The sequence below is a fragment of the Scleropages formosus genome, chromosome 1 (assembly GCF_900964775.1).
Source record: "Scleropages formosus chromosome 1, fSclFor1.1, whole genome shotgun sequence".
In the NCBI taxonomy this organism is placed as follows: Eukaryota; Metazoa; Chordata; class Actinopteri; order Osteoglossiformes; family Osteoglossidae; genus Scleropages; species Scleropages formosus.
Genome location: NC_041806.1, coordinates 33,937,168 through 34,180,960, shown reverse-complemented (window position 1 = coordinate 34,180,960; position 243,793 = coordinate 33,937,168). Strand labels below are relative to the sequence as shown.

The 243,793-nt window shown below is 42.7% G+C and overlaps 10 protein-coding genes and 1 non-coding gene across 17 annotated transcripts; 5 read left to right on the top strand and 6 right to left on the bottom strand.

Annotated features, from left to right (window-relative positions):
- Positions 1–937: 937 nt before the first annotated feature.
- Positions 938–3,616, bottom strand: LOC114912136 (zinc finger protein 700-like). Of its 2 annotated transcripts, XM_029257593.1 has the most exons (5): positions 3,362–3,615; positions 3,001–3,052; positions 2,042–2,095; positions 1,909–1,959; positions 938–1,763 (listed from the first exon to the last, which is right to left on the bottom strand). In XM_029257593.1, the coding sequence occupies exons 2-5, from the start codon at positions 3,047–3,049 to the stop codon at positions 1,069–1,071; spliced, it is 849 nt and encodes a 282-aa protein (XP_029113426.1). In that variant the 5' UTR covers positions 3,050–3,052; positions 3,362–3,615; the 3' UTR covers positions 938–1,068. The 2 variants fall into 2 exon arrangements, with proteins under 2 accessions (XP_029113426.1, XP_029113427.1); XM_029257594.1 differs by lacking the exon at positions 1,909–1,959 and having other exon boundaries at positions 3,362–3,616.
- A 1,635-nt stretch (positions 3,617–5,251) lies between these two features.
- On the bottom strand, positions 5,252–24,439 carry parp1 (poly (ADP-ribose) polymerase 1). The gene is made up of 23 exons (XM_018735057.2): positions 24,211–24,439; positions 22,867–23,029; positions 21,215–21,330; positions 20,761–20,975; positions 15,380–15,467; positions 15,166–15,282; positions 14,800–14,976; positions 13,975–14,128; positions 13,705–13,845; positions 13,289–13,537; positions 13,000–13,065; positions 11,871–12,003; positions 11,432–11,627; positions 10,949–11,077; positions 10,404–10,487; positions 10,197–10,319; positions 9,890–10,018; positions 8,634–8,732; positions 8,312–8,464; positions 7,939–8,066; positions 7,272–7,333; positions 7,044–7,158; positions 5,252–6,252 (listed from the first exon to the last, which is right to left on the bottom strand). The coding sequence occupies exons 1-23, from the start codon at positions 24,331–24,333 to the stop codon at positions 6,171–6,173; spliced, it is 3,042 nt and encodes a 1,013-aa protein (XP_018590573.2). The 5' UTR covers positions 24,334–24,439; the 3' UTR covers positions 5,252–6,170.
- LOC114910979 (adenosine receptor A2a) lies at positions 19,155–20,159 on the top strand. The gene has a single exon (XM_074559702.1). The coding sequence runs from the start codon at positions 19,155–19,157 to the stop codon at positions 20,157–20,159; it is 1,005 nt and encodes a 334-aa protein (XP_074415803.1).
- A 7,281-nt stretch (positions 24,440–31,720) lies between the features above and the next one.
- On the bottom strand, positions 31,721–40,077 carry LOC108924045 (dnaJ homolog subfamily C member 27). The gene is made up of 7 exons (XM_018735157.2): positions 39,605–40,077; positions 38,077–38,159; positions 37,808–37,877; positions 36,072–36,236; positions 35,184–35,306; positions 34,210–34,370; positions 31,721–32,358 (listed from the first exon to the last, which is right to left on the bottom strand). Exons 1-7 carry the CDS (start codon positions 39,689–39,691, stop codon positions 32,226–32,228), a joined length of 822 nt encoding a protein of 273 aa, XP_018590673.2. The 5' UTR covers positions 39,692–40,077; the 3' UTR covers positions 31,721–32,225.
- A 679-nt stretch (positions 40,078–40,756) lies between these two features.
- On the top strand, positions 40,757–70,068 carry efr3bb (EFR3 homolog Bb (S. cerevisiae)). Of its 4 annotated transcripts, none has more exons than XM_018735297.1 (24): positions 40,757–40,931; positions 41,521–41,695; positions 53,262–53,338; positions 55,687–55,814; positions 56,638–56,788; positions 59,007–59,128; positions 59,236–59,385; positions 60,837–60,977; positions 61,662–61,740; positions 61,858–61,993; positions 62,991–63,152; positions 63,475–63,586; positions 64,613–64,664; positions 64,824–64,996; positions 65,448–65,523; positions 65,766–65,927; positions 66,028–66,159; positions 66,249–66,316; positions 67,641–67,768; positions 67,878–67,969; positions 68,059–68,107; positions 68,652–68,758; positions 68,842–68,891; positions 69,356–70,068. In XM_018735297.1, exons 2-24 carry the CDS (start codon positions 41,689–41,691, stop codon positions 69,459–69,461), a joined length of 2,460 nt encoding a protein of 819 aa, XP_018590813.1. In that variant the 5' UTR covers positions 40,757–40,931; positions 41,521–41,688; the 3' UTR covers positions 69,462–70,068. The 4 variants fall into 4 exon arrangements, with proteins under 4 accessions (XP_018590813.1, XP_018590812.1, XP_018590814.1 ...); XM_018735296.1 differs by having other exon boundaries at positions 40,757–40,940; XM_018735298.1 differs by lacking the exon at positions 40,757–40,931 and adding an exon at positions 40,971–41,016.
- Positions 70,069–73,745: 3,677 nt separating this feature from the next.
- On the bottom strand, positions 73,746–75,206 carry LOC108924014 (pro-opiomelanocortin-1-like). Its single transcript, XM_029255739.1, has 2 exons — positions 75,087–75,206; positions 73,746–74,496 (listed from the first exon to the last, which is right to left on the bottom strand). The coding sequence occupies exons 1-2, from the start codon at positions 75,204–75,206 to the stop codon at positions 73,942–73,944; spliced, it is 675 nt and encodes a 224-aa protein (XP_029111572.1). The 3' UTR covers positions 73,746–73,941.
- Positions 75,207–82,914: 7,708 nt separating this feature from the next.
- LOC108924015 (angiopoietin-related protein 7-like) lies at positions 82,915–94,398 on the top strand. Its single transcript, XM_018735111.2, has 6 exons — positions 82,915–83,295; positions 84,574–84,808; positions 90,586–90,723; positions 91,385–91,601; positions 93,758–93,953; positions 94,112–94,398. The coding sequence occupies exons 1-6, from the start codon at positions 82,915–82,917 to the stop codon at positions 94,256–94,258; spliced, it is 1,314 nt and encodes a 437-aa protein (XP_018590627.2). The 3' UTR covers positions 94,259–94,398.
- A 2,005-nt stretch (positions 94,399–96,403) lies between these two features.
- snx9b (sorting nexin 9b) lies at positions 96,404–120,491 on the bottom strand. Of its 2 annotated transcripts, XM_018735227.2 has the most exons (19): positions 120,164–120,491; positions 116,915–117,001; positions 116,176–116,250; positions 113,783–113,881; positions 109,924–109,998; positions 106,364–106,523; positions 104,462–104,600; positions 104,276–104,360; positions 103,957–104,082; positions 103,747–103,864; positions 103,169–103,299; positions 102,743–102,846; positions 102,336–102,439; positions 101,615–101,692; positions 101,271–101,347; positions 98,679–98,768; positions 98,213–98,327; positions 97,947–98,038; positions 96,404–97,308 (listed from the first exon to the last, which is right to left on the bottom strand). In XM_018735227.2, the coding sequence occupies exons 1-19, from the start codon at positions 120,173–120,175 to the stop codon at positions 97,261–97,263; spliced, it is 1,815 nt and encodes a 604-aa protein (XP_018590743.1). In that variant the 5' UTR covers positions 120,176–120,491; the 3' UTR covers positions 96,404–97,260. The 2 variants fall into 2 exon arrangements, with proteins under 2 accessions (XP_018590743.1, XP_018590744.1); XM_018735228.2 differs by lacking the exon at positions 109,924–109,998.
- Positions 120,492–121,651: 1,160 nt separating this feature from the next.
- On the top strand, positions 121,652–128,879 carry moxd1l (monooxygenase, DBH-like 1, like). Its single transcript, XM_029252846.1, has 13 exons — positions 121,652–121,960; positions 122,379–122,525; positions 123,418–123,570; positions 123,905–123,988; positions 124,381–124,542; positions 124,665–124,708; positions 124,792–124,923; positions 125,231–125,393; positions 126,412–126,503; positions 127,468–127,564; positions 128,057–128,116; positions 128,368–128,498; positions 128,784–128,879. Exons 1-13 carry the CDS (start codon positions 121,664–121,666, stop codon positions 128,830–128,832), a joined length of 1,611 nt encoding a protein of 536 aa, XP_029108679.1. The 5' UTR covers positions 121,652–121,663; the 3' UTR covers positions 128,833–128,879.
- Positions 128,880–133,568: 4,689 nt separating this feature from the next.
- rps6kc1 (ribosomal protein S6 kinase polypeptide 1) lies at positions 133,569–177,427 on the top strand. 2 transcript variants are annotated; one of them, XM_029254694.1, is made up of 16 exons: positions 133,569–133,724; positions 138,731–138,766; positions 140,519–140,639; positions 141,394–141,509; positions 143,035–143,128; positions 145,971–146,030; positions 147,429–147,782; positions 151,097–151,218; positions 152,578–152,670; positions 156,719–156,766; positions 157,310–157,442; positions 159,982–161,490; positions 161,776–161,865; positions 169,620–169,702; positions 172,893–172,988; positions 174,586–177,427. In XM_029254694.1, the coding sequence occupies exons 1-16, from the start codon at positions 133,623–133,625 to the stop codon at positions 174,685–174,687; spliced, it is 3,159 nt and encodes a 1,052-aa protein (XP_029110527.1). In that variant the 5' UTR covers positions 133,569–133,622; the 3' UTR covers positions 174,688–177,427. The 2 variants fall into 2 exon arrangements, with proteins under 2 accessions (XP_029110527.1, XP_029110529.1); XM_029254696.1 differs by lacking the exons at positions 133,569–133,724; positions 138,731–138,766; positions 140,519–140,639; positions 141,394–141,509; positions 143,035–143,128 and adding an exon at positions 143,992–144,008.
- Positions 177,428–221,915: 44,488 nt separating this feature from the next.
- trnas-uga (transfer RNA serine (anticodon UGA)) lies at positions 221,916–221,997 on the bottom strand. The gene has a single exon. It is a non-coding gene; the product is annotated as a tRNA-Ser (tRNA).
- Between the last annotated feature and the right edge of the window lie 21,796 nt (positions 221,998–243,793).

Below are 243,793 nucleotides of genomic sequence, written 5' to 3'. Positions count from 1 at the left end.
ACACAAATGATTAAATTTTGGGTTGAACTACTATTTAGGATAGGTACTTTTGATTATACCATCTTAATAATGGGTTTATGTTTCACAGAAGGCTTTAAGACCTGTAAAGCATCCACCCATTATCAATAGCCATTTGTCCAATGCAGGTCACTGTGGTCCAGAGTCTGTCCCAGAAACAGGGTGAGAAGTAGGGTAAAATCTGGACAAAAGATAAGTCTATGTTCTGAAAACCAAACACTATGACAACTGATTATTCACAACTCTACTTTCGTCTCTGGTTGTTGGTTTAGAGCAGTCGCCGAACACAACAAAGCAAACATGGAACAAACTTCCATACAAAGAGAACTGTTTCTGTAATTTCAGGAACACAATACAGTGTCAAATTCTTTCTTCTACAGATATCTTCAAGCCCATTGATGAAATCATTGATTTCTTCAGTCTACGGCTGATCCAGAATGCTGCAGCATGAATTGTGTTCAAATTGCCAAAGCATTCCCATTTATCTCCTCCCTTTGTCACTCAATTGGCTTCCTGTTGCTGCTTGTGTAAGGTTCAAGACTCAAGTGCAATATCATCCAGCAGTCAAGAAATGTTTCAAATCCCAACTATTTCAGACCTACTTTTCTCATATCTCCTACTACCTCCATAAATTTGCATCACATCATGTGCAACGATCATCTATATATTTTCAATCGGACTCAATTCAAGAAATGTTGGACAATAAAGAACACATTATGCCTAGTAAAAAACTTTATTTGAAGGAAAAATAGAACAAAGCAAAGTAACAGCATTTGTCTGGAAAAACAGAGAAGTTTTTATGTCATGACATAAAAGAAAAAATCAGAAATACTAAGCAAGCAACTATAAGACACTTTCACTGACTTTAAAGGAGTCATATACAGCAAAAAATTCATAATAGTCAGTATACTGGCAGTGGTCCAGTTTGAAATTGCCAAGTATTAAAACTAATACATGAACCAAAATACAAATGCAAATATTTAAAAAGCGCTCAGTGCTACCATGGACATTACAGTTGTCTTCTTTTTGCAGTTCAAGTTTAGAATACATTTAGATGTCCACTTTCAGTACTTCCGATTCTATGTTATGAACCACTGCCAGTGCACATTGCTGGCCTGCATGGATTCGCTTGTGGACCCCTAAGTTATATGGGGAATTAGTGGCGTACTTGCAAAACTCACACTTCTGCATCTTTAAAGCAAGACTGGAGAGGTCTCTATAGTTGCACGTCCGAATGTGTCGGATCAGATGGCTCCAGGTACGAGACATGTATGGTTTCTCACCCCTGTGTGTTCTTAAATGGCAATTAAAATGTGCCAAACTACCAGTAGCATAAAAGCATATTTGGCAGGTGTACTTCAGCATTAATGGCGAGCATGAGTCAGAGCTAGGAGAAGACTCCTCAGACTCACTCTTCAGCTCTGTAGCAGCATGTTTGTCATATTGTTCCGAATCGGCGAAGATACATGCTTGATAGTGGCGAGTGAGCTGGCTCCGGGTGCAAAAACACTTAGAGCACACGAGACACACGTATAGCTTCTCATCTGCGTGAGATCTCAAACGGTAACTGCAATTTGGCGTATTTTCCGAGGTATCATAGCAGTGCTGCCACACATGGTTCACAGAGTCAGTCAGGGAGTTCTTGACTGACTCCTGGGTCCCTCCGCTCTCAGCGAGCGGTGCGGCAGTACGGGAGACGGCGCCACTCTCTGAGCAGTCGACAGGCTTCCATTCAGTGAGGTCCCCTGCAATGCATTTGCAGGATTAGCACAAAATTCGCTCCGGTTACACTTCAAGAAGAATGAGGCTGTTGCCACACTCTTCCATCTCATCATTTAGTGCACCGCAGACACTGGACGTCGTCATGTTTGCATTCGCAACGGTTTGTACCAGAAGCCACGTGGGCACTGCTGCTGTCTTCTTGAGGCTCCTGCCAGCCATCTGGGCAAACATGATTGAGTGATTTAATAAACAAACATCTTCTGCCAAATTCTCTCATCACTGTTGCTATATAAATTCTTACCTGTTGTCTCATTTAAAGACTCTTCGTCTTCACTCATTATCACTGGAAAATCATCTGAAAGGAAATTTTTAAAAAATGACAAAAATAAGTAAAAGAAACAATAAATCAACAAAACCAAAAATTGCCTTAAATTCTGCAGCATAGCTTATAATGAATTCTGAGACGTCTGAATGAACTGAATGAGAAAGCATGAAGTTTTCAATTAATCCTCTGAATCTCCCAGGTTTAACATTTATCCAAACTCCATGTTTTGGTCTCTGTAATGGAAAAGTCACTTATACTGTATACCATGCATTCTGAAATTAATCAACATTTAAATGTAAACCTTTGTAACGCTGCTCTCTTGTTCAGTTGAAAACAGGATAGACTGCAGCTGACTTTCCACAAAAGTATTTTTACTTTCACATTATAACTGATCATTTCTGTAAAGTATGAACAAACTGTCCATTTGTAAAAGTTCCATTAAGTATTATAACATTTTGCTTGAAGGATAATTTATTTCAGTGGGACTTAAAAGCTGAGAAGATAAATACTTGGTTGTTAGTACATGAAGCCAGAAAAGGACAAGTGGTACATCGGCACAGTAAATATGGTAAACAAGATAAATACGGTGTATATGGTTTCTGGTGCATTTATTATGCCAGATGAATTTGAAGAATTGTACATGCATAGTACATTGCAGTGTTTTAAAGTCTCCTTCCTCCTTCTGGAAATGTCTTTATGTGCAGATGTGTGTATAAGGATTTAGTTGAGTTTTGTCTTTAATTTTTGGAAGGTTTAGGGGTAAAAGTGCCAACAGTCGAGTAAGAGTGTGTGAGTCTGGCCTGTATGTATTTGTACCATGTTAAATGAGCAGTGTTGAGGAGCACACTTGTGGTGTGTGAAGTGTGTGTGCCCCTGAACTGAGAGCTATTGTGGACAAAAGGTAGAGAGGAAGGTTCTGGAACTTTTCGACTTACCGCCAAAAAAGTGGCGACCCTCTTCTCGTTGCTGGAGCAGAGAACTCATTTTCTGCAGCACAGGGGGAAAAGTATTGCATTAGTCAATACACAACATTGTACACTTGACCTTTCATTCATTGTTCACATTTAAATGTGCCAAGTAACAAGACCGCTGTTAATGACGCGCTTATATTCATTCATTATTGCTCGTTACGCGTTTAACGGCTCCGATCCCACCTAAGTACCTAAGTAACGCTCTTCAGATACTGTAATGTAAAACTCAAGAAAGAACAGGGAAGATCGGCTAACTTAAAGGAAACAATAACAAAACAAGGTTTACAAACTCATCTAAAAACACAAAACACTTCTGTTCTCTTACCTCCGTGTTGAGTGTCGCTGGAATCGCGCCGAAATGAAAAATTTTTTCAAAATCCGCAGTTTCGCGTCACCGGGGACCGAGACTGTGGTTTGTGTCAAGAGCAAATGTGGCGTAATTAAAAGAGCAGAAAAATACGTGAGGAATGGACGTGACCCGAACAAAACTGAGAGAGCAGCGCAAATAAGAAAAATCGTGACGATCGACCGTTACGAACGTTAAAATGTAAATACAAAGATTCGAAATGGGCGTGGTTAAAACGCTCGCTGTAACGGTATTTACACACGTGACCCAGCACGTGCTAACTCTTGCGTTACTGTAGTGTAGCGCTTCTCAGGATTAATCGTAAAAACAGGGACGATTTCAAAAAAGAACAATAATGAAATTTAGGTCTACAGACCGATTTTTTACAAAATCACCAAAACAGAACCAATTTTGTGACCTTAACTGGTTTTTATAGCATTGCTGCAGTTGCAGAAAACCGCTGCAAGTGTGTTGTTTTGATTTAAAATAATGAACATGGGAGTGGTCAAAATGTTAATTGTGACGTCATTCTCACGTCATGCAGTACGTGCCGACATTTCCCTCGCCGTAGTGTTTCTCAGCTTCGTTTGAGAGACGTTACGTAGCCTTTCAAAAAAACCCGTGGTGGAGCGCCTAATCAATGAAAGATTACTATCGTTAAATATTATAATAAAGCAGCATACAAATATGCATCGATATGCATCGTAATTCCAAATGTATACTACAAGACTTTGCTCCTTCAGACAGCTATTAGTGCCACAGGAGACCCCGCGATAAATACTCACTGATGAGATGGGACATGGGCGATGATGAGGAGAATGAGGATTTAAGAGTGGTTTCCATGCAATTCATTCAGACATTAGACAACACGAGAGTACAGCTAAGAAGGATAAATGGAAGCCTGATTTATTATTGAGAGCTAATACCCTGGAGCAGGATTAGAAACCCCATGGGCAGGTACCGACCCCAGTACCAAGTTTTTTACATGACCCAATTCCCATACGCAAATTACTATTTACTGTCCAGTTCTTGATCCTGCCTCCCTGAGTAGCGTGGGACACGGTAACATTGTAAAGTTTCCTACATCTTACGTTGATGTGATCTGGTTTGGTTCAATTTATATTTAAGATGGGTGTAGGTTCCAATCCAGCTCAGCGTGTGGACTTTGTATGTTGTCCCTGAGTCTGCGTGAAGTCCCACACTCCAAAGACAGGAATCTCAGGTTAACTGGCCACTTTAATTGGCCATAGTATCCAGGGGCTGGCATTTTGTCTGGGGTGTCTTTACTTAACCTATTGCTCCTTGCTTCCAGGTCCCAGGTTTCAATCCCACTTTCTGCTGTAGTACCCTTGAGCAAGGTAGTACTTACCTCAAATTAGTACCCTGCTGTAAATATGGGTAAATAAATGCTGCTTGTGATATTAGACTGAAATCAATTGATGTGAATGTCAATGCGAAAGGAAATTCTGCCATGATACTTTCGGGCTAAAATATTTGCTTTTCGTTTGTCCCATATGGGTCGCGGGGAGCCAGAGCCTAACCCAGGCCAAAAGGCCGGAGGGGGAGCGGGACACACTGAGGACGGGACGCCAGTCCATCACAAGGCACCCGAAGCAGGATTCGAACCCCAGACCCACCGGAGAGTAGGACCCAGTCCAACCCACTGCATCACCATGCCCCCTTGTATTATTAACCTGTTACATGGAAAAAGATTCACACTTTAATATGCCATTGCAGTAAATTTTTCTTCTATGGGACCCTGTTATATAAGGGATTGGTGTACTTTAATACTAACAGAGAAGACTGAAGATCATTTGTTAAATGCAACTCCATCATAACTGTAAAACAAAAACAAACACTTTGGAAGGGTAAAAGGGCTTTATTCCATTTAAAATGAAGGTACAAGTGAAGCAATTTTACATTTTGAGGGGACAACAACGATGCCTCACAATTGTAAACCGAAAACACTGCAAAGGAAAAATATAAAGCCCTTTTCTGTTGTGAAACAGCTTCTATTTTGTAGCATCACTAACTACTCTAAGTGATTCTAGTATTTTCCAATCAACTGTAAGTGTCAGTTTATAAGTCCTGCATTTGTTACTGAATAGGGACCCCACAAGGAATGTGCATTAACAGTCAAGCTTCTTAAAAACATTTTATGCGTCCCCATAAAGCGCTTTTCCTCTATATATGTGAGACACTCAAGCAGAAGGAAAAATGTTTTGCATCCGAAGACCCTATATCAGAAATATTGCAATATGAAAAAGGTACCGAAACCGTCCTCAATTCTCATTTTTAACTTCAGCACCACTCAATACTGAATTTTTGAGAAATGAACAAAAAATATCTGAAAGTATACCTACAGCTATGGTTGGTGGGTGGGGGACTTTAACAGCAGACAGTCAAGGCTTCCAGTCTTTCTAGTGATACTGTACGTGTCAGCCACAGCAGTCTGAACTCTGCCACTTGGAACTAGTGACTCAAACATTGTATTCATTATACATTTCCGTTCACAATATATGTATTCACCATCTGAGAAACATGTGACGTCTTTGCAGTGCACAAATAAATTTCAGCAAATGACACTGCACAGTGTACAAGCAATCGACACTGCATTTTGTAGAGCGCTGAAGTTTTCAAACTACAACACCATAATTAAAAAAAGAACAGACAGCTGTGATTTCAGATTCTGTTGCTTGCTTGACTGCCAAAGATGTCTACTTTGAGTGACAGGGAGTTTGAAGCTACTAAAGGGTCATGCTGTTGCCAATCCTTCAGCCTGAAAGCTTCACCACAGGGACGTCTGGTAGTTGAATCTGATCTTCAACAAGTATTTCAGGTTCACCTGTGCAACATCATACACAATATATCTAGAGTAGAGAGGTTAAGGGATAAGTACTCACTTGTGCTTGGGTTAAGATGCACTATTAATTGGGCTCCTTGTTCAGAGCAACAATTTGTTCAGCACCAGAGTTTTAAACTGCTTAACTCCCATTTTCATGACAGTAGACTCTCTTTGTGGTGACACAGTGGTGCAACAGTTAGCGTTGTCACTTCACAGCACTTGGGGCTGTTTGGGTGTAGGTTTAAATCTCACTCAGTCTGTGTGGAATTTGCATGTTCTCCTTATGTCTGCATGGATTTACTTCAAGTGCTCTAGTTTCCTCCTAACAGTCCAAAAACATGTATTAGTTAATTAGTAATGGTCTATTGCCCATAGTGAGTGTGTGAAGCTGTCCTGGGACAGGCTGATGCCCCATCTAGGGTGTACTCCTCCCTCCCTGGTACCCAGTGATTTCGGGATAGGCGCTGGACCACCACAACAAGGACAAATGGCTGACGAGATTGTGAGAGTCAGTCTTTGTGCTCGCAACATTAAGTCATTAATCGATTAACACTGATCCTTCTCTAGATCTCCCCCTCATCTGAACTACAAGCACACTATGCTGTACACTTAAAAATCTTATGCCTTTAGCAAGAAAGTAGCCTAAGTTTATGGAGCCTGCTCATGTAAAACAAATGTACATTTCATTTCTATGAGTGTGTGTAAAAAAGGGTCAACAGTATATAACACAGTAAATGAATGAACAACAACACATTTTCCGATGCATGGCAAGAATCTGGAGAAGCACATAACGGGAGACTTGCATTGAAAGGATACTCATTGTACAGCAGACTAGTGTCCTCGATATTGGTGTTGATGCCTTTACCCAGAGGCACTTGCACACCATCTAACATCGCGGAGGCACTGGGGTCAGGAGCAGTTCTTCCTAAACCTGTTCAGGAGCCACACACCAAAAGGAGATAGCTGGTTTAGGAGACACTGGTAGCCAGAGCAACACTGCATGATTACATCTTTCTAGGAGTCATGATTTTTAAAACTCCTCACCTTTCACGCTGTGTTTACCCTTTGGCAATTTTGTAATATGTGACGCTTTCTTTAGTTCAAGCCTGTGAATAAAACAAGTAACAATCCCGTATCAGTTTAAAAAGTAAAAAAAATTTTGTCATAAAATCATCAGCCACAATATACATTAAACACACAACATTTTCTGAAACAGCAGTAATAATACAGATTCCAAACAGAATAATTCACCAAAACAATTTTGAGATTACGGTCCTGCAAATGAGCAAATGCTCAGGGGATAAGTCAAGTTAAGTGAAAATTTTAGTTTTTGTAATAAGATATGCTGCTTTGTACAAATGATTAGTTTGATGTAAAGAGAATGCACATTGCTCATAATGCCAGAGGTTTAACACCAAAAGGCTTCAGTAAGACTATCAAGCATTATGGAATTTGTTTTATAGATGAGATAAATATTTTCATTAACACTACACACATATGACCTTTAAACTAACAGATGACAATATAGCCTTCTAACTACTTGTGAACATCAAAGACAAAAGAACTCTGTAATAAAGTTTTCAGGAAAAACTTTTTTAGAGAAATAAAGGAAATGAGAATTTCCTCAGTGTCAAAAAAAAATGGCAAAGTGCAGAAAGACATTTTCAGAGGAATATTTTGTAAATAGTGTCCTGAGGAAAAAAACACTTACGTGTTGCCGAGGGCAACTTCTCCCAACAGAATGAGCCCCACAGGGTCGGACTGAGAGGTATGGCAGTAGTTGGCACTTTTTGACACCATGTCAGCAAAGTACACGCCTTTCCCGAACATGTAACCTGTCTAAAATTTCCCATGAAAGAATAATAAGGATGAATATCTTGCAGAATTTCCATGCCTGCTTGTACAATCTAGAACGCAATGTAGAAAGTAAATGACACTAAATACTGCTGTACTGAGTGAAATTATTTTTCATGCTGCAGTTCATTCATTCTGTCAAAAAAAAAATCAGTGCAGTAGGTTCTACTGTACAGGTCCTCACACTGCACCTGCTCCATTACAGTAACTGTGGAATGATGGAAACTCACCACAGGGGCCTCAGGGGGTGCAATACGTAGACCCTGAGACAGAATGCCAGCATAGTTGGTGGTACGTGAGCCATGCCACAGCAGCTGCCGGTTGTGCAGATCCTGGAAGGGCCTGTAGCGCTGGTACTCGCCTTCTCTCACCACCTTGAAGATCTGCAGGTACATGCACGGAGAATGAGCTCTGTGTACTATAGTGTACCTGTTCTGATTGAAAAAGTTGTGCATGCCATTGCATTTTTTTCATAGGGACTAAAATTGAAAAATAATGCCAATGTTCACATAAACGGTAATTAGTCATGGTCATGCTATGCAGAAATTTTACCTCTTCTACTTCAAGAGTATAGGTGTTATGGGTGGCTGCATGTGTATTTTTAACATATTGCAAGATGACTTCGGCTTCCTTAGAAGATCTGTCAACAACCTGCATTAATGAAACAGAAAATGGAAAAGAAAATGACAATTTCAGAGAGCTCCCACACCATTATATTTCTTGTCATTCAGCTTACATTGTTTACGAATAGGCTACAAGTCTCATATCACCATTTTTAAAGCAGCCAAGTCTTCCTCTTGCCTAAAAAATATGAAACACAAAAAACTTGTCTATATTTTGTAATGTGTGCGTCACAAGCCTCGATGTGAAAATATTCTTGAAGGAATGAGTTGGAATGAAGTCTTTCATCTGTACACTTAATGGTTTGTATACTAAGACACCAAAGCTAAGAGCAATTGGCATACTATTCATGAGTACATTGATTCAACAACTGTAGCTAATACAGAGTGTTTTGTATTTCCGTTTCATTTGAAATTCCCTCAGTTCAGCCATCTAAAGTACAGTTTATTATTTTTTAAAGTTAATAACAATCATGGGATACGTTCTGTCGAATAGGACATTAGGCGATTTGGACATTGTGTGAAGATCATATCTACTATACAGGCCTATTATGGTATTCTATACCTATACTGCACTTGTACTAACTAAATAGCCTAGAGTCTGTACTGTATTTCAACTAATGCAGTACTGTACTACTGCATACGTGACTGTCGAGTGGGACGTGCCTAACTCGTGAGCAATAACATTCACTCCTTTTCCACCTTTGTGTTGTTTAATCACCTTTAACTTAAGTTTCCAAACTTTTCATTTGTAAGTAAGGAGAGTTCACATTAAAATAACGATAAACATATGTACTGTTCCATTATGTGCCTGGCAGTGCAATGGCTTTGTTTATATGGGATACACATGTTGCAAGAAGATGTACTATGGCCACTTAAGTCTGCTACATCCCATTAGCCAATCAAGATTTTTCAGCTCTATTATACCTTATGGGACATCGGATGTATATGTGGTCGGATGCTGTGCGGGAGGATGTTAAGCAATGCATACCTGTATATTCAAAGTAACTTTCAATGATTCTACCTGAATATTTTTGCTGTACCAATTAAGTATAAGAGAGTTGTTCAATGGCAGTACAGCAGGGGTGGGATTCAAACCAGGAACCTTATGATTACAAAGCAATAGCGCTAACTGCTAACTATTGGTACCTGCATAACAAAAGGCCATTCAAAATTCAAAACAATTACCTCAATTTTGGTTTTAAGTTTCTCATAGTTTATGTCAATCGGGTCCTTCTTATTGTCTTCTGTTCCACCACGAAGAAGGCTGTAGGCCACTTCAATATCCAGCAGGTTATCCAACATCTGGACTTTAGCCTGAGCAGAAATATCATTGAAAAACCTTGGTGAATTCTCCATAGTATTGGATTTAATTTTAAAAAGGGGGAAAAAAAAATCATAGTAATACAAAAAACAAGAAGAATGCTACGGTTCACTTGCTCCCTAAAAACATGGATTGTGAAGATTGTTGCTTTTGTCCTCTTTGAGGCCTCACCTGAATGTAGTCAAGGTTATTTAACAGTGGTGGTTTCTTCATCCCAAAGTCATGAGGTATCAGGGTGTAAAAGCGATTGGACAGATCCAGGATTTGGGACTCAGGCACACTGTCAGACACTGCCTGGAAGGCAAACAGAACACTTAAGTATTGGTTTGAAACAGTTCTATGATTTCCACCCTTTGAAGGAGATTTGGTCTCACCAACCTGCTGCACTTCATTCAGCAGAGAGTAGGCACTTTGGATCTGCCTCTTGCTCAGCTTTCCAAGGGGCATCTTCTGCAAGTCAATCTGTAAAAAACAAACATGACTTTAGGGAGTATTTCTACACAATGTGCACTTCCTGGTGCTTCTCAGTCTGAGCAGATAAACACACCAACTGTTTCATAAGCTATTGATAAACACTGCACATATGACTGAATTCAAGACCACTGTCATGCTTAATTGGAAATATACTGACCTAAAAGTTAATAGATGTTATTTTGCAATAACACAAAGAATATGGGGAATAAAATGTTGAAAATCTACAAGAGTCATCAACAAAACCCCAGTCTCGTCTTACAATTTCTCAGATTACACCGTACAGCGACTTGCTTCTGACAACAGGTTCCATCATATAATACTGGTGGACTGGACAAATGCAGAAGCAGTTAATCGAGTTAATTAACTTTTTCCATATACTGGTAAGAAGACAAGATCATAAAACCTCAGAAAAGTATAAAAATTATACTTCACAAAAAATATACACAGACCTCAAACTCAACCATTGCTTTCTTCATGCTCTCTACATCAAAGATCATCCTGATCAGCTCTTGTACAGGTTTTGACAGCTCAGACTTTGTTCCAGCACTTGCTGTCAGCCTCTTCACAGCGTCTTCATCCTGGTTGGTCACACAATAACATATTCTCTGAGCTTCTTTTAACTTTTTTTTTTTTTTTACAACTTTCAATTTAAAATAAGAAATAAAACTTTTTGAATGGCTGTAATTTCAGACAGGACGATTTTCAAAATTTCCCATGATACTTTGAAGTACTGTTTGCCACTTTTTCTACCATGTCACTGCAAAAAATCAAAATAGCTATAAAATTAAAGGAAAAAATTGGACCTGAAAGTACAAAATGTGTAAATATTTTGACAGAGTAGAAGTGGAAAAAATTAACTCCAACACATCTCTTTCAATCAATTTTGATGCTGTTGAATACAAGCATATCCAATATGAATAAGTGTGCTTCACCTGTCCATAGTCGATCTCTAGAGGGTAGAACTTGTTGGGATACTTTGTAAAATTAGTTGAGGTCCATGAGTTTCCAGTTTTATCCTCATAGAGACTGCGGAAATTGTCCATAGCAGAGTTCTTGTCATAGAACTTCTCCAGTTTGTTTCCTCCAATGGTGGTGCCCACACGGCCCCAAGATCTGAACACCCAGTAACTGCAGAAAGTCGAAATGCAAATGAGCTGCACTTAGACTATGTGTGCAACTTAACACCTTGTACAGATATCAACCAATACATAACCATAGTATTATATGTCCTTATGCTAAAAACATACTCAGTAAAATTATTAAACAGCCTCAAAGGTGGTATAATAACCTTTCACACTGAATCTAACAGTGTGGTTAACAAGTGAATATCAGGATACTGTAAGAATCTTCCTACTCTGAAAAGAGACTCACCGCTTCTGCACATCATCCTCCAGGAGCTGCAATTTGTAGTAAGAATTGGTCCCTCTGACTATATCCACCAGACCAAGAGTGGCGCTGAAGATCTTCCCATTCTGATCCAAGACATGTGCACAGTTTTCCAGACCTACACATTTGCAACAAAGATTGGAATTTAAGCAACTGTACAACAGAGTTTCTATCTGCAAATGAATCATTTATGTTGGCCATGTTACCTTATAAATACACCCTTTCCTTACATAAGGGAGTTCATGTATTCCATGAAATCAGCCTGTTAGGCAAATTCCGATGCTTTTCTCCAAACTTACCTATAGCGTTAAGGTATTTGCAACTACCGTATTTACCTATTCATATAGCTGGGTAACTTCACTGGAGCAATTTCGGTTAAGTACTCTGCTCAAAGGTACTACAGCCGGAGATGAAGCTCAAACCTGCTATCTTTGGGTCCAAAGGCAGCAGCTCTAACCACTACACTACCAGCTGCCCTTGTCAAATTACCTTTGTTTATTACAGAAGAAAAAAATACCTGGACACAAAAATGTCACTAAAAATAATTAAAAGACCAAAACAAATTATATTTTTATTTATGATAACGACAACCCCAAAATGTTACATTTGTAACAAAAATGATTATTTATAGCTTGTGTTAATTGATTTACACCTTTTCATTATCGATAACCATTGCAGGGTTGCGGATGTCTGAAGCATATCCTAGAAGAACATGACGTCTGTCAACGGGCAGTGGTGCTAGGAAGTTTGTGAACACTTTAGAATTTTCTGAAATTCTGCATAAATTTGGCATGAAATGTGATCAGATCTTCATTTAGATCATAAAAATAGATACAGAGAAGAAAAGGTTGTACTTTTGCCATTCACTTAGTGATCAAAATGACAACAAATTTAACTAAAACTTAAAATTCATTACTGACTGTCATCCCACTGATTGACATTCCCGACTCCAATTATCCCCTTCGCTGCACTCATAATCTTAGAGGTTCACATACTTTTACCAACAGACATTCAACATCCCTGTTACATAAGGATTGGCAGTGTTTTTGTGCTTCTGAGATTTGATGTTTATTAATTAATGTTTGTAAATTGTCAAATAATTTAGTACTCTTACCAGAATCTGGATCTACAGCTGCTCCTCCTTTAACTGTCAGTTTCATTTTCTTACTCTTGCTGCCACCTATGACAACAGACAATTAAAAACATAATATTCAATGACTTCCAATTCCTTCATTCTATAAATCACTTCCTGTACTTCCTCCTACTTTATTAAATATCTCTTCCTTCTATTTTGAACCAAAATTACTTTATGCATGCCTCCCACATTTTATATGAATAACCCTGCCCTTCTCGTTACTCCAACCCCTGCTACTCCACCTAGCCTATAAAAATAGCCACCCTACCTTCCTCCTCCTTTACTCTGCCCATACTCTTCCCAGCTCCGCTGGACTTGCAAGGCATAGCAGCCGAAGAGGTGGGAGCAGGTGCTTCAAGTTTGATCTCAGCACCCCAGGTGGAGACACCATGAAGAGAGATCAGATCCTGCAGGTCCTTGCCACTGGACTTTACATCTGTAAGGAAGTCCTCTGACACCACACGCACCCCAGCATCCTTCACCTCTTCCATCTTCTTGCTCATCTTCTCAACCTCCTCTGCAGGACAGACCAACAGTTGTCACCTACTTGCTGTGCCCCTGCTGCGGATGGAACAACTACAGAATTTTTTATTTTTAAAAAACATTTTCAAGAGAAATTTGAAATCTTATTGCCATATGAGGAAAACGAACTGGTTGCCAATTAACAAATCTCTATTACTCAACTCTTAGAGCTGACACAGAGATTGGCTTTGGTAGCAGTCCCAGTGACCTTTCCACCCAGCTCTTCAATGGCTGCCTTTAGCTCGTCCTTGTTCTTCGTCAGCTTCCCCACAGTCAGCACCTTTAGACCACTGAGGGGCTTGTCTGCAGGTAAACCCAAGAGTCCCACACATGCACAGACCAACATACACACCGGTAAACAGGGGTATCCACGGCACAATCATCTCTTCCAAAATGGCAAAAATTAAACAACACAAAACAACACACCCGCACCTGATAGCACAGGTTGACATGTGGATGCAGGGATGGAATTGGAAGAACTTGTGGTTGGCGCTGAATTGGTCGGAACTGTTGATGACAATTTGGGAAGCACTCTGTCCTGACGTTTGAACTTAAACTTCTTCAGGAAAGGGAGCTCATGGAATTCCTGTTGACACAAAGAATCAGATACTCAACAGAAAGCACTTATTTATTAGCACAGTGTAGCAGTGGGTAGTTCTGGTGCTGCATAGCTACTGGGCCATGGGTTCGGACATGGGTTCATATCCAGCCCAATCTGTGTGGAGTTTGAATCTTCTCCACATGATTCTGTCGGTTTTCTTCCCCAGTCCAAAAACATGAGTTTCGGGTAGACTGGTGACTCTAAATTGCCCATAGTGTGTATGTATGTGTGTGTGTGTGTGTGTGTGTGTGTGTGTTATATTGCTTCAGTGAACAGACAGGTGCATGACTGTAATAAGTTTAGTGTAGTATAACTAGCACTGTAAATTGCCTTGGATTAAAGGTGTCAGCTAAATACTACACAGCCATCACTGTACTTCACTTTGGAGAAAAGCTTTTGCTAAATTAATAAGTGTAAAGAATGTAGCAAACTGATATGTTTGCATACAAGAATAAGCCTACAGTTCTTTCAATGAAAACCCAACAGTTATGTACAATAATTTTTTTACAAACATCTAAATATACCTTACATGGCCCAGTTGGATCATTTCTTAATTTATGCCCTTTCCTTTCAAATGGTTGATCACTGTAATAAAGTGCAAAGACATCCTAAAGAACACTTTCCAAACATTATTCGAGACAACTGAGCACACCCACCTTGGGGGTTACCCAGTCCTTGCGGTTTGGTGCCTGGGTTTTGACGACACACTTGGTCCAAGCAGAGATGTTTCCAGTGCAATAGTATGCATCACTCTTGAATACCAGCTGACCCTGGCATTCCTCACATGGTTTCAGAGCCCCAAATGCCATACAGTCTGCCAAGCTGTCCACAACCTGCCAAGGATACACAGCCAGAAGAGAGCTGTTCAATACCAATCCTAAACAGGCCGTGACACAGCTTGAAGCTCTAAACATAACTGCAGAAACACTCAAAATGCAGCAATATAGAGCTATTTCATTATTACACAATTATTCATAATTGAGAGGAATTGTAAAGGTTATAATGGGACTGGTGAGACTCACATTTGATTCTCCTGAAGGGACCTCCTGTCCATTGGCAATGAGCAGTTCCTTCATGTCATTAATGGAGCAGAACTTCTTCAGCTTGTCCTTGATGCTCCATATCAGCTGGCTCTGCTCCTATGGGTCAGAAGAGATGGATAATTAGGCAATTCCCTAGTAGCCTATGGAAGAACACAAGACCAAAAACAGACACAAAAAGGAAAAAAAACTCAACCTTCATTTGTTTCTCTTGTTTCTCTTCTTTTTCTTTTTTCTGTTTTTTAGAAACTCCTTGCCCATCAGTCTCATCTGTTTTTCTCTTCCTGTAATGAAACAGTAGGGCAAGTCTTACTAGACATCTCACAAAAGTTTAGAGACTGAATTTCAACTTGTACTGGTAACATGGTAGTTACAGCTGTCACCTTGCAATCAAAGTACCCAGATTGAATTCCACCTCCTGCTGTACCACCTGTGATCAAGGTACTTACCATGCATCACCCCCAGTAGAAACTACCCTACTGTATAAATGGATATATTACTGTAAGTAGCTTAATAAATGAACCTTTCATTGTAATTTGAATTAAAGAAGACTTTTAGCAAAAGGAATAAATTTATACTTTATGAACACTACAGACAAAATCAACGACATATACGTTGGTATTCACTACTAACATGACAAATGGACCAGCTAATCACCAAATCATAAACATAGGGAAATGTAGCAACTCCAAAATAAGACATAAGAGCATTGCAATTTATACTCCCTAGAGTTGACGACATTAAACCACAAAAAATAACAAAGGAAAACGTGTGTAGGCTTCATTCCATTTTAATAATTATCTCCAGACCTTACTAAACTGTATTAGTCTTACCTGTAAAACTACCCATAAAAAAGTACCATTGACTCCCTGTGTTTCACAACATTTTCACTTTTAACTTTTCCAGCTCATTTTAAAATTCAAAAACCAAAATGCAATACCATGCATTACAACCTGTATACAACAATGCGGGCGGTCCCGGAGTTACAAACGTCCAATTTGAGTACAACCCGTACTTATGAACCACCCATTAGTAACCGGAAGCTGATTTTTTTTTCTTTGTCACCCTTAAGTAACAATCAAATGAAAACTTCACAATTAAGCCTATTGTGTTAAAAATTCGAGTTACTGTATATACAATGGTTGGTAATAAATGGGCGCTACTTTGCAAAGCGCATCAAGACATCGCGTGTCTGCCTCGGTTTGTCGGCTCATGGGCGGGGCACGTAAGCCCGAGGTAGGACAGATTTTCTTCTATTCCCATTAACAGTATCTCGTGTTACTGTATTTGGCTTTAATTTTTTTTTGTTTTTACCCTCCTAACCATGGCACCAAAGCGTAAATGTGATGCAAGTGATGGTGATGCATCTAAGAAAAAAGAAACGATCATGATTGAAACTAAAGAGTAAATAATAAAGCAAAAGGTGAAACGCTAACTAACAATGGAAAAAGTGAACATTAAAGTTTCTTTAATGTTTTGCACACGCACTGTCTCTGTCTCCCACTCGGCCACAAAAGACACTTCTTCCCAGTTGTGGAATCTCACTCCAGACAACCCCGGGTTGTCAAACCTTTGCTCTTCCATGTCTGGTCCCTCATCATTCCCCAGTCCCGTTCCACGTATCTTTGATAATGACCGCCTGCCTTGCCCTTGACCCCGATTTCGGACGACCCTTGCCTCTGATCGCCCGTCCCCGAACATGGGAACATGTCTAGTCCTTTGATTCTGAATAAACAACCCTGCATTTGGGTCCAGCCTTCTCCGTGTCCTCTGTTCATCATCACAGTAGTAACATTTAATAACCTCTTTCTATGCCCCTCTCTCTATTATAAACACTGTAGTTACATTTATTATTACATTTATTCATTTAGCAGACACTTTTCTCCAAAGCGACGTACATCGCATTATATTATCATTACATTGTATTATTATTACTATATTGTTATATTATAGATGTTTTAGTGTATTTGAAGTGTTTAATGTTTTTTATGCATAGAAAGGTACACGATATATGATATACTAAATCAAACATTTGAGAAACTGACATTAGGTACCCACAGTACCTAACTGTTCTGACTTAACGTTAAAATCCGACAAAGACAGACTGAGGACACGGAACTTATTCGTAATTTGGGGACTGCCTGTAATTATATAAAGGTGTTCTCCATTTGTATACAACAAGCCATCAACCGTGGCACACAAATAAATGTTGGGAGATTCAGCTGCCCCAGGGTTAATTAAGATGGTGTTTTGACACAAAATAAGCACTGCTCCCCTCTGTCCAGTCCTATCCATCCATCCACCCCCTGGTGTTTCATTAACATCCTCCACACAGGTCACATCACTGAATCAAATCGCATGTCAAAGAAAACCAGAACAACAACAGAAAGAATATCTAGGGAGGGGAGGGGAGGGGAGGGGGAATTCAAATTACGGTGACTGCAACATTCAAGTGGTTGCCAAGAGAGCCCCGACAAAGACTGAAATTCTGCGGAAGTCATGTTTTAACAAGTGTGTAAAAGTCAATACTGAGATATTATTTAGTGCTCTGGGTTAAGCAGAGGCGCTTGCTGGTGTGACAGCCAGTCACACAGCTAGCACTGAACTACAGCACTTGTCTGACAGCTGGCTCTACTCTGGTAAGTACCTTCAGTACATCATAATGTACAACTTTTCACTGGTTTATGTATGAATTATGAATCTGTGCTGAAATCTGGTATGTGTTTCAAGGTTCTGGATGTGTTTTTTAAACTTGGGATAACAAAAGCATCCTCTTCAAAATAAAGCTGAACTGAGCTATTTGCAAAACACAAGATACTGGCTTACCAGATTAATGTGTTAGTGACTATTAAAAACTCATCAGAATTTAGAAAAAATTTAAAGTCAAAACACTTTACATTGTTATACTGATTTTATGACATGAGAAGGGATTTTGGTTTTTATGAGATATATCATTAAGTAACAGAAGACTGCAGGCATATTTCTTCTTTTTAAATAATAAGAAGCAAACATCCATACTCCTGTGTCTGCGTGATGAATGCGTTACATTTTCTCCCAGAAATGTTTTTCAAATGAGCAATCTGTTAATACTCAATACCGTAATGGCTCAGTCAATGCTTACCTTCCACTGAAATACTTTGTTTCAGAGTAAAATTACACGAATGGGGTTTTCCACATGCATTTACAGAAAGTCAGGACAAAGTAAGCCACTCATTTCTGATGCCTGATTAATTCCTTTATTCCACTATTGACAAAACTTATCTACTAGTACTGTTCATCTTCTTACCTGGGTCAATGTCACAACCCTATAAAGCTTACTGTATCTACATAGCCAAAGAAAAGTAAATAAAGTCAAACACACAGAAGGGCTGTATGCAATACAAATATTAAAACTTTTATAATCCTACGACAAATGCTTCAGTAGAACAACAGAAAATACAGGTGCCCAAATGCCTGTGATATCGGGATATTTAACCAAACGATTTCCAAACGCCACCTGATTTTCTTCAACACAAGCATATTAAAGATCCCAACGCATGCAAGTTAAATTTATATCTGTGTAACTTACAATGAAAACTCCTGCTCTCTTCTCTGGCATGGCAAACTACAATTAAAATATCTGTAAATTTTCAAACTAAGAATGTATAAAATATGGTCAATTAATCGTACACTACGCTGCCTCTTGAAGACTTGTCTGTAAAAGGCTGCAGTATGAAAACATATTTGATTGAATATACACACTCACAGACTGCTTACCTTGTTGAGTACTATAGTATTTGTACCTGGCATTACTGAACTGCTGAAGAGGTGACAATTATCCTCTATTATTATCAGACGTACTAAGCACATTATAGAGACCACAAAACTCTATATCTTGTGGAAACATATTTCTGGTAGTTAAAATAAAGTACTTTTTTTTTGTAGGGGCTGGAAACCTGGTGCACCATCCACCACGGTTATTAAGAAGGAAAATGACGAACGGATCCAACAATCTGAGCGGAGTCAATTTCAGCCCGCCCAGTGATATTGCCGTCTCCCTCAACGTGCCCTACTTGGCAGCTGAGCTGGTCATCGCTGCCCTCTCCACAGTGGGCAACCTACTGGTTTGTGTAGCAGTGGGAATGAACAGGAAACTACACACTGTCACCAACTACTTCCTGGTGTCATTGGCAGTGGCTGATATATGTGTGGGTGCGCTGGCTATCCCTTGTGCCATAATGACAGACATGGGCATTCCGCGTCACAACTTATACCTATGCTTGCTGATGCTGTCTGTGCTCATCATGCTGACCCAGAGTTCCATCTTCAGTCTTCTGGCTGTGGCTGTTGAACGCTATGTAGCCATATTCCATCCCTTCCAGTACCAGAGCCTCATGACACCACGGAATGCTGTGCTGGTCATCCTGGTGACCTGGACGCTCGCTTTCCTGATTGGCTTAGTGCCACTCATGGGCTGGCATAAGACACCACCAGAGTCCGAATACTGCTTCTTTGTTTTTGTGGTGGACATGACCTACATGGTCTATTTCAACTTCTTTGCGTGCGTCCTGGCTCCATTGCTGGTCATGTTTGTTATTTATGCCCAAATCTTCGTGACTGTGAAAAGGCAGGTGAGGCGTATTGCCACTGAGCGGGGCCGAGGAGAGACGCAGGACAAGTGGGCTGCCAACATACGGCGGGAGATGAAGACGGCCACCTCGCTGTTCCTCGTGCTCTTTCTCTTTACTGTCTGTTGGATTCCACTGCACATTATAAACTGCTTCCTGCTACTGTGCCCCAACTGTGCTGTACCCCTCCCACTCCTCTTAACCGCCATCATCCTCTCCCACGCCAACTCTGCTGTCAACCCCTTCCTTTATGCCTACAAAATGAAAGCCTTCCGGCACACATTCAAAGCCATCTTCCTTTGCTGTAGGACCAATGTAGACCAAGATGATGGCACTGACAATAGGGCTACAACCATCCAAAGATCTTGACAGCAAAGTCAAATGAGTTCGTTCAAGAAGTGGGGACAAAAACTGCAAAGAACTTCATCCCCAGAAGTCTCTGCAGTGACTAAGAATAATCAAAATAAAGAGAAACCCAAGGCACAGAGCTGAAAATGACAATACAGCAGAAAACGGTAAACAGGTACAGAATGGTCCTAAAAATCTGAGTATGACAGGAACTGCGAAACTGGTGATTTTTTAAATAATGACCGTGATACAGGTGTCCTCACTCCAAAGAGCTGCTACAGCTGTTAAAAAGGTCATTGCTTGATGAATGTTTAATTCTGACCTGTGCTACTGCTTCTATAATGCAAGAACAGGATTTATGCTATCAACTGTAAAGTTAAACATGTTAAGCAGTGTACAGGCAGACTACCACACTTTTCAGCCAAATTTCTAACCTAATACAGCAAAACTTACTAATACCTATATCAGCCAAAAAGCCCCATAGAGCAAGAAATAATGGTTAATAATAAATTTTTGGCATCAAACCAAGATCTGGAAGTGTTGCAAAATGTTGTTGTGGCCACACACGAGAGCAGCTAGCCCCCAGGGAGACGACACTAATTTTGTACACGCAGGGACTCACCCCTCGGTCTTGACAGCAGGCAACCTCTGTTTCAGTTCCTCCTTGTCCTCAGCCCTGAGCGTAGCAAAGCCCTTGAGTTGGCTTGCGGTGTATTCCGGCTTGAAAGCCAGCTCCTCGCGTCGAGCCACAAAGCACGCTGTGTGGTACCAGCGATCTATGAGCCCAAGCTGGGGCTTCTCTGGGTCCACAGCCTTCTTAGACACACGGATCTGGTCCTGGAATACAAGCAAACTGCTGTTGGTACTACACAGATGGATGGAAAATGCACAGAAAGGCTACCATCATTGGAATCAGAGGACACAGGATCAAAGGATAACACTATCTAAGAAAACAGTAAAACATAAACATATGAATTTACACTACTGTTGCTTAATGTAACATTCAGCTTCCCATTTTAGCAAATGGCAGTCACCCTCTATAGAGTGCTTTAGAGTATCTACAAATCATGAACTACCTTCTCAATTTTCTGTTCACATCCCTTGCAGGTGCTCCTGTTTGACTTAGCATACTCCACTGCAAAGTCATTCAGTGTCTTCTCTCCTTTAACTCCTCCCTTCTGTTCACCCTTTCCTGAAAAGCAAGATGAAAAGCTTGTCAGTGGGCTTCCCATAAAATTACATTTGCTCAGAAGCAGACCGCCTCTTGGTATTTTTAGTTTTGCATACACTAGGACATGGTATATGAAACCAAGATGCATTATGCTTAGCATATGCACTGATTCTCTATGCTAAAACCTTTGGTCAAATTTTATATACTTGACTGTATGGAGTTACCTGAATAAATTTTAAGCAATTAACACTGGATAAAAATGCTACATACCTGAAAATGTATCAAATCTGTCTTTGTATATGTGCAAATGTGTGAAGATAAAAATCGAAAAGATCAAGCAGCTAACTTTCCATGTTTTTAAAGCATCCAATCTTTATTCTATCAACACTGAAGCTACTTCAAAAGCTCTTTATTTTTTAGGGATTTTTTTGAAAAACATGTATTACTTGACAAATGACATTGTCAAGCTACAATGATGCCTAATAATATTTAAACATCTTTCTTAGGATAATTACACCCCATCAAGCTTCTAACATTACTGCCTTAAGTTATGAGCTAAATTTGCATGAGGTGTTTGAAATGTTCAACTGTTACTGCAATATAGATGGCCTGCAGCACAATAAATCACAACACTGTGGACAGAGCAGAGAAACACAAGGACCTAGTAAGGCTGGGGGATAAAAAGATAATCCAAAAATGTTCTCTTCTTAAAAATATTTAATTCTCAAAGACTCAATAACTTTCATTATGAAAGACACAATGATATAAAAGAACAGACTGAAGATTGAAGTTTCTTCAGAACTACACACGTGTGCATTCTTTCTACAACAATGTTTACTATGCAGTGCTGCTTGAAAATATATTAACCCCTTGGATCCCTTAGTTTACCACAAAATGGTTATTTAATGAGAAGCAGTCTTTCTCATCTGACAAAACAGGTGTGTAATGACCAATTCCATATGTTGCTTTAGAGGAAATCATGTGTGTAGAAGAAACACAGAAGTTGTGCAGGTGCAAAAATTTGTGAAACCCAAGTCGCATTAGTTAAAACCATGAGGTAAATAGAGTCAAGTGTGTAAATTAATAATTTATCAATTTTATTTTAATACTTTAAACACACACACACTTTCTGAACCGCTTGTCCCATACGGGGTCGTGGGGAACCGGAGCCTAACCCGGCAACTCAAGGCGCAAGGCTGGAGGGGACACACCCAGGACAGGACACCAGTCTGTCGCAAGGCACCCCAAGTAGGACTCGAACCCCAGACCCACCGGAGAGCAGGACCCGGTCCAACCCACTGCACCCCCCCCACTTTAAACAATTAATTTTATATATCACATCAGATACAGATATATATCATGCTGCACTGTATATAATACATATAAACTTAGGTAATAATGGGAAGGAACACCTCACAATTAACTTATACAATTTCATCAGACACTAATGTGTCATTTCTGTTAAATGTGTGCGAAGTTTACCCATTGACAGGGCATTGCTAACAGTCTCAGTTAAGGCATTAAGAAGATTCTGGCCAGAAATACAAGACATGTTACCTCCTGAAGCACCTCCACTCTCAATGGCCTTTTTGACCTTTTCTTGGTCCTCCCAGCGGAGGTCAGAAAAGCCGGAGATTTCAGCGGGGGACTGGACCCCAGCACGAAGCCAGAAGCAGGAGAAGTGGTGCCAGTGGGGGACTTTACCATCAAACATGGGAGACTGAGAGAGCAAAAAGACAACAAATCTTAAATCACCTGCATGATGATGACGACGATGAGCCAGTGCAACGGTACCTTTTGTGTAAGTCATGGTGTCTCTCTTGGGGAACACCACTTTATACTAGCACAAGGACCAGGAAACAAATTGTCAGGTGACTATCTATTAATAATATAGGCTATGGCTGCTCTACAGGATACCATACATCCCTAAATACCAAGGAGAATAAATGTCGAGAATGTAGAAACGTATACAAATATCCATCAGGCATGAACTGCTGCATCTGTTAGGAACATTGGAGGATTATCTAGAGAAGAAATAGCACTGGAAGTGACGGATTTTGAGAAGTACGCTTGCAGCTTTGCCTGCAGAACGTCTACGGACAAAGGATTACTATGATTAGTTGGGGCTAGGTGTATATTTGTGGACCAGCAGGTGGGGTACTGTTTAAAGACCTGAACTTGCATGCTGAGCCTTGTCTGGTCTGTTCAGACTCTCAGCTCCTGATGTCGCACCTTTTAAAAAAAAAAAAAACCCTACTCCGAATTACAACAGCAACTATATCTTGCTGAATAAATAGCTCAAACAGCAAAACCGTTCTTAAATTCGGACACTAAGTAGGCAATAATAATAATAATAATGCGGGCCAGAGGAAAGTCACGAGATACTGGATTGTGAACCCTGTCTTAACTAAGAGCACAGTTGAGACTCCGTTACGCACAATCTGAATCTCAGATCCTCTTTCTTTGTCAATAAACACCTCTCTGGACACTTGTTTCTCAGCGGCTAAGCCCTTCAGTTAAAGAGGCCTTAACTAAGACGTGGCCCGATTTCTTCGCATAGCCATGACATGATGATCATGTAAAAAGAGAGTGATCTCTTCTTCCTGAACGAGAGGGTCGCGAAGTGCAGAAGTGCAGCCCGCGTGCCGATCGATCCCACCTTCCGCGCGCTCTAGTTTAAAAGGCTCCGCGCGCGGCCCGAGATGCTCATCATGCTGCCGTTCGGCTGGACGAGCCGCGGTTCGACACACGAAGCCAAAGGTCCTGTAAGGCGCCGGCACCACTTTGTGCGGATTCTGACAATCAGTCAGTGTGCGGAGCCACGCAACTGACGGACATCCTGCAGCTCTAGCGCCGCGCTCCTCAGCTCAGCCACTGACTCCCTCGCTCTGCCCTACGTACCTGCACCATTATCGCCATACGCAGCGAGTCTTTCGCTATATTTTCCTTGCACTTCTTGCAAGATGCCCGTCCGCTTTTTGCGTATTCCGCTTTGTAAAGCTTGTCGTCTTGCGCATCCGCCATTATGGTCTGCGAGCGAAATCGACCAAGCGAGGAATCTGGGTTCGCAGCTAATACCAGCAACACAAACTCCGCGACCACAATGAGTTAGCCCGCGTGCAGCGCGCCCGCGAACTGTCGCAGGCAGGAGTAATCGAGCGAAGACGCCGCGATAGTGTCGGCCATGCAGGCATGGGGTGTCAAACACAGAACGAGCGACAGAACTTAGTGCACGTACTGTACGTACAGCACAGCTTGAAAGAGAAGGTGAAAATTATGACTGTTAAAATTGAAGCAGAAAATACATGTGTTCGAATTGCGCATATATTATATATATACATACTTCTGACAATAGAGCTCTGACCAAATTCATTGTTCTCTGCATAAGGAGTAAGGGCAACTAGAAGCGCTGAAATTTATCCAAAGATGAATGACAAGAAGAAGACTGTTCTGAAATATTCTCTCAACAATCTGTTTACCCACAAAGATGTGAAAAAGGCAACGAATAATTGTGATAATACGTCAGTCATATTTAAAAAATGAGGACAAGAAGAAAGCAAAAGTTAGACGTACTACAGAGCATGATTCTATTCTTGTGCATGATGAGCTTTTCAGTGAGCGCTCGTCATATGAAACGATCATCACGTGTATATATGATAAAGCACTGATGAACAGAGATAAATCGGTGGGTTTCTGGGCTCTTAAACTAAGGCGAAACACTTGCAGACACGTAGTCACCTACATGATGATGATGAAGAAAGCATATGCTGACAAACTAGAAGAGTACACTGCAGGCTTAGAGCACCACGAAGTCCGAAGGGATCGTGGCAGGTAGTAGCAAGTGCTAAAAACGGCATTATAATACATGTTAATATTATAATAATCCCGAAAGATTACACACGCGTATGCCCGGCTCTGTGCTTGAGATAAAAGCCACCAGACAAGGCACGGAATTCACCACTAGATGGCAGCATTTACTACAGCTCACAGACGGGGGCGCGCGGTAGCGCCAGTGAATGATCCAGAAATAAAAAGCAGAAACTGGACAAGAAGAAGTGCTATCTTCAATAGAGTCAATCAACCTTTAAAAACCTTATGAAGGAAGCCCCGTGCTGTAATAAAGCGCTGTGTCACTTGGTGCTGGACAGTATTCCACTGTACTATGCGCTGAGGTAGCGACGGCGCGGTCGTGTTTCGAAGTGCCTGCTGTCCGTCCGGCAGAATGAAATTTGTGCTCGGATTATACGGGCTACATCTTTGAGATTCATCTCGTTAAATGTGCTAGAGTGGAGACAGAGCCACTGAAACGCTCTAATTCTGCAGCACCTGTAGAGTGTGGCTGTAGACGTGTTGCAGGTGATGTCAATGTGCAGGAGGCCCCTGTCCCGGCGGTGGCCCTACGCTACCGTAGATCCCCTCTTACCAGTCTGCTTAAGGGAAGGGCTGTCACTTGAAGGTGTAATGCGAAGCACTGAGAGGCCGCAGAGACGGCGTGATCACTTACCGACACGCGCACCTTCTTTTACAGTGACATTACCTGCGTACAACAGGGAACACAGTACAAAAGCTGCCATCTCACCGGACCTTGCTGTTTTGATCAAGACCGGTTTATTAGTTCTTCTAAAATTGACCTTGAGTGCCTTCTTACATTTGCATTTATTTATTTAGCAGATGCTTTTCTCCGAAAGGGGGATGCAGTGGTGTGGTGGGGTTGACTGGGTCCTACTCTCTGGTGGGTCTGAGGTTCAAGTCCCGCTTCGGGTGCCTTGTGATGGACTGGTGTCCTGTCCTAGGTGTGTCCCCTCCCCCTCCAGCCCTACGCCCTATGTTGCTGGGTTCGGCTCCGGCTCCCCGCAATCCCATTTGGGACAAGTAGTTTCCGATGGTGTGTGTGTGTCCAAAGCGACTTCCAATGAACTCTATGGAGGGTTACCAGCCCACACACCTTATTCACCAAGGTGACTTACACTGCTAGATACACTACTTACAATGGGTCACTCATCCATACATCAGTGAAACACATTCTCTCTGTCACTTGCACACTTGTGCTTTTTAAAGGACACACCAGATCCACCCTGCAAACTTTTGTTGGTGTCCTTTAAAACACACACACACACACACACACACACACACACACACACACTTTCTGAACCACTTGTCCCATACGGGGTCGCGGGGAACCGGAGCCTACCCGATAACACAGGGCATAAGGCCGGAGGGGGAGGGGACACACCCAGGACGGGACGCCAGTCCGCTGCAAGGCACCCCAAGTGGGAGTCGAACCCCAGACCCACCGGAGAGCAGGACCCGGTCCAACCCACTGCACCACCACGCCCCCTCACTCCTTTAAAATATTTCCTAAAAATTTTCTCAGGTTAAAATGTCTCTGGTGCTGCCTTTAACTGCTGGCTATAGTAATACTTGCTCTTCAAGAGCTTTTCTGTGGAGAAAAATGTTTGTAGCGACTTCTTTTTCTTGTTTTATTTCACATAAGGTAAGCAATTAGGGGAGAAAAAAGTAAATGTGTAAACAGCCTGGTGAATGGTTCTTCTTAGGAATGCAAGGGAACATAAACCAGACACATTTTGTTGTTATAAGGTGGCCCAATAAGGTCTAAAAATAAGTTCAAAGTTTATTGTCATAAGTACAAGTACCATGTACAAAGTACTATGAAATTCTTGCTTGACTGCTTCTCCGCAGACTATAGACAACACAAGATACAACAGATAGTACTACAAAATACTAAAATAAACATATATACAAGATAACAATAAATAGCCGAAATAAATACAAGTCAATAAAGTGACAACGCAAGTGATGAGCTTAGAGATCAGTGCAAAATGGAACATTCAACACCATTTCTGTCTGACCACAAAATTCTCCTTTCATACATTCCAAGTTTTTGGAAGCATAGTGGTTAGCACTGCTGCCTTTGGACCCACAGTTTGCAGGTTTAAATCCCACAAGTCATAGTGCCCTTGAGCAAGGGGTACTTACTCTAAATTGTTCCAGTAAAATTACCCAGCTCTATAAACATGTAAATAATTGTTGGTAGCTTAATATTGTAAGTCGGTTTGGAGAAGAGCATCAGCTAAATGTAAATATTATATATATATTAAATTCATAATTTACAATTGCTGTACTGTTGAGACTTTGAAAGTACAGAACATTTACATTTACATTTATTCATTTAGCAGACAGTTTTCTCCAAAGCGCAGACATCTCAGCAAAAATACAATTTATGCATTACATTAAGAGAAAGAGACATGGCTGCAGACATGTGACTCTCAAGCAAACCTAGTTTGTTACTTTCCAGTTGGTGCACCGATGTTCATCGCTCGAGTAGGTGCATAAAATGCAGGATAGATGAATCCTGATAACCTCCTACCATTTTTTTTTTTAATAATAAGGTACACAAACAAACATTCACACAAGACTGGAATTTAGCGTCTTCCGGAGTAGACCGCGTCATCATAGAAACTAATCCCAACATTTCGTTTCCTATGTTGGAAACATCCTCAAGGTTCTGCATCGTAAACCGTTAGACGTTGTCCAATTCCAGTCTAATGACAACGGCCGCGGAAGCCTACGTGACTTGATAAACATTCACATACAATGCTGGAGTAGCAGTTGTGTAAAGGCTTATCTGGGGATGATCACGAAGTTACGGTGCATGAACATTTACACTATACGTGAGCTGGAGAGATCTTGGGCGAAATGGGTCTGGAAAAGGTGAGTTTTCAGACCCTTCTTGAATGTAGACAGAGTTTCTGCAGTTCTGAGTGAAAGGGGAATGTCATTCTACCACAACGGAGCCAGAACCGAGAACCTCCGTGCTTTACTTTTCGTGCGCGGGACCACCAAGTGAGCAGAAGTAGACGAGAGAAGGGGTCTGGCTAGGGTGTAACGGTTGATCAAGACTTGTAAATAGCTGGGAGCAGTTCTATTTATGCATTTGTAGACAATAACCAGGGTCATGTAGACTTGTATATTAAATGAAAAATATATTTATGCTGGACCATCAAACCCAGACACACTGGCTAAAAGCGCTTGTCCCAAGCGGGGGTCACGGCAAACCGGAGCCTAACCCAGCAACACAGGACGTAGGGCTGGAGGGGGAAGGGAGATCACCCAGGACGAGACGCCAGTCCATCGCAAGACACCCCAAGTGGGAATTGAACCCCAGACCCGCCAGAGAGCAGGCCTGGGCCAAACCCGCTGTGCCACTGTGCTCCCCCATCAAACCCTGTCAAATACAAAGCAAAAAAAGTTCACGCTTGTAGTTTGGAGTTCCATTTGTGTAAATATAGGATAATGGGAGGTTTTACAATTTCTGTTTTTATCAAGCCTTCAGTGATTTCATAGTTTGCTGTGCCTGGTGACAGATGACATGTCCAGACAGCCCTGCTCTCCAGGACGAGAGAAACAGATGAACAGATAGACGGAGAGACGGAGAGCGCTTGCGGATCTGGAAGGCTGAGTGCTCAGCTGAATTAGGGCACACAGGCATTTAAGCTGGATGAAGTGATTTTCCCTTGTGAACAAAGCAAGCGAATGATCAAGCCGGAGAACAACCGAAAGGAGGCCATCTGTCTCAGTTACGCCCCGCAAACTGTAATTAAGACGCTCAAACTGACTTCTCTGTACTCATGCCTGCATTTTTTTTTCTTGCGGAATATTATGAAATCTACTTTTGAATCAAGAAATAATTTTTTAAATTGAATTTATTAAACACGCTTTTCTGTAATACTGCACACACTTCTGATCGGTTGAAGTACTGCCCCCCCCCCCCACTGGCAACAAAATATGTGAAGAGGTTTCAGAATGGAATTTAGCATCTTCCGGAGTAGACTAATCCCAACGTTTCGTTTCCTATGTTGGAAACATCCTCAGGGTTCTGCATCGTAAACCGTTAGACGTTGTCTTCACGGATCATTGATGTAGTCTCAATGTAGGTTTCAGAATATTAATGTCATTTTACATTTGGAATGAAAAAAGGCAAGAGAGACAGACACAGACTTGTATTTATCACTTTATAAACAGCAGAGACGCAAAAGCGCATGCACATACCCACACACTTTTCCAGGAGTACACACATTGCAAGGGGAAGTTCACATTTGATAACAGTACAGCTGAACAAAGTATGAAATAAATCAGTTCGCTCAACACAGTGGGTGAACTGAATATTTTAAGTGTATTGATACAGAATAGTTATACATTTCAACATAAGGTGCACGGCAGTTAGCGATACAGATTTCACAAAATGTCCTCGATACTCCAAGCAGCAAACACTGAGCTGAGTTCAACCATTCAAGTCCAAAACCAGTAATTAATCGGTGCAAAATGAAACATCTGTGAGGTATACTCAAATCAGGATTTGACCAGTATAAATAAATGACAAAGTTGTATGAAAATATATATATTTCTAAAAAAGAAATAATTTACTCTTTAAAATCCATTTCCACATTTCTGTGAAAGGATCACTTCTCCTACAGTATGCATGCTGAGAAAATAAAAAATTAGGTCATAATATCAAAACAACAAAAAAAAATTTGTCACAGTGTTACATTGTGGAAGCGATGCATAATTTGCCAGTGTAATAATATATCTGCCATTTACTGCAAATACTTTCAAAGTTTAGTTTTTCATGGTTTCACAATACAAAGTGCAAATTAAATAATTATTAATTACAATATAAAATTGTGAAATAAATAAAAAAATGAAAGCCCAAATTTTGGTCTGTGTAAATACATGTAATGTATTGCTACAATTCACAACTCAACAAGTGGAAACGAACTTAACACAAATGTAATAAAAACAAATCTGTTTATGTGCTTTGTTATACAAGTATTGGCACTGCTAACAAAAAAGGCTTATAAAACTATGAATTAAAAAAACTGTCTCTTTTTTGGCTAAAACAGCTAAAACAGAAATAAGGCAATAATAATATAGTGTTTTTTCCAATAATGTATCATAGTATGACTCCTTGAGATATGATCATGAAAAAAAGACACAAAAGGCTTTGGACTTTGGAAGTGATAAAGAAGTTCATGTTAATAAAAATAAAAGGATCCCTAATTCTGTCTTCAAGGTTACCCATGCTTTGCATATAAAAATGAACTAATCTAGAGGCAAGTTTTAATATTCCTATAGATGTCATTACAGAAAGAATCCACTCAAACTGTAGTGCTAAATCTACACATTTAAGCAGAAAATGTTTTGATATTATGAACTGATTTAATAAAGGCCAGGTAGGATCGTGGCTTTAGTACAGAGTGTAAAAGTTCAATTCAAATTTCAATAACACAGCAGAGTTTCTCAAACCCTTGTCACCAAAAAGGTGGTGCTTAATACGTCACGGTCGATGTCACCAGATAACTCAGCACCTTTGCAAAGCCCCACTCCCCGCAGTACTTCAAATACTTACAAACTTTCAGAAGCTGAATATGTTGAGAGCCAGAAAAATGCACTTCACATGCATGATATGTAAAATAGAATAAATGACTATATAATCATTTATACGTTCACTGCTCACAGTAACGATAATTAAGTTATTGTGAATTACTGAAACATGTTTTCCTTGACTAACTGAAAATTTTACAGCGAGTCTTCAACTAAAGTACTCCTGTTAATGTGATTTCAATGGTGTATTTCATTCATCAACAGCTAAATTAAGCTTAATTAAAAGCTGAGATGGTCAAGAATCCAGCACAGTCAAGGCTGCAATCCTGTACAGAGTAAGGAAAATACTTTAAAAGTAATTAAGAAGACAGTCAATGTGCAAAAATTATTTAAAGGTCTCAATAATTCTAGGAAAATGTCAAACCCAGACACTGCAAAAAAGAGGCAAAAAAATCCTTAACCAACACTAGATGAAAGCTCCCAATGTAAATTTACTGCAGTATGAATCGTTATTTAAATGTGATGTTTTGGTTCTCTAAACACCTTATACGTGTTCTTATAAACTCTTGGCTTCACTGCAATATACAAGAAGTACCGAGGGAACTTTCTATATTATCATGTAGTCAATTTAAATGCATTTTCCCTAGAAATAGCCCATTCGTGCAGCACATGCCATTGCTCATTTACAGCTCCAAGGTTATGGGTTTTGATTCCAGCTACAGCTCTGTCTGCAGAGATTACGTCTGCGGGTTTCCTCAAGGCACACCAGTTTAATCCTTCATTTTCCAAAGATATGGAGCTCAGGTGCATCACTGGATATAAGCTGTAACAGGTGCTCTGGGATGAACCAGAGTCCCATCCAGCATGTACCACGCCTTTCACCCTAGGCCTACAACTGGCTCCAGATCTCTACCACTAAATAAGATAAACAGTTACTCAGTAATGAATGGTGTATGCATCAATTTAAAAAAAAAAAAAAAAAACATTTTAACATTATCAACCAGCTAGCTTAATATTACAATTTTCAATCACATTTACTCGTTAACAATAATACATAATATAGGCAATATAATAAGGCAATTCTATAATAACAAGTATCTGAGATTCAGTTCCACCAATATGTAGTTTGCTCTTAATCAATAGCAGCAATTTTCTGGGAATTTATTTCCAGATCTGGATATCATTCCAGCAATCAATTCCTTCGGCCAGCCGAGAACTGACCTAAAGAAACAAGTCTATTTTTTTCAATGTATTCTTCCTCATTGTACAGTAACTTCAGGTGTAAACATTGAATGAAACGAGAACGGCTATTTAAATGCAGTGTACTGGAGAAAGTTAGTGCAACAAGTTTACGATACGTTGACGACGGCATACGATGAATCCATGAAATGTACAGCGCGACCTGGTGACACCCACCATGGCAGACAAGCAATGTATGTTTTAATCTTGCGACCCATGGCTACACCACAGCTAGCTGAGCTTTCACATGCATAAGGCCGAGAAAGCGGGGCATCCTACTTTATGGTCTTGAGCAGCGAGGTGCGAGCATTCACCACTGCTTTGAAGGCATCCTCACTGCCTGGTGCCACGCACTTGTCTGGGTGCAGGAGCACTGCCAGCTTCCTGTATGCCTTGTTCACCTCCTCCCTGGAGCACAAAAAAAAGCAGAGAGAGGTTTTAATGCAGGGGAAATCACACCTGTGTTGCCAAATCTGACCCAACCAACCAATCAATTTCAACAACCACTTGTCCTGAGTGCGGTCATGGTGAGCCGGAGTCTATCCTAGAGACATTGCGCACAAAGCTGAAGGGGTTGGGGGACACACCCTAGATGGGACACCAGTCTATCACAGGGCCACAACTATTTACGAAAGCACACAGCCCAGTGAAATCACTGGAGCAATAGCAGGGCAAGCACCTTCCTCCAGGGCAGCTAGAGGCAGAGATCGAACCGGCAACCTCCGGAGCCAAAGGCAGCCGCACCAACCATGATGCCACCAGCCGCCCCTTAACCCTCCAAATTGAAATATGGACCAACTGACATTGTTACGTCATTGACCGACTACAGGAAGCATTACAGAACACGTAAAATAATTCAGGATGAAATGGAGCATTTTAAGCTTTCCTTCTTCTCATGGGCTGCACTGTTTCAGGGCAAAGTCTGAAGTCACTTGGGCAGCAGGTGATCCCGTGGGAACTACGTGAACAAAAAGAGTTCCCACAGACATGAACCACAGGGACAGGAAAAGGGTCACTGCCTCTGACTGCATTCCACTTCAGTTCACATTTTTCACTGTGAAGTTTCACGCATCTGAAATCTCCCCCCCGCTCGAGCACCCTGCTCATACAATACGGAGGAATAAGAGTCTGGGGATTGTCTTATTCAGAGCTGGAGTGCAGCCTGTGTGGGAGCAGCTCAGCAAAACATCTAATGGGATTTCCACCGTTCCCTTAATCGGTTAGTTCCCACACATGTTTATGCTTATGGCCACTGCCAGGGTTATATGAAACTCTGGCATACCGACAGCGGGCTAAAAATACGTACGCCCGGCCACATCCCCATGCGACCTCTCTTCCCGGATGGGCCGGGAATAATGGTGCATGTGAATAATTGTTCTCTTTAACAACCAGCCCATACTGTTTGCAAATGCTGCTTTTTGGGCTGCAGGTGAGATGCGTAGCATGGAACTCATTGTGTCGATAAAGACTTTCACCTATACGAATGTCACAAAGGGTTAATCTGTGCAAACTGCCCTGGTGGGAAATTAAAGATGCACATGCAGGAGCTAGAATTGCTTGCCAAATAACACATACAGGCTGACATTTCCCAACACTGTGATTTAGCAGCGTTTTAAAATGGGTAGCATAAAGGTTAATGCCATTGTCTCTGGACTCAGAGATCACAGGTTTCAAGTGTATTACCTGATGTAATACCCTTCAGCAAAGTATTTACCCTAATTGCTCCAGTAAAAATAACCCAGCGGAATAAAACAATAAATCTCTGTAAGTCACTTTGGTGAAAGCATTAGTAAAATGGCCACTATTAAGGTTTAGGTGAGTTATGGTGGAATCTATTGAATAAAGGTTCATCTACAATGTTGAATCACGGAGCTCTAAGCTAGGAAGACGGGGTTAGGGTTAACATGCAAGGAATAATCAATGAATGTTTACTTTCAGGATGGTAAACCTGAAGGGGTTAAAACCAGTTTAGCGAGACAGTGTCAATTAGCACAACTTGGACATTACATATGCACCCTCACTTGTATCCCTTCAGTCTGAAACAAAAATGTAGCTAACGGATGCTCAAAAAATACTAAAAACACATCAAATTATTTACATTTTAAATGGAATAATTTATGCATGAATCACCACTCAGCCAGTCAGCGGTTATTCAGCTCTCATCCAGTCTAAGGTTGGCAGGAATGAAGCATCCAGTTTGTCCAACCTTGTCGGCAATCCCTGTAATGAGGCTTTCAGCAGGTGCTGTGCTGTGCTCACCTTGTGGCCCCTGGCTTGACCCCGAGCATGTCCCAGCTGTCCTTGCTGCTACGAATCCTGCGGATGGTGTCCGCCTGCTCACGGGTAAAGCTGGCGCTGGGGCCTACCACAGGCCGCCGGCCCCCATTCTCACACATATCGGCAATGGAGAAGAAAAAAGCCTGGGGTATTGAGACACAGACACGGAAATGGTGGTATTTTCTCCTGGAGGGGCCAACAGTTACAAGTAAAGCAGGGCATGTGGACGTCTTAAAATGTGGGCATTCCAAGTTATAAAAATTTCTATTTCCACTTTGATGATGACCACCAGAGGTATTTAATCTGAAATGAGAGACTGGATAGTGACTTGAGGAGAATGTTGGCAGTGAGGGAGGGGGGAAGGGCCTCTGTTATTGCCCATGGTTTTGGACATGATAGCCAAGTTTTATGTTCAGCTATAAAGCGGCTATGTCTCCCTATGGTTTGTGTTGTGTAAATAAAACCCTTTTTCATGAGAAAGCCTGCTACCCTGGTTCTTTTCCCCAACCCTATGGCCACCTCTGCCCCACAGTCAGCCACACCAAAAGTAATCCATTTGTTCTTGCTTCTAGCCAGGAACCACTTCTCCCCAAAAAGGATTCCATTTGCTTTGGAGGTATCGTCATCTCCGCAACTGTCCATTTCTACAACTTCATAGACACAAACAAACCTTACAGAACACAAGAAAATCGTCCCAAAACTAAAGTAAATGTGCTCAAGTCATGGAAACTGTGCCGATGTCACAGCTGTCGTCTTCAAGTAGCTTTACTCATCGTACGGGGATGGCGGAACAGAAAATGGAAGCCCTGTCACAATCTGTCAAAGTGTGACGTGTGTTGTGATGAAGTGTTGTTGGTTCACCCAGGTGACACGACTGACAGCCGAAGTGCTAGGTGCTCATTGCCGCCGGCAGAAAGCAGCTTAGAGAAAGAGAGAAGAGCGGAAAGGGGACAGACCTGAAACATCTCGCCGATGCCCTCCCCGCTTTGAGCCGACGTTTCAAAGTAGTGGAAGCCCCGGCTCTCCGCCCACAGTCTGCCCTCGCTTTCGTCCACCACTCGCCTCTTGGTTAAGTCCACCTGAACGGAAGCACATCCTGATATATGCAATATTGTTAGACAGCGTGCACCCTGCACGGATCGAGTTCTGTTCTGCGTGTGTTTAGTGTGTGAGTGACACTGAGAGAGTGTGTTCCACTGATGAGTGACCCAGTGTAAGTAGTGTATCTAGCAGTAAGTCACCTTGGTGAATAAGGTGTGGGCTGATAATACTACATAAAGTTCACTGGAAATCGCTTTGGAGAAAAGCGTCTGCTAAATAAATACATGTAAATGTTTTGCTGGAGATTTTATGACACAGCTTTTTCGTTTTCTGTGATTTTCATTTATATATTGAGTACTTTAAACCTCCTTGAACAGTCCTTGAAATGTATTGTAACGACCCGTGTTACTGGGAGTTCGAGCGGGAAATGGGTTTATTGTAAATATTGAATTGTGGGTAAAATGGAATTGTGTTCAACCGCTGTGGGGACTCACAGGGAATACAAGAGTGTGAGTGTGTTGGTCACTGAAAAGGGTAGAAAGCCTCAGGGGTGCTAAGCAGGCTGGCTTGAGGTGCAGGTCCTTGAGGAAAAGGGGTCCTGGGGTCTGAACCCAGAGCACAGGATGCTACATTATTTAAGATATATCCCACTTTTGAGATTTCAACAACGGTCTACAAGGGTTTGGAAAATGTGCTTGTTTTACTCCTCTAACATCATCTGAACAAAACTGCTGGAGAAGGAGGAAAGGAATAGATTCGAAAAAGGGGAGAACTGAGTGTCGATGGAGAAGGTGGACTGTGACCTTGTTGGCGCACACAACAAAGACGATGCTCTCCATGTTGGAGTGGGAACCCATCTCCTGCTTCATCTCGCCAAGCCAGCTGTCCAGGGCATCAAAGCTCTCCTTGAGTCCCACGTCGTACACCAGGATCACCCCTTGGGAGTCCTTGTAGAACTCGTTCCGCACCTGGGGAGGCAACAGGCCCTCCATGCTGATGCAGTAACCATTAATCATCTTCTTTCACGAATTAAAAGATCAGTTCTATGACATTTAGTTTCTTAGCAGTTCTTGACAATTCCACATATTCTACAACATCTCAGATTATACTAAATATTATGCAGTGTTTTATGTCCTGATAGAAGCTTTTGCATGCATGCTGTGTCTTGTTCATTACCGATAAGAAGTTATACTGCACTGTTACAGTATGTACAGCTCCCTGATTCTTACTTGTCTTCTAGAACATCTTATTTTACAAAACCTGTCTACATCTCAATGCCAAGTTCTGCTGTAGATCCCTATTTTTAGTGGTGTACAAACCTAACCCTGCAGATGAACTTGGACAAAGGTGCCTGCTAAACAAATTTAAAAAAAATACAATATCGTTGAAAAGTTAATAACTTGCAGTAAGTATACCCTTCATGTTTGAAACTCACGTTGGACAAAGGTGTCGGCTCGTTAAATAATCACCCGTATTATCGACTTTAACAAACACTTGATTTTTGAGAAACTCCTTTTGTGAAAAAGTGCCTTAAATTCAATTTAGGAACCTAAATTGGAAAAGATCCCAGTTACGACAAAAAAAAAAAAAAATCTTTGGGAAGCAGAAAAAAACACATAGAGAGGGAATAACATTAAAACCATAACATTATGGTCCTTCATAATGTGGAAAAGTTAAAGTGTGAGAGATGTCAGACCCAACAGACAAGTATCTTTCAAATCTGTCTCAGTTTACGTCAACAGCTACTGTATGTGAGCACATGTATACCTCACCTAATTGAATCATTGCTCCTTTCTTTCCTAAACATTCAATAGCACATCCAGTTTTGTGAATGTTTGGAGTGTTTTTCATTAGTTACTCAGAAATCATACATGACACATCCCCTGGAGACAACCTCAGCCCTGATGATAGCACAAGGCACACTTGCACTGATCACCTGTAGTTAGGACAGGGATAAAGGGATAAAGAGAATTCCGCTACCAGTACTCACTGTGGAACCTCACAGAGTACACAAAATTCTCTCAGCCTAAAGGAACTGCCTGATTCTAGAAGTTTTCTCCAATCTGGTGTGGTCTCAGAGGTGCCTCCTGTTTTTACCTGTGTCCATACTCCACTGAAGTTACAAGTCACCCTTGATCCACTCTAAAATCCAATAAGACTCTGCACTTGGGTTCCACCGAGTCATTCTTGACAGGAACAGCTTGCTAATCACAGGTTACAAGTCTTATGAGGTACCTGCACTAGAAGAACTACATTTTTATGTTGTGTTATCATAACAAGTGCAAACTATTGAAAGTAAGCTTGGCCTCGTTTATAGGATCCCATAATTAGCATATCTCGGTGAAAAAAATACATGATTTTTTTTGGGCTGTGTTTGACACTGTGTTATAATTCTTCCCCATTTAAATTAATGGTAATTTATGAGGATTTGGTTTACAAGCAGTTTTCAGCAGCACATTACCCCCAGTAGTGTGTCCTGTGCATGAATGACTTTGTAAGGTGAAGTGTGGAGTGCTCGTCGATGGAGAATCACACTCACCTCGTAAAAGAAAGGATGTCCTGCCATGTCGAAAATATTAACTTTCATCTCTCTGTCCCGAACTTGAACCCTAATGGATTAAAAAACTCTTTGGCATCAAAGGTTCATTAGAGAAATTCATAAATTTTATTGAGTATAAATAAGTTACGTGCCATACAACATACTATACTTATGCTGATGCTGAATAACAAATTTTCTCAGTAACTGATTGCTTTGATTTACTGCTTTAATAATAATAAACCTCTTTAAATGAATGCGGAACCACTTACTTTGTCACACCATAGTCAATTCCTATGGTTGCCAGGTACTTGGAGACAAATCTTTTTTCACAATAACGTTTAATAATGCAGCTCTACAATAATAAAAAAAAAATCTTAATATACACATTTTTTTTTTACATCTTCAGTAAACACCTCAAAAAAACAGAACACATGTATGTGTGAATTACATGTACCTTGGGATTGGGGTAAAAAAGGATTTAATTGGCTCAATGACATTATGTTTTATACAGTATGACACTTTTTAAGCAGTAGTCTCCAATAAAAAAACAATCAATCCATGTTGACTGGAGCCTATCCCAGAGTCACAGGGCGTGAGACAAGTGTGAAAACGGTCAACATCTGCACTGTATATCCATAACTCTCCACTTCAATCACAACAAACTGCACCTATAGTGCCTTTTGAAACTTGATAAGGACAACTTGGTTGACGAGGACATTCCTTATAGGATTAGAATGGGGTCATTTTGGTTGAAAGCGCATTGATCTTGGAAATAATAGGAATAACCTCCTTCAGGATCTGTTTTCATTGTGCTTCAGTTTGTGTTCTCATATATACTCATTTTTGTATAAGCTTAATAATTTTAGCAATACAGAATGTTTGGAAGCCCCTGGTTGCTTAGCAATATGGAACGTGTGTAGATGGCACAGCGCTGGCTGCTACTTAGCAGTGTAAAAATGTTACTGACAAGTACTACATGAGGAGAGTGCAGCAGCAGTATGCAGCACAGGTGTGCCCTACGTTTCTACATTCATGTTTGTGTAGTAGAGAAGTTCTGAATGAAGTCTTCATTGTTCTCATCCTTTTCTCCAAAGGACCAGGATTCATCACAAAAATAACAGAATTTGACAGAAGATAACTAAACTAAGTAAATCGGGGATGGGTCTTAGGAACGTAATAGGTGTGGACACCAGGGGAAGGATGTACTTTCTCTCTGCCTCCCACATATTGAGCTCAAGGATGTCACCAGGCCAACAGGACAATTTCTGGTTCTGGGAAAGTTAAAAATTCCAACTAAATAATTTTAGGTGAGGAATTTAAGGAGAAGGGACTTTTCCCAGAAGAAACACATAAGATCACAGTTTTTGGCTGTTGCACACTGGGCTTCCAGGATAGGCTCCAGACCACCACGGCCCTGACTTGGATTAAATGGCAGGGAGAATTAGCGCGAGGTTTAAAACAGTCATGATTATATAGATTAGCATCACAGTGTGGATGAAGAAAAGACAAACAAGTATCATGTCTAATTGTGGTAAAGGCAAAGCGTGAAGAGCAGATGTTCGGAGAGCACAGAGGAGGCAGTGGCGAGTGCATGGAATCTGGATCTTTCGCAAGTGTCAGTGTTGAAACAGTCGAGTGTAACACACTGAGTGGTCTGACACACTGACGCGCTGCGGTTACTGATGCGATGCAGTGCAGTGCAGTGATTGGCGTTACGTTGCGATCGATCGATCGATGGATGGATGTACCTGTATCCTCGTGTACGATCGAACGTACCCGGCCGGCTCCTTCACTCACCTTCCCCACCTCAGCATTCCCCAAACTGATCACTTTCACCCGCAGGGATTTCTTATTCTCACGCCTCTTTTGGATGTTCGTCTCCATCTTCCGACTTTTCTCACTGTTCCTCCACGGCTTCTTATGCGAAATATCCTTTAGACCCACATTATTAAACTAGGCACGAAATATGCATATGGTGTAACGAGACCACACCAGACAAGGTTTTCTTGGGGATCCGCTAACTGGCACTGCATCCCCATAAAGAGCTCATGATTAACTTAATCGCAACGACCTGGTTTATAATATTACTTGTTTATACAGTACATTCTCAACGATTATCACAGCTCTACAGATACCGCACCTTTCTAATTACGCCTCGTTTACTTCACTATAAAGTGCAAAGATCGCCTGAGACTATTTGAGATGTGGACACCTAATGATCCTTAACCAAGAAAATGCATGATGCGTGCGCATAAAATTGCATTATCTTGTTTCCAGCCGAATATTTTCTATCCTGGAATTTCTCAGGCAGCAGATTCACTACAACGTCGAAAATGCATTAAGACCGAAACACAGGTAATACGTGCGTTTTTTGTAACGTCTGCTATGTGAAATCAGTAAAAATATTTAGCGTGGCATCAAAACCCACTTAATTAGTGATTTTAAACATAATTTTACTGGGTTGCTATGGTAACAGTAAACGTTTTGATGAAACGTCCTAATTTTGCGAACGGGAATCGCAGATTCGCTAGAGTAACGGCGGGAGGATGCTCTGCGAAGCGCTCCCGGAGTTTTAGCATAGAAATTCGTTCACATTTATTCTTCTCAGCATTTGAGTGAAATTTTGTCCGTTAAACGGCGAACATTGCAGTAGTATTTGTATGCCATTGGTTTTTCACGTGATAGTCACACCAAGCATCCACCGTGTTGAAACACTGTTGTCTCGCGTAAAAAAAAATCGTTGAAAACGCCGAGCCACCACTGCACTGGCCAGGCTAGGTCGCGGATTCTATGCGATAGAAAGGCGAATTCACACAGTGAAAGTTAGTGCCCGGGTGCGAGTGTCCGGCAGTAGCCCGCTGGGACGCTGCCGCGGCGCGTCGTGCCGGTCTCGTCACGGCTGGGGGATGTGGTGGAGGAGCGCGCGGGCGCAGCCCACGGATGACGGAAGGAGCGGACCGGAGACCCCGGAGCCCCCAACTTTGTGGTGGTCCGCAGCCCGCAGCAAGCTCCGCGGAGCCTCACAACACAGTCATCTCCCTGAAAGTTTTTTTTCTTCAGCGAACAAAGGATGGCGAATTTCCGCGGCGCTGTCGGGGACCTCCGTTCATGATTTCGCACCGCAGTGAGTGAGGTACTTGTTGTTGTGTGTCATAGCCGGCAATGGATGGATTCAGAAAATGTCTTCGTCCACATTGATTCTCTCACAGGTGACTACGGTAACAGTTAGTACCTCGAAAGCGCTCAGGATTGCTCACTTTGCTGCTTCTTTGACGATAAATTTAACAAAAACACAGTGAAAGCACTTGTCTTGTCATAAGCAAGACGAACCTTTTGCTAGCCTCAGCTTTCCGCTTTCCGTTAGAGACCGCAAAACATACTCAGTCAGTGTATTTTGTGAGCTGTTTGTTTTTATTATCTCTGCTGCTGGCAGTTTTGGATCAGAAAAGATGGTGGTGACGGATTAGGGGCTCACAACTTAAAATCCACCCACGAGTTTGTTTTTTCTAACATGCAAGTGACTTTATGTAGTTTTTTTTTAATGGTGCCACCGGTGTTACACAGTTCCTCACTGTAACAGTGAGTGTTGTCCACGTACGGTATGTACTTTATTAAACTGTACCCGGTAATACACACTTGTCCACATATAATTTCGTTCTGTTTTCAAGTTTATGCGCCATATTTAACGCACATTTTTATTTTTCCATTTACAGGGAACTGTTCACGAGAACCGTCGTAGGCCCGCTCAAAGCCTGCGGGTTTCCTGCGAGGAGTGTCCCGCACGAGAGGCCAATTCCCGCGGCTGCGTCCAACACCTCAGCCAGCTGCGGAGATCTGGAGCAGAGTCGGGAAACAGCGACGCCTGGTGACGGAGAGGGAACATGACAGGTAGCCAATGTTAATGGGCTTTTTTTTCCATTTAGAGGTGACTTTGCTGCCACCTACTGGGTGAGACTTTTACATTTTAATTTAGCTGATGCTTTTCTCCAAAGCGACTTAGTGTTATTCTGTTTACAGTTGTTAAACTATTTATACGGCCGGGTAGTTTTACTGCAGCAGTTTAAGGTAAGAACCTTGCTCAAGGGTACTACAGCTGTAGGTGGGTTTCGAACCTGCATCCTTAGGGTCCAATGACAGCAGCTCTATCCATAATGGTACCAGCTGCCCCTTTTATTAGCTGTTGCATCATAATAATAGCAACAATGATAATAGTAAATGCAGTTTGTTTTTTTTTTTTTTGTTTTTTTTTTTAAACAAATCTTAATAATTTAGACTCACACATTGTGTTTATAACTTTGAGGAGAGTCTTACAGCCTTCATGTACTTATCCCTACATGGCTTTGAAAATGAATTTATTTTATATCAGTTGTGCAAGTGTTATTGCTGCCCTTAGGAATTCCCTTTGATTATTAAAATGATTAAAATCGGCAGACACTTGGTTAAGAATGTCCACAGCCATACGCACAGGATGTGGGTGTGGAAGTGCTGTATGTCTGATGTGATTTCGCAGTCTGTTCATCAGCAAATTTAGGGTACAGACATTCGGCATCATAAACTTGCATGATGAGCACTCAGCTCTGTCAGATCTTGCTGCTTTGGAAGAAGCAGTAAAACACCATGACTTTTGTCAGAATTGTATAGAAATCCTAGTTTACAGTTAAAAAGTGTGCTATTTCAAAACATTGATCCATTTGACCTATTTCAGGGTAATGGATATTGATCCTAACTAATTAATTAGTTGCTAATGGCCAAATCCCTAGATGCTGAAGTGCACTTTCCTCTTGTAATCTGTCATTATGGGCAATGTTGTTAATGGCTATAGTCTTGAATACCCCCCCCCCCCAATCTGGTATGAGGTTACTATTGTACTTGGTGCTTTATTGGGCTGTTTCTGCCAATGAAAGATTGTATCCTGGTGGACATATTTATGCTTATAGTTATTTGTTTATTGGAATGATTTTATCCAGAGTTAGCTATAGTGTAGGGGGCGTGGTGGTGCAGCAGGTTTGGCCTCTGCCTCCTCTCTGGTGGGTCTGGGGTTTGAGTCCTGCTTGGGGTGCCTTGCAGCAGACTGGCGTCCTGGATGTGTCCCCTTCCCGTCCGGCCTTGCGCCCTGTGTTTCTGAGTTAGGCTCCGGTTTGCCGCACCCCGCTTGGGACCGGTTTCAGGCAGTGTGTGTGTGTGTGTGTGTGTGTGTGTGTGTGTGTGTGTGCCTGCGTGCGTGCGCACGCCTATATTCTACACAAATACAGTATTCTGTCCGTGTGACTCACAGGTCATCAACAGAAAGGCAGTCACATCTGGTAAAGCATATTTTGCCTTGTGCTGCTAAAATTTGCATGTGCCCTTAAAGATCAGTAGTGCCACGCCATGCATTAGTGTGTGGAGGGATTGAATCATTCGGTCTTAGTGCAATTTTAGAAAATGTTTTCTGTTTCCCTTTTAAGGGGGATTCAGTAATATACATCAGGGGCTCCTTCTTTCACTGAGAGCTAAGAAGGGGCAGGACTCTTATTTTTTTTTACACCTTCAGACAGCAGAAAATCAGGCCTCCTGTGCTGAATTTGGGGTGTTTTGGATGGCATAATGAATTCTTGGATGGGATTTAATTAACTTAATTTTATTTAATTACTTAGTATCTTAATTAAATCGAAGCAACGTAGTGTAGCTCTCAAATTCTGGTCTGCAATAGGAGATGTTCCTAGAATAAAAAATCCCATTTAAGAACCTTCAGATCATCAGCCTTGCAGGATGTTTTGGAGCATCTCACTGGGATGTGTCTACCAAGAATTTCACATGTTTCTGCCAGGAATTTCCCATTTCTTCTCCAGAGCTGTGGAAGAAATCAAATGTGGAATGAAATGAAATAATTGCATAGATTCAAGTCTGTGTCAAATTAATCTTTCTCAGGGATGTGGCCCTTACATACTGCATGTGTACACTTCAGAATTGCCTGTTTGTATATCTGTGTACAGCTCCTCCTTAAGAGTTTTAAGTCTCTATTTGTGTTGATGTAATGCACTCGCTGTATTGTTCTGTGAGATGTACGTTGCATTGGAGAAAAGCGCCTGCTAAAAATAAATGTAATGTAAATTGTCTGGGTTAGAGTTTCTTTAAGGTGTGAGTCTGTAGGTGGTCCACTGACCTGCCCTTGTGTGTTGTTCTCTGTTCTGGGCCATGAAACACCTTACAGTGCACTGGCATCTGGCAGCGCTGTGGGAAACAAAAGGCATGGGCAGGCAGCATGAGCACATTGTCAGGGAGCTGACAGAGGAACGCTGCACACAAGGAACAAGCTCGCTGCAGGCCGGGCCTTGTTGCGCGTGGGGGGGTGGGGTTGGGCAGTCCGGGGCTCCAGTCTTTGGGGCCCTCGCAGCATGGTACTGCACTGTTGTGCCCTTCATCGTGGTGCTGGTGGTTGAGCTATCTGCTGCTCTGCTTCCTGATGTTTTGGCCAAGGCAGTGTGATGGGTGCTAAATGGAGACTTGTAAGTGTTGTGGACTAGATTTTGTGCTGCTGTAGTTTGTTTGTTTATATGCTTTTTTTAAACAAGGAAACCTGCTTTTTGGTGTAAATGTTGGTCTTTTTGTCTATATTACTAATGTTAAGACATTTTGGAAAACAGATGAGTGTCACTGATAGTTTGCAATGTGCTGTTTTGTGGTGTTTGTTCTGCAATATTTTACATCACAGAGGTTGTATCACCATTTTTGCAGTATAATCCTGGGACAGTCTACTTTATACCAGGACAGTGGCATAATCTAGGGGCAGTATTTGCACTGATTGTGTGATTTGACTTGGCAAGTAAAGTCACAATAAGATCTCATCCTCTGATCATTATGGCTCTTTGTCATGTCAGACATGTTTTGACAGAATTTTTTACTTTGAATCCTTTGTTTTTGTGAATCCTGGCTGTGTTCAGTATTATAACAGTGGGTATTGCTCATATACTGTATATACATTATTATAAGCCTTTTGTGTGGTGTTCCAAGTTCCACATGTTTCTCATTTGATATGACTGTTGTTAGAGTACTTTTTGCCACTTTGAAGAGTTATGGCTTGGCTCTGTTTTCCACATTGCTTTATGCACACAAAGTCCTGACAGAATGTACTGGAAAATTTTGTTCATCGACCATGACCAGCTTGGAATCAACTTTTCTGATCACAGCCCATTTCATGTCTGAAGTCAGGTAGGAGTGCTCTGCAGCAAGGTCAGGATGCCTAATTATCTCTCTCTCTCTCACACACACACACACACACACACACACACACACACACACACACACAGCTTGTTATTTAGGAGGCAGAAGTGTGCCTGCTGAGCTACTGCCGCCAGTATTATGCTTCCAAGTTCATGGCAATGTGTGCTTTTTTTTTTCTCCGTGGACATGGCACGGCTGTCACGTGCTGTGGGAGGGAGCCACGGGGACGTTCATACGGACCCTTGATAGTGGGGTGCGGGAGGTGGTGGTGTACTGTTTGTTTCCTCACTGTGAGCACAGGAGGTGGTGGGGGCCTCACGGGGGTTACGGAGAAAACGAACCTCTCCTACATTTACCCTCTGTTGAATGGACACTCTCTTTCTCTCGCTTGCTTGCCTGCCTGCCTGCCTGCTTCTGTGTGTGAGTGAGAAGCGGAGAGAGCCTGTGTGTGTGTGATCTGTGTTCCACACACCGTAGCAGGAACAGGAAAATCCAAGGTCACCGGAGCTCACTCTCTCCCTCTCTGAGAGTGTGTGTGTGACAGAGAGAGAGAGAGAGAGAGAGAGAGAGAGAAGTGTGTGGTTTGTGCAAGAGCATCTCTGCCTGCGTCAGAAAGGCTCCGGAGGAGAAAAGGGGCGGGGTTTGTACAGGTGGAGAGGAGGGTGCCACTTCATTTGCGTCCTCATCGATGTACGGTAAGGAGCACGTTTTCTCTGCTCGTGTTTGCATGTGCACCCGTGTGTGTCCTCGCTCTCCTGCTCTCTCAGAGCCAGGGAGGCTTTTCTATTGCATGCCAGCTGCCTGGTGTGGGTAGGAGCAGGTATGTGTGGCGAGATGTTGTACACATGCTAATGGTGGTGGCACTTGCAGAGAGCTGCTTGTAAGCTGATGCTGAATTAGTAGGATGAAGGTGTGGAATACACACGCGTACCTGGCCGCTCGACACTTGCGTGTGCATGGAGGGCGATACGAGGAGTCAGGTTTCCCTTGAGCAGCGCTTGACACATGTTTGCTGTGGTCAAGTAGTTCGCAGCTGACAAGGAGGTTGGCAGCTCTTCGGTCCAGTTTCCTTCTAATAGTTGCTGAGAGGAATAATTTAGATCTCCTGTTTTAGGCAGACATATGAAATGTCTTTCCAGCCACTTGGCACCAATAAGTGAATGTTGGACAGTTAGTTAGTCGCAGCCGCCCCTCTGGGCATGTCTTGCGTGTTCCATGTTATTCCAACAAATTGCTTCGGATTGCTCTTCTAAGATTGCATGCGAGTGTGTGCGTGTGTGTCTGTCTGTGTTGAGAGGTGCTGTTTGCACCCCGCTCGTGGTTTACATGTGGATGTACACACCAGATATACATAAACACATGGCCTTAACTGCTTCCACTGGGTCATTTCTTACTGCACCTGCAGGTATTTTTAACTCCTGAAGCAGCAAAGTCCATTAGGAAGTGGGTAGAGATGTTACCTTGTAATTCAAAATCCCAGGTTTGAATACCTGCTCTTGCTGTAGTACTCTTAATCAGGGTACTCACCCTGAATTTCTCCAGTGAAAATGACCCAGCTGTATAAATGGGTAAATCATTGTAAATAGCGAATTATACAAACATAACATTGGCAAGGGTGACATTGGTGAGTTACAAATAAGGAACCTCTTTTTAAAAATGCGGGTGGCAATAACACTAGTTTTCATTTTTATTCAATACGGTGAGTCCCACTAATGTTACATAACTTGTGGAGAGGGCTGTTTTTCTGCCGTACGGGCAGATGACTGGGCCGGGGTCTGGCACCTTGGAGCAATGGGAATACTGTGTTTGGTGGAAAAGGGCACAGTTTTGGACTTGGGAAAGAAGGGTGGATAACAGTGGCACGCTATCTCAAGGTGTCCTGATGTGTAGCATAAATTTCCACTCACTGCATGAACGATGTCTGGGTTTACCTTCTGGTGTCAGTCATCTAAGCCCAGCCCCCACCTCACACCAGCCTGGTACAGCAGCACAGCACCGGGAACCACCAGACACGTCTGTTCCTGAGACGAGAGCAGGAAGGGAGCAGACGGCTTCAAAGCTGGAGATGACCCTGAAAGGAGTATGGGCTGCTATCGGGGGGTGGGGGTGCTGGGCCGCGGCCTGGAAACAAAGTCTCCAGAGAAGGAACGGGTGCGATAAGCCCTGTTTCCATCCCCCTCAGCAGCAGACGCTGCTAAAACGCAGCTGCGAAGAGCAGAAAAGAGCGTCCAGATGTGGCCAATCTCCCCCGTGTGCCCCGCGGCACCAAGCTCTGACGCACATGCGCCTGCCGCTCATTCGCTGTCCACGAGCGGCACGCTGCGTGGCTGCCCGTGCGTCACTCTGCAAGCTCTTTCCTTCCCAGACAGCACCAATGGGCTGCTTAGTAAGCGGGACCCTGATATCCCAGCTTGAGGAGCAGACGGCATCTCCCCACCTGTCATATTTCTCTCTCTGTGCATCAGTTGGCTCAGTGTCTGCTCTCCAGGCAAACTGTACCTTTTGTCTTTATTTGTGCTGCTGTGCAGATTGCTGTATAGGAGGTTGACAACAAGGCGTGACCGCGAATGCGTTCATGCATTTATTCATGAGGCCTTCATTTGCTCTTAGCATGTGGAGGACAAAGGACAAAGTGAGTTGTTTTCTGTGGGGTAGCCTGGCGACTATGGTGGCAGTGGTGGTCTGCCAGTGAAACTCATCACTTAAGCCTCTTTTTTGTTTGCCGTGGTGCTTGTCGGTCGTTTCGGGGCGGGGGGGAGGGTGAAGTGCTTCCGCCGGAGACCTGCAGCTTTTTCTGGCCAGGAGATTGAGAGAAGAGGCGACTTCCATTTCAGCGGGAGATGCCTTGATGTTAAACCCACAGAAAAGGGGACATTTGTCTGAGGTCCCCCCCCCCAATACACAACAGAATATATGACGGTTGCTGTCCAGGCTTTGTCACCTGCCCTCTCACACCTTGATGGGCGTTCTATAGCATTGCAGTTAAGGATACAGACATGTAACCCTGTAGGATATCTGTTCATGTCCCAATTCCTGCTCCCCCTGTGGCACTGTATGATATTTACCCTGCTTTTGAGCTATACCCACATTGGGTCTTCAGATAGTATATACATTAGAGCCTTTCCCTTGCAATCAAAGGGCCCTGGTTTGAATCCCACTTCCTGGTGTAATACCCATAACAAAGGTACTTACTGTGAACTGTTCCAGTAAAAATGACCCAGCTCTATCAATGGGTAACTAATATGTTTCATAATGATGACAATGATTTCTCCTGATCTATACGGTGAACCAAATCCTGACCCATTCACACTGCCATGACTACCTCCTGTCTGCGTCTTCTTTCTGCTGCAATAAGACAACCACACTCTTTCCCCTCACCTTGGCTTGAGGTCACGCACATTCACCGCCGTGGATTTTCCTATTAACACCCGGCTCCCTCAGTGTCCCTGTGCACTAAGGTGACCCATCGGTCACTGCTGACTCATTGTTCCCTGAAGTAGCTGCTAAACAAACCCTATAATTAAGTGGAACGAAGCCTGGGTGGAGATGACGCTTAATTCTAATGGAGCCATTGTGACTGAGACTGTAAATGGACAGCCTTGAGTGCAAGATATGAGATGTGGTTCATTAATGGTGATTGACAGACCGTTGCCCTCTTAACTATTAATTCCAGCTGTGAGAGAGAATAAGTGATTTCACTTGAGGCACCAGCTCATGTAACTCTAGAATTCTCTTAAATATTTTAGAGTTGATAGAGCTGTAACCTTGCCCTGGTGGCTTACAGCGAAGTGGAGGCACTCGTAAGTGCCACTCTGTTGGGGGTGCTATGAGTAACATGTCCCCTAATTGAGGGCTTGTTTGGACCCATATTACTTCAGTTTGGCAAATAGGAAGCCTCTGTTTTGTTTGGGTCTTTGTGTTGAGTCACAGTGGCTCTCTCTTGCTGGGCACAAGCTGAGCTTTGCAGCTTCCTTAATGGAAATGTTCTTTTCAAGCGGAGACCTTTTCTCTCGCTCTTCAAGTTGCTCTGGATGGGCACCAGTAGAGAAAACGAAGGAATTAATGCGTTTGGATGAGGCGGAACAATGTTTCCTGGAACCGGCTGGATGCTTTTTTGTTCAGTGGTGCAACAGCGAGAGACTGCTGTGTTTCTTCGCTGTGCGCTGCCACTGAAAGGGTCACCTGTGACCTCAGGAAGAACAGAAAATGTGCATATTGCACACAGCAAGCAGTCAGTCTCCTTTACGTTCTTGCATTAAAATGGGAAGTATTTCAACAGCATTGGCGTGCTTTCAGAACATTTCTCAAAAATCTCAGGGTATAAATATTGAAAACAAGTAATTATGTAAAATTCTTCCTTAAGTTGCCATTGGGTAGGCCAGCTGGCCGCATTTCTAAAACAATGTCTTTGGAACTGACACGCTGCTCATTCCAAACCAACGAAACCGTCTGGTCCTGACTGCTGTACATGCTCGTAGAGACCCCAGGTTCATATTCATTTTTATGCAGCGCTGCAGTCAAGTCAGTGGGAATCATCACTAGAAACTCACTTTCAAGCACTCAGCGGTATAATTTATTCCAGGTTATGGATTAAAATGGAGGTAACAGCAGCGACCTGGAATTTGAAACGGCACCTCACAGCTTTTTTGAAGACCGTAGGCCAGGTGTGTAGCTGCAGGAGGACACCCTAGTTACAGAGTTTCTGGAGTTACTATTTCTTATCCTTCCAGATACAGAAAAATTGAAGATGGATAGACTGCAGGTGATGGATGGGAAGTTGGGAGTTGGTGATATATGTGTAGAGGCTCAGCAGGAGTGGAGGGGTGAGGACTGCAGTTTTCTGATTGAGTGACCCGCACGTAGATTTCGCATGTAGCTTTCTCCATGACTGTTCTTTATTTCCTAAAAGCAGTTGAAAATAAATTAAATAAAGACATGTGATGGACCTGGACCATCGTGTCCAGGTGTGTTGCAGTGAATTTGTGCTCTGCTAACCCGTGCACGGCTGGTGCAACGGTGTAGGAATATACTGTAGGTCTCGTGGGAAATATGAAAAGTAACTCCAAGGCTGGTGCTTGAGGAGCCCTGGCAGTGGGCTAAAATTAGCACCGCCAGTAGCCTGGGGGAAGCAGCCCGGCACGTGGATCCGGAGCCTTCAAGTGTGAACCCTAAACTGCTGAAATACTGCAGGCCACTCGCACGTTGCGCCATTCCCCCGACAGCCAGAGTGGTGTACTTATTGTGGGAGGAAGCTGCTGGATTGGGTGGAATAATGAATGATGTCCTGCATGCATTCAATAGACTGTCTGTCAGATGGATTAGTTCAAAGTTATGGTGTTGCTGGTCTTAACTATGGCCAGCAATTGGGTAAAATGGACTTGTGTGCTGATGGCCTGTCAATTCAATTTGATTCCAGTACGGAAAATGTCAAAGAAAATCCTGGAATATGTTGCCAGTGTGTGATTTTCTTGTAGCTGAGATGCTTGAATGTGAAGGAGCTGAGGGGCTCTGTGAAACTACCAGCAGCCAGAATGGCAGCCGCCATGGTTAGTGTTTCTGTCACGCATCACTTGGAAGGCTGTGTTATGGAGGTGGTTGAGTGTCATTGTATCGCATGTTCCTAGGCGAAAAGCATCGGGTTGCCTGATCTGCCTGCTCTCTGCTGCACGTGACCACAGCATGCGTTCAGCTCGCTGTCATTATGCATTGAGCCTCCTAGCTGAGGTCTTCCAAAGGTCAGATGTCAGGCCTTACCTTAGGTACATCTGTGTGAGCCCTAAAAGCAAGTGTAGTGCTGCATTGTTAACACATACAACCCCCATCAGGCTGAAAACCTTTCTAAATGTCTTCTGGTTTTATAGACTCTGTCGTTTGAGTGGAATCATTTTCAATCCTACAATCATCTGTAATAAAGCCGTGTGTCATTCTTACAGGATGAGCTGAGAGGTGCTATGTTTGACAGGGCACTGTGTGAGGAAAATGCAAATTCAAAGGCACAGAAGCAGAGGGCAGAAGGATTGAAAACTTGGCTTAGAGCCCCAGGTGTTTAGTGTAACAAAGAGGAGCCATAACAGCAGCATTTACATTTCATTTGATCTGATGCTCTTCTCCAAAGTGACTTAATGTTAGGCGGTTGCTTATTTACCCATTTACTGCACATAGCAGGGCAATTTTTACTAGGTGGGACACGGTGGCTCAGCAGGTAATGGCAGTGTCTTACGGTTCTTGAGTGGCTTGGTTGAAGTGGGGTTTAGATCCAGCTCAGGGTGTGAGGAGTTTGCATGTTTCCCTCTTTCTTTGCACCCAACAAATATGTGCAGAGGATGACACTGGCAAACCATTGCCATTCCCTTGCTTGCCAAGTTAACCACACAAGCAGTCGCTATGAGTTGAATCAGTGATGATTTTGTCCTTCCATCCCATTTTTACAGGAGCGAATCAGGGTCGGGACCTTAATAAAACATGCTACAGCAGGGACAAGGATTTGATCTGTAGTGTTTCAGATGCAGGGCAGCAGCTCTAAGGGCTGCACTACCTGCTGCTCAGAATGGTAACTTTGCACACCATGAGCCAGATTTGAACCTACATTCAACATGCAGCTCAGGTGCCATGAGACACCAGTGTGACCTGCTGTGCCACTGTATCTGCAACAGCAGGGAGAACTTTACAAAGTGCTTTGACTCACTGAGTTTTTTTCTTCTGTATGCCAATGGTTGTTGAAGACCTCTATTCCATTAGTTGCCTCTGAAATGATGCATTTCTGAAAGAACCTTGAGGGGCTGTTGGTGAAGCTAGGACTGTGCTGCTTTAGCAGTCCCAGGGTTCCTCAGTTTATTGGAGCCCCCTCCCCTGTGGGTTTCCGTCACCCCTTCTTTTCTCACCTTTGACATTTAGTCTGTTCAAGCAGCTTGGCCTCTCTGCTGGACTGAAGAAGTGTCTGAGATGGAGAGCAATAGAAGTACTCTGTAACCCCATGCAACTTGTGCTGCAGCGAGCACAGGCCCCAGGGCCGGCTGTGGCTCCGCTTCCTTCTGGATCCATGCTTATCTCTCAGGCCGGCGACCAAGAGCGGTGCAGAGCAGGGAAGGGCTTGGCTGGCCTCCAGCTTCTCTTTGAAGAGATGAAGGAGACTCCCTAAGAATAGCAGCGGATCTGCTGGCTTCGATAGCGTGCCGTTGGTACGAGGAAGCGCAGCACGCTAATTTGATTAAAAGTCTCTGACTGCTGCTGAGCTGCACGTCAGAGCTCAGCCATCACCGTGTGACCATCTCAGGCCTTGCAGGCTTTAGGCTGAGAAATCACGATAAGACACCTCAGGGTGACATCTGCTTGCCTGATGGAATCCACAGGGGTCACGTCACCATGAAGTGGGTCAGCTGGCATGTTATTGAAGCCCTCTCGGTAGAATCATCACACTTAAGAAAAGAAACAGTTTGCGGTGTACACTTAAGAAAAGAAATGTGAATGCAGTGTCTGTGTAGGTCTGAAGCCAAACGATTGTGTATGTTTGTGAGTGTCTGTGTGTATATGTGCATGAAATCCCATTTGTGGAAATGACAGGTTTTGCTGAAGTAACAGCAGAATTCAGGCACTGGTGTTCGCTTGGTGAAACTCACGGGGCCTCGCCTGAGCTTATGGGGATCAGGCGAAATTCCAGCGCTTTCTGCTGTGTGAGTCACACGTTCCTGCTGGCCATGATTCTGCACTCCCAGGTCTATTAAGAGCAGAAGTTAACTTGCTCTTTTTTGACATAATTCTTCAGTGGAATGTCAATTACCATCATAGTTCTGCTGAACCAGAGACCTTTATTCCAACCTCTTCTGATGTCCACTGTCAGCGAATAAACAGTCCAATCCTGTCCCGTACTTGATTATAGTGCTACGATTATATACTTAAATAAATGTTTTCAATTCCAGGCACGCATGTAAGACACTGTGCAGGATTTCTGAAAGCAGGATGCTGAGAAAATATCTGTCAAAGGAAGGCCTTTTTAAATTTTATGACTTTGCTTAATTTGAATAAAAACACTAACTGAGTTGCATAATCGCCAGAGAACCGTGAACAAAACAGTAAAATGTTTTTGTTTTGGAAGCAGCATGTCGGGGGATGATTTTAATGCAGCACAGCCGCCATCGGTGTTAGTACAAACGATGCGTGTAATTCTCCTGAGCGTGGCCGCATATTGACCGGCAGCTCGCAGTCAGCAAAAAAGTAGCAGTTAATACATGTTTGCTTTTTTGTCTGTGTCCAGGTGTTTGTGGCTGCTGTGGGGCCCTGAGACCCCGATACAAGAGACTCGTGGACAACATCTTTCCAGAGGACCCTGAGGTAAAAGGAGCACACTTGAGGCAGAAACTGTACACGGAGAAATTGCAAATACATCGAAATACAAAGGGAAAACGATATTTAGCAGGGATGGTCATGTAGCACTGTCTTAAGAAGTTCCGAAAGGGTGTCCACACATTTCAAAATTAATTTGAATTGTCATTTAGTTCAAACGTTATTTTTTACTAGTGGTAGAAAGTTAGATGTTTGACTCAACCACATATCTACAGAGGGAGGTTCTGTTCTAGACACTAACAGTAAAATACATTTCCTTACCAGACATGTAGGAGTAATCAACTTATGTTCCATAACATCAAAAAACTAAGCTGTTTTTGTGGTTTAACTGGGATATAGAGTGGGACGAAATGGTTTTTTATTAAAGATCTTTTGACTGGTTGAATGAGCACCATTCCAGTAAGCTTATATCCTATCATATTCCCGGAGTCAATGTATCAAAGTGCCTGGAGTGGGCAGATTTTAGATTTTCTAATTAGGGCTTTTAATGAACAAGACACATTCGTATGCACTTCTCTTAGGTTTTTATGAAATGTTGTATGTACAGCATAAGTGAAAAGTGCCAGAACGATACTCTAGAGTTTGTGCACAGCTTTTTATTTGACTGTAGTTGATTTTATTTCTTACACATTTTATGGCAGGAAAACATACATATTGTCCAGAGTTCAGCTCAGGTTTTTTTTTTCTTTCTTTCTTTCTTTTTTTCGCAAAGATAATTTGCACTGTGCGGCAGAAGTGGTTAATGTGAGTTTAGTCTGTGTAATTATGTATAGTTGTTATTTAATAGAGACCATGGGCTTTTTATTTTGTCTGAGAAAACACAAGTAGGAAATGGCTGTCTTCAGAGAAATCATTTGAGTGATGAAGGGAAATAATTAACTGCCCTATGAAGAAAAGTCTGCTCTCAGACTAATGAAGCTCAGAGGATGGAAGGCTCTTCAGTTTTATTACTTTTAGGTAACATTTTATAAAAGATTGTCGCTTCAGCGTCTCTATAGAAACTGCAGACCTCAACTTTATCACAAATCCTGCATCCTAGTGCACACTGTGGTCCTTTTGCCACTCATTTTTTATATTTCTACAAGATAGGCACCTTAACAACAGGATTTTTAACTAAACAGTCATATGCTGTTTGGATGTTTACCCTTTGATAGTATTTTATTAGTTTTCCTTAAGCGCTTAAATGAACTGAATAAGCTGAGGTTGTGAGTCTGGTGCAAGGCAGATGAAACTCACGGTGTGTTTTGGACCAGTTCTCTAATATCTAATATACGATCTGGGAGGGCTGAGCTCAGAGGGCTGCAACCTTTTGATACGCAGCAGTCATTTTAGAAGAGGGTGTGAATGAGAGGAGGAGTAACCCCATCACAGTTTGCTTGTTTGCCTCTTTCTGTATGAAGCTCCCAAATGCCAACGAATTCTCTGTTGCTCGGTCCTCCAGGCGTTTAGCAAAGTGTGTCGTGGGAATGACACCCTGGGGAGCAGGTAGAGAGAGTGACGTGGGTCCTTTTTCTGCTTGTAAGACTTGATCCGACAAGTTTTTCAGACATCAGTCTGCACCTCTTCTCACTGGTTTGATGTGGAAACTTGCATATCTTCACCTGCAGAAATGCAGGAGCATTTGTATAAGTGAGTGTTGTATAATGAGGAAAACAGCTGCTCTTAATTTAAATAAGCAATTTTTTTTTTTTTATATAAATAGCTACAGAACATTGGTTATAAATAGATGAAGAAACGTTTAATTTTGAAGATGGAGTTCTGTTAGGAAAGGTCCCCAGTGAACCTCTATTTCTTACATGTAGCGTGAAGTAGATGTTAGGGAAAGTAGGCCATTCCTAATTTAGGCTGCGATACAAACAGCAGAAATGACGACGATGGCAACCACAGTAATCCTCCCAGCAAATCTTACGACGCACGATGTCCATCGTTCCAATGACAAAATGCAGTGACAGATGAAGGCAAGCTGTGCACGCTTTGGATTCCCCCTTTCAGTTTTTCTCAGCAAATTCAGGACTGATTCCTATATGGCCTCCTATGTCCAGAGGTTTTTTCTTTGGAGCAAACATAAAGTTTAGATAATGGATTGAGGTCTTGTGCTTGTATGTGGAGTTCTTAATGGGAGATGTTCTTATTTAAATTTTGTTCTAGTAATTCTAATGTTATAGAGCATTTACTCTGCTGTTTGTCATTATGTAATGTGATATGCATAATTGTTTTGTAATTATGTACAACATGTTATGCTGCGCACTGTCTCAATGGCAGGTATTACAGCCATTTTTGGAAGTTAAATTTCAGTGAGCCATGAAAACCTCATTTATCTCCCCTTCGGTGTCCAGGACGGCCTGGTGAAAGCCAACATGGAGAAGCTGACCTTTTATGCCCTGTCGGCCCCAGAGAAGTTGGACCGCATCGGAGCCTACCTATCTGAGAGGCTGTCGCGAGACGTAGCCAGGCACAGATACGGGTGAGTGTCGTGTACATCCAGTGGTGCAGGAGGGTAGGAGAGAAGTGGCCAATGAACGGGTGTAGGAACATGTACACTTGAACATAGAACATGATCACGAACACAGATCAAGGTGTTTTTACTGTAGGTGATACAGTGTGTACACTTTGTCTGCATTCTAACTAACATTTTGCTTCCTTGGTAAAGGATTAACACAGTTGTCTCCACATTTTATAGTATCTCAATTGCTCCAGGTCTAAATAGTTTGTGTGCTGAAGAGCGCCTGGAGGAGACAGGTGTGTTTGTTTAAGCCCAGCCAGTCATTATAGTGACATGAACAGATTTACAGCAAGCGCTAGTGCCATGGTGACCATTATTACTCAGCTGGAGATCGAATGGCGCATTAACGCTTGGTCATTGCTCACACAAAGCTAATGGTGCAGGGCAGAACTTGATTATAATGCAAAGTAAGTGTTGCATGAGATCATATGTTCACAACTGTTAAGTGAGTGCTTTTAAAGATCACCCTCTCTCTTGCCCTGAAAGACTATTCCACCTCTGTTTTTTCCATGTCTGTTTATTTCCGCCTCCTCATTCAGGTGTTTTCAGTAAAACAGGGTGTGCAGATACATATAATGGGTAACATGCAGGGGTTATCTCCAAGCAGTGTTGCCCAAAGAATCCTTTCTCGTAGCAGATTGATGCAACTTGTGGAAGTCCCAAGCAATGGCATGTTTTTTATGTTAGAAAAGAAATGATCCAGAGTCCTCAAACCTTGCCATTGTTTTTAATTTCATCTGTGGTAGGCACCAGGTTAGCAGTTCTCTTCCTGTCTCTCTTCCAGGTATGTGTGCATTGCCATGGAGGCCCTGGACCAGTTGTTGATGGCCTGTCACTGTCAGAGCATCAACCTGTTTGTGGAGAGCTTCCTAAAGATGGTGCGCAAGCTGTTGGAAGCTGACAAGCCCAACCTGCAGATCCTTGGCACCAACTCTGTGAGTCTTGCCAGTCCATCTGCAGTAATTTCATGCATGATCTTTTCAACGCCCGTTCTCCAAGGTGCCCCAGTTACACCTGGCTCTCACAGTTTGCATCTCCAGACATCCTTTGTGAAAGTGTGGAATGCTTTTTTGGCACACGATGCATTTTAGATTGTCCACCAGCTATCATTTTGTACATCTGGGGATACAAATGATTTGCAACGGGCATTTAGAATATATTTATCAAATCAATTAATCTGCATTAATGTGATAGGTTTATCATTACTATGAATTTTATGTTTATTGAAATGGTCAGCTGGCAAGATGATACATTTTTTTTAACCACTTCAAGAGGAAGTCGCACCTCTGACATCACTGTGTCAGCCTCCCGTTTGCTGTTTAAAAAAAAAAAAAAAAAAGATAAGTGACAGCTATAACAACTTGCTGAGCTGTTTTTCCCCCCGAAGTGAATGGTAAATTAACATAGTCTTTTATGCAGCGCGATTGCGACTTGTTGAGGTGTTTTCATGACAAATGAATGGCGACTTGTTGAGCTTTGTTTTTATGCTGAGCTTTGGTCCCTTGCTCACAGAGGCACTCTAGCGTGGGCCACCAGGGATCAGCAGTTCTGTGACTCTGACGTCAAGTCACCTGAGTCATGGTGCGAAGCAGCCCAGTCCCTTCCCCACTGCGGGGACCTTGTTACCCTCAAATGAGGAGCCATTTCTGAGGCTGCACAGTGACACCTTGCCTCATTCCTCTCTTGGCCAATTACAGTGAACTGTCTGTCTGTAAGCCTCAGTTGCTTGGCATGGCACATGGAGAGCTTGGAGGGGGGTGCTGTTCCTCATTATATAGCTCCCTCAAGGCACGGCCTGGGAAATTCATTGTGAGCAACGCAGTGCTCATTAGCAGAGCCTGTCTCCCTGGTTTTAGCACTGCAAATAATTAAAAATAATTTCTTTGAGTGTCACATGAGTCTCATATGCTTGTTGACTTCTGTGAATGAATTGCTCTAAATTATGGGACAAATGTGTATTTCAAAGGGTGATATTTGTGTTTTTTTTTTTTTTTTTTTTTTTCTCCCTTCCGTACTTCAAATTCTAAGGTAAATTTGTGTCTTTGTTGCCCAGAAGGTTGTTTACTAATAGATGCTCATTTATTTATTTATTTTTTTTTTTAAAAAAAGAAATGTTCACATTTACTTATTGTATCCATAAAAATTTGTGAAATTTAAGGAACTGGTAGGTTACACTACATTTTTAGGATCGCTTTTATAGTGAAATAGTCACTCATGATGAGCTAGATGTGTGTTTAGACTTACGCATCTGCCTGTTTCCCCTATTCTGTTCATTGAGTGGTACTGAAATATGAGGACAGGAAGATTAGAGAGATTAAACGGGCAGATCTGGGACAGAAAGAGTGAGGTTTAAAATGATGCCTCATAATACAGGAAATACAGTTTGGAATTGAGGTTAGAGACACCTTTGATCTTTTGGTACACATCTGCACTAGGCTCACAAACCACTGTGACATGTATTTTTGTGACTGAAGAAAATTACTCATTTCAGTCCTGTGACCCTCATGGGCACTGTTTGGTTTAAGGCTTTCAAGTTATTTATATTCCACTACATTTCCTCCTATGAGTGGTATGTATTTCACATTTTCTGTTTGAATTAGATTCGGCTTCGCCTGTCAATGAAGAAACACTTTGACTTCCTCCGTTTGGTAAAATTTGGTCTGGCTCAGGTGTCTAACAGATGTTTTATCTGCTGCTAAAACAACAACATGTTGCGGGGATGTCATTTGTAACAATGCCTGACGAAGCCTGGAATAAATATTTTATAAATGTCTTTATGCAAATCCAGCCCTATTCAGTGGCCTGTGTCTGGTATGCTCTGGATGCCTGGAGTCATTTTCCTTCATTGAAACATTTCATGTGGTTTAATTAGCTTTCTAATTGAATATTTATTGTGTGAGCCCAGCTTTAGGAGAAACTCTTCCACTCTGAGAACACAAGGAAGGTGTTTGTTTTTTTTTGTTTTGTTTTTTTTTTTTTGCATGTATTTGCGTTTAATATGCTGAAACTAAATAAAAGGTTCTTTTGAAGACAGGCCGAAGCTATGCTTTGGCCACAGAGCAGCTTTATAAAGGTTAAATGTTGACATTAAAGCTTTGTGTGGGTGATCTTGTTAGGTGACTTAAAGGACCATGCTGGCACTTGTTTTTGCAGTTTGTGAAGTTTGCCAATATTGAGGAGGACACACCTTCTTACCATCGCAGCTACGACTTCTTTGTCTCCCGCTTCAGTGAGATGTGCCACTCGAGCTACGAAGACCCGGATATCCGCACAAAGTGAGGAGGCAATGGCATTGCGGTGTGGGTGGGGTGTCTCAGCAGGCAGTGAACTCCTCAGAATGATCTGTTTTGCATTCATTATCTGCCTCGTCGCTCTTCTTTAGGATCCGTATGGCAGGCATCAAGGGCCTGCAGGGTGTGGTGCGAAAGACGGTGAACGATGAGCTCCAGGCCAATATCTGGGACCCGCAGCACATGGACAAGATTGTGCCCTCTCTGCTATTCAACCTTCAGCAAGGCGAGGGCACTGAGAGGTCAGCTTTGTTGCCTCAATCCCAGCATGCCCTGCAGGCCCACTCCTTCTTCAGCAGCAACGTGCTGTGAGCTCACAGGAAGGAGCTGTAGACACCTGCATCTCTCCCCACTGTTCTGACGCCCACAAACCTCACGCTTCGCCACCTACAACATGAGACCTCTGTCTCCCTCCCTCACCCTGCATTATCAAGTAAAAAAAAAAAAAGAGAGTTCTGTGTTTCTCTTTGCTGTGCATACAAAACAACAGATGTCCAATGGAAGGCAGCGATGGCATGGTAACACTTCAGGACGAGGACACACACAAACACTTTTCTCGCATTATGTTAATGAGCACTTACTCGCTGTTAATATCAGGTAATCCATGGCGGGGTTGCAGTAGTCTTGAGCCTATTCTGGAAGCATAGTGCTCTAGGATAGGCAGAGTACACCTTGACTGGGACACCAGTCCATCACAGAACAAGAGCACTTATAATTTTAAGTCATGTTGTTATGCAGATTCTTTATCCACATTTACTCCCTTTATTTCACGGGAACATGTTAGGGTAATTACCCAGCTCAAAAGTTTTAAGGATGATGCCCCACCTACAACTGGTCTGCTAGTCTCTGTCCTTTACTGTAATACTACCTACTGTAGTCGTAGTGCTGCCTTCACTCTTTTAGCCAGTGTGTTCACATGCATAAACGATCTCTGTTTCTTTTAGCAGCACATGCGGTATGTACCTCCACTTTAAAAGGCAATAAAAGTGAATTAAAATGTCGGTGTGGGTAACTGACAGCCATGCTCTGAGGCAGCTGTGCTAGAAGTTTGCTGAAAGTGGTTTATTAAAATGTTTCTAATGGCAAATACAGTGGATAGTAACAACGTTCATCTGAATGGCCCTCATGCTGACTATTACCTACGTGGCATCTTTGAGAATGATACTCGTTTGGAATTCGGAGCTTCTGGGTACAAATCTACTGTGTAACTTCAGATCTTTACCTGAGTAGCACTGCCTACATGTATGTATTCGTGTTTATGGGACTGGTAGAATAAGGAGTGTGAAAACACATCGCTGCCTTACTGCAGTGACACTCGACATGAGTCACTTCTCCATTGTGAATGTAGTGGGCTGCTTCATTTACTTTATGCTGATGTGAATTAGTGTTTTATGACAAAATGAGTTATACTGCTCTACGAATGAGCTATGAAAAGCATAAAATATCTGCTACTGGAGAACTTGCATGTCATACAGAGGGATGGGGTCACATGGGCTAAAGACAGAATGGTTTAGACAGTGAATAATTCAAAGTTACACAGAAGGGAACAAAGCTGTGGATTTTAACAATGCATGAGAACAAAAGAAGAAAGCGAGACTTTGCTTTATGGATGTTGTGGTGCCATAGCTGGGGGGCCTAAAGTGAGGCCTAGCTGAATGTCTGTTACTGCCACCCTGCGTTTCCCCCCCCACAGCCGCTCGCCATCACCGCTACAGGCCTCTGAGAGGGAGAAGGAGAAGGAGAGCCCGGCCGAGCTGACGGAGCGCTGTTTCCGGGAGCTGCTGGGACGTGCTGCCTATGGCAACATCAAGAACGCCGTCACACCCGTGCTCACGTGAGTGGGTGAGGGAAGGGGTGGAGTTGAGGACAGAGGCAAAGCTTTGGCCTGGCCGTCGGTTGCACGTTTCCGGCTCATTTTCCTGCTTCTTTGCTCAGGATCCACCACATGTTTTTATTTTCTTGATGCGAGGTGACAGTTTATCCTCCTTTCCCTGACAAGCTATAATTGCGCTAGGTGGAAAAGGTAATTTCGGTGTTCTACTGATTTCAGTAAAATTGACCTGAAGTGCATACTGTTTCCATTAGTTTTCCCTGTCTGTGTGTCAGCGGTATCGGGGGGAAAACACAGCCCCGAATCAATCACAAGTGACAAACTGTGCTGCCAGAATTCTAAAACCTGAGTTGGTAAAGTAACTGAAAGCAGCATTCGTCTTTTCAAGGCTTGGGTGAGTTTGTCATGTCTGCTGTCTGCCCTGATGGATCTTTTCATACTTGTTCTCACTGGGAGGGCTGGGCTGTCCTGCCTGAACGTTCATGGTATAACCATGTGTTCCACGATCTTGTAGTGACATTCATCACAGATGATATGCTTTCTTTCTCAAGGGTTGGTTTGGTCCTCAAAATTTAAAATACAATGTGAAAGAATGCTTGTTCTTTCTGTTTCAATTCGTCTCTCTCTAGCCGTATGTGTCAGAAGAGCATTAATGCTGGCTCCTCCACCTCTCTTTGTGGTTTAAAGGCATCTGGATAATCACTCACTTTGGGAGAGCAAGACCTTCGCCGTTCGCTGCTTCAAGATCATCATGTATTCTATCCAGGTACTTCATGTCTTTTTTACAGCATACTATAGATGCAAACTGATATTTATTTCACTGCAGTAATGTCGTCCCACTGAGTTCTTTCTTTTTGTTCCCACCACACACTGTTCTGGGCAGTCCCAACACTCGCACCTGGTCATCCAGCAGCTCTTGAGTCACCTGGATGCCAACAGCAAGAACTCAGCCACAGTGAGGGCTGGAATAGTGGAGGTGCTGTTGGAGGCAGCTGCCATAGCAGCCAGTGGTTCCGTCGGTGAGTCAGCTGTCCCTTCTTTGGCATTAAGAGGCCGAATCTCATGTTCTTTCCCTCACATTTTGCTGGTGGTGCAGTAGCAAGTAGTGCTGCCGCTTTACAGTGCCCGGGTGTGTGCACGAGAACCTGGGTTCAATCCATGCTCAGTCTGTGCAGAGTTTGCATTTTCTCCCCATGTCTTTGTGGGTGTCCTCTGACTGCTCCAGTTTCCTCCCACAGTCCAATATATGTGGTTCAGGTGCACTGGTGATGCAAAATTTCTTGTAGTGTGTAAATGGGTGAGTGACTGTGTACATCTGTGGCTACCCTCTGATGGACTGGCCAGTATGTACCCCCGTCACCCTTGCACCCACTGCTTCTGGGGGAGACTCCGGTTTACCGCAACCCTGCTCAGGACTTATTAAAGGGTTATTAAAATTCGATGAATAGATGGATGATTTTCAAGAACTGACCACTAGAGGGTGATTGCCCAACACAGGAATGTTTAATGGGCTTCTGCGTGTCACACTTAATGTTTGTACAAGTGTAGTTCTTCATTTTTTCTATCACTGATAGACTCATTATTGATCCCTGCGGGATACTGCACAGGGCTACAGTGGTGTACACAGAACAGTTAGTGACAAAAACATACATGTGACAACACACAAATGATTACAGAAAGGACATAACACTAACACAGGAAAAATTAACAATAAGAAAACGAGTTCGTAAAGTAACTGAAATGTCAGTTCAGCACCACTGTCCATAAGTACCATCCTGACAGTCTGAGGACTCTTCTAGAGCCTGTTGGCTGTTGGTAGAAATGATCTTGGGTTTCTCTCCTTGGAAGAGTGCAGCTAGACCAATCTTCCTGAATATACTTCTTTAGTTAACCCCTGCTGTCACAATAGCTGTTGTTCCCTCTTTGTATGCCTTTCTATCCCAGTTGCTCTCTGTCTTTCTTTGAAAGCCCATGTCTCCCAGCTCACTATGTGTCTGCTCTTTCTTGCTTCCCTAGGCCCCACAGTGCTGGAGGTGTTCAACACCCTGCTGAGGCAACTGCGTCTCAGTGTGGACTATGAACTCACGGGCTCCTACGACTCCTGTGGGAACATAGGCTCCAAGATCATCAAGGAACACGAGGAGAGGCAACTTCAGGAAGCTGTCATCAAAACTATCGGTAGGGAAGGTTTTGAAGATGGATAGGCAGTTTGTTTATTTTGTTGTTGAGTTTGTTCCTAATTTGTATGTGTTTCAAGTGTGTCTCTGTGTGAAGTTCTCTTGTAAAAATGGGCTTATCCTTCACTCATTATTCATGTAAGTTCCTTTGTCTTCTAATATGTGGTTAAGTTTGTTTAAACAGTTATAATGTATTTGAACTTTTTGTCATGCCACTATGTTGTTTGTTGCTATCAAGTGTAGAGCTTATGTGCTGTTTTGAATAATTCTGCCACCACCCCCCGATTTGTATCAATCTGCAACCGCTCTCGCCATGCCAACAGGCTCGTTTGCCAACACGCTGCCCACGTACCAGCGCTCAGAAGTCATGCTGTTCATCATGGGCAAGATCCCTGTGCCTGGGATGCACCCTGTATTGGCATCAGAAAAGTCTGGGTAGGTCGACTAGCCTGGCTACAGATGGACACCATGTTAATCTCAGGAGGAGGGGCCTTGGCTCCTCAGAGCACACATGTTCGCCTCTGACTTAGCTACCACATGCGTTTATTTCAAACCATTACTGTACCATTGCTTTTGTGTTCTAAAGGTTTGTATCACACAATCTGCCATGATCACCTTTCTATTCTTTTCAGTTCTGTTCAATCAATTCTAAAATTGCTACTTGTGAAAGGTGCACCAACAAAAACAGTAGTAATGGACAAACTGAGTCCACTTTCACAGTCATGTCTGCAGCTCTTTGGCTGTTGTGAAATGGACTTTTTCCTCTTCTAAGATGTGTGTCACTTTGGAGGAAAGTGCTTGCTTAGCAAATAAATGTGAATGTAAATGCAAATTTGTTTACTGGAAGAAGCAGTTACTCTCAGAAGTGAGCTTGAGTGTCAACTTTAAAGATACCTGGATTTTTGCAGAACACAGGGTCTGAAGGGTGCACTTTGAGGTCCTGATTTTTTTTTTCTCAAGGAGGATGAGCCACTGTCCTCATGCACTGTCAGTATGCATACCGTTTTCAAATGCAGATTCTTTCAGTGAATGCGATACTAAAGGAAGGTCTCATTTGACTGATCCTGTAAAAGGCAGTATTTATTTGAAATGATCTGGCTTTTTATGTCACTCTTGCTGGAATTTCTGGCACCAGGTACAGCTTTTAAGTATCCCAGTGAGGTTTTCGTTTTGTTTCTCAGAAAATTTTGTCACAGTAGACATTTTGAAAGGTCAACAGCAGCCTAGAGAGAGGCTGGAATAAGGTGCTGGCAAGCTGTTGAGTTGAGTTTACACTAAGTGTAAAATGCCTGTCAAGAGAAAGGTGGTCTGTTTACACAGTAAACAGTTGTTTTGCTCAGAAGCTGTCTCTTTTCCTGCAAAGCTCACCTTTGGAAACCATGTTTTGCTGGTGCGTAATGTCACAGTGCTCTCCCTCAGCCTTTCCTTGACTGCTCTCTCCCTGATCAATTCTGACCCTAGGTTGGAGGGTAATCGGATGATTCAAGTCATGCTACTCAAGTCACTGTTACAGGTGAGACACTGAGATGTTTGCTTTTCAGAAAGAATGTTTTTAAACGTTCAGTGGTACTGGTTCTTACATTAGTTTGTAATGCAGGTAATTTTTACAAAATTGGAAGAACTTCCTGCCGTTGCTTTCATTTCTGTTCCATATTCTCCTTGCCTGGCCCAGGTCACTACAGGATTCCAGACCACCAACATGCTAACGGCGCTGCCAAGCTCCTTCCTGGACCCTCTTCTGGCCTTCACTCTGATGGAAGATGCAGAAATCCGGCTGCTGGTCCTGGAAATCTTGGTCAGCCTCATCGATCGGCATGACAACTGGCCCAAGTTCACTTCCATCAGGTCGGTGTGTGTGTGGTTTCTGTCCTCTGTCTATTACACTGCCTTAAGTACAATTTTATTTATTTTTTATTACTTTTTGAAAATTTATTTTGTTGTTTTTATTTTCGCTTAACATTTTTATTTCTCATTCTCTGGCTTTTGAATATCTTCAGTTGTGGGACGCTTATCTTTTTGAGATAGTGAAGAGCACGGCAGCTTTTATTTTGCCAACAGTGTTATATGTCAAATATATAAGACGGTTTAGGATTTTTCTATGCAAAAGTGTTTTTTCTGTAGGCAGAAATAGACATACTGTAAGTAAAACAACACGGAGAAGACTCTTTTCGATTCCACAAGTGATCAACATGTAAAGATCATTTTGATGTTCTTCATAAAAATGCTGTAATAGGTTTAAATGTGACAATGTTTCACTATTAGTTTCCCATGGAATCCTTCTGCTCCTTTTCTGCAGCATAATCTCTGACATCGCAGTTCTGAAATTGAAAGTGGACAAGTGCTCCCGACAGGATAATCTCTTCATGAAAAAGGTGCGCTGTCACTTGCAGTCCTTGGGTTGTCAGGATACCCTATACAGGCTAACCCAAAGTCACTTAAAACAGCAATTACTCTGTCAGGTGGTGATATGTTAAGGGACAAATTGTTCCAGTCTTTCTTTTTTTTTTCCCCCCGATTCTCAGAAAAAAGCTGCTATGGGTGTTTCAGCTGGCATGCTCTGAGTTTTTCCTCCTCTTACTTTCCCAACATGCTCTTGTTTCTGTTCCTGCTGTAGCATGCCCAGCAACTGTACCGGCACATTTTCCTGGCCTGCAAGGAGGAGAGCAGCAGCCAGCCGCACTTTGAGGCCCTTTATGCGTTGCTGGCACTCCTGAGCATTGAGCTAGCCAATGAGGAGGTGGTGGTGGACCTCATCCGCCTGGCCCTGGCACTGCAGGTGGGTGCTCCTCTGTGCTCCCGGGTGGCTCTGTCACCTGGTGCCCATCACTTTCTGACTCTGCTTCTTATTTCCTCATTCGCTTTCCTCAATGCAACAGGATCTGGCCCTGGCCAATGAGGAGACGCTCCCCATATACAACCGCTGTGCCATCCACGCCCTTTCTGCCTCCTACCTGAACCTCATCTGCCAGTTGACCACCGTGCCCGCCTTCTGCCAGCATGTACAAGAGGTCAGCGCTGCACTGTCCGTTATGCAGTGAGGGAAAGACAGGGCGGTGTGGCTTTGCCAGCCCTTCATAAATCTGTTTCTTTCCCTCAGGTGATTGAGATGCGACAGAAAGAAGTTCCTTTCTTACTGCCTGAAGATGTGTTTATAGAAAGCCCCAGGTCAGCATGTCAGAAGCCTTCATGAGCAGTCAGTTTGTTTACTCAACAATCTGTTTTATCTGTCCGCAAATACCTCAACTGTAGCAGTTTGAGTAGACGTTTCCAGTCTGCTTTGAAACTAAAAGCAGCAGTCTTTTCTGTCGTAGGTATTTCAGGACGATCTGATATTAGATTTTTTCCTTTGGTTTGCATAAGCTTTTGTTGCTTTATGTATTCTTGAGTATTGATACAGTGATTGTCACACTTTTTGTTGCAAGCCTCTTGTTTCTCAGTCAGATTTGTAAAACTGTTTCAAACTAGCGTAAAACAAGAAATAGAAGAAAAAACAGTATAAAGTCTTTCAAATAACGCTGTCGTATATGATCAAATGTAGTATTTTTTTTTGTCAACACACAATAAAGAAGAGATATTTTCCACTAGAGAAAAATATGTTTGCAGTTAACACCTCATGTTAACTTCATTAAAAGTGTAGTCCTTTAGAGATTTGTTTGATTGTATGAATCAAACAAATTGCATGTTAAATTTAGATTATTTTTTTCCTTCTACTGTTTTTGGCTGTAACTGTGCCCCGATAGAAAACCATTCTTCTGCTGTCTTAACCTGTCAGACCAAATCAGGTTTTTGTAAATTCTGTGCAGTCTTCTGCATGATATGTGTGGACATTTTAAAATTAACTCAGGAGCTACAAATGAGCACATACTCTGTGCAAAATATTATGACAACTATGACAGTGGTTTACAACATTCCTATACAACCAGACCCTGATATCCAAACATGATTCATCACTGAAAATCTGTCCTTAAAGTGAGAAACCAGATAATGGACATCTCCAGTTACTTCTAACAGAGAAAACTAATAATCTGATCTCGGGCATACCCAGGTACATTGAACAATTGTATTGTGTTCCTTGTGAAATAGTTCACATTATTGACCTTGATAAACCCATAGGAGACAAATACCTTAGTTTCTTTCATCTTGTTCAGTGTGATGCAACACTTTCAACTGTACACTCAAAGGGTACGTGCTTTCCGCCTAACTTCATTTCAACTTTCACCAACTCCTTTTCAAAAAATTTACTACTTTATTTGCTTCTTTAGAGTGCAGTGAAATGTGAAACTGAATGTAAATGCTAAACAGGTCACTGATGTGGCATCTATTCCTATCGTCCTTAGCAGCTGCATCCATGTGAAGTTTAAAATAGTCCATCTGGTGTAGTTGTGGAACCCAAAGTATGGATGACTGTGGATGGTGTGTGGATTCAGGGATGATGGGTAGTAAATCTTCATGTCTGGATAACAGAGTATCTACGCCATCTCTCCCTCAGAATTCCCAAAACCCTGGAGAAGCTGGAGGGTCACGTACTGTTTCTTCAGTCTAAAATCACTGAAGTTTTGGGTGGCAGCGGCTACAACACAGATCGACTGGCCACTCCATACGTTCCATTACCTACAGGTGTGGAGACCCCTTCTGCCCCTCCACATCAGGCATCCTGGATACTGTCTTCCACTTTTGCAGCGCCACATTTTTCTTTCACTTTTTTTTTTTTTTTTTATCCACTCAGATGAAGATCGCCTGTCCAAGAGAAAGAGCATTGGGGAAACTATCTCCCTGCAGGTGGAGGTGGAGTCCCGGAACAGCCCTGAAAAAGAGGAGGTCTGTCTCATTTAGATGGACTGTCTCTCCTATGCATCAGGGTAAGAATGAAATGAAAGAAAATAACCTTCATTTCCCTCTGTTTGCAGAGAACTCCAGCTGAAGAGATCACATTTGAAACTCTGAAAAATGCTATTGGTACGTGATATTTATTTATCATCTATTTATGTATTTATATATTTATATTTTTCTTTTACTTGCTAATGTATTTTTTGCTCATTTATGTGTTTGGTTGCTTAATGTGTGTGTATGTATGTACATTTATGTTTTGTGTATATGTATTTGTATTGTACTTTGTATGTTGCTGAAACCAAAGTAAATTTCCTCCTGGGAAATTTAATAAAGTTTCTTTTTCATAAGTGACATTCTTTTTAGCTGAGTGTTTGGGTGTTCAACTGTTTGTGAAGCACAACTGAAGCTGTGTAATTTCATTATTCTTATTATCTTCTCAAAGCTTTATGTTGATCCTGTTTAGAGAGCAAGAAATGAAATAGAACTATGGGGAAATGGGGTTGTAGTTAAAAATGAAGTAATTTTCTTCACATGAACAGTATTTGCCTATAGTTTATTACACATTTGCCTGGGAAGGAAAATTTTTGAGGTGATAAGTGCTGCTTTTGAGTACAGTTGCTTCTTGCTGTTTGGATTTCATGCTCTGAGCTCTTTTGTTTCTGCCTTTTAGTGGACAGTGTTGGTATGGAGGAGCAGGAAAGGGAACGCAGAAGGCAGGTTGTGGAGAAGTTCCAGAAGGCCCCTTTTGAAGAAATAGCTGCACACTGTGGTGCTCGGGTAAGTGCTAGTCTGAACTGACCATAGGATCTAAAGGCTACCTGAGTTTGATGAAATCTAAAAAACATGCACATTTCTTCCAGGCCACACTACTGCAAAGCAAACTCAATCAGATCTTTGAGATAACCATCAGGTAGGTGGTATTTTCTAATTAGATAGCTACATTCCATGGAGTAGCTACTCACGCTGTAGGTTATGGGAAGTTTGTAGATATCAGATGGTGGCAGCTGTTAGTATAGTGGTTAGAGCTGCTGCCCTTGGCCCCAAAGGTTGTAGGTTCCAATGTCACCTCTCTCTGTAGTACCCTTGAGCAAAGTACTTACCCTGAATTGCTCCAGTAAAAGTATGCATCTGTATAAATTAGTAAATAACTGTAGGTAGATTTATACTTTGTCATTTTGGCGAAAAGCGTCAGCTAAATGAATAAATGTAAATGTAAAATCAAGAATGGTTACTACAGTTGTTCAAGGATCCAGGAGTTGGTTCTGTTAGGTGAAGATTCTGCTGCAAAGTTCCTGCTACATTTTGGAGTAAAGCAATATGTTGTACACACTGTGACAAGTGAGTGGACTAACTGTTGTCAACTCCCCTTTCCAGGCCGCCACCCAGCCCTTCCGGCACCATCACCGCAGGCTATGGCCAGACTCAGAGTCGCTCAGTGCCTGTGTACGAGATGAAATTCCCTGACCTCTGTGTGTACTAGCAGGGGCAACTGAGAGGCGCTGGGGGGCCAGTGGTAGAGGAGGCTGAGTGGCTCCACCCAAGTCCTTCTCTTGCCTCTCTTTGACAGGGCTCAGCCCTCGTCCTCACTGTGAAAGCCCTGCAGTGTGATTCTCAGCCTCCAGTGCCCCTTTGTCTGCCCTTCAACCCTGGAAGGGGAAATGAAGAGAAGTTAAGAGATGACTGTGATGTTCTCCAGGGGGACACATCTCATCCCAGAAGGGATTCAAGTTGTGTTCAGCAGGAGAACCCTGGGGTGTTTTGGGCCCCCCACTTCCATCCATTTTGTCAGCCAGCTATTTCATTGTAGCAAGAATGTTGAGCTCCATCACTGCATCACCAGTGGCATGGGGCACTGATACGGTCTTCTGCTAAGTGCGTGTGATTATGGAGTAGGTGATCCAGCCCACAGTTTTTTGTATTCATTATGTCCGTAATTGATGTCTTGTAGTACAAATGCTAAATGTTGTCATTGCAGTTAATTACCTCTAGATGTAAAGGTAAACAAAACTATGAAGCAACAGCCAAAATCAGAGAAACTAAAAACAATATTTGTTTTTTAAATTTTACACTTTTTTATATTTTATAATTATCTTCAGCCATTTCTTATTATCATTTGAAGCTTTTAGATGCAAAATAACACTCCATTATGCTCTTGAGTGAAAAGCATAAGAGCCAGTGAAAAGAACTTCTCTAAGGCAATTGTTATGTAGTGCATGACAGCCACAACAGTGAATTGGGGAAAAACAAGGATTTAAAGTGAAATGTCTGTATTCAGAGACTGCACTGGTTTCGGAAACCGAAATGAACTCTTAACGAGCTGAGGCAGCAGTCAAACTCCCGTTAGTGTTGCAGAGACTGGCTTGTTCAGTTTTTGTGTTTGGTCAGTCATATGGTGTTGGCGTGTGAAACTGCAATAGTCACTGAAAGATGCATACTTTTTTGTTTCTGTTTTTTTTTTTTTTTTTTTTTTTTTTTTTAAACTGTGGTTTTCAGGGCAAATGCAAAAAATGTTTGAACTGGATGAGCATTTCCAGTCTTGCAAGCCTAGAAAAAAAGAGTGGTTTCTGTGAATGAGAGCGATCACTGTTAAGATTGTTCTCCTACATGCGACTATCCCGCAGTCTGGAAGTGTCAGAATTTTACTAATTAGCACTACGTGAGCATATGTCATTATATAAGCTTAGTTATATATAAATACATGTGTATATTTTGTTGATAAGGTAATTGTATTATTAGTTGCACTGATGGATTTAATAGTAGAAGAGTGTGTCTGTCAAAGTAAATGTCATTCTCTGTATGCATTTGACAGTGTAGTCTGGTTAACGTGATCATAGGCCTGGGATAAGGAATAGCAACCGTCACTGGGAAAGAGGATGAATTCCCTGTCTTGTGTAACTGCAATCCTGAGGCTTCTCCTCCAGTACTTTGGCCTAACACTCAGTGGAAAATGTGTAGGTGATACACTTATTGCTTTCACTGAATTCAAGTGTTTGCTGCCCTGAAAAGTACTGTTGGAACTTATATACTGGTCCCCTTATCGCTCATCCTATTGTACTGTCCCAACAGTAGACACCTGATTGATGGCAACTTCAGGATCTGGTTCTGGCCGTGTCCATGCCAGCTAGAAAAGGTTTCCACTGTTGTCTTGCAGTGAAGGAAAAGTATTCTAGAAATAACCTAATTGCAGGCCTTTCGTCTTGTCTTTTTAAGGATGGTCATCTGCCAGAGAGTGCAAAACCTGCCCTGTCTTTTGGTCCACTTAAGGAAGGAAAGAAATGCTGTCTAGCCTTGTTGCCCTTATAATTAGCTGACCACTAAAATGGCTTCTTTATGTCACTTACTTTTGAAGTGCATTGCTCAGAGATGTGGACATGCATGTGGAATGGTTCACCTAGATCTGTGGTGCTCATGACAGGTAATGAGTGCATCTCTGTTGATATCCGAGTGTGTTGTCCTCCCAGAACCTAAACCAACTATTGACAAATTCACCTACTCACCGTGGCATTTCCCTTTTTTATCCGTTCTCTTCTACATGGCATCATCAGAGGGCCCTGTTTTCCATTACTGTTTATTAAAACCTCACATTGTTTTTGAGATATGTTCCTTTCTCTGCAATTATTCTACCAACTGAAGGGTGGATCAGATGTGTATTTTTAGCAATTTTGACATGAGATTTACTTGGTTAAGGTAGCTGGACGTTCAAGGAAATGCCTTATACAGGTCATTTTGTGTATGTGTTTAACAGAAGAAAATTCAGATGCTTATTTTTAAATTCCTGTATACAATTTTGTTTCTTTTTGGTATTTTGAATTATGGATCCCTTCTCGTGGGAAATCGTTCATAACTTCATGTAGAAGTATCAGCAGCAGAACATTTCATGTGCCAACATTCTCCATGTGTGTATACACAAACACAGATAGTGGCATTAGGGTTGACCTTCGATGCTCTGGAGTAAACATAGTAAATGTGATGACCGATTTGACTGTTTCAGTCTCACCCACCGAGCGCTACAACAGAGATGGAACATGGTGGCTGTATATTCTTCCTGTATTAAAAAAAATGACCACCAGAGAATATTTTTACAGCAAATAATTAAGACATGTCTCTGTGTTGGTCTTCTGTGCTACAAGCTGTATCCCTGGTGCTTATTATGATGTGCTTCATTGTTAGTTAACGTTGTACAGTCTTGTCAGTGACTTGGTCTTTATGTTGCTTTGTTGCCCCACTGTTAACTATCCGTTTTTTTGTACCTTTGCGACACTGTCTCATTGACTGCGCTGTTTCTCATTTGTTACATTACATGAAATATGACCAGAGTGTGTTTTCTGTCTCCTTGTAATGGATGTTGTATCTGCTGTCTTTTCACATCTTTTGTTTACACTTAGTATGTTTTCTTATTTCATACATCTGAAGGAATTTATTGTGCTACTAAAGATGTTCAATATCTCCTTTTCTGAATTTCTCATGCCCATGAGTTTTCATTTTTACGTTCTGTTTCGTCCAAAAAAAGAGAAAATGTTCAGCTGCATTGCAGTGCAGTACCCAAGACTTGATAAATTTGTGAATTCAGTGCTCTCAGTAAAATAAAAGGCACTTGACCACTATTTGGACTCTCTCTGTGTGTGTGACAAAAGGGAGAGAAGCTGCTCTAATCCAATTACAAGATGGATAGATGATGAGTGAAAGGAAAGCTATTTGCAAGCAAGGCATCATGGGATACAGAACAGGTGTTTCTCTGGGAAGAGCTCATTATTGTCAGGACTCCTATGTGGAGATGGATGAGCTGTTACGGCAATGACCTATAGCTGCGTCACATACTGGATTCTTCTGTCTCCTGGACTGTGCGTGAATGTGTGTGTGCTGCTACCCTACAATGGACTGGCTTTCTGGAAGACATAAGTACAAGGGGTAACTGGCCAAGGCGACACTCGAAGTAGTGAAGTAATGACGAATGATTGAAGAATCTGTGTTCTTCCTTTCCTGCATGGAATTGGTGGAAATAAAACAGAAGCCAGTGAACACTTGTCCAGTGCAGGGCTGCAATGGTTTACCACCTATCCCAGGAACTGGGTGTGAGGCAGGGAGCACCCTGGGCTGGACTACAGTCAATTGCAGGGCAGTCAGACTCTCTTTCTCTCTCTCTCACACACACATTTATGGCAATTGTATGACAACAGGCAATTTATAGTCACCAATTGACCTTAAATGCATGTCTGTGTCATACACTTTGAAGATCACTTTCAGTATAGTTTTGTGGGGTTTTTTTTTTTTTATGCTGAGGTTTGCACAAGCCAGGGGGGGTTGCGGCAGTGCAGCAGGTTTGGCCGGGCCCTGCTGTCTGGTGGGTCTGGGGTTCGTGTCCTGCTTGGGGTGCCTTGCGGCAGACTGGTTTCCCGTCCGGGGTGTGTCCCCTCCCTCTCTAGCCCTGCGCCCTGTGTTGCCGGGTTAGGCTCCGGTTCACCATGACCCCGCTCAGGACAAATGGTTGTAGACTGTAGACAAGACAAGGATTTGGAAAATTTCTCTTGCTATTTATATTGCTAAATTTAGTTCTGATTTCTTCAGCTTGCATGTCATATCACACTTGCAACATTACAAAAAAAACACACGTAGCTTGCGACAGTATTCTATCTTTAATGCATTGTTCATATAGAGTGTGGTACATTTCAATAAAAAAATGAAATACTTCTTTCTTTATATACCCCACCATATTCCCCAGAATTACACCACAAAAATATGTTTGTGTGCAGATTTCAGGCGGCACTTGTATTTACACCGAACGCTGCAGTAATTTGGCTGGTGGTTAGGAGAGTGTTTCCCATGAGTAATATGATTTAGCAAACGCACATGGGGTGGCAGGTGGGTTTTATGATGCTGGATACGATGGTGGTGTGAAGATAGGTTGCCTTCGCTGACCCCGATCGCAACCCCAACACTGCATGTCTCCACAGGCAGTCCTACTAGTGACCGTCTTTAATCATGATGTTTCTGAACAGGGTCATCAGGGGCTTTTGGCTGTGCCCACCCCAGGATTTCATGAAGCCGCCGTAGCGCTTGCTGGCAGGTGGACCCCCCCATCGGAAGTGGTTCATCTTGTAGGTGCCGTCCTTCTTCTCCTGCAGCTGCTGCTCAGCCTTCACCTCGTCCTCTTCCTCCTGCACCCCCGGGGTATAGTCGAGCTCAGTGGGCAGGCTGCGCCTTGCTTCCATAGGGTAGCCCTCAGGGAGCTCCTCCTCCATGCCGTTGGAGTACACTTTGATGGGCCGTCGCTTGCGCCCCACAGGCTTGCCCCAGCGGAAGTGCTCCATGGGGTAGGAGCGCTTGTCATTGTGGGGCAGTTCTGCCTCCCTGGGCACCTGAGTTCCACCTTCTTCTACAGGTGAGACGCCCAGGACCTCATCCTCTGCCTGCTTTCCAACAGCGTTGTCTTCCGGCAGTCTGGTGCGAACAGGTTTATCGATGTAGCTTCTGCCTGCTTCGCCTTCGAGGGCAGACTTGCACAGCTGGACACATTCCTGCTGAAGGGAATGCTTAACATTTGTAATTCAGTGTATGAGGAAGGGTAGCTGGTAGTGTAGGGGTTACAGGGGCTGCCTTTGGACCCAAAGGATGCAGGTTTGAATCACACCTCCAGCTGTATTACCCTTAAGCAAAGTAATTACCCTCAATTGCTCCAGTAAAATTACCCAGCTGTGTAAAAAGTAAAATAACCTGACACTGTAAAAATAGTCACAATACAAGCTGTTTTATTTCACGGTCGAGCATAAATAGAATCATGTAGATGGTTCAGAATTAGAAACACTGGAGGAGCTGCCAGCTGCTTCAAAAGTACATTTACTAGGGCAGCAGCATGTGTAGGAGTTAACAACATCCAACTTGAAACCCCAAGGTTCCTGTTGCCATTCCTCTCAACTACTTGCTCCGGTAAACATCTAGGACAAAAATGAAAGTGCCTTCCACGCAACACATAAAATGTAAATGTTCTATCATGTAAGTTTTTCCGGCTTTACAGCTGGTTGGATCACTGTGAAACTGTAAAAAATGTAAAACGCTGTAAAAAAGTGCTTGCAATTCGATTCGAAGCCGGTTGAGATGCGGGACTCACCATAAGGTTCTCCTCAGAGCCCAGCTCCCTGCAGGCTGTGTTCTCCCTGCACTGAGCGCCAGCCTCCGGGCTGCACCCCCACAGCAAGCTCAGGGCCAAGAGCCTCGCTGGACACCACATCTTCACCCTGTCGGACGACCACGCTAGGGAAAGCGGTGGGCATTACGCCCCATGCAGCTGAGAGTCATTGAGCCATCTACTGTAAATACTGCACACGTAGGCATTTCTGAAACTCTCATCACTTTTTCAGCAAGCATCTCAGCAGGGTTCCACCCTCAAATATTTGCCACCAATACCTCAAGCATTTTTTTCAAAAAGAAATTCATACATACTAACATGTTAAATGAAGGATTTTTCATTTGTAGAACTAATTTCTCATTGAATTGCTATACGTGACTGGCCTGAAAAAGTGCTGTTACTCATCGAACTCAACGCACCCCCACACTATGAGTTCCATAGCGCTGCTTTACCTATTGGTCCAAGTAGGGCAGCGGCTCAATTCAGGGACTTGTCTTGCAGTAGTACCCTTGATCACGGTACTTACCCTGAATCAATTCGGTAAAATACCAAGCTGTGGAAATGGGCAACATCCTGTCAATTACTCTGAATAAAAGCATCAGTCAAGCATTGAAATAATAATAATTGCAAAATGTAAGAAAAACTTTCAATTTTTTCTTGCTTTTTCAATTCAGTTTTGTTAGCATAAACATATTTTTGGCATTAGTTTTCACTACATGTCAGTTTTTAGGAAAATATTCCACGTGCATGAAATTAGCAAGTTTTGGTGAATTTTGGGACCAGATTCCAAGTACTGAATATTCCAGTACCGTTTAGGATCTGATGCTTTTAAGAATGTTCTGGGTCCTTCTAGAATCTTCCCACGCCTGTAAAGTACCAAACTAAAACTGACACTCTACTAGAAGAACTAGTGGTGTTTTTGTAATCGGTAAACTTTAACTAATCATAATCAACGCAAGAATCGACATAACTAACAACTTTGAAAAATTTTGTTGCGTTGTGTAATCAGTGGAGCAGTTTATTAAAAATCCCACAAAATTCATTCACATTTCCTTGACTGTTTCAGTCACTTCACAGCTGCTGAAATGAGGAAGTAGCTTAAAAATGTATCTTTCACCTTTTGGTTTCACTTAAAATGGAATTGCATTTTTTTAAGCAATATAACTTCTACACTATTTAAAACAGAACATACTGGAACTTCTAAGTTACTGGAAAATAGTACAATCAATTACAATTACTTTATAGCAGAAAGGAAAAAATATGTCTTGTTTAGAAATAAAAAATGATTCAAGCAGCAAGCATTCATTAAAAAATAAAAAAGAATAAATGTTTTAAGTCTTTATTATTATTCTGAAAAGGTAAGGAAAAATGAAATGACTGCATTTGAATTTTTGCTTACCTTTTAAAAGACGTTTGCCGCAGACAACTTCCGTCTTTGCACAGACTGATATCCGTCAAGGTGCAAAATATTATCATTACGCCATTGTTATGAAACAATGACCCAGTGAAACAAAGTGGAGATGCTAATGTATAACACAGGTGTTTCAGGTACAGCTGTGGACATTTTAAAGCACCCTTGAACACAAATGCAGACCAGCCGCTCATACGCTCAACCTGCCGTGACACGGACCTCCTGACAGAAGCTGGTGGTCCTACCTGCCACCTGATGTCGTACCTCTGCTCCTGAGCTCTCCTCTGCACTCCTCTTCTTCACTGCTCTTTTTCTGCTTCTCTGTCTCCGTTCTGACCAGATCCTGCGTTTGCGATACGTTCCCTCTCTGCCCGGGGCTCTGGAGCGAGGTCCCTTTTATACTCATACCTGCAGAATGCTCTTTACGAAGGACAGTCGTTCGTGAGGTCATTTCTTTTGTAGTCTTTATGAAAAACCTGGCAGTTTGAGGCTGTGTGGGCTATAAAGAGCGCAGCCTCCTTTCCCCCCTCCGCCATCAGCAGAGCGCTGGATTACCAGCTCCCTGCGACTCCTCGAGCTGCTGCTCATCTTTCCTCTTCTAATTCACCTGTGTATCTCTAACATTTCACAGATGTGGGGTTAAAAAGTGAACGTACTCGCATCAGAGCACAAGGACCAGGCTGATTTGTTGTTAGTGCCGGATTGGTACAAGGGTGTGAGATTCACTCCCTCGGACGGCTGATCCCCTTATTTAGTTTAATTTTGCACACCCATAGAGGGAAAAGGGCACCTTTGAAAAGTGTAACAATCCATTCGTTGCTTATAGCGGATTATGTTTAGCTGTTTGCCTCCCAGAACAATGAACTGAATCTTTTCCAGGTTACTTGTGTTCCAGGCAGACACTTCAGACCCTTAATACCCTTCCATCGCTGGCGTTCTTGCTTAACTCCTTATAAATGCCCTTTGTGGAACTGCAGAGCTGACACCCGAGTTACCGTGGCTCTATCATCTCACAACCTATCCTCCCTGGTTCAGACATCCTAGACATTAAATTGCAAACTAACATTTTTAGGTCTCTTATTTATTTATCTGTACAACAAATTTTTCATAATTAATACAGGAAAGTTCTTGGGATGTCTTTTAATTTCATATTTTCTTCTAACAAAGTTATTAATGTACTGAACCTACTTCATGTTAATAGAATTGATTAATCATTAAGTTTTTTTGTGGTTTTTTTTTTTTAACAGTTTACAGATTTTCAAATAACTGGGAAAACTTAATGTAAAGCCCAGGTTGTAGAAACTTCATTATGAAGACTTGACTGAAACACAGACCTGTGTACACAGCTCATATCCAGGACCTGGATAGGAAAAATCAGTGGGTTTGACTGGGTCCTGCTCTCCGGTGGGTCTGTGGTTCAAATCCCGCTTGGGGTGCCTTGCGACGGACTGGCGTCCCGTCCTGGGTGTGTCCCCTCCCCCTCTGGCCTTACGCCCTGTGTTGCCAGGTTAGGCTCTGGCTCCCCGCGACCCTGTATGGGACAAGCGGTTTCAGATGATGTGTAGAACTACTATTGCTGTAGCATTTATTTATTTGGGTTTTATTTTGCTAGGTATTGTTCTGAAAAGAGTGAACATAAAGGCAGGAGCTGTTGTTCATGATACATTGGTCTCACGCTGTCATACACATTTCATTGCACCATGTAGTGAGACATAACCACAACAGGCCCTGTTAAGTTATATCAGTTTTCATTGGAACTGAAAGATGTGACAATGGATGTAGTTGTGGATTTTTGTTTTAAAAAAACTATTTAAAAAAAAAAAACTAAACAGAGAAGGTCAACCTGTTCTTTCTCTGATGTAGTTGAAATTATTGATTTCTTCTAGGAAATGTTCTCCGTAATGTTCTGTTCTTTTTTCTGCACGTTACGTGAAACGTGAAAGCTTGAATTCCTTCAATGTTTTGGTGTCAGACAGTAACTGTAGCCTCATCCACTACTGTGTGACTGATGGCCACATCTGGACTTGTTGGGGGGTCGAAGCCCAGGTGTCCCTACGTAGGACTCGGTAGGACTTATGACAATGGCTATAGTGTGACTGCGCCGTGTAATATAACCAAGAGCTCTGGGAATAACGTCTCTAGGCAGGTCATAGCTTTAACTTTTCGTCTGGGGGGTTTCTGTCTTTCATGTTTAATTCTTTTATATTTTAGCTAAAGTGTCTTTCTGTCAGCAGTTTTGTAGCTGCCTGCTTGTTTTTTTTTCCATTAATCATCATCAGAGCAGAACAGAAGTGGCTCGGAGCACCACGGAGACAGGACACACTGTGAAAACGCACTGGAGTTAGGACATTCTGTGCCCGGATGTAAATTTTTGTTCTCCGATGCTTAAGGAAGAGCAGATTGCAGTACTTCACCACGTAAAAGCGTATGTGAACCCTATAGGATGGTCATTGCTCTTGTATGAAATATTAAAGTAAACTTATACAATCTAGATCTCACAAGAAACTTATACAATGAATAGGTGACAATGATTTACCCCCATGATTCTACTTACCTACTTGGTTTAACCAATGCAACTTGGGGTTCACGTATTTTTACACCTGCACTACTTCTGTTTCTACCACACACGATTTCCTCTAAAGCAACATATGGAACTGGTCATTACACACCTATTATGTCAGATGAGGAACACTGATTCTCATTGAATAACCATTTTGTGGTAAAACTAAGGGACACAAGGGCTTCACATACTTTCAAGCAGCAGCATATATGCGCTTACTAGTGTTTTGTGTTAAATATGAAAAAAGTCCAAGTCCCATTACATGTCCTCTCCATTCTTAATGGGCTATACAAAACAACATTGCTAAAGATTAAACTCATCCAAGAGATTTCAACACAGCATGTCAGATTTGAGTGTATTTACCGTATCTCCCTGAAGAGCCCATTGGGAAGAATTTAAAATGCCTTTTTTGTTTTCTTGCGGCCAGCTGATTATAATAGGATTCCAAGAACATCAATTCAATGTAAAACCGTTTACTTTTTGAGATGTCTCACTGAAAGCTTGCCATTAGGCTGCAGACTTAACCTTGGACTTGAAAAGTGCTTTTTGTCGAGACGTCCTCTCATGTGATCCTGTGCGGCCACTTCTGCTTCGTTTGGGACAGAGAAGCTTTTAGCGTGGTACGCAGGTCAGCGTCAAGCCCTGAGATGCAGATCTATTGTTTATTTCTCAATGTGGCCTTCGCTGCATGAGAATAAATGTTTGTCAAGACTTCTTTGATTGAAAGGAAAAAATCCAATAAATTCTGCCACCAAAAGGAAAAACAAAAATAGCTAACATTTGAGGACAAAACAGATTTTTTTAATTATCCATCATATACAAAGACAATTGAAAAATCTTTCCTCCAGATGTAAACTCTTCATGTTCCTAGCAACCAAGAAATCCGCACAATAATAATAGAAGAGGAGGGAAATGTGAGCAGGCAAACTGCTATGCTTTTGTGTCATTTCTAATCGCTTATGGGAAATGTGTCAGACCTTATTATATACAACAATATGGGGAGTTTGAGGTTATCATTGTAAGTGAGGCTGTGCAGTGAAGGAAGCTCCACAGCTGGACAAGGAGGGAACCCTGTTTTTACTACAGTAAATCGTGAAGTGGCTTAGCAGCAATGCGCTCCTACTGACTGCTCACGATCCACGGAAAACAGTGAGTGAGCAAACAGACCGCTTAGTTTCTCACAAATATGATTTTCCATCCCGGCTTTCCCCCAAAAATGATTCCCTAGTAGTGAAGAAGGACAAAGAAGAACGTATATATATACGAGCTCATCATGCATGGTCAGCGAGACGTCACTGTCTGCTGCTTCCTTCGGTGAACGTGTAAAAAACACACACACACCTGACAAAGCAGGCGCACAAAATCAGTACAGTAATGATTTAAAGTCATTCACATAGGTAAGTGCGCACTTGACTAAAACGGACTGAAGCGCGAAGAACGAACGGCCATGATCGGCGGTGTTCAACTGCGACTGGCGCGCGCTGCCCTGTTCTGTCTAGTCTAGTCTAGTCCAAGTCAGTCTTTTCTGTGGTGCGTTTAACGTGCCCCGCGGTTCCGCGAATCCAATTAGGGCGGATTATGGAGGTAAGATGTCTTGTGAGCACAGCCCGGCCAAGCGACGGTAACAGTACTCGACACAGTCGGCTGAGTCAGTTACACAAAGAAATGGTACGTGATTCGTGCCGCGCGCCGGCTTTTCGGGGAGACGGAGCACAGCGCGGATCGAGGTAATTTCTGACGTCTCTTTACCGCCTATATTGGGCTGCTTGTGTGAGTCAAAGTGCGGAGCTGAGAGGACAAGTTTACGGGCTCTCCTCTCCAGCGCAAAAGGGCACCGCTGACTCACGGAAATGGCAGTTCGCGAACTGCCATTTCCGTGGTCCCGCATTCACTTTTTAACTGCGAAAGAACTTCCTTGAGGTCTGATCGCGACCAGCGCTTCCACTTCTTTGGAACGGTCCGAATGAATGCTTGTCAGTTACCAGTTAAATAAAAGCCTACGTTGTTGTATTATCTGAAAATCAAATGTAAAGCTTGGAACTTTCTCACACGTAATGCATTGGATATGAATATTCACTGTTTAATACTGTAATTATTGTAACAGCAAATTCTAAGTATTGTAACCAACCCCGTTACTGGGAGTTTGAGCGGGAAATGGGTTTATTGTAAATAGTTGAATTGTGGGTAAAATGGAATTGTGTTCAACCGCTGTCGGGACTCACGGGGAATATGAAGGGGTAGTGTGTTGGCCAATGAAAAGGGAGAAAAATCTGAGCGCTAAGTAGTCTGGGAAGGCTGCTTTGAGGTGTAGTTTCTTTCTTTCTTCTTTTTTTATTTTCTGTTCGTGCTGGTAATTGTGTGTGCTACTGTTCCAATAAATGTTTGTAATGAACACTGCCTGTGCATCAACCTATTCAAATTCAGAGTGCAATGTGCTACAAAATTTAGCTTGGGATGGAGTTTCATTCAAAAGACACTAATTGCATTTTAAACTTAATTAAGCTGGTCTAAATGGGTAAATACCTGTAAATACTTTAACATTGTATGTCGCTCTGGAGAAAATCATCAGCTAAGTGAATAAATGTGAATGCAAGAGAAGCAGTCCTGCACGGAGTGTGGAAAGAGCACGGCGGCCTTTGGGCCACTCAATCTTTGGCCGCTCAGAAGCTAAGTGACCTTAATGTGGATAAGTGGAGCGGCTCCAGCTGTCTTCCGTGTCGTGGTGTGGATTGCGTGTGGTCCACACGTTATTCCGATTTCCGGCTGTAGTGCCCTGATGTCGCACAGGCACTGTCAGTGTGAAATACCAGCCCAATTCACTTGGCACAAAAGCTGCAGGCCAAGTGAATTCCCAGCACAAGCACAAAGCTGCAGGCTCGTGCAAGGGTTGGCGGAAGGGTAAAACAGGGTGCGGAGGAAAGCCCAGTAAACAGCGGTACTGATCCAAGACAAAAGTTGATGGAACTGAATGCACGTGAAATGCAAGAGCTCGTGCGATCGGGTGAGTGTTGCCAGACCCGTGTATTTTCTCCAAGACCTAGGTGCTTAAAAATAAACAGATAAATCCCGTAACAACCAAGAACGTCACCATTAAACTCTTGATGATATTAATTTCCTTAAGAGGTGTTTGAGCACTGCGTGGATTAAGCGTGCCTCGAGGTTCATCTTAATTACCAATTACCATGATTGCATTAGGAAAAGCCAGTGTGAGGGAGTAATCTCACAGTTCCTGTAGGTAACACTGGAAGACCACATTAATTCCCCAACTTGAACTTCCCCTCGAATTTATCTCTTGGAAGGAGAGAAATGACATTATGCTGGACTGAGCTAGGTTTACCCTGTCAGTTTCAGGTACATAGCAAGGCTGGGGACATGAGTACAACACAACAAAGTGGGAGCAATTGCTGCTTTTCCGTGGAGAAAAAAATGAAAACAGCATGAAAGACTGACAATTTGCACTAACAGATACACACTGAGTGGAAAATAAATTTGTCTCAACATGATCTGCAGTATTGATTTGGGCGTTTGATTATTTTGTTTCATTTCTCCAAGGATGGCTTTGCAGTGACGATTGGAGAGCAAATATCTTTTTTGAGACGCCATCCCTGAGGAGTCCTTGACCGCAATTTGAGCAACGGTCGAATACAGGGATTGCGTAACCTTGGCTGAACCAGGATGGTGGCCTAAGCTGGTGCCGTTGGGGAGGAGCTCGCGGTGGATCGCAGGGGGTCAGCTTAGACTCCTCTATCAGCCTCCTTGGGAGCCCAGGGCAGCAGCAACACTGTTTGCGGGCCGAGTGGGGCCTCCGGGGTCCAGTGAGGGCCGCCGGGCGGGTCAGGATGGCCTCACTCCTGCTGCTGCTGCTGTTGCTGTTGCTGCGGCGCTGTCTTCTCCTGGCCCTGTGTGGCACGTGGGTCCCGGTCGGAGGAAATGTCACGGATTCGCAGGAGGTGACGCACCGTATCGGCGGCGGGCCCATCGACTGTGGGGAGTACAGCAATCAGGTGACGCCGAGCGGGCTGTGCCGCCTGGTGGCCACTCTCCCGCAGGTGGAGGAGCATCGCTGCCCGGACATGTTCCGCTGCACGGACGAGGTGTCCTTCTGGCTGCACGAGAACGAGGAGCGTAAGCAACAGATCCTGGCCTTGAAAGAGACCATTTCGGAGCTACAGGAGGAGCTGCGCAGTCATCGGCACCGCGTCAAAGTTCTGGAGCTACAGGTCAGTCCAGGACACGCGGCCCATTCGTTCCATCCTGGGAAGTAGGGGTATACTTACTAAAATGTATAAATTCAGTACATGTATAGTCATGCGTATGGCCTGATGAGTGACTTATAGAGTATTGTACCTTTTGTGTGTTTGGATATGATTACATTTTCCATTTGATTTTCTCCTTGCAGAACATGTCCTATATGTACATATTTTTCATATTCATTACTCAGTATTAGTGTTAATGAACATTTACAGCACAAATTACAGCATTTTATCTCATAATACTGCCAGTTTCTTCACCTCTGGGTGAGAAATATGATGGGTGTAATGAAACCTGTAAATTAAGGTGTAATCTGAGCGAGTCTCTGAGACGTCTCTTCGCTGCCACTGGCTGAGTGTCACGTTCTGGACTCTACATGTCATTCTGTTGACACACGATGCTCATGCGTGGAGGGCAGCATTTACGAACAGTGCCGGTGCATTATGGCATCTTGATATTCTTGCAGTTCATGTTGGGGAGGATAACTGCAATACACTGACTCCTAAAACTGGGATCGAAAGTCAGTTTGTAACAGACTTGGATTAATTTGTAAATCGAAAGTTACTGTTACCACTCACACGATGCCTATGGTTCGGGCTCTGGCAGACATTCAGCAGTATGCCATCGTCTCCCTGCTGCATTCACCAGCAGACAGGAGGGATGAACCCTAAATCAGGGCTCTGTGGGGAGTCCTGATGGGACGCGCATTGCAGCAGGTGGAAGAGCGCTGCTTTAGGGAGCTCCTGCTTGTCTCTTCCTGCCTCCACTAAGCCTGGGTTTAACGTATGTGTGCAGATTATCATGAACACAACAAAGGCTCACCAGCCCAAATGCCTCAGGTTGTTGCGTGACTCACATGACTGCAAGCTGTTGCGGCAAATGACTTTTTTTGCAGAAATAAATGTGATGTCACAGTGTAACGAGTCATCAGGTGAAATGATGGCCGAGGTAAAGCGCGCACACTGACATTTACATTTACGCTGCAAATTGTAAATGTTTGAAAATGAGACCAATTTTCAGTTCACCATCGTACTTGAAAATCTTTAACGTTTCTCTGAAAAGCATAAAAACATCAGGGAATCAATCCTACCCTAAGCAATCACACAAGCCACATCTGTGTTTCTCGAAGATGTACTTATACCACGACGAAACGAGTGACGTGACTCCAGCCAGTCGTGGGAAGGGTGACGATCACCCAGCGATGGTCGGCAGCAGGGTGGTGGTGACTTTCAAGGTTATCTCCCCAGAATGAAGAGAAGAACGGGCTGAACTCATCGCTGGAGCACAGGCTGCGAGAGCTGGAACGACGCTGCTCCGAGGCGGGCACCCTGCTGCACCTGCAGGCCTCGCTTATCTACGACATGCAGGCACAGATCCGCAACCTCTCCATGCTGGTGGAGAAGGCTCGGCGCAGCCCAGGCTGCATGGTCAACGTGGTCCGTGCCAGCCCGCTCCTCAGTGCCCAGGAGGCCCTTCACCCAGGTGAGCCACGGAGGGTTGCCCAGCATGCTAGAAGCCCAACCAGCCTGTTACAGTGCTCCCAAATTCAGGTTTTGGGAAGTAGAGAAACTCCCCTTGTGTTGTTAGGACCAGATGGGAGTTGCCAGGGCAGGGAAGGTCCCCAAGCGCTAGCTCTCAGAGCTTTTAGTTGCACTTAGACTGGGAGCAATGCTTATTTTTGTGGTCCATAGCTGGCTGTCAGTGAGTGTCCCGTGCAGTGGGACCCGTCAGAGTTTAGTGTTGACCAAACAAACTGTTGAGATTTGTTCTGTCTTGATTGACAACTTAGTTCTTACATCGGAAAAAATTTACATGTATGTACTCCAGAGCTGATACCATCAAAAATTTATTTTTTGAAATGAGTGCACAGTGTAAATATATTGTTATTACTTTGTGGGGATGCTTTTCTTTTTCGTGCACATGATTTACTTTGTCATGTACATGTGATACTGTCTTACCGCTTTAGAAAATTTAGTTTTCTGATGTCAATTTGTGGGCTCTCTAGTTTAATAGGTTATATATGTATATACACACACACACACATTTTCAGAACCGCGTGTCCCGTATAGGGTCACGGGGAACCGGAGCCTACCCGGTAACACAGGGCGCAAGGCCGGAGGGGGAGGGGACACACCCAGGACGGGACGCCAGTCCGTCGCAAGGCACCCCAAGTGGGACTTGAACCCCAGACCCAACGGAGAACAGGACGGTGGTCCAACCCACTGCGCCACTGCACCCCCTTCTATGTATATACATATTTCCATATTTTGTAAGATTTGCACATGCCTTAATTATTACTCACTGATTTTCATGATCTGCTTGTCCTGGTCAGAGTCACAGCAGATCTTCACTGTATTTTACCTTATTTATGTTTATTCTTAATTGTATGGACTAAGTGGGGGGGTGCGGTGGCACAGTGGGTTGGACTGGGTCCTGCTCTCCGGTGGGTCTGGGGTTTGAGTCCCTCTTGGGGTGTCTTGTGACAGACTGGCGTCCCGTCCTGGGTGTGTCCCCTCCCCCTCCAGTCCTTTGCCCTGTGTTGCCGGGTTAGGCTCCGGCTCCCCGCAACCCCGTGTGGGACAAGTGGTTCTGACAGTGTGTGTGTGTGTGTGTGTGTGTGTGTGTGTGTGTATGGACTAATAAATGTTATTTTGCATGTTCTCACTAACTTACTAGTCAGTTAAATTTTTAAAAAGAACAGTATAAAATGTACAGGTTAAAGTGTGTGGTGTTATTTAAAGTCACTCAAAGTATTATTCGACTGACATATTTTAGTTTGCTAATTTTATACTTCTGGAGAATTTCTAGTGAACATATAATTGTTCAACCGAGGTGTAAGGAGTTTGGAAATACATGGTGAAGTTAATTGGTGTGTTCATTAACATGCTAATTGCATGTGCTTTGTAAACTGGAGAGTGTGATGCTCAACATTGGCAGTACAGTACAGTAAAGTACACAGATATTGTGTTCTTGGATTTTAACTTTATCCTATTTTGGTGAATTATTTTTTTTTAACCTTTACTAAAAAAGCTGCACTCAGGGTAATATTCTGACCAATGTTTTTTGGATCCTTGACTAATAATGCTGTGAACTTATTTACCACTTATTATATTTTAATGTATATGTATATTTTAATATTTTAAAACCCCTCTGCGAACCGCCACCTTAACGTGGTGGAGGGGTTTGAGTGCCTGAATGATCTCAGGAGCTATGTTGCCTGGGGCTATATGCCCCTAGTAGGGTCTCCCATGGCAAACAGGTCCTGGGTGACAGACGAGACAAAGCGCAGTTCAAAACACCCTTATGACTATTAAATCAAGGTTCTCGTTTACCCTGCCCGGTATGGGGTGACCGGGGCCCCACCCTGGAGCCAGGCCTGCGCCTGGTGGCCAGGTCTATGCACACGGGGCCTGGCCGGGCTCAGCCCGAAGCCAAGACGTGGAGCCGCTCTTCGGTGGGCTCACCACCTGCCAGAGAGGCTGTAAGGGGCCGGTGCGTTGTGATTTGGGTGGTGGTCGGGGCCGAGTGCCTGGCCAACCCAAACCTCGGGCGCCAACTCTGGCTTTTGGGACTTGGAATGTCACCTCACTGGCGGGGAAGGAGCCTGAGCTAGTGCAGGAGGTTGAGAGATACCGTCTAGATATAGTCGGGCTCACTTCCACTCACAGCTTGGGTTCTGGAACCACTCTTCTCGACCAAGGGTGGACTCTCCACTATTCTGGCGTTGCCCAGGGTGAGAGGCGGCGGGCAGGTGTGGGTTTATTAATAGCCCCCCAGTTCAGCCGCCATGTGTTGGAGTCTACCCTGGTGAATGAGAGGGTCATCTCCCTACGCCTTCGGGTCAGGGAACGGTCTCTCACTGTCGTTTGTGCTTATGCGCCTAGCGGCAGTGTAGAGTACCCGGCCTTTTTAGAGTCCCTGGGGGGTGTGCTGGAAAGCGCTCCCACTGGGGACTCTGTCGTTCTACTGGGGGACTTTAATGCCCACGTGGGCAGCGACAGTGATACCTGGAGGGGCGTGATTGGGAGGAACGGCCTCCCTGATCTGAACCCGAGCGGTGAGTTGTTATTGGATTTCTGTGCTAGTCACGGTTTGTCCATAACAAACACCATGTTCATGCATAAGGGTGTCCATCAGTGCACTTGGCACCAGGACACCCTAGGTCGGAGGTCGATGATCGACTTTGTAGTCGTTTCTTCTGACCTTCGGCCATATGTCTTGGACACTCGGGTGAAGAGAGGGGCTGAGCTGTCAACTGATCACTACCTGGTGGCGAGTTGGATTCGATGGCGGGGGAAAAGGCTGGACAGACCTGGCAGGCCCAAACGCATAGTGAGGGTCTGTTGGGAACGTTTGGCGGAGGCCCCTGTCAGAGAGGTCTTCAACTCCCACTTCCGACAGAGCTTCAACCAGGTCCTGAGGGAGACTGGGGACATTGAGTCCAAATGGACTATGTTCCACACCTCCATTGTCGGGGCGGTGGTTCGGAGCTGGGGCCATAAAGTCTCCGGTGCCTGTCGTGACGGCAATCCCCGAACATGGTGGTGGACACCGGAGGTAAGGGATGCCGTCAAGCTGAAGAAGGAGTTCTATCGGGCCTAGCTGGCTCGTGGGACTCCTGAAGCAGCTGACGGGTACCGGCGGGCCAGACGGCCTCGGCAAAAACTCGGGCCTGGGAGGAGTTTGGTGAGACCATGGAGGAAGACTTTCGGTCGGCCTCAAAGAGATTCTGGCAAACCGTCTGGCGACTCAGAAGGGGGAAGCAGTGTTCCGCCAACACTGTTTACAATGGAAGTGGTGCGCTGCTGACCTCAACTGAGGATGTCCTCGGGCGGTGGAAGGAGTACTTTGAGAATCTCCTCAATCCCTCCGACACGCCTTCTGTAGAGGAAGCTGAGGCTGGGGACTTGGAGGGGGACTCGTCCGTTACCCTGGCTGAAGTTGCTGAGGGAGTCAAAAAACTCCTCGGTGGCAAGGCTCCGGGGGTGGATGAGATCTGCCCCGAGTTTCTCAAGTCTCTGGATGTTGTGGGGCTGTCTTGGCTGACACGCCTCTGCAGCATTGCGTGGAGCTCGGGAACGGTGCTTCTGGAATGGCAGACCGGGGTGGTGGTCCCTCTTTTTAAGAAGGGGGACCAGAGATCGTGTTCCAACTATAGGGGGATCACACTCCTTAGCCTCCCTGGGAAAGTCTATGCCAGGGTACTGGAGAGGAGAGTTCGACCGATAGTCAAACCTCGGATTCAGGAGGAGCAATGCGGTTTTCGCCCTGGCCGTGGAACACTGGACCAGCTCTATACCCTCACTAGGGTGCTGGAGGGTTCGTGGGAGTTTGCCCAACCAGTCCATATGTGTTTTGTGGACCTGGAGAAGGCGTTCGACCATGTCCCTCGTGGCATCCTGTGGGAGGTACTTCGGGATTATGGGGTTCAGGGCTCGCTGCTACAGGCTGTTCGTTTCCTGTATGACCGGAGCAGGAGCTTGGTTCGCATTGCCGGCAGTAAGTCAGACCTGTTCCTGGTGCATGGGCTGCCCTTTGTCACCGATTCTGTTCATTATCTTCATGGACAGAATTTCTAGGCGCAGCCAGGGAACGGAGGGTGTTTGTTTTGGTGGCCGCGAGATCTCGTCTCTGATTTTTGTGGACAATGTGGTCCTGTTGGCTTCATCGAATCAAGACTTACAGAGTGCACTGGAGAGGTTTGCAGCCGAGTGCGAAGGGGCGGGGATGAGAAACAGCACCTCCAAATCCGAGGCCATGGTTCTCAGTCGGAAAAAGGTGGATTGCTCCCTCCGGGTTAGGGGGAAGTTGCTCCCTCAAGTGGAGGAGTTTAAGTATCTTGGGGTCTTGTTCATGAGTGAGGGAAAAATGGAGCGGCAGGTTGACAGACGGATCGGTGCGGCGTCCGCAGTAATGCGGTCATTGTACCGGTCTGTTGTAGTGAAGAAGGAGCTGAGTCGTAAGGCGAAGCTCTAAATTTACCGGTCAATCTACGTTCCTACCCTCACCTATGGTCATGAGCTCTGGATCATGACCGAAAGAATGAGATCGCGGATACAAGCGGCAGAAATGAGTTTCCTCCACAGAGTGGCTGGGCGTACCCTTAGGGATAGGGTGATGAGCTCAGTCACCCGAGAGGAGCTCGGAGTAGAGCTGCTGCTCCTCCGCATCGAGAGGAGCCAGTTGAGGTGGCTCGGGCATCTGTTCCGGATGCCTCCTGGACGCCTCCCTGGGGAGGTGTTCCGGGCATGTCCCACTGGGAGGAGGCCTCGGGGCAGACCCAGGATACGTTGGAGAGACTACGTCTCCCGGCTGGCCTGGGAACGCCTTGGGGTTCCCCCAGAGGAGCTGGAGGAGGTGTGCGGGGAGAGGGAAGTCTGGGGGGGCTCTGCTTGGACTACTGCCCCCGCGACCCGGTCCCGGATAAACGAAGGAAGATGGATGGATGGATATACAGTAACTTCTGGGTGCTGTGAATTTCCCTACATGTCATTGTGAAGGGGGTCTAGTTTTTAAAGTAATACTACAGATCACCACTAGAGGGAGACACATCTACAGACTCCATCCTGTTATGCGTGCATCTCATGTATTAAAAGATGTATTAAAAGGAACTAATCATTTTTAACTGGAGCTGTCAGTTTAAAAGCTGCATTAACATCACTCATGGAGAAATATTTCAGTTTGAAGAAAATTTCTGATTTGGGGCTGGTGGTAGTGAAGAGGATAGAGCTGTTACCCTCACATCTGAAGGTCATAAGTTCTGATCCTACCTACTGCTGAAGTGCCCCTGACATTATCATCATTTTCAGTTACTAAATGAATAAATGTCAAAAGTTAGTTTTAAAGTTGAATCTTATAAATGAGCCTTATAAATGGATGCAACATGGTGAGAATCATCATTATTATAGCAGCTAAAAGGTGATTCTGCCCACAATGCAAGTGAATAGTTATTGCCCTTTACTTTTCTAATTCATTGGATTTAATGGAGATTAAAACATAACAGTTACATTTATTCACTTAGCTGATGCTTTTCTCCAAAGCAATCACTATGATTTACCCATTTATACAGCTGGCTAATTTTTTACTAGAGTAGTTTAGATAAATACCTTGCTCAAGGGTACTACAGTAATAGGTGAGATTTGAACGGGTGAACTTCAAAACCAAAGGGAGCAGCGCTAACCACAACACTATCAGCCTCTCCAGGATTGTAACAGACAAATCTTTCCATGCATATCTCTTATGTCTAACTTCTCTTCCAGAGGTCCAACATGTGAGGAACTGCCCAGTGGACTGTGCGTCCATTTATTACAACGGCGTCCGTCGCTCTGGAGTCTATACCGTGGTGCCTTCCATGGGAGCCATGCCGGTGGAGGTGTTCTGTGATATGGACACTGAAGGTTAGGACTTGCCTTTCCCCCTGAGTCCACCTTCCTTCCATCAAGCAATGTGAAGGCAGAGGTTGTTCCCTCTGATTGTGCCCCAGCCACCTTTGCTGGTGTTTACTAAACACCCGGGGTGTTTAGAGAAACTAAGTGAAAGCATCTGGTCCAGGAAGGGGCAGTCAAGCAGGGGGCCACTTTCAGATATGTGTGTGCTTGCCTTTTTGGTCTGTGCAGCCACACTGATGCTACAGTATGGGAGAAGGATTTGAGGTTCAGCCACCACTGTCATTCATTCAGCTTGCGTATGAGCTGCTATAACATACACTCTGATCCTCCGCCAAAATGTTTCGCTGGATCCACCAGCAAGAGCCCCCAGTGCCTGCTCCCATTCCAACTGCTGTAGTTTTTCCTGCAATAGACAATTGAACATGTGCTCACTACAAATGTGTGGGGACGCTACTAGAGCTGATGCTGAAACCTCCAGAAAAAACTGAAATAAATTTTTACCAGGATCCGACACAAATGCATTTGAGAATGCGTGGTGGGCTGAGGAAGGTGTGTCGCCAAAACGAGTTTGTGTTGGAGTCTTCCGTTGATGTTCACAAAAAAAAGCAATGCAGTTACTATTGTGAGGGCTGGAGTTGTAATACTTTATTCCTTTAATTTTTCCTGCTAGGTGGTGGTTGGACTGTGATCCAGCGGCGCCAAGATGGTTCGGTCAGCTTTGACCGCACCTGGAAAGAATACAAAGAGGGGTTTGGGGACTTGCACACAGAATTCTGGCTGGGCAACGAACATATCCATGAGCTGTCGGTCCAGGGAGACTATTCGCTGCGTATCAACCTGGAGGACTGGAGCGGCAAACGCAAACACACCCTGTACGAGAACTTCAGGTAAGTGGGCCTGGCGGGGTACGGGTGTGGGTATGGGCGCCAGGCTTACTTCCCACGCGTTCATTTACTTCTGGTTTAATGTGCAGCCAGAAATCAAACATGAAAACCCTCGACCCTTACCGGAGAACACAAGTCCTAAAAAAGACCGCCCTCTGCCCCATCTGTTCTCATTGTATGATGTATCCACATATTCTAGTATGTAGTATCATCAACATGAAAAATATTCAAATTTTCATCCTAGATCAAAGATCATTGAGGTCTGTAGAAATACACTCAAAAAGTACAGCAACAAAAGATAAAAATGATGTGAGGCAGGAATGTACAACAGAGTAAATGTTTCTAAGATGCTTGGATTTTTGGAAAGATTCTTACACTACATTATTGCATTATTCTCATGATTAATTGAATTGGGCTGCAGGCAGCTCAGCAGCACATTACAGCTGGAACGAAAGTTCTCCAGTGTTTATTTGAATGAGCAGGGAGGATCTTGCATGTGATGCTGGAAAAGTAAATGCCCATGTTGCTTTATAGTTTTGGAACCTTATAGTCCAGCTCCCTATTTCTTTATCTTCGAGTTCAAAAATAAACCCACGTAAGATATGACTTCTGCCTCCCGCTGCAGCGGTCGAATAATCCGTTTGCAAGGAACAGGGACCCCTCTAAAAACGTTCCTGTCTGGAATCTCCATTCTAAATGTGAAGGCAGGCCTTAACATTAGAACTCTTCATTTGAAAGGCTTTTTTTAAATTTTTTTTTTATACTTAGCTACGCTTCCTCTACAGTGTTCTCCGAAATTCCCCCATTCAAGTTAGATGAATTCGACTTTACCTGGAGTTTCAATTAATATCCCTGCTTCAGGCTACGAGGCGTTTTACGAGGCGGTGCAGGGTACTTATATCTATTTAACTTTTCTCCAAAGCGAATTACAGTGATTATTACAGATGCTCCTCGACTAACGTTCCAATAATCCCATCGTAAGTGGAAAAATCGTAAGTTGAAAGATAATACAATACTACACGCACCAAACATCATAGCCTAGCCTACCTTAAATGTGCTCAGAACACTTAGCATAGCCTACATCTGGGCAAATTTAAGCAGGAGACACACACTGGTGTTTAGTAGACATCATGGGATGCACACACACACACACACAAAACCAGCAATTTGGAGTCACCAGTTCTCCTGAAACACGACTTTTGCAGAAAACCGACGCGAACGTGGCTAGAAAATGCAAATTCCACACAGGCTGAGTGGAGATTGAACCCACATCCAGTTGCACAGCCCAAGCAAAACACACTTGGGTCAGTTTGTTCAATGAGTGCAAGTTCATTGCATCTGTAACTTGTCACATTAAGCTATAAAAATACTCTGTAAGATGACTTGTTTTAATTAACTATAAAAATTAGATTTACAGTATAATGGAATTGCTGTAAGTACAAACATCTTCACAATCAGCTCTTCACTCCCGATTGCTGACCGATTCATTACATAAACATGTTTGTCAGGTTCTGGCCACTTTCAGCTTCTTTTATTATCTACATAATCAGTAAAAGCTTAATAATGCAGATGCATCTCAAGTTATTTACAGGTGAGACGTATTTTATTATACAGATTTTGTTTGAGTTACATGTTCATTTCAATGGGATTTGGTGATATTTTAGCATTAATGGGTGTCACTTTTAGGGTTCGCATAAATTTTTTACCGCAAACTAATTCTGAAAATTAGAAACTAATAACTTGTAGTAACAAGAGGGTTTTTCAGGAGCACTTTATTTCCTTTGTAAGGTGGGGAAAACAGTATTGAAACATGTGCTTACAGCTAGACAGGGCATTCACTGGCCTGTAGAGCTCCACACACACTATCTGAAACCGCTAGTTGTGGCAAACCAAAGCCTAACCTGATGACACAGGGCACAAGGCTGGAGGGGGAGGGGACACAACCCGGACAGGATGCCAGTCCATTGCAAGGCACCTCAAGCAGGACTCGAACCACAGACCCACCAGAGAGCGGGCACAGGCCAAACCCACTGTGCCACTGCGCTCCATTGCAGTGCTCCATTGCTCTGCTATATGGTGTACTGTACTGTACTGTACTGTAAGAATCACAGGCTAGCGTTCACTTGTACAACACATTCTCTGTCTCGTGCCTCTGACAGTATCGACGCTGAAACGAACCGCTACCGCCTGCATGTGACCGGCTTCAGCGGCACTGTGGAGGACTCCTTCAGCTGGTACCACGACAAGCAGAGCTTCAGCACCCCAGACACGGGCAACATCTGTGCTGAGATCTCACATGGAGGCTGGTGGTACCACCAGTGCTTCTTTGCCAACCTCAACGGCGTCTATCACAAGGTATGCGGTGCTGATGCTGGGCGTCCGCATCACAGCAAACGAGTGGGAAAGGACCCGAAAGAGCGGAATGTTCCGGCATGCAGGGCTCCTGAATCACCAAGCTACACTGGCTCCTTGTGTTACGAGGTCCAACATTCGGGGTGCTTTTTATTCCCCAGGGTGGCCGCTACTCTCCACGGGGCAAGAGGCCTCTGGGGCCTGATGGCATTGTGTGGTACGCTTGGAAGGACTCAGACTACTACTCACTGAGGAAGGTGAGCATGATGATCCGGCCTCGAACCTTCCGGCCTCGTCTGTCTCCGTGATGCTCAGCGCCCAGCTGCTGTCTGACGGAAAAAGGGGCCCCGTGCTGCACTTTAGTGTTTGGAGGGTCCAAACTGCCACTCGTTTTGTACCTGGAGGAGGGCGCATGAAGCGCTTCTTTTATCCTGAAACAAAAGCCAATTTTGCCTGAACACAAACTGAAAATGTGAATAAATATGTTCCTGCTCTTCTTAATTTGTCTTGTTTCTAAATCCGTGATATTTTCCTCTTCCTTGCTGTAGAAATGTACAGTGAACTGCGAGCGTTATTTCAAAATGACGTTTTTGTATGCAGTTTCTACTGGAACCAACCCGTGTGTGACTTTTGGTGAAAACGAGGTGAGTGACGACATCGGAAATGAGGTGCATTAGTCGCAGAAAGGCTCCGCCTGTATGTGGGGGAAAGTACTGTACGTCCCTCCACAGAAACCTCCTACATACTGAACGGGTCTGAACCTGGATCCCGCTAAACCCTCCTTGGGTTAGAGGATCACGGATAAGTGCGGTCCGTGGGTGTCCCTTACAAAAGAAGCCTTTCCACCAGCTATTAGCTGCATTTCCCTGCTCTTTGTGTATGTACAAACACTCGAGGGTGTATGCAAGTAAATCTTCAGTTCGCACTGCTGGCTGTTTCACCCTCATTAATGGTCCTGTGGAACATGAAGCTCTTTCCCGGACTGAAGTTGCCTACGAGCTAATGGCACTAACATGAGCTAAGACACTGTGTGTAAAGGGTCGTGAATTTACCCCGGTGGGACATTTCATTCAAAGACCGCTGCACTGCTGCTCATCTCAACGTGTGCTTTAGTAACAGTTTATAGCATCTCTGTTTGTGATTAACATGTCACTGTACACACCAAAAGCCGAAATGTATAAAGCTGAAGTATGTCTATTTTTTTACGTAGCTTGAGATCTTAAAATATGCTTGGAAACTAATTTTAATATGAAAGAATATTGATCTGTACTAAATGTGGTGCTGTGCACTGTATCTAATGTCTCAGAAGGTTAATAAACACCTGTTCTTGTCACAGTCTACGCCTCTTAGCGGAGGGACCACCTAAGAGGAGTTGTTCTCTAGGATGTTTGCTGCTCCAGGGTCCCACTACTGTTTCCATTTCCTCTTGGCGGGTGGTCCTCGTCCTTCTGAGCAGATTGTCTATGTGGTGTTGCCAACCTGCCAGAGCGCTCGCAGCCACCCCTTCACGCAGGGATGTGGGATCGAGGGGTGGGGCTGGGTGCAGAGCAGTGCGGTGAGGGGTTGTGCTTTGGGACAGATTCCTACTACTGCAGCTTGTGTGGGCGATGTTATTAGTCCTGTAATCTGGCCTGATCTTGCTTCTTTTGGCTCTTGTTCATTCCAAAGAACTCCGGAGACTTTGAGAACTGTCTGGCGTCAAAAATGCCAGGGGTTGTAATCTTGAAATGTCCGTAGTGCTACGGTGCGAGTGACTGTCTCCATCACTCTTCTTAAAAACAAATCTGAAAGAGGCCATATTTCTTTACAGGCTTCAACACTTTTGCACAAAAAAAGCCATAATGTAAAGAAAGTGAGACACACCTGCCTTCCTTCCAGCAAGTGGCCAGGCCACCTGTTTGTGGAGAAGAAAGTGTCTTTCTGAGAGCCTTGTGTGAAAGAGCGAGCGCAGCTGCGTCTGAATTCAGCAGGACCCCTTCTCCCTTGGGCAGATCCTTCCTGCTCGAGGAAAGGCCTCGCTTCTTCTCTCTGAGAGTTACTCTGTGAAAGGGCCCAGAGCTCCACAAATTTTCATTCCGTTCCATGGCTGCAGATCCTTTAAGAATGAGTCACTTTGTCTCAGCTGATGGCCATCCGCTGCATGGCAAAATTCTCATTTGTACGGCGTGCAAACGATGGAATGGTGGGGGGAGGGAGAGAAGAAGAAAAAAAAAAAAAAAAAAAAAATCTTCCTCTCTCACTTTCAATACTTGTCCTTTTCAGGTCCACTGTGATCTGCAGCCTATCCTGGAATCACCGGGTGCTAGGCTGAGAAGCAGCCCCTGGCCACAGAGTCCCTTACAGCAAATGGCTGTATCAGAGGCAGAATTTATTGAGCAGAGTAAATTTATTGTGCTTGGCAGGAATTGCCAATGTGTACATCAAACAATCAGAACACACACCCCATTATATTATTTATATAAATTTATTATACATGGGTTAGGAAAAAAGAACCAATAAATGATTTCAGATGTAATTGTAATACAATATAATTAAGGCAATGGACCAGAGCAAGTGGCAGTGTACAGACATTACAAGTGCTGCGTGTTTGGCAGAAGCTTCAGGAAACGGTTGCAGTGAGGTATGTCACATCTGGTGATGATACACAAGGACCAGCCTCTGATATCCTGTTGGCCACAAAGGGCCCTTTCTCTCGCTGCAAAATCAGGATGATGCTGGAGCCACCAACAAAAACTCAAACTTGAAGGGTCACATGACCTTCTCTTCTTCATGCAAGGCACACTGGAAGTGAATGGATACATCTCTTCTGAATCTGGTTGCTGCGAAAAATGGGAGGAACTACTTCCGCTCGCAGAAGATACCGCCCACCCTCTCCACCCCTGTCCCAGTTTCAAACATACTAAACCAATAGCCAGACTTTCCTCTGTGCCCAAGATTAGCATAGGCAGCATAATCAGAACAAGCATGCAGTCGGTAATATAAATTCATTCATTCATTCAAAAAAAAAAAAAAAAGAAACTTAAGAATTTTATACTGCACGCATGTCACCAAGTACAAAATTGTAGTAAAAATATCCATGCGATGCACTTGAGCTTTGAGAAGCACTGTATTACGAGAGGTGCTATATCCAGGACCTCTTCATGTTGCTTCAAAACAAGGTTGTACTTGCTGTAAAAGTTTTGTTTTTTGCATTTAATACACCATTGGCCCAAGTGTTACAGTAATTTCATGGTGCTGAAATCATATCAGTATCGTGAAGAGCATAGAAAAAGGTTTTGGTTGTGGTTTTGCTTCTGCATAGAGTCCATCTCTACATTGTCGTAAACCGGGCGTGGGCTTGCTTCAGCTTCTCAGCAATCTACAGAAAGATGAAAAGAAGCCATTAAAAGTGTCCCAGTAAGTGACTCGATGCGCCGCACAATCATCGTTACTTCTAATGGTCACCAGCGAGGATAAGCTGGATTCACGGGACCTTTCAGAGCCTTGTGGCTCAAATTGCTGCTGCTGCCAGCAGTAATTCTGCACATCACCTAAGAACACTCCGCATCACTGTTTCCATTACAGTGCTACTGATCAGGAAACCCAACTGGCACCTGCTGCTCATGGGAATGGGCATGTCTAATCTTCAGTTAGTCAAAGCCCAGAATAAGCATGACCAATCAATGCTCTGAACTTTGGTTCAGTGGTAGATCAGAGACAGACATCATCTGGATCTCTTTGATGTATTTGTTGCGATCCACTTTAATTCGAGATTCTTTCTATGGTAAGAATTGTAAGGGACATGATACCATGGAGTCCCGGTTACTTGCTGCCAAGGAGGAGACGCACAACATATATCTGCAGCCATTGCTTCTTGGTAAAGAGTATAAAAATGGCAAAAACACTTGCCCCATAGATTCCTTCAACTTATCTCCTTTGCCATATCGGTCAGCCCACAGTTCTGGAGGAGCTTGTTAGTAAAAAGTATTCACTATTCAAAACACAAACTGCCCTTACCGTTTCATAGAACGCCACCTGCTGCTCCAGGTAAAGTTGCATAACCCTGTTATAGTCATAGATACGGTTGCTATGGAAGTGGTTCATCTCAGCTGGTGGTGGAGGCAAAAGGAAGAACTTTGTTACCACTGGGTCTTCACTAGAATCACAACAGTGAAAGGATGCGTTTGTATTTACAACTAGAAGAATCATCATACCGGAACCTTTCCCCAAAACTGCATAATCACCTTTCAGACACAAGCCAGCCACAATCTAAGGCACCGTACCTTGCAAGGCATAAGACATGGTGCTGACCCGCTTGGCCATGGTTGTCTTCTCCTGGGGTGTGATCTTGCCAGCGGCTACCAGCTTATCACCCTCCTTATATTTTTCTATGGCTGCCTGTTGGAGGCAACACACACACACACACACACACACACACCATTGTCACAGGATGGATGGAAGATTCAGTAACCTATTCATTAATACCACAAGGCACAACAAAATAACTCGGAACGTACAGCCTTCACATGGGTCCTTTTCAGCTGAACAGGGCTTATAGAGGTACATAACTGGAGTGAAAAGATGGGATATAAAATTTGCATTACCTTACAGCCAATTCCCTCCCATGGTCTTTGTCAGTGAAACCCCTATATTTTATGTTTACATCTCATTGCACCTGTTACCCTGAAAAGGATTAAAGAAAATTTGTGACATTGATAAACTGAAGCTACATCTGCACTTTGGCTCTACCTTATGGACACCAATGGTGTCTGGGAAGCAGCCCAGCAGCCCCTTGTACTCGTTGTTGGTCTCCATCAGGAAATGCAGGTCCTTGCGTGGCTGGAGGTAGAGCAGAGTCAGTCAGGGCCATCAAGTTTTCAGGAGAAGTAAAGTTCTTGTCCAGCGCATAAGGACACATGGAGCAGCTCGTTTCTTCTTTCCTTTTCAAAACTGACCATTGTCCTTGAGAATTCCAATAAGAATTTTTTCAAATGTTTGATATTTTACAGAAATACGTCTGTTCTTAAAAATAGTGATACAAATGATTCACAAAAGCACTGTCACGCATGAGAAAAGGCCAGTAACTAAGGCAACAGAAGGGGGACAAAGAAAAATCTTCCCTGGCATTTCAGAAATCATATCAAAATGAGCAATTGAAAAACTGAAAATCATGAATAAACATTCATTTCTTTCTACACAGTAAATAAATCTACTGAACACAACCCAGCTGCACAAATGCTGCTGTGACAAATACAAAGTGTATTTTGAGGGGGAAGGTCTGAAAACAACATGGCCTCAATTGAACAGTGCAGCAAAATTCATTGTCTGTGTAGTAATGGCATTTATGACATAACATACCTGACAATTTTACCCAAAGTGACAGCATTGAAACAGTGAAAGAATATTTCAGCTTTTTACAGTGTTGGCTACTTCAGATACAATTAACAGCTTTCAGTAATGTCACCTTTTCTTGACAATGGTGTAGTAGTATATGTCACCACTACCTGGAAAGAAGTCATTAAAGACACCCATGTTCCATTCTTCCTAAAAAAAGCTTTCCATCAACAGCTGTTACTCTGGGTCATAACAGTGTGGAAATCATCCCTGGGCTATCAGGCTTATTTGGTACATGCCATGTGAAGCACATCTCACAAGAATACACCATGAAATGTCACTGATGGAAACAGAAGCAAAATTAAGTCTTAAGAACTGTGCTGAACTATTTCAATTGAGTCCATGTCAAGTCTTAACTCTAGTTATCAAGAAACTGTTGGCGGGGGCAGGGGGGGCTGTCTGACAGAAGGGATACCATAAGGTCAAAAGCCTTTAGCAATGAGTGCTTACCAATGAACTCCTCCCAATGGGTGCTGCTTAGATATTAAACAGAAGATCAGTTTTAATCTGGGGATTGTGCACATGAGGAAATGGCAAATCAAGAAGTGCTATGGCTAAGGGATAGAGAGAGTCTCTAGCTCACAACCTAAAACTGCAGTTGACACTGTCAAAGAAGGTTTCAAAGGATTTTTCAACTCCTGGACACCAGATAAGCTAACAGAAAAATCATATCCAATAATCATTGGCTTTCTATAGCTGCCCAGATCAAATTTAAGACTGCGGTTATGGCCAACAAATGCATAAATACATCTGCTCCCCAATATCTACAAGACTTGATCAACTGCTATACCTCAACCAGACTGCTTCACACTTCCATATCTGCCCGCTTGGTGGTCCCAAGCATGAAAGGTAAAGCCTGAAGGTTCTCAGTTCTTGCTCCGTTGTGGTGAAACGGACTCCCCCTCTCACTTGGAACTGTTGAATCTCTGTCCACATTTAAAAAGGGTCTTAGAACTGACCTCTTCCAGACTCAGTTCACCCAACCTCTCTTAAGTTCATGTAAGGTATAAATGTTCATGTATTATAATTTCAAGATCATGCCCAGATAAACCTTTACAAAGCCACTCCTGTATTGTAACGTAAAATTTTATATGCATCTCAAAAAAAAATTACTAGGAAGGTGATCAGGAATTGTGGATCTTCTGCTAAAGTTTTATACAGCTACTTCTGTGATGTACATTGGTTCATATGATGGAATGAAACTGCACTTAATCACATCTGCAACTATGTCTCTTTTTGCTAATGTAATGCACACATTGTATTTTCTATGAGATGTACATCGCTTTGAAGAAAATTGTCTGCTAAATGAATAAGGGTAAATATCATATGCCAAGGATTTGGAAGCAGGGAAGGGGCCACAAGCCAGAGCGCCAAAAATATGACATTCGGGAGATTACAAGCAAATAAGACAACATAAATGGTAGGAACTCTGGGCTTTTGGAGATAGATCAGGACTTAAGATCTTACATAAAAATAATTCAAAAGTAAGCATTTAGTATTAAGCACAAAATGCTGACAAGGAGAATTTTACCTGAAAACCATTGAAATAGTTTCATGTGCTTTGAGGCTGTAAGAAAAACAATGCCCCCAATATCAAAACCCAGTAAACAAACCAGTCATCTCAACAGCAGCCATTGATATCATCAATAACCTGGATTGTGTAACCCAGAGAAGATCACAGATTCATTCTTCCCTCTCCTGTGAAGTACAAATACGTTGGAAAGCCATTTCTGCAACAATGCTCCTTTGCCACTTGGCAGTGAAATAACTAAAGAACAACTCAATCTTTTGGTGGTAACCCTAATGTGGAAAATAGTGTGGACAGTGCTGCCCTGCCCATAAGCCAATACCACTTATGGGTTCTTCTCCATGGGATCCTCAGAGTGATGGTAGACCAAAAAAAAAAAAAAAAAAAAAAAAAAAAAAAAAAAAAAAAAAAAAAAGTACCTGTTCAGCCACCATGGTTGCAATCTCTTCATATGTTTTTCCTGCCGCTGTCAGTGCATCTGTGAGTGTGGCTTCTCCTGAGTGGTGATTTCAAATGTATTAAGCTACTACAGTGGTCAACTGCTATAACTTTGTATGCAAACTCAGTATCTAGCACTTTATACTAATCTTCAAAACAACACTTTACCTCGAGTGACAAACTGGTGCAAATTGTTACCATAATTTCAAACAATGAAACCTCTTAGAGCTGAAAATATTTTAAAAAAAAAATGCAACTTGCCATAATTACTGTGTTTTGACTTGTTACAGAATTAAATGAAAAATGCAGAACAGTTCTACATTACCTTGATATCCACTGCTGGTGAAAACAGAGGACAGATTCTGAAAAGCCTTGCCAATCCTCTGGTATTCCTTTGGTAAAGCTGTACAGCAAAGAAAGGTGAACCAAAAGTAAATGAAGAGCCTGATATTGGCTACTGGGGGGGTTGGGGTGGGGCGGAATCATACAGTTTACCAGGCCCCTATTTAGCCATCACCACCTGTGTGTAATATAGTCAGAACTCACATAACAGGGTCCTCTGTGTAACATATGTAAAACCACTACAGTGACTTTTGAAAATATACACCTCTGTTCATGAAACAGGCATCTAATTCCATAAAACATTTCTCTCCTTTATGCAATTGTTCACTTCCACAGCAGGCATTTCATTCTGTGCAACAACTTGTACCAGACACTTTGTGTCTCAAGCATAGAAGGTTCTGTCCCTCAATGGTGTTAATTTGGCAAGTTTTTGGTCAGATCTACTACATTAATCCATTTATAGAGCCAGGTCATTTTTACTGGAGTAACTCAGGGTAAGTAGCTTGCTCAAAGGGATCAAACATTTACCAATAACTTTACAGTGCCATAATGTCCGTATGCTTTGCAGAGGCAAAGACACAGGCGGTTCACATAAGACTTGAAATGTAGCCCTAGTTGTTCTAGAACTTATCTGTAAGAAACCTGGAAGTGAAGTCCTCACATCTCATAGATCATAGCATGGGCTCACTGTTGGCTAAACTTACGTCCTGTGCACCTCTTCCAGTGCTCCTGTCCAACAGTGAGCAGGTCCTTTACACCATCATCCATGGCTCTGGTGAACCTGCTGAACTGCTCACACTTCTGCTCCCTTTAGAAATCAGAGGTAAGAAAGTTTCATAAATCCATAGGACGACACTGAAATGCACAACTGCACTCTGTCCCGATGTAAACATTGACTACTCAACATATGTTTACATGTACTATGCTATTCCATTCATTTTTCTGCTAATGGTCAAACTCCACTACTTTTGTTTTTTAGAACAGAATGTATGTGGAACAGACATGTGACAAAGTGGCAACAGCATTAAATATGCACATAAGCACTTTCAAAGCTGGACTTCCTCCAAGAGGCTCACCACAATTAGATGCGGTGTTAGAATGTGCAACTTACACTTCTATTGGGTCCAGGTCGGGTGCCTCCGGTTCTATCGTTGAGAAAATCATCACTCCCACAGTCTCATCTTTCTCCGCTTTTCTCTTTCCCATCTTCCAGTCCTGCAGCAAAAGCGATTGCAATGACTGGGTCAGCAGCACGCTATGAGGCACGTGCAGGTTTATTCTGATGCTGAAAATAGTCAACCAAGGCTAATGCTAAGGACAGCTGGCAGTCTAGTGGTTAGAGCTGCTGCCTTTGGACCCAAAAGTGACAGGTTCAAGCCTCACCTCCAGCTGTAGTACCCCTGAGCAAGGGACTTGCCCTAAAATTGTCCCAGTAAAATTACCCAGTTGTATAAATGGGTAAATAACTAAGTAGCTTTGGAGAAAATATTAGCTAAATTAATAGATGTAATGTCGTCTCACTCAAACCTCTTTTTACCTTCTCGTCTTTGTATGTGAGGAAGAGCTGGAAGACCTCACTGTTGGAGATGATGGGATGCCGGCACATACGGGTCATCCAACCCTGGAGTCGTTCCATACGCATCTTAATGAACTCCTCCTCAAAGCGTCCTGAAAAGCAGCAGGCAGACACACACGGTGTTTACATGTGTGCAGACCCAAAGTCAGAGTCAGGCTAAGGCAAAGCTACAAAAAAAAAAAAAAAAAAACCAGGAGCTTCAGTGAGCTCTTTGTTCTCTTTGTCATCAGTACTCAGAAACCTGTTGTTTTCCCTAAGTTTGTTGCCAAGGTTATGCTCCCATCAAAATGGGATAAGATTGAATGGGAATAAACTGTAGAGTAAAATTAAGCTTTTAGAACAAATGACAAACTCTACAGCTGTTGTGGAGAAAAGCTCTAAGGATCTTCCAATACAAACACCTTCTGAAATGCGTCCACAGAGCAGCCGACAGCATGAATGGATTACAGAACAACACATTCTTTGCTTCACAATACATCTTTAAATTATTTGCTACTTATTTTCAGTCAAATTTCAAACAGTGTAGTGACATCCTTTACCTGTAACCTGCTTGTCTGGTAAAGAGGGGATGGGGACTGCTGAGCCATACTTCTCCAGAAGCCTCTCGTACAACCAGTCAAAGTGCTTATATCTGTGATTTACTGGTCTGTTTGTGGTCTGAAGAAAAAAAGCCATTAAAGCCAGAAACAAGAAAGGAAAGTAATACAATCAATTAGTAGTACACAGTTCAATTCAGATTAAATACTTACACTTGGAGTAATTTGGTACTCAATGTAGCTCTTCAGGCCATACATTTTAGAGCCTTTCTTGGGATCTGCTACGACACAATCCAGCTGGGTCTCCGGATACAGCCACACTGGGCCAACTTCGCCCATCTGGAACCAAGAAACAAATCAGTGCTGAAGATTCACACATGGCGATGGGTGAAGCGCCAAGTCTAAAATCCTGAAAAGTTATTTGAGGACCTTGGAAGAACTCAGAAAAACTGTGTGTGTGCTCTTTATAAACCCTTAGAGTATCTGAATAAAGGCCCTGCAACAAATATTTCAACAGCAATTGATTACTTACGTAGACTGGTATCTTGTCCTTTCCTTTTGGAGGCAGTTTAGCAAGAAGGTACAGCTCTGGACCAGATTTGGAGAAGCCAGGGAACCTATGCATGGATATGGTGAGTGATTGTTATTCCCCATCAGCTGCAGCCAGGACAAGGGGAAAAGACAAAAAGAGAACAAGATGAGGGAAGTCATATCCTACTTGTTGAGGGCAATCTTCATTGACGGGCCGTGTGCCCCAGCGCGGTTCACAGGCCCTCCCTCGCCAGCCTCGGACTCCGTGTACCCCCCAGGCTTCACATCGTCCCATTCGTCATCCCATTCCTCATCATCTGCAGCCCCTATAAGAGGTCACACCAACCATTTAGAAGTCCTTGAAGGAAACTGTCACACATAAAAACATCTTGAGCTGCACATTTACCAACAATCAACCTGAAAAACTAGGAGCATTTTTCAGTCTAGCAGTTGCTGCACAACCTGCACAACTTGTTTCCTGGTATAAATATCTACAACAGGAAGTAGCTAACTGGCACTCATGGAGTAAGTTGTACACTTACACTAGTGGGAGGCTTTTGGACCTGAACTAGTTAAAATTCACAAAGAGGGTATAAGTTAGGTGCCAACCTAGTTTTCTAACAACACCAACTGCAAGATTTTGCTTATTACTCCATATGGGAGGAACTGTGTGTGTGATGGCTCACTATGATGTTGCTATGAGTTTCACAGACTACTGTGAAGACATTACAAGCTCAATATGATCTCTTACTAAAAACTATCTTAATGCACAACCTGTTATGGTACAGTACCAGAGTGCTGGAAGAGTCTTGCCACAATATTCAGGCCCAGCACACAAAACCAAATGTCTTCCTGGCCAAGCTGTAAGGAAGGTGGTGAGTGTGCCAGGTGTTCAGGCCAGTGCTTCCAGCGTTTTCTAATGGTTTCTGCAGCTTTGTAATGAGTAATGACTGTTTGTGCCAGGGACCCTCCCTTGGGTACATTCCCTTCCTCCTGGTCAATGCCACTGCTGCATTCACACCTTCAGTAAGAACTACATGCCATGCCACACCATGTCATAGAGAACTCCATGCCACCCAACACCCAGAATTCCTCTGGATGGATGAATATATTAGTAAGAATGCTGTTTCTTCAATTAGCTTCTGTAACTAGAGGAAAGAGAACGATACAACCCAAGCATTACTATAATTCTACTTCTAATGTTAAAGCAAAACCATACGCTGTAGTAAACATGCTAAAAACTATTATAGTATTTTGGCACCCTTGTTGTTAACCATACGGGGGGGGGGGGAAAGACAAAGACATACAATAATATACCTGTGAGGTCAATTAGGTAGGGATATATATCTTGGGGAGAAAAAAAAAAAAATAGTGGTGGAAATGTGGTGGAAACACTAAGAAGGAAATATGAAACTTATTGTCTGCTTTAACTAGTTCTTTGAATGGGTGTGTGCTCACAAATACATTTCAACTCTGAATATATCATTGTACCACTGAATTCAATAAATGCATAAAACTTACAAAGCAATGGTGCAGAACTGTTAACCATCGTTCATCAATACAGAACCACTCAGACAATTTGACCATTATGGATCGTAGCGATTGTCTAACAAGGAACTATTGTTTCATAGCCAGAGACTGTTCTACTTTTCTTGATCAGGCCTATTTTCCTGTCACCGAAGGATCAGGCAAAGCCCCTAAATAACCTCCTCACTGCATAATGCCACAGGGAGCAAATCAGTCGTCCTACTGAACACTGGCACATATGCATTATGTAAAACTACTTCATCTCATTTCTTCACACTCAACACTTCAACCCTCTCTTTCTGAATCAGCTTGAGTCCCTGCTAATTTTAACCCAAAGACGTTTAACAGGAAGGCACTATCAATTAAGTTAAGCAAACATACATGTCTGTCTTCACACACTACAATTCCTTCTTTCATAAATTTTGAAATAGAGAACTATCACAAAAAGGAAACAACTATCAACAACACGCAAAGATTGGCTGCAACAGTAGCTCATAGAAACTGGACAGTCTATAAGGGTAACGATAGTGATCCTTCCACATTCTCCTATCCCAGGTCTTACCCGGACCCTGGTAGGCCTGAAAATGACCCTGTGCTGAGGAGTTCCAATTGCTTGCTGCTTTTGCCGTTTCTGTGCCCTCTGGCTTGGCTGCCCAGCTGTCAGCAGCGTTTCCAGTGGCGTCCGCATTCCAAACAGACCAGGGGTCGTTGCCATTGCTTGCCTGTAACAAAGCAGAATCAGCTTTTTGTGGATACAGAAGAACCAAAAACAAGCACTTGTGTTACAACACGGTGCTTTTCTGCACGTGCTCCACAATGGGGCATGCGTGTTGGCCAAGCGCATTCTTCCAGAACAGTGACACAGGACTCCTATTCCAAATGGCACCTGAAAGGAACAATTTAAAGAGGTGGGATGCTTTCCACTGGAAAACGACCACTATCGGAGTGCTATATGCCTGTTCTAATGATTTTATTGCATACATCCTGTGATGCACCTGGACACCTCATCTGTGATATGACCTGGGGTCACTGGATGCTTTGGGTCTCTCAACATCACCCACTCTCACTCAGGGGACCTGGCCAAGGTTTGTCAGTCCCAGGCCTGCATCCAGGTAGCACCATATGCCCCCACCCCCCCATTACCATCTTGAAAATAACTCCAAAAATGCTGCTGTGATTCAAGGAGATGCCTGAAATATTACCTTGCCCCCTTCACAACTTGGTGGCACATGAGAAGGAAGGAGCCCAACTACACCAGTGTCTAGTTTGTGTAAAATCTGTAACTGGTCACCATGCCCCCATAACCCATGTACCTAATTACTGTCAACAAAATCTAGTTACCATTTCTCCAAACTGCCTATATACACCGTAGTTCACACAGAAGGAGCTAGTCTCTCATGTAAGCCCTTTTTCCCAGAACATGCCCTGATCCTGTGTTCTCAAAAATAAATCCTGCATTTGGGTTCAAACCCGAGTCCAAGCATCATCCTGAGTGGGGGAGAATCAGAGAAGTGTTAAAAGGTTTACAAATTCCAAGACAGGACTGACCAGGCTGTCATTTATGACTTGCCTCTGTTCCACCTCTTCAACCAACTCACAATCAGCGTAACATGGTGCATGGCCCGCACAGGCTCTTTCGCATCAGCTGATTTCCCTGACCCAGGAGGTCATCTGGGATGTTCCTGGCCACAGGACTCCAGTCAGAAATACTGAGATGTTCTGCTGGAGTTGGTACCGAGCAGGAGATCAGCCTAGATGGCACAGGAAAACCCGAGTCCCTCCTGGATACTGTGGACCATACCTGAAAGGTAAGTGGGTACTAACTGGATACACTACAACATTTTTATCCATCATTTAAGCGTCTCAAATAGCCCGACTGCCAATACTTGTACGACAAAGAACTGACCCACAGAAAGACACACGTGGTACAGAATAAACCAGACAAACGGCCCTTCAGTGTAGCATCTGTGAACAGTCTCAGGGAGGAGCCAATTAGACCCACAATCCCTGCAGCACCACGAGGGGGGTCATACACAGGTTGGAGAACGGATAGACAGATGCAGTATGATACAAATAAACCAGGGCAGTGGGATGCAACCCAAAGCCATCACCACTGCAGTTCCCATTGCTCTTTATTATGTGGAGCCACTCTTCTGGACCTGGTGCCGACTAGAAAGCTCAACTTGAAAAGCACCAATCAAAGCACCGCAAAAGGAGTGCAGTTTGCAACAGGTAGTGCAGAAGTCAAGCACTGTAAACTTTTCACATCTTAGTACTTAGAACTTGAACTCAAAATATTTGGCTGTAAATATTTAATATAAAAATATTTGAGTCAAAATATTTGACTCCTCTGGAGTTTCAGCTATGTCAAACAACAAGTGTTCCTAACTGACATGCTCTCCCCTTTGAACACGTCAGTACCGAACAGCTTTTAAAAGATAAGCATAAGTGGCATTATCACCGACATGGATTATACATCAAAAATAAGATCACTGTCGTAATAGTATAAAACTTAGTTTTATCTTTTGACGTTTGTTTTCATGGGGTGGCATGACATTTTAGGGGTAATATTGCTGCCTCACACTGCCTGAGCTGTGCATTTGGATGCAATTTCAAATCTGGATCGTTCTACGTGTGTGTGGCTTTCCTGGACAGATGAGTCCAGAAACATCTTCCCAAGGTGAATTAGTAAATTATCTGTAGCGTATACATGTATGAGCAAACAAGAGTGAGTATGTTATTGCCCTGTGATGATCTGGCATCAAGTCCAGCGTGTACCTTGCCCTGCAACTCATGCTTGCAGGCTATGCTCTAGACCACTGCAACCGTGGCTAGGGCAAGGGTTTGATGAAAATCAAAGGGGGGGGGGGGGGGGGGAAACAAGAGGTATATTTTAACCTATGACACAGCTTCCTTCAAAAAATCAAGAGGCAATGACAGCAGTCACACTATAAGGTACATCAGCAATATTCAAATAGTCATAAATGACTGGAAAAGAAAAGTAGCCTTGAAAGGCTGAACAGTACTTCCACCACTGTTTTTCCACAGACAGAGGCCTTTATACTCAAACTCAAGAGGTTATAAAAGCCAGTTCTTTAAACCCTCATCCACTGGAAGGTCTTGTTTTTGTGCTAAATGCTTAATGGTTTGCCATTCCTACAGGTCTGGCCTTGAAGCAGCAAAGGACTGTAAAAACAGGGAGAGCGGTATGTACAGTCTTCCTAGCTGCTCTTCCATGCAAGAGCACCTTTGCTGCAAAGACTGGAAAACCAAATGCCGTTTAATGGATCTGCAGGTGAAAACTACTCATGAGTTGCATGTCAACAGTGTGCATGCATATAACATACTAGGTATTAGACATATAGCAGACCACAGTTATTCTGCTAAAATGACAGGTGAGGCTCTTTCATTGCAGCTTGGCAGCACACATTATGTGCTCAGTTTCATCGTACTCGCATGCATGTGGAACAGTCAGTACCCATGCAGAAAAGCAATTCTCATGGTGGTCCATCTTCTTAGCTAGAAGAAACAGCAGCAGCATGCTTCCTGGAATAGTTCAGTATGCTAAGCTAATGGTCACGCTCCACTGTTTCCCAGAGAGCCAAGCTACTGGCAGCACTACACTAATACTTCCATTCTTACAAAATATGCTATTCATGTGTACCTACACTAAACAGATGTTATCAGAACTGCAAATTCTGAGCATTAAAATAGAAAAATTACAGTGCTGCATATCATAGCAATGTATATTATGCCTTCATATAACAGTAATTCATTTTAGTGAATTTAGGGCAATTTTAGCAATCATTACTTAAATCTAGTTAAATGATCTAAAAGATTTACCAATAGAATGGAAACGGAAAGATGACATTTTTCAAAAATAAACATACAGATTAGAATAAGAATGATGAGTGAGCAGATGTTTGATAAGGGTGACTTGGCTGCGGTGATCAGTGTGAAGGCAGGCAAAGTGGGTCAGAGCAGTAACATTTCATGTGAACATTTTGCAGTGACAATCAAAAGTTTGCATGGAAGAGTGGGCAGCGTCAGGTCATGCACTTTGCAGGCTGAGGTGGGTGGGGCCCCATGCAAGGCCCAAACCCCATTCCCAGGAAGGGTTACCTCATCAGGGGATGTGGAGGTAGGGGCTGGGGTGTCGGGAGATTCCGGCTGAATGCCACTGATAGCTACATCCACCTTGAGGGAGAGAGGCGATTTCATAAAGCACCTGTGAGCAAAGCATTACAGTAGCAACACAGAAGGGGGTGGAAAAGGTTGCTCCTTTTTGTTGGGTTACTTTCCCCTATGGTCACAGTGCACAAATGTGGTGGTAAGAAGGGAGGTGGAGGGGCAAAACAGCGAGGTGAATGATAAAACAGGTGACTGCTTAAAGCAGAAGGCAGCGAAGACAAAAACACACACTCTCTCTCACATGGGCCAGTTTGCACTTGATTATCCACAGATTCAGCACTGTATGTAACAGAGCAAACATGAAATCAGAGGCACAACAGCGATGGTTGAGGCATCTGAAGACACAATGTTTAATTGGTCACAATGTCTGTCTGGCTATATTGTAGCTGCCAACGGGATTTTTGATGGTTATTAATTCACAGCTTATCTTATGCATACATCCAACATATAACCCATTTCAGGTGTTTTTACTGGAACAATTTAAAAGTATGCACTTTGTTCAAGGACAATGCAGCAGTAATGGGGAGAGGGACCTGAACCAGCAAACTCTGAACAACAAGTCCATGTTTTTAACCAGTATGTATTACAAGCTGGTTAATTCACTAGTTACAATAGGTAAATATATAAAAAAAAAAAATTTACCTATAATGAAATGAGAACATACGTTCATCTTCAACACAGAAGAACTGAAGAAGTACATTTTGAGATGCCAGGGTATGAAGTGACATAACGGTTAATTGAATGGATTTCTCGCCAGTCGGCTCTCATTTTAAGTAAACGTTGGCCACTTCCATCCTTTTTCAAGCATTGCTACTTAAGTTTGTATAACATGTGACCTTTTGGTTAAGCAGAGTACGAGCACATCTGCCTGCTAAGAGCTAGTTACAGATGTCCAAATACCAGCTTTTAATTTAAAAAGAAAAAAAAAAAAGTAGCAAACCCAAATATAAGCATGCAACAGAAACGCATCTGTCACTGCATACATTTTCACTTCCATTTCTGCAACTATTACCACAAAAAGTTCTAAGATAAACTTCTGCTTTTGCATGCCTTTAAAAACCCTTCAGCTGTGTATGACCAATAGGTCCATTGACAGCAGAGTCCACCAGCTCAACTGGTTCTGCTACAGCTACATAGGATCTTTCCAGCAAGAGGAGTACCAGGAACTAGTCTTTTGTAGGACAACTCCTTAAGAACGGCCTTTTTAACCGACCAGTCGATGATGCTACCCTACTTTGACTGGAAAGGAGGGGAATTCACAGTGATCTAGCATTTTCCACTTGGGTGGGACATCCCACAGTCACCAGAAGTGGAAACATGAAGGGATGGGGGTAAATTGCTGTACTGGGAACCCCTAAGCACTTATGAATTAAAAGGTGCCACTGAAACCACAATTCCCCTCTAGCATGAAAGGGGGAAGAGGGGGGGAAAAAAAAAAAAAAAAAAAAAAAAAAAAACTTTTCTATAATGTAAAAAAAGGCTACTTTAGACAGGGTTACTTGTCAAAAGTATAAACTTTTACTGAATGTAATGTATTGTACACCATCTTTCACCACAACTAGTGAACCATCTCTCCAAACAGCATAACTTTAACACCTCACAGACCTGACAAATTCTGCATTTCTTTTGTATGAATAAATAATGTCATACTATCAAAATAGACACTTTGGCACATGGGGGTTTTGACATTAAGAGGAATATCTCACAGATGAAGAGGTAGAAATTCGTGCAATATTTCAAAGGCAAATGTGACTCACAGTCCTTGTCTGACTGCATACCGAAATAGAAGACTTACTTTCTGGCTGATGGCCCAGTTTGACTTGATTATATTGCAGAGACAGTAATTTGGCATGACAGGAATGGGATTAAGGAAGGCAGCAGACCAATATTTTAGACAAACATCTGCTCTTATTTACACTGTGTCATTGCTTGAACACTCTAATGCTTTAATGCACACCTCCAGATTATAACTATATATGTATGTAGCCTGAGAAAGTCCCATTTTTTGAGGGAGTTTTGAGAATTTTCAAAGTTTCATTTAATACCCCTCCTTTGGTGTACAAATCATTTCTCTGCATTTCAGACTGAATTTGGATTTTGCGTGCCTTCTGACAGCCGAGCGGTGGAAGACATGTACATTTTTTCATTCAGGAGATGCTTTGCTCAGAAGTGTCCAATACAGAATTACCATTAACTGGCATTTCAGGGCATCTTTATCCAAGGTGAGATGCTTGATCCAATGCTCAAGAGATTACACTACAGTCATTCACCCATCAATATAGCAGAGCAATATAACACACACAGAGCCACTAACACCTAAAACATGATTTTTGGGAGAAAACCCATATGAACACAGAATATGTAAACTCCACACCGACTGAGTGGAGATCGACTCCAGATCCCAAGTTCCAAGTGCTGCAAGACACCATGTTGACTTTTGGATAGCTTTTTTTAAATCATTTGTATCAATTTCATTGATCTTTTGACTTCCCTATTCTGCTTTTTTTTTTAAAGCAATGATTTAATTAATACACAGATAATCTTAAACAAAATATGTAAAGCATTATGTATGTAGCAGTTACAAAAGAGGAAGGACTGCAGGAGTACAGAAAAAAGTTGAAGGTTTTTCCATTCATTAATACTACCTACTAAAGTAACTGTCCAATTCAATACGACTTGGTGATATTTTAACAAATCAGTGTCACTTTTTAGGCTCAGGAACAACTTTTTATCACTGAAAATAAGGGTGATGACACCTTTGAAAATTCCCCACATGAAGAGGGTTTTAGGAATACGTAACCATCATAAGGCAGGGGGAGGACTGCATTAAGAAACTGTTCTTTGTGAGTTTGACCAACCATTAGGCCTCATGAATACAAGAAATCATAGCAGCGCAAACCCATCTTTCATGGTAACCTCAGTCTGAGGACAGATTGAAAATCTGATATTCTCAAAGACCTCAAAGTGTATGCAGCAATTAACCCTAATATGTATAGAAAACCAGAGTCCCGGGAAACCCACATTAATCCACCATGTAGAGAACAGATACACAAAGTAGGCTGTGTGAGGACAGTTCAGCCTTGTTGCGGGTTTATCAGAAAGATCACCAAAAAGCTTGAATGTAAAGCAGTTCAGTCAGCCAGCTGTTGGAAACCCCAGCAGCAGCAGCGACAGCCTTAAGGTACGTTAGCAATAACCCAAAAAAGTCCATCAGGCTGCAGCTTTAACAGCTTTTTCTGAGGGCTGTTTTCTAAAGTCCTGTGAGCCCCGCATACCTCGCTGCAGGAAATACACAGAAAACTGCAGTATTGCTGCGGGTTAAACATTTCAAAAGCAATAAATAAAGATGAAGGTTCTAGAGCAATTCCTCAGTGGAGCTGCATTTGGGAGAAATTAACCCTGAAACACTGTGGCAGTGCTGGCCACAGCACAATCAAGATGCGCACATGTTACAAGCGGTATTCAGCAGCAATTCAAACCTTTCATCATTACAATAACTGCAACTTTTCTGGTTTCTACAGCATGTTGCAAATTCTCTACAAAAGATGTATTTAGGGATCCAAAGCAGTGATCTCTGGTTAGTCCCATGTGATACAAGGGCCTGTGGGTACATGGCAGGCACCAGTACCAAGAGGTATATTCACTCTGACCACAAGGTTCATTTTCATACCAAATTTGACATTTCCTAGACAGCGACAGTCTAACGTTGTAGTTGATCGGACTTGAAGAGTCAGAGGCACAACACCTGCACAGCCTGACCTCGTCAAGGAAGATACCGTAGCTACACTACCTGCTGATGGCAGCTGCTAGCTGCTGTGGGGGCAAAAGCGTCGAAGAAGGACAAGTCCGGCACCGCTACATTTCCACCTCCCGACAATGCCTTCTGGATCTGGGAGAAAGAGAATGAAGAAGTTAAACTCTGATGAACTTTATTCTGATGATACTAGAAAAGGTATCAGCACCACAAAATGAAAAATAAAAAAGCCAAATTATCCGTTACTGTGTGCTACTTAATTACATCAGAGACCACAGACTACCTCCGCATACCTTGCGTACACAAATACACACCCCTCTTTCAACTGCGAATAGACCCAATCTACCTCTGCAGGACTTTGCACATGTACGACTTCCATATTTACATTGCGCACTGCACACTTTATATAGGTATATAACCTCGTTTTCTGGATTTTTGCACTAATAGCAATTTTTGTAAATTTGTGATTTACGCCTTGTGTTTTCCTTTCCTCTCCTTATGTCATACGCTGCTGAAAGGATTCAGAGTAAGAATCTCATTGTATGGTGTAACGAACTGTTTACTGTACACGACAATAAACTCTTGAATCTTGAATGCAGTAGCCCTACTGTTCTGGGGTTCAGAATATCACATTTTAATGTGTAGTGGCAATAATATGATTCAAATGACATACATGTTACGATTATGTATAACCAGAAATCTCACAGGTAAGACAAATTAGTCAGATATGAACTTTAAACAGCTTAAAATACATCTGAGGAATGATGCGGCACAAACGAGTCCATTGGTGACATGATTCAGTTGTATTTATCGGCCATACAGAGATTCACAGTGGAATAGAAGAGAGCAGTGAATGTAACTGCTCTGGATGCTCTGGAGTTCTTCAGCAGCTGTGCATCCAGTGGGTATCAGGCAGTGACTTTATCAAAACCAGGGGCAGGGCTGACATTTCCTTAGCTGTAACAGACCAGCAGCTGATCATGTGACTGTGAGGAGAAGCAACAGGAAGAGTCACAATGTGTGTAAACACTGTGCTGATGAGGCAAGCGCTCAGAGTCCTGGAAAAGGAGCAAGATGGCCTGTATCCCATTCCAGAGGCAAAGAGAACTGGGAATTAAAGGCACATGGACTATAGGGGGGGAAACAGAAACACTGCCATTTCTTTGCAGTTTGAATCAATCTAATTATTACACTAAACATAAGGTGGCATCTTAAGTCTGAGGAATGAAGCAGAATTGCCTGGCGTACAGCAAACGCAGTGAAAGCAAAGGCGGTGCTGTGCAGGATACTGTCAACATGTCTACAATTGTTCCCCCTCTGTGTGCAGAACACTGCCATGTTTAGAATTAAGACAAACTGTTGATGCAACGCTTTGTCATGCTGGTTCACAGTGGACTCTCATCTGTCAAAACCACCTTGACCAGAGACAGGGTTAAAGAGATTATTTTCCATTATGTCTTCCCGAACACACCCCTTCCCCCCACCCAGATGCAAAGGTAGAGAAAGGAAAACTAAGCGAGCGCTACATAAGCGCACAGGCTGAAGAATTTCTGAGGTCAAGCATCCTGTTCTATATCTTCACAAGAGGGGAAACAAGCCTGCTGACAATGCCAAACATTTCCTCAGAACTATCCAACAGGCTGTGAGGCTACGAAGGACACCAAGTCTACAGTAGATCCACAGAAAAGACGAAGTGACTGGCCTGAACCTTCTCTAAAATCTCCTTACTTCACCACATGCCTTAGCTCAGAGCAACAATTTAGGGCATTATAGAACTGAACTTCTTGAATCAAACGGACATCTGCTTCAGAGAGACATTAACTTAAGACACCAAACTGAGCAGTAGACAATCACGGCTTTCAAATCTCACTATGGTTACACTACTTGTTGAATGCAGATGGAAAGCACATCCTTTTAAATGAAAATGCACCAATTTGACTTCCTTCCATACCCTACTTACTGATGTAAATAAAACCTTGAGATCTAACTGTTCATTGGAAGTCATATTTTAAAAATTCTCCTGCAAGATAATACTGGGATATAAGAAAAAGTAACTTCATTTGCATCCTTATACTGAAACCACCTTAAATACATAAGATTAAATACATGCTGTTCAAAGAATTTTAATACATAAAAATATTTACAGATGTGTTAGGAAATGGTAAATGTTTGAAAAGTCTCCCCTTTTCTTTGTCTCTGGTAGCTACAAAGATTGGAATATGAGCCTCAGCCCATTAGCCTAATTTGTAACAGGCTTCCAACATCCAGAACACAAAGAACAACCTGATTTCCGGACAGGAGGTGGGGGGGGTATTTGAAAAATGTGAAAAAGATTTACCATTACTCACACACATCACCACCATACTGGGCTGTGCCACAGTTGCATTTGTTGCCACGAAGTAATAAGCAACACATCCAATTGCTCTTACCTCAATGTAGTCTTCTGGAACGAGGCCAACCTCTCCTTTAGAGTTCTTTGCTTCTACCCATCCACCACCTATGTTCTGAAATGAAGGACAACAAAGTTTGACCTGCTTAGCTAAGGCCAAACTCAAATCACACAGTAGGGCAAACTTTATGATAGCTGGAATCACAATACAAACATTTTCTGCTACAATTTAAAAAAAAAAAAAAAAAAAAAAAAAAAAAATGACCACATTTTTGTGTTTCCATGCATGCCCATTTCAACTGTATTTACTTTGTAAAAGAAGCACCACTGTTTTAAAAAAGTCAGGGTAAATACACTTAAATACATTTACCCACACACAAACTTTGAAGTCAGCCAAACAGCTCAGTTAATATACTGACAGACCTAATTTACATGTCCTGTGCAAGATGTAGAGGGGGCACAGAGGGTTTGGCCTGTGCCTGCTCTCTGGTGGGTCTGGGGTCTAAGTCCTGCTTGGGGTACCCTGCACCGGACTGGCATCCCATCCTGGGTGTGTCCCCTCTCCCTCCAGCCTTGTGCCGTGTTGCTGGCTTGGGCTCTGGCTTGCCGCGACCCCGCTTGGGACAAGCGGCTTCAATGTGTGTGTGTGTGTGTGTGTGTGTGTGTGTGTGTGTGTGTGTGTGAGAGAGAGAGCAAGATGTTTAATTGTTTCTGTGATCGTGCCGACAAGAGGAGTCACGTGAATTGTGCATCCAAGCCACGTCACACCACTTGCTCACCTGGTTGGTGATGGTGATTGTCTCGCCTTCTTTCACTGTCAGCTCATTGTTCCCAGGTTCAGCAGTGAAGTCGTACAAAACCTGTGCCTGAACACATAGAAGACACATCCTGCTTTTTCAGGGAAAGAAAAACGGTTGCAGAACGAGACCTAGCGACATGTACTGCACGCTGTAGTATAGCCTGGTGATGCCATTTTCAATGAGGGAACTGTTCAAAATTGCTTATGCAAGGAAAAAAAAAAAAAAAATTGTAGAAACAGGAACTAGTTTAGCAGGTTTGGTACAATATTCCTGAACACATGCTGTAAATTCCAAGAAAAACCTACGTGCAACATACTACAAACAGCATGTAGACATTTCTAATAATAATTTAAAAAAAAAAAAAAAAAAAAAAAAAAAAGTCTACACACAACACGCACCCTACAAAGCCCCTCTGTGTAAATTCAGACTTAATAGTTGCAGTGAGATGAGGCCAAAAGGAAAGATACAAGAAGCCTTTTTTTAACTAAAGTGATACCAGTAAACCAGCTAAATGTAATGTAACATACAACCGCTGCATGTCAATTTATTATTCAGATGGAAATTTTTCCCGGAGATTAAACGTTGACACTGTGAGGAAAGTTTCAGATGAATTTTGTCACGGAAGAATCCCAGATGAGCGACAAAGTAATAACTGAGAAGAGCAAGGCTCAAAGAGCGGCACGCGATACACTTCAGGTTTCTGCAAGACGGCAGAAAGACGACCGACACTGGAAGGTTTGTTGCAGAAATCAAGAACCACAGGGAACGCAAGATGTTTTGAGGAGGGCTGTCTTTGCTTAAGGCAGGAAGCTGAAAAAGCAAAACAGCAAGGCGTCTTATCATACGTCATGTCAGCCGCCCTTCCTTTCAGCGGCGCGTATGTGTGGGTAGGTTTCAGGACAGCGCAGATAAAGGTCAGCAGTACTCAGATGGCCACACACTAGCAGGGCTCTCACACTTCACCACAGAGCTGTAGCACCACGGTGACATCAGCCACAGTGAGAACTGAAACCAAGGCTTCTGTGACAAACACAGCCACCAGATCTGCAGTGCCAAATGATAAATGCCTCTTACAGCAGTTTCAAAATCTCTTTGTACATTACTGAAATAATGGAAAAGACGTGTCGGACAATTCTGCCGAAAACAAGAAAAACAGCTTTTCATTTCCTTTCTTTTTCCATGCAAATTACAACCATTATGACTCAAAAAGTAGCAAACACTGAACTGTTAGCACAAAACATGTGTTAAAAGAAGTATACATGTAGCTGATTTCCACCGACCCTGCTTGAGAAATGAACTGATGTCATTAAGGAGCTCAGGTCCTGTGCAACCTATAGCTTATAAGCCCCTTGGAAATTACAATAGATACAAGTGGCACTGCTTTGAATTTTTCTGGTGATATAATGTACCATAAAACCAAAGTCAAATATTAAGATAGGGGGAGCCAGTACCCAACATTTTAAAGTTTCCCCATCCCCTATTTTCCAAAACAAATGAGCATGTGAGTCATTCCTGGCACTTTTTCCTGTGTTTCAGTTCTGGATCTGCTTGAGGTGAAGTGTCAGCCCTCACAATATCAACCTGAGAGAAGTCAGGAGAGAAGAGAGCGCTGAAATCATACCACACCGGACTTGTTCACCATGAGTATTTTGCATTCCACACACTGATGCCTACTCTGCATTCTCCAGCCCAAGTGCTGTTATGAGCTCAGCTGCTGGCTTCACCGCTAAGATAAATCTAAAAGGTAAACATCTGGTTGTGACATTTACCTTTATTCATTTATCAGACGCTTTTGTCCAAAGTGACTTCCAATGAACTCTATGTAGTGTTATGAGCCCACACACCTTATTCACCAAGGTGACTTACACTGCTAGATACACTACTTACAATGGGTCACTCATCCATACATCAGTGGAACTGACTCTCTCTGTCAGTCACACTAAACACACACAGAACAGAACTCGATCAATGCAGGGTACACGCTGTCTAACAATATTGCATATATCAGGATGTGCTTCCGTTCAGGGGGACTTAACCAAGAGGCGAGTGGTGGACAAGAACGAGGGCAGACCGTGGGCAGAGAGCCGGGGCTTCCACTACTTTGAAACTACTTACAATGGGTCACTCATCGACATACCAGGGAAAACGTACAGATCTGCCAGTACGAACTGACGGATCACTTTCACGGTGTGAAAAAACGTAACGTTTGAAGAAACTGGATGGCTACACTTTGCTGAGGCACACCTCTTATCTCTTCTGTTGCCATCAACAATGGTAAATAAAAGGGATTAAACTACACACACGTAAAACACAAAATCACAGGGACATCAGTGTCTATGAAAACTGCTCACCGAAAATGAACATTTACATTGCAAATTTAAAGGCACACATTCTTGTTAAAATTGATTCAATAACAACAATTCAGTGTACATCATAAATAATACACTGAGCACATCACCCTAGTTTTCTGAAGTAAGTCGGCATTAGACACTTGATGAAGCAATGTTTTTATATGTATAATATTTACATTTATTCATTTAGCTGGCACGTTTTGCTACTTACAATGTTAAGGTAACAAATTACAGGTTAATTATTTACCCACACAACTGGGTAATTTTAGGGTAAGTACTTGTCTTGGCTTGCTCAGGCGAAGGCCCTGAGGTAGTGGACTGCGGAACCTGTAACTTTGGAGCTAAGGCAGCTCTACTACGCTACCAGCTGCCCCACAAATATTACCGAAGAAAATATAATGGCTCAGAGGTGCTAAGGGCAAGGTTATGACATGGAAGTGAAGTAGAGAGGGACTCTGTAGCATTCAGCAACCACCACCTAGGCGTTTCTCCACAAGTCCAGCGGAAACGGACGTACCTGGACGGAACCCACACGACCACACGGACTACATATCCCGACATGACTTGCGCAACAGGACCCGCAGCACGGGGAGGGTGGTAAAATGTCACAAGACACTTAATGACACAGATTTTTCCATATTTACTAAAAAGCCACCTCACGAAGAACTAATGTCTCAGAGAATTGGAAATACAAGACATAAAGCTCCAGTAAAATCCCGGCCACAGATGTTAGACTTCTTCACGAAAGTAAAATGCGTCCCTTTAACTCACACATGATTTCGACGCAGATTTGTTGGAGGCGGTCGAATTACACATCATGCCATGGATAGATAGAACCAGAACTTCCATAAACAAAAAACAGCCCAACGGGTCCTACCTTGACTGCCATTATTACCACATTTATGCGCCAGAGTTAAGAGTCGCGCTGTCGCCGTTGTGCCGTTTTTCAGTGTTTATTATTCTTCAGTAAAGCATTTCTCGGAGTTTGCGGAGCGAGCGAGTGAGCGCGCGCACACAGCCGTATCTCCGGGAGCCGCCGCTCGGCTAGTTTTAATACATCACTAAGCAGACGCTGCCCTTTGACCCGCGGGGGAACGGCGGAACGAGGCTTTGCTGCGCGCGCTGCGAGAGGAGCGCCGCCGTGAGCGCGAGCCCGAGCGTAGAAGGCAGCGCCCTGGATGCTCCGCCACAGCCGGAGTCACTCACGGCCGCCTCCTCCTCCTCCTCCTCCTCCGCCTCCGCCCGCTTCCCCCCATGGAACAGTGGCGCAAACGCGTCGGGCGGTCGCCAGCTCAGCGTGCGCACACACTTCCAGAGTCTCCACATACGCCCCTGGCCGAGTAGTTAGCAGTACTACAAAGTACTAATCATAATGGCAGAGTAGTAGTGCCGCTCAATGATTCCGTGGGGAAAATATGTGTAGCTGAACTCACCTTGAGTAAAAGAATTCATTAAAGACAGACTGTCTTTGAAAGATGCGCAAGTGCTAGTGACGCGCATGATTAATACGAAAAGATTTTTTTAAAATCCCAACTCAGTGTGTTGCCTGAAGTGAAGGACAAAAAAAAATTCATAAAATTATAACAAAATGTTATGACATGTTTGCTTATGCAAGAATCATGATTACAGGAGCAGAAATCGGGCCGTGTTAAGTCCTATCTTCTCGCGGGGATATGAAAGTGTTTCTCGTATTTTAAGGTAGATTGCTGTGAGTTTATTTCTCCATGTGGAATCAATATGACTGGCGTGGGAGCAGCGCCTCCCGAAGCCTCCATTTATATATGAGGTTAGAGCGGCCCCTACTGGTAGCAAGAGGAAGTGCGCTTTTTAGTCTTCGCTCATTCATCCCGTAGTAACGAGAGTCGCGGAGGTCCGGAGCCTATCCTGAAGCACAGGGCGCAAGGCAGGGTGTAAGTCCGTGGTATGGCATATACTGTTAAAGCTTTTTTAAACCTTTAGTAAAAAATCAATTTATATTTAACCTGCATAATTTCTAAATTAGTCTAGTGGATTTCCTAGCAGTCTGTACATACTCGGTGTCTGCTCTTGGTGCTCTTATTTACTGTTGCACCTTGCATTTCTTTATGACACGAAAATCTCGCTTTCACGAAAACGAGGCCGTGTCCTTTCTGTCGGTTGGTATGTGCCGCCAAACTCCTTCGCGGTCCAGCTTTTGTACATTAGTCCTCTTAGATCGGGAGCCTGCTGAGGGCTTACTGCAGTGCCCTTGACCCGAGACAGGAAAAACAAGTTCTGAAAGGGGAGGGTGTGGTAAACAGTGGGCGACAGGACAGCTGTGTTCCACCAGTTCTTGAGAGCACTGCCCAGGCACACTCACACTCATTCTCACACTCACACTGGCTGAGGTCCAGCGGGGATGAAGTGCAGCAGCATCATCCTCCATCTCTTCTTCCTCTCCCTCACACATGCCTTGGTGCACTTTGGCCTGACCAGGTCCCAATTCAATCCGCTGCTCCCCTTCACCGAGCACTTGGACCAGGCTGGCGAGGTCTCCCTTCGGTGGGGCTTTGATCAGCCGCAGGATGTGATCACGTTCGAGCTGACTGTGACCACCACTGGATGGGTGGAAATGGGCTTCAGTCCCGGTGGAGACATGGTCGGGGCTGACATCGTTATTGGTGGAGTCTTGGCGAATGGCAGCACTTACTTCATGGTAACTATAAAACTTTCCTCATAAAAACGATCCGTGACCTGCAGAAGACTGTGGATGGTAGAGACGACATTTTCCACTGCCGCTCAGCAACTATGAAACATAACAAGAGCATGAGGCTATTCATATTTATACAATGCATATAACAATTTTATGATCTTTTGGTCTCAAATCATTTATTGTGCAGGCCCTTGTTCCTGAAACAAAACCAATCCTTTGTGTTTTTAATTTTTTCCAGATTTTTATCCAGTGGCTTGTGCACATTATAGCAAGTGTATGCAGCAATTTAGTTAATGCACTTTTATATCTTTTTTCATTCTTTCAGCAATGTGATTATGATTACCTGTCACTCTAAGCGCATGTCTCTTACACAGTTTTTTTTGGTGTGGAATAAGTGACACTGCTGTCTTCGTTCTTCTAGGACGGCCACTCGACAGGGAACACTGTCCCGCTGGTGGACATCCAGCAGAACTACATCCCCTTGGCTCTCAGCGAGGCCGACGGCCGAACCGTTATGAAGTTCCAGAGATCCATTCAGCCTTGCGACAAGGATGATGCCTTCATCTCTGTGAGTCTGGCCTTTGGAGGGAACGAATAAAACGAGTCCAGAGCTTAACAAAGTCCTCTGGAGAGACATGAATAACGCAACACATGAGAGGGGACATACTACTCGTACCGTTTCTCTTACTTATAGGAAACAAACAAGAGGAAACAATGGGACTCTAGTATGTGGACTCCTAGCCGGCGGATCAAATGTTCACCCACCTGAGCAGAAATTCTAGTATGCACACTGCAATAATACAAGAGTTTCGTGTTTTTCTTCACCGTTCAGGCATTGTCCAGTGTTCCGCTCCGCCTTTGTCATGTATATGTCGTGACAGCATAGCGTTAAGCCTCTTTAGTCAACCTCGGTTTTCATATCCACAAAAGAAGCATAATCACCCTCCATGGCTCATTCTACCTACATCACGCAATAGTGAGTCTTTAGACCCTGTTTTTAATTAAGATTTTTTTTAGTCATCCTTTGAGAGTACAAAGCAACCCATTAGTGTCCTTAAGTGTCCTACTCCTCTCAGAAATGCTGCGGGAAGAGCTGGGAATGTGTGGCAGCTCATTTTGTCCTCAAACTTCTTAAAGAAATTAAAAAAACCTAGTTTCCTGCAAGAAACTTTTGACTGCTAGTGTATGTATCTGTGTGTGTGTATTTAAATAAATGTAAGTGGGGAAAGCAATTGTTTCTCCTTCAGTTTTCTTTAGAATTCAACAAAAGTTGTTAAAATACGAGTAAGGTTTGTACCCACAAAATTTGAATGAAAATGTTTATTAAAAAATAATAGAAATGGCACCTCAGTTATTTTACCTATTCCAGTTTTTTGCACAGTGCGTTCATTTTTGCCCCTTATTATTCACCTGCTTCTTTAACTCTTACTTCTTTTCCGACTGGCTTTCTTATTTTGAAGACATCTCACATCAAGGTGATATATGCCTATGGGGGAACTGATGAAATCGATTACCACTACACTCAAAGAGGGAAAAAAGAACTGAACCTGCTGAATTACTCACCAAGGACAAACCACTCAAACACATCATACTTTGAGATTGTGGCCAACAATGTAAGTGTCCAGACAGTGCCGTTTGTGAGCCTAATACAGGAGAGATGCGAGACACCAGTAGATGAAGACACAATCAGCGGTGTGGTTTCTTTTTATTAGATGTGATAAAATCTCAGATTGGATCTTGCTGATATTCCCTTTAAGAAAGCTGCTTAACTGCCATTTCTTCAGGGAATATGAAAGCATATAAAAGATTATATCTCTGTAATTACATGACACCCAAGCAGTTCATATATTAATGTTATGATTTTGGGGGTTTATGAAGCACAGTGGCATGCTCATGAGAAGACAGAGAGATGTGTTGTTTTCTTAGAAGTCAAACTTTTCTTTCCAGTTCACAGTGCCAGCAGTTCATACACACTACTACTGCTGGATTATGCAACTGCCAACACTTAACAAAAAACATCACATCTACAGGGTAAGTCACTTGCTCTTGTGGGCTTCTGTCTTTTTATTTACACTATTAGTTACACTAAAATCTCTATGCTTTTTTAATTGAAATTATTTACCAAATATCTTGACCTTTTCTTTGAAAAGCTGTCATTTCTGATTAATATTGTGTTTTTGCAAGAACTGAAGGCTGAAGAAACATCTGCTTTATGACCTCAGTACTTTAAAAGAGTATTTGCGGGAATACAGCTGTTGAGACACTGAACATCTGACCAGGAAGTAACGCATACAATTCCAGAGCAGAAACCACTGTTAAATTACATCTGTAAATATCCATCTCTATGAAAAGCAAAAAAAAAAAGAAATGTATTAATGTTGGAAATATTTACCAGCTGTTTCCATTTCTCCCACACCTTCCAGATTGAGCCCGTCATTGAACACGTTGACCTTGTCCATCACATACTGCTGTACCGATGTTCACCCCGTATCAACAGCAGCTTCGAGGGGACATGTTACTCAGGAAATCTCTTGGACCTTGAGCAATGCATGGATGTGATGGCTTCTTGGGGCGTAGGGGGAGGGGTGAGTCACTAGCCAACGAAGAAAAAACACAGGTTGTCATCAACCAGTATAAGCTTTCATTACACAAACAGCTGTGTCAGGAGTTATTATTTCCCATCACAGTACTCTTTGAATGTACTTAGATCCTAGGATTCAAATTTGACTTGACTTTCCTTACCCTCCTACTGTGATTAGATCTGCAAACATCCTTAGCTCCTCCTAAAGTTGGGTCAGTTTATAACCTTCTTGTTCTCTCTCTCACACACCCAGAACCAAAGCACTGTTCCTCCTTCTAGGCCTTCCAACTCCAGAAAATGCTGGCATCCCCATTGGAGGAGTGCTTAACAAATCCTACTACCGGCTGGAGATTCACTACAACAATCCTGCACTAACCTCAGGTGACAATTTATTATTACATTAATTACATTAACGCTGTAACAATCACAGCACGGCCATGTAAATCTTGTTTTCAGCTGGGGAATCCACTGCTACCACTTCCAGTGAGGATCATTGAAATGGGAACCAACATGGTGATCTGTTAAAGAGTCTGATGTATTTACTGTACATTATTCATCATCACACAGTGGGGGAGAAATAATATCCATGATGGACTATTTTGATAGACACGGAGGTAAACAGTAATTTGACATTCACTGACGGTGACACAGCTGAGATCTTGCATTAAAGCAATGTGCTCTCTTACAAGGGTGACTGACAATTCAGGCCTGCGATTCCATTACACGCCCGACCTCAGGCTGCATGATGCTGCCATCCTGACGACTGGACTGGTCAACAGTGCCAGATATGTCATTCCTCCAAACGCCACGGCTTTCCAGAGCTATGCTGCATGTAGCACATCTCTCTTCAACCAAGTGTGTGCCAAACTCTCATTGAATTTATTTATTTCATTTATTCACTTGGCTGGCGCTTTTCTCCAAAGCCACTTATAGTGCTAAGGTACTTACAATTATTTACCCATTTACACAGCTCGGTATTTTACTGGCGCAATTAAGGGTAAGTACCTTGCTCAAGAGTATTACAGCTGGAGGTGGTATTCGATCCTGTGACTTTTGGGTCCAAAGGCAGCAACTCAAACTACTACACTACCAGCTACCCCATGCTATGCATAAATGGTATGCTTTTGTGTTAGTCTGATTTTATACAAACCCACATTACTTTTTGTATAGGACAACACATACAGTATTTTACATGAATCACAAAAAACATTATATTCTGGCTTAGGAGAAGAGTAATTCATGGGGCAATTGATAATATAGCGGCTGGAGCTGCTGCCTTTGCATCCAAAGATTGCAAGTTCGAATGCCACCTCCTGCTGTAGTACCCTTGAGCAAGGTGCTTACCCTAAATTGTTCCACTAAAAATTAGCCACCTGCAAAAATGGGTAAATAATTGTAGGTATCTTAACAGGCAGGAGTGGAGTCTCAATGTATATTGTAGTTTAATGAAGTCCTCAGCAGAGAAGGAACGACATAAAGCCTCCGTGTAGAATGTATTTGTTTTCTCAGTAGTGGCGAAGGCTGTGTGGTAGCACAGCAGGCGGCATTGCCACCTCATAACTACTGGGCTCACATCTGGGAATGAATCCAGTTTTGTCTGTGTCGAGTTTGTGGGGGTTTCATGCAGGTGCTCTGGTTTCTTCTCACAGGCTAAAGACATGGGTTTCAAGTGAACTGGTAAATCTGAACTGCCCGTAGCATGTTCTTGTGTGATTGCCCTGCGATGGCTTGGCATCCCATCCACGGTGTACTCTGGGTCGGGCCCTGTTATTCTTGAGATTACTCTGGATTACTGCCACCCTGCGATCAACAAGAGGGTTTCAAAAATGAATGGATAGATTGATGAGACTAACTATTACAGCTGTGCTTCTAGGTTCTCTCTACTCCTGCTCCTGATCTCAATGTCTTTGCTGCCATACTGCACACTCACTTGGCGGGAAGAAAAGTTCGAGTAGCTCACTTCAGGTACTTCAACACTTCGCACATCTTAATCAGCAGAAGAGATTTCTGCATGCTTTGTTAAATCCCCCAGGCCTCCAACACCCATGGTTTCACCTAGCAGTGTTCTCTGGCTGTTGGACCTGGTCTTCACAGAGCTGTCAGTGAACACAACCTACAATGCCAATAAATAGTTGAAAACAGTAATGTGTAATCTTAGCAGGTAATTTACTGCTTAAATAATGACTTGAATAATGACAAACTTCCTAGTTCTGGTGACAATTCTCACAGCAGCATTTTGTACCAACTGTAGCCTGGATACAGTCTGGTATGGACAACCTGATGATAAAGCATTACAATAGTCCAGCCTGCTTGAAACAAAACAAACATAGGAAAAGGAATCATTCATAGGATTTCTACATAGGAATCGCTGTAATTTAGCTATGTTTCCTAACTGAAGGCAGCAAGACTTAGTCAAAGCATTTAGTTGAGATACAAATGACAGCTTTCCATCAAACAGGAAACCCGAATCCTTCACACAATCTGTACACTTGAAACTAATAACATTTGTTGAAAAGATTGGCGTGATTATGTTGAGAGCTGTGGCAGCACCACACACAAAAGTAACTCTGTTTTACTGGTGTTTAGAGATAAAAATTTTTTACTCATCCATAATTTTCTATTGTTAAAACGATTAGCTAAACACACCACATGTGATGGCTCATCAGGCTTAAACGATACATATAGCTGTGTGTCATTGGCATACGACTGGAAATTCATATTGTGTTTGTGAATAATCTCACCCAATGATAACATATACAGTGAGAACAGTAATGGACCCAACACCGAGCCCTGTGGCACACCATACCGAACCGTAGTTGAGATCGAGGGGATGTAGTCATCAGATTTCGATGAGTTTCGCAGTTTCATTTAACATTTTGATTTTTACTTCAGTGGTTCGATAATTGGGCTTCTCTTGTTTTGTCTCTAGGAATAAGGAACAGATTGGCTTTCTGGGTGTGGATGAAAACTACGACTTTAACCTGCAGCAAACTACATACCTAGGAAATGTAAAAACACTTAAAATGGTATGAAAATAATACATATCAGAAGGAGTACAATGCCTAAAAGGACATTTGATACATTAATCAGTTAGAGGAGCTTAGGGATCATGATGTAAAGGACTTTGTCCTGAAGTATGAAAGGTATAACATTAGAATTTTATTATTTTTCTGTAAGACTAAGCAATGTGGTATTTTTCACATATGGATGTCATTTTTGCCCCTCTGTTTAAGTGTTGCATGTATGATTCTTCAAAACTTCCTCCAAAACTAGAACTACAATCTCTGCTGGACCTTATGTGGGCTTTTGAAATAGAGTGCTGAAAATCTGCTTTCCCTCTGTCTTTGTAACATGTTATTCCACTCAAAGTATTATTAATAAGAATGGGACGAAGTCTAACAGTGTCTTATACTAATACAGCCATGATTAATCAAACATATGCTGTATAATCATTATTGTTTTTAGTTGTAGTGACTTCTTGTCTCTATATACTCATCAATAGCAATGCTTTTTTCCAGGGAGATGAAATGATCGTGGAATGCACGTATGAAACAACTAATTGCACAAGAATGACCGAGGTTAGTATTCAAGCTTACGTTGCACTTCAAACATACATATAGGGGGCACATATTACTGGAAAGAGCAAACAATATATAAATTTGAAGTGACTTATATAACCTATATGACTTTTTTAAACAGTTGCCTTACAGTAAGCTGGTCTCAGAAACTGTCATGTAATATATAACACTTATACTGTATTTCTTATATCTCTTGTATTTCTTTAATGTGCTTACACTTTTTAATGTTTTCTTTCTGTGTTCTTTAACAGTTAGGACTCTCAACTTCAAAGGAGATGTGTTTGGCCTTCTTGTATTATTATCCAGCCATACACATAAGCGTCTGCTCTAGCTTACCAAACTTTAATGAACTGCAAGGTTCCATGGGTGTTGCAAACTATTCGTGAGTGATGTGGTTTCTTATCCAAATTGATCTGTTAATGTTCTAAAGTTCAAATTTTAAGTACAAATTTCTGAAGTTGTTCTTTTTCTTTCTTTCTTGCACTCACTCACTCACTCACTCACTCACTGTCAATATCCATTTATCATCAATTTAAAAATCAGATTTTAATGTAATTGGATAATGAACAGTACTACATGTAAAGTATTTTAGATTACTCATGCATCTTTGCTGATATACAGTTCTAATTGTACTATGAATTTTAGTGAAGTTCTTTCTATATTGGAGGCAAAGACTTGGGATGAAGATGCCATTAAGGAGTACCAGAATAAAATAAAGCGCCTCTCTCAGTTAATTTATGTTGCCGATATAAATGTAAGCACCAGCCCCTTCTTTAACCATTTCCATTGTGCTAAGGAGTGAATTCATGTTTATGCTCTCTGTGTTCTGTAAAGTATAACAATTCCCATGATTTCTTGCACTTATTTCATAGATATTAGTTGAATTAATTGAAAAGTTTATCACAATAACAGTTTTCTTGTAATTAAAGCTGAATTAGACATTTCCTTCAGTACTTCCATTTGTAGAGTATCAAGACATTGGACAAGCCAATTCAGTCATGTAACTTGTCTTTTCTTCTAGCACAAGTTCAAGTTAACTTTGGGTAATATTCCTGACCTGAAGCCAACCCCATCTGTGAGCTGCAAAACTGGAAGCAGCCAGTTTGGAATTCCAACAGCTGCAATGGCCACAGGAGGGGCAGCATCCCCGGCTTTGACTCCAGGTGCTCAACTGCTGCTTTTGCTGGCTGCCAGCGCTTCATTTTCTGTCTGAAAGATACCGACATTTCCAACACTGACATACCAAATGTGCATCATATATATAGAAAATATAGATACTCTTCCCAGCAGTGTGCCCATAGTATAGAAGGATATGGAGAATCAGAATAAGTTGAGATCATAATTTTTAATTCAAAAGATTAGTTCAAAAGATTCGTTTTTTAAGTTATAGACATTTTCGTAGATGCATTATGTAAATATACTGTTCATTTTATAGTATCGAGTGTTTGCATGTGATAAGTGAAAGACATTTCAGATTATTTTCAAGTACTCATTCCATATAAAAACAATACAGGAAACATTTCACATTTCTCATGCCACAGTTACACCTGTAGAACGCCTGAGATGTTTACAACACTAGATATGTTGCTCATTTCATTAAATCTGATGCTAAAAGTGAAAAATGTGAAAAAATTTGATTTTTTTCATCAAATCAAGTGCAACAGTTTTAATGTACAATAAAGCACTTGCTGCCTACATTTGTGACAAATGTTATTTTTATGCCAAAGAGTCATACTGCAAATCATTTTTCTCAAAGTCTCATCAATGCAGACATCTTATTGACATAAAAAACTTAAATCAGACGCAACAACTTTTTTTCCCACTTTAACAGTCAATTAAAAGCCAGCCCACTAGTCATGGCAGACTAGACTTCGCATGAGAACTAAAAGAGGTACTTGGCAAATATTATCTGTCTAATAATAATAATTATGATAATAATAAATGTGGGAAACTGAGCAACTGGGTAAAATTAGAAATATTTAAAATAGGTTGGGCAAGAATGTACAACTTTAGGTGAACATCATACTCATAAAATATATCTCCATACGTAATTGTTAGAAAAATTAACAGATGACTTTAGATAAATATTCCAGTGCATGTGATATTTGACCACTCCGTGAAAAAAACATAAGCATTTAAACTTTTCTATGTGTATTTTTTACGGAACTTAGCATAAGGGGGGGACCCTGTGTGCAAAACAATAAGGCCATTTCCGGTTCTGAATTTATAAGATATATCTGTTTGGACCATAGATATGCATAGTTGGGGCAACACAATGATAAAATTGCTCACCATATTGGAAAAATGATTCTTGCTTGTAAACAAAAACAGAAGGCTATGGATGCAGTCAACCGCCCTCATAAAAAGTCTTCTGTCTTGAACAATTCTCGATCAATTTCAATGAAATGTAGCTTATACTAAAGCTAAATATATTTTCAGTTAATCAAACTGGATATGTAATTTCAATTAGACAAAAACTCGAACGTTACCTGGAAATTAACAAGTGTGTGTGTCTCCCCTTATTAAAAAAATAAAGAAAAACTTGGTAGGAAGGTTTTCAGGATTCATCTATCCTGCGTTTTATGCACCTAGTCAAGTGATGAACATCGGTACATCAACTGGAAAGTAACGAACTAGGTTTACTTAAGAGTCACATGCCTGCAGCCATGTCTCTTTCTCTTAATGTAATGCACAAATTGTATTTTCTCTGAGATGTACGTCCCTTTGGAGAAAAGCATCCGCTAAATGAATAAATGTAAATTGCAAGTTTCAAGTTTATTGTCATAGATACAGTACCATGTACATGTATCATGAAATTCTTCCCAAGTGCTTCTCCACAGACCATGGACAAGGACAGAGACAATAGAAATACTGCACAAACAAAACGGTGACAATGACAGTGAGTAGTGCAACAGCAATAGCAATAAATAATGGTAACAGTAGTAACAGTAATACCAGTTGACAGCCAGAGAACTCAGAACAAGAGAATGAGAATAAGAATGCTTAAATGTAAATGTGAGTTCTCTCTCTGAGTCCCTTTAAACATGATAAAGTTTAAGCCATATTTTGCATTAACTGGTGTGCTTGAGTCTGTGGAAAGATTCTATGCAGTGCCATATCTAAACTACCTGGTTTCTCATATCAAGATCTTAATATGCATAATTATCAGAGTAATCGCACCATCCCACATTCATAGTGTGTGTTAATATACAACAGAGATTCTCCTAGGATCTGGACTTGTATAATTTACACAAAATACTATACTCTCAGCATTCTGTCATTACAACCATATACACCAAATGGTACCTGGGTGCCAAAGAGACATAAAAATTTGCTGCTCAATGTATATAATTCTGTCATATTGTCATAGCTAATTTGTGGTCAGTAAATTTTGAATTGAACTGAAAGGAGGATATTTCCAACCCAATAAAAAAATGAACAATTTTTCTTATAAAATGTAAACTTTATTATGATACTAATAAAAGCAGCTATTACTAAATTGCCCATTGACAAAGTACAAGCTGTGGAATTCTATAGCCAAAATCTGTGAAACTTGAGAATTATAATATAATATATATAATTTAAAAAAAAAAAAAAAAAACAAAAAAAAAACTACAGACCCCACAATAAAACTAGCAAACTGGTCACACCATCATTAACCCTAGAAGTGCCCCCAATGGTTGCACACCCACATTTCACATTTTCCCACAATGCAACTCGATGCTCGAACACCAGCAACGCAGGTCGTTACAATATAAAGATCTTAACTTTTTTGGGAATTTATACAGATGAGCAATTATCATGGGCAAAACACTGATATTAAGGCAAAACAGATTGTTGCTTTGAATTAAAAAAAATTATATTTATGTAGCAGATGCTTTTTGCCAAAGCAACTTCCAGTGAACTCTAGTCTATGTAGTGTTATCAGCACACACACCTTATTTACCAAGGTGATTTACACTGCTAGATACACTACTTACAGTGGGTCACTCATCCATACATCAGTGGCACACACTGTATGGGTAAACCACAACAGCATGTCTTCAGTCTGTGGGAGGAAACCCACACAGACAACATGCAAACTCCACACAGACTGAGCAGGGATCAAACCCACATCCTCTTGCACCACCCAGCTGTTGTGAGACAATAGCACTATTCACCGTGCTATCATGCCACCCAAAGTTCTTTAAAAAACTTTGCCAAAAATATTTTATTATAGATTAGCTCAAACTGAATTCAGGGTGCAGCTCTCCTTTGGCTGTTCAACCTGCGCGAGTCAACAGAAAATATTCTGGTAATAATTTGGATCATATACACACTTACTGAGAAATTTGACAAGACAAGTCTAGTTATGATTCTAGTTTTGAATCCTCATTGTCAAGATCACTGCAACGCTACTAGTCAATTGTGTTTTGTACTTCTCTCAGACTAGTCATAATTCTACAACTGAATTTTACAATGTCATACAGACTATCGGCATTCCATAATGCAGTTGTAGCAAATACCTAGAAATGTTCAGGAAATGTGACTAAAGCAGACGCAGGTATGGTGGTGCAGTGGGTTTGGGTAAGGCCTGCTCTCTGGGGGTCTGGGGTTCGAGTCCTGTCCTGGGTGTGTCCTCTAGCCCTGTGTTGCCAGGTTAGGCTCTGGTTCACTGTGACTCTGATTGGGACAAGCAGTCTCAGACTGTGTGTGTGTGTGAGAGCTTCCTGTGATCTGTCTTCTCTGATCAAGTTAACTACCTTCTCCTGTTGGATGATCATGTCTGTAGTTTCTTACATACTGGACATCTTTCCTTATCCTTTTCTTTGTTTGGGAATCTGTAAACTGTTCAGAATAATCCATGAAATAAGGAAGCACTTGGAATCTCCACATTTTACACCTAAGACACTGAACACGTAGCCATCATCACTGACAGACAGAATTAGTCTTTATTCACTGTGTTGAGGTCAGTGGCCAGATAACGGTTCTGTCCAAATTTGGGTATGTTTGCAAGGCAGTCGAACCGCACCAGACAATTTTCCTTCCTGAAGATCAGCTTACTTACAGTAATATTTTAACATTTGTTTGCTGATCCAGATACATGATCATCGTATATTACGTCGACACCGCACAAATTTAATTTGTGACATAACGATGTCTGAATTGGGCTTGTTCTTGTGTTCACTCACTTGCTAGGAACGTAAATTCCCCATTAAGACTTTCTCATACCAGAAGAAACTGAAGTGCTTTCTCCTTGCTGTATTTCTTTCTGCAGTTGGTACAGTTGAACGCGTAGCATTGCAAGCCTCTCTACGACTGCATTTTTCAAATATGGCGGCATGGCGGGACCATCCATCATGACGCCATGGCCTGGATGTGCACGTCTATGGTTTACATTACAGTTTTACTCTTTGCGGAAGTTAGCTTAAGGGGGCAGTACTTCCGGCGGGCGCAACAAGGCTGTTTCCGGTGCTGGGACGGCGGTGAGGAGAATGTAGCGAAGCGATTCCCTGGCTTAATCAGAATGATATCGCAGCGAGAAAGAGGGGAACTCGCGCGATTTTATACTGTTACAGACCCCAAGAAACACAAGAAGGGATACACCGTGTACAAAGTGACCGCCAGGGTAGGTGTTTCGCTGCGTGTGTTGGAGAGCCTCAGCCTGACGTGACGGTGCTCTCCCTCCCTGTTGGCCGCCGTGCACTTTGACTCGCCAATGTCACCGTCCGCCACACACAGGTGACAAGACCTGCTGAGGCGCTCAGCACCACACACTCGCTACGGCAGTTAAAAATAGCAGCAGCTTCTTGTTGGCAGTCGAACGGCACCTATGCTCGTGCATGGTGTACTGTACTGTACTGTACTGTGTGTATTCGTGCTGTCACCAGCAAAACGTGTCACGCTGTGTGTGCAGCAGTCGGCGTAGAGGAGGCAGGAGGAGGAGGAGGTAGGTCCATATATTACTAATATTATTAGTTAGTGTAAAGTGTCAAAGGAAGGGAGGGGGTGTACCAGGAAATGTCCCAAGAGAAAATGAGCAAACCAGGTCCAGGGTGCCAAGTGTCCCTCTCGATGATGAAGGAGCCCCCCCCCCCCGAGTGGAGAGTTGTTGCTGGGTTCTCCTGCACACTACTACTGGTCCTGTGAGCAAGCAGAGCTGTGGGGATTGTCCTTGAGAGCAGTTCCTCGCTTCGCAGCGATCCTTCATCACCAGACCATCCCCAGACTATCAGAGTGGTTGTAAGCCCCAAAAGCCCAGTCTGCCCCTCGACTCCAGTATGCGTGGAGATCCGCTGCTGCGAGCGACTAGAGGGATCTTGACATCCCCTTGAGATCAGGATGCATTGGGCTGAGCTTTCAGTTGTCAGTAGCTGCGATGGACATTTAAACGCAAAACCCCCCCAATGAGCGGGGGGGGGAGGGAGGGGCTTCTGAAATCTGAACGCTGTGGTTGTGCAAGCTGAACATGCTTTGTTGGTTTTACAAATAGGAATTTAACTCTCAGGTGTCATGAGCTGAATGCGTGGTGACTTGGTGATGATGTCATCTATGTACTTGTTACAAAGGAACAGCTGGTAGCGTAGTGGTTAGAGCTGCTGCCTTTGGCTCCAAAGGTCACAGGTTCGAGTCTCAGCTGTAGTACTCTTGAGCAGGGTACTTACACTAAATTGCTCCAGTAAAATTAGCTAGCTGTATAAATAGGTAAATAATTGTAAGTAGCTTAACGGTGCAAGTCACTTTGAAGAAAAGCATCAGCTAAATGAATAAATCTCAACTGTCAAGGTCAAATATTTGGGATTTCTGCACTTAGGAGACAGGTAATACGGGAGGAGAAGCATAGTGTGAGACATAGATGATAAATAATTTATACAGTGGAGAAAAGTGGAGACGGAATATGAAGATTGAGGAGGTACGGTAGACTCTGGGTTTTATTTAGCTTGTAGCATTTGATATAGGCCTTGCAGTGGACTGGCGTCCTGTCCAGAGTGTGTCCCCTCCCCCTTCGGCCTTGCGCCCTGTGTTGCCGGATTAGGCTCCAGCTCATCGTGACCCCCCTCGGTAAAAGCTGCTGTAGACATTGTTTGTGTGTATGTGCATTTGATATAGGTCTCAAGTCTGCACAGGAAACGGGGCTGAAATGATTTACTGATTAGTCAGTAGAACACGACAAAAACTGAAAGCACTTGATGAAGCGTTTCCAGGTTTGAAGCTAGCAGTGCCTAAAGCCTAACTTCATTGGAGACCTTTGCAGTTTTACAGATTCTTTACAGGTTCTAGAAGCCTAGGAAATAATGTAAAAAAAAAAAAAAAAAAAGATGAGGTGCACATGCAAAGGCAGTGTAACGCAGAACAACAGCTCTAAGCACTACCGCACCTGCTGGACATACTTTATTTATATAACTGAATTTTTCTGTTGCAATATGGATAGAGACCTAAGTCACCTAGTAGGTATAATACACAGCAAGTTTGGTGACAACAGAGCTTAAAGGAGCTAATATTTAGGAGAATTGCTGCCATGACTGGATTACAGCTACATTGTCTTTTTTTTTTTTTTCTTTTTTCTTTTTTTAAATTCGACAAGTCGAATTCCACAGTGAATCATCTGGGGTTGTTAACCTCCGAGATGCTGACATGTCTTATGGTCTTCTGCAGCCTGCTAAGTAGAAATGAGAAGTACAGAGAGGAAAGCCGTAGGCACGGTGTGGTGATTCTGCACATGAGGTTTGTGTTGCCTTTTCGCCTTGCCTTCCACTGGTGCTAATAAGATGGAAACACCTATAGGTCAACACGTGACCCTCCTCCTTTTGAGTTTTACAGATGTCTATTTTGATTAATCAATTTAATCGGGGAAAAAAATTCTAAATTAATGTTGTTCTGCTTAGATTTTCATTACGAAGTCCGTGCTTATAAGTTGCAGATTCTGTGTTTGATATCAAGGTGACAACATGTAAATTGGTGTCTTTTGTACTTCTCCTGGTTTATAACTTTATACTGTATTTCAGGTCATCAAAAATTTCCTTAATACTTATTTACACTCCCTCTTAATGACCCTCTTTGAAATGTTAGATGTTATGATGATATACTACTCACAGATAAGTTAACATATTTCTTTACTTTGGATTTCATAAATTAAATTCTCTGCATTTATATATATATATATATATTTTTTTTTCCAGTATAATCGTTTCTGCTGTCATCTGCAGTGATTGTCAGCTGCAGCTGAGTATCTGCTGTGGCCTATCCATTAAAGCCATGTTCTTCACTCTATTTGTACACATCCTCTTGTTGTCTTATGGGTGAGTTGAATTTTGGATTCATTAACTGTCTACCGTTACGAAGAGTACAGGCTGTTGCGTGTTTTGCCTTTAAGGCGAAGTGATGTTATCTCGGTGCTGAGATCTGCTTCACCTGTTGTCAAGGTGTCTATTTTTGTCAGGGCCAGCATGTAGCATAGAGGTTAGAGCCGCGGCCTTCTAGTCAGAGGACCTGGGTGCAAATCCTATGTCCTATGATCAATGGATCCATAATTTTAAGTAGCTTAGTTTATAAACCAAACGCTGTAAGTCAATTCGGACGAAGGTATCTGCTAAATAAAGGTTTATAATTTGTTTGCCCTGTGTGACACATTCCTCTCTTTTGCATTAAGCTTTGACAGCCTAAATAATGTTGTTTATGGGTTTCTTGTACAATCTGAGCACTAGGAATATTAGGTCTCATAGAAGCCAGCTCTCCCCTGTTGTGTAAAAGTTCTCATTGGGGTTTAATGCTGCAGCATGTCCGCTTCAGAGATGAAGTTTCTTTAAAGATGGTTGGTGTGAGCAATCCAGACTTGAACGTCTCTGCTGGGGGTTAGTGATTAATAGAGGTAATAGAGAACAGATGAACGGTGTTGTCCGTGATAGAATCTGGGTCTGTGCAGCATAGTTTAGTGTTTTGTCAGTTCTCAGACATGTATGGAGTGTGCTTTTCTGTTCGTTTCCATTCTGTGCAAATTATGATCTGAGAAGTGGCTGTAGAACCCTGAAGAATTAGAGAACGGCAATTACAAGATGCAAATGCCAAAAACCAAACTCTGTTAAGGAAAGAGTTTGGTTTTTTGCATTTGCATCCTGTAATTGCCGTTCTTTGATTCCTCAGGGTGTGAGAGACGCATTGTACTGTGATTCCTGTATTTGAATAAAATCAGAAAGTGAAGTTCCTGCATGGCTTGTTTGCAAAACTTTTCCGCATCAGTTATCAGGCCTTTAGCAAGCAGTGTTAGTGTGTTAACGTTCAGGCTTTGCGTGTTGCTGGGTCATGCCGTAACCATGAGGAAATTTAGTATAAAAAAATTTCTAAGAATGGCATTTATTTCAAAGAATAGTGTAAATGCATAATTTTAATGTGCTGTCTCCCCCAGGTAATATGCATTTCTTTCAGCATTTCTTCCGTTTTGGGAAGCAGTCCTAGAAGGTTTCACCTGTGATGTCACTAAATTCTGCCTTCACGTTATCATGGATGATTCGCATGTTGTCATATCATTTCTTTCAGCTTCACCAGCTTTTTTGAGAATAGGACATATTGCCATGATATCACACTCTCTGAGTTCATGTCTCTGTGCCCGATATGTTTTTTTCCCCCCTCTGTAAAACAAAAGTGAAGATCAGAAGTCCTCTGTTTGTTTAGAAAATAGTAAAAAAAAAAAAAAAAAAAAAAAAAATTTACTGTTACACTTTACACTGGACAGTGCAGTCCCTGATGGTGTGGATTCTGATTTTTATGAGACCCAGAGATATTGGAGGCTGTCATTTTGATCAGTCAGCTGGGTTTTTTCACACGTGTTCTCCTTTATCCCTCCGTTGGCTCGGGGCTTCAAAAAACATTCTTAAATATGGGACTTCACATAACACACACACATTTTCTGAACCGCTTGTCCCATACGGGGTCGTGGGGAACCGGAGCCTAACCCGGTAACACAGGGCGTAAGGCCGGAGGGGAAGAGGACACACCCAGGACGGGACGCCAGTCCGTTGCAAGGCACCCCAAGCAGGACTCGAACCCCAGACCCACCGGAGAGCAGGACTGTGGTCCAACCCACTGCGCCACCACACCCCTGACTTCACATAAACTTTAAAAAAATTTCTATTTGGATATTTTGCTGTTAAAGTGGTACGCTATGTGTTCAGTATATTTTTAATTGTATCTAAAGTCATTTGTCAGCAGGGAATTTATAAGATTGGCACTGCATTGCTGACTTGTGGTTTGAGAAGTGCCTCTTTAGGATTCTTGAAGTCTGGAACTGTTTATCTTTTCTATTTTGGTTTACTGAGGGTAAAGACAACAACAAGAAAACCAATGCTCATTGGTGGTATATGTGTGCAGGTCAGCGTGCATTTGTACCTGTGTGTGCTGCTTCTCTGAGCCATGCCCTTCCTCATATACAGTGCCTAGACTCTGAAGGGTTGCAAAACAGAATGTGGTTCCTTTCTCGAGGTGGTTTGAGAAGATGACTGGCTTTGTTAGCATATGAATGGCTGTGGGAGGAGTGTCCCAAGGCGGGCGTTCATTTGGTCACAGGGTGGAGGGGTTCAGGCAGCTGCTCTCTGCTGATGTTCTTACGTTTACATTTACATTCTTTTGTGTCTCCAACAGATCATCTCTAGGAAGAACCCGGAGGATGTGCAAGAGGTACGTCTCACCCCTGTGCTTCTCGTCACACAGTCCCATCCGCCTGTCCTTGATAGGGGTCAGTGGTGACCAGGAATAACAGAACACCAGAATTTGAGAACTTTCACTGTAAAAATGACCTCTAGCTGCCTCCCTCACCCCACCCTTCCCTCTCACCCACAGTGATTCTTGAAATATACTTAGTTTTACTGAAGTTTTTATATGGCTAGAGTCTCTGCTCAGCTGAGTTCATCCTTGTTTCTGCTTAGTGGACACCGTGCTGTGACAACACGAGTTATTCTAAGAACATGTAGGGCTGTAAAGTGTGGCTCTGCTTTAGCGGCGACTGTTGCAAAGTTCTTGTTTGTTATCGTCGTCTTGGCATTTTTTCTTACTAAGTAAATGCAATCGCACTAATGTTTGGGGTTTCTTTAAGCTGGAATAAACATTATAATTGTTTATTGTTCATTGTTTTGAGGGTAAGAGGGAAGAGAAAAGCTTGAATAATAAGAGGCAGAAGACACTGTGGCAAACACTGGCGTTTCTGAGCTGAGATGAGCTCACATGGACCTCGATTCCTTGTCCTTCATGACTGTGAACAGGGACTCACTGTTGCAGGGAAACACTTAAGCTGATTTCAGGTTCCAAATCAGCTGGGTCTCTTTGTCCTTCCTCCACGGTGCTGATCTTGTCTGCGAAAGGAGTCTGAAGCATGACCTCCTCACTTCTCGCACGGGGCACAGCCAGTGGCCTTCTCCGACCTCTTTCCACCGCAAGTACATGAGCTCATGTGCAAAATTGTATGATCACAGGGAGAATCGCTGATGCAGGAGGATGGATGCTGGACTGCCTGCTTCCTTATTTTATTGAGCATCATTTGGTGATGTCCTGACTTGTGAGTGGTGCCTGTTTTTGGATTGTGAGAATGAGGAAAGTAGAATCCGCTTCGGCTTAGATTTGTCGTGCTGTAGAAGCCAGTGTGTATTTCTCTGCTTTCTTGCCGCAAGCCAGTGACTCAAGCAAGAGCATTTTACTAGCTTGGGTTTAGTTAGCACATGGCGTTGGCTCTGAGGCTGTTAATATGTGTTACTTAGTGAGACTAGAACAAATCAAGTTAATTTTTGTTGTTTACGTATTAATTCTTTACCAGTTGTTTCATCCAAAGCAGCCTTTTCCAGTCTTCAGGTGGAAGAATTGTTAAATACTGCTTCAAGAGTAAGGAGCAAGACCCTCTCAGGGACTTGCGCTGTTAAAACTTATCCTTATCACCATGGTGCTGTTGTTCCATGACTGTTACATCTTCATGTAGAACTAAGAGAAGTTTAAGAAAGAAATCTGTTTTCTATCTCAGTTAACTAGGACTTAAAGCAAGACTCAAATGAACCTATGTTGTTCAATGTAAGGAAATTAATGAAAAATACTATACATCCTTATATTAGTAGCTGTTTCTCCAAAGTAGCTGTGATGTTCAGGAGCTTATCCCAGAAGCACTTCAGTGAGACAGGGTATGCCCTGGACAGGACACTGCTTCATTGTAAGGTGTGAAAAATATTAGAATAGTAAAATTGTTGAGCTCAGTCCTGGGCTATGGGCGCTGATCCCGTGCTCCTCTGCTCTGAGTCTACATGCTTTTTAGGAGAATTTGGCCACATGCTACATGCAGACTCAAGAAATGCTACACCCCCCTACCCCAAGGGTTTTCTCTAGTGGACTATGATGGTACGGTCAGTCCGCTAACACCCTTTCTCCCTGTCTCTTGTGCTCTTCTTTCAGATCACCGTGTGGAAGAGGTACAGCGACTTCCGCAGGCTGCACCGTGACCTCTGGCAGATCCACAAGAACCTGTACCAGCAGTCAGAGCTTTTTCCTCCCTTTGCCAAGGCCAAGGTGTTCGGTAGGGCTGCGCCTGTCAATGCAGGTGGTCGGACAGCTTTTGGGGACATGTGCAGATTGGACCTCTGTCAGTGAACAAGTGTGTGTGTGTGTGTGTGTGTGTGTGTCTGTGTCTGTGTCTGTCTGTGCATGTATGTGCATTTGTGCAGGTGTCATGGATTTCAGATCAAAGCATTTCACTTTTGTTTGCTTTTTACTTGTGTTCTCCTGGCCAGTTACTTTTTTGCAATTCTGGTTTTATACTGCTGAAGGAGAATGTAGGGTAATATAAACAGATATTGTTCAGTCTTGAAAATACAGTAGCGATGTGGTGATGTGGCCTTTACATGTATTTGTCTTACTAAACTTACTAGAAGTGTTGCTACAGGTCCATCTAGTTGCTAAACACATAGATTGAAAGCCATTGGAAAAACAGCTATACAAATACCGAAGCCTGTCGACAGGAAACCAGAAAAATCATCCAGCATGACTGCGGAGAAGATGACGTCTTCACAAGAGTTGCATCAGCCTGTTTTTCCCCTGTCCGTAATTAGGAGAACAGGGACCGATTCTCGACAGAATGCCTCTAGCATTAAAGTGGAGTCCACACTGAACCTGCCGTTTTTCCCCTGTCTACCGTATCTAAGCTTGTTAGATGCAACCGTTCAAAAAACAAAAAGAAACGGACAAGTTTATTTTACTTCTGGACCTGTTTGCCATGAGACACGCATCCACAGGGCTCTAAGCTGTCCTCCTCTGTGTCCCACCCCGCACAGGGCGTTTTGACGACTCTGTCATCGAAGAGAGGCGCCAGTGCTCCGAGGACCTACTGCAATTCTCCGCTAACATCCCTGCCCTCTACAGCAGCCAGTACATAGAGGACTTCTTCAAGGTAGTGTGGGAAAGCCACACCCCTACAGGCCACTTTAGTTCCCAGAGCCAAGACTCCAGTGCGGAGGGCAGAACTTAGCAGTATGGCTGAAACCCAGATGAGTCATAGAGCATCTAGGGATCTGGGTTCCTCCTGCCTGTATGTGTAGCCTTGCCCACTAAGATGAGAAGCACAGTACAGTAATAATACAGAAGGGTGACTGTAAACAGTGGTGCCACATCTTGGGTACATTTAACTTGTGTCAGCTTTGCATGTGCGACCAGAAATAAATAAATAAAATTATATATTTATCGGTTTAGTTTTTTTTGACGGAAAGGAATATGCAGAAATGACTGTCCCCTACCAAACTGCTTCAGAAAAAACTGCATGCACACTGACGTAGTGATTCTACGTGAACAGTCTCCTTGGCGAGTCGTGATACCGGTTATACTCCTCAGCATCTCATTGACACGAAAGGGAGAAAGTTTTGCCGTTACATACATGGCCGTAATGTGTATTTTGGTGTTTGTAACATTTTCGCTATTTTTTAATATGAATTACAAATATATTTTCATAAGTATGTTTTTATTATATGTGCTTATTGTTTATTGGTAGTTTATTCCTCAAGGTTTTTATGCTTAACTGGTCATACACAGTTTTTGTATGCACCAGGTAATTCCCCACTCCTAAGCTGTGACGAGAACACACTGCAGTATGAGGTTAGCTACAGCTAGACAACTTGCACATGCGGTATTGGTTCGTACGTAGTACTTATCTCTATTGACTCAGAAGGTACTGTTACCACTGCATACAGTCACATGTCACACTCTGAAACCTATTGTTTGGGTTAGAGCTACTCCAAGGACCTGTGTTGGTTAGGGGTGCGAGGGTGCTCCTTTCCTGCTGTGAGAACTGTTTGCTAATGATCACAGAGGCTTTGCAGATGGAGCAAGTGTTCAGTTTACATTCAGGTCAGGAGACGGGAGACCCTATTACTGCACACTTCTTGTGTGTTGTGGAGTCATCGGGCTGGAACTTGGCTGTGATAACTCCAGTTGGGCTGAGAGGAAATTATCGAATTAGAAGCAAATCGGATAAGTGCCGATAAAGAGTCGGTGAACTCTCTGTGTCAGCTTGTCTGGATAATGATTTTAGTGTCTAAATCAAGATTTGCTGCATGCTTGTATAACTGGAATTTGGTATAACCTTGTTCACAGTGTACTGTCCATCCATTTCTCTGTTCATTATCAATAATCACTTGCCCAGCGCAGGGTTGCAGTGGTCTGAGGCCTGTCTGAGAAGCATAGAGTATTTGGCAGAGGACAGCCTGCATGAAACACCAGTCCATATACTATCCAGTGTCTCACACTTAATTTTAAAAACTGTATCAGTGCTCTCTGTCTTGTTTCCATAATTATGGTTAGTTAAGTGACCTGTCAATAAGTGTGCATTTGTTCAAATCAAGTTTGCCCATACTAGTATCTGCTGTGGGATGATGTGGGGATGCTGTCTTGCCCCTGTTGACCCCGCCTTGGTTGCGTTTCAGGGAGGGGAGGTCCACGACGGCTCAGAGCTCATCGGACCTGCGGAGCCCTTCTCGGATTTCCTAGCTGACAGCCTCTCTGACTGCAGCTCTGAAGGTGGGCCCAGTCACTGTGACTGAAATGCCCAGCTGAGGGCACCACAGCATCATTTTTCTGCATAATATTGTATATATATGTCATGTGCATGTCAGTATAATTTTTTTTTCAATCCAGCAGGTTTTGAATTTTCATGATTGGGGCATATGCTGTATGAGGTGATCATATACATTTTTTTTTCATTTAGCTGATGCTTTTCTCCAGAGCTGCTTACAACTACAGTATTTACCCATTTATACAGCTGGGTAATTTTACTAGAGCAATTTAGGGTAAGTACCTCACTCAAGCCAAGGGTTCTACAGCTGGAGGTGGGATTTGAACCTGCAACCTCAGGGTCCAAAGGCAGCTGCTCTAACCAGTAACCAGAAAATCTTTTTGTTATTTGATACATGCTTCTCGTATGACACATGCAGGTGCCACAGCGGTTACAGCTGCTATCTTGCACCCGAAGGTCCCAGGTTTGAATCCCACCTCCTGCTCTGGTACTCTTGAAAAAGGTGCTTACCCTAAATTGGTGCAGTAAAGATTACCCAGCTGTATGAATGGGTAAATTACTGTAAGTAGCTAAACATTATAAGTTGCTTTGGAGGAAAGGTAGATAAGTACAGGTAAATGATATAGTTTTGAAAAACTTTTGGCCTGTGAGTCTGTGTATTTTGGTTTTTTTTCATACACAGTCGAGTCCCATTATTATGACCACCAGCTAATATCCAGAGTAACTGCCGTGTGCAGCACGGACAGCAGCTAGACGGGCTGGGAGTGACTCAGTAAGGTGCTGGTAGGTTGTCACAGGTATCTGGAGCCATGATGACTGCAGTGCATCCCACAGCTGCTGGAGGGTGTGTGGCGGAGGATCCATAGAGCGAACACGACGATCGAGGTGGACCCACAGATGCTCAATTGGGTTCAAGTCCGGGGAATTGGGGGGGTCAGGGAAGTACTTGGAAGTCTTGGTCGTGCTCTTCCAACCACTGTTGGACATTTCAGAAATACTGCCACCCTTGGCCCGAAAGCCGTTAATCATCCCTTTTTGCAACTCTGATAAATCGGCCCTTTTACCCATGACACCAACGAGTGATATGTGGGCAGACGGCCTATCGCACACCTTATATACCCACCAAGCCAGCTCACGACAGGCGACGTACTTCATGGGCTACGCGCTGCCAACGTCAGATGCAGGAGGTGGTCATAATAATGTGACTCGACTGTGTATAATCTGACCTTGTATTGAACATTTAGGAATAAAGGGAGACGTAAAGGTACGGTTAACATAATTCACATTACATTTTATTTTGAAATGTTACACTGTATTTCAAGACGCCCCACTCTCCGATTATTTAAACATCTGTATACAGAAATGCAACCTTTGGTTTGCCCTTAAGGTGTGTGGGTTTTGGGAAATGTGGAGCTGTTTAGGTTCTATCTGCCTTGACACCAGAGATGTCCTAGACTAGACTGTTTTCCAAAATATGGAGAAATGAAAGAAGCTGAAAAGAGTGTTTTTTTTTGTGGTAGATTGAAAATGAGCAAATGAGTTGTATTTTATAATTCAGAGCAGAGTACTTTACTCTATTTGGAGAGATGCAGAAAGGGAAGGCTGTTGACCCCTAGACTCCACTAGGGGGCAGTGTCGGGCCAATCCTTGAGAACTCACTGGGGTATTCATAATAATAGGACATTTACACTGATATCATCAGTGCGTGCAAATTTTGTTATGTGAGAGGACAGGGGAAGGGTGGAAAGTGTGAAAGTACTTTATTTTTTCCTCTCCTTGTGCTCTAATTGAATGTGTTGGGCTTGATCGAAATTCAGATACAATGAAACCTATAGAAAAGGTTTGCCGCCTTCTGATAGTGAATATTATTGTTATTTATGTTGTTAATAATAATTGTATTCATCACAATAATAAGAAAACAGTAAGGATAGGAATAATTAGCAGCATTAATGAAGTATTTGTAATGCATTTTTATAATCCTCATTGATACTTAATTATCTATTTAATTATGTGCTTTTTTCCTGAAGCAATTTGATGAACCACATTTTACATGACAGTATTTTGTGTGGTTGGTTATGCTGAGGTATAAAGGAGGGGGAATGATGGGAGTCGTGTTCAGTGTCCTGCTGGGGTGGGGAGACCAATGTCCTTTAATTAGATTTTCCATTGCCGTGTGTACTGATTAGAGCTTTCGCTGTGTGTAGGTGTTGTGTTCAGAAAGGCACGTTACACACAGGCTGCTGTGCACACAATGAGCAATCAGCGCAGTCCCAGTAATTAGCTAAATGGGAGTGGAGCGTTTCCGCATTTTTTTTCTTCTTCGAGAGGAGGGATAGATTTGTCATTACAGATGAACAATGAAAGACACAGCTCCATTGTCACCGAGGAGGACTGTTCCTAATGATTTTACAGTAATTATATCGGTACACATGAGTTGTAAAATGGGTTTTAGATACATTTTTTGTTATGCCTGGCCAGATTTTGGGGTTTGTTCAAGTCTCTTAGAATTCTGTTGTATTTGCGTTATCTGAGTGGGCTGTACATTAACGAATGATATGAACCATCAACAATATAATAAGTGCATTTCTCTAGTTTTCATTATTTTGTAGGAAACTGTGTATTAATTTGAAATGCTGTTTGTTTTGTAAAGAGACACAATACCCCTAAGAAAGTCTATAATGGCTCAATGACTTAATTTGCTTAATGGTTAGTTATTTCAGTAGAGAATGTATGCATTTTTTTTCTTCATGAAGGTTATATGTTAACTTTAAGAAAACCTGAAACAAAGAAGGATAAATGCCAGCTTTTATAACTTTTGCTTTGTTTTCCAAAACATTTTCTCCTCAGTTCCAAAAGACATTGGAGGAGTGGATGATTTGACGTTTGCCAGTCAATCAGAGTATGGAGGTAAGATCTGTGTATTTACACTGCCCACATAGCTGTAACATTTTGACAATACCTGTCAATTATAATCCACTCAGTTCATTCAGAAATACACATTTTTATTGTTTTTCTGTGTTTCTTGCACAGAAAAATTAAAAGTATAATTTTAATTAAATTTTTTTTGTCTGATGTTTAGCAGTCATTTTGAAGTATTGAGCCATCTGTTGACATATATGGTATATATATATACACGTGTGTGTGTGTGTGTGTGTCTATATATACATAAAAGCTGATTCCATATTTAGGCAATTTGTGGTGTTATGATGGAGATCTGGCAGTTTTTCATTCTTCCTCCAGCTTTGTGTGCGTTCCCTATTCCCCAGTTGCTCCGCTTATGTAACCTGGGGGTGGGGTGGTGTGAAGGATAGGGCGCAATCCCATCTGAACGGAGTCTGTTGTGGGATTAGCCCCGGAAACAATGCACCCACCATCCCTTAGGTGGGATTAAACTGCTGAGGCGCGGACACACCTGGCCGAGAAGACCGATGAACTCGCGGCTTTGGCTCCAGGGACGCCTCCACTCTGTAAACCCATCGAAAGGGGTTAAGTGTCCCTCCCTTTTGGTGGTGCAGTGCTCAGTCTAAGATTGCATGCATTTCCCCCTCAAATAATATTCAATCTGATTAATTTATAATCTGATAATCTTAATCCTCTGCTTGTGGACATCTGGAAGCACAGAGTTGATTATATTAAGATGAAGTACTGAGTAGGAATATAAGAATTTCATATCCTGTGTTATATCTATTTTGTTTAATATTGCACATGTTATAAGGTGATGGGCTTCTTACTGTGACATTTAATTATTTTTTTTCTTTATTACGTTCTCTGCTCTTTAACTGATGCCTTTGTCCAAGGCGATTTAGGGATGGGTTTTTCAAAGCAAGTTTTAGTTTATTAATTATTAATTGGATTGACCATTTCATTGCGTTCTCAGAAATGTAACATCCATTTTAGTAGCTTTGAGGTGATCTTGAGTGACACAGAAGCTGAGCAAACTGGGGACAGGTGGCAACGTAGTGGTTAGAACAGTTTCCTTTGGCCCTAAAGGTCACTGGTTCGAGTATCACTTGCAGCTATAATACCCTTGAGCGTGGTACTTATCCTGAATTGCTCCAGTAAAACTTCCTAGCTGTGTAAATGGGGCGATAGCTGTAAGTAACATTATAAGTCGCTTTGGAGAAAAGTGTCAGCTAAATGAATAAATGTAATGTAAACTGGAAATCTTTCTGAGAGTGAACCTATTGAATAGGTATTGAATTGGTTTTCTCTGTCCTGCTTGGGTTGTGGTGCTTTGTGCAGAGTGTGGTACTTTGTACGATTCCCCAGGATAAACAGTACAGCCCCCTTATGGCTTCCACCCAGGGCTGTCCAGTGACAGTGATCTGACCTCCCTGCGGGTGGACACGGACTCCCTAGCCGACGTGGATGATGGAATGGCCTCAGGCGGGGAGTCGCCAAACAAGCCTCCCAGGGGCAGCTCCTCCCCACTCATCGCGTGGGATGAAAGCAGCCCATCCCTGGGCCGTGACACAGAGGCAGCCAGCAGGGCGGCGATCTTCTCCGGAGGCCTGAGGCAGCGTGTGGGCAAGAGGGACTACCTGGAGAGGGCAAGCGAGCAAATCCGACTGGCGGTGCAGAAGGAGGCTGAGCACGACTACCAGGCAGCCTTTTCCTTCTACAGGAGTGGTGTTGACCTCCTCCTGCAGGGAGTGCAAGGTATGGGAGATGAGAAGTTCACACAATAACTTTTCCTCTTGCTGTTCACTTATTGTCTTTCGACCGACTGCCTGTAGTTGCGCACTTGCACACACAGTTGCATTAGAATGCTGCGCCCGGGTCCAAGGACATGCTGCCTCTGGGCAATGTGATGGACCATAAAGGGGAAAAGGAATTAATGGATTCCCTCCCCAGGGGCACCGCTGGTAAACTGCTCGTTTGCACTGGTAATGATCTTTTCCCTATAAACAAACAGCGGATTTCAAAGTGTGTTCTTTTAGATTAATTTCTTTGGGCCGAGGTTACGGAGTTTCAGAACATATATCCGAACAGGACGATATCCGAAATATCTACAGCTCAGTGTGTTTTATTTACAGGGTGCTGCCGAGTAGAATCGTTGTGAAGGAGTGTAGTAAGTTCTTGATTCATAATATATCATGAGGATGCTTATAGTATGTAGTGTTTAGTTCGCACCTATGTTTTGGTGAGAGACGAGTTAAAAAAGCAAAGGAGGTTTATATAGTCCCCCCCCCTTCTCCTTGCTATTAAGATAGAACACCTGCAGTAACAGTACACTGGCTCTGCTGCTCACCTTTGACCTGGAGCATAGGCTCAGTTGGTTGCAGGGCTGTTAGTAAAACCGCAGCACAAGCGGCATGAGGACCCCTCTCCAGATGGCAAACCCCCCCCCCCATCTTGCGCTGCATTATTTTTTGTTAGATTACGAACCTGCTGTGCGCTATGAATCAACATTTAAGAACGGGCTTTTTTTCTCTGAGCACTCGACGCTTGATTGAAAAGCGTAGGTGTGCCTTGCTGGAATTTATGCCATCTTATTACAGCCCCAGGAGGGAAGTACGGAATCTCTTCACACTATTGAATTCTTCACACGGCAATGTTTAAATACTCCGTAAAAAAATCCTTTTGCAGAAAAATGATTGTTAGAAAAAACAGCGTAATTTGACTTTCCTTTTAATTATCTTAAGTGATAAACCACTCTGCTTTTTTTGTAGTACAGTACTGTGCGAGATGTAAGTGAAAGAAGAGTCTGGGTGTGAAATTAACAGCAGAGAAAAGGCTTAAGGAAAGGCCGTATTTGTTTTCGGTTTATCAAAAGCCCTCAACAGAAAATAATGCCTGAATACAATTTTGTAAATAACCCCTTACATGTTACATGAAGCATTATCTAACAAATAATAGTTTTCCGTGGGGGTAGGGAAACGTTATAATTACAGTTGGCGAAGCAGAGCATCCAAATAAAATGCATTAGTTTGGCTTGACACATTAATTACCTGCTGTTGCAGATGTTTTCCACATTGTTGTGCAAACATTGCAGGGAGTAATTAGAGGAAAGTGAGATGGAAATAAGTATGAGGTTCCTTACGGCTGCGCCTTTGCGCGTGTGGACCTGGACCGTGGACCTGGAGGGCGTGGAGCTTGTGTAGCTTCGACTGCGCCCGTCTGGATAGCCGTTACCTCTTTTGCGAGGGAGTGTGTTCGAGAGAGTTTGCGCACTCTTCACACCAGCTGCTTGCTCGTAGTGCAGGCCAAATGGTTGTAGAGGTCAGTTTTTGTTCAGTTCTGCCAAAGTGCTGTCTGTGGTCAGAAGTGTTTTGCGTTAATTTTCATCTATTTTGTTTTTATGCTTTTGTTTCATGCCAATGGTGGGCTCCTGTTAAAAGGATATGTATGTTCAGTGATTTTGATGCTGTTTCTGTGTTTTTGTAAAATAATCTCAAGTACGATTCAGCCAACCAACTGTTTCTCCTCCCTCGCTTCAAGGACCCACTTTTCCCCCAGATGTGAACAGGTTCTACTCTTTGACTTTTCTAGCCTCCTGGTTGGCTGAGGGGAGTTTCCTTTCCCCTGTGTTCCTTTTTCACGTGTTTACAAATTCGGGACCAGCTGATGAGAGTGGTACTGATGAGAATGAGTAGCACACCCAGGCATTGTCTCGTACAGATGAAAAGCTCGGATGTTTTCTCGCCCCTGTCCCGTGTCCCCGGGTGCTCGCAGGTCCGCGGGGGGGCTGCTTTGAGGCTCCTCAAACACTGCACTAGTACAACTCCACACGTGGTGAGGTTCACTATGGTATGTCGCAGTCTCGATAGCACTGCGGTTCTCTGGCTTTGTTCCCCCCCCCCCCCCCCCCTTCCCGCATTGTTACCGCTTTAACATCTCCAGCTGTGATTGCAGGCTTTTGGAAAACTTGGAAATTCTGAAGGCGCTCAAGTAATGGCTGCATAAAGTTAGAATCAAGTTTCAGAGGTGTTTGGCCAGACTCTTTAAAACTGCATCATCTTTGCCAGTTGAACACGCACAGTGGTGTCCAGCGACATAGCTGCCCTCTGTCCTCCTTGGCTGGGGGTCCAAGCTGTACAGCCTCATCACAAGGGAGCCCCTTAATGACGCTATCTCTTTCTGTGTGCTGAGCTCTGTCAAGTGCCTGCTCTCGCTTGCGTGCCTGCGCCAGCTGTGGACGATTTTGCGGCTTGGCGTTATCGGGCCGGTTCTCCGGATCACCTCGGATCTTCCCAGTGCATGTCCAATCCGACCACGGCCCCCGCCATAGTATTCCCTGACCCATGGCGTGGTGAAAAGCTGCACATCTGTGATCTGCTTACAGTCTGCAGTGATGTGAGTGCCCGCGTTTGGTTTTGGAAATACAGAATGGCAGTTCTCACAATTCCTCAGCTGATATTGATTCCCCCACACCCCTCCACCAGTTTATCTTATTTATAAATGCTGAGAATTCAGTGAGGCTTTTCCTCAAAGGCTTGTACGGTCTGGATATGTGTGACAGAGGAGCCGACTGTGCACCTGCCAGCTGCCCAAAGCTCCTTCAGGGTTGGCCGGAATAACCAGTGCTGCGGTATAGATCCCATGCTTCTGAAGATGAGAAGGCACCTTGTGTAAAATGAACTGATCACCAAGGTTATTGACTGGTGCCAAAGCGTATTCGTTTCACATGGCAAAGTGCGCCTTACTCCCTTTTGAGTGGTATATCTTAATTTTTTCAGCTTTTCTCTCTAGAGCTGTGGCCGCATCCAACGTTGCCATTTGTTTCCTCTGCTTGTATACCTTTGGTGAGACTTGTGGATGTTTCTAGCAGATGCCCATATGCTGGCTGTATGGTTTGCTGCTTTATTGTTTTGCAGCCATGACACTTACACACTTAGAAATAAGATTAAAATTTGTTGTATGGTTCCTTTGTACGAAGAATTGTTTCACTATGTGAGCTATGTTGGATGTGCGCATTCCCGCAGTGGGATTGAAGGCTCTGTTTTTGACTGGCTGTTTGGTGACTGTGTCAGGGGAACACAGTCCCACCAGGAGAGAGGCTGTGAAGAGGAAGACTGCCGAGTACCTGATGCGTGCCGAGCAGATCTCCAGCCAGCACCTGAAGGACAGCGTGGCGCAGTGTTTGCTGCAGAATGTAGGTGATTTTGGGATTGTTAACCTGTCAAATATTAAAAGCCCTTTTTTTTTTTTTTTTTAAAAGCCCTTCTTGATTTATGCTGTTGAAACTTGACGTTCAGTTCCATTCCTTGCTTTCAGTTCATATTTGCTTGCAGCTAAGCTTCAATTTCAGTTTGTTTTAAATTGTTTTGTTTTCAGTTTTAGTTGAAGTCTGAACTGTTAAAATATGAAGTTCAGATCCATCTTCAACCCTGTTTAAATTTAAAGTTCAGTTCTGTTTGTATTTAAATTAGCGTTTTGATTTAAATTCAAATAAGTTATAGTTCAAGTAAAATTACAGTTGCATTTCACTTACAATTAGGTACATTTCCAATTATATTTATTCATTTAACAGATGCCCCTTCTCCGAAGCAGTGTACAATGATTACCATTTTAGTGCTTATCTGACACCTTTGTACAAGGTGATTTGCAATGCTAAATGCACTACAATAAACTCGCAACAGTCATTAAACCATTTAAACTCCAGGGCATCGCAACACATGTTATTTCTGTCACATGCACACAAATACACACAGATACAGTAAGGGCAATTCAGAGTCGCCAGTTCAGCTGAAACGCAAGTCTTTCGGCTGCCGGAGGAAACCCACAGAAACATGAGGAGAACTGTGATGCACAGTTAAATCCCAGTTCCAATTTAACTTGGGTAAATTAAAAAATCAATAATTAAAAATGTGTTTAATTCCTTTTGTTTCAGTTTTAATTTCTATCGGTTTTAATTTCTAATTTCACTTCTCTTGCAGTTTAAATTTCATTTTTTTTTTTTTTTTTTTTAATTTCCATCCCATAGTGATACCCTGTATGTTTCTTCTAGAGGCCTAGTGCATTTTTGCGTGCAAAATCAGTAAAATGGTAGGAATGAATGATTGCGCACAAGGCCCATTTACCAGTGGATGCAGTTACTGTCCAGGATATTTAGCCTATAGTGCGACGGAAGTGCTCTCAAGCGCACAGTGTACTCTCCATGGTGAAGGTGGCTGTAATGACACCACTCCGTGCCCGTCATTTCGAAGCACAGTAAGGCTGGTGCCCTGCTGCCCTTCTACTTGAGTGTACCTCCCTGAAACTTACATACATGTAAGCATTAACCAAAAGCATTTATGACATTTCCGATCTATGCAAAGCAGAACAAAGTACACATTAAAAAGCAAAAAGGGCACTGGGCCTCCATATCTGCCTGCGGTTTAATGATGGGCTCATCCTAATCATGCTTGGTTTTGTTGTTTTGGTTTCCTTCCTTTTCCGTGGCCTTTAGCTACACTGGGTTCGTTCTTCGAGGGGCTCTCATTGATGTTTGATCTTTGATGCCCTCTGCCAGGCCCCGGGGGTTCTGGGTTCAAGGACCTCCTGGAACCAGCGGAGCCCCACAGAGGAGCTGAAGGCCTTCAGAGTCCTGGGGGTGATCGACAAGGTGAGTCTTGGGCAGCCCTTGGAGGGTTCCGCAGAAGATTGGCCCAACGTTCACTGCACAGGCTTTGAAGTGAGGGAGCTTTACGGTATGAAATGACAGCCAGAAATGAAGTGACATCCATCTGTGTACCCAGTGAGGGGGCAAAGGGCAAGAGGCGGGGTAAGGGCAGCCTTGTAGAACAGAAGAAAGGGGGTCTTTAATCTAAGCAGATCTTGTAAGGTCACGCGAAGTTTACGGGGCGAAAAGGTCGAGCCAAAGGTTGCGATGATTTATTCAGTAATTTATCGCCATGAGCTTTCCTTGCTTGTTAATACTTCAAAAATCTGTAAATAAATAAATAGCTCAGGCTTCTGAAGTTGTGATTCCTCTTCGGTTTTAATACAGCCCTCCTGTATCTCATCAGAGTCATGGTGAGTTTGGGCCAAGGTAATAACTATCGTCATAGTATGTGAGCGACAGAGAGAGCGTGTTCCAATGATGTATGGATGAGTGACCCATTGCAAGTAGTGGATCTAGCAGTGTAAGTCACCACGGTGAATAAGGTGTGTGGGCTGATGACACTACATAGAGTTCATTAGAAGTTGCTTTGGAGAAAAGTGTCTGCTAAATAAATAAATGTAAATGTAAAATGTACCAAAACGTATGCCAGCCAAATACTTGAAAATAATCAAGGATAACCAAGCAGGGCTTTTTTTTTTTTTTTTTTTTTTTTTTTTTTAAAAAAAAAAAAACCGCAAACCTTCATTTTATGTTGTGTTTTAACGTAGTTCGTAGAAGCAGGTAGCAGTGAGTAGAAGGTGCCACCTTGGAGGAACTTGACAGGGTTGTTGCCATCCTGTAATCAACTCACTTTCCTCACTCAGCTCAATGCTGCAGACCAAGCAGATTATGGAAGTGGCCTCAGCTCAAGTCCTCCAGAGTTTCAGCAGGTGTCAGGAAAGTCCAGCCCACACACACACGCGCGCACACACACACACACACACACACACACACACACACACACGCATGCCTTGTCCGAATCATTTGAGTTTTTATTATTCTTGTGCAGCACTGAGTTTTATTTGCACAGTGACTTTCTCACGGGACCTGGCTGCTTTTCTCCCTCCATATGGGACATTTTCCTGTCAGGATGATTTGAGAGAAAATATTATTTTAACAAGTGTGGACTGTTAAAGCTGTGCGTTGTAAGCAAACAAGCTCACGGCTGTTGCTCTCCGTCGTGTAGGGTAGATCAGCAAACTGGTGTGCTGTGCTGTTCTTTTCTCTGAGCTCTGGCTGAGGTGGAAGACATCCTACGGACGGTTTACACACTAAACACCCCCTGTGTGGCTGAGGACTGTGTGTGCGCATGCAGGGACAGCAGGGGCGCCAGGGAAACGCCTGCCGGGCCGCTGCCCCTGCTCCTGCCTTCTGCTGGCCTCCCGCGGGACTCCTCCAGCCTGCTGGCCCAGGGCTCGGTTGCTTGCCCCCCGAGCGTGGCCACGGGGACGCTGGCCGGCGGCAGATGGCAGGCCCCTCCATGGGCCCAAGTGCCTCTCATTTCCTACCTCTTTTTTTTGCCTGAATATTGTGATGGAGACTCAGCGGTGCAGAAGAAGGTCTTCTGCTGGCGATGCAGGGAGGAAGTGAACCAGAGCCAGACCTTGTCTGTCCGCCCTGTGGGCTGAAGCTGTAGGAAAAGAGGAACCGGGAAAGACTCCCAGGCTAGCAGAGACGAGCTGGACATGTACCTGGCTCCTGGAGCCTGGATCTGCGCTGCCCTTGACACTAATACTGCAACACACTGACACATTTCTGCCTTCGTATTGCCTGTTGTGTTCTGTCATATGCATATGTCGCGCAGCTTTGGTGATTTCCTTCCCATTAGATTTTTCGGTTTGCAGCTGAGACATACTGAAAGACACTCAGCTGTGACACTTTACCGCACCATTTCATCCAGGAGTACTCTATTTTTTTGAGAGGCTTGTAGTCTTGCCACACCACTGCAGCGGTAGAGTTATCTGTAACTGGCATTCTGAGCAGAAGGGTAGAGGTAGGAGGTCGGAACTGGCCAAATCTCAACTGTGTCCTGGGCAGCAGGAACGACGGCCTGGCTCCTGACCTCCTCCAGACGAGTGCAGGCGTCCCTCAAGATGCTCCCAGGTGGAGAGCAGATGCTGCTTGGTGAGGAAGGCTGCTGTGTCAGGTGACTTGCAGGAGATGGCAATGTAGGGGTGTGAGTGGCGTAGGAGGCTCTGTCTTCTCTTCTTAAACCCCCTCCTCCTGCCACACACACACACACACACACACACACACACACACACACACACACACACTGGCGTGGCAGTGCAGGACAGATGGAGAACCCTCACTGGCCTGATGTTTGTGCTTTAATTATATTAGCGCCAGGCCTGCCTGGTTTGGCGATGGATGTTTATCCAGGGGCCGATCTATTATCATTTAGCCAGCACCTGTTTGGGAGAAGCTGGGGTCAAGGGAGCAGGCTGAAAAACAAACGACTAAAGTCACACATGCTGAATACTGAGATGGTGTCCAGTAGAGCTGGAGCATTGGGTGAGATGGGAGTGCCAGGTGTACTGTGGGTATAGCCTCGTGTGTGGTGTAGGCATGGGTGTGGCTGCACCGCATAGTGCTCTAAGATTAGTTCAAGTCCTTGAACAGCGTCCCCTTGCCATCGATACTTGCTTGAGGCTTGTGTGGCTCTGAATATGTGATTGAAATACTTAAATTTACATTTACTTATTTAGCGGACACTTTTTTTTCCCAAAGCAACATACAATTAACTGTTTAGAATTTAAGTATTTATCTGATACCTTTACCCAAGGTGACTTGCAATACTAGATAAACTGCACTAAACTCCTAGCAGTCATTCACCTATTTATGTCACTGCGTTGTAACACACACACACACACACACACACACACACACTAAGGTCAATTTAGAGTTACCAGTTTACTTGAAGCATGTCTTTAGACTGTGGGAGTAAAACAAAGTACCTGCAGGAAACCTGTGTGAATACAGGAAGAATATGCAACATCCATGCAGACTGAGCTGGATGCTGGATTGAGACCCGTGCCCAAGAGCACAGAAGAGGAGCTGCAAAGCACCTGTACTATGTGCTATGCCACCATTTTTTCATGGTGTCATAGACATTTGTACAGAACATTCAATGGGCATTCTGCGCATGCACTGCATTTACCTGTGTATGAACTGTTCAGCCAATATTTTATACTAGGGTTAGTATTTTTGTGCCGCACATTCATGTATTTAAACATTAGTGCTTTTATTAAGAGTACATGTATGTCTTTGGTTGCTGATATGCAGTAACAGATGAAGTTTTGTATGGATGCTAATAAAGTAAAAGAAACACTGTAGAAAGATTGGTAAATGCAGTCAGAAGAATGGTGTGTTGTCACTGTGGCGGACTGTGTCAACCCTGGGTCTCATGATGGAAAGGTCATCCTTCACATGTCTCTGTTTGAAGTGCAGACACCCCCTAGGTCAAAGGTGGGGGCACTGCTGGGAGGAGAGTGTCCCCGAACACCCCCCCCCCCCCTCCAAAAAGCCCCCAGCATGACTGATTTGCCCCCCTGACACCTCCCTGCTGCTCTTGTGTATCACCTACTTCTGAATTGACACTTAGATGTGCAGTAAAATAAGTGATTTTTTTCCTTTGGAAATGTTCCATTTAACTGTTTTATTAAGTGTGCGAAGTGTATTAGTCTTTTTTTTATTTTTAATATTTAAAACAGTGTTGTTGTCCATTTCTTTAGCAAAAGTTTGTTTTGGGACTAGTAGTTGATGATTCTCAATTCTGTGAAATTAATGTACTAGATGTGTAACAGGCTTCTCGTAAGGGTGCTTGAGTTTTTACAACATGTTGACAGATTGCACATGGAGTGCTGATGAGGTCAGGTTAGCTGCCTTTTGTACTATGAATTACCACTCTACTCCATTTCACTTATGTGTATGTATGTTTCGCAAAGTCCAAAACTGAACTACTGATAAATTTTTAAAGATATTTTCTTGTTTTTTTTTTTTTCTGCAGGTTTTACTGGTTATGGACAAAAGAACGCAAGAAACTTTCATTCTCAAAGTAAGTTCTGCAAAAATATTGCTGTTCTTCTATGTGTATTTATGGTGTGTCTTTAATGCTATAGTAGTTTATCAGTTTAATCTTGATGTCTCATTTATATTTACATGGGATTTCATTTATATGCAGCAGATATTTAGTTTTTCACCGAATGAGTGAGAGGGTGACCTTTAACAGCTTTGGATCCTTTCCTCCTCAAACTTGGTTTGTTCCTCTTTTATGGCAAGGTCTTTGTGGCAGAAAGGTCGCAGGGAAATAACGGCGAGTTGCCATCCTGATGACTTAGTTTGAGAAATTCTCTAATAAAAACATTGACCCATGTAATTGATTTTAATGGCAGCTCCGTGCCATCTTCCGTGCGCTGGATGCCAGCCAGATGCCATCAGCCTCCTGCGCCCCCCAGGGGGACTTGGGGGGCGCAGATGAGAGCCTCCCTCCCTCTGAAGTGGAGAGTAACAAGAATAGATTAGTCTGGTTGATAAACACGGGGCGCAGCGTGGCGCGACGGCGGCCGAGGGTACGGCTGACCTTTTTGTTCGCCGCCAGGGGCTGAGGAAAAGCAGCGAGTGCGGCAGGAACAAAAAGACCATCATCCCCCACTGCGTGCCCAACATGGTGCGTCTGCACAAGTACATCGTCTCCGAGGACGCCGTTTTTCTCTTGCTCCAGCACGCCGAAGGTACGCTGCTTGCTTCTACATTTTCTGGGCACTTGTTTATTTATTTTTATTTATTTAGAAAAGAAAAACACTTGCCATTAGTGTGCCTTTGTGTGGGTTTGTTTGTTTCAGCAGGGTTGCAGGTGCACCTCCATTACCTTAGAAGGGGTCAGGCACACAGTGAAGAGAAAGGCCAAGGGGACATGGGCGGGGGGTTGCTTTGTTTACACAACGCGCTCCTGGTTACTTCCATGGTCTTGGTGGCTTTTAGCCCGAAGGGAAGTGCCGCCCGTCCGCGGGTGCGTTCCTTGTTTTAAGTGTTTCACACTGTTCGCTCCTTTTGTCGGCCGTGCGGCCTTCCCAGGCTCGCGGCGGGCTGGTCGGCCGCACTCTGAACACACGCTGCGCAAATGAAGGTTAAAGTCGGCGTGAGTCATGTGCCGGATCGTTTACATCTGCTTAATGGCTGATAAATAGGCCCAGGTTTGCGAAATGCAAACAGGTGAAAATTTCCTCTTATTGTTCTTTGTGCTTTTTACTTATCAGCTTGAAAGAAGCTATTTTAAAGTTCACCACAGGCATTTAGTTATGCCCCCACTATATAGATATACATTTAAATACCACAGTGTAGAACTACAAGTAACCTAGCAGCAGCTATTCCCTGACGTTGGGAGGCAGCTGTGGTCAAGTCAGATATTGAAAATTAACTCCCATCTTAAAGATGAATAACTTTCAATGGAAAACACGCTAATCAAACAGTTTATATCAGTGATTTGTATCAGCTATCAACTATATTGCTGTTTATGTTGATTGGCTATGTGTAATTTTTTTAAATTCCATATTTTAATGAGATGTGCATAGTTTGGCCACTCTCTGAAATGTGACTTTGCATCATGCTCTTTACAAGGAGGGGGGCTCAGAGAAAAACTTTAAGGAATAAAGAACAATACCAATAGGTGGATCAAGACAACATGATACACAAGGGGCTGAATTATTAATGGAGCACACACAGAGGTAGCACACACTCAGTGGCAGGACGCCAGAGTGAGACTGTTAATTAAACAGAACAATTTTAATTTTTAATGATGACAAAATAGACTGTAGAACCGTTTGTAGCCTTATTAGGTTTCAGACTTGGAGGCCCGTGTTTCAGTTTATGATGAATTTCGCTTTTTCTGTTCGGTTGGATTAGCTCAAGTCACATGGAGTTGAATACAGCCATTTTCACGAATTAAGTCAGCAGCTGGGATAGCAGTTAGAACCATGGCCTTGCAGTGGAGAGACCTGGGTTCAAATCCCACCTCCTACTGCAGTACCCTCGATCAAGGTACTTAACCTTGAATTGATACAGCGAGAATGATCCAGTTGTGTAAATGGATAATTTATTGTCGGTTGCTCCGCAGAAAATGTGAGCTAAAATGAATCAGTTACAGCATGGGAGGTGCTGTGAGACAGTAGACAAAAAGCTGACATTACAAATGTCATCCTCTTATTTTACTTGTTCTCCTGCTTAAATATAACTTTTATAGCATTTCTATTCAGAGTGATGTTAATAAAGTTCACAATTTCACTCCATACCCGTTTATCCAGTTAAATATTTTTATGGAAACAGTTCAACTTGAGTGCCATTCTAAAGGGTGCAGCGGCAGTCGCAGTACCTCACCAAGGTCCTTTGCAGCTTGGCGTACCTTCACCATTACCCTTTAAATGATATAAAACAGGTCAGCAGTACTCGTTCCCTTGGCATCTTTTTCCCAGAATGCCTTGGCAGGGAAAAAAGCGCATAAAAATTTTAAGGAGATGATCAGCATTTAAAATGCATTTCTTTCATAGCTAATAAGAGCACAAGTGCTAAGCAAATACGTAATGATGATTTGAATGATAACGTTGCATTAAGTGTTTGCTTTGTCCACGGTGACTGAAAGACACTGTGGACATTAGGCTTTGCAAACTGTTATTTCCCTCCCAGTAAGTTATTCCGCTAAGCTTTAGATCGACCTGGTTGACATTCGGAACGCAGAATTTCTAAATTATAACGCTGCCGTGCTGTCATTATCATAGTGTTGCCGGGCCAATTCATTTTCAAAGCGCACCAGATGTGCGCTTGCAATTATTCAGGCAAGGACTGAGGTTCATCCGTTTATTCGGCTTCCCGGTCTTGTTGGAGCTGTATAACTGTCTTCCATTTGAATTCCTGCCTGACCTCTCCTCAGTTGCATTCCTGATTTTCATTTAAATGTCCATTTATTGCTGCCTGCTCCTGAAAACTTTAGTCACCGCCACCAGCCTGTACTACAGTTACACAGAATGACATTGCCCTTACGGCATGCAAATTACTGTGAGATGGGTGGACTGATTTTCAAACCTCATGTTGCTCCCCTCCACCCTTGTCTGCTTTGCACTGGTGTTGACTAATTTTGTGTATTATGTTCATGCTTGATGTTCTCTGTGTGGCAATGTTGTGTCCACCTCATACACAAGGGAGAAGGTGCTCTGTTGATTAGAATCCTACAAACTCAGTGTTGGTGACAGTAGTGTTTCTATCCTTTGCTGATATCAGGTGGCAAGCTGTGGTCCCACCTCAGCAAGTTCCTCAACAGGAGCCCAGAAGACAGCTTTGACATCCCCTTCATCCAAAAGTCTCACACGGCAGCTGTGCACACTGTCGAGGGCCCAGGCCTCCATGAGGATACTGCCAGCAGTGTGGAATCCTGCCCAGTCCAGATACCTGTGCTGGGAGCCCTTCCGCTGAAGAACAGCCTGACGCCCAGCTCCCTGGATGACAGCAGCACCCAGGACGAGGAGGGTGGCGACACCTCTCATGATGCCCTGTTGGACTCAGGAGCCACTTCTGAGGAGGAGTGCACCAACAGTTATCTGACCCTCTGCAATGAGTATGAGCAGGAGAAGATTGAGCCCGACTCGCTGCAGGAGGGGCAAGTCCTGAAGATGGAGGAGCCCTGCGCGGCCACTGCCGATGGGCCCTCCCCCAGGGATCACCCTCTGCTCAGCAACGACAGCCTCTGCTCCCCTATGGCCCAGGAGCTCAGGTTTTTCACTGAGGACGACCAGGGAGAAGTCTTCAGCTCTGCTTGCTTGCCTGTGGATTCACTGGATGAGTCCAAAAAGACGCCCATGGAGTTCTTCCGCATCGACAGCAAAGACAGCAATAGCGATGTTCTGGGCCTGGAGGTGGGAGACAGGCCAAAGTTCGAGCCCTCCAAGCCGTTTCACGCAACTTCAGAGCTGGAGGATGTGACGGAACGTTTTGGGAATGTCAAAGTGCGTCAGACTGACCTGTGGGCCTTTGACAGTGACAGAGGCTCCAACGAGTCTGTTCCTGTCATCTCCTTCAAAGAGGCTCTTGCGGAAGACACGGGGAGCTGTGACGAAGGTCAGCCGCCTGATCTCCTGGTCAACTTACCCGGTGTGGCGGATGTTTTGTCGGAAGAGCTCTCGTCCACTGGGCCCTCCTTGACTGCTGAGGTCAGGGCCTCTCCAACGTTAGGCAAGCCAGATGTCCTGCAGCTGCACTACGACTTGGGGGACGATGCAGCTCTTGCGCTGTCTGCTGAGGAGGATGACCTGCTCTCACTTTGTGCCAATCCTGGTCGCTCGGGGGACAGAAGTGCCCGTGGTCCTTCTTTCAGTGGCTCGCCACACTCCGACCGCCACTTGTCAGTAGGCATGGAGGTGAGCGAGGCCCAGATTGTGGTCTCACAGGAACTTCCTGCCATTCCAGTAAGTTTACATACAGCATCCACTTCCAGACTTTCATCTGCTGATGTGAGCGAACTGTCCGTGAAGCCGAAAACAGGTTCGGACCAGGCACCTGCCCAAGCTGTGCATGGGGAACACGTCTCAGAGGAGATAGACAGACCAGACAACAACGTCTCTCAGCTCTTCAAGAATCTTGATGAACTGCTACTCATGGCTCCCAAGGTCCACGTGCCTGAAGAGTATGTTCAACGTTGGGCCGTGGAGATAATCGTAGCCCTTGATGCTCTCCACCAGGAAGGTATTATCTGCCGGGATTTAAACCCAAACAACATCTTGCTGGACGACAGAGGTTAGGCTCTATTCTTGTTTGTTTGTTTATTCATTTAAATGAAATCTTTTTTTCAATTGATTCTTGCCTTTAGTCAGTGGTTTATTCTATGATTACTGCCTTCTTTTCCTGTCCAACGCCTCATTATCATCACAGCAGATTTACCCACAGTCATAGCTTCTGGAGCTTAATGATGGCATTATTCTTAATGATACTGTTTTTAGCAGCAAAAGAATAATTGCAGTGCATTTCTGCTGGGTGAGGAAACTGCTTTGATTCTCCCCCCACCCCGTTGTATCGTTGCAGGACATATCCAGCTTACGTACTTCTGCAGCTGGAGTGAAGTGGAGGATTCCTGCAACAGGGAAGCCATCACTGCAATGTATTGTGCCCCAGGTCAGAGAATGAGGAACTTGGCCTTCACTGCCGCAATAATTCTCCTGTTTATTTCTCTTAAATTCCTTGAACTTCCTGCGAAGCTTAATTTTCCTCAAATGTCTACAGTGGTCTCCAATAAGATATTACTATGAGCTAAAATCACTACACGGCCAAACATTTTTATGAGTAACACTGAATATTTATAGGTGGATAAAACTTGCATTTTTACTTTTCGTTTTGAAATTTCTTTTTGAAGCCCAGTTGAATTTTGTTCTCTCCATTTTATGTTCAGTGTGTCACATCATATCTGAGAGTCATATTGTCTGTGATGTGTTCTGCAATCACAGCGGATGTTCTGGTTAAACAGCAGCAGCAGTAGCAGCGAACAAATAGTTCTGCATCTATGCTGAAAGGGCTCTGTTCCCCTCGGCTGTGTGCGGTGTGGGAAGGTGGGCCACGCGGAGCCCGCGTTTCCACAGCTGACACCATTTCGGCTGCAGCAGAGCCTGCCAGCGCCTTCATTTGCATTTAGGCCGCAGCCGGGGCCCCAGCACTGCGTCGGGCCATCCGTGCCAGAACTGTTATGGAAAAGCAACAGTTGCAAAGTCTGCCTATGAATGGTGTGTGAAATGAGCGTGAATAATCTTCAACTGGGGCCCGACATGCGAAGCAGCCCAGTCAACAAAGGGATTTCACTTTCAAAGCTGCATTTAACAATCCGGCCATTTTCTCCTTGGAGTATGCCCATTTTTCTGATCCTGTGACTGTAAATAAAATAAAACGGTTTTACCGTGCAAACTTGGTACCATGAATGAATAATATGTTAAGTAGGTTTTTATTATTATAATTATTATTTTTCTTTTTTTTTTTTTTTTCTTTTTTTGGGATGTGTGTTTACCAAGACAAGTGGCTGTTGGGTTATCCATACATGGCCTGTTGAGGCCTAGTTCCCAGCCTGGGTATATTGGCAAATCACTGCATGGGTGTGGCCCTGCACACTGGCCATTTCGTTAGCAGTAAGGTGTGTTTACTGCACTATATAAAATGCTGGTCAGGCATGTGGTTAGTGTGTTATGAAACTGAGGAACAACTCTCCCAGCACTGTGCCTGAACCCTGCTGCACTTTGCCTGCACCTTGCATTACCTGCTCTGAGATTTTGGTAACTCTTGGATTTTTATTAATGTAAATTTTATTTTTTTTTTTTTTCTGATCTCTACCTGTGCCCAACACACTGAACATAAAATGGAGAGAACAAAATACATGCCATCTTGCTCCGTGATCCTACGTTCATGCAAAGTGTTGACTTGTTCCTTTGAGATAGTCCCTTAGTGGGGCGTCTCTTTGGCATTAACACCACAGGAAGCGCTTTTTGCCCATATCGGCTTCCTCCTGCTATATGGCAACCTCTTCAACAGCCCATGGCTAACAGGGCTTGATGTGCCTGGGGCAGCAGTGTGGAACCCCCCAGCCGCAGGGTGATGATCGAGTGCTCTGTGCTTCTGCCTGGTGGCGTCTTCTCCTTTTCCTCCGCTGCTGTGCGTGGGTCTTCTGTAACAGTGCACTCGGCGGAGTTCATGTCGTATGGGGCTCACGGCCACCCTCCCGCAAATAGAGCACCCAGGCGGTCCGGTCAGAGGAGATAAGTGTCTTTTCATTTTTAAAAAGGGGCAGCAGGGTCAGGGTGGTTAGAGCTGCTGTCTTGAACTCAAAAGACCTGAGTAACACGTCTTGCTGTAGTACTCTTAAAGAAAGGTACTTACCCTGAATTGCTCCAGTAAAAAAATATCCTTGGAATTGGTAAATCATTGTAAATAGCCTTGCATTGTAACTTTCTTTGTAACTAAGTAACTACTTGCAGCAGGTAGTATGATCACTAAGGGGTATATTATGATGTTCTGGGACTAAAATCTTGCAGGTTGAAGGTCCAGGAAGGGTTCTGCAGTTTGTATCCTGAAGCTGCACCTGTGACTGGTTGGATACTTGAGCGTCGTACCTGAACAGCAGTGTTTCAAAATTTAAAAAAAAAGAAAAAAGTAGAACAATTGATTTGAGATGTTTTGGATAAATGCATCTGGTAGCTAAGATGATGTTTTATGTATAAATCCTTTATGCTTCCATGCGAATATCAAAATATAAATGAAATTCTTTCCTCCACTCTGCATGAGGTGAAGGTGGTAAGTACGTTAGCTGTGACCTGTCAAACTTCTTTGATATTCAGCCATATGTACAGTGCAGTTGAGCCTCTCCAGAAAAAACCTCCTGCTCTTATTAGACCTGTCTTTATCAGGGTGCTGAGAGCAAAAAAGCCCTTTCCAGTGTCCTGGTTTATGTAGAATTACACTCTGGCCCTGGCACTCGCGATAGGGTTGTACTCTCCAACTTTGAGGGGAGAAATTTCATATTTGCTGCTTTTTCTTTGGAAAAGTCCCGTTGTCATGCTTTTGATGCACTGACTTTGATTACAAGAACAGCCCTTTTCCAATTGTCTGAACAAGTACTCTGTGTGATGAAATGTCTTTTGCTTGTTCGCGAAGCAGGCCGGGTCAAGGGGTGGTGCTCGCAGTGCCCCCCTGCTCCAGCCGTATGTCACTTTTAATAAGTTTGAAAGCATAATTTCCGAACACTTAAGCCTTAAAGCACGTAGCCAAAGTGCATTCTTTTAGTGGAGCAAAAAAATGCAAACATATGTCAGCTTTCCAATGATATCCAGTGATAAGAATGAACAAAAACACCCGGAGAGGAGAAAAGAAGCCCAGACGCGGAAGTTGCATTGTTTTACGAGTCACTGTTTTCAGTGGAAAATCGAGTCTGGAAAGGGTTGGGAAGGTAGTGACCTGTTCTTACAGTTTGTGTTTCAGACACTAATGATTTTGACCTGGTCCAGAAATACATGTGACATTTGAGGCAAATAAGTTGGTGAGTCTTAATGAGCTGACCTTTTAATCCATTCCTTTGCTTGATACGCAATGTACATGCCTTTGGAGTGCAGTTGCTATTCACCCATGTTCTTCCCCAATGCTGCTTTCAATGTTCAGTTCATATACAGGTGGTCCCCGATTTACAATGCGAAATCGATCGTAAGTCAAATGCATTTGAAACACGCACATCTCTGCGTGGCAAGCTGGGAGATGCGGATTGCTGCCGCTGCACAGCATCCAGAGAGAGTATCGTTCCACATATTGCTTGCCCGGGGAAAAAAAAAAATCGAAATTTGAAGTACGGTTTCTACTGAATGTCTATCGCCAGCTTGTCATCGTGAAGTTGAAAAAAAAATTGCTAAGTCCAGCCATTGTAAATTGGGGACGACCTGTAGTAAGTTTCAGTGATTTGCCCATTTATACAGCAGATTTTTCTTTTTTTTTTTTTTCTGGAGGGATATAGGATACATTTCTTGATCGAGGATAGTGTAGCAAGAGCACCGGTTTGAACCCATGTGCCTCAGTTCCAAGGCGCAGTGGCTCTAACCAATGTGCTACCTGCTGGAGTTTACCCATCTTGTAAACAGGCGGTGAAATGTAAAAATTTCTCAGCAGTTTTACATCATTTACAAACCACCAGCATTCCTTCTTGGTTTTTTTGAAAGCAGTGCCTGTTAACTATTGAGCAACCTGTAACCACCATTTGTACCATCTAAAAAGTGCTTTATGGAAATGAAGTGATATCCAGTAAGTTGCATGAACACAGTATTTCCCCTAATAAAACCCCAGTATTTCCACCATGCAAAGAATAATTGCTGTTGGAAGCATTGAAGAAGTCTGCCAAAGCAACTTGCAAAATAGTCCATATTAGAGAGGTTGGACAGTAAAAAAGCTGAGGTAATTGGTTTGTGAAGGTGTGTGTCCAAAAGCCTTGGGTTCTTAAGCACATCGTATTCGCTGCCCTACTCTCTTCAGCAATTCTGCATGAGTGTAAAGAGGCTAATATGCTACTCGGGATTCACCATCACGATGGCAAAATGTTTGTGGAAAAACACTGTTCTCTATGGGTGACTGCAACACAGTTTTTGATGAAGCCTGAAGGTGGTGTAGAGGTTAAGAAGCATCATTGTTGTTGTCCTGTTGTAGCTGGCTATTGTACCCACAAGGGTAGTACGTAACATGAATTACTATAGTAAATCCTCCAGGTGAATGGCAGAATTTTCACCTGTAAAGTGCATCCAGTATTTCATTGTTGATGAGTGCTCATGTTCAGGGTGTCGCAAGTATTGTTTCTCAGTGCAGTAACTGGGAAAGACCAGAGGGTGGCGCTCTGAGCTACTTGTGGCATGCTGCCTTTCACCCCAGACAGCCCAGTCTGAAAACTTTCTGTCTCCGCTGCCTTGTTCGCTGTCTGTCTCTGCACAGCGTTTTTCTCCGAGGTTTATAGAGGGCCGAGAGACGAGTCCACTTCAGTTTCCGTACCACGACAGTAAAGGCGTAGTGTGGAAAAAGGGTGGGAGCCCTCGCTGTATGAACAGCTCATGTTTTTCTGATTCTGTTTAAACAGACTTATTTTAAATGGAAAAATATTTGGAGTTTTAGAAAATGCTATCACTGAAAATATGTTTTGACATATCATCTTTGCAAAATGTCTTTTGTGTTTTGGATGAGCCAGTCTCTGTGTAATAAATGTCCATGTTTTTGTAAAGACAGACACAACAAAAGCATTACATTTTTTTCCAAATAGGGATTCAATTTATTTTTGAAGAACTTCAGATGCTGATGTGTCATTTTACTCCCCTCTGGGTTTTTCAAAAATTTTTTTGTTACCGCCTATAGGTTTGTGGGGCTGTCTTCTGTCCACAGCTCTATGGTTGTCTGTGGATGGACCGAGGGACCCCATTCCCTGTCACTGTCAGGAAACACCGTGAATGTATGGTAAAGGCATCACATCAGCATGCAGTCATTCGAACCCCAAGTTTCCAAGCTGGTAACCCACTATTTGTTAGTTGGCTTGCTGAAAACAGTGAAACGGATCAAACTGAATGTTTGCTAGGTTGTCCTAGAGAATAACATCATGTTCAATTTTTGTTAGCCGCATAAATGGGGGAGAGTGTATGAGCTGGTGTGGAGGTACTTGTCTGAAACGGAGCTTTGCTGTAATTTGACTCTGCCTTATGTGAGAGCGATGGTGCTGATGTGAGAGCTGGATGTTGTGGCAGGCAGTACCATGCGATGTGAAATGCAGGACACCGCTTCCCTGGACCTTCAGGAATATCATCCTCCGCCTGATGATCCTGGATGTCCATCCAGCCACGTGTGACTGACAGCTCTAGATTCTGTTTGATCAGCGCCCCAGCTGTCCCACGGGATAAGGGGCGGCTGCAAGTTCATTATATCCACGTCCTGAAAACAACACCCACCTGTTCTGTACTTCGTGTCATCAGAAGTCCAGCTCCCCATCTCCCTCCAGTCAGCAGTGTCCTGTATTTTTAAGAAAAAAAAGCCAAAAATTCCACTAACAATTTCATTTCTGATGACAGATTTATGGAGCAGCGCCAGATGCTAGCGGGGTGCCAGTTGTGGGAGAACTATAAATACAAAGACAACATGTTTTGAACAAAAGGGGCAAGGAAACCAAGACATGCTGGAAATGACAAGATTACAGGCGCCCTTCTCTTTCTGTTTACGCACGCCGCTGTTTGAAAGCTGTGCAAACACTGCTCGGCCGGTAACGCATTGTCCCCGTGAACTTTGACCCGCCGCCTGAATTTCTTAATGCGCGCAGCTGAATGTTGGGACAAGTGTTTCCCTGAGCCTTGTTCGCTGAGCAGCAGCACTGTTCAGCGTCGCCTTTCTTGTTTTAGTACATCTTGCTTTCAAAGTTTCCTCTTATATAAAGTGTGTAATTCCTCAGGTGTTTTGTGTTCAATTTCTGTTTCAAGTTTTTGCCTTCAAACTGAGTATTCCCTAACATCACAGGTAGACTGTGTGTGTGTGTGTGTGTGTGTGTGTGTGTGTGTGTGTGTGTGTGTGTGTGTGTGTGTGTGTGTAAGCAGCACATCATCAGTGTTTGTGCTTGGTTTATTTTACGCAGAAAGCGTTGATATCCCTCCCCCCCCAGTGTGAGTTTCTGCCAGCAGCCCCTAAAAAAACGTAATCCTGTGCGATGACAGCCGACCTTGGAGAGTGAGACGCACTGTATGAATTTCAGGTTTTACCCGCAGCTGAAAAGGGCATTACAAGCCGCTCCAATGATTATACCCAAGATTACGCCCTCGTAACATGCGTCAGAAGAATGGTGGCGGCCCCCCAACGCAGAGCTGCCACTTTTGATGTGAATTAACACAACAATGCCCTTTCGGGTTTTCTTGTAACCTTGACTGGAAGAGCGCAGTCCAACCCCCCCTCCCCAACACCCCTGAGGTGAAGGGTTTTGTATCCCACGTGCACTTGCACTGGCCACCCACTGCCCAGAGCTGTGGCTCAAGGACTTTACACCATTGTCCCTCCATTTATTTCATATATAATTTTTTTTTTTCTTTTTTTCCATTTTTAAAGCCATTTAATAAAGCAAGATACCCAATGAAATTCAAGTGTGTGGAGCATCTGGTCACCCATGGAGTCCTACATCTGATCTGCTTGTCCTGCCTGCTGTGTGTGTGGTTTCCCCCGAGCGCCTGCTCACGTCCAGGCCCCGCTGACTCTGGCCCCGGTGGACCCATCGGGTTTCACCTTGAGCGAACTTGAGGAAGCGCAGTGAATCTGCGGGTTCTGCCCATACACTGATGCCAAAAGAGAACTGGAGAGGACTGTGTTGTTTAGGCAAATGTGTCTCAGTTCAATTTAACTAAAAGAGAAAAGGTTCAGAAAGCATTGCCTACAGAAAGGCATTTTGGGAAGGATAGTTGGGTGGTGCGGGTGGGAGTGGTGAGAAATACACAATTTGCCATTTCTTTACCGCCCTCATTTGTATGGGGATGGACATGAATATGCACAAGGCTTGGCCGTCCAAAAAAGTGTGGGCAGGTGTTTGGCTGTATATTGTCACTCAGACACTGTGTGTGTGTGTGTGTGTGTGTGTGTGTGTGTGTGTGTGTGTGTGTGACACACACACACTTTCTGTGTTGGTTTGGCTGCAAAGAGCCATTGCTTGATGCAGTGTGTACAGAGAAGATTGCTGACGTAGACTGACATTACCCACTGATACTCGCCCAGGTATTTTTTTTTTTTTTTAACCAGTTTCAGCTTATTGTGTCTTTTACTGATTGTCACCCAGACCAAAACTAAAATAGCTCAACTGACAAGTAACGTTACATTCCCCTCCCCTGCTAAAATAAATTTTAAGAACTTAATGTGATGATCTAATATTAGCTGCTCACTAAAAATGTCTGAAATGTAGTGTAAATGTAAATGAGAACCTAGGCTTTGTAACATAACTCCCTGCTACAGTTATTATGTACCCATATATAGATAATGTTGATATCATTTTCCCAGAAATACCTCAGAGTGCAGGTTTTGACAGCAGCTTTGTGTCCTTGTGAAACTGCTGGACAGAAGGCCTTTATCCTGTTGACCGTCAGTTTGTTCATGTTACAAGAGTTTTGTGTTAATTTTTTTTTTTAATTATTCATTATGACTCCCAGATTTCTACATAATTCTTCCCAGCAAATACTTTGCAATTAAGGGAAGAAGACTTGAACCAGAACTTGAAGTAATGGCCGTAGGTCACGCTGTCTGCACGAACTTTTGCTTTCAGAAGTCAGGGAAGTTGTCTGGACTTTTGAAAGTCCACATTCAACTGATTAATTGAATTTCCTGACTCTGTTCTCTCTCTGTCTGCTTCTCTTTAGAAGTTGGAAGTATATCTGAGGAGACGGATGCATGCGACTGGTGGAGCCTGGGTGCCGTACTGTTTGAACTGCTCACTGGGAAGGTAAGTCGCTTCACATAGAAGCGCTCGGGTTCTCACGCTTGACGAAACGCCCTAAGTTGTACCTGCTACCCTGTTACCCTGACTGGAGTATCTGAGACTTGACATGAACCTCAGTGAAAGGTCCTGCTCGTGTTCCCTGTACTTTTACGTGGCCATGACCAAGTCTTTCTAATGCGAGTCATGACTGACTCATAGACTTTGCTGATCACGCTGCTGGGGAAATGACATGCCTCTCCCTGTAGAGCTCTTCCCTTTTTATGCAATAATATGAACCATTGGTACTTTATATTAACTTTAAAACATCTTGTCTAGAGACAGATGTGTGGAATCAGAGATTCAGCATTTATGTACGTATCAAATTGTACTCCAAAGTCTCTCTATTGAGTTTCTCGTTTTCAATAAAAGCCAAAATGTCAGAATGCACAGAAGAGACGCGCAAATCGTAAGAGTAAGATTGACTGTCGAGGCAATGTATATTGCTGATTGGTCCGAAGTAGTTGAGCGCGGGTTTAAAAAGTGGGACAAAGGTGGAAAGTCGGTGGCGAACCTGAGTGGTGGGCGTGCTAAAGAGCGCAAAAGGAAGCCCGCCTCGGCCTTCCCCCCTGTCGGTTGGCACTTTCCAGTTGTGCCAAGGTAAGTGCGCGCCAGGCCTCTCGGCTGCCTCCTCCATCTGGTGGAGCGAAGGGGTTGAGGAAGAGGCCAGATCTCTGGGTTATTGCCCTGGGCTCCGATTCCTGGATCACATACAGCCGTGCTGCTCTAAGTCGCTGGTCAGGGACCAGGGAAGGTGCTGGCTGTCCACGTTGGTGGGATTTCCAAGGTCAAAAAGGATAGCTCCCAGTCGGCACGTTGGTCTGTCTACCGGTCCATGTCTTTCTGTCTTTCTGTTTTCATTTCATTTTGAAAGTGTCAGTATTAGTAACCGGAGTGGCCACAATAGCAGTGAGAAAGGTGTTTCCCCCCCCCCCCCCCCCCCCGTCCTCTCATCGGTACTGTTGCCCTAAACATCTCGTGCTTTAGTTGCTTCTCTTGAAACGGTCTACGCTATGAAATGTGAATTTCACAGTGTAGACCGTTTCAAGGCACCTGGAGAAAGGTGTTCCTCCTTCTTCTTCTACTGTAGTAAAACAAGGCTTTTTGCCCAGAGCTTTCTTAACTTGCGCTGGAAGCAGAAACACTCTTGGGCAACCTGAAATTCATCTACCAACGGACCACATTATGCCTGTTTCCTCCCGTAATGTTCTTCGATTTCCAAGCCCCACTTTCAGACTTCTTACCCTTGGGGTTATGTTGCCATTCACTTTAAAAGAAATGACGGTAGTTTTCACAGGGTTTTGAATTGTAGAATAACTCTTGGTTCATTCGGATATTTTCTTCATTGTTGTAAGTAAACAGATTGTTATATTTTATTCAGAAATCATTAAATCTTAAACATAAAAAAACTAGTAAAGCGTGTTGAAATTAAAATATGCTAAACTGTGCCGTATGTAATTGCTGAGCTTGTAAAAATACAGTTGTTCCTGTTTTTAGTTTTGTGGATCTTTTCCTATCTCACGTTACTACGGTTATCACAGTATCCCTATTTCACGTTAACTGGCTTGGTCCCTTTGTTTTTCCATGTATAAAATCATGGTGAGTGATAAGCTAGTCTTAAATGTAATACATCAGCCATTATGTAGCTTCTTATGTTTGCTGATCATCTAGCTGGAGTCGTGTTAAAAACAGCTCATCCTAGCGAAGTGACAGCACCAGCCTGTAGCTGCCGTCTTTAGTTAAGAAAAACTGGCACTGAGATCTGTGCTCCTGGCATCTGGAGGGCTCCAGCAGGGAGCTGAGATCATCGACACCGGATAGCAACAGGAACTCGGGGAAAAAAAAAGAGAAAAAAAGTGGTTGGCCCCCTTGATTTTGCCAGGAAAAAGGTCACATGACCTTTCAGGTGACCCTCCCCACCATGCTCACGCAGGTGGGAAGAGGCTGTTTGGGGTCAGTTTGGTCTTCCAGGCCTTGGCAGCCGGTCCCCGACTGGGTCCTGCTTGGATCTCGCTGATTGAGTTGTTTTCTCCACATTACCTCGCTAGCTTGTCCTTGTCCATTTACCCTGCTGCTGGTTTTATTCCACATTCTTTTATGTGCTTGTTTTCTTTTCCTTTAAAAGGATGAGCATGGTCCCTGCCACGTATAAGTATCGTGGTTGCCGTCAGCATTCTCCCAGCATATTGTCCCTTTTAAGGAAGCTCTTCCAAGGCGTGTCTCTCGGGTGTCCTTTGTGTGCGGCTGGCTCTCAGTGGTATGTAAGTGGACTGGGCAGGGTGGTCAGGGTGGGGAGGCTGGCGCTGATTCTGCTGGCCTGGCCCGAGAGAGGAGGCAGAGCGCTCAGCCAGCCCTGCGCTAGTGAACTCAGGCCTGCCCTCAGCATCTGCCCAGGCCTGCCCTTGTCAGACGCTATTTATCAGCTGTGACGAACACAGACGCGAGAAGATTGTGACTTCAGATTGCGCTCTTCACACTGCCCCAAGTGTGTTTGTGTGTGTGTGTGTGTGGGAGGAGAGGAGAGGTTATATTCGTGTTTCTGACTTTCAAGATCTTACCCTGACATTAAAGGCTTTTTATTTACATCTGTTAATTTGGCTGACTTTTCTCCAAAGTGACTTACAATATTAGGTTACTTACAATTATTTACCCATTTATACAGCAGGGTAATTTTTACTGGAGCAATTAAGAGTAAGTACCTTCTCAAGGGTATTATAGCTGATGGTGGTATTCGAACCTGTGACCCTTGGGTGCAAATGCAGCAGCTCTAATCACTATACTACCAGCTGTCTTTTAATAATGTGTATTTGCCAAAATTGCTGATAATCTCCTACTGGCTCTCTGCTAATAGCACTATGCAGGTAGTGTAGCTGGTACAGCTGTTGCCTACAACTTGAAGGTCCAGGGTTTGAATCCTGCTCCTGCATTAGTACCCTGGAGTTACCTGGCTATATAAACTGGTATGTGATTTCAAGTAACTTGGTTACTAATATTCTGTTACCCTAGAGAAAAGCATCAGCTTAATGGTTACAAAAAAATGGAAAACAAGTCATACAGACATAGAACACAGTGAAGTGACACATACTTGTGTGTTCATGTCGTTTGCTTTGCCCCTAGCTGTTACGAATGATTTTGGTGCTTTGTTCTCTCACTACAGACGCTTCGTCAGTGCCATCCTGCTGGAATCAGTCGACACACGATGCTAAATGTGCCAGACTTTGTGTCCGAAGAGGCCAAGTCCTTGTTACAGCAGGTAGGTAGGAAGATGAACAGATTCGCACACTCGAAAAAATGATCCTCTTCTTTCCCTTTTTTCCTTGATTTCCTTCTGGAGTTGGAATTGCTAAGAATATGAGAGTCCTTTTTTATGGTCATCTTGCGTTAATTTCAATAGTGTGTAAGTAGCTATCACTTGCTGCAGGGTGATTTTTAGTATCAGTCGTACATGTTTCTAATAGTAGCTATGGAAAGGAATTTACTGTAAATAACTATTGCAAAACATCAAATGCCAGGAATAATAATCTAAAATTCTTAATAATTTTAAAAAATTTTCTGTATATTTTAACAACTTGTAAGGTACCTTACAATGCTACGCGAAGTCATTCGCCTCTTTATACAACTGAACACACACACACACGCCTATGTAGATTCACCAGAACTCATGTCTTTGGACTGTGGGTGGAAACCAGAGCACCTGGAGAAGACTTATGAAACATGGGAAGAACATGCAAACTGTACACAGACTGGGCTGCATTTCAACCTATGTCTAAACACACAGCTCAGGAGGGTGTGAGACACCAGCAGCGCCTGCTGTGCTGCCCCTGGCTCTTTCGTGTCTCCTAAATTCCCCTTAAAATGAAAATTCCTCCTGAAGAGTCCCTTTGAGATGCTTGTTGTTCTGGGAAGAACGTGGCCCTAATGAGGCTGTCCACACTGAGATATGGAGTGATAGAAGGACATGGGCACCTCCACAGCTGTATTACATACGGTCCAGCATTCCCCATGCTCCTTCCCCATGCGCGAGGAGTCAAGACTGGTGACAAGGGCTAGCAGAAACACAATGTGAATTCCGGACATGCTTATCAAGGAACACGACATAGAGTACAGTCTCTTGGTGATTTCATCTTCAAGTCCCTAAGGAGCAGGCATTTAAGCAATGGGAGCTGTTGTGTATTAAGATAAAGGCTTGCTTATTAAGAGGCAAAGAATGTGCTTAATACGGATACGTGTAGGCGAGAATCCGTTGTGAATAAAACTAATGAAAACTCATAATGAAAGCCTCCGGCAGATATTTTAATAAACTGTCTCAGTCTTACAGTTCAAGTTTCGAGGCTGTTGTAACGGAGAAAAAAAAAACAGATGAAATGCGGTCTTGGGGATTACCATGGTGTTGAAACATCTCAGTGCACACATTAATTAAGTGACTGCCCTGGATATTGCATTCTCTACTGTAATATCACTGTTATGTACTTAATGTGCAGGTAAATGTGGTCTGTCGCAGGTCTATTTGAGGAGGCGCTAACATTGTAAAAGCTTATTTTATTAAGTGAAATTGTTTGAGTTAAATGTATTATGTTACTAGTAATGTAAGGGTTATGTGTTTGTGTACATTTTATCTAAGAACCACAGGGTGATTGGTGAGATCAGAACTCACACCACAGCTGATGAATGGGATATTTTAACTAGGGTGTTTTGTGAATTTCAGTTATGGTAACTGTGGAGTAATGTCACATTAAGTAATGTTTTTGTCTGATACATTGTATGTGCATGTTACAATCAACGCGATCGAGAGAGTTTTACGCAAAACGTGTTATCTGATTGCATCTGTCACTGTTTTGTGTCTATTGCAGCTGCTGCAGTTCAACCCGGTTGAGAGACTTGGTGCAGGAGTAGCGGGTGTGGAGGACATTAAGTCCCACCCCTTCTTTGCGAGAGTCTGCTGGCCGAAGTAGCCAGTATCGGCAGACCTCCAGCTCCGTTCCTGTCCATCCAACACCCGGCAGCTACAGGCCCAGCCATGGAGGACAGGGCTTCCGGGCAGCACTTGGGACAAAGGGACGTCTGCGTCTGTCACACTTCACGTCCTGCACACACACCTCACAGTTTTGCCTTCATGCACTAAACGAATTGTACATACTTGGTCTTCTCTTTGCATTGATTTTTCTTTTTAGACCTATTTAATTTTATAACATGTCACTGACATACAACTTCAGTATTCAGTATCTAACCATGGCCTGGACCTCTTACAAAAAACACTAGCATCTTTTTTTATATAGTTTTATATTGTAATTCTTTTGTCCCTAGGGTGAGCAAAGTTTAAATGGAAGACCTTCATAGAATTTCAAGATGCTTGGTGTTCTGTATGGTTTACAAAGTGTGTAGGTTTTACTTTTTTCGCTTGTGTTCAAGCGAGACCCCCACACGTGAGCACAAGCATACAGAGATGGAAGAAATGGACCTACATAACATATCATTGATTTATGGACAGTGTTGTTTGTGCTGTTGTTAGGTGCTTGTCACATTGTGTCTCCATGTTTTTCTTTGCCAATATTTGTACATTTGTAAAGCCGTGTCAAGAGACACCATGTAACACAAATTGACTTTTGCACTTGTGGATATGGTAAGATTTATTTCTCCATTCAAAGCAACATATTTATTCCAGAATTTAGGATAAAAGAATTCATTGAAATTAATTTAGAACCCAAAACATCTAATGATAAACCTGTGTCTGCATGAACACTCACTGTTGAACAATAACCCTAGTCTTGGCTGACCAGAAACTTAAAACAAAACAAAATGAATTCTGATATTTCCTGAAATAAAAGCTTCTTAATGAGATGTGCGCTGTAAATAATTGTTGTAAAAGGAACCTCCCAAACTCCATTGAAATCCAAATGCACCAGAAACCTATAAACATTTCCAGAAATCAGTTTTTTTTTTGCATGCATTTGTTTGTAACAATTGTCCCTTTACCAGCCATAGTTTAATTACATTCAGTAGATAATTCTACATGTGCGTTTTATTTCTGTGTTTATCATAAGGCATCGATGATGCTATTTAGAATGTGACGATCGGCAGTAATTGTCCTGTTTGTCATGTATCCTCGTAATATCAGTGCAACAAGATGACTTTCTAAACTATAGCACCCTCTTTATTCTGCTGACAGGAAAATGCAATAATACTGTACAATTATAGAACAATGAGTAGTGATTGTGCTTCGGACCGCCCTGGAAATGTATGAAGTTGTTTGTCTCTATAGGTTTTTAACACAGCGTTAGAGTGTGGTTGGGTGCTTCATGGATTGTAGCTTGACCTTTGTGAGAAGAGTCTCTTCCCTTGTTTACTCAGGGGACATGAACAGGTACAGATGTCTCATTTGAAAGCTTAGATTTTTAAACAAAGTTTTCTTGTAATGCATATGTTTATTAAAAGAACATAATTTGTTTACTTAGCTATAAATTGAAGTTAATGATAAATATCAGTTGGGCGTTTTAAAGAACACTTCACGTGAGCTGGAATCATAACGTTTGCAGTGCGTCCTAATGCAATATGTCTATTACTGTTCTTTGAGTTGAACTGTACTCAACCTCTAAAACAATAATGTCTGACAGCATTTCCAGTTAAATCACATTCAAACAGTTTGGGCAAAATTGTTTTTGGAATACTTTCTGGGAATAAGAAGTCCAGACAGCCTCACAGTAATGTTTCAGGGTTTGTGTAATTTATTCTAATTTTTGTAATACCAAATAAAACAAGTTGCACATGTGCCAATTTAGATTACTCTTATAAAGTGCTCAGGTATTGTTCAGGTTTGTGGATGGTGACTGCAGGGGGCAAATTGTGCCCTCCAAAAATGCGCATAACTTCAGGAGCAGGTCACGTTTCTTTGAGAGTTGTGGTTAGTGCTGCTAGCTTGATAGAAGTTAACCTACATGTTCAGATGGGTTTTGTTCCATATCAAAGTTCAGTTTTCCTTCTGTTCTCTAAAACTTAATATACTTCAAGAATGAAATGCTGAGAGACTCGATAACTTGGCTTGATATAATGCGCAGTTGTTTATAACTCAGTCAAAGTTTGGACCCTGCTGGATTCAGTGCACCTAATGATAAATGGTTAGTCTGATCTACCGCAGACTCATAACATGGTCAGATATACTGGACCCTAACATGTGTATTATGTGAGACCTACAGTGTAATATTTCAGTGACAAACTACAGATAGTACAGAGCTTTAACTCACTGTGCAGGATAAATGTGATAATCTCTTCTCAACTTATGTCTTGTGTCATACAGACTATATAACACATGCTGTCAAACTGAGTGGTTTATTATTTTCCATTTTGTCAGATAGTTAAGAAGCATTGGTAAATCCCTGATTTAAAAACTGGTACTTTAGGTGAATATTCTGTGTCTCTCTCTGTGAGTGGTGGTTCTTCAAGGACAAAGTTCTTATTTTTCTTTTTGGCTTGTAATCCAGTACATGGCTCCTTTAGACAACAGTGAATGTGAGTTGCACTGAAAAAGTTGTGTACATGAAGAAAAATGGGTTAGTTACTCCACTTAAGCCCTGTTCACATGTCACTATAAAATAACAGGTCAAAGAAATAACTTTGTCTTGTATTTGTAACTGTACTAACTGCATTGTATGAACCTTTAATGTTCGCACCACATCTCAATAAAGTCCTTAATCGCTAGTGCTCATAGTAGTGACTGACTTGGACACCACGTGGTTGAAAGTGGGGTACATGGTCTATGAAAGAGTGGCTGTGGGGGGTGGCTTTGCTGTTCACTGGTGTCACTGCCATCCTGATGCTTGGCATGGTTGACAGGAGTGCCATCAATCGCTGTTTGAGGGTTTCTGCGACAGCATCGGACACTGTGTGCCTGGGGTGGGGAGGAGGGGTGATCCAGTTCCACCAAAAGCCCCCTGGAGCTTAACTGCCCCATGGCACTTGTCATTGAGCTGTGTCTGTAGTGAAGCATGATGTGCAAGTTGCTTATTATGCATTGCCTGTGGCCTGCAGGGTTGGGAGGCTGTCCTGCAGGGAAGCCTCCAGTGGCCAGTGAGCATGACACACCAGTTTGCAGTAAAGGGCTATTTTACACTCTTCATCCTTTTGTCATTGGAGCATAGATCTGTTAGTTCTTTAGGCACTGCGATGTTCCTTTCTGTGAACACTCCTCTAGCGCCTTTATCCACCTGTATAGCTAGTCTACAGTGGTCATCTTGTAAACCTGTTCACCTCCCATCTGGTGGTAATTTGGCACCTCTGCTCTCAGTCAGACACTATCTCTGCCTGGCGATTTTCTGTGCTTTTGATTTTCTTTAGGTTCTCTCTGACTATAACAGTGCCACATGTGGGAGGCTGGTCATCCCGTCAGCCCGCAGATCCATGCGATGGGAACTCTGGTTTGCTGCAATACGTGCACTTGAACCTACTTGCCTCGTGGAGTGTTTTTTGTCTGGAACTCTCTGCACTTTAACAGCCAATAAAAAAAAATTAATTCTTAGTTTCTTCTGTCTGCTGTTCCTGGTAAGGGCCACAGTGGAATCCCTAGGTACTCTTCGGCCAGTTGAGAGATTTGATCTCTCCTTGTTCTGTTCTGTTCCAGGGTCTCATCCCAGTAAGATGGAGCCAGCCAGGGGGCGTTCTTATAACTTTATGCCTGAATCCCATCAAATGACGACTTCTGTTAATCAAAAAGCAACAAACTCTGTCACAGACATTAAGCCCTGTGATCCTATGGAAAGACCTGATTTAGTCCACTTGGATCCTCAATCCTGTTCCTTCAGTCTACCAAAAAGCTCGTCGCGATGGGTGAGGGTGGAGACATTCCCACTTAACCTCCATAGAGCAATACCATGCCTGTGTAACTGCTGTCCTTTTAATCTCCTGTTACCCTTTTGCGTCACTTGTGAAAAGGCTCTGAGATACTTGAACGCCTTCACTAGGGGCAATTGTTCCCCCCTCACCTGGAAAGAGTTAGCCACAGTATTTTGGGACAGGCCCATGACCTCTGACTTGACCTTTAATACTCTAATTAGATGTAATTTTGTGATAATGTATTACCTTGTCCAACATTAGTGTGAGTGAGAGCATTTGTTGCTCTGGTGTAAGATGTGTCCAGAGTGACTGACAGTAGATAGAGTATCTAGCATTGTAAGTTGCTTTGGCGAAGAGCATTTGCTAAATTAATACAGTTCTAATTTTTTTTTTTTAATAATAGTAAAACAACATTTGCAGTTATATTGTCTTTCTAGGGAATTCTGTGTGTTTAACCACTTGGTTTCAAAGTGATAGATATGGCTTTCCTTTGCCTTTTCAACTTTTTTTTAAGCATTTTCTTTAACACTTTTTTGCTTTAGGGCTCATTACTATAGATTTTTGGTTTTACACTAATAAAAGTAATTTTTGAGGTGTTTGCTGGTTATGCAGATTTTAGCGTACACTTTATGTACGCTCAAAATATGTCATTCTTGTAATAAGAGCCATTGTTATACGAGGGAATCCTATATTTTTCCTAACACTGTAGGTGACTTTATTCTGGTGGCAAATGAAATTATTTTCATTAATTCTTGCTCCCAAAGAGAGATGTGGAAAAATGAATCAGCAATACATCAAGATGATTATAACTGCCAGTTCTGGCAGAAGCAGTGTGAGAGCTCCAGTAGTGTAGAATTCTCCAGGTAACACTTTATTCCTCAATAGCCATATGCGTGGCGCTAATTAAGTGCTTATTAACGGTTTGTTATCCATGAATTACTTGTATGTTTAGAGCCTAATAGAGTTAGGCACCTGTTCAACCTAAATTGATTGTTATTCATTAACCCTCCCTTGTATGAGAAGGTGCAAAACAGATGATTTGTGTTGCTTTTAACCACTGTTTGGTGCACCATTCATCTTGTTCTGTCTGGGACAACGTTAGTTAACAGTCATTTTGAGGAACTTGAGGCTGTCTGTCATTAATCATAGATTATGGCTCCTTAAGCTTGGGTTCATTTTTACTTACTGATACCTGGAAAGGCCTGTAATAAAAGATAATGACATATTTGTGTCCCCGAGAGAGTGCACGCTTTAATTTGCTGGTAACCAAGGAGGGCGGGTCTAATTAGTTCTTTCCGTAGGGCTACGTTTTATTGAGGGTTCGGTCATTTTCAGCATGCCAAATTCTCAGACTGATATCTTGTGAAAGAACCAATTCTCTGAACACTCTTTTGTCTCACGCAAGTATATTCAGACAAGTATAATGCAGTCAGGACTGCGGTGGGGACAGTGGAGGTAGGGGGGCACCCAGAGAACCCTGATGAGATGGGGCTATGGAGCGACCAGTGACCAGTCATAACCCTCCCCACACACAGATCCAGCACCAGATTTTCAACATCTACATTCAGTTGCTTGTGGTCAAATTTAGTTTTTACATTTCAAATGTCCTACATATCACCACAGCCTAAGGGTAGGATACAGAGCTTTGCAGATCTCCAGCCCCACAAACCCACCTACTCACCCTCCTGGCCTCTGTCAGAGTAAAGATGCACAACAGCTCGATCTATTTCGCTCTTCACTTTCAAACTCCATCATTATTATTTAAGTCATTCTTCATTATACACTTGATAGAAACCTAGAGGAATGGCATCAAATGACGACGCGGGTGAGGGCGATGGTGGCAGGCAGAATGACTCCCTCCTTCCTCCTTTGGGACAGACAGGAGACGGGGATAGTGAGGTGCACCTGCGACAGCTCGTCCTCAAATACAGGTGCTGCCGGGATACTGGAGGATCCGCCGAGTGTTAGTTACCCAGGAGCCTCTGCTCCTGCTCTGCATGCACCGCTGCAGGAAAGCTGCCAACTTCTGCACAGTGATGACAGGTTAGGGCTCACTGGTATAGATTTTTGGTTTTACACTAATAAAAGTAATTTTCAAGATGTTTGCTCGTTACAAATTACACTTCAAACAAATAATATTTTATACTTAAGAAAGCTGTATGTGCCTGTAGTAGATTTCCACAGTTAAGGTGATAATATGTGGTTTGTACTGGGTTCAGTCACCAATGATGGCTGGCTCTCTTCCTTCTTATTGATCAGCTGATGATGAGCGCTGTTTTATGACATGTCCATAATAAATTTGCAATGCGTTTATTCGGTGTTATGAAATCGGTAGCTTTATTTCAGGTTGTCCTGCACGTTTCTGCACAGTAATGCACCCCCCTCCCCCCTTCTGACGCTCGTGTCCTCCTCCTCATCCTAATCATCTGCTGGCCATAGCTGAGAGGTCAGCAGCAGGAGACTTGTTTTTGGCTGCCCCTTGCTGGCTGAAACTTGGGCTTGACTTTGAGGCGCAGTCCTTGGGTCTGTTAACGCAGAATTGCTTTCCCTCCTTCCATCGCTTGCGTTCCACAAGTTTAATTCGTCTCCTCGGAGGCTCGACGCTGGCATGGATGAAGCACGCTAGCTTAGGATAAGGTGACACTTCTTTGCCGACCCGAGAGTGCTTTAGGCGGAAGAGATCCTCATGGCGCTGTGCGGTGCAACAGACGCTAGCTGCCTCGGTACGGCGTGTGGAAGGCAGGCCACGACACACACAGACATGTCTCGTTGTCCCCCTCGATGAGTTTTCCTGCGCAGCTGTGAAGCAGTGTCCTTTCCGGGGCACTCCAGGCTGATGGGGGCGGTTATTTTTAATAGCGTCTGACATTGAGCAGGTTAATGACTGATCTGATTGTTTGCGCCGCTTGCGCGGCAATGCTAAGTGAGGCTGCAGAGGCCCAGATGAGCTTTCCCGTCCCAGGGAGGCTGACTCCAAGTAGACAGGGGCACCTCATGTGGGCCTGCGGTGTGGCCGCTGTTCAAGGAGAAGTCGGAACGGGAGAGAGTCTGCGATGCCTTGTTCTTCTGTTGTTCGTATCGCAGACGGGTCTTCATTTTTTTAGCGGATCAGGCGGAAATACATGTGAAGAGGAGGAAATGCTTGCTGTAGGTTGTCTTTTGGTGTTATAAGATTGATGCATTCACAGGCCCCATTTGGCAGGCATACAAATTGCTCAAAGACTGAGGGGCTAAGAGAGTGAGGGTTACTTTAGTCTACTGGCGGAGTTTGTAAAGTCACATCAATAGAAAGGGTCATAGAGTTATGAACAGTGATGGCAGTTTACTCCTGGCACAAGGTTGTAACCCCTTTCTTCGTATGAAAGGGAAGTTCGTCATGGCTCGTAACCAAGATTAAATGTCGGGGAGTGGCTTCCAGCAGCGTGATCTTATGTCCCCACCAAGCCCCGGATGAATAGATGTACTTTACCATGAATGACAACAGCACAGCAAAACATAGCTGGCAAGAAAAGGAAGCTTATTATCAAGAGTGTTAAGAATGTAATTGAGCATTTCAGCAATACTGCTATAAAATGCTTTCTGCTATTGTGCAACAGCACTAAATCTCACGTGGCAGCAGTAGTGTAATTGTAATACTGTACATTGTACTGTGGTAATAATACATCATACTGTAACCCTTAATCCATTAGTTTTATATTTGTGGACTGGATGGGCTGTCTTTTTGTGCTTAACAGACTCAGTTATGGTCTTTCGGACACATGATGTGAAGCTGATGCTGATGTGTGTCAATGCTGTTCTGTAGACCCACTGGGTCTGGCTGGTGGTGCAGCTGATGATCCAGTACATGGAAGGGTTATACACCCAAAGCCACCCCATTCCTGTTTTGTGTGGTTTTCTGCTCCTCCTTTGGCAGTTGCTTCCAGAAGCGGATCTGAGCTGGATAAATCGGATCGGTCTGACAATCCTATTTGGGGACTGCCCAGGCTGGGGCGGGGGGGGGGGATAGTGATCTTGAAGAAGAACTAGAAGTATATGTATGAGTTTGCATGAGTATGGGTTTACAGGTGTGACGCTGTGTATTTTCCTGCCATCATGTGTGCCTGTATACATGTGCGTCCTCCCGCATGAACGTCCTACTGTGTGACCATGTGAGTGCACAGGCCTCTTTCCTAACCCATTCCCAGGCCATGCTGAGCGTGGCTTTATGTACAAACCAGGGAGAACTCAGCAGCTGCTGGGGGATCAGTTTTCCAAACCCAGCATCAAATCCTCTGCCTGCCCAACTTTCCTGTCCAGGAAGGACTAGAGGCTTTGCAGAACCGAGAGTTGCAGCGTAAATCCCCATCTTGATGTTACAAAAAACATGATGATCCCCTTCTACGTGAGTCTGTCTGCGTCTTATCTTAGTGCATGTATTTATGAAGATAAGGTAAGGGATTAAGTCATAGGTTCAAAAAACAGAATGTGCCCTAATATTTATCATGAGTGATTACCTGATACTACAGCAGAGCCCCAAGGCCTAATTTCAGGGGTTTTTCTCAACAACTCTTTCAACTCGCCAACTTTCTGCCTTCCTTTCAGCAGCAGTGTGCAGTATTTTCTGAGAGCACCCCTGGCAGTGGCCAGCTCACATTATCTTTTCCCATTATTGGCTGCAATTTACTACTTATTGTCCTTGTTAATAGGACCTGGGAAGTCACTAATGGTGGCACCTCCTCCTCGCTCCATGCCATCAGCAGAGGCCTGTCCTGTGGAAAAAAGAGACATCAAATTGCCTTAAAACACATAGATTAGTGCCAGGGTAAAGCACCTTTTCGCTCGTTATTTTGCCGCTGAATGTTCCTTGCGTGAATGACCCCAATTTGCCTGAGCCGGGTCCTTTTCTCAACAGTACCTTGTGTTTTTAGGAATACATGTGTTTTTTCCCACCTCTCTACCACTGCATCGCCATGCCATCGAACTACCAAGAGAATGTGTTGACGGCATAATAATGTTCAATTTTGACGCACTTCAGATCCATTAGTGCCAATTACCTTACCTGAGTTTGCATTAGTGTTAATACGCCGTTCTTGCAGACTGGCATAATGAAAACGATAGGGCAGTTGTGAAATGAAATGAATCAATTTTTCGGAGCTCCTTGCGAAACAGGAATGTGACATGTTTTTATTCTCCTTCATTCCTCTTAGACATGTTTGGGGGGGGGGGGGGGGGGGGGAGAAGAAGAAATCAAGGGGGCACTCATTCCTGCTTTACGGTGGTTCTTATGTCTATCAAGAGCTAATTATCATTATTATGTCTGCGGAGAGCCGAAAGAAAACCTCAGGTCGTTTGCACACAATGCAGAGCGCCAGTCTCACCCAGCACGTGCTATGCAGGTGGTCTCTGCTTCCTGACCAGAGATGCCCTGCTTTGATGCAGCCAGGAACTGTTGACATTAATGGGGGGTAAGCTGACTGCGTAGATTACTTGTACCTTTCTCTTTCTGTGTTTTGCTAAGTTTTTGTACTTGATTTATGAGGTCTGGAGCATTTGAGAGGTTATCTAATTTGGGACAAGGGGAAAAAGGAAGGAGGAGGAAAGGGGCTTGGAGGGGTTGGGGTTTGGTGGGGGGTTGGGGGGGCAGGGAACACATTTCCTCCACGACGCTCCATGTTGGAGCGGGGATCAGCAGCTGGGCAGGTGGCTGCGGGGCTTCCCTTGTGCTCCTTGACTCCCGCTTCCTGCGCTACCTCGACTGCAGAGCAAACCCCCGGCCGCTGCTGGGACGTGCTGAGCAGTCACACGCTCTCTGCCGCAAAGTCCATTCCGGGTATATGTGAAATACTTCCAAGCAAATATGAACGAACTATATCAACTGATTAGTGCACCTACCGTAGCAGAGTACAAACTGACTGTAGTTCAATGGCTGAAATACTGAAGTCTTTACGTAGATATAGCCTAAAATTACCTGTGGATTTATCTTGGTGAAATGGTCTTCAGCACACAGATTACCGTGCTTTAGTACATTATTAATGTGGGTTTGTAGAACATTATAACGTTATATAAATTATTATCAGCAAGCATCGCAATAGATAATGCGTTCATGTGAATGACCTAAAATTTTACCCGTATCACCAAACCTATGAACTACTCAGAAAGATGACCCTTCCACGGAGAGTCGTTTATACAGCTGGATATTTCAGTGGAATATTTTAGGTTCAGGACTAAGCTTTCTCCTGGGGTTTGAACCAACCACCTCTAGGTTACAAAGGCTCGCCCCCCCCCCATTTCATTATTCTCTTTGTTATCCGGAACTCATGTAAGCGAGCATGTTAACATGTCTCTCACACAAGCAATCGTAACGAGAACAGATTTTTTAATTAACCGTCAAATGCAGAGTAGGTTATTTTAGCCATGAAGAGAATTCATGAGTAAATAATAATCAGTTGCAAGGAAAAAAAATGCAAACCCACTGCATTTACCACGTTTGTAATTAGCAAAGACCACTTGCACTGTGGGCTTGTTAGTGTCATGCCGAGCGTCCAGTAATTAATTTCCGCTTGTTGTGTATTGGAGCACTAACAGGCGACACATGTCATACCATCGATACAGAGGTCCCACCGAGAGCCAGGCTCAGAGCGCCTCTCCCTCAGCTAGGTTCCCAGATCCCCCCAATCTGTTTTGTTCACTCTGCCAACTGCATGTTCCTCAAGAAGGACCTAAGGACATGGCCTGCAGATTTGAAAAACAACCAGACCTGCTCCTCTTGCAGTCTGTACAGTGGCTTGAACGGGATGCGGAATTGTAAGTGGCAGAGACACGTGCGTACGCATGATCTGTGTGGCCTGATCTAAATCATGACACAGTCAGAACTGCGGAAAAACTGAACTTGTCACTGACGAGCAAGTGATATAACCGTACTGATAGTGAAATGTACCAAGAGATTAAAGTCCTTAGCATATTTTTCATAATGTAAGTGCGAAAATATTTTTGCATAGTATCACAAAACGACTGGTGCGGTGGATTTGTTAATTTTTCTGGTTTTTATTTTATTTTGCCGTAGCCAGTAATCTCACCAGCATGCGGCGATTTACGTTTAATTTTGACTCGATGTAAAACAAAAAAGCATCAGATTTATTTATACTTACACAAAATTCTTCAGTTTTTTCAGTTTCTGCTCACGTTAAATCAACACTGACCGATGCCGATTTAGTACAGGGGTTAGTTAGAATTACATTTTAATTTCTTTATGTGAGCTGAGGACAGGTTTATGGTGAAATAGCAATAGATAGAATTAGCGCTGGAATGTGCTCACTTTTTCCTTCTTCATGTTAAACTTTCTTTCTGTTGCCTGCATAAAAAAACAGCATGGTCTGATAAAACAACTTTCATAAACCTGTTCAGCCAATAATTGCTTTCTGGATGTAAGGGGCTAATTTATTACACACTGAGCCTCTAAGGTGCTGCTCCCCGAGTGTGTCGTTTCTAAGGAAGGCTCGTGTGATATCTCTTTCTCTTTACCCTTGAATGGTATGGTCATCATTCCCGACTGCCTTCCCATGCGTCTCTAGCGGCCCAAGGAGCCGAGCCGCATCTCTGCTTGTGGGGCTCTGTCTGGTGGGCTCCCTCTGGTGGGCTCCCTCCAGCATCCCTGCTCTCTGCACAGTCATGCTCCACACGTTGCCCTCCCCGGTCGTCCCCGTCGCCCCCACACCCGCAGCCAGCCCAGCCTCCCTGCGCTCCATCATTATCCCACAGCAGTGACACAGGTGAGGCGAAGTCAGCCAGACAGAACAAGAGGCTTTGTGGAATAATTCCATCCTTCCTACCACTTTCCATCTGGAGAAACTCAACACCACAGATCAGTGTACTGTTTTGCCTGGTAATTATTAAAAACAATATTTTTCACACGGACACTTATGATTCCTATGTGAATATGAAATATTCCTACATTTACTAGGCTCCATATTGTTAAATAGCTTTTTGATTCACACTTCTGTACATTTGACTAAATGGAGATTACTGGCGAGGCAACTGAGATGATACCAATTAGGGCACCCTTTACACTGCATCAATGACGCTCGACCTTTCCGAGTCCTGAGGACCTTATTGCTCAGCAACAGAACCTGCATAGCCTCCTGTATGTGCATAGATTTGCTCTTCCGCTGACGTGAAATAAACACTTTTCGGATCTACAAAAATGCACCTTGAAAGGCTTCGCGCTCACCAGTTTTGAATGACGTTCTTGTTTTTGCAAACGCCTCATTAATTAACAGGAATTAAAGGCTAATAAAAGCTGCTCATGGCTGTGTGCAAAAATACCACGCATTCTATACCGTTCCGATGCCGAAGCTGTCAATATGTAATATCCAAAAGAACAGTTGTTGTGCTTAAAACTCTGGTCTTTTCTGGCCTCCGGCACAATCTTTTTCTGGGAAGCAGGCAGAGAGTTTCAGTTCTAAAACCCGGCATCTGCACCCGCAACCAACAAGGTTAAAAAAATCCTTTCTGGGACTTATTTAGAGTAAACCTTGCAACCTTTTGTCTTGCGCCATTAAAATCTACTTACATTGCCAGTTGAAGGCAGATGCCTAAGCATGCTGGCCGAGGACCAGACAGGCAGAAAGCTGGCACTTGCGCTAATCTCTAATCTGGAGATTTATCCTTCCATATCTGTAAATGGACCAATCTGTGAGTATTTCAAAAATACACTTATCCAAAATATGTTATTAAGGGCTGAGAAAGACAGCAATTGCAGATGGTCACATAATGCACAATCACTCAGACAAGACAAGTGATTTTTTTTGTGCGTGTCCGCTGCCTGCTGGAAGTTCACGTCAGAGAAGCGTCCCTGAGAAGCTCTGCCAAACTCACATCGTTTGGGAGGCGTGCAAAAAAAAAAAAAAGAGCAAAAGAAATCCAGTGGTCATTGAGGCAACTGGGATAGAGGGGATTTACCTGTGTGTTTGTCAACAGGAGCAAAGGAAAATGACTCTAAAATCACTCGGAAGTCGACTGTCACCGGCAATCAAATGTGTCTTTAATTAAAAAAGACATGAAAAAAATTCAGGCACAACAAAAAACACTTCCTTGTAGAATCAATAAGCGTTTCCCCTTTCGTCAATTCTGAACAAGATGGCTCTAAATCTTGCTTGATGAAGACATAATGTGTCATAATAAATAGGAGCGTGGACAAAAGAACATCTGATCAGCATGCAAATTTATGCGGCTCCAGCGTTTCAGATGAGGCAGATTTCTACCTCTTTTTTCGCTTGATTCATCTTCATTGCTAATCATTTGAGAGCTGCCAAATGTTCGCTGACACTAATGTATTACAGGTCAAGAGAGGCAGGTCCTCACCTATTACCCCCAAAACAATGCGCTTCCATCCCGGCCTCTCTTCAGCCTCCACAGCAATTACTGCCAGATGCAATCACAAGGCTTGAATAGGAGCAACTGGGCCTTGTTTGTGGCTTGGATTCATTAAAAAAGGAGGGCAAAGAAAGGAATAAATTACTTAATTGCAAAAAAAAAAAAAAAAAAAAAAATCACGGGCAGTGCGAGCCCACTGTGTGAATGGAGAGCTAGAGTACTACTGGAATGGAGGAGAGTGGGATTGTTCAAGTATGGCTATAGACAAAAAAGAAGAGGATGTCCTCCAAAACAGATGGTTCTATACCATCCCTCCTTGTCTTTGTCAGCCAGTTCTCTTCTTTTGTTCTCCCCAGGCTTTGATGCAAAGTTCACAAAGGAGACTCCAAAAAAGTTCTTTTGCACTGTTTCTTGGGTGGCGATCCTAATATCTCTTTGTATGTCTTTACCTACAGTGCTTCCCGCTCAAGACAGAAGCTCTGGTGGTCACACTTGCACCTAGCTGACTGGTGCGAACAGAAACAGCGACTGGGCAGTCAACATGTTGTCATGGGGAAGGTCATGACTGCTGCCCAGCCCTACCTACTCAGAGGTCAAGTTCACTTTCATCACCATCTAGTCGACTAACAAGTACTAGCAGTAGCGCTGCAGTCTCAGCGCCTGGGTGGTGCGAGAGGACGTGGCTTCGATCCCTGCTCAGTCTGTGTAGAGTTTGCATGTTCTCCCCGTGTCTGCGTGGGTTTCCTCCGGGTTCTCTGGTTTCCTTCCACAGTCCAAAGACATGCTCTTCAGGTTCCCCCTTAGTGTGTGAGTGACAGAGAGAGTGTGTTCCACTGATGTATGGATGAGCGACCCATTGTAAGTAGTGTATCTAGCAGTGTAAGTCACCACGGTGAATAAGGTCTGTGGGCTGATAACACTACATAGAGTTCATTGGAAGTCGCTTTGGAGAAAAACATCTGCTAAATAAATAGATGTGATGTAAATGTAACATATTATCATATCACCTGCAGCAAGAAACTCTAGATGCCCATTCAGGGAAGGATGTACTTGTAGCATTCTGCAAATGGGCACTGTAGCATTGATTTTTTTCAATGTACATTATATGTTTGTGTGTATATATTATATAGTAACCTTTATAGAATGTAAAAATGTGTACTATGTCCACACATGAAGACATGAATAATTGTTTACTTATAATTTGAAAGTTTGTGATATGAGTCCAATTTCTTCTGTGTGACTCTTCACAGAAATACTTACCCTAAATTGCTCTATTAAAAATACCTGGCTATAAAAATGGTAAGTAACTGTTACTCTCATAGTCTACAAAACTTTTAGGTCACTGCGGTCAAAGGTACCAGCTAAATAAAGAGTAATAATGATGAGAATGTGTAGGCTAGTGGTGTAACAATTAATGGACATGGACTTGATACTTGAAGGTTGCTTTTTGAACCTCAGTTCCAGCTATTGCTGTCGTACCCTTGAGCGAGGTACTTATTTTGAATTGTTCCAGTAAAAATAACCAGCTGTATAAATGGGTCAAATACTTAGTCTTTGGAAGTGTCATTTAAGCAACAGGTTGATAATAAAAATAGAGCTGAAGGTATTATAGTGGTTGAAGCTGTCTGTTTATAATCTCTAGTTCTCTAGTTTGACTTCCTGCTCCTACTGCATTTACCCCGAGAGTAATAGTCGTCTAGCATCGTCTAACATTCTCTTAACTTGGTAGGTATACCTAAACACTTGTTTGTTGGCAAAAGACAGTGTAACTTTTACAAAATTTATACCTTAGGGTTAGGGTTAACCCAACATAATGTCTGTCAGCTGATGCACTGTTACACATATTATTTTATATGAACGAAAAAAATCATTTAAAAACTGACAAAATGTTATCAAATTGAAATGTTACCGCATTTGATGTCACTGACATCGCTTATTAGTCACTTTTGTCCAGAGGTCCCCTCATAGTTGTCTTACCTTCATTTGCTCAGAAGCTCCTTCCCTCCATAGCAAATTACAGAATCAGAATCAGAATCTGATTTTTTTGGCCAAGTATGCACACACATATACAAAGATTTTTGCTTCAGTTCCCAATGGCTCATATTGTAGAGTAGCCAAAAAAATATACATATAAGTATGCATCTGTACATACAGGGAGGGGGGTATGGTGGTGCAGCGGGTTTGGCCAGGGCCTGCTCTCCGGTGGTTCTGGGGTTCGAGTCCCACTGGGGGTGCCTTGTGATGGACTAGCATCCCGTCCTGGGCGTGTCCCTTCCTACTCCAGCCTTGCCCCTTGTGTTGCTGGGTTAGGCTCCAGCTTGCCGTGTCCCTGCTTGGGACAAGCGGCTTCAGCTAGTCTGTGTGTGCGTGTTTACGCATACAGGGATTCATTTTAGGGGGGAATAAATAACAGGTATGGAATAAATAATGAGGGATTATACAATGTATAATTTTGCACCTTGCTCCTGTGCATCTGTGATCAATAAGAAACTTTTAATTGTCCCTCACTCTCAAGGCCATTCCTAAAAAAAATTAAATAGATTTTAAATCTGAATGTTCAATTATTCGGTGAATGCTGAGCTTGGCAATTTCTCGCCGGACTTTGCACCACGTGTGGAAATGACGTCACTAGCGCATCGAAAGGGAGGAGTTGTGTGAGCAGTGCGTTTACATACTGTTCTGTTATTATGTGACCACGCTTCAAAGTGTGTCAGCATTTATTTACAAAAGACATTTTATATGGCTTCACCAAAAATACACACACACGCACACACACACACACACACACACACACACACATTTTCAGAACCGCTTGTCCCATACGGGGTCACAGGGAACCGGAGCCTACCTGGTAACACAGGGCGTAAGGCCGGAGGGGGAGGGGACACACCCAGGACAGGACGCCAGCCAGCCGCAAGGCACCCCCAGCGGGACTCAAACTGCAGACCCACTGAAGAGCAGGACTCGGTCCAACCCACTGCACCACCGTGCCCCACCTCACCAAAAATATTGTCCCTTAATATGTTTTAAACTACATTGCTGACTTCATTGTCCATTTAGTTGTGCCTAAAAGACATACATGTGCAAAAATCAAAGTGACTGAGAAAACGCCCAGAAGTAAAGAATAACGGTACAGAGCTCTTGACCAAAGCATAAAATCAAATGACTGTGGGCTTGAAGGACTGAAGGATCGAAACCCAGAGCAAAAATGACGCAGAACTTTGAGTGCTTGTAAACTCACTGTAGACAGCACTTCTCATTTCTCCCCACCACGGGCTCCCCGGCATTCTCGATTAACACTGGTGGGAACGCAGATTAGCAAATCAACGGGAGTCAGAGAAAGGCCCGGTGTTCTGGAAGGCCTCTGAAGATGTCGTGGGGAGAGGGTTGTGTCTGGAGGGGACGAGGACTGCTGACACGGGGGCGAGGTGGCAAGATTCAAGGAGGCCCACCTATGCTCACAGCCACACTGGCTGAGGCCAGACGGGACACTGTGAGTCAGGGTGGGAATGTCTCCTCTTCTCAAGGCTACTTGCGTTCCACAGCGAGACCCCTCAACCTGACCCCACCCTCGTGTTGCTCATTTGCATTTGTTTATGCGTTGCCCACACCTTGGCTCTTTGTGTGAGCATCTCCGCCAGGGCAGAGCCTGTTGAGGTGGCTTGCTGGAGGGCTTTCGAGCCGGGCGAGTGTGTACTGTGGTGTTGAAGATGAGTGAATCCATGCTCCTGAAAGGCAGACTGGGCTTTTGAGAGGAGCTGATTGTCAGCATCAGCGCATTGCTTGGTTTTTGTGCTCTTGAAGCGGTGAATGAATGTAGGAGAAAAATGAATTAATTAGTCGTTTAAAACTGCACTTCGAAAACACTTCTGAGGATAACGTGGAAAAAAAGGAGACAGAGGCATTCTTTTTACACAAGATTGTAGTATAAATGGAAAACACATCTAGGCACTACAAGCATTTGAATTTGGCACCAACAAATTTTTATTGAAATTAAAAAGATTAAAAAATAAAGGCACTGAAACTGTAATAATTGTAGGAAGGTGATCAGGATTCGTCTATTCTAAGTTTTGCTCAGCTACTCGTGTGATGAACACTGGTGCATACAGTGGAAAGAAACAAACGTTACCTAAAAATCACACGTCTGCAACTATGCCTCTCTTTCTCCTAATGTAATGCACAAATTGTATTTTCTGAGATGTGCATTACTTTGGAGAAAAGCATCTGCAAAATGAAAAAATGTAATGTAAATGTAAAGTAAAAACTTTACAAGCAGCACATGTTCAGAACATTATTATCTTCCCAGACTGCTACCTAAGTTTGCTGTTACAACTGAAAGTTACAACATTTTGGCATTTTTTTGTATGGTTAACAAAGCATGCTTAACATTTTAATTTGCCATAATCACTTTCATTATAAAATTAAACAAAAAATCTCAAATGGAAAATTTCAGCATTGAAAAGTTTTCACCCCCCCATTAGCATTTGCTGTCATTAAAAAGCACAGCCTCAACCTGTTGCCGTTAGAACTTTGCCAACTGTTTATTGGAACCCACCTGTGTACACTTAACCATTTTAACTGAATTCACCTGTCTTTGTAAGGTTAAATACAGCTGTCTGTTTGCAATCACCCTGCTGGCCATTGCATACAAAGCAATAGAAAGGCAAAAAACAGCCTCATCAAATCTGAGGACTAGAGTTGTTGATAGACACAAATCAGATTTGGGATATAGAACGATTTTAAAGGCACTGTAAGTATTGCCATTAAATTGGTTATTAGGAAATGGAGGATATTCAGAATCTTAAAAAAAAGTTGTTTCTAGAAACTCACCAGTTAAACAAGAAGAAAAGCAATGAAGAGACCAAGGACAACTCTTAAGTATCCACGTAACTCATCTCAGAACTAATATGGGAGAAACTATGAGTTAGTCTTAACTGCTCATGTACTCTACCTGGGTTGTATGGTACAAGGGTGAAAAGAAGTCATATAAATAAAGTTGACAAAGTCCCATCTTGAATTTGCATGAAAGTATTGGTCAAATAAATAAATCGGTCTATGTGTGGTGAATACAGAGAGCATAGCTCATCATTTATAAATCACCATCCCCAAACTGAAGTATGGTGGTGGCAGCATTATGTTGTGGGGTTGTTTTTTAGTGACAAGGGCTGGCAGGCTTCTTAAAATATAGTGAAATATCAAGAGGAACTGGAACATATCCTTGCAAGGCCTGCAGAACATCTGAAACTGGGACATGTATTCATATTTCAAGAAGATGACCCCAAACAAAAAGCCAAAGCTACTGTTGAATGGCTTAAAAAGAAGGTGAAACTCCTTTTATAACCTGGTTAAATCCTACCTTAAATCCCATTAAAAATTGATTGATGGAAAACTGCTGTACACTTTTACTTCCCAAGTAACTTGCAACGGTTAGAGTAATTTTGCAAAGTATAACTAGCAAATATTAAACACTTAGAATGTGAAAAGCTGGTTACAACATAGTACATAAGACTTGATCCTGTAATTGCTGCAGATGGGTCAGCTACCAAATATTGAATGTGTAAAAGCTAAAGGGAGTGAATACTTTTCAAAGTTGAATTGCCATTGTCATCATACTAAACATGATTGTTATCTATACTGAACAAAAAAAAAAATCTACTTCCAATGAGCTTAACACATGAAATGTTTCCCATAACTGACCAGTGAAGACATTAATTTATAGCTTGCCTGTTCATTGCATTTTTACATTTATTTGTTTTTCAGACACTTTCATCTAAATTGACTTCCAATGAACTCTATGTAGTGTTATCAGCCCACACACCTTATTCAGGAAAGTGACTTACACTGCTAGATCCACTACTTACAATGGGTTACTCATCCATAGATCAGTGGAACACACTTCCTCTGTCACTCACACACTATGGGTGAACCTGAAGAGCATGTCTTTGGACTGTGGGAGGAAACCAGAGCACACCCACACAGATATGGGAGAACATGCAAACTCTAAATAGACTGAGCAGGGCTCAATCCCATGTTCTCTTGCACCACCCAGGCACTATGAGACAGCAGCACTACTCACTGAGCCACCATGATGTTTAAGTAGTCTAGGTAAAACATGCCATACCTTCACTATTCTATCCAAAAATGTGGCTCCCCCAGTCACTGTCTCACATGTTCCTCTCTGTAGGGCCTAGTCACTCTGAGTCCTACTACTTGCCAGCAGGATTGCATGGATTCCTGCCTTGCAGCTGGGCACCAGGGCTGCCTAACTGGTAGGGAGCTGGTGAAGGTTATTTAAATACATTTTACATGTGGCCCTTTGTATGTAACTGAACCTGTTGGGCCCTCCCTGATGTTAACAGGAGGGGAAAGAACAGCTTCCCCCACACCCCCAGGGCGCTTCAGGAACCAAAGTCTCTTCCAAGGCCTCAAGCGACTGGCTGCTTATCTTTTTGCACACTTGGGATCAGGTACTAGCTCCTTGGAGATCAGAGTGCTCTGCTGTTCGTTCTAAAGGAGAAGGTTCGTGTCATTAAACACAGTTCTAATGGAAATAGCTGTTACCTAAGCTGGGGAAGGTTTGGGGGGGGGCGGAATGCTGAACATATGATCTGATGCCACATGATTCATCAGCAGAGCTCATGTAGACAGGAAAAGAGCAGAATTAGACACTTTTCTCTGAACAGTGGTTCATCCCACTACCCCCCTTTCAGACACTAATTTGAGAGAATGAAGGAAAAAGAAGGCAAGCTATGATAGTGGACGCATTTTCCAGGCTTTTCCACAGTGCTACAGGGGAAAATAAGTGTCTATCTCTAGGTCAGAAGGCATCCATCAGGCAATGTTTGTGTGGAAATCTCCCACTGAAGGAGGGCAGCTTATAATGAGCTTTAGACAGTCTGGAGTAACCTCGCTGGCACTCTGTAAGCACATGCACCTCTGACTGGGTGTAAAAAATATGGTATTTTACATGAAGACACAAAGGTTATAGTCATATAAATATTAAACAATATTTCCTTGTATTATAATGCTTTATGTTAGAATGTAGTTACTAGATGTTTATACAATTTTGTTTCTGTTATATAATAAACCAAATAAAAATAAATCTGTGTGCCTGTATCCTGTATTTGAATTTGTAGCAGATATTGTTTCCGATGACTATCAGATTTTAACTTTGCAATGCAAATGCAAATATGACTTTCTTTAATGCTTAACCAGGGGCTGGACTGTTTAATTCACAGACATTTTTATTTCTCTTTTTTCTTCCACATATAGAGGTTACTTATACAATAACTTTTTTTCTGACCATGTGGCAGATGTGGCTTTGTAAACTGCACATGATAAGCAGAAAATGAAAATGATACATGCAAAGCTTTCTTAGAATGACACAATTAAACAGGGAATGAATAAAATTGGGATATTTTGACATGTTTGAACCACATTTCATATTGTGTAGGAAAATTATTCCCCAACATAGAAGTTTTAATGGCCTTACTCCTTAAACATAAATATACACCAAAATATCTTTGCTTATGACACAGCAAACTCTGGTTTGTAAAGTGAAAATTTAAATGTAACATGGGGGTCTGGCACCCTGCTTTGTGGTGTTTCCCTAGTTTTGTGCATCCCCCCAAGAGGCCTCCCATTCATTTGTAGTCAAAGTGTGTAGGATTGCCTACAGCAAACGATTTAAGTAAAGCAGGGACAAGGTTGCAGGGATCCCTCTCGAAGCCAGCGCTGCTCACCAGTGCCAAGGAAAGGAACTACATGTCTGTCTCATTTGCATGCCATCCCATGTCTGAGAACACATGGTTTTGCCCATTTTGTTTTTCAGTTTTTATTTTATTTTTTGGAAGATGCAAGGGAGAGAAGCAAGCCCCCCTCAAAAAAAGCATTCTGGATTACTTCTGACTATCCAAATGGAGTGCTGTCATCAGATCAGTAGCACTCTGCACAGTCTGGGTTGTATGGTACAGTGACAACTGCTGCATGCATTCACATTGGGGAAGCAGTGTCTGGCATGTGTTTTAAAGACATGTTTTAAACATCTACACTGGATTTCAGAAAAAGACTTTGCTTGGACTTCTTAGTGAGTTCTATTCAAGCAAAGTCGGGATTTAATTTGCCGGATGCTAGTTCCTGTTCAAAAATAAGCATCTTTGCAATAAAACACAGCTTTTTAAATGTATTATTAAAGTCTTGGTGGGTGGGCAGTAAAAACAGAATTTAACTAAATGGTCAAAAATGTCTTGCGTACTAGTATGTGTGACTGCTACTATGACTGCTGAAAAAAAGGACATCAGAAGGATGAAGGGGTGAATTGCAGAATATTGATGTTAATGGAAACAGGAACATTGAATTAAAATCCAGAAAAGAACTAGAATCTTAATAGCACACATAAAGACATTTAAGCAAAATTGAACATGGCATTATTTATTAGGACAGCCATTACAGCTATATGTCTTGTAGGCCTTGGAAGATGTTTAATTAAATTTGTTTTCATGCAAGGTTGGAGACATGTCGTAAGGGCTATACAGTGGTCTCTTTTTCTTATGAAAAACACAGCTGGCATGGTCCATTTTCCCATATTTGAAGACCTTGGAAAGTATACATAAGAGCCATTATGTTAATCTTTGTAAGAACTCAATTACTTGTTCTACGTATTTGTTATTTCCCCACATTTTGTTTTTAATTCTTTGGCTGCAGTGAAAATATATTTAGGCTTTTTCTTACTGTGGTCTTGGATGGGAATGAAATTTAATAAATCCTAACTTATTTTCCAATTGACTGTGAGGACATATTCAGAACGTAATTTAACGCTGTACAATTTTGGTCTAGTGACTTACTGTGTGTAGTAAGAACAGGGTGTTTCCTACTTTGTTTTCAGTCGAATAAAACATAAGCCAGTAGAATGATGTTTTCTAATATTTTTAAAATCTTTTTTAGGGGAAAAAAGCATGTTAGTTTTGGCATAGTTGCCAATGACAGTTTATAAAAATTATAAAAAATAATACTGGAATAAGTCTACTTTCCCTCTAGTTTTGGCCTTTCTTGGTGGCAGAGGTGGGATGCACTGATGATCTATATGTGCAAAGTTGTCGAACTTCAGTGATGTAAGGGAAGTAACTACTACTATAGGTTATGGATCATCAGCAAAGCCAAATACAGCTACATCACCACCAATAAGGTTAACAGAAGTGTAGTTGGACACTTACAACCTTGCTCCATTTAACACCTGATGAGAAATTTTAGAAAGGCTCAGGTCTCTATTAGCTGTTTTTTGGTTGTTAGTTGCAACATGACCAGTAGTGTTATATAAAATGTGTTTTGATTTGTCCCATCAGCCCATTGGCACAAACTGAAAGTACCAATGAATACATTTAATTGAATCATTCCTTTAACAATGTGCGCAATTGCTTTCGTCTAATTTTTCACACTGGCATTCATTTTTAGAAACTAAAATAATTCACATCTACCTCAGCCACCAAAAATAAGTAGAGATTTCTCTTTTTTATTTTAACGGCCCTTGTATTAATAATAACTCTTTTGAAACTACTGTAATAATTAATGAAAGTAAAAAAACATCTTAAGCCATCATTTTGTGTTAATTCCTTTGCAACATTATAATTACACATTTAATAATAGTGGTCTTTTTACTGTTTTTCCAAAAAAGCATTGGGCTTTAGCAGCATCTTTGACTTTTGCTCGACTCTTTCAACATTCTATCCAGTTTGGAACTGAAGATGTACCTTTGAAAAAGTGTTGAAGTTAAAAAACACACCAGTGTAACTTTATCTGCATAAATTTTATGTATGACCAAAAGTTTTTTGCTTTTTTATGATGTAACCTCCCTTTCCATCAGGACAAAAAAGACTTTTTTATAATCTCTGGACACAACTATAACAACGGTTTGGTATAAGGCACTCGGCCTCAAACTGAAATGCACAGTTTTTTGATGGTGAGAGCTGGCATTTCGTTGGTGCCAACTGAGGTACCCAGGAGTACCCTGAGGGCAATTCCCTTTGGTGAAAAATCATTACCATCAAGGCCATCTGTGTTCCTCCCTCCTCCATCTCTCTAGTGCACTTTATTTCTCATAACTGTTCCATGCATGAAGTCCTTGGTTGTACAATACACCCGTTTCTCACATAAGGGGCTTAATTCATTCTGTGAAATCACCCAGTTAGGCAAATTCCCATTGTGAGGGTGTCAAATTGTACACTAATTTTACAATCAATTGGTTCCCATAGTAATTTTTACATTATCTAAAATTAAAATACCAAAGTAAATGGCATAATAACACCAATATATTTAATAACAGTTTTTCTAATAATATTTCTAGCTTGTCCCATTCATTCATTCATTCATTCATTCATTCAGATCTACTTGTCCAGTTGAGGTTTGTGGACATTTTGACAATTTTTCGTCACAAGCTCACAAGATCATTGCAAAGTTCAATCTCAGGATTACTGCCTATGTCTTTTACGCTGCAAAGCATTCAGACTGTATGCCCTTAGAGACGCTGTGTATTGTTACACTCTAATTTTTTCCAATGTTAGATGATCTTCATTTCATTTAACGTTAGGCCTTTATTTATGCTATTGCAATGATATTCATGTTGTAAAAGCTGTTCATTTTATTCAAATAGAAGTTAAGGGGTAGCTGTGGGGGGTGTGGTGGCACAGCGGGTTGGACCAGGGCCTGCTCTCTGATGGGTCTGGGATTTGAGTCCTGCTTGGGGTGCCTTGTGATGGACTGGTGTCCCATCCTGGGTGTGTCCCCTCCCCCGCCAGCCTTACGCCCTGTGTTGCTGGGTTAGGCTCTGGCTCCCTGCGACCCCAAATGGGACAAGCGGTTCAGAGAATGTGTGTGTAGTAGATGTTCATAGTTCGTTTTGATAAGAGTTCAAAGGTGCAAATCCCTCTTTCTGCTCTATTACCTTTGATCAAGATACTCAGCCTGAACCGTACCAGTAAGCATTGTCCAGTTGTGTACAAACAGGACAAGAACATGCATACTCCACACACACTGAGCTGGATTTGAATCTACACCTGAGCAACTGGGGCACAGTGACACAGCAGCATTAACCACTGTGCCACCCTTACATGTAATCTCAAAACTGCATTGTTTTTAACTTTAAAAGCCAAGCATATGTGACTATCCAGTCCTGTCATAATTCTGAGTCCTTCTACTGTAAGCAACCTATATTTTTTATTGTCAATGATCCAAAATCTGGTGGCATGCAGGGCACAGACTGAGCATCATAGGACAAACCTTTGAGGTTCCACACTGACATCCTTTGAGACATTCCCTGCACTGCTGCTCCTTCGGAGTCCTAAGGTCACCTTGAGAGCAAACAGGAAGGAAACCATCGATTGACCACAGTGAGTCCCGCGGTGTGCTATGTTGATGACCCAGTGACCCAACGTCCTTTCACGCTGTAGGCCCTGTCAGCGCACACTCATACCCCCATCATACCCCGTACCCGTGTGGAAATCAGAAGGTACTCTGCACAGCTCCTCATTGACTATGAAGGCTGTGCGATAAACATGTTGAGTGTGCTGTTGTTCCCCACACTCACGTCCTCTCTACTTAATAGTCGACGAGGGCCATTTTCTTTGCAACAAATCCAGGCCTCGCACAATGGAGCCCACTTCATTTGTACATTGTTGGTGAAGTGCAGCCATCATTTTGATGCAGCCTGATGGCAAACAAAGAAAAACACACACATCTTTGCTGGTAATAAAGAATATAGCAGACACAGTGCATTGGCCTTTGTTACACCTTGACCATCCTATGTTGTATTAAGAGAGCTGAAAAGGAAACATTGGAGATACATAAATAAATAACTCCCTGACAGAATCCAGCTCTGACTATTTGCTCTGTATTGTTATAATACTAAAAATAAAAATATTGCGTTCTGTCTCCGTTGTCTAAGCTACAATGTCGGGTGAAGATACCATGTGGCCTCAGCACTGTTCATATCAGAAACCTGAATTGGAACGTATAAAAATGTAATCGACTGTCCATTTTACTCTTACTGTTTACTGTTGAGTTCATTCTGCTTTTATTGCTTATATTTATGAATATGTTGTAATGCAAGGCCACTTTCCTTCATTTCTCATATGAAGAATAATTTCTAAGTGCATGTTCTATGGATATAATGTAATTCTTTGGTCTGAAAAGCAGTAAATGTAAAAAGATATATAAATTATAATATTTCATTATTCAAAAGCATATGTTATTAGAATGAAACCAGCCATCATTTTTGTGCCATTTTGTGTGGTTGCTGGTCAAAATCACATAGAAATGTAGTTCAGTTTTCTCATCCATCTCTAACACACATACAATGTTGGCAGGTGTTCTTACAAGTTTTTTTAATTTATAGAAAAATATCTTTTCTTGTCTTTTTTCACTGGCCTCTACTAAGATATCCTTTTCCACTGACAAGATATAATACTTCTACTACTAATACCAATAATAAAAACCAGTCAATGCATTTAGGAGGAAGAAAAGAGTATTCAGTTACTGTGATTTACTAGTACTGTAGAAGTACAGTTTTTGAGACTTTGGTGTTTTCCTCTGTGTGTGTGTGCATGCATCAGTGTGTGTGCCTCTGTATGTGTGTGTGGGAGAGCGGGAGACTCAAATGAAGGAAACATTTTGGCAGTTCTTCATATTTTGTACCTTTTCCTTTGTTTTCCAGGGAATAATGGACAGGAACAAATGACTGTCAGCAACAAAAAAAAACAAAAAAAAAAAAAAAAAACTGCAGCATCCGTCAAACAAAAGACAAACACAATTATCTCGCAGCCCTTCATTAGCTCCCATGCATTTTCGGTAATTGATGCAGTGGGTTGCCACCTTACTGAAGCATATCACAAATAGGGCTGCTCCATTTTTTGCCCACTTTCAGAGATGGAGGCTTTACACGTTTTAAGCCAATAGAAATAAAAGCACAGCGATGTGTAACTTTGTGCTTGTTTGAGAAGCCTGACCCTCAAAAACGGCACTTTGATTCACACATTAGCTGCTTACAAAGAAAGAAGGCTAATGTATCATCTAATTGGGCGAGCCACTGCATCTGATTTCTCTCAATCACACTATTAGCTTGGTAATTACCCATCTGCCTCGGGTGGAAAATGGCAAGGCGAACACCCAGCTAATAACGTCCTCAAGGGCTCTTGCTGCCACAAGATGAGGGTGGTGTTGTGCGATGCAGTCTCAAACTATTTCAGCATCGCACTAAACACAATGTCGACCCTCCGTCTGCCAACTTGACAAATAGTGTTTATTCAATTATTTATGCAACGGTTACTCTGGGTTTTCTTCTCTTCTCTGTTCAGGAATTGTTCCACCAAACGATGAATGAACGTTGACGGCCAGCGGAATGAACACAACGAAGTCAATGGCACAGCTTCTGTTTCACTATCTGACGCACAACACAAAGAAACAGATGGGTTCTGATGCAGCAAAGTAGGGTCTTATGTTCACCTTTACTTGACTACAGCGTGGTGTGACTTTTACGTAAAGGCATGTTTATTGCTCAATGAAGACTTCTGACACGGCTGACAGCTACCATTTTCTATACCACTTTGACACAAACGTACAGAAAATAAAGAATCTAAATTGCATCATTCATGTAACACTGTTGATATTCATTTGGCTGTCAACCAGGTAAAAGAGTTTTCTTCAGTAATTGGGTTCATAGCTAATTATGTCCAATGAAAACCTTACAATTAGCAATTGATGTGATAATATTTAATTGTGAACAGACCTCTCATTTAATGCAGAGATCAACAGATTCCATATCATCTAACCAATCCTTCTCATCATTCCTGTGTACGGGCGATGTATTATGTCATGCAAACTTGATAACCAAGGACAGGAAATACTCCTCCGGCTGTTAGCCTTCACTAAGTGGATTTGGGCTATTGCAAGGTGCCAGTGTGAGAAATTGCCTCATGGTGAATTTACAATAAAGTTTACTTTAACTATGATTGTTGGTTTTTATCATCACTCTTCTTAAGTGCACGTTTCTATACCAATAAATTGCTCTTGAAAGCAACACAAAAGAATTGGCTCTTATTGATAACACAGTGGCACAGCAAGTAGTGCTGCTATCTTGCAGCACCTTGGTGGTGTGAGAAGATGTGGGTTTGATCCCTGCTCAGTCTGTGTGGAATTTGCATGTTCTCCCTGTGTCTGTGTGGGTTTCCTCTGAGTGCTCTGGTCTCCTCCCACAGTCTGAAGACATGCTGTTCATGTTCACCCATAGTGTGTGAGTGACCCATTGTAAGTAGTGTATCTAGCAGTGTAAGTCACCTTTGTGAATAAGATGTGTGGGCTGATACTCCACATAGAGTTCATTTGAAATTGCTTTAGAAAAAGCATCTGCTAAAAAAATATGTATAAATTTACACCCTGCAAGGCCTTTTTGGGTTTTCTTCATTATGCTTTTCTCAGAAAAGTAGAGTTAGTTGTTCTTGAATGTACACTCTTAAGGAAAAACTTGTTCTTGATCATTTCTTTCTGGTTGTTGTTGGCAACATCGCTCTTCTGAGGATTCGTATTCTTCAGTCCTCTTTTATTTTTCAACCACACACTTGCTTCTGCCTCAGTGTATGTAAAGCACCCTTAGGAAGCTAGACTTTTTCTCTGAGACAAAGCTCCCTTTTTTAGAGTCTTTAACAAAGGATGTTTAAAAAATAGTTTGGAGCAATAAACTGCAAGATTAACGTCTTAAGGAAAATAGACAGTTCTTATGGTCAGACTGGGTATTGAGATAATCCAGTTGTAATCCAATTATTACATATTTTTCTAAAACTTAAAAAGCTGCCATGATTGCCAGCCAAAAACACTTTGCAATCTTTAGATATACACAGCAGTCAGTTTTTTAATTACATAATTTTCTTAGCATGGCAGAGTTGCACATGGTAGCCCTATCGCTTTACAGCTCTTGGATAGTGGGTTTGAATCCAGCTCTATGCGGAATCTGCATACTCTCCTCTTATATGTTCACTAGGGTTCCCCAGATGCCCAGGTTTTCTTTCTATGGTCCAAACACAAGTTTTAGGTGAATTTGTGACTCTGAGTTGCTCTAAATTGTCTTCTGAATTACCCACTGTGTATGTGCAATGGAATGAGTGTGTATGACTGGCTTGTGATGATCTGGTGGCCTGTCTAGGGTGTATCGTGCCTTGTACAATTGTTTGTGGAACAATCTCCTAAAAACATCACACCTTAAAATGGTGTCTGTTGCAAATATTGAATGTGATCTATCATTTTCAATTTAGAAATGAAAGTACCTGTTACAAAAACATAATGCATTCATACTCTGTGTTCTCAGGGTTAAGGACAAGAGTGACCAAGACATACCTCCTTCTTTGTTAGTCTCAAAAAGCTCTTTACATTTATCTGATGCTTTTCTCCAAAACAGCTTACACTGCTGAGGTCATAATTTCTTACCCATTTATATAGCTAGGCAATTTTTACTGGAGCAATTGAGGGTAAATCCTTTGCTTAAGGGTACAACAGCTAGAGGTAAGGCTTGAACCAGCAACCTTCAAGTCTAAAGGCAGTAGCTCTAACCACTACACTACCAGCTGCCTGTTTTTCATGAAAAAGCCCCTATTTAAAGAAGCAATACTGTTTATAACTTTCATAAGAGAATTATTGTATGTACCAGCTATTTTTGCTCTTATTTATTAGTAGTAGGCTCCACTGTCCTACAAGATTTACACAACTTGCTGGCTAAGTATGACTTTTTAAAAGGATGGACATTTACAAAAGCAACTTTGATAGCAGGAAATAATCTTCCTAGCCACACAGCAGTAACATGGAGTGCTGTTCTGGTGTTCCTAAAGCAATGCTGCAAAGAGCACCACTAATGTGAACTAGGCTGCTAAGGTAGTATGACTGTATTGAATCAAAGCTCAGAAGTTCCTGATTTTTCTAATTTTTAAATTGTGTCTTTGAGAAAAAAACAGGATAAAGTCCTGCAAGGTCACATTTTATTAAAGATGCCCTTTGAAACAGGGAAATAGTATGTCCTCTTGTGGAGTTCTTAGAAAAGTTTTTTTATTTACAGGGTGACTGACTGCAAAAGACAGCAAACCGCAAACCTTTAAGATGACAAGAATTTGACCTCTATTCCTCACCTATTTTCCCAGTATATGCTTTCCTAACCGCTCTCTTTAAATCAAGGTAAATCAGTTAAAATCACAAAGTTCATAAATGATGCATTTCATTTCAGTAAATAAATTAGATACAAACGTATTGTTTCTTTAATGATAGTTTAAAACTCTTAGGCATGTATTTCTGTCAAATCCAAGTCTAATGAAGAGATCATTATAATTCTGCATGAACAATTTTATAATGCCTTGCAGTAATGTAAGAGCAACAATAAAAATTAAGATTTTAAGTGAAAACACACTATGCATTGCAAAGCACCGGGGGAGGAGGGGATTCAAGAAGATCCGTAAAATGGAATAAAACACAGTAAGACTGAAAACCGTTATATCAAACTGTTATTCATACTCTACTTTTATGCTGTAATGATAGCTGTGTTATATCCATATTTGGCTTTCTTTACACATTTTGTATTGAATTTGTCTGCGTTCCAGTTTATTACTATAAATACCACACATTTAACAGACACTCGTATGTCCAACAATCCAGTTTCCAGAAAAGAAGTATTCAACTCAGTAATTTCACATATCCTTTGCCATACTCTTAAAGTGCCTCTCACCGGCATCTTTGGCTTTTTAGAGAGATGCAACAACTTTCATTTATGAAAAGAACTTAATTCTTTCTCCAAACACTAATTGGCCCTTTCAGAGTGTTTCCCTTCACCTCCGCAGGTCTCCGAGAGGTCAAGCGCTCCCAATGGCTGCGGAATTTGGATTAGATCAGCAGTGACGGGCCCTTGTTGAAATGTGCTGAGGAAGGCAAAATTGAAGGCACCCGAAAGGAAGCGTCCTGTCTGACCCCGGAGATCCCGGCTTGGGTGCTGCTGTGATGCTATGTCTCTGTGTCTGAGCTTTTGGGATTACCATCACGCTGGACAATTCTGCTCGAAGGCCCTTGACACACGCTGAAACAGTGTTAAATGCTTGAGAGGTGTGAAGAAAACACTGGTCCTGGACATTCCCCAGGAGTGTGTTGGGTGGTCAAAGTTCTGACTAGATACTGTGAGGTATTTTATCTTTTATTTACCACCACATGTACAAAAACAGATGCACTATTATTTTTGCCTTTGTGTGCATGAGTGTTGAACCAAAACACACTGATTTTCTATGATTTGAAAACCGACCCCTGAAAAAGGGTTTTCCGATAATGTTGAGCCAAAATATTTTCTTTCTGCATCTTAAATCAAAAGGGACTCATTGTTCGTTTATAGTATATAGACTCATTTATAGACGTTCATTTACTGGACCATATATTTATGCCTAACACTGATGAAACTACATAAAGCAAGATCAGCATGGGAACAATACAGCTCTCCTGTCATCATCTTGAGTTAATGTTTGTAAACTAACAGCCTATTTCTGCCCTATAAAAAATCACCATACAATTTGGATTACAAGGATGTCCCACTAGATGTATTGTTTCATTCACTGAAGGCGAATTCCCTGCACATGATGCTCAGCTGAGCAGTATTATCTATATTAAATCAAAGTGTACTGCTAATATATATGGTAAGAGGGGCTAAGACACCTTATCCCTTCACTTAAGCCTGGCTTTGAAGGTATCTTGCTCAAGCATTTCAGAGATTTGTGAGATGGCTCTTTTATGTCATATGTGAATTATTTTGCTTATTGTATAAATCTGTTGGCATGCAGATTCTGGTGAAATAAGGTACAAGTGGAGGATTAGTGGTGGAATCTGACCAAAGCTGATGTAGCCGTCTCAAAAAGCCTTCAGTTTCGGACGGTTTGTTTTCGACCGCCCCCCACCGTCATCGCAGCTCCCAAAGCCACTGCTCGAGGAGACCAAATACGAAAATCGCCTTGACATCTGAAAATAATAGTAATGCCCCAGTGAAAATATCCTCTTCGACCAACCAAAGTGTAATCATAACCCAAAATGGAGTGCAGATCGACTTCCTACAGTATTAATCCCAAAGCCCTTTAGATCTGTCTGAGAAATCCAGCTTGAGAGTGCAGTAAAAGCACCTGCTCTAATCAAGGTTTTTAGCTGAGAGAAACATGTTTATCCTCTCAATCCAAGGCATCCCTTTACATGCCCTCACCATCTCTGCTCTTACAAGTGGTTTGAGGAAACTTTGTCGAAACTCCTATTGGATGCAGGATGTTCATATTTGTTTATTGTGGACTGGCATCCCATTCTGGGTGTGTCTTCTCTCCCTCCAGCCCTGTTCTGCTGGGTTAAGCTCTGGCTCAATGCGACCCCACCCAGGACAAGCAGTTGTTGACAATGGATGGATGTACATACCCTTCTGCCTTCCATGTAGAGAATGCATATGCATTCCAAACCTTTAAATATGCCAGTAGAGGCCCATGGATAGTCCATACATGTCACAGTATTTTGAATAAAAAAGTTTTCAAATGTTTCCTTAACTTTTTTTTGCCTCTGCTCTCATTTTGTCTGGAAGACTTAGGCTACATAGGAACAGGAACGAACTCTGCTACTACTACTGTTACTTTGTAAGTAGCTTTATGAGACACAAGACACATGACAAAATATACCATAATAAGCATCTTGTGCTCCTTGCATTGTTTACTTGGTGGGAATTTACAACTGTTGAAACATATTAATTATTAATTTCTGAGAATAGTAGTTTTTAGAATAGAAGTTTTTTATTTAGAAACTGCAGCATGAGATGTTATACTGACATAAAAATGTAAAAGTTTGTGTTCCTTGAAATTATATTTTACTTACCTTCACATTCTCAGTTGCTTTCCAAACAAGTGTTACAGCACATGGAGTCCTGATAAACCTGATAAAGAATGATATTATAAAACAGGGCACACATATTTGACAAATTAAATACTCCAATATTCTAAAGAATCACTATAAAGGGAATGTTTAGAACAACTGAAATAATAAAAAAAAAATAATTTGGTAGAGGGCACACATGCTGGTACACTCATTCTTAATTTTAAAGTATTAAATTGAGCTTAAATGTAGTCCGTGGAACAATAAGAACAACTCAGCCCCAAGAGAGGAGACACTTAGTTGCTATCTAATTAAAAAAATAAAACTCAAAGAGCTCAACCGATCCAAGTTCAGAAGAAGACTAACATTAATTATGCGCTGCCGCAAACTGCATCTGTTTGGCTACGGCAAATTAGTCACAATCTATTTTTAATTTGATCTTCAAAATAACATTTTATTTTTATTGGTTGTATTAATATGAGAATCTTGTATAATGTTGCACAATGCTTCTAAGCAGAGCATTAATAAAATGGATGGGTACATGCAATAATGAATATGTCTAACTAAGTCTAAATGTAATTAATGGAAACGTGGCTTAAGCATGGAAGTCATTTCTTACTTGGACTCCTACCTTTAATAATCTATTACTGGCCAAGAAGTACAGTGCAGAATGTTTCCCATCAAGTAGAAGGATGCACACTAATAAAGAGCCTCACTGACCAATCAAGAAGGCCAACAGTAAGTAGATTAAACATCGTGTTTGTTTTCAGTTTGCATGGTTTTTCTCTGGAATCAGTTTCATAACAATTCTGTGGCACGTTTCACATTTTTATAACAAACATACAGTATTTCTTCCAGAAATAAAAAAATTCCATATCCTTTTATAAAGATTATTTTAGAATGAGAAAAGTCCCACTGTGGGTGTTGATGAGGATTAGTCTATGCTGAGTTTTACGAACACCGATGACATCGGTTCGTAAAGTGGAAAGAAACAAACTGGGTTACTTAAGAATCACATGTCTGCAGCCATGTCTCTTTCTCTTAATGTAATGCACAAATTGTGTTTTTGCTGAGATGTACGTTGCTTTGGAGAAAAGCGTCTGCTAAATGAATAAATGTAAATGTAAATGTATGTAATGTATACAAATACAGATCTAAATTTACAGCAGATCAATATGCAAATCTGCTGTGCTATTACTTTTGTGCAACGCAGTCAGGATTTCTTGATAATTTTTGGTTAATTTGTAATTCATCTATATTTTTACCTCTGCATGATTAAATGGTGGATGCTGTTTCCCTTCCAGCTTTGGTTGACTGTTACTCTGCAGTTGCACTGATATATGTAAGAACTACAGTCCTCTGATTTGACCGCAGTATGCGGCCTTTATGGTTAACCAGTTGGTTAGTATTGGTTATTATGCACCCACATCGTCCTGCCCAGACTTGGTGTATCCACTCTCCTTATTGTGACATTAGCGTAGCATTTCAAATGTTATGTTGTTTAGCTTTAACTTCAGAACGCTGACCATGCCATTCGGCTCCTTTTATAATGCGATCAAGAGTTTAAGCTTTTCTTCACATATGCCTCAAAACATCATATTGCTCAACCGACCGATGTCAACAACCACTTGTCCCAACCTTACAGGGTGCAAAGGCCAAAGGGACACACACTGGATGGGACACCAGTCCACCGCAAGGCACCCCAGGCAGGCTCAAATCCCAGACCCATCACACAGCACTCACCAGCCGAACCCATCACACCACCAGGCACCTCATATGAATCAAATAAGAGAAAATCATTGTATCAAAGTATTTCAACTGCATTGCACTGATGGTAGTCCCACTTTCCTACCATGTGTGTGACAGACAGTGCACCCATGTGACTCGGGGCCAGTCTTTCCCTTCTGGCCTCCATGATGCCATTACTGTTAGGCCACCGCAGCAGGCTGCGTGGGCTGTCGCTGAGCCTTAACATGGCCCTTGTGCCTGCTTCTCTATTCACTGTTTACGCTGCCACCATCAGGCACTTTTGAGATTAAATGGATTATGGAATTCCTTCTTGCAAGCATACAATATCTCTGCTGCTTAATTATATTTATTTGTTTTTACACAATTCCTACGCTCTTGCTTATAGTGAAGGCAATGTCTTTTTCAAATAAGTTTAAGAAGGAAGAATAAATTCCAGCCGTTTTTTTTTTTTTTTTTTTTTAAATCAAAGCTTGCATGTCGCCACAGAGAAGCCGAATAGTACACAGAAGGAGTCTCGGAAGGGGAACGTACAAAGTTGTAATTCCCACACAGAAGAAAACGAAAACAATGAGCGAAAGGGGAAAGATTTGCATTATTAAAGCTCGGCTTAGTTAATGACACTTGATGCACATAAGGATCTTATTTGTTGGGAAAGAGCTTATTTCTCCGTTGCTTAAGCCTCTGGGTTAAATGACCTCCAGAGGTGGAAGACAATGGGTCTCTTAAACATGGCTTGGAGGATGCTTTTGACAATTACTTGCAGAAAGCTCTTTAATGGCACTGGGCATCTTGCGTCGTGGGGAGCAGAGTCAGTAGAACAAGTTTCAGAGAAGCTCATTCAAGTAGTCATCCTAATTATTTCAAACGGTCACCTGGGATACATCTTGCTTGCAGGGTTGCTGCTGCTGCTCGACAGATAGAGGATACTGGGTATTTTAGGCCAAGACAAAAGGGTGTTTAATCCTCCGGAGCAAATGGGCATTTAAAGAGAGGCAAAAACCTTTTGTGCAAACAGGACAATGACACTCAGCTTGTCCCTGGACAGCCATCTGAAGCTCATCATACTTTGACTCCTGTCCGCTTACCTGCCTTTGGAACAACGGAAGAATAACAGCGCAAATCTGCAAAGGCACCATAGGAAAACTTCACTCCCGGACTTCTGCTCTAACTATGAATTTATATATATAGTGAATGTGAATAGTTCTTTTTCCAGAAGGACAAAAAGGAGTAAAATTGCAGAACTATTCTGTGTTTGTTTAAAGGGCCATATTTTGTGACTATTGAATTCCAGTTTCCAAAGATTTCGTGTGCCTGCCAATTATTTTGTTCGCAATTGAATGTTTGTTCGGTGGCAACTCGTTAGTGGATACTAGGGTGTGTAATGATTGTAACAGATGTTTAAATTCATTAATCTTGTACACGCTTTTCTCCAAAGCAATGTACAATGCAAAATAAAGAAAAGTGCATTTCACAACAAGTGAAAGGCTTTACATGCAAACACATGATTGTTAATGCACACTTGGTTTGTTTGATACAACAGTTTTTTGCTGGTGCACATTACAGATGTAGCTGCCGATAGAACTGTATCTGACATAAAATACAAAGATGATTTTGTGTTTAAGGGCTGATCTTGACACTATGACAACCAGAAGTCAATGGGGAGAGACAATGTGGAGAGCTGTATGGGGACACTTTGGCACATCAAACACAACGTGTGTTTCAGCATTCTGGACCAGCTGGAGAAGCCCAACGGCAGGGGCCCAATGACTACAGATGCCTGAGCCTCAGTAAGAAAGGTGGGATATCACCATGACCTGCACCAGGAGCTGTGCAGTGTGCTGTGACATATGAACAGATCCTCCAAATGTGTTACAGGATTTATCTGCAGTTTTGGGTAATGGCTTCAATGTGCTGGGTGACATAGAGACTTAAAATGACTTTTACTCTCAGACTTTTGACCAATGAAGTGGATGACATGAGCAAATTGTCCCGTTTGATAGGGAATTCCAGACAGTTTGATGGAACTACAGGAGATGCAGGATCTTTCTTGGAAAAGACTGAGTTATAGATGGTGGTCAGTCATCCAAGCAGAAATCTCTGAGAGACTGGAATGGGAAAGCATACATCTCTAGTTGTTGAGGGAAAAGAGATGAAGAGCTGGCAGTGATAGAAGAATCTTTAAGAAACAATGACAGAGCAAGGGAAGTGATGTAAATGAGGGTGTTCCAGCCCTGAGTCCTTGTGGGACATTGGTTAAGAGAGATTGAGAGGAAGATAGAAAGCTATCTTGAAAGATTTACCTGGCTGGTAAGGCTCAAATCATTTCAGTCATGATCTTTCGATTCCAAGCTGTTCTGTAGAGGATACCAGTATGATCCTATGGTGGACAGTGTCAAATGCTATAGAGAAGGAGATCAAAGAGAATGTGGACCAAGGAAACAGAGGCAGCTCTAGCCAAATGGAGAGCTTATGATGTTGCATGTAAGGAAATTCTGGTAGGTAAAATTTCCCACCTTGAAACCAGGCTGATATCCCTCAAGGAGATCATTCTGGGCAAGTAACAGAGAAAACATGTTGTAAGCTGGATGATTCCACTTTCAAGAGCTTTAAAAAGAAAAGGGAGAAAAGATACTTACCACAAATTCTGAATTAAGTCTGGGTGAAGAGAAGATTTATTTGTCAGTGCAACAGTAGGGAAATGTAGGCAGATTTTATGGCACATAGGAAGCAAGCAGAGGAAAATGAGGAATTGAAACTGAAAGAAATAAAAGGAATGAAATATGGAGAGGCAGAGTTTAATGGGGACAAGGAATGGTTCAAGGGAACTGGTGATGACCCAGTGCGAGAGCAAAAGGTCAAAGATTTCACTTTCCGAAAGGGATTCATTTTCAGGCAATGTGGCTCTGCTGGGAGCCTTAGCATGGATCAGGCAGCTGAGATGTTGAGAACCTGCTGGTGAGGAAATTACTTTGTCTAGAAGGAACAAGGCAGAATAGTTAGCAGTGAGAACAGAGGAGCTAAGAGTAGGATGGCTGATAGACTGCAGTTTATAATGAAAGAGATTCTGTTTGAACAGGGTGTATCCTACAACCATGGGCCAGAGGTAGGACATGCTGGTCTTGAACTTAGAGTACAGAGAGGGTCAAGAGAAGATAGGGCTTAAGGGAAGACCTTGCAGGCAACAACTGTAGACAACCTTAAGAATTTTGGGGTGTGTGGGAGGAAGGTTAAGACAGCAGAGGAGAGCATAGATGGTGGGAGGTATTAAGTAAACGAGGAGGGCCGTGTTAGGATCTTACTGAAGGGTACTGCAAGAAGAGCAGAGCTCAAACCAGCAACCCTCAAATTACTTGGGAACAGCCGTAGCCAGGATGCTACCTCTTCCTTCAATTAATATAATAACCAAAAATGTTCAGATGCTCTATGAAAGTTCAGTGTACTGTCTAGGTTAAACTGGACCAAACAAGCTTAATTTTTGTCATTTATCCAGTATCAAAATGTATCAGCGAAACTTTAGTTTTCATAAAAGAGTTTAGGAATAAAGACGATTCTCTAAAGATTACAATAAATATTCTGGTGTTTGCTTAATTACATCGCATCCTGGATCTCCTTTTTTGCTTTTAACTGTAACTGTAGTTCATGATTTCAGTGTATGAATACAGCAGTGTAAACTGACATGTAAAAAATACAGCGTTAAATTACACTAATAGAAGAAGAACACAGAAACACAACTCTTTCAGTCCTTCTCTTTTGACCTTTCATTTGGAATTGGGTTTGCTTTTATTTAATAATTATTAAAAGGAGGATAATACTTACACATTTTAATATCACTTAAGTACCTCTGTCAATGTTTAATGTGTATTTACTCTAATGCTGTCTTGCAGCAGGTTGAGAAATGTGCTGTCCCTGGGAAAGCAATCGTCATAAAGAGATGAGCGAACAAGGACAAAATGGGATGATGGCACTAATCCTTGTCTCTCTTAAAGCATGTTCATTAAATATACAACTGACTTTTAGAAATAAATCCCACAGCACATTGTTTTTAGTAATTGTGGAGAAAAGATTAAATAAAAGGAATTGCATCCTTTAGCTGTATTTTTCTTAGTCAGTTTTGCAATCATGCTTAAATAAATGATAAATGCACGTTAAGTAGAGGATAAAAACAATACAAACAGTTGCAATGTTCATCCAGTGTGTGTGAGAGATCATCAGACATACATTTATTCATTCATTGTCAATAACCACTTGTCCAGTGAACGGTCACTGTGACTCAAAGCCTATCCCAAAAACACAAAGCACAAGTCCGTTATAGGGTGATCTGACGGAGGCGCACACACGGAATAAAGGCAATTTAGAGTCTAAAATTCACTGGAAACTAATCTTTGGACTGTGGGAGGAAACTCACCGAAACACCACAAAGCACATGTGGACTCCACACAGAGTAAGTTAGATTCAAACCCACATCCATACCCCACAGTCTAGGAGCGATGATGCACCAGTGCTCTCTGCTGCTCCACAGATCACCCATACAGTATGTGAGATGTCTTCCCATGATTCTTCTTGTCAATTACCAACCGTATAAGAGTTTGAATTGTACCCCAAATTTGCCATGAAGGACCAGTGACTTGCAGCAGGATTTTCTGAGTTGCCTGAATGTAAATGAGAAGCTATTGTATGCATAATACGACAGCCTTTATTACCATCTACTACTATTATCATCCATGCCTCACTAGACAGCCCATCATCAGACACACTGACTTTCGGTTGCTTCCGTTCATATAAGTTCCCCGTTGTTGATCATTTCCTCAATGCTCATTTGAAAGTAAGGGGATGTGGTGGCGCAGTGGGTTGGACCGGGTCCTGCTCTCCGGTGGGTCTGAGGTTTGAGTCCTGCTTTGGATGCCTTGCAAGGGACTGGCGCCCTGCCCTGGGTGTGTCCCCTCCCCCTCCAGTCTTACGCCCCGTGTTGCCGGGTTAGGCTCCGGCTCCCTGCGACCCCGTATGGGACAAGTGGTTCAGATGATGTGTGTGTAGTTCAAAAGTAAGTACTAGCCAATACTTTACATACTAAAGAATAATAAATGTTGTGACCATATTCAGGGATTGAAATGAAATATCTGTGCTATGTGCTGCCTCCATAAAAATAACATTAATCACATAAGATATAAAGTGAGCAGCATGGTAGCACAGCAGGTAGTGGCACCTGGGCTGGTCAGACATAGTCGTTTTCATGCTCACCCCATGTTTGCATGTGTTTCCTCCGAGTGCTCTTTTTTCCTCTCGCCATCCAAAGACGTGTTTTAGGCCAACTGGTGATTCTTGACTGTCCATAGCATGCCAGTGTGTTTTTGTCTGGCTAACGTGTGATGAACTGATGTCCTGTCCAGGGTGTACCCTGTTTCGCCTTGCATCCTATTTTTCTGGGATAGGCTCTGAAGCACTGTAAATCTGACATGGATAAGAGGTTAAAGATACGGAGTGAGTAAATGATAAAATGATTACCTCTTGAACAGGTTGGTTATTGCAGACTAGAGAAAAGACTCTCTTTGAAAAAGTTCCAACAGTGTTGAAGACACCTTCTCTCTTTACTGTAACTGTAACTGTAACCTGGTCAAGTCTCCTACTGCTTGCAATAGAGAGATGGCCAACAAGAGCCCCAGGTCAAGGTGCAGTGTAACAGTGCTCTAGTGCAGGCCATAAAAATTATTAGAGGGGGAAAATAAGAAGGTTAATACTGAACTGAGGTGACATGAGCACATAAAGGGTGTGCTGTGGTTACGAAGTGGCGGAAATGAGCTTATTCTCCCGTAAAGAACGGCAGTAATTAAGGGCTGAAGAACAAGCCTGCCGTTAGTCTGCCATGCAGGGTCAGAGTAAGGAAAGCGAAATCACGCAGCTCACACCTCGACTGGAGAGATCGGAGTTGATTGAGCACATGCCTGAGAGAGGGGGCACGTGCTTGGTGGTCCCTGGGACACGGGGCCGCGGGTAATGAGGGGATTACAGTTCGCGCGTCGAACTGAGCGTGTTGAAGGGCAAAGAGATTAAGTGAAAATTAACAACGTTTTTTCTTTAAGAAGCTCGCCTTTCCTACCCGTTTCTCCCACTTCAAGGTCTGAAAAGCAAAACGACCAGGCTGTGCGAGAAACAGTGTCCTCATGTGAACTGAACTTCCGCCTACTCTCATGGCAACGCATACATTACACCGGCCTTTTCTTCTCCACCCCACTTTCAGATCACATCAAGAAGGTATATTTATTGCTTAAGCTGGTAAAAATTTCTGGGCAATAATGTAAAACTAAATGTTTTGCTATTCTATTTTTACACATACATACATTTATTCAGCAGATGCTTTTCTCCAAAGTGACTTCCAATGAACTCTATGTAGTGTTACCAGCCCACACACCTTATTCACCAAGGTGACTTACACTGCTAGATACACTACTTACGATGGGTCACTCATCCAACACATCACTGGAACACACTCTCTCTGTCACTCACACACTATGGGTGAAGCTGAACAGCATGTCTTTGAACTGTGGGAGGAAACCAGAGCACCCGGAGGAAACCCACACAGACACAGGGAGAACATGCAAACTCCACACAGACTGAGTGAGGATCAAACCCACGTCCTGTCACACCAGCCACCCTTTGCTTTTGCATTATTACTTATTACATAAAAAAAAGTTTAAATTATGTGCAAGTATAAAATCTTGATGAATTAAAATGGAGCTATTTCTGAAAACCTATATCCCTGTTGTCATTTCTCTGCTTAAACACTCTTTAACTTTTTTGGTCCAGGTGAACAACCTTCATTGCAGTCACCTCATAACATCATTACTTATCAAATACAGTAAGTGCTTCCAAGTTATACAACATCAGTACACTAGACAGGGAGCAACACAGTTTGCCATGTAAACCTGTAAGTTTTGTTAATCAAATGTTGCTTGTGACAAATCGACAGTGTGTATTATTTGACTTGTATTAATTAGATCGAGGCATCTACACTGGATTATGTTGAGAAATTTGAAGAAATGTGTCTACTTTGAATTCAGTATCTTATTTCATTAATCAGTAATTCACATTCAACGACATTCATTATTAACAGGAGCTAAGAGATTAGTGGGTACTAAGTAAAGTGACTTAATTTACTGTGGTACACAGCACCAGGTGTTCAGATTTGATGAAGAAGAATACACAGACAGTGTTCATCTTGAATGTCTATTTGAACACTAGAACCCCAGGCTTTTTCTCAACAAATTGCCAAACACGGTCACCCCATCATTTCCCCCTGAAGTGCCCCCACTGGTTGCACACATTATTTACAAGTTACCCACAATGCAACTATCTACATTAAGCAAATCTTCCCGCCTAAACACAGTAATGCGGGTCGTTACATTATTTTAAAAGTGTTAGCAGGTAGACTGAGATTACGTATAGTAGGAACTAGACCCTGGTGCTCAGTGGAATTTTTTTCTTTCTGTGCATTTGTCGGGATTCGTAGGCGGACATAAAAAGGGTTCACGGTGATGAGGTGAAAGGTCAAAGACGGAGAAACGCAAGAGGAAAGTGCCATCTTAAATGCAAAGAGAAATGATCGTCTGCCAGTTTGGCAGCTGTCTTCGGAGGCACGGACACGTTTCAAAAGCAGATGTTTTTAAATGATGCATGTCCTCGGCACTCAGAAGCCAAGGCCGTTCCTGGAGTGACATTGCCCCTATATTTTATTCACCTGTTGTTTGGCGGAAAGTTCTCCTTGGCAGTCAACGCCTGGGGCAGGCTCCAGGCCCGGCAGCTCCAGTCAGGCCGGCGGGGAGGCGCACCGACCGCAGAGTCTAGGACCTGGAGCCGCTCTCTCGCCGTGTGGTGCGCTGCCTCCGTGGGCATGGGGAAACAGAGCTCAATCTCAATCTGACAGCTCTGCTCCATTTACAGGCCTCCTGACTTATTCATGCAAACATCCAGTGGAGCGATACCGGCACATTTTGTCGACTCTGAGCTCTAAAAATGGTCACACGAATACATGTGGAATCCTGTCTCACTTACATGAGACATCTTACATTTATTTATTTTAGCAGACTCTTTTCTCCAAAGCGACTTCCAACGAACTCTATTTATTGCACAACAGACTGCCCAACTACTTGTCCAAGCTGTGGTGACATCCCGCCTGGACTACTGCAACTCTCTCTTCTCTGGTCTTCCTGCTACTTGTCACATGCACCCAGCCCGCACCTGCCTCTCATCAAAGCTAAGTGTACCTTGCCTAAATTAGGGTTACCTGGACCCACTATTCCTGGAGGAAACCCTGGGGTAGCATTCACCACTGACTGCCTTGAAGCTGCCCGGTACACATAACCTGGTCAGGCTTAGCCCAGTGATGCAGAACTGTCTTGTGATCTCATTTCCTGCAAAGTGAAAGGTGAGGGTTAAGTGCAATGCCAACCAGCAAGTATGGCAGGTGCGAGTGACATGGACCAGATGTGAGTGGTATGGACGAACTGGACTCTGCCTGTGGAAAACTCTGGAAATGTGGAATGCCAGCTCTCTGATGGGGAAGGAGCCGAAGCTGGACTGAGAGGTGGAAAAGTACCAGCAAGACATACAGTAGCTGGTTACACCTCTATGCATAGTGTGGATTTCAGAACCAAACGTTCTGATCAAGGGTGGTCTTTCTCCTACTCAGGAGTTCCACCTTGTGAAGGTCTCCGGGAAGATATGTACAGGTGCATTAGCGTGTGTGGACAAGGAGGTTGTCTCAATAAGGCCGTACATATAATGGTCACGGTCTGTCCTTAGCAACACCGTGTTTGACCCCAAGAAGACTCCCAAGTTATAGCTATCACAACATTGTCCAGGTACTTTATTGTTTACTGCTTGACAGTATTGTCATGTTACATGTAAGTCATGTGGCTTTTCCTGATTGTTTTTCTTGTCTCTAACAACTCTTCCTTCCCTCTTCCTTCCATTCTCATGCTCTTGTGTTTGCAACCCCTCCTGCCTTCATCTGCATGTTCCTACCAGCATCCAGAAACCAATCTTTCACTTCTTCGTCCCGTTCGCTACTTTGTGCCTGCACCCGGGCAGCAGGATCCCATTCTTGCCCTTGCATGAAAAACATCCTGACCATTTCTTCCCCTCCCCTCTGTTAGTTTGCCTTTCGTAAATACGCGATGGACTTGAAAGCAGCTGCATCCTTTCTTGAGGGCCGGGTGCGGTGGCAGGGCCTCGCGCCGTCAGGCTGTTCACAATGAGAACACCGCTCCCCTGTGTTGAAAGAGCTCTTGTGCTTGGAGTCCATCCAGTATGATTGTTTAAAAAAAAAACCGTCTCCTTGTTAATATGTCGTCTCTTTGGCGTACTGTGAAAAATATGAACTTGGCTTAGGATAAGGACATTACACATGACCCGGTTAGTATTTAAAAAGCACTGCTAAAGCAGGCAGAGCAGAATTATGCTGCAACATTTCTTTCCTATGTGTATATTAGGGACTGTAGTATGATTTTATAGACTGTTTTTCGCATTTCTTGCAACTATTCTGCACAGTGGTTGCGCATAAAAGAAAATGCCTGGAAGTGTGACACCTAGGAGACATTAGGATAGATATTAACTAATAATAACAACTATCCTAGATCAATAGCTATCCAAAATCTTGGAGAATGTGTTGACTAAAAAAAATATGATGTTCTGGAGAACAGTGGGTTTGGGGTTCAAGTCCTGCTTGGGGTGCCTTGTGACAGACTGGTGTCCCATCCTGGGTGTGTCCCCTCCTCCTCCAGCCTTATGCCCTGTGCTGCTGGGTTAGGCTCTGGCTCCCTGCGACCCCAAATGGGACAAGCGGTTCAGACAGTGTGTGTGTGTGTGTGTGTGTGTGTGTGTGTGTGTGTGTGTGTTCTGGAGAAAAGATCCTAGAAAAAAGGAAGAAATGCAAATCTCAAAATACAAAAAAAATCATATAGTTTTAACTATATTTTCCTAATAATTTAAAATTATTTCTCCAGTTTTTGTCAATGGACTTTAATAATTTTCTACTTATCATGTGATGTTAATAGGTGTTCAATTATCTGACATGGTGACCTAACAATGTTGGATTATCAAAGGTTGTTTTTCAAATCAATGCTTGTTTTCTTCCTGGTTTTATCGCTGTGTCCAACATCCACACGAGTAAAAAATACAGTAATAGCTTGGTGTGTGGTTAGAACAGTAAAACTGTGGTAAATCTGAATGTTCTCAGCATACTGCCTTTTCAACTCCAAACTGGAAACCAAAAAAAAAAAAAAAACCATGTGCCACCAGTAGATTTCCCCATGTCAGAAGCAGGGAGTGCCAGAGTCCCCCCCTTCCTGTCATTTGTTACGACGTCACCTCGGATTCGGTGCTTGTAGGTTAGAGAAGCCGGGGTTCATGACTCCCTTTGTCCGGAGTCCGGAGCTGCCGCCTGCAGAAGAACACGGAAAACTTAGACCTCAAAGTGCCAAGCCAGCCTGATGGGCAGCCTCTCTGTCCCAAGCTTTTTCCTGTTTTTCTTGCAAGGGAAGAACTTCCATCGCTAATGGGAGGGATCACTGAAGGAGAAAAATATTCGCAACACCGGACTCATCGGGGAATATCTTCTGTGAGGATTTTGAATTTCAACAGAAGCTGCAAATGTTTGTCCGTAAACACGTTTTCAGGTCATGCAGAAAGCAATTTGATATTTTTAATGTCTTGTTCTTTTGAAATAACCTTTAATAATGGTAAACACGATTGGAGAAAGAACATCTCTTTCCGGGGAGAACGTATCAGCATCTGCTTCAAAAATCCCCGTTGAGTACCCTTCTAAACTCTGCCCATGACCCTTTCATTATTGTGCTCATACCCAGGCATGTTTACATTGAAAATGAAAAGGTGATTGTTGCGTAAACAACTCTCATTTGGTGAAATGGCACTTGCCAGACACTGTGTCTTTCACCTGTACTTTGGAGTACTAAGACCTCAGCCATCTCCATTAAAAGAAATAAAAATAAAATCCAGAGGCACAATGGCTTTGCGTCCGTCTCCGAATACTTGAGGCCAGCTCCATTACACTGAGTGGGCATCCTATTGAAAACATAATTAATACACATCCTTGCTTGCTTTTTAAGTAGCGTGAAGCTGGCAGTTTATTAACAAATAAGACACGCCGAAAACATATGACAATTTACTTTGAAGTGTCAGAGGTCTAATACCCTACTTTCGTCTCTGTTACTGCTGGAACAAAAAAGAAAAAAAGGCTTTTTCCTCCCATACGAGTGCAAAAAATAGATAACTTTGTTATGGGTAGTCTAAAATACTTTTGGGAGTCTTTGCTGACGGCTTTCCAAATCAAACATGAAACTGTGGCCACCTATCATTTTAGTTGTAATACAATTTCACGGTTGCCCTTAACCCTCATGGCCTGCCCCAAGACAATACTACTTCTGTACCAAATTTGGATCCCGGGGTTTATTTAAAATGTATAAAAACATTGGATTGGAATTAGAGATGGAAAATTCTCATCATCGTGCCATATGTACTTTGTGCTGGTACAAATCTGGATACATTTACAGTAAGAGACCCGAGCTGACTAGACATTGTCTATTTAACCTTAAATATATATAATATTGACATGCACTATCCCAGGCTAGGTTTTTTTAAAGAAGGATATGGATCATATGAATTCAACCATACTACAATACATAACACAGCTAGATACACCGTGAGTGGACATTTGGTACCAGAAATAAATACATCTATTGTGTATTTAACATCTAGGCATAATGAATTGTTTACCAATGGAATTTAGCTGTATGAATTCAACATAAGCAGAGCCAAAAAACTTAACTTATCCTTTGACAAATGCCATATTGGGTGCTGGCCTCAGTTTTGCTAGTTATATATGTTGTAGTTTCCAGTCTTTGTAGTCATGACACAGACATAGGATACAGATGAGTTCCTTGTATGAAGCTTGAGCTCTGTTTACCATTTAAATCTGTATAGAGGCAAGTTTTGGTGGTATGGGGGTGTGGTGGATAGTGCTGCCACGCCACAGTGTCTGGAATCTTTCAGTGTTGGTTTTAATACAACTCAGTCTGAATGAAGTTTACATGTTGTCTGTGTGCCTGGGTGTGTTTCCTCCAGGTGCTCAGGTTTCCTCTCACAGTTCAAAGACATGCAATTCAGCAAAGTTAATGACTCTAAATTGCCTGCAATATGTGCATGTGTGTGTACCCTGTGATGGACTAGTATCCTGTCTGAGGTGTACCCCGCCAGCCTTGCACCCAGGGATTTGAGGATAAGCTCTGGACTGCTCTGATGTGTGAGCAGGAAAAGTGATTAACAAAAGTGAATGTGGGTGAATGCCCAGATGTGAGAGTTGATTCAAACCTCATGAATAAACTAAAAATTCAGTACTAATGGCAGATATTTACAGACTTTTCCAGTTAAATCCTAAATTATAGGACATTACAAGGAGTCTGAGTCAAATGTAGCCACCGTAATCTATTATTTCCCTACCCCTAGCTTGGTTGGCATGAATGTGTGCCTGTGTATTTGTGGACTACACCTTTATATTTATTCAGTTAGCTGATGCTTTTCTCCACAGCAGCGTACAGTGTTAAGCGACTTACAACTATTAAGCCATTTCTACAGCTGGGTCATGTTACCAGAGCAGTTTAAAGCAGGTACCTTGCTCAAGAGTACTACAGCTAGAGATGGGGATTGAACCTGTGATCTTTGAGACAAAAGCCACAGCACTACATTTACTCACTTAGCAGACACTTTTGTCCAAAGCAACTTACAACAGATACTATGCAGTGTTAATAGCCCACACACCTTATTCACCAAGGTGACTACACGACTTACAAGGGATTACTCATCCATGCATCAGTGAAACACACTCACACACTATGGGGAACCTGAACAGCATGTCTTCGGACTGTGGGAGGAAACCCATCCAGACATGGGGAGAACATACAAACTGCACACAGACTGAGCAGGGATCAAACCCACGTTTTCTGACACCACCCAGGCGCTGCGAGACAGCAGCGCTACTTGCTGTGCCACCATGCTGCACTGACTACTATGCTACCAGCTGGTCCTAACAAAAGAAAAAAGTAAGAGCACATTTATATTTATTCATTTATCTGATGCTTTTTGCCAGAGCAACTTAGTATTATTTACCCATTTATGCAGCTGGGTATTATTTATTTATTTATTTTTTCCTGGAGCAATTTAGGGTAAGTGCCTTGCTCAAGGGTACTACAGCAGGAAAGGGGTCTCAAACCTGTGGGTCCAAAGGTAGTAGCTCTAACCACTGTGCTACCAGCTGTCCCTCTAAAAAGTGTACCTGGTTCCTCTCAGTCCACGCTGCGAGCAGGATTCGAACCTGCGCAGGGAACCCCCATTGGATTTCGAGTCCAACGCCTTAACCACTCGGCCATCGCAGCCTGAGTGGTTCCTGCTACCTCCCTATTATTACTATTAATTTCTTTATCAATAGTATCGTGTAAATTTTTTAAACAAAACTTAAAATATTTATTCCAGTTATACATCCCTGCAACAGTTGCAGGTGATATTATTTATGGTAACACAAAGCACACTTTCTGACCCCTGATGTTTCAGTTAGGTTAGCATGTGTCACATAGAGGCATTAACATTTCCATCTGAAGTAAATCTGCCACCCCCTGGCTTCGCTGCAGCCCTGAGTTCCATAAGTTCTGGCCTCTCAAGTTTCGGCCGGGGTCCGACTGCGCAGTGTGCCCGCAGCGGGCTGGAGGTCCTGCATGGCGGTTGGCCAGAGGAGAGCAGCAATGGTGGTGAGGGCTGCGGGCTTGAAGAGTGAATGAAAGCATCTCGCTGTGATTTTTTCCATTAGGTGGTCCTCTCTGGAGAGCACTGGTCTTTTCTGCTAAACCCTCCTGTGTCCGAGAGAGACAGCCTGGCAGCAGCAGTCCGGTGTACCATTCAGTTTTCTGTGTCTGTGCAATCAGAGGAAGGACATGGTATGGTTTTGGATTGGCCATAGAAGAGATGGATGGCAGGACCTTTTTTGTACACATCACATCGTCACATTGCGTTGCTGTACATGAGCCTTGTCCAGGATCGGGAAATGTAATATTTGTAATAAAAGGGTATGTTTCAAACATTTTTCACAGAAAAGACCCACATTAGCTGCCTGGTGAAAAAAATTAAATGCATTTAGATGTAACAAAGTACTGAACATACAGTAATAGTCAAGTAATACCAATTAACTGACAAAATTAGCATTTTCCCAAGCTTTTTCACCTTGTTACTTGGCCATTTTTTTGGAAAAAATACAAACGTGATAATTTTTTTAAAAAAATCAACATTATAATTATTTCAAATAAGAGTTATAAGCTCAGTAATATGCAGCTGTGATGTACATCGGTTCATATGATGGAAAGAAACAAACTAACTGCACTTAAGAATCATACGTCTGCAGCTGTGTCTCTCTGCTATTGTAATGCACACATTGTATTTTCTATGAGATGCATATTTGCTTAGGATAAAAGTGTCTGCTAAGTGAATATATGTAAACGTTCTAGGAACCATCTTTCTTACCCGTTTCTGTTGAGGAATGGCTGTACAAGGGATGTGAAACCCTTCCCTCCACTGACCTTATTGTCCTCCAGACGATATGTGGAGGTACTGCAGAGCACAGCAGCGGGAGTTTCCCCTCATCCTTCTGCGTGTCGATGTTCCGAGCAACAGAATTGAACAGGGCAGCTTGGATGAATAAAATGCATTATTTAAAAGTCATTATGTGCTAAAACACAGATTAGACATATCCTCGCTGCTATAATACAGTGGAATTCGTTCAGTTCTCAGCAGTTCTCATTATTTCATTGTTTATACGGTATGTTACAATGTTTTGTTATCCTCGACAAATTATACAGCATTGAGATGACGGTCCCTGCACATCCGCAAGAAAAACCTGGTGGTAGATGCAAAGGACCTCTTGTGATATTGCCTTGAATCTCTTCTATCGACACGGTACACCAACTATACAATAAACCTTTAAGAAAAAAGGCAATATCTCCCCAACTATATCTGCAATTTCCAACTGCTGCCGGTACAACGTGCTCTTCATAAAACCAATAAAAAAGGCTACAATAATAATTAACCCGTTCAAAAAATTTTGTCCTACCGCAACTGTTCAAGCAGTATTATTGCTCATCGTCATTTTTTTTCCTTTTGTTTTTATTACATAGACAGTCCAAGAAAATACCCAACTGAACTACAGTCTCTCTTAACACTATTATGGCCAACAAATATTCAGCTGTATGCTGTTCAGTTTCATCTCCTGTGAGAGTAAAAGATGTTTTCTCATTCACTGCTACATTAACAACTAATAGATGCTGTTACTGAGAAACAATGGATTAATTCTCAGTCAAGGCAGGATTCTGTGTCATCATGCATATGAAGCGAAGCTATATTTCTTACCGCTTCTGAGTATTTTATTGGTGTTTTTCACCAAAACGTTTGTTTCACCGCAACATTTTCTTTCCAGCTCCACTAATCCAGCTGACTACTGTCAGCGTTGCTGCAGTTGTTTTTGAACGGTGCTCAGTTTCAATTAAACGCATCACCTGCGTCTTCGAGAGGCTTGGGAAGGTAGTCGATGGAAAGTTGCGTGACGTTTGATGTATTGCCTGTCTGGAGGATGTGCCCTTGTCAAGCGCTGGCCCTAGACACGCTGAAGGATGGAAGGAGGAGTGTATGATAGAAGGAATTTGGGTGATGAGAGTGTGACAGTGATGTACAACATGGCCGCGTGCCGCAGCCGGGGAGACTGCCGTTCGCCGGAGACACCTGCGGCTCGGATGCTGGCGTTCAAGGCGGAGTGGAGCAGGCGAACGCTGCCTGCTAGAGACATAACAGCCGAAAGAGGGTCGAAGCACAGCCGCCGAGCGTCGTCTTCAATTCCAGAGTCAGGGTAACTTCAAGTATATTCAATGTACCTCATTTACTTCAGTAGTCAAAACTTGGCTCTTGCTTTATTCATCAGCTAAGCTTTTTCAGTTCCTCATGCCCGAGGTGCATAATATGCACATTCATATGCAGTAAAGTTATGCTAATCTGCCTATGGTGATCGGCAGCGGGAAAAGCAGCCATTTAATTTAATACAATTCATTGTCCCACCTGCTTCAAAAATATTTAACATGTATTTTTCTTTAAAAATCCTTGCCATACCTCCTGGATAAAAAAATAAAAATTTATTGACCCTTGCATGGGGTGTGGTGGTGCTGTGGGTTTGGCCAAGGCCTGCTGTCTGGTGGGTCTGAGGTTTGAGTCCCACTTGGGGTGCCTTGTGATGGACTGGTGTCCTGTCCTGGGTGTGTCCTCTCCCCCTCCAGCTTTGTGCCCTGTGTTGCTGGGTTAGGCTCTGGTTTGCTGTGACCCCCCCCCCCCCTTGGGACAAGCAGTTTTAGATAGTATGTGTCCCTTGCATGGTGCAACAGCTGCTCAAGGAATGAGCTGTATGTTTACCCTCATTTTAGTGCCACACTAGGTAGCAAGGCAGACGCTTTTGGGCCCTTTTGGGTTGGGGTAGTAGGAACGTTGACTCGGAGTCGAATGGAGGCCAAAGTGGTGGGAGCAAGGACTCCCACACGGTCCATCACCTGAAGTTTTCTGCTGCTGCATGACATGTATAAATCACAGGGCTTGTACAAACCATCAGCAGGTCGGGAATTTTATGAACTTTAGAGCTGCCCCAAGTCGTAAATCATGGCAATGAGCTTCAAGAGTGAGGAGGTTCTTTCTCGGCTCTCTTTGTCTCCCAGTTCAGTGTGATGCCACCCTTCTCTCTCACCTAAACAGGGATATTTAAAAATGAAGTGAGTGGAAATGCAGCACAGGAACGGAACATGGAGCTATCAAACAGGTAAGAAGGGAAGGCTGGGTGTCGCTCCAGGCATCGTTGCTTTGTTAACTGGGTTAAGAGGTACATGGTCCTGCATTCCACAGCCAGATGATTTAGTATCCCCCACTCCAGGAGGGCCTGGCAACAACTATAACTACGCTTGCGCTTAGTCTCACTCCTCTCTTCCAAACCAGACTCTACTGCCTAAATGTCCTGAGCTTGAGGATGGCACTCAAATCATCCAGCCCGCAGGAACTCATCGCAAGTACTGCCAGTTTGCACAGAGCCACGTGGCCTCAGGATCACAAACAGGCAAATCGTAGTACAAACGGTCAGCTCATCCGTGGTTTATTATACCAGCTACTTGACAAAATAACTCCAGACTGCTCTCAACACCTGGGCCTGCCTATCTTGCTATAAAGAGCAAACTGACAGGTACTAGCGCTATGTCCCAACATAGCAAATAGCCCTTCACACCTAATTTGTAATTTCCAGAAGGTAAGACTTACTGTCTCATAAACACCTTGGGGCAGCTGTTTCCTTCCAGTGAAACTGGAATTCCTTTAGCAATGAATGTTAAGTCCCTGGGTGCAAAACCTGTCAGATTAACGCCATATCCCAATCAAAAAAATAGCTGGAAAGCGAACATTACCCATATCCGCATGAGCGGATGCCTTCGTTCCTGCTTATGCAACCTCAGGTAAAGTTCGCATATATTGAGGCACATTTTATGTCACAGCTCTCATCAAACGGCACATAAAGTTTATAGTGTATGATGTTTTGTCATCTCAGTCATCATAATATTCAGTAATGTAATGTTACAATGTTTTCGGTTATATCGAGGGAATTGATTAAACATCTGAAAACTGGGGCAGCAGGTAAAGTAGTGGTTAAGCAGATGGCGTCGCCTCAAGGCTGCTGGTTCAAGCCCCATTCCCCATTATAGCTATTGTACACTTGAGCAAGACACTTAGACTCAGTTGCTCCAGTCAAAATATGCAGCTGTACAAACAGCTCTGACATCCCATTTTGCTCTGGTTAAGCAGTTATTCCAGTTTGAAACGGTATCAAGCCATTGAAAAAAAAAAAAAAGAAAAATGAAACAAATTATTTAAAAAAAAAAATTAAAATAAATGAAAAAACTTTTATTTATAATAATACATTACTTCACTGTCTTTCGACTTTTCTAACCATGTATAACACTGATGAAACATTTACAGTACATGCAGCAGGGATTTCTTGAAGAAATGCACCGTTTTCACAGGCACCACCTTCTGGTGCCTTAGGAGGTCAAGATTCACATGAAATCATTGCAGAAGAAAGTCTCAGGATATAGACCAACACCGAACATGGACACAGTGCATATGGTATTTTTCGGTATTATACTTCTAGAAGGTATATTTGGGTTTACTGGAGTTTCAGATCTTAAAACAAAGCAGAACACACAATTGGTCATTTAAGGATCACTGTCACCTGTTACACTGTTACCAAGTCTGTGCTGTTTGTAGCCCTCATTTTTGTCTTAAAATAAGAAAAAAGATTCGTGTAGGAGGGGTCAGCTGCCATCTTTTCCCACACCCACCTCATGGCCCCCTCCCAGGGACGGTGCTAAGCGGCCTCAGTAGATGCATCACTGAAATGTGATCTCTGGCCGACCATCTCCTATTTCCCTTCATGCACTTTAATTAACTGAGAACATCAACACCCCATCCCTGTAGCCTGTGTGTTGGAAAGAAAGAATGAAGCAATCTGTCTTATGTCTGATGTGGAAAATCACGGATTAACACACTTTTCCTGTTGAATGCTGGGAATTTCATTCCCTGGGTGTGAGCGGGAACAAGTGCAGCTGTCGTTCTAGGATGACACGAAATGATGCCTGACTCAATGACCAGCATGAAACATTATGGAGGCTGTTTGAAGTCCAGCTCCGGTCTGCAGTCACTGGCTTGAGAAGGTCTAAGTAGCTGGAGAGAGTAAAATACACTGTGAGGAGAAATACAGCAGTTTAACTTTCTCTTATAGCCTTTCCTAATGGTTTCTTGTGCTCAATTCCACTTGCTTTTAATTACCGAACACAGCAACCGACATCGACCGTCCACCAGACACTGTATGCAGTAGTTTTGATTTCTTTTTTGTTGTCTTTTCAAATAACACTCGTCTATATAGGAACACAAATGTAAGGTGTTAAGTCATTTTCTACAGCAAAAAAGGACAAGCCATTTATTTTTCTTGCAGGCCAAGCATGGTTGACAAAGTGTGTTAGCGTTCTTAGTGTTCCCACATTTAATTCGAGGCTACTTTTCATTACTCACATTCTTTTCTGACACCTTTGTCAAGCATCTTTCATAATTTGGTTTTCTGTGATATTTGATCATAAAGCTGATTACATTTATATACCCTGCTTAAGAATATATCAGTGCAAGTCCTTAGATAGGAAACTGACATACTGTATTTGTCATAACTTTATTCCCTAAAAATACACAATGCACTTGTCCAACTCATAATTATGTGTTCCTTTATTTGATGGTATTTTGTTTCAATTCACACATTACTTCTGCTACTTTTTAAGGCGTTTGGATGTAATTCATTTTAACTTCAACTTCCGAGTACAGAGGATTGCATGTAGTCATCAATGCTGATGCACATTTAGAAAACGCCAGTCTAAAAGTTCTCTACGGTGCTGAAAACTGATCATTAAACTTCTTTAGAATGAATGCTGCCCAGTCGCTGTGTCTATTAAACCCATGCATCGTTGTAAACCAGAAATAAAATTTTTGAACTCATATTGCTTGCAATATTTGTATTGTACTATTTTCTACACTAACCATTCAACACTAACAAACAAAACACTTAATGAACCCTTATGACAGTCAATATTCTTACTAAACATTGAAAAAAAATTTAAAAACTAATATTAAGTTACATTGTGATAAACCATATCTTCATTAAATCAATAGATTCTTCACATATGGTCCTGTATTATTATTTGAGAATATCCTTGTTTCTTAAATAATTGATATCGCCTAACATGCAACCTGCCTTGCTTTTTAAGTAGAAATAAGCAGTAGCCAAGCTTTTTGTATTTGTATCCCATAGCACACACACACACAGACACACACACACATCTTTTTTAAACTCATAAGTACTTTCTGGGCAACCAGCAGAGAGAAACAGTGGAGATGGTATAAAATTTGCATACATGTTAAGCACTTGAGTACAAAATGTGCTAATACTGAGCTCACGAGATAAAGCAAAGATGGAACGGACACAAGGCCGATTTGTCTAAGTCAGACGTGCCCTCAGATCTCCTCCATTTGCCCAAGGATTACGCGGCATGTTTACCTTGAGTCGACCCACTCTGGTCCGCTCCCAAACAGATGCAGCCTATTGATTAATGGTGGAAATGTCAGCAAGTGGTTCTGATGCCAGTGTTCCTCCCATTTAGAACAATGGTCCTGAGTGCGAGACAGTGGATGCATGGCAAGCGTTCTTGACAATGCCGTGCCATGTGCCTGTCCCATTTCGTCCTCCGAGGGGGCAAATATGCACGCATAAATACGTATCTGCAACATATGCTGCACATACTCTTACACATATGCAGTGTGAATATGGAAGAGATTTACATCTCAGGGTAAGACACTTTTTGGGTTGTATGTCACACACTGTTTGTAGAGGTGACTCAGGAGACCCAAGAATTAGGGACGTTTCCATGTCTGGTCCACTGACACTTTAAAATAGGGCAGAAGGGGATGCACATGTGATGGGAATGGTATCGACAATGTGGAGCAATGTCCCTGAAAGAACCTTCAGATTTCAATATCATTGATCGCAGTGAGCAAAAGAATGCTTCTGCCCCCAACCCTACCCTGCCTAATTAGGATCCCCGCTTAATTCCTCGCACAATTTGTATCCCTTCTCCCCCTCGCACAAACTGAGTGCCAACCCACTCCTGCCCATTGCCGATTGGCATCCTGTGTCCATTGAACGAAGTCGCCTGGAGAAAGGTTTGAATGATCCACCTTAAAGGACAAACGTCCATGCGAATGGACTAGTATGTTGAGTTTTTCATTTGTCTTTATCGTACAAGTCTTGGGTACGGTTGGTCCGTTCAGAATCCAGTTAGCATTAACTGCGCATTCCCCAGTGCTTGAACATTAGGTTTCGTAATATCCACATTATATGGAGCTTTCAGTGGTTCGTGCCGCTGAATTGCACTCATGTTTTTCTGAACTTTTCTGGAGTTGTGTGCGCTCTGCGTGTGTGCGTGTGTGTGTGTGCGCGCCTGCTTGTGTGTGTCATCTGACCTTGGTCACTGCTGAAGGGGCCCACTTTCTCGCCAAGCCAATCACTGAGCCAAACAGGCAGAAGAAGAGCTTTCAGAACATGACAAGCTCAACTCAAACAGAGATAGGTTATCTGCCTTTCCCAGCACACACTTCTGAGCAAATATTTTATTAACAAATTTTTCATGGCAACTTGCATTTGGAAAAAAAAAAAAAAAGGAGAGCCGAACATGGACCGGCCAATGGGAAGCCTGGGCTGCGGTCATGTGGTTCGGTGATGACATCACGGCTTTGTGCGGCTGCAGGTCTTGATGCTGCCGCTCTCCAGGGGGCAGTCGCACAGACAGCTAAACACCAGCAATAAACTGAGCTGCACATGTCACTCAACCCTTTATTGCTTTTTAATGACTTTTTCTGCGCTAACTACTTGGAGAATTTTACTTGATAAAAATCTGAAGTCGGAAATTTTATTTAATGTGCAAATAACACGGCTTAATTAGAACACACATCCAAAGGACAACATTTTTGGGACTTGTGGAATTTAATTTATTTGAATTTACTTTTGGCAGATTTAGAAATGCTGACATCAAGGGCAACAACAAATATTTGCAGAACTATTTAGTATAACCACAGCATCACATGCATAAAATATACACATTAGGAATGGCAAATTTCCAAAACTGTTACACCTACAGTCTTAGATGGCCATATTCAGTCATTTCTGCTGATCAAATTGCGGCAAAGTGGCATATTAAACCGCGTCCCTTTGTTCTGGAAAGTGGGATGCAGGCCTCTCCTCATTTGCATTTCCACCTGCCAACAGATAAACAACCGTTAAACTGCATGGAAGTCTGCTTTGTCAGCTGTTATCACGGAGTTATGACTGTCTAAACACAGCCCTGTGCGAAATGAAGATGTCATCATGCGCAAAAAGTGAGAATAAACAGTAAACACCTTCTGATACCACGTACTATGTTGTTATACACCAAAATTCTTTCTCATATTTTTACTAAAGTCTTTTTTTTTTTCAGATTTTTTACTGAAAAATCATTTAATTAAGGCTGTAGAGAACAAATTTTAAAATGATTTTTCCATGCTTCCGTGATTGTAGCCCCCGAACAAACGAGATCCAGTCACAGTTTTACATATAAAATGATTTTGTTTTGAAGTGAGCCCTGCTGTGACATTCCGTGCAGTAAACTGGATGCCAGGGATATTAATAGGACTGGATCCCACATCTGAACGTTCAGTACCTTTATTCTAGAGTTATGCCAAGACAGTTCAGCCCAGGACAAAGACAAAGGTTAATTCAGTCAGTGACGAACAGGTTAAAAAGGGTGACTCTTTAACCACAAGGAGCTTGACTCATGTCGGCCTTCTGAAATAAAATCATACTTTATTCACTGAAGCAAAGTGTCTCCAGTGTCTCTCTCCATAGATAAAAGATCTTGTAAATGCATTCATACCTGCACAAAATTTTTTAAAAATGGAAATAATTAACACAAACAAAAATATAACAATAGTACTTCTTAAAATTCTAAATGCAAAGTCATGAATATCAAGTATGTGCTGTCGATGATATGACAAGACATACCACATGGTTGATGTCTTCTACAAAATTAGAGCAGAGTGTAAGAATGAAAAGGAGTTGTTCTATTAAAATAAAAGCTGTCTTAACGATGATGTACTTTTTTTAATGATGTAAGAAGAAATATTGAAAAAAATGGCAAGAAGTGCACTCAAAGCTGAAATCAACGTTAACTAATTGATTTATGATTTTGAAACAAAAATGTGATATGGTGTATTATATGTTTAGTCAAAATGGAACAGAAATGGCTATGGATAACCAGAAGCAAAATCACTAATGGTCAGGTGTTTTTAAACACCTAACTGGGGATGTCAGAGGAAAATCTTGTCCACGGCATGAAACAAATTCAGATTTTTCTCATGTTTCTAGAATGTGCGTTTTGTCCTCCTTTTTTAACATTTTGCACTGCATTATCTATTTTATAGAATTAAAGTTTTTTTAAAAAATATTAACATTGTGTTTGATTTTTCCTTAAATTAGCCTTTTGACAAGGTTAACACTCCACAGCGAAATATTGTTATTGACATTATTTTTTCTAAATTTAATGTCAATGAATAATAATGCTGATAAGAAATAAATTAAGTAATAAAATTAATAAGAAAAATGGATGCGCACTGTTTGTACTCATACATCCACAAGCTACTATAAAGAATACATGTGTATGTGTGTTTAAGAAATTTATTTAATCATATTTAATGTATCAACTGGATTCCCATTTATACCACTAATATTGCAATTGCCTTGGTTGGAGGTGTTGGCAAACTAAAAATGTCTGAAGATTTTTTAATGGTTTCTCTAGCCTTATTTTCTACGAAAGTACCATCCTCATAGATATGCTTTGTGCTTATTTTGCGTTTCTGCTTCTTTCCCCTCTGCTCGGCCTGCATTGGACAGCACGCGACCCTCTCATCACACGTGTTTTCCTCCTAGCATATGGACGTCTCTGCTTCCAAAGGCCCTCTCTCCGCCAGGTGAACATCTGCTACTTAGAGCTCTTATGGAAGAGGCGGCCATGACTCGAGCAAGATGGGACGAGTAGAGACCACTTAACTCTTTGTGTGCTGGGATGCTGCAGTCCGTCCAAAGAATATTTAAAAACCACTTCTAATTTTATGGTGATGTGAAAAACAAGTCGTAAGTAATGGGGACGTAGAAATTGCAAACATTTTCATCGACTGCACATTTTAAATTATGTAAATGGAAGTTTCTCTCCAAATGAACATTATTTTTAAATTGAAGTTGCTGTACTTTTCAGCTTGTGCATAGCATTATGGGACAAGCTGACCTAATTCAAGGGCAATTTGAACTGGTGGATTTGCTATGCAGGCGACTGGTTTGGTAAAAACCTCAATTAGCAGTTGGATGACAAGTGTGCTTTTCAGCAAAGCTCTGCATAGCTCTGAAATCACAATGGACGAACGATATGCTTACAGTTAATTATCTGTGTTTAAATGCTTGTTTGTGGTACTGCTGAGACTAATTCTATTCATCTGGGGCTCAAGGATTAATAACTCACATAATCCATGCCCCATTTCACATTCTGTCAATAAGTCAAGGTTTACGATAAACTTATGCAAGTCCTGCGAAGATTTAATCATATAGTGAAAGCCATTTTCCTGGGTAATACATCACCAAGACGTCCCCAGTGCAGGATCCATATTTACACGCCATGAGTGTACATTAAGCGTAAGCACAAAGAAATGCCAAAACTTAACTGTGGCCCTTTTTGACACCTTTAGTGCAGCTTTCCCTCCAAAAGCTGAGGAAAGTTGTTTTACAGCAGGCTTACAGTCCTCCTCAATTTCCTACCCCTTAGTCATGTCCACAGTTTTCACAGACCCACCTGAAAAAATAAACCCTTCGATATAGACCCGATCAAGCCTTTCCTTTTCAAAACAGCAACCGGGAATTTATTACAGAAAATTATCGTTTAATATTATTGTGTAATATTCCTGTTGAGTCGTTCTCGCGAACTCGCTGTTATTGCAGTCACCACGGGACACGATGACAGCATTCCTTAAAAGACTAAGCATGAAAATTGATTTACTGTGTGTGCTCTCTGTCTACACATACCTCCAAGAGGCAGGTTGAAGCGAGGCGATTTGTCAAAGGGATCATCTGTATCAATTTGGCAAACAAATGTGGAAATCTACAAATGAAAGTACGCAATACAGCACCCCATGTGGATCCCCTGGACTGCCTTATTACAGGAAGACTCCCACACTGACGTGGCGCAAAGGAGCTTTAGGGACTAAAGGTGTTCTCTGTTGATTTATTTACTGATTGAACAATGGCAAACATGTTTTAGCAGTGACTGCCACTGAGGATACTTTGACCAAGAGAAGGGGAGCAAATATTTACATTAAAGCTTCAACTCTGAGAATTATTTTCTAATATTTGGGGATTCAAATGGAAGCATGGGGTCTGGAGATGCAGTTTATTTGTGGGCCAAACACGGATGTTCTGAACTCGACAACTTTCCACAGGCCTTTCAAGGTAGAGACCATCATGGTGTACTTACAGTACTTTACACATTACAGCACGTATGAAGGGTAAAACAGGTGGCCTCTTTCTGATGATGACTGGATAGTAAATAACTCCATCACAAGGAGAGTAGTGGCCAGTGCTGAGAACCAGGCTAAACTTCACAAAATTTCTTTTTCATCCTCTTTCTCTTTCTTCTTTTCTTTTGCAAATGATGATTACTTTTTTCTTGAACATGCCATTGAATGCCAAAAGCTCTTCTTTTCACCACAAGGATTTGTCAAACATTTGTGGCCCTTCTGAACAAAGTGCAATGGTCTCTCTCTCTCTTTCTCACAAACGCACAAATGCTACATTAATTTTTGAGCGCAAGATGCAATGTTCGCCGTCTTGAAAAAACATCTAAGCACCTCCCATTGCGTCCGTTCTAACCTTGTTAGGATTACCACCATGCAATTAAAGCGATTTAAAATGTCACAATATTCAGTACAACCCAACACAGAATAAGAACAATGAGGCCTCACGTCTTGTTTTCTTTGTTCTTTTTAGATGTTTAGGTCCAAGAGACAAGCCTATTGCAGGCATTAAATATGTTGTCGCCTAAGCGTTTAATTCAACACATTAGAGGCTTTGAACAAGTGTATTAATTCAGTCTGAAAGCTCTTAAAACAAAGACAGAAATCCATCCTCTGTGTGCAAGTGCTGGATGTAGATATACTGTATATTCCTGTGTCGGTTTGTCCAAAGCTCTTTACGTTATGGCATTAATTTGAAAAAAGAGAACATGTTTTTTTTTCTTAAGCTTTTGTTTCCCAAGAGTTAAAAAACAACGATAAGAGGCAGTGGAGCAGATGACCCAAAGTGTGCGAAGAGAAGCATGGCAGCAAAAAGGGCCCCGCATTCTTCTTGGCAAACGAACGTCCCTTTCTCCGCTTCCCTCCAAATCCTTTTATGCGAATTTGTGAAGTGCCTTCAGTGCAACAGAAACCGCTCAAGCTCCTTCACTAGGATTTAATAAATGATAATAAAAAAATTGCGAATGGTGAAAGCAAGCTGCGGGTCACCTCCTTGGCGAGGAAGCGATGAAGTCGAAGGGCTCGGTCTGCTCTGCTCGGCTCCATCTCCCCGCGCAACCCCCCACCAACTCCCCCCCACCGGCTGAGGCTGGACGTGGCCGCCGAGCAGCACATGTCTCTTTTTCCCGTCCGCTCTGCCTTTTTAATTAATTTCTCGCTGTGTTGCAGCATGAAGCAGGCCCTGCATGAGTGGGCCCCGTGGGTCCAGCTCTCCTTCCCTCGTACACCAGAGTGATAGCAAAGAATTGCTAGAGATGACTCAGAGAATAATTCACATTACGGTTTTATTCACCACACAGTACTCTTAATTTGAAGAAATGTTCTAAATTCAATTCACTTTTTAAGGTATGCATAACCTTTTGAAGGTTATTAATGCCAAATATGCATCTGAAGTATTTTGTTTATGTACAGTACGTCTTGAATAGGAAAACCTTTATTCTGTTGTCCATAACTGGCCGGGCTCCACCTGACTTCCTTGTGTAACTGAAACCTCTAAACTGCTGTTATTTATGGCCTCTCTGGTTTAACCTAACTTATAATAGCTGTAACTCTGGCATGAACAGTCCCGAGCCCAGCTGAGAAAGGAGGAGGATTGGGCATGGGACTAGCTACCTCACACCGTAAAAACCTTGCCAGTTATAGAAACGCCAACAAGGAAACTTTATGACGTCTCAGCTCGTTGGGATACCTGGAAAGCCCTTGTTGGCGGTCTATGCCCCAGGAAAGGGGTGGAAGGCTTAAGAAGAAGACAATAGCCGTGTAAAATTGTTACTTTCTTGACTAATGGAAAGTTAAATATGTGCTCACCAAAAAAATTGCAGGATAAACTGCTGCAAAAAACTGAATAAAGTGTTATGAGGCCGGCACTCACAGCGGTAACTATTTTTATTTAACGCAAACGCAAAGTATTGATCAAACACGTGTTTGATCATTATTTCTGTATTTGCGTTAATAAAAATTCAGTTCCTGCTGTGACTGCCAGCCTTATAATACCTGATCTGAAATTTGAATTTGAACTTTAAACTGCACAGATTAAATTTGTGATTTAATCTGTTACTGATGTAGCGCTACCAGGGATCGATGTGGAGAATGTCCACTGCCATTCGCTATAGGCATAGTTAAAACAGACAGAAGGCAGCATAAATGTTGGGGCTTGGACTTGTTAGCTGAAGTTTGCTGACTTAATTGCAAGGATGAGCCTTGCTGTACCAATCAAAAAGATACTTAACCCAGTTACTGTAGTAAGATATCCAGCTGTACATTGGACTGAACTGCGAATCTGGACAAAGGTGTTCAGTTCAGCAATAAAAGAGTAGCACTCTCAGGATTATATCGAGATTATGCTTCATGTTAGTCAGTAGACCCACAGTGAACACGACATAAAGCCTTACTTTCCCAGGATCCAAAAAGGATACTGAGAGGAGAATCAATAGGAAGGATCTTCTCGACTTTACCGTTGTCATACCCACCCCATCCCCCAAGCCCAGGCAGCTGTCTGCAAGGGTAAACCTGAAGCACCTGCTCCATTGTCCTCCTGCACATGAGACAACTGAGCACACAACATCTAATACCGTGTAAAGATGGGAAAAGGTCACCTGGGCGAGTCAAAGGTTCTCATTCAGGTGTTCCTTTCTACTCTGTCGCGTCAGCTCACGCAGCAAGGCCAGGCGTTTTGTTTGTTGCTCTGCTACTTATCGACAGTCTTGCAGTAAACACGGCACGGATGGACAAGCAGTTTGTTGGGCTCTAGGTTGTTTGCACAAGGAGTTCAAAGAGAGCTTTAAATTGGGTGGTTCCAGGTTCCAAAGCCTGGTCGTTGTGTTCAGTAAGCAACACTGTGGGCTCCTTTGCAGTGGTTTCAGATTAATGTAAGACGTAATCCATGTCTAGAAGGACATATAATGTCCCTGGGTTCTCTTGGAAACAATAATGAAAACGGGTAAGTTAACAAAGCCAGGCACTTTGTGAAATCACTTTTTTTCTCACTACACTTATTTATAAAACATAGGAAATTTCAACAGAAGTTGACATGGTGTGAATTAACTGTGTGAATCAACTGAGTACATAAAATCTTTCTTATGACAAATTCACATGCTTTGACATTGGCTAGAAGCAGTAAATCATGAATATACCGAGCACTGAAATTATTATTTAGTTGGATTTCTTCTTCACTGAGCATCAGCACCTGAGTGCAACCCTATTCTGACCACCCACAATAGGGCTGTGACATCAGCAAACTAGGTTGTATTATTCTCTTTGTCCCCGGAATCCTTCCAAATCTCTGCTTGTCCCAATCAGCCAAATAAGCAGGAGGAAAGTGCACTGGGTTTTTCTATGCACCAGTGACCTAAACCTTTGCTTTTTCAATGCACGCAAGTGTTGGTGTCCTCCTGAATGCACTGTCATCCATGTTTACTTGCAGGATTGGACTCTGGTCCCCGTCCTGATTCCTGGCCAGCTAAGCTTCCATTGCTGCTGATGGCTCCGAGGCTCCTTCTTCTCAAAAAAAAAATAGGCTTAAGAGGTTAATGTACCCAAGTTAGGATAAGCAACCAGCTGTTGGCTTTCTAATATTTAATGCCACTCCCTCCCACTGCCCTCCCCAAGAAGTTCTAATGGCTACATCTGTTTTGTGCATTTGGGTCGAGAAGAACATCTTAACCCATCCTGAGCGAAATGTGGTTAGGTTTCCGATGTTATTTTGGACTTAGCAAGAGATAAGTGCAGATAATGGACTGTGTGGCGGAGATCATTTGAGCCGAGCTAAGTGGTTCTGTAAACAATATCTCAGCGTTACAATGCCTGTATATTATTATCTCAGCGTTAATTTAAACAAAGATGAACAGCACGAGTTTGTTATTTTCCACCCAACACATACCGCGACCACATGCAAAACAAATAGATTACTTTTAGATTTGCCATCCTTTTAAACAAAGAAAATAGATTAAGCAACATTAGCAAAGCCCCTCAAACTGTTACAGTTCACTGTTTGCTGAACATATAAATTACAAAAGCACTAATTTAGCATATGTACCTGTCAAAGTAATTATATTTAAAATGTAGATAAATGCAAGTGTTCTTATTCTGTGCACATATGGTCTCTCCTCCACTATAGTCTCCCACCTAAGGTCATGTGCATCTAGCCCTTCTCATGTGTGCAGTCATCTCCAATTAGATAATAGACACATTCATATTTTATGTCAATGGTGCAACTACATATGTCCCTGTCAAAACAAAATGTCATAAAGATGAAATATTTATTTGACTAGAGATTTCTAACACACTCTACTGAAAAATCAAACTGAAACAGTGTTATATGCAAGAATATTTGCATTACACAGAACAAGTATGTGCAACATTCCTCCTTATCACCCCCTTATTGTACCTGAAATAAAGTTTAATAATAATAATGCTGAGTTAAATTTTGCTGAAAAAAATGTAAATGACACATACAATAGCTATAGGCTTCACTTGCCTAACAAATACTCCTATTGTTTGCATAGTCTGACGTCAGAATAGGAGCCTTGGCGAAACTTCGCACAACCTAAAACAAATAGCCCCCCAATGAGTCATGTGGCTCTACCTGCTCATCTCACTTGTGTTCTTAGGCCTCCTCGCAAGCATTCTCGGAAATTTTTCTGAATTTTTCATCATAGTGTAAAGCTCTAATGTTTCATAATAATGAGTCCTAAAATAAAATTCATAGAGAAAGTTCTAAAAGAAGTTGAAAGTGCAACGGGAAGCAAACTGTTGATTTAAAAATGAAAAAAGTTGTCAAAAGTAAACTTGTATAAATGTTAATAATAAATGCTTTATGTGATAGCTATACATATTCTAAGAGAAAAATTGCTTCAGATATTAAAATGTGTGCAGCCTTAGGATTAGGCTTAGGGTTATTTTGTTAAACAGAAAAACACGGGAGCTCCATAACTTCATGTATTGAACACGGAGGAGGTGTAAAAACCACCCCAGAATTTCCATCTGCTATTTTTCCTCCTAGTTAGAAATGGCATGACATGCAAATTCACACCTTCATATTAGAGCTTCTCCTTTTGGATGCAAAGGTTGCAGATTTGAATCCCACCTCCAGTGGTTGTACCCTTGAGCAAGGTACTTACCCTAAATTGCTCCAGCAAAAAAATTACGCAGTTTAGTTAATGGGTAAGTACATTTACATTTACATTCATTCATTTAGTAGATGCTTTTGTCCAAAGTGACATACATCTCAGCGAATATATGCATTACATTAAAAAAAAAGTAACTGTAAGTACCTCAGCGTTGTAAGTCACTTTGGAGAAAAGCGTCAGCTAAACGAAAAAAATGTGAATCTAAATAGTTCACAGCGCAAAGTAATGCAAAAATAGAAAAACTTGTTCAGTTTTTGAGGAGTGATCCGTATTAAGAACACGAAACAAACGAAAGCATTGAGATTAGGGATGTGAGGTGGCTAACTCTCAAATAAACTTCATCCACACCCTCAGAAGCATGTGCAGAAACTCTGAAGGCTGCATGTGAAGAACTGAGGGATTTCAGCAAGGTCATGACCATCGTGACACTGCGCTTATCCCTCCGGTACACACTGAAAAACTTGGGTTCGAGCACATTGTGAGCTACAGAAAGAAGTGCCAGTGCATTCTTATATCGTGCTCTTGCCACCTATGTAAAACTGAGTTGATATGACAGCTGAGTCTGACTGTTGGGAGAGGATAGCGGGTGGCAGGGTGCTTGGGAGGTGGGGTGGGGTGGGGGGCTCTGGTGTCAGTCTTGTTTCTGCTGTCCTGATAAAGGCTTGTGACAGTCAGCTGTTTAGCAGCTCAAAGACTCTTCACCCCTGGATTGTCTGTCCAGACCTTTGGCCTCTCTGGAAAAACAATGGGGTGTCAGACTCCACTGCGGGGGGGTGGTAATTTCGTGATGGTGGGGGGGGGGGGGGGGGTCTTTTGGTCTGTCGTTCCTGCAGTGTCCTGAAGGGGCACTCACCTCCATTCCCTGCCCACCTTTGGCCCCTGGCTCCATGGCGACAGGTGCATCTTGCAACAGACAGTACCACTACCGCAGGCTCCACACAGCCCGGAATGTGTGGCACTTCGGATCTTCCCACATTCCCTGAGCTCCTCTGGAGGCGAGCTGGGTCGCAGGGGGCTGAGGTGCCACGCGCCCTCGTGCCACTCTCTTCCTAGAAGCGGCCGGCCCGCCATAGCTCTGTGGTGCTGTTGATTGAACCGCAACGCGATACCCTTCATGCTAGTTACAAAGGAGAGGAAAAAAGACATTGTTGGTCCTGATGGCCCGATAAGTCCTGTGGCACGAGTCCAGGTCCCTAATGTTTGCTAGGGTATTTTTAGAAGGGCTACGCTATGTGTCCAGGGTTAGAGTATTTAAAAATAAATGCATTTGACCAACCAGAGCTTTAAAGGAGAGCGCGCAGTCGTAATACCTCAGATGTCCTGCACACTTAAAGACATGAGACAAATGCTCCTGTGGAGTTATTGTCGTATAAAAGACACTATTCATAGCTCGCTGGGTAGAAGGACGTCAGTCAGGTCAAGCCGAACAATGTCGATACCCCCAGTTTGATAACAAGACATTATCAATGCGTTGGTCTCTTTTCCAAAATCTTAAAGCTTCGCTAGAAATAAAACAAGCAGAAAGGATCAAAAAAAGATAATTGGTTCGTAAAGTATCTTACAGTAATATTGCATTTACAGCTTTAATCGACAAAGATGCGCTTGACAGAAAGGGCGCCAATGCTAGAACCAGGTGCTTAGAGCGCACGAAGAGTGTGAGTAACAGGAGCAATAAGTCTGTTAGCAACACGCAGTGTGTCACGAATAAGTGTATGTCCTCGACAAGCTTTACTCATTTTATTCACGCAAGGAGATTCATAACTAAAGATGAATGAACAGTTGGATCCAAGAAAGGTTGGATCACACAGCAATATTCTTCGCAGCACCTCACACAATTAGGTACGATTCTCCGCTCAGCAAGGCAGGAATGCGTGTGTTTTTCAGGACCCAGCTGCTGAACAATGCAAAACAAAGGAGAAAAGCCTGAAGGGAGACAATTTGCCCACGAAGCAGGAAGCTTTGTACGGCCTGAGCGTTTGTGGCAGGGCGGCCGGGCTGAGGACGCGTTGCTAGGGACCCTGTTTGTGTCGGTGTTGCTGGCACTGGCACTTCCTTACAGGTGAAACTCGCAAACGGAGAATGACAGAATTACATTTCCTGACATTTTGTGAGGAAGCCATACTTCGGTCGGCCCCACAGCATGCTGGGATCCTTCCGTGTCTCTGCTTTGCCCTGGCCGAAGGAGATTGCCTCCTGACTGCCCAGCTGGCTTTAGAGTCATCATTACACCTATTACCATAGGATTGTTTCCTTATTGTAAATCTGAGCTTTTTGTGACATTATTAACAGAAAAGCTGACTATTATTATTATTATTATCACACGCACACACAATGTGTGCAACCACTTGTCCCAAGCAGGGTCGCGGCAAACCGGAGCTTAACCCAGCAACACAAGGCACAAGGCTGGAGGGGGAGGGGACACACCCAAGATGGGACACCAGTCTATCGCAAGGCACCCCAAGAAGGACTTGAACCCCAGACCCACCAGAAATTGAGCACAGGTCAAACCCGCTGTGCCACCATGCCACCCATTATTATTATTATTATTATTATTATTATTATTATTATTATTATTTCTTCATTTAGCTGGAGCTTTTCTCTAAAGTCAGTTGCAATGTGCAGTTTGTATACTAAGCTCCTTCCAATTAGGATTCAGACCCAAGACCTTCTGTTTGAAGGTGATGCCTCTGACCACTGAGCAATGGCTACCCCTTTCACCTGGAAATATTGAAAATATCTTTTTTAACAGAGAGAAGTTGTGTGTATTCTTGCACTGCCCAGTTTGGAAGTTTTGATATGGCTAAATAATTAATTAGATTCAGTCAAGATTGCATTTAACTCATGTTGTTTGTTATGTTAATAACAGCAGCATAACTACATATGTGCTACGTTATGTAGCAGATGCTTTTTTTCCCAAAGCAAATTCCAGTGAACTCTATGTAGTGTTATGAGCCCACACACCTTATTCACCAAGGTGACTTACACTAATAGATACACTAGTTACACTGGGTCATTCATCCGTACATCAGTGGAACACACTCTCTCTGTCACTCATACACTCTGGGGGAACCTGAACAGCATGTTTTTGGTCTGTGGGAGGAAACCAGAGCACCTGGAGGAAACGCACACAGACACGGGGAGAACATGCGAACTCCACGCAGACTGGGTGGGGATCAAACCCACGCCCTCTCGCACCGCTTGCTACTCGCTGTGCCACCCAATGACTAAAGTTTGGTTTTCTTTTAAATCCTAAAAGAGGCCTGCTCTGTTGTGTTAGAAACAGGTGACGCATTCCTTTAGAAGTATCATGAAATATTTAAATATATATACATTATATTATGCAAATGTCACAGCTTCCCGGGTCTCACTAATGCAGCCTTCATATGTACTGCATTGTGCGACCTAACCTCTCCGACACCGCAGCGTCGGGCAGCGTTGTTTTCCTGTCTGTTCCAGCCATGTTCTCCTCTGCGAACGCCTGTGTCGACCACCTTAAACGTAACCTGTCTGCTCCTTCGCCACCTGTCAGCTCTGCCATCTGTTGGCTGTGGTCGCGCTGCGGGGCGAGTCCATTCACAGCGGACAGGATGGCACGACCGAGCGTTCGATCACGCAAAGACACACAGAGCTGCGCTTTGTCACACGTGCACACCGCATTCTGCTGCAGCCGGTAGCTGAAAAGAAGATCTGGATCTATCAGTTTGTTTCATTTTGAGGAACACAGAAGGAAGCCACAGTTTTTTTCTTCAAAATGACCTCTTACCATTCCTTGTGAACAAAGACTAATCATCCACAGCACAGCTATAAACTAAAGGATTTTTATTTGCTTCATTCTGTCTTTTTTCGACTACATTTTGGTTGATGATTGATCAGTGGTTATTGGTTGATGATTCTTTGATTGTGTTATTGAAACTGATCTTACTTGAACCCCTAGACAAATAAGCAATATGTTTGTAGAAGTATAATCCTAGTCTTCACATCAACCAGATTACATACGCATGTATGAATGCACACAGACATAAACAGAGTGAGAACAAATCACCTATCAGTCCTTTTTTGTAGGAAATTGAACCAAAAAGTATTATTATTAATATATTACTTACATTCTCCAGAATGCTATCATGGTATTGACAACATACAATTGTAAGTAGGGTGTGTAAAATAAAAAAAAAAAAAAAAATTAAAGACACATAAAGTTGCACAAATATCTGGACAGTTCACCAACTTTACATCTGAGTCTTACATTTAGTGCCATTAGTAATATATATATAATTTGCACTAGCATTAGTATATTAATAATGTATTAGTAATACAGTCGTCCCTAGTGTATCATCACTGATTCCATTTTGAAAGAATGTCTCACGATAAAATGATGCCATCGACACGTGAAGTTGTTCAGATTTTGATCGCTCTTCATATGGCGATGCGTTCCCATTTTTGTTTAGGAGCTCACACGGCACTAGCTTCACAACAGAAATTGATCACATTCGAGAAAATGCAGTAAAACTTCATAGATACAGGGAAGGCTATGACTGTTACTAAGTGATGGAGAAAGACGAGCAATGTGATTGGTCGCGCTCCTCAGCGATCAATCCTCATCGGCTAAGCTGTACTGAGAGCAACAGGAGATGAGTTCAAGTTACAGTTCAGCCCTTCGAACACAACACACTAAATGGCTCCTTGTATGACGCACATTGAAATGCCCTTAGAGACCATTCTTCTCAAGGCCAGAGTGTTGAGAGATATTACTGTGCAGGAAAGGAATAATATGCCGTGCAAGTTATTTATCTAGGATATC

Excerpts from the sequence above, each read along its gene's own strand:
- LOC114912136 (XM_029257593.1), bottom strand. The coding sequence starts at position 3,049 with ATGAGTTCTCTGCTCCAGCAACGAGAAGAGGGTCGCCACTTTTTTGGC. Across the intron at positions 2,096-3,000 it reads GGGTCGCCACTTTTTTGGCG|ATGATTTTCCAGTGATAATG; the intron begins GTAAGTCGAAAA and ends ATTTCCTTTCAG. Across the intron at positions 1,960-2,041 it reads GTCTTTAAATGAGACAACAG|ATGGCTGGCAGGAGCCTCAA; the intron begins GTAAGAATTTAT and ends ATGTTTGCCCAG.
- LOC114910979 (XM_074559702.1), top strand. The coding sequence starts at position 19,155 with ATGACGAACGGATCCAACAATCTGAGCGGAGTCAATTTCAGCCCGCCC.
- parp1 (XM_018735057.2), bottom strand. The coding sequence starts at position 24,333 with ATGGCGGATGCGCAAGACGACAAGCTTTACAAAGCGGAATACGCAAAA. Across the intron at positions 21,331-22,866 it reads GAGTGGAGGTGCTTCAGGAG|GAAAGGGTGAACAGAAGGGA; the intron begins GTAACATGTCTT and ends CTTGCTTTTCAG. Across the intron at positions 10,488-10,948 it reads AAGCAATGGTTGAGTTTGAG|ATTGACTTGCAGAAGATGCC; the intron begins GTCTGTGTATAT and ends TGTTTTTTACAG.
- LOC108924045 (XM_018735157.2), bottom strand. The coding sequence starts at position 39,691 with ATGGAGACGAACATCCAAAAGAGGCGTGAGAATAAGAAATCCCTGCGG. Across the intron at positions 37,878-38,076 it reads ATTGACTATGGTGTGACAAA|GGTTCAAGTTCGGGACAGAG; the intron begins GTAAGTGGTTCC and ends TTAATCCATTAG. Across the intron at positions 34,371-35,183 it reads GCATCGGCGAGATGTTTCAG|GCTTTTTTCTTCTCCATTGC; the intron begins GTCTGTCCCCTT and ends TCAATACCCCAG.
- efr3bb (XM_018735297.1), top strand. Across the intron at positions 55,815-56,637 it reads GTAGCCAGGCACAGATACGG|GTATGTGTGCATTGCCATGG; the intron begins GTGAGTGTCGTG and ends TCTCTCTTCCAG. Across the intron at positions 63,587-64,612 it reads TTGGCATCAGAAAAGTCTGG|GTTGGAGGGTAATCGGATGA; the intron begins GTAGGTCGACTA and ends TTCTGACCCTAG.
- LOC108924014 (XM_029255739.1), bottom strand. The coding sequence starts at position 75,206 with ATGTGGTGTCCAGCGAGGCTCTTGGCCCTGAGCTTGCTGTGGGGGTGC. Across the intron at positions 74,497-75,086 it reads GCTCTGAGGAGAACCTTATG|GAATGTGTCCAGCTGTGCAA; the intron begins GTGAGTCCCGCA and ends TCCCTTCAGCAG.
- LOC108924015 (XM_018735111.2), top strand. The coding sequence starts at position 82,915 with ATGGCCTCACTCCTGCTGCTGCTGCTGTTGCTGTTGCTGCGGCGCTGT. Across the intron at positions 90,724-91,384 it reads CTGTGATATGGACACTGAAG|GTGGTGGTTGGACTGTGATC; the intron begins GTTAGGACTTGC and ends TTTTCCTGCTAG. Across the intron at positions 91,602-93,757 it reads ACCCTGTACGAGAACTTCAG|TATCGACGCTGAAACGAACC; the intron begins GTAAGTGGGCCT and ends TGCCTCTGACAG.
- snx9b (XM_018735227.2), bottom strand. Across the intron at positions 109,999-113,782 it reads CTAGCAGCTGCCATCAGCAG|GTGGATGTAGCTATCAGTGG; the intron begins GTAGTGTAGCTA and ends CTCTCCCTCAAG. Across the intron at positions 97,309-97,946 it reads AGGTGGCGTTCTATGAAACG|ATTGCTGAGAAGCTGAAGCA; the intron begins GTAAGGGCAGTT and ends ATCTTTCTGTAG.
- moxd1l (XM_029252846.1), top strand. The coding sequence starts at position 121,664 with ATGAAGTGCAGCAGCATCATCCTCCATCTCTTCTTCCTCTCCCTCACA. Across the intron at positions 123,571-123,904 it reads TTGAGATTGTGGCCAACAAT|TTCACAGTGCCAGCAGTTCA; the intron begins GTAAGTGTCCAG and ends TTTTCTTTCCAG. Across the intron at positions 124,709-124,791 it reads ACTTTCCTTACCCTCCTACT|AACCAAAGCACTGTTCCTCC; the intron begins GTGATTAGATCT and ends TCACACACCCAG.
- rps6kc1 (XM_029254694.1), top strand. The coding sequence starts at position 133,623 with ATGATATCGCAGCGAGAAAGAGGGGAACTCGCGCGATTTTATACTGTT. Across the intron at positions 140,640-141,393 it reads TGCCAAGGCCAAGGTGTTCG|GGCGTTTTGACGACTCTGTC; the intron begins GTAGGGCTGCGC and ends CACCCCGCACAG. Across the intron at positions 143,129-145,970 it reads CTCTGACTGCAGCTCTGAAG|TTCCAAAAGACATTGGAGGA; the intron begins GTGGGCCCAGTC and ends TTTTCTCCTCAG.